Source organism: Ursus americanus, chromosome X, assembly GCF_024610735.1.
Source record: "Ursus americanus isolate L20-20 chromosome X, mUrsAme1.1.p, whole genome shotgun sequence".
Classification (NCBI taxonomy): Eukaryota; Metazoa; Chordata; class Mammalia; order Carnivora; family Ursidae; genus Ursus; species Ursus americanus.
The window spans coordinates 106762278-106969205 of NC_142164.1; the positions used below are offsets into that span (position 1 = coordinate 106762278).

A 206928-nucleotide genomic window follows, 5' to 3' on the forward strand; every position below is an offset into this window, starting at 1 on the left:
AGAAAATAAAATACTGCTTCCCGGAGCCAGGATTTCAATTACAGAATCCTGAATCTATCCTCTAACACATCCCCACCTCCCCAGCAGGACTGAGCATGCTTGCTGAGAGGACGGGCTCTGGGTTCAAGGGCCAGCTCCATCACTTACTGTGTGGCCTTAGACAAATCATTTAATTGCTCAAAGCCTTACTTTCCACATATGTAAACCCAGCCCTGGGAATTGATCCTATCTCATGGAGTGATTGTGAGGTTAATCGGTTAGTACAAGTAAAGCATTGCGAGCAAAGCCTGGCACGTAGTAAGAACTCAGGAAGTAACAGCTACTGTTTCCATCATCATTGTTAGAATTGCTAGTATTATTACTAGAGATCTGCTTTCGATTTAACATTAATTAGCACTCTCTGAGGAGAGCTGTTCAACCGGTTCCGTATGCACACCATCCCCAACAGGTTTCCATCCAGTCCGTGATTCCCCATCTTATCAGGAAATGGAGCTTTGTTAAGTGCTGTGACAAACAGGATGAAACCCCAGTTGTAGAGTCTCCAACCCAGAGCACAGCCCTAATCTGCCCAGGCAGTCACCGGGCAGGACTCAGTGACTCTACGCTGCTTGCTAGCCAGCCCTTCTTCCCTAAGTACCCAGAAACCACTCGATTTAATAATTCATTCTAGAATGTTTGAGTGAATTCAATTTCCAGTTTGAGGTTAGAGTTTTTGGGAAATTCGGACGTTTTCCCTTTTCCAGTCTTTGAGCTCTCCTCTTCCCACAATTCCTCAGAATTACCAGCGGTTGCTCAGCAATTTTGTCTGCATTTGTCTAAACCCTCTCAGATTGTCATTTTTCTGTGTCAGAGGACATAAATCCATTTATAGCAGCTCGTGGCTCTCTGATGATCTCCTCACTTATCTTTGCCTTCAATTCCTCTTAACCAAATGTGTTCTGACCTTTCTGCATTCTCTCTATCACCCACCGACATGACCCCATCAGACCTGAGCAGCCAGGCTAATCCCATTTGCATTCTTGGTGAGCCAGGGATAAACTGAAAGACCAACTCCCAAAGGGTTAGGTTTTCTTGCCCAAACCTGTGTTCATCTGGGGTTGAAATAGTTCTGATAATAATTTTACAGGATTGTATTTGTTCTTTTATAAACTAGAGAATGTTGGCTAGAACTTTGGGCCTAAAGCTGAGGACAGAGAAGTAGTACGTAGCTCCCCATTCAGAAGAGAGCCATGAACTACGAGACCAGTCAGCCCACAGAATGGGCCCCACTCCTGTGGCACGAGTCCCTCCAGCCTCTATAAGTTGAGTACCAGGAATGAGCCACAAAAGTTACAGGGTAATCAGCCTGTGAGGGATCACAGAGTGATAAGTGGGTTCTCCATCACTTCTGCCTGGGCAAGGTGAAGGAGTGCCTACAAGAAGCATAGACAGCAAAACTGTGATGAGATACCATGTCACATGGGATGACTAAAATCAAAAAGACAGACAATGAGAAGTGTTGACAAGGAAGTGAAGCAACTGGAACCCTCACTCACCGCTGGTGGGAATGTAAAGTGGTGCAGCCACTTTGGAAAACAGCCTGACAGTTCCTCAAAGGTTAAACACAGAATTACCCCCTGACTCAGCAATTATACTCCTGGGTGTATACCCAAGAGAAATGAAAATATGTGCTCACACCAAACTTGCACATGAATGCTCATGGCAGCATTATTCATAGCAGCCAAAAAGTAGAAAGAAACCAAACGTCCATGCGTGGATGAATGGATGAATAAAATGTGGTACATCCGTGCAATGGAATATTGTTCGGCCGTAAGAAGGAATGAAGTTCTGACACCTGCTACAACATGCATAAACCTTGAAAACATGATGCTAAGTGAAAGAAGCCAGACACGAAAGATCACATATTGTGCAATTACATTTATATGAAATGGCCAGAAAAGGCAACTCCATAAAGACAGAAAACAGATTCGTGGTTGCCAGAGGCTGGGGGGAGGGAATGGTGGGAGGATTGGAGGGATGATGGCTAAGCAGTGTAGGGTTTCTTTTTAGGGTGATGAAAATGTTCTAAAATTGAGTGTGCTGATGGTTGCCCAAGTCTGTGAACATATTAAAAGCCACTAAATTGTACACTTTAAATGGTAGAACTGTATGGTATCTCAGTAAAGCTGTTACCAAAAAAGAAGACGAAAAGGAGGAGGAGGCATGGATCGCCCCCCTTTCTCCAGCTGGATACTCGCTAAAGGGCAGACTCTGCAGACCCATCCTAGTGCATACATCAGAGCACAGTGAGGGACGGCTGGGACTTTGGAGGTTTATGTGAACAGGGAAGCTGCTGTCTGCTTCTAGCCTGGCAGGATAGAAAGGGATAGGGCAGGGTGCATGCTGAACATTGCACCGAGGATGACAGTGAAGAGGGCTGCAGTGGACGTGCCTGTTCACCACAGTCTGGCAAGGCAAGAATGTGTATGTTTCCTACAGGCCAAGGAAACATTGAAGAAGAAGGTATCTGGGTGAAAGTGACCGTGCCAGCATCCCACGCAGGAGGGCTGCCCGCCAGACATAGGCACCCCCAGCAGCGGAGGTGTGGGGCATGCACCCAAGTAGCAGCTGAAGGAGAGAGAGGGAAAAGAAGCTGAGCCACATCTCCTCCAACGGGAACCTATATATTGGGGAGGCCTCTGGGGCTCTCTACAGCAATACTTCTCAGCCTTCACTATGCCCCTACAGGTCATCCCACCATGTCGGGTCATCCCACCATGTCGTTAGTATGCAAGCTGTGATTCAGTGAGTCGGGGATGGGGCTCTGCATTTCTTTTTCTTTTTTTTTTTAAGATTTTATTTATTTATTTGTCAGAGAGAGAGAGAGAGCACGAGCACAAGCACACACAAGCAGGGGGAGTGGCAGGCGGAGGGAAAAGCAGGCTCCCTGCTGAGCAAGGAGCCCGATGTGGGACTTGATCCCAGGACCTTGGGATCATGACCTGGGCCGAAGGCAGATGTTTAACCCACTGAGACACCCAGGCATCCCAAGGGGGCTCTGCATTTCTAACAGGATCCCTGGTGGTCCGGATCATGTTGGCTGTGGCCGAACTTGGCAGTGACAAAGCTCTAAATCACTAGTTCTCAGATTCTTTGGTCTCAGGATCCTTTTGCACTCCTAAAAATTATAGAGATCCCAAAGAGCTTTTGTTCATATGAGTTATAGCTATTGAGATATACTGTGTCAAATTTGAAACTGAGAATTTCTTATGTGTATTTACAGATTCATTTAAAAGTAACATTAAAGCCCATTACATGTTAACATAAGTAACACATTATTTATGAAAAATAGCTCTACCCTCCAAAACAAAACAAAACAAAATAGTAGTGGCATTGTTTTTCATTTTTGCAAATCTCTGACTTAACAAAAGACAGCTGGGTCCTCATATCTGCTTCAGCATTCACTTTGTTGCCTTACGCAGATAAGTAGTTAGAAAAAAGATGAGTTTTTGTATCATTTGGATAAATATCCAGTAGTGCAATTGCTGCTGTAGGAAACAAACTGAGGGTTGCTGGAGGAGAGGTTTGGAGGTGGAGGGGTAACTGGGTGATGGGGCATTGAGGAGCGCACGTGATGTAATGAGCACTGGGTGTTAGATGAAACTGATGAATCACTAAATTCTACCCCTGAAACTAATAATACACTATATGTTAACTAAATTGAATTTAAATTAAAAAATTAAAGATTAAAAAAAATTTTTCTTAAAAAGGATGAGTTTTTTAATGACCTTTTTAGGTCATTAAAAATGCCTTTCTTTGATACTACACTAAAATTTGATAGATATTTTCTTAAAGGTTAGTCGCAATGTGAAATCTCAAATCATAACAATGACATTTTCATATTCTGTTACATTAAAACCCATTGGTCCGGGACGCCTGGGTGGCGCAGTCGTTAAGCGTCTGCCTTCGGCTCAGGGCGTGATTCCGGTGTTACGGGATCGAGTCCCACATCAGGCTCTTCCACTATGAGCCTGCTTCTTCCTCTCCCACTCCCCCTGCTTGCGTTCCCTCTCTCGCTGGCTGTCTCTCTCTGTCGAATAAATAAATAAAATCTTTAAAAAATAAAAAATAAAAAAATAAAACCCATTGGTCCATCTTGCACTTTTAATGGATCTTTTACCCACGCATAATGTTGTAAAATCACGTGTTGACAATTCCGAAGTATCGGTTCACTGAATTATGCAGATGTTCCAAATGTTCACACATTTTGTTGTATAATTTCAAAAAGTCACATCTGTTAATATCACCACTGATCTCACCAGTCAGCTCACCAGAAAAGTTTTCAACAACTCAGAAGCTTTCATGCTCACAGGGGTGAATACAAGTTTTACAAAATTTTAATTTTCACTTGCAACCTCAAACTTTACCATTGACAGCAGTTGTTTGTTGTTTTGTTCTTTTTTTTTTTTTGTATTTGTAGCAGTTGTAATGGCAGTCTTACTTCAATCATTCAAAGAAAATGGTGCTGAATAATCATAGTGTATCTGCCAGGTATTATTCCAAGTGAGAATGACTTTCCATGAAAATTGTCCTTGGCTAGTTCAATTCGCAACTCATACACATAATTTTTCTCAAAACAACCATCATATTTCAGGGTACAGCAGAAGTGCTTTATGCATACTTACCATTTTATCACACGGAATATTAAAAAGGCATATACTCAAAGGTCAAGACTTAACATAATTAGTAATTTTTACTGCCCCATCAAGGCCAATCTTAGATTGGATTCCGTTTTGTTTTGTTTTGTTACCAAAAGTGACAGCAATGAAGAATACCATGGCTGGGGTGCCTGGGTGGTTCAGTCGGTGAAGCGTCTGCCTTTGGCTCAGGTCATGATCCCGGGGTCCTGGAATCGAGCCCCATCAAGCTCCCAGCTCAGTGAGGAGTCCGCTTCTCCCTCTGCCCCTCCCCGCCCCCACTCATGCTTGCTCTCTCTCTCCCTCTCCCTCTCTCCCTCTCTCTCTCTCTCTCTCGCAAAAATAAATAAACAAAATCTTAAAAACAAAGAATACCATGGCTGTCAGTACAGTTTGATGCCACTGCTGTGGTCCACGCTAAGGCATACGCAGTTTTACCCACCATTGCTCTTGTACTATCATTGTAAAGACCAACACAGTGAAAAAGACAAATTACATCTCAGTATTTGTATGAAAACAGTTTTGATCTTGCAGACCAAAGAAAGGGTCTCTCAGAACCACTGCCCTAAGGAACTCACCATGTGTCCCATAAAATGTCAGCATTTGGAAGGCTGCCATCAGAGGGTACAGAGACCTGGCAGTGGGTACCAAAGAAGCCACAGCAGCCAAGAGAGAGCAACAATAACAGCCCATTTAGTAAAGAGACCCTTGTTTCCTTTTTCTTTCCCACCACCCCTCAGCCAACGTATTTGGTGAGCTAGGCCTTAGAGAGATGGGAGGATAGATTTTAGAGCTAGACCAGGCTACTCCAACACAGTTCAACCTTAGGCTTGGGCATGGAGAGGAAATGAGATTGAGATCAAAGTTGAGATTGAAATTTTAAACTGGACTGGACTTCTAATAATCAGAAGTGACCAGAAAGTTACGGAATTTGCCCAAGTTGTTATTAAGAAAACAGGACGGGCAATAAGACAGAGCACAGCTGGAAGCAGAGATTAAAGCTAAATAAAACACTTTCATGTTTCTATCCCCACTGAGTTGAAACTCTTCATTAAACAGTTACGTCTAGTCCCCCTTCCACTTATAATACATACATATTTGAGCTAATTGAAAAGCTCTCTATGTGACATGCCATATTCTTTTTCTTTCTTGTCTACATCATATCATTCATCTATTCACCGAAGTTTGATTGAATGCCTACTGTGCCAGGCGCTGTTCAAAGGGCTTGGAAAACACAGATGGATATTGTTGGTGGGGCTTACATTTGTAATTGTTACTTTTTAAAGCTTCTTTTCAATTAACCGTGCAGGTTCAGCTGCAAAGCATGCTGGGATCTAGGAGCAACATAGCAGGGTTCAGTAGAGCTTGGCTAAATATTCTAAGTGGTCCAGTAAGGCTGATCCCAAGGAACATGGCCAGCAGTCTATACTACGGTGTTTCAGGGCCTGTGCAGCTGGCTCCACGTCAGTTATCTGATAATCTAGTGGGTGGGGACCCAAGAGCAGAAGTCTCTGGGCAAGATAACTCAGAGTGGCAGCATCTTGATTTCAGGGGGATCTAGGAGGAATCCAATCTCAGCCAGGAGCTGGAGGCGCAAGGGACAAAGTCCAACTCCTTCGGAAGGGGGCCTGGTGAGGACTTGGCAGGAGTAGGGTCTTAGTCAAACGAGCTGGTGTTCACCTGGGAACAACAACTAGCTGGAATGGACACTCTGGATTGGATTCAGAACAAAGGGCGGCAGTTCAATGGGTATGTGGCTGCTACCTGCTGAGCTCTTTGAAGGGTGTGTCCCAAGTCCAATTTAAGACCGTTACAGGCTCGATACTCTGAAAAGACATGTAATGCAGAAAAAAAACAACAGTAAAGTGAAAAATAAGTATAAGTGAAAAATAAGGATAAAGAACAAAGTTCTGCTTTACCCATGATTTCTTCTTCAAAGATGTCTCAATGGCCAATTCCTTCGAATGAGTGTGTGTTGTGTGTGTGTTTGTGTGTGTGTGTGTGTACGCATACGTGCGCCATAATTTCATGTTTAGTCTGCCTCAGGGGTCATGTACATCGGCCTGTCCCCAGCTCCACAGAGAACGTCAAGGACATATGATAAAAACTCCAGCATGAGCCACTGGCATTCATGTGATTAACCCCAAACGGGCCTTTAGTCTCATTAGCCTGTTCCTTCACCTCTCTGACTATTTTGGTTCCAACACTTCCAGTTTGTGACCCAACAACTCTGCAGCTCCAACACTCACTGATCCTGTTTCATTCCTGGACTTTTATTTCTGCACTCATAGTACTCTTTTGAGACAGCTCTTTCAGGAATGGGCCCTTTCAACACCTCCAAGTCCTCTTTATACCCCCCCTGACTTCCAAGGGAGACCTAGATGGGCACCATCTGGCTTCCCACCCCGCACCCCTGCTGGACCTGGAGGAAAGAGGTCAAGCAGATAAAACCCCCCTCTTGTTCTCCATCTCTCTCCCCAAGCAATAGTCATAAGACTTGAGGGCAATGGAAAGTCTCTAGAAAATGGTAGAACAATTAAAAAAAAAGAATGCTAAGAACCTTCCATTTAATTATCATAAGATTCTCAGAACAGAACTTCTCAAAATGTTGGATGTTATGCCATGGGCACCAAATCGTCCTAGGGTGTTTGTTAAAAATGCAGGTTACTGGGCTCAACTCTAGACCAACTGTCTTAGTTTGAGCCCCTCCAGAGGCAGACCTGGAGACGAGGATTCAATTGCAGAAAGTTGATTTGGGAGGTGGTCCCAGAAAACACAAGTAGGGAAGAGTGAGGAAGTGTGACAGGGAAAGGAAGGCAGCCAATAAAAGGTGCACTCTCATGCCAGTTACCACTGTGGGCAACTCGAACTTAATCCCACTGGGGAACTTCGGAAACAATGTAGTACCTATATCTCAGGATTAGGCCGCTGAGGAAGAGAGGGAGCTCTGTTTGGACACCACTTCCCCCCAGTCATCGATTAAAGCTGCACTTGGGTGGCATTAATTCCCTGACACTTCCAGCCTGCAAAATCAGAGCCCTCTGGCAAAAAGATGAAGGTCCCAGGAGTTGACGGTCAGGTTGGGGTGCACCGAAATGGTAAGGATTGAAGAAATATGGACAGGGGCCTGACATCATCTGCTACACCAACTAAAGCAACATGTCTGTGTGGGGTTCTAGAATCTATGTGTTGAATAAGATCCTCACATTACATTCGGAGAACATAGGAAATTAAGAAAATGTACACATGGGACTAGATTTCTAATTTCCTAATGGCTTCTGTGAATAAGAAGACACTTCTACCCTATCGTCCCTCCCCCAGCCAAAAAAAAAAAATCTAATTTTAGTAAGTCTTCCTTTTCTTATGATGAAAGCACAAGACTTGAGTCTACCACTCACCATTATAATCCCTGGGCTGAATTTCCATTTTGTACCAAGGGAGCTATTTTAGACAAACCCTGTGAACTTAAATAGAGAAAGTGATTCATTGGCATGTAAGGTCCGTTTCATGTTGATGTCAGGATGGAGAAATCAGATGGTGCTAAATGTTCTCTCAGGTCAATACTTGATGACTTCATGGCTTTCACCAGAGTTTTTAATGGTTCGACATTTAGCACTCAAGTCCAGGGGCTTTTTGCCAGCTCTTTGTGAAGGGGGAAGCAGGGGGAGATGCTATTGAAAGGTTTTTTCAAAAGGTTAGTTAATGCACTAGGGCATGGATTTCATTGCATGCTCACATAACACTGAGCGGCAGAACATAGAGTGGGCAATCTAAAAATAATTACTGCTCAGATGTCGATTAACCAAGGGTTGGCCGTTAGCCGGACTTTGGAAATGCGAAGCTAGGGATTGAGAGAGTAAGTTCCTGGGACAAATCGTCAATTTTCCACAAGGCTGCAGGTTGGGAAGGAAGAAAATCAAATTCCTGCTCCTGAAGTTCTCACTCACTTTCCCTTTTATCCATAATCACAAGCTACCCCATGTGCACAGGGGTTGCAAAGCACTCATAGAGGGCTGTCGTAGTCCTTCTCTGCTACAGTCAGGAGCCATTTTATGTATGATAAACATCAGTGTAGATTACCGTGAACACTTACAGTGGTGGCTGCTCTGCTCTTGCTCTAATACTCCCCTGCCTATAAAAGTGCAGCAATTGAGCAGAGACCAAGGGAGGAAAGAAAAACCCGCCCAGGGTGTGCAACTGAAGGCTCTCCTAAGAGAATCAGCCAGAAATCCTCAGGAGAGGCAGAGAAGTGAGTACACATAACTGGGGCAAGCATCCTGAGTTTCCACCCTCTGCCAAAGCACTCACTGAGCTCTCTTTTCTTGCCTGTTTCTCCTTCCTTCTGCCCACTTCCCCACCCCGCCCTTGAGAGTTCCTGGAAGGCAGATCTAAGATCTGCTCATTTTTGAATTCTCTCTGCCCAGTATACAGGAAGCTCAGACTGCATTTTGGTTGAGTGAATATCTGAACAAGAATTATTTTTCAAAAGAGACTAGTAATGCCAGAAAGTAAGGAAGTGCCAAAAGAAAAGAAAAGAAAAGAGAGAGAGAGGAAGAAAGGAAGGAAAGAAAGAAAGAAAAGGAAGGAAGGGAGGGAGGGAGGGAGGAGCTGAAGGAGTTCCCAGTAGCCAAAGCTGGACCAATGCGAAAAACACTAAGTAAAAAATTATTGGATTATAACTCAAAACAGAAAATAAATATCCACAAGTCCATACTGACTCAAATGAATAATTGAATAAATTAATAAATGGGGAGAGGAAAGAAATCTTCCATGCGGAAGAATTGAAATTAAATTTTGTAGACACTCCACCCTAAAGGAACTGGACCACAGCTTCCCGTGCTTGAAATGTGAGCTGCACAGAGTGACTTCCATCCAAAGAGGACAGTACGGGAAGAGGGAAGAGTAACCTTGGAGTGGAGAGACCTGACAAACACTACTTTAGCCAGATGACTGACATTAACATCAGAAGTCATCAGTCATGTTGATAGCACGTACCCTTGATATGTGATGAAAATGGCGCTTGGCCTCTGTGGCCTTCCTCCCCAAACCCACAACCCCAGTTCAATCGTGAGAAAAAACACCAGACAATTTCCAGTAGTGGGGCATCCTACAAAACGCCTGGCCAGTCATCAAAAAACAAGGAAAATCTGTCACAGCCAAGAGGAGCCTAAGGAAATGTGACAACTAAATGTCATGTGGTATGCTAGATGGGATCCTGGAAAAAGGGGCGTTAGGGGAAAACTAAGGAAATCTTAAGAAAATATGGGCTTTAGTTAATAAAAATATATCAATTTTGGTTCATGAATCTTAACAAAGGTGTCTTGCTAACGTGAGATGTTAATAATTGTGGGGGAAATTGTGCAAGGTAGGGGGGCAGGGGAGGCATGTGGACACTATCTGTGTGTCTGTACTATCGAATCACTTTTTCTGCAATAAAAAGTGTTTGAAAACATACAGTCTATTAAAAACAGAGAAAGAACAGGAAAGAAGGGGGGGAGGAAGGAAGGAAGGGAAGGGAAGGGAGGGGAAGAGGAGATACAGGGTTTAACTCAGTAATGTAAGCCACAGGCAGGCCTGCTACAGAAAACCTGGAAGGAACCATCAGTGAAAAACTCCTAGTTGAGGATAAGAGACAGTTGCCCTGCGATGTTCCAGCAAGAATTTGGGGGACCAAACCTGGGCTTTAGGCTTGAGTGAAGGGGCTTGCTGAGTACCAGACTTCTGCCTTATATGGTTGTGTAAGTTTCTGGATGCTTCCATGGCTGGAGCTTAAACAGCAATGGGCTTACAACTCTGGGCTCCTCTGGCCTAAGCGACTTCTCACTGTTTTCACGCTTCCAGGATCACTAAAAAAAAGCAGAACAAGTGACAGGGAGCCGTGTCTATATCCCTGCATTCTTATCTCGTGTGTATCATTTGCACGGCTTCTTAACTCCTTGGGGAAAAAAACAAAGCAACTTTGACATGAGCTGAGATCATCAATCTTGCCCATCCACTCAGACTAGAATCTGGCCCAGGCCCTCTATAATCATGGGCCTGTTCGGACCTGGGCTTGCCCTATCCAGTGAATACTGCTGTCTTCTTCTGTGTCGAAAATCTGGCCTGCCTAGCAAACTAATCCATCCAGAACCTTCTGGGTCCTGGCATGCTGTATGTGTTATTGTGGTAATGCTTCTGTTTGTATAGTGGGGTTCTCTTTCCCACCTGGAGTTGAGAATTGAAAGTTCTAGGAGGAGTCGTGATCAGCCATTAAGGGCAGAGTTCTTTACACTTCCTCACTGGGGGCACAGCAGAGTAGAGAAGTAGCGATCACAAGAGACCCCAAGACCCTGGTAGTCTCACAAATTCTGCTCACAGTCCTACTCCTTTCTGTCCCACAACCCCGGGGAAATCCCAGGTCAGTAAAATAGCCTCACATGGTGGTTAGCATATCTATGACCAAGACTCAGAGACTTTCAGTTTTATTCCAGTTCTGCCGCTGACTGGTTAGAACATTCCTCAGTTGTTGATACTGACAGACATTCCATGGCGGTAACAGCACAGAAAATGTTAACAAATTGGTCATGACTCTTTGTTCCATTCATTTCGATCATAACTAACATTTATATGGCAGTGTTCACACAAGCCTTATCTCACTTGAATTTCAAGAGAATTCTCTGAGATAACCAGGACAGTTGTTATTGTCTCTGTTTCGCAAAGGACAGAGCCAAGGCTCAAAGAAAAGCAGCAACCGGTTATAAACTACTGTGGCAAGCGAGGCAGTCAGGGTGAGGGGAGCTTTGCAAATGGCTCCTCCTGACACCTGTAGGGAGCACCCCCATGGTGTTTCCCAGGGCATCCTTCCTGCTCCTCTTAGGAGTTTCATAGATTGGATTTCTTTAAATCTCAAATTCTCATAAGTCTACAAATCTGGGCCACTGTTAAAAATGAAGAAACTGGTTCAAAGTCACTTGCCCACTGTCATATAGCTAAGAAGATCTCAGCAAATCAAGAATGAGACCTAATAAGACAATAGAACTCGGGGTCTTCCCTGTTAATCATGGTCCTTTCCTAAAGTTACACTCTCCCTGGGTGACATCCTTCACATGTCTAACGTGTTAACCATCAAGTCCGCGTCCAGCCCAGACTTCTCCTGAGCTTCAGATCCGTGTATCTTCACCCGATCTCATTATACATCTCCAAACCTGCTCTTCCTTCGGGACTTCCAAGGGCACTTAGCCCCACAATCCAGTCGATTGTCCAAATCAGAAACACGGGAGTCCCGTGACAGCCCACCCTCTCCCTCAGCCCCACACTCAGCTGGTGAACCGTCTCAATCTTTCTCCTAAACATGCCTCTAACCACTCTGCCGCTTTGTGTCCCCTGCATCTCTCAATCCTTTATCTTCTGCAAGAGATTCTCCAATGACCTTGCCTGAGTCCCACCCCACCCCTCAAACTCCCCTCTGCCTGGCCAAGCGGTGCTCGGAGATGGGGCCCTGCCTCACCACCGCTCCAGCTTTACTGCCCTCCTTGCAGTCATCCTCGCCAACGCCCAGCACACAGTAGGCGCGCCATAGATGCACGGGGAAGTATGCTGGAGTTCCTCATAACGGAATGTTAGACGTACGGAAGGAAACTCAGAGCCCGTCGGGTCCACTCCAAACCCTCATTTCACAGATAATGCTCTCAAGGCTCAGGGAAGGTGGGGCTTGCTGAGCTACGTAACTACTTGGCAGCAATGGTAATAAATAGATTCAAATCTCCTGAACAGATCACTCCTTTATCAGCTCTTCCACGATTCCTCACTGCCTCTCAGACTCAAAGGAGAAAAGCCATGGCGCCTGTCAGTGTCTCTGTTTCCACTCCTAGACAACGGAAATTACTAATGCCTTCCCTTTCTACAGCATAGGGATTTTATTTAACTATGGTTGAATGCTGTCTGTAAAAATGCTTTGACTTCGGAGGAGAGATACACCACAGGCCAGACTCAGCAGCCCACCACTTAGATTCAACTTCTCAGTTCGCTCTCTCACTTCCTCTATTGACTTTTCCTCCCCAGCAGCCTGCAGGCCAGCAAAAGCTGGAGGAGAAAGAGATCTGCCATTTCCTCTTCCACTCTAACTCCACTTAAGTAAGGAGAAAGGCACTGTAAATAGAATAAGTCAGAAGTTCCTGTATAGCAGCATGAAAAATATTGCCATCGATTATAAGTTCAAAATGAGAAGAAGAGGGGACTCAAGTCTGCAGTCTTGCTGGGAGGGATTTCTGGCACTACCCAGAAAGCCCACACCCATCCATACGCATCTGAGTAGCCAGCCAAACCTAAAATGTGTTTTCAAATTCTGACATTCTTTTAAAAGGGGGAGAAGGGTTAACTTGAAAAATGACAATGTCCTAAAAGACAAAGGAAGGCTACAGAAATGTTCCCAGATTAAAGGCGTCTAAGGTGACGTGACAACTAAATGCAGTTTCTAACCCTATACTGGATCCTGTGGGGGGAGGGGAAAATGCCATAAAGGACATTATTGGGGCAGTTGACAAAATTGGGATGAGAACAAATTATTGATACAAATGTGTTGTATCGGTATTAAGTTGGCGGAAGTTGATCACTTTTTTGTGGCTAGGTAACAGATTATCTCTATTCTTAGGAAACACACCCTGAAGTAGTTGAGTGTAAAGGCTCATGGTATATGTAAGTTACCTTCAAATGGCTGAGAAAATCTTAGTGCGTGTGTGTGCGTGTGTGTGTGTGTATGAATAAAGAGAAAATCATAAAAGATGAGAAATATAAAGGAAATAAGGTAAAATATTTATAGGAAGTGAACAAGTGAATCTAGGCAAAGCATTTACAGATATTATTTATACTATTTTTGTTCCTGCAACTTTTCTGTAAGTTCAAAATTATTTCTGAATAAGATTTTGGGGTTTTTTTTAAGATTCTATTTTTAAGTAGTCTCTACACCCAATGTGGGGCTGGAATTTACAACCCCGAGGTCAAGAGTTGCATGCTCTATGGACTGAGCCAGCCAGGTGCCCCTGAGTACGTTTTTAAAAATTACCTGTGAACAAGGGGCCCCTGGGTGGCTCAGTCAGTTAAGCCTCCCACTCTTGATTGTGGCTCAGGTCACGATCTCAGGGTCATGGGATAGAGCCCCGTGCTGAAGGTGGAGTCTGCTTGGGATTCTCTCTCCCTCTCCCTCGGCCCCTTCCCCTGCTTGTGCGTGTGCTCTCTCTCTCTCTCCCTCCCACTCTCTTTCTCTCTCAAAAAAATTGTGTGTGAACAAGACTGCATTTGTGATATTTACGAAGTTCAATTTGCTATCTATCTTCAGTAATCATGTCCCTGGCACTATGTTAATATATACAGGGATTAAAGAGAGAAATAGGCATAATTTGTCCTTTAAACTGTTCATTTGTAGTTCAGAAGAGAGGACATAAACACATGAAAATATAGAAATAATAATAATAGCAAATGCTGAGGGCCAAATGAATAGTGGCAAGGAAAGTCAAAATAGTATTTCAGAGCTTTAAAGAGGAGACAGAATTTGAGTCAGGCCTGTGAGTTGGGGCTGGGTCTGGAAAGGAGCAGAGGGGAGGAAATGACACTCCGAGCAGAGGGGAGAGTGGAGCCAAGGTGTGCAGGTGGGAAAGTGTACCCTGTCATGAGTAGTATGATTTGAGAGGTTTCATAGGAAGGAGGGCAAAGATCAGGGGAGGAATGTAGGTTAGGGCCACTTGGAACACCTGGAAATGCCAGATTAACGAGCTTGGACTCTATCCCAGGGGCCAGAGTCCAGCAATCTCTTAGAAGTGACTGACCCCTCTTTCTTCTGAACACCACCAATAGAGCTGGGAGTGGGCTGTGCCAATGATTATGGAAAGACCTCAAGAGGGCCCCCATATGTAGGAAAATCACCCTTGTAGACCCTACCAAACAGGAATCCATTTGAAAACAGAACTATCTTTCAGTAGCTAATTTGTTCATAATCGAGTGTACTTTAATCAGATAATCGTATGCCTTGCCTTTAACACATGGCTGTTTTCGGCTATGTCATCAGCCACACTGAGGGAATGGACATTTTTAAAGGAGAGTGGAGAACAGTCATTTTAGAGAATTGAATAAGGCAATACTGAGAGGGCAGGTATGTGATCAGGGTATTTAATGCTTGCTGCTGTAGCAAATCTCAGCGATTTAACATAGTGAAGTTTATTTCTCATTCATGTCACAGTCAGGTACAGGTGGGACAGCTCTCCTTAGTAGGTTCCCTCCAACTGATGACTCAGGAATCCAGGTCACTTCCACCTTGTTGTGCTGCCACCTTAAATGCAGGGCCTCTGAAGTCACCATGGAAGGAAAGATTAAGAGAGACGACCAACCAGGAGTTTTGTGGCCAGGCCTGGAGGTGATGTATACCACTTCTGCCCATGGGTCAGAGCCTAGTCGCGTAGGCTCCACCAGACTGCAAAGGCCACTGGAACATGTAGTTGTTCTGTGTGCCCATGAAGAGGAAACGAAATGGTGAGCTTTGGGGCTCCCCAGGAGCCAACTCTGAGACAGGAAATGGGTATAAATAGTTTAGGTGAAAGGTGAGCTTGGAATACCAATCGAAAAGTAGGGAAGTGAGACAGAGGGAAGGAAGCCAAATACAGAGTATGTTAATGAGCATGCTCTGGGCACCTCAGACTCAATCCTACTGGGGACTACTGAGAGATTATACAAAACAAGCCCCCAGTTGTTCCCCCTGAGAGGCGAGGAAGCTGAAATATTTATCAACCAACTTCCGTCCTTCATTGGTTGAGGGCCGCTCCCTGGGAAATGAACTTCTTGGGCATTTCTGGCGAGCAGGCAAGCATGCTCCAGTGACCAGAGAAAGTCCTCAGGCAGACACTTCCATATGCTCGGGTATGACACCAACAGTGTGTACTGAGTGGCAAGGCCTCATGCGTGTGAAAGGGACATCAATAGCATCTGCCACAGCGAGCACCTACCCGGAGCTTCTCGCCTCTCTCTGCTACACAAATAACCCTGAGAGAAGGGCTCCTGCGAGGCCAGAGTATAGCCGGAGGCAATGGCTCTCGAGTGAGTCTTAGAAATGCATTTTCAACCAGCTCCCCAGAGGGGTCTGAGGCAAGCCATTTAGAGACAAGCATTTGGAAATACCTCCCACTCTGTACACAAACTTCCTTCACCTCACTTCTCCTGCAAAGCACTAGTGAAAGTACTCTCCGTAGGGTCACCACTGGCCTCCCACTCAAACCCCATTGTCTCCAACTGCTCAACTTACTCAGTCGTTTGACAAATGTTATTTATTTCCTTCCTGAAACACTCTTCGTCCTTCTGGGACCCCACCACCGCCACTCCCCTGCTACTTCTCCTGCCTTCTTGGGGGCCCTCTCTGCACCTAAGCATCAGAGCAGCTCATTCTTCTTTCGATGCCCACAATTGTTCTGGTCACCATGCCTAGACTTTGAGAAGAAATCAGGAATGGTAAGTGGATTTATTGGTAATGGCTGCCTGAAGCCATGTGATAAGAAGAATTCTGAGGCCGTATGTTCAGTTAGCGATGTCTGCCATGGGTGTTGGCATAGGGAGCCGCAGACTAGGTTCAGAAATGAGTCAGCTCTGTGCAGATCTTTCTCAAGTTCCCATCTTAACATGGTCTCCCTTGACAATCTCATCGACTCCCGAAGCGTTAACTATCATTTCTGTATACATGCCACCTAAACATAGATCTCTTTCCATGACCTTTCTCAGGAGTTCCAAACCCCTGTTCATAACTCTTTCAAGGATGTTCTACTTGTAAACTCTTTCCTCTCCATTCTGCGTGTCACATGATGACGGTACCATCTTTCAAGACACCTTGGCTTCAGACCTTGGCAGCATCTTCACTCCCGTTCTCTTTCCTCATCACTTTTCCCTGCCACCTACCATGGTTTGCAACAAATTGTATTAAAATTCGTTATTTACTCTCTGACCCAAAACACTGTGGATTCACTGAACAAAAGCACCGGATCTAATTCATCTTGCACCTTCAGCTTCCAGAACTGTCTCTGATACCAAGTAGACACTGAGTCAGTGCCCGTGGCTGTCTTACATATTTACATATATAGAAACAATGTGTGTGAGTGTCTATATAAATTTAACGTATAAATTATATATATATACATGTTTGTTTTGCTCCTTCTCTTTAACTCTCCCACCCTTCCCACGCCACGTCTCGAAGTGATCACCGAGTTCTGTCCGCTCAACTGCTCCACAGAGACATGCACATACGCCAGCTCCATTTCCATCCTCACTGTTTTCCACAGGTCGGGTCTCCTGGGAAACGGACTCTGAGACCGAGATATGAGTGCAGGAAGTTCGTTAGGAGCAGTACCTGTGGAGAGTGAAGGGAGCAGGCGGGGGCAGGGGAAGAAATGGGCGGCAGTGCGGTCACAAAGCCTCAGCTTCTAGGGAGCTCTGGAGCTGGGATGGCCCTTCAGAGATTTTTCAAATTGGGGAAGGTGTCTGGCACTTTATAACCGCCCCCACCCCGAGCATCGACCAATCTTTGCATGTAAGCTGCCTGAGAGAAAGAGTGTGATGTTGGGCTAGCAAGCTCTCTTCAGGTGAAGGCAAGGCGTGGGAGACTCAGCCGAGGTTCATTGGCCATCAGCATTTCCTCCAGCTGGGCTGATGAGTGGGGACCGGGGATCTTGGAAGCACACCCCAGCATCCATGAGATCGCTGGCGTCCTGATTCTCACCTGCAGGACATCTCACCTGTAGGACATCTCGCCCCCTCCGTACTGCAGGCATTGCTAAGTGCTCTCAGTGCCCCCAACCTGTTTTTCCCATCCATCCTTGCCCTGCCACCCAGAATCTTTTACAAACCGATCTGATATGGTCAAGAGTCAAGAGTCAAGATGTATGTTCGGGAGTCAACACAGCTTACTTTGCAGTATGTACAAACTCATTTGTGTGAATGGGGGGAGAAGCAAAAAAAAGAAAGAAAGAAATATATGTGTATGTATATATTTGCACATAGACACATAGAAAAATATCTCTGGGAAAATCCACAGAGACAGAACATACACTAAGTGGTGGCCAGGGGTTGAGGAAAAGGGAAAATAGGGAGAACGAGTACAATGAGTTTGGGGGTTTCTTTTTGGAGTGATGAAAATGTTCTGGAATTAGTGGTGACGGTGGTACAACCTCGTGAATATACTGAAATCTACTGAACTGTACACTTCAAAATGGTAAATCTTATGGTATGTGAATCATATCTCAATTTTTTCGAGTCTCTCAGAGTTGCCATGTGAAAGCGATAGCAGTGATTCTATCAGATTTGTGTCCTTCGTGTTGAACTGGCTTTTCAGATTCTTCTGTAAGTGAGCACATTTGTTTTTAAAGATTTTATTTATTTATTTGACAGAGATAGAGACAGCCAGCGAGAGAGGGAACACAAGCAGGGGGAGTGGGAGAGGAAGAAGCAGGCTCATAGCAGAGGAGCCTGATGTGGGGCTCGATCCCAGGACTCTGGGATCACGCCCTGAGCCAAAGGCAGACGCTTAACCGCTGTGCCACCCAGGCGCCCCAGTGAGCACATTTTTTAATATTAATTTAGGGAGGATAACAATTCTCCCTGCAAAATCACTCTTTTGAATTAGAGCCTTTGAAACTTTATCCCTATGAATGGTGTCAAAGCCAAACTCCTTGCAAAGTAGTCCAGGCCCTTTCTGAGCAGACCCCAAGCAGCTGGGACAGATGTTCATCTTTCCCTCCCCCATGAGTCTCCACCCCTGACTGTAGCCACCTCAGGTTTCACCATTTCCCTGGGCTTCCTGTCTCTGAGTCTTTGTTCCCTGCCACTCATACCCACCCCCTTCTTTGTTTCCTCTCCCACTCAGCCCTACCTACAGAAACATTTCCAGCGCCAGATCAAATCTCATTTCCCCAAAGCTGCAATTGAAATGCCTCTCTCTTTCTAGCCCTGCAAACGCTTCGTTTGGCGTCAGTTTTTATAGCATTTATAATATGCTGCCATTTTGTATAATCAGTAGTGTATTTCTCGTTTGGCCAACTCATCTTTGATTCCTCTACTCTCTATAGCACATGGGATAGATATTCAATGAGACTTGACCTAATTTTTGGTTTAAGGTTTTTTTTCAAAAGGCAAATCCACATTCATTCACTTGCTCAGTCAAGAAGTACTTACTGCTGGCATACTGTGTCCGGCAGTAAGTAGTGTGGAAGCCAAAACAAAAATGCTCTCGTGGAAACTACTTTTTAAATTTTTCATTTCATTCGCATATGACACACATAGAGTGTGTACAAATCTTAAGTACGTACCTCACTGACCTCTTACATATGGACGTACCCATGTAACTACCACCCATATCGAGATAGAGAGTATTTCCAGCACCTCGGGCTCCTTCCAGTCGATACCCTCCCACCCAGAGGTATGCAGTGTTCCAGCTCCTACCCCCATAGATTAGTTCTGCCTGTTCATGGGTGTCACAGAAATGGAATCATGTGATACGTTCTCTTTTGTTCATTATGATTTCTATGAAATTCATCTATGTGGCATGTGTAGCATCAGCTCATTCTTTTTATTGCTGTGTAGTATTCCACTGTAGAACATTCCAGTAACTGTTCCATGATTTCTTTATCCATTCTCCTACTGAGGGACAATTGGGTTTGGTTTCAGTTTGGGGCTGTTATGAATAAAGCTGTGACAAATGTTTTGGTGGACATAAGCATTCATTCTCCTGAGATACATACCCAGGAAAGCAACTGCTGAGTCACAGGGGGTTTTAGTACGCCGTGCCGAACGACCTTCCTGAAAGGGTTTTACCAACTTACACTTTTACCGAAAAACATATGAAAACAAACAAACAAATAAGGAAGAAAAACATCCGATGGTAAAAGAAGTGACACTGAGATTTAACATCAGACAATAAAGCGCCGTTCGATCTGCTGGCCAGGCAAGGCTTCCTCAACAGGGTGAGATTTAGCCTGAGACCTGCAGGACAAGAAGCCATCAGTCGTGCACATGTCAGGGGAAGAGTAGTTCAGGAAGAGAGAGCAGCAACCGCAAGGGCTTTGGGGCAGGAAGAGGAGCGGAAGGGAAGCTAGTGGCCTTGGAGTGAGTGGGGAAGTGAGACAGGGAAGGAACGGAAAGCAGCAAATAAAGGGCATGTTATTAAGCCAGCTGCCGTAAAAGGTGACTGGAGCTTAGTTCTGTGGGCAAATGCTGGGAAAGTTATAAAATACATGCTTCAAAACTATCCCGCCGCCCACGAGGCGAGAGAGCTGGGGTACTTATGTATCAACTGCCATAGTCACTGGCTGAGGATTGTTGCTGACATGTTGTTGGGGGAGCATAGATGTTAGTTACCCAGCATTTCTGGCCTGTAAAGTGACCTTCCACAATTCTGGAAAAAGCCTTTGGATACAGGGAAACAGATAGATAGTGGCAGCTGAAAATTGTCCAGAACCCATTAAACTGGATAATGGCAGGGCAGGGGTGTACTGATGGCTTTGCCGTGCTATTTAATACTTAATCACACATAGACACCTCTAATATAGGTATTTCCTTCATAACTGACATTCAGTACCTTCCTCTTTATCTTGGCTTTTAACTTCATCCTCTTGTCATTGTTCTTCTCTTTGACCCTTGGCCCCACAGCCAGTTCCTTGAATTCACCCCACCCTAAATACCATCGACCATTTGACCAACTTCATTCCCACCGCCACACTCTCTCGATCATGTTCATCATTTACTTCTGCTTCTCTTAGGCTCCCAGTCACTGGGCATTCCATGTAGCATAGGGTCTTACCAATAATAGACTCAGTATGTGTGTGTGGAGTAACTATTTAGGGGCGGGGGGAGATATCCAAAACCATGCTGATTTGGAAAGACTTCAAATTTATGTTAAATCTCAGTTTGATTCTTGGTACTTCCTGGGTGTTTTCCTGACAACTAAAGTCTCATTTTCTGTATCAGCTATCAGTTGCCACATACTGCTGGGTAACAAAGCACCCCAAGGCTCAATATCTTTAAACAATAAGCATTTATTTAGTTCATAAACCTGTGGATTGGCAATTTAGACTGGATAGTGCTTCTGATCTCACTTGGACTTGCTAAGGGGTCTTTCAGTCAGCTGCAGCTCAGCTGATCTAGCGATGACTGGGAAAACTCAGCTCTGTTCCTCACGTCATATCTGCCAACAGGACGACCAGGGCATGTTCTCCTGGCAAACACAGAAAAAGAGCAAGCAAATGAAAACACTCAAGGTTCCTTGAAGCCTAGGCTTGGAACTGACCCACCCTCGCTTCCACCAGATTCTACTGGCCAAAAGTTACAAGGCCAACTCAAACGCAAGGGGAGGGAAAATAAACTCTGACCCTTTAGTGAAAGAAATCCTAAGGTCACATGGTAAAAGATGGGGCTATAGGAAGAGGTAAAGAATCCAGGTCATGAATGTAATCCACCGTATTTTACTGTTGACCTTTTGACCTAGCAGGTTGAGTGCCTATTTCCTTCCCTTTCTTTCTTGTCTCTGTGTCTTAAGACATCTTGTCTCTGTGTCTTAAGACATCCAAATAAAAAGCAGTGCTTTTTTTGGTTGGAATTATTAGATATTGCTTCAGTTCTCCATTTCTATATATGTAACCATCAGAGAAGAACTACAGCAAGTGTGATTTCAGTCATAAATATCCCTATAGACTTTAAAAACAGGATTATCGGTCACCAACCAAAGATCAAGCTTGAGCAGAAGTTAGATGAATCACCTGCAACCTTACAGTTTATCTATTTTATTTTGTGTTGGAGAGAGGGATGCTCTGCCTACATCTGATGTCTTCACTAGAGGAGACGCAGGATGAGAAGGTGCTTAAACTGTGTGTAATTTATGAGACGGAACAAAGGAGCCGCCACTGTTACCGCCGTTGCCATGACCATATCATATTAAATCAGGAGAGAAGAGGTTACTGAATTGGCTTTTCAAACAGGGTGCCTCCTCATGAGACATCTCTGCCAGTGACATCAGCGGGAACATGAAGTCCAGAGTGTTCACTGGAGAGACATACAAAATAGTCCAGACGCCAGTGATCCTGTGAATCAAATGGCCCCGCTGTGCCCTGCTTGACACTATTTCTGTCCTGTGTGAGGTGTGTGTCCTGAATTTGATTTACTACCTTTAATGCCACTCACCCACAGTGTAGTGTGTAAATGCTGTGGAGGGCTCCAATTAGGGTCTGAAAATCCAGAACAGTGCAACGGAAGCATAACGATTTGAAACGGATACATAGCTGTAGAGGGAGAGGGTGTGATAGGCACCGTGTCCCTAACTTCCTGCTTAGGGAGAAGGGACAAAGCGGAGTGGTGGGGAAGAAGCCAGGTTTCTTTTTTTCTTTTTAAGATTTTATTTTATTTATTAGAGAGAGCGAGAGAGCAGGAGTGGGGTGAAGGGCAGAGGGAGAAGCAGGCTCTGCGCTGAGTAGGGAGCCCAATGTGGGGCTCGATCCAGGGACTCCAGGATCATGACCTGAGCCGAAGGCAGTGGCTTAACCGACTGCGCCGTCGGGACGCCCAAAGCCAGGTTTCTGAGACAGCCTCCGATATGAGTCCAGGCTCTGCCATCGCTCTATGACTTGAGGCAGGTCTCTTAGCGTCTTTCAGCGTCAGTTTCTTAATCTGCAAAATGGGTTTACTGTTGAAACCACCTTGAAGATGGAAAGGAGGAGAAAATCCACATGTCAAGAACTGCTCGAGGTGCCTGCCACAAGTTAAGAGCTCGATGAATGTGGACTCTACATTTTGAAACTGCAACATACTTAGGATGTCATTCAATCCAAGCCCCCCTTTCAGAAGATGAAAACAGAGCCACAGAGAAGCTGACAGAGCCCCCTTGGTTACACAGCTAGTGGCACAATCAGGGCCAAAAATCCAGGATGCTCTGCTGCCGGGGCCTCTGTGTTATCCTTTCACTCAGTCACCCTGCGGCAGCTGGGCCCTGCCTACCCTCTTCTACGAAGTGGAGCTTCAACAAATACCTGGGGGGGGGGGTCCCCTTTCCCCTGGAAAGCCACACCTCAGGCACAGGGAACTCTGAGCGGTATGCAATTTTCAAATGTGGCACTCGCCGCCTGCTCACTTTAATCTGCTGCAAGTGTCTCTGGGAAATAAAATATTGGCAGGTTTGTCCAACAGCTGCTCAGCCTAGAGACCACAGCTTATTTTGGTCCATTTATGTTAACTCATCTGTCTTAAGCTCTTTGTTAGTGACTCACCGCATACTGCTACCAAAAATATACACCAAAATCCAAGAATCATTCATATGAAGGACAAACCTCTTCCTTAAAATACCACATTTTTGTCTTGTTTTTATGAAGTTTTTCCTTCCTCCTGCCGGCACATCACATTTTTCTTGTTTCTTCCTTCATCTTTGATCACCTTCAGGGGCACGGAACCTGCATGGTGTGGTCAAGAGAATTCTAGAATGGACATCAGAAAGCCTGGTTTGGGTACTGGTCTGGCATTCTTTAGCTGTGAAAACCTACCACCTCACAACTGGTGTGTAACTCGGTTTCCGTATCCGTAAGATGGGAGGGTCATATTAGCTCTACAGTTCACACGAGCGAAACTGCCAAGAACTTCATTACTTTTCCCTTCAAGGATTCCTTCTCTTCCTTCCTTTACTTTTTATAGACCGTCACAGAATAGAAACATTATATCTCCTCCACCATCACAGTTCAAACCCTGAGTCTATAGGGAATAGCCTCCTTGTTCTTCCGTAAGCACAACAAGTCGAGGTACGTACCACCCTTAAGTCCCAGCAAAACAGACCACTGCCCTGGGCTCCCGGATTTGCTCCGACCCTCCCCTAGCCTCACCATTCCCCACAGGGCAGAGTCACTGAAGTCAAGGCCCATCCAGAGCCTGTGCCCCATCTAGACCACCTGCTGGGTACAGAACCCCGGAATACACTGCCCAAGGGGCCAAGAGCTGGTTTCCAGGCCAGCGTGGCCCCTTCCCTGGTTCATCTTCCCGAGAGCTGACTGTGCCACAAGTGTGCACATCCCTCGTTCAAAGAGCCATCAGAGGGTAGCTGTCTGGGGCAGTGTGGACAGAACTTGGACATGCAGCAGGGGTGGCCACTCGCTCTGTGCAAGACCCCTCATGATGGGAGGATCTTGGGGTGGAAAGAGAAAGGGGGCTTGACCTCTGGCTGGGACCAGGTCCTGTTGCAGCCTCCAGGTTCTACTGCAAAACCCTGAGCAGTCCAAGAGTACTAAATCAAAAACTGACCTGCTAGGCCAGTTCTGAGGTGTATTACCCAAGTTCGGATGGCAGAATATGTTTTATAACTTTTACCATCTAAACATAAAGTTCATGGGCCCCACTTGTACTTTTGCCCTGGGCTGTGCAAGTGTTAGGGACAGGCCTGCCTTGACACTTGCCATTCTTTTTTTTTTAATGTTTTTTTTATTATATTATGTTAGTCACCATACAGTACATCCCTGGTTTCCAATGTAAAGTTCCATGATTCATTAGTTGCGTATAACACCCAGTGCACCATGCAATACGTGCCCTCCTTACTACCCATCACCGGCCTATCCCATTCCCCCACCCCCTCCCCTCTGAAGCCCTCAGTTTGTTTCTCAGAGTCCATAGTCTCTCATGCTTCATTCCCCCTTCTGATTACCCCCCCTTTCTTGCCACTTGCCATTCTTATGCTTAGAGCGTCTTTCCCCCAGCTATCCGCTTGGCTTCGTCCTTCATTTCCTCCATGTTCCCCCTCCCGCCTCCCCTCTTCACTTCTCTGACCCTCATGTTTGAAATAGCCCCCCACCCCTTGTGTTTCTATGCCTTTGCTGTAATTTATATCTTCCCACAATTTGATATTTTATTTATTTAGGTGTCTGATGTCTGACTCCTCCATTAGAGTATAAACTCCAAACCACCAAAAATTTCTGACCCACTCCCCCTGCTTGTGCATGAGCTCTCTCGCTCGCTCTCTCTGTCCCTGACAAATAAATAAAATCTTTTTAAAAAATTTCTGCCTGCCTCATTCACTACTGTATTCCCAGCCCCTAAAATAGAGCCTGGCACATAGGAGGGGCTTAGCAAGGTATTTGTTGAATCAAGGCGTGAATGAGTTAATGACCGGATTTCAATTCCCATGCATTGTTCTCTGTTCTGGGCCTAATGTTTTACAATATAAAAACCAAACCAACACAAAGAAGAACTTTTTAAATAGGCCAACTCACTTGCATTTCAGATTTTATTTCCGTTTTAATAAACCTGCCCAACACAGCCCTCCACTCTTCCAGTTCTCTTGCTCTATTTTTACCATCATGTCTGTTCTTATCACAGAGATCTCCAGCCCCTCCAGATCTCCTACTCTGGCTTCATCTGTCAGCTTTCCCCTGTCTCTGTCTCCTTGCCTCTTCTGTCTAGAATACATGGCACATCATTTCAACCGTTCTTTTGCTGATACCTTGCCCTTTAACCTGGCAAAACCCTAATTCTGGATCAAATGAAGGAACTTTTCCATGTCTATGCTTCGGCTACATCAAAGGATAATACATTTACAGAGGTAGCGAAATGATCTAAAAATAGAGCCATTTCTTTCCTGGCCAAAACTCTTGCCTACCAACTATTGCACATTCTTTACATGACTAAAATTAAATACGCAAAGTCTTCCATGGCATTTAATTAGCAATCTGGCAGAAAGCAAATGCTGCTCTACTTTCATTCACAAATTTGAGTTTGATTACATTCCATACCCTTTTCCAACCCAAGATGATTGGGTTCAAATCTCTGGTTAAGGAAATCTAAGGTAAATGTTACACCACTTTTAAAAAGCTCGAAACTCCTACAATCACCACGTTCCCCTCTTTTTTTTTTTCTCAGCTAGAGTGGCATAGCTTCCTCTTAGTCCTCTTTTGCGATTTCCTTCTGAAATTCCAGATCTCTCTTCAAAAGAGAGTTGACAATAAAAAAGCAGAATACAATATTGTCCTCGTATATGATTGCTACTATGTTCAAAAATATAAATGCCTGTGGGCAAAGAATAGAAGGCAACTAATAAAAATGTCCTAGTCCTACTAGAACTTTTGTTTCTTTTCTCTCGATACTCCTAGATTTTATCATTTTGTTTTTACAGTCACCATTGAGGACAGGGTAGGGAGGAAGGAGAAAGTGCCAATTTAACTGCAGAGAGGATAGAATATCATTGCAACGTTCAAATTTCTTTCAAATTTCAAGCCAGCATTGCTTCCATTGACACCTAGAAGTGGCCGTCTGTCTGACCTTTAATAAATGTTCTAAATAAATCAAAGTGGTCATAGTAGTAGGACAATTATAATCTTGTGGTTTTAATGTCACATGCATCCTACTTATTACAAATGTCCCATCAGCCATTTTTGTAATCCCGGAACACAGAGAATTTGAGCTATTTTGCATGATCCCAGAACGTGTGTCGAGTTGCAAGAGAAAATCACTATAAGCCTTCATGAAAAGACAACTATATTTTAAAGATTATAAATAATAAATGTATTACTAAAACTACCTCATAATATATACATATTGTTTTTCCAAGGACAAAAAAATGGAAGCACAGGACCAAGAGACTCAATTCTTGCAGGGAAATAAAATCTCTTTAAAACTGAAAGAAGTCTCTAAACTTGGAGAAAAATGAGGAAAGGGCCCTACCATTGCCTTCAGGTCCAGATCCACAAAAAACTCAGTGTTTCAGTAAACAAAGTGAGGTGAATAATCCATTTATAATAGCATAAATTTCATGAGGTTACTTTCTAATCCGGACAAAAGTAAACCCTAGGCATAAATGCATCTTGCTAGTGGCTTCTCCATAAATAACATTGCAATTCAATAATTGTGCTCATTTCCTTAGAAATACCTTCATTATTATTCTGCATTCTTGCATAGAAATGTGAGGAAAAGCAAATCAAATTAAATAGAGAACATTCCAGCATCCCGGTAGATTCACTTTGGATATAACTTTCTTAGCAATTTTGCTTCCGTTATTTAAAATCTTTTTCCAACATACCTGCTTGTTTATCTCAAGGAATCCTGCAAGGGGCAAGATGACTAAATTGGTACAGTTTAATAACCCTTGTGCTTTTTAATAAAGAATGATGGTAAGCTATAAACATTTTCGTTAAATTATCAATGATAACATGCCTTTACTAGCATTCGGTTTACCTCAAGAGCAAGTTGTTTATTGTTTTATTTATTTATTTATCGTGTTCCTTTATTTGCTACCAAAATTTGTTTACGGAAATAATGAAAAAAGATTGAAATAAAAATTAAGTGCCTAGATCATGGAGCAATATTTGTAGAAGCAACGGCAACTGAATGTACTCCGTCCTTCGCATGATACTGTAATCACTTCCCAGGCGGCCTGCTGACACTCGGTGCAAAGCAGCGTTATTAAGTAATAAAGCATGAGCAGGCTGAAGGATGATGGCATCATTCACACTTCCCACTTTGTGTTGTTGGAGCTCAAGTCAAGGACATCACTGCTACTAATTGTGTTTTATTAAGCAACAATAAAGAGTCCTGGGAGAGTCTCTTGTAATTCTCATTTTTAAATAAGAGCCAAAGAAAAAGAACCATTTCTGACAACAGAGAAACCCACTAGCACTTTTTAAATATATGCGTCTTTTGAATAAAGGTAAATCACACTCGAGGGAAGGAAGCTAGTTCTGGGGGCATCATGGTGATTCCCGCACAATCCATGGTGCGCTCCTAGGGCACTGAGCTTCAGCGTGAGCTGGCGTGTTGCTTTCGGGTCCTTGCTACTTTTTAGGTTTCTGTATTTGGAGGGTAATAAAGAGAGAATAACCCAAAGTGCTTTGGTCAGACTTCACCTGAACCACCGCGGATAACATGCAGTAGCTCACAGGCGAGTGAGGGGAAGAAGAGTGAGGCGGAGGGCTACTAGATTCACAGTGGCAAGTCTCTTCAACCAAGCGTTTCTTAATTGACCAGCAAAGTTACTTTAAAGGCAGAGGATATAAACTCCTAAAGTTCCAACACCATCTCACCTACCCTAGAGTCTGGGGGCTTGGTTCGGACTGGACTCAGGGGCTTGGCCAAGTTGCCCCCCAAAAGCAGACCTAGAGACCAGGATTTGAGTGGTTTATTTGGGAGGCAATCCCAAGAAGCAGCCATGGGAGAGTGGGGGAAGTGAGCCAAAAAAGTAAGGAAGTCAGGGGCGCCTGGGTGGCTCAGTTGGTGAAGCGTCTGTTTTTAGCTCAGGTCATGATCTCAGGGTCCTGGAATCCAGCCCCGCATCAAACTCCATGCTCAGCAGAGAGTCTGCTTGTCTCTCTTCCTCTCCCTCTGTCCCCTCCCCCTGCCCCCACTCGTGCTCGCTTACTCTCTCACTTTCTCTCATTCTCTCTCTCTCAAATAAATAAAATCTTTAAAAAAAAAAAAAGGTAAGGAAATCAATCCGGGATGTTTCAATGAACAGGTTACCTCAGTGGCCACGGGGCTCAATCCCACTGGGGACTTCCTGGAGATAGTATGGAACATAAATCAAAGTGTCCTCCCCACTCCCCCACCCCCAGCCACGGTCAAGGAAGCTGGGGTATTTAAATTCCAGCTCTCATTCATTATTGACTGAGGACCGATCTCTGGATTACTAACTGTCTACTACTCAAACCAATAGAAAGCCCCCAGGCAGAGAGCTACAGGTGTTTGCAGTAAGACACCAACTGGCTTATACATGAATGATGAGTGTCAAGGGGACATGGGTGGGACCCAAACAGTTGCCTGAACTCTACAAGCATGAAATTTCTCTCAAGTCTACTAATTTATCATAAAAATTCACAAACTTTGCATCTGGTTCCATTATAATCTCCACGTGAAAGTGATGCTCTAGGAATATGGACCATATTTATCTGGTGGCTCCAAGTACCTGTCCCTGGTGTGCCTTGAAGAATCTAGGGTTGTGACACTCCAGTTTTAAGGAAATCGGGAGCAAAGATAATTGGCTTTTGGCTATACCCATTTGGGCAGGGAGTGGGAGCAGGCAATCTTGGCAAAACTTTGATTTTCCATTTCGTGTGGAATTTTCCAGTTTGTCATGGAGTCCCATGGAGTCTCAGCCTTTGCTGGCCTCTCTCTCCCAGAAGTTGAGACCTCCTCTTGACCGTGCACACAGACTTGGACAGCTAATTCTAGCCCAGCTTTCAATAGTTCTTGTACCCCGGTTCAGGTCTGTGAGCGTCCATCAGCCTTGGCCCCAGGCTCCTGTCCTGGCAGTTATCTCATTTCCAAGGCTTGGCCCACCATGTACCCCAGCTCCAGTCTTGCTCTCTGTGTCTAACTCCTGTCTCGGTAATTGGTCCCGTCTCCCAATCCCCTCACTGCTCTAGGACTTCATCTTCTATTCATCAATCCTTATGGGTTGAATTGTGTCCCCCCCACACACACCTCCAAAAATTCATGTTTAGGGGTGCCTAGGTGGCTCAAACAGTTGAGTCCGACTCTTGATTTTGGCTCAGGTCATGATCTCAGGGTAGTGAGATGGAGCCCCCCACCACCCGCCGGCCACGGCTCTGCACTGAGCAGGGAGTCTGCTCCGTGATTCTGTCTCTCCCTCTCCCTCTGCCCCTCCCCGCCATGCATGCTCTCATTCTCTCTCTCTCTCTCTCTCTCTCTCTCTCAGATAAATAAATAAATCTTTTAAAAAATTCATGTTAAAAAAAAATTCATGTTGAAGTCCTGACCCTCAGTACCTCTGAATGTGACCTTATTTGGGACATAGGTCTTTACAGAGCTAATCAAGGTAAATAAGGTCATTAGAGCTGGCCCTACTCCAGTCTGACTGGTGTCCTTATGAAAAGGGGAAATTTGGGCACAGAGACACCCACAGAGGGAAGATGATATGAAGACACAGGAAGATGACAGCCATCTACAAGCCTCAGAGAGAAGCCTGGAAGCAAATTTTCCCTCACAGCCCTCAGAGGGAACCCTGCTGCCATCTTGATCTTGGACTTCTAGCCTCTAGCACTGTGAAACAATAAGTCTCTGTTGTTTAAGCCACCCAGTTTGTGGTGCTTTGTTATAGCAAACTAGCACAGTTCTGCTCCTAAGCTCCCGTAGGCTGCCATACCACCTGTTTCCCCTGCCTGTCTATCTGGAGTCATCCATTTCTCCCCTCCCCAGCTTCCTTCAAAACGCATTCAACCTGTTCATTAGAACTCCCAGGACCTCTTTAACTCCTTGTGCATGTTGTTTACCTGAAATTACATCGTTTTACCACCTTTGTGGATGCTGTACTTTATCTGCTAAACTCAATCCCCCTCTTCCCAACACGCACTGCCTTGACCCTGGAAGATGGGCCACATCCCAGGCCCTAACCTTTCTTGATCTTTCCCCATACAACATTGACTAACGGTCTACACCATATTCTATCATAGAACATCTTCCTCTAGTCAACACTGACTAATTATCATAGAATATCTAGTCTTCTAGATATTACTGCCTACTACCAGAACTTTATATCTCTAAAGTTATTCATACTTAGATATTGACAAATTATAAGTTGCTTCCATCTTTCCCCTCTTTGAGGGACCCTCTTCTTTTTTTGTTGTTAATATGAGTTAATCAAGTAGACCTAACCCAATACTCTAAAATTAAGACAGACTCTGGTAGCAAGTACCATCATCAAAAAATCGTACAGATATCAGTGTTGACCTCCAGTCATGACAGTGAGCGAGAATCAATTTATAAAAATGATCCAAGAACATTTGATGCATTCAAAAATAAGGAGTAAAGAAAGATAAAGAGTCAAGCTGTGACTTCCATTGCCGCTTTCTTGGCATACCACAGCAATGTGACTGTTTTCATACCCATTCAGGTAATTCAGAGGTAGCCTTGAGATAGGTACTCCCTTTGCTAAATAGAAAGCGGGTACAATATGCCGTAGTATACCATGGTTCCATCTTTGTATTTTTTCCATTTCTTTTACATTCTTACCAGTGTTGTTTTTCTGAGATTTCTGTGTGATACTATAAGAAGTAGACTGTAGATTCTTCAGTGGTTTTCAGCTATAATACAATCTACTGAAACCAGATTATCTCCTGCTTTTCACTAACTCTTCCTAAGGTACTCTATTGTCATTACCCAAGAATAGTGGTCCCTATGGATATAATGCTTTGAACTTGGTGTTCATTGAACAGGGAGGTTTATTGTCTCTTAGTGGCGTGCCAAATTGTATAGTGAGGAGAATTAGAAGTTGCTTGAAATCATAATTTTAATTAGACTCTTGTTCTAAATGCTCTGAACTATTTTTCTAACTCAGCTTTAAGCTTTTAATCAAGTCATTTTTAAGATTTCTGTTTGAGGGGCGTCTGGCTGGCTCAGTCAGTGGAGCAGGTGACTCTCGATCTCAGGGTTGTGAGTTGGAGCCCCACGTTGGGTGTGGAGATTACTTAAAAATAAAACCTTTTAAAAATTTTCTGTTTGAGTGAAATAATAGCATCATACAACAGAACTGAATGGAAGCTTAGACCTTTGGCCCTACCCAATTATGTGGAGAATGAAACAAGCTCAGAGAAGAGAAACGATTTACCCAGAACGACAGAACCAAGTAGTAGCAGAGATCCAAACCCAGATACCCTAACTCCTAGACCAATGACCTCTGATCTACATGTAGAGAACATACATCTGAATGTAACTAGCTTTAGACGAAATTGTTACATTAGTGAAATTTACTTTCTGAACCTCATCCCCTATGTCCTGAGATTTTCCTTCCTTCTTGAGAAAACTTAACTATTTCATTCCCTATTCTCCTTCCCAACTCCCATCGGCGTTTACTTGTTCTGGGTCTTAAACTCAGGAGCTTCTCTTCTGTGTTTTGGGTCACATGTAACTACTTTAATTGTATCACATGATAGCTAGTGTCATATGGCTTCATGCTAAGCTTTTCAGGTATGGGTTCCCATTAGTGTAAGGCCAAGTTCATGGGATAATTGAAGACATGGGTTAAATATTGTGATTGACCTTTACCAACCATCAAGTTATCTAAAGAAACTGGTTGTGAAAAAGAGTGATGAAATCTTTGTCCCTTCGGATCCACCCTCCATCCCCCTCCACCCAGTTCCGTGCTCCTGGAGGCTGAGCTGTTTGGACTGCATCAAGTCTCCCTTGTCCTCTAGCCTCCAGCTGTGTATGAAGAACAGGGAGCGTCAACACGTCAGAGGGTGAGAAGAGCAGGAGGTTGGGATATTGATTCCCTCAGTTCTCTCTCCACGGGATCTACAGACTGACCACATCCCTCTGTTGAAGGCCACAGCTACTCTCTGACAGCCCACCCCACACAGCTGGGTCCCAGTAGCCGCTCACTCCCCCTTGCTCCTGCAGGCTCAGAGGTGGCAACAGCTTCTCAGTATTACTACTTCCGGAGTAACGCACTCTCCCTTCCTCATTCCCCTAACCCCTGCTGGTGCTTTTGTAAGTCGTCCCTCTATCAAACCCTCTTCGGGCACCCAGTTTGAGTGTGCCCTCCGTTTCCAGAAAAGACCCTACCTGATATTCAGACAGGATGTTAAATACTTTGGCTAAGGTATTTAAATATTTTTATATTATCACAAACATGGATATATTAAAGAGAAAAATGCAAAATATTAATTTACTGTTTTCTGCTGAAGGACATCTCCATGGAGAATTTGGGGGGCATACTAGCAAATGGAATTCTCTTTCTTTAGGGAAAATTGATGATAACCAGAACTCAAGTAGAACTTTTGCATTACCACTCCTTTTCTGGTCTTTGGCTCATAGTGAAAAAGGAAAAGAAAAGGAGAAAAATGAAAAGAATTTCATGGCAAGAATTCACCTTACAAAAATGTTTTCAAATTATGCCCTGAGCTCAGAGCACTTGCTTTTCTTTTAAAAATCTGGTATTCACATTCAAAATTTTTTCCTTTTTACATTTCTCCTCACAAATATAATTTTACAAAAATGCATAAATGTGGTCATATCATACACATTTGGAGTTTGGGTGCAGTCTTTTTTAATTCTCTTCCTGTTCAACTTGGCTTCCCTCTACCCTTCTTGCCTCCCTCTCTGGCATATATCCCCTTCCAAATAATCCATGACAGTGATTTCATCTCTATTCATACATATTTTCTCCAAGCTCATATTTTGTACACACACACATCTCTGTACATAAACAGTTAAGGGGTTATTTTGGTCTTGTTTTAGAAAGATAAGATTATACTATACATGCTTTTTTGCACCTTACTTTTCTCAATAAGAAGTACCATTTAGAGGGGCGCTTGGGTGGCTCAGTCAGTTAAGCATCTGCCTTTGGCTCAGGTCATGATCCCAGGGTCCTGGGAGTGAGTCCCACATCGAGCTCCTTGCTCAGTGGGGAGTCTGCTTCTCCCTCTGTCTCTGCCTGCCACGCTCCCCTGCTTGTGCGTTCTCTCTCTCTGACAAATAAATAAATAAAATCTTAAAAAACAAAAGAAATACCATTTAGAAATTTCTAAGTAAACTGGTATACCATAATTTAATTAACTATTCCCTATTGATAAGCATTTACTTTAATAATCGTCTTCTGCCACTACAAGCAGTGTGTGTGTGTGTGTGTGTGTGTGTGTGTGTGTGTGTTCATAATTGTCGTTTTTAATTTCTAAGACTTGGATATCCTGAAAAGGGATAACTGGGTCAAGTGGCCTGGAGATTTTTAGTTTTAATAGATGCTGCCAGGTTGTCTTGCAAAAAGCTGTAGCAGGCCAGATATTATCCAGCAACGAATGAGAGTGCACTTTGCCCTGCAACCAAGCAGCAGTAAGTTACAGATCCTTTTACATTTTGTACCTGTTTTTTGGGCAATGTCATACTGTTACCTTCGTTTGCATTTCCCTTTGCTAAGAGCATCTTTTCACGTGTTGTTGACCATCTGGATTTGCATTTTGGCCTGTTTTTTTCTATTGGCAGAGAAATTATATGTATAAAATAGAAATGTAGGAAGCTAATAAAGAGCATTTATTTATTTATTTATTTATTTATTTATTTATTTATTTATTTATTTATTTTAGAGAGAGAGCACAAGCATGGGGAGGAGCAGAGGGGAAAGGAGAAGGGGAAAGACTCTCATGCAGACTCCGCACTGAGTGCAGAGCCCGACTAGCACAGCTCAATCCCACACCCTGAGATCATGCCCGGAGCAGAAACCGAGTCCGACACTTAACCGACTGAGCCACCAGGAGCCCCCGATCTAGATTTTTAAATGTTTTTCAGTTGTTCGATAAAAATGTGTTCTCCTTCAAGAACTTAGATTGAAAAATATTTTCAAGAGTGAGTTTTGAAATAATTGCCTCTTTAAATCTTTTGGCCATTTTTACCTTGAGTAAAAAGTTCTTTTTTATTAAATATATAATGTCTGCCTGCTGTTGCTTAGGTTTTTCCAAGTATATTGTTTGTCGATTCAAGTTATAGACATTTTTCTAATTTTATAAAGTCAAATATACCTGGGACCAGTTTTGGTTACAAAAGTCTAACCTATTCCACCTGCTATGTGTAGTTTCCTAGATTTTCTAACAGGATGCTTATTATTTCATTTTCAGCATTTAAGTGTTTAATCCATGTAAAATTTATTTGTATGTATAAGGTCCAATTTTGTTTTCTTCCAGATGCACAGGTCAGTTACGCTTGCCCTATGTATTAAATAGTCCATCTTGGGGTGCCTGGGTGGATCTGAGGTTAAGTGTCTGCCTTCGGCTCAGGTCATGATCCAAGGCTCCATGCTGAGTGGGGAGCATGCTTCTCCCTCTCCCTCTGCTCTCACTGCTTGTGCTCTCTCTTTCTCTCTCTCTCTGTCAAGTAAATAAATAAAATCTTTTAAAAATAAAAAAAATAAAATTCTCCCTTCTCTCCCACAATTCCCTGTCTTCCCCAAAATTCTCTAGTTGCTATCACAATTCTCTAGTTTCTCCCACAATTCATATTCTCCCCCACAATTCTCTGGTTTCTCCCTTAATTCTTTATTTCTCCCCCAATTCTCTGATTTCTTCCGCAATTCCTTGCCTCTCCTACAATTTTCATTCTCACTCACAATTCCTTCTGTCTCTCCGTCTCTCTTAGAACTTTCTGTCTTTGCCATAATTTTCAATTGTCCCCCACACTTCCCTGGTTTCTCTTACAATCCCTTATGTCTCCCACAATTTCCCATTCTATACCACAGTTACCTCTCTCCCTCAATTCCTTTTGTTTCCCCCAAATCTCCATTATCTCCCATAATTCTCCATTTTCTCCCCCAATTCCTTGTCTTTCCCACAATTCTCTGGTTTCTTCCATAATTCCTTATTTGTCCCCAAGTTCTCAGATATCTTCCACAATTCCTTGTCTCTCCTACAATTCTTCTCACACACAACTCTTTGTCTCTCACACGGTTCTGTCTCAATGTCTCTCTTACAACTTTCTGTTACCACCACAATTTTCAATGTTTCCCACATTTCTCTGGTTTCTTCCACTTTCCCATTCTCTCCTATAATTTCCTTTCCCTCCCACAATTCTGTATGTCTCCCACAATTCTGTTTCTCCACAGTTCTCCCACAATTTCCCATTCTACCCCACAAGTCTGCGTCTTTCCCATAATTCTCTATTCTCTTCCTCAGTTGTCCAGTTTATTCCACAATTCCTTGTCTTTCCCACAATTCCTATTGTTTCCCACAATTCTGATTTTCATTCATGACTTCTTTGGCACAATTCTGTCTCTCTTACAACTTTCTGTCATTGCCAAAATTCTCAACTGTCTTCCACACTTCCCTGCCTTTTTCCACAATCCCTTGTCTCTCCCAAAACTCCCCATTCTCTCCCACAATTCCTTGTCTTTTCACAATTCTTTGTCTCTCCCACAAGTCTCTGGTTTCTCCCATAATTCCTTCTCTCTCCCCCAATTCTCCAATTTCTTCCATAATCACTTGTGTCTTCTACAATTGTCCATTACATGCATATAGCTCCTTCTCTCTCACATAATTGTCTCTCTGTCTCTTAAAACTGTCATTGCCACAATTCCCCCTTTTCTTCCACAATTCTCTGTCTTTTACAATTCCCCATTCTCTTCCACAACTCATTGTCTCCCCACCAATTCTAATTGTCTCCCACTTCTGTGGTTTCTCCCATAATTTCTGTGTCTCCTGCAGTTCTTCATTCACTCTCACAATTCTCCATTCTCTTCCCCAATTCCCCTTCTCTCCCGCAATTTCTTATGTTTCTCACATTCTTTACCTCTCCACCGTTCTCCCATAATTTCTTATATTTCCCACAATTCATTGTTTCTCATAATTTTCCCACAATTCCTTTTATTTCCCACAATTCTTTGTCTCTCTCACAATTCTTTTTTGCCCATAGTTCCCCATTCTCTCCCATCTATCTCAGTTTCCTCAATGAATTTATTTCAACCACAGTTCTTGGTTGTTCCCACAATTCGTTAGGTCTTCCACAATTTTGTTTCTCCACAATTCTCCCTCAATTACTTATGTCTCCCAAAATTCTTTGTCTTTCCCACAATTCCCCATTCTCTCCAACAATTCCCTTGTCTCTCCCACATTTCCCCATTTTCTCCCATGAATCTCTGGTTTCTCCCACAATTCTTTGTCTCTCTCACAATTCTTTATGTGGTCCAGAATTCTTTCCCTCTCTGCAATTCTCACACAGTTCCTTATTTCTTCCACAGTTTTCCGTTCTCTCCCACAATTCCCCATTCTCTCACAGTTCCCTGGAGCTCCCACATTTCTCCATTTTCTCCCACAATTCTGTCTCTCCTACAATTCTTTCGCAGTTCCCTGTTCATTCCCACAATTCCCCATTCTCTCCTGCAATTCTCCATTCACTCCCATAAATCCCTATCTCTCCCACATTTCTCCATTTGCTCCCATGATTCTCAATTATCATTGCTTTATAACAAATGACCTCAAAATTAGCAACTTAAAACAACAATAAACATTTATTATCTTACTATCTCTGTGAGTCAGGGATTTGTCAGTCATTTAGCCAGGAGGTCCTAGCTCCTGGCCTCTCTTGAGGTTGCAGTCAAGCTGTTCATCAGGGTTACAGTCATCTGAAGGCTTGACTGGGGCTGGAAGATCCACTTCTAAGATGGTCTACTCGCAAGAACCCTGCTGCAGACATTTTTTATTTCAATCAATTCAATTCCTACTTAATACCTGAAGTAAAACCCTGAAGTGCGTGCATAGTCATTTTCTCTGATTATATTTCCCTGTCTTGTATGCTAATTTCGAAAGATGTGTTTTGAATATGAACCCGTCTAAATGTCAGAGCCTGGCTACAAATTTCACAACCTGTGTACATTTCTAAAGCCTGTAAGTGTTCTCTTTTGGAAACACAATAGCATTTATGAGATCAAAAGGACATAAGAAAGAAAGCATGAATATTTTAAAGTAGGAAATATGGAGAGCCTCTAGATGTTGACACTCTCTTTGTTGAAATACTGTGTTGTTCCTACTCTAGTACAGACATAATAAAAGGCAATATCTCTCATCATGGAGACTCTATTACATCTACCTATTTATAAAAGGGGAGGCTTCATATAAATGAAATGGGAGAAGACTTAACTGAAGAGAATTATTCCATCCTCCGAAAGCTTAGTCTCTCATTTCAGAATTATGTTACAAGTTTATTCTCAAGCTGTGACCCTATAATTTGCATGAGTTGTTGTTCCATGTTTTTCTTTTAGTTTTATTAAGTTTGTTCTTATGATTAGAAGTGGAATTGCTCTCAGTAGCCAACTTTCTATGGACCTTCTCCTGGTCAAATCTGCTGGACCTGGTAATAATAAAGAGCTCCTGGTCCAGGAAGTAAAGGCAAAAGCCAGGAGCTACATGAATAGTGAATCAGTCAAAAGTCAGAGAGAAGGTAATGTCTCTGATGAAAATTTTTAAAAATTCCAGATAGATATCCAGCAGAACAGATGCCAAAAAATAATAGTGCAATGAGAAGGATATGTATAACTTTCCAGTTGACTACAATTCTGTTTTTGAGAAGAGTAGTTCATTAGGATTGGGCAAAGCCTGGATACCATATTTTGTATCATTCAATTTCTTCTCTCTGCAAGTCCATCTTCCTCAGCACGACCTTCTGGTAAATAAGATGGTTTCTAGGTATATCATGAAGGGGGTGCCTTGGAGAAAAGACACTGTGGTTCAAATCACTAGGAAAGTCTACACCCCTATATAAAGTAATAAAGTTTTCATTCTGGTTCACAAACTGAACTACTATAAATTTTATTTTATGGTTTTCTGGGTCCCAATTGTTTCCTAGAGCAGGAGAAAATAAAGTGGCATGCTGTTGTTTCTTTTCTCTTGTTTTATATTCAAAAGGAAAATCAACACAACAATGTTAAAAGCACTTAAAACTTTTTTAAAATCTTGAGAGTATGAATGGAGAAGTCTGAAATAGGGGAAAATATAAATTGTAGGACACTGCTAATGAAACTATTTATTTCATACATATGTGCAATAATTTAAACTGCAAACAGACTGTTGTAAATATAAGACATGTTGAATTTATTTAATAGATGATTCATGTCTAATTAACAAATACATTTTATCATGAGTAATCATACTAATACCACGGAGTCCTTAGCCCCTGCCAAATCTCGTAATATTGAAGGGATGGTTTCATGTACATCTGTGTGTTGTGGGTAGTACTCTCTCTTTTGCAAGTGAAAAGTAAACTAAACTTGTTCCAGAAGAAAGAGGAAGTTAGGATAAAGATTTCTCACAGAATCCCAAGTCGTAAGTATGATTGGCTGAGCGTTCAAAACCACTAGAGTAAGAAACACAGTTGATGAACTCTATTTCATATTTCTCTCTGCTCACCGGCTTTACTCTTCTCCCTTGGCACAAACTGACTTTTTCTATGTGATGGAAAACATGACTAACAAACACTTAAGAGCTTTAAATCTCACTTTTTAAAGTATCTGATGACAGATTGGCCATCTTTCTCCTCTTTCGTTCTGAAGTCTTAGGCTCAGACTCTGATTGGCTTGACTTGGGTCAGGTAATCATCTACTGACCAATGAGATGTAGCTAAGGTGAGCTCATCTTTCACCAGCGTTGGGTCTCCTATGATAACTAAGTGGATGGAAAGGGAGTTTCCTGAAGAAAGGTGCTAGGGAGATAATCCCAGTTAAATCTGCTACCCTGAGTATAGGTATTTTTTGGGATAGATCCATAAATTCCATCAAATTCTCAAGGGATTATGACCTCAAAATATTTATGAACTACTGCCTTAGTGCAACTTATGTCCTTTAACATTCTCTCACACTAGGGCAGATAAACATATACATACACCCCCCTCAATGTTTCTGCATTACATTATTACTTAAAACTTTTTTTTAAGGGTTGTACAAAGTAAATACAATAAAATTCCCACAAATTCTAAATTATTGGAATCAAACTAACAACTTTATCATGCCAGAAAGACAGATTCCACAATCTCTTGACAGTGTTTGGTTGTTTTTCAAGTTGTATGTTATTGTTCAGTGTACTGTGATGGGGCGGCACCAATCATGTCTTTGGTTAGAAAAAAATCACCATTATATATGTGATCTTGATAGTTTCAAGATTTACACTAGAAAGAAATGGAGAATGAACTATTGAAGACTGAGAACCAGAGCTCAGCCAGAGAAGTCCCTGCCTCTGTCCTTGATTATTCTTAATATGTTTTATACTTAAGGGTTTCTCCCAATACCTAAGCTTCTTTGTAAGGTAATAGCTTCTGGAAACTGCATTAACTTTCATGATCTCTTTATTCAGCTTTTATTATACAGTCCACAAAAAAGTGGTCTTGTTGATAAACATGGCATAAAGACTTTGTAAAATAACTAGCCATTTTTCGTATCAAGCTAAAATTATGTCCAAAGAATATTCAAGTTAGGGTAGATCATGTTGTACATGGTTGCACCAATTGTGAAGCATTATCTTATAATCCAGCTGTATTAGCCTAATTTAATGTCCTCATAAACAGAGACAAAATTCTGAGATTTTCAAGCAGATACCTGAGGGATCAGTAGATAAGGAAGAAGCACCACCTTTTCCACTGAATATTCAAGTCAATTCACAGAAAGATTATTTACTTGTGACTGGTAATACCTATAATATTGTGACTAAAGTCAATGGAAAAATAAGAATGAAGTTACAGACTATTTTTGACAGATGTATTTCCTCAAATAGGCAACATAGTGTAGGAAAAAGTGATCTGAAGTGAACTGGATTTTAGACCTGGCTTTACCTCCATTCTACTTTTGTGACCTGAGGATATGATTTAACCTCTTTGGTCATCAGCTGTCAAATGAGAGTGGTGAGCTCCAACCAAGCCAGCTTCCAGCTGTAGCATCCTAAAATCTTATTTCCATCTATCACTTGGGTTAGATTTGGTAGCAAATAGCAAAGACCCAGGATAACTGTGTCTTAAATAGGTAAAAATTAATTTTTCTCTCACATAAAAACCTTGTGGCAGGGAAGGGGACACTAAAGAAGTAAGCAATCTAAGGCTGGTATAGCAGCCCTGCTTCACAAAGTCCTCAAGAACCCAAGCTCCTTACAACCCTAGTGTGTGGCTCATCCTGGTGGTCTAAAATACTAACGAGAGCTCCAGTCATCATACCTGTGCCTTGCATAGCAAGATGAAGAAAGGGAAAATAAGATTAGAAACAAAGAGCACACATCAGCCATCTTTTAAGGAAGATTCTTGGAAACTGCCACACATCGTTTCTGCTATTATCCCATTGGCCACACTGAATTGCAAGGGAAACTGGGAAATGTAGTCTTCACTTTGGGTGGTCATGTTTCCAACTAAAGATGAAAAGAATGGTTACTGGGGAGCACCTTGCAGTGTCAGCCAAGATGATACTAAAAAATCAATGCTTCTAATAGGGTACCAGGACACCTCATTCAATTTTTAGCAGTGGAGTTATCCATATCCATAAGGAGTTAAGCCCATTTCTATTTCAACTTGACTTCAACAAATATTTCGTTGTTTCCCTTTTCTAGTCACTGTGCCAAGCCCTAGGGACACAAAAATAAATAAGACAGGCTTAGTCCTTCTTCTCATGGGTCTTATATTAGAATAGGGATGGTCAGAACTAAGTAATAATAAGTGTGATAATTGTTACATAAGAGAAAGAACGAGGTGCTCTTATATTCGTGACAATTTATCCACCAATTCCTCTAGACTCTCTGGACAAGGGAAAAATATGATATCTATTACCCACATTTGACACGAAAACCAAAAAGAAGTTTTCTAAGACACCAGTTTCTGTCTTCTTTCCTGCTCTTTCTAGCAATGCTGCTAAGTGGTCTGAGTTCACTGATTTTCCATAGTACTCTGATAAATTCCTGGCCAGTTTTTATCCTGAGGGTCCAGAATGTTAAAATCTATGTTCACCTTAATATCTAAGAGTAGAGCAATAATAGTGCCAGAGATATTTAAGAATGAGTTTCCTTGAGTTTCTACTTATGGAAGGAAGAAGCCTTGGGAAAGATTGCATCAAGAACTTTACAACTGATTGGACATACTTGGGGAACTTATATTGAGAATCCTTCTTTGTTAAATACTATCCAATCAGGATTTGTTGTTTATGTTTTTGCCTTATTTTTTTTTAAAAAAAAGAATCTCCCTTGAGAATCCTCAAGTTTTTTTTTTTTTTTTAGATTTTATTATTTATTTGACAGAGACAGACAGCCAGCGAGAGAGAGAACACAGGCAGGGGGCGTGGGAGAGGAAGAAGCAGGCTCCTAGCAGAGAAGCCTGATGTGGGGCTCGATCCCAGAACGCTGGGATCACACCCTGAGCTGAAGGCAGACGCTTAACGACTGCGCCACCCAGACACCCCTGTTTTTGCCTTATTTTAACGTAATTTTCTTGAAACCTCATCGAATGTATATTTGCCATTAATCATTCACTACAAAGCAAGCTGTCTGCCACGTATAGTATTCATGTAGTCTCGCACATGTATACATACCTGTGCGTGAACATTATAAAGAGAGTTGCTCAATACCCATAATGTATTCAGAGAATAGAGGAGGAGCCCTTCAAAAATAAAATAGTAGTTTTTACAGAGTTGTATGTATAGGAATGTGTTAAACACTTATGCTCGGGAGTATAATTTTTTAATAATGAGAGAAGTTCATTACACTGTTCTTCATATCACTTTCCTTCAGACAGGCTACTGACCTTCCTTTAGAAAAATTCTTCTTTCATTCCCATTAAGTTGTCAAGGGTCACAAGGCTCTAGAAAGCATTTCACTACTGTCCTGGGTTGAATAGTATCCCCCCAAAATTCATGTCCACCTGGACCCTCAGAATGTGACTTTACTTGGAAATAGGGTCTTTACAGATGTAATTAGTTAAGATGAGATCACACTGGATTAAGAAGGCCCCTAAACCAGTAACTGGTGTCCTCATAAGAAGGCCATGCAAGGACCAGAGACACACAGAGGAGAGCGCCATGTTAAGACAGAGACATATATTGGAGGGATGCATCTACAAGCCAAGGAATGCCAAGGATTGCTGGCAACTAGCAAAAACTAGGGGAGAAGCATGAAGCAGATTCTCCCTCAGAATCTCTGGAAGGAACCAACTCTGCCGACAACGGACTTTGAACTTGTAGCCAACAGAACTATAAGAGAATAAATTTCTGTTGTCCGCGTATGACAGCAGAAACTGTTGTAAACATCTTGCAGCCGTGATGGGGACAAGCCTGAGGACCAAACCAATTCTCTGAGAATGGCAGAGAAAAACTAGGAGAAGAGCCTGGGCTTTTAATAACATTATCAAGCCTCCAAATTAATTAACCTTGTAACCATTCTATCCTCAGTTTTCTTGTTAAATAAGATAACAATTTCCTTATTCCTTAAGCTTCTTTCAGTTGGGTCTTCAGCTCTGCAGTCAAAAACATTCTAACTGATAAGCCACTTCTGGTATAAATACAAAAGGGCAATATTTTAGCTTCATTTCATGTTAACTAGACTTTTGTGCATTACTCTAAAGCTTAGCCACTGGGATAAAAAGATGAGTAGAATCAAAACTTCGTATGTGAAGTGGAAACTCTTATACAGAATAACTTGAAGAGAGAAAAGACTATCTTCAGTTAAATGTTTTTGTGCAGATAACAATGACATCGATGGTCTTGAATTATGTAATACTTTGCTCCACAGTGTCAATTATGAGCAATGTCTTTTGCAATTCAAGATTAGAAGCATCTTAACTTTACATTTCATTTACCTTCGTCACATAGTTTTCAATCATCTGTTTTCCATGTTGGCTATGCTTCAATTTCTCTTTTCAATTTATTAAAACTCTTCTTTGCTGAACCTGAGCAAACTACAGCCGAATACATGCAAAATGCAAAAGTAGTGAATATGGAAAAGTAAACAATCACCGCCAAATAAATAATCCACAATCTAAAGCATTAGTTTTGCTATACGAAAAGTTAATAAAGCAAGTAAAAAGAGCTGAAGATGACCAGCAACGAATGACAATAAAACTTGTGAATAGTTCTATGAGATGAAAAAAATATATTTAAAAGTATTTCTTTCTGAGGTGAAGGGGATATGACATTAATGGGCTTAGTGAATGAGTTTAGATGCTGAGTAGGGGCTTGAAATAGTACCAGGGAAAACCATAGTTCAGCAGCAAGTGCTGGAAAACTAGAAAGAATAAGTAAAACGGAGCCAAGGAAGAAGATGAGATCATAAAAAGCAGTCTATTTGAGGTTCAGCTCTAAGATTTGTATAATCAAAGTGAAATTTTTTCCATTTCAGGGACTGGAATTATGTTGAAATGGATTTTGATAAAACTCATCATTCAAACTTTATGAGTACAACTCCATAATTGCTACCTATCCATTATATAGAATATACCCACAGAATTCTGTTGGCTGAATTAGTCGTGACTCATTGGTATGTTTTTAGAACATTTAGATATATTGGTTGCATGAACATTTCAGGCAGTGTTGTCCAAATGTTCCTCAATCAGCATACTTCAGTAGTTTCTGCCATTTCTAATCAGCACTAAAACATTACAAACCACTTAAAACATTTCATAAAATAGGCTTTCGTGAATTTTGTTTCATTAATTTCAAAGGAATTTAGCAATAGCCTTAGACAGTTATTAGTGCTGTTTTTAATGTTAATAACACTCCCCTTCAAGAGAAATAAACAGTGACTTGGCTATTTATTCATTCACTCAACATTTATCAGCATCGCTCTGTGCAAAGCCCTGAAGTATGCCAGGTGGGGAATATTTAGGTGAATCAGACAGGGATTCTGCTCATTCTGATATCACAGTTAATTTGACAACATAAAACACATACACAAACGACTATAACAAGATATAAGAAGTAGTAAATGTTAAAGGAGATGTGGACATAAAATTCAAGGACAGTGAGAGAATATTGCCCTCGGAGAGGTACAGGAAAGGCTTTGTGGAGAAAGTGCCGTCAATGCTGAATTCATTTCTTCTTTCAAGAAAAATTTGCTGGAAAGGTCCCAGCCCTCACAGAAAGTACAGTCCAGTGGGAAAGACAGCCAACAAGAAGATAGTGATTTCAGAGTGGAGTGTCCCAGGGAAAGGGAAAGAGTTTAGTAAAATCAAGAAATAGAAATAAGGGGGCGCCTGGGTGGCTCAGTCGGTTAAGCATCCAACTCAATTTCGGCTCAGGTTGTGGTCTCTGGGTTGTGATCTCAGGGTCGTGAGATGGAGCCCCACGTTGGGCCCCTTGCTGATCCTGGAGCCTGCGTAAGATTCTCTCTCGCCCTCTGCCCCTCCCCCACCAGCTCACACACGCACTGGGACTCTCTCTCTCAAAAAAAGAAGAAAGAAATAAAAAGAAATAGGGCCAGTGTGGGCAGAGTGTAATAAGGGAAGGGGAGAGTGATAGGAGATAAAGTCAAAGGGGTAGGGGGTGTTCAAATCGTGTAAGACCATGTAGGCTACAGGAAGGAGTTTGGATTTTACTCCAAGTGCTTTGGGAAGCCACTAAAGGGTTGAGCACGAAGGTAACATGATCTGCTTTGCCTTTTTAAAAGATCCCTGTGGTTGCAGGGTGGAGAAGGGATTGTAGGGAAGTAAGAGTTGGAGCAGGAACACCTCTGAGTAAGCAAATGAAAAAGTCCAGGTGAGAGATCATGGTGCCTTAAATTCCATTGGTAACCAGAGAAAGAAGTGGCTAGATTCAAGATCTGCTCTGAAGATTGAGCCCAAGGATTCCTGCTGGAGCCCTGTGAAGTGTAAAGGAAGTAGAAGGATTAAAGGGGGCTCTTAGGATTTCGGCTTATAAATGGTGATGACATTTACTGAAGTCGAGAAGGCCTGCAGGGGGAGTAGAGTGGAGGGAAGAGGTAAACAAAAATCCTAATTTAACCATGTTACGTTTGAGATACCTTTTGGACATCCGCATGGAGATAAGTCGACAGTTACACAGACAAATCTGGAGATCACTGGAGACAAAAGGGCTGAGGATATAGATTTGTAAATCATTAGCACATAGATGGTCTTTAAAGCCCTGGACCTGGGTAAGATCGGTAGGGAGAAAGTGTTGATAGGCTAGGACAAAGACCTAGGACCGAGCCCTGGGGCACTTGAGAGATGGATAACATTTTGATACGCAGGGATCAGAAAGGCATTTAATAGGAAGGAATAAAGCGAACAAAAGCTCAGGGACAGCAAAGCGCCGAGCAGAAGTGGGGGAACATGGCTAATCCATTTAGGGAGAGTCTATAATAGATACCAAGTCCTACATTTGGTTCAGACTTCAATGGAAATCATGGAAGGTTTTAAATCAGTGGAGTGATTCTGCCCCTGATAAAGTCGGAGGAACTTCTTTGTAACCACCCTTCTCTAGATAACAACTAGAAACCCTTGACAAGATTGTTAAATCCTCCTTGAAGACAACTGGAGCACCAAACAAAAGCAGGCAGATACTGGAGGGGTCAGCTCTTTGTGAGTTTCCCATATTTATTTTACAGCCTCTTGCCTGAAGGCAAGTCCCACTCTTCACCTCGTAAGAAGGGCAGCTAAACCCTGTTTTCTTGGTTTGACAAACCCAAGGACAGAGTTTAGACTGAGGTGGGGAGGGGATAGAAATCTGAATGGAGAGAGGCAGAAAGGGAGTACTTTTTTTTTAAGTTTCATTTATTTAAGTAATCTCTACACCCAACATGGGGCTGAAACTCACGACCCCGAGATCAAAAGTCACACGCTCCTCCAACTGAGCCAGCTAGGCCTCCTCAGGAAGGGAGTACTTTAAGTCTGTGTTGAAACTTTGCTTAAATCTCTGGCTGATCCTGGAAGTACACATATAAAGGGCAGACTCCAAGAGGTCCAGGTAAGGTTAAAAAAAAAACAAAAAACAAAAAACCACTGAGATTTTAGCTGCTGCCCACCATGGGGGAGACAGTTTGGAATTTGAGCTCAGCCAAGTTAACCGCCTACAAAAACAAACAAAAAGTTCCTTTGGAGGAGCAGAACAGAATCCAGAATCTCTAAAACATGTCATTTACAATAACCAGAATACAATTCAAAATTATTAGACATATGAAGAAATAGAAAAACATGACCCATACTCAAGAGAAAAAACAATCAATGGAGAAAATCAATGGAGATGACCAAGATGTTGAAATAAGCAGACATGAAGAAAATATGCTTGTAATGAATAAAGCTGAGGATCTTAGAAAAGTAGAACTTAGGTCAGTGTATGAGATCAATTTGAGGATGCAGAGGCCAGAGATGGGAGAACAGTAAGGAAGCTTTGATGAGTGAGCAGTTCTATGGATATAAAGATAGGAAAGATGGCAAAAAAAAAAATTACTTTGAAAAATACTATCTAACTATGGGAAGAAGTGAGAGGAATCAAAGACGACACTGAGGTTTCAAGTATGGTTGGCTAAAAGAATGATAGCACCGCTGGCAGAAATAGAGGATATAAAGCTTGGATATTAGATGACAAATTCAGCTTTCAAAACATGGAGTTTAAAGTGTTAACAAGATATCAAGATGGAGTATGCAACATAGAGTTCCAAATTCAAGATAAAGCTGTGCAAAAGGTCAGAGTCAAGGCCAGGGAGAGTGATTTGGGGTCATTTAATATAGAAGTGATCATTGAAGTCCCTAAAAAATTGGATTAAATTTTCACGGAAGAATGCATATTGTTAAAAGATAAATAATATGTAGTATTTACCTATTGCTGCTGCATAGCAAATCAAAAATACTTAAAACAAGGACCATTTATTTAGCTCATAATTCTGTGGGTTAGCAATTTGGGTTGGGTTCAGCTGGACATTTATACTGATCACTTACAGTCTCACTCATGTATCCACCAGCAGGTGCCAGGTCAGCTTTGCTGACAGTTGTTAGAATTAGGTTGAAATAGATATTGATAAAACTCACCATTCAAACTTTATGAGTATGACTCCATAATTGCTACCTATCTATTATGTAGAATGAGCACCTTTCAGACCTCATCTGAGATGGTTCATCTCTGCTCCATATGCTCTCTCATCCTCTTGTAGTCTAACCTGGGCTTGTTCACATGAATTGCAAGAGAGCGAGCAGAAGTGTGCAGAACCTTTTTTTTCCCTCTTCCCGCTCCCGCCACCCGACTGTGCAAAACCTTTTAAGGCTCAGACTTCGACCCAGCAACACATTGCTTCCATCTCATTCTGCTGGCCTAAGCTAGTCATCAGGCTGTCCCAGATTCAAGAAGTAGGGAAGTAAACTCCACACTTTGATGGGAGAAACTGCAAAATCACGTCGCAAAGGGACGTGGATACAGAAAGGGGAATAATTTATGGCCATTTTGCAATCTACCAAAGTGTCAAAGGACTTTGAATTTGTACATCCGTGTTCACAAAAGCATTATTCTCAATAGCCAAGAGGTGGAAGCAACCCTAAGTGTCCATCAACAAAAGAATGGATAAACAAATCATGGCATATACATGCAGTGGAATATTATTCAGCCTTAAAAAGGAAGGAAATGTGCACATGCTACACATGGATGCACCTTGCGGACATTATGCTAAGTGAAATAAGCCAGTCACCAAAAAGATAAAAACTGTATGATTCCACTTACATGAGGCATTTAAAACAGTGAAATTCATAGAAACAGAAAGTAGAATGGTGGTGGCCAGAGAGGGGAGGGGAAAATGGAAGTTGTTTAACGGGTATAGAGTTTCAGTTTTGCAAGATGAAAAAGTTCTGGATATCAGTTGCACAGAAATGTAAATATGCTTAACACTACTGACCTATACCCTTAAGTGGATAAGATGGTAAATTTTACATGATGTGTTTGTTATCACAGTTAGAAATAAAATATCTGTTAAAAGATAGAACTTTGGATATGACCCATCTTTGGGGGAGAGGAGGAAAAAGAGAACCAAAGGAAATATATTTTGCCCAGTCTGGAACTAGTGGAAACCAATCTAGCAAGTAGGCTTTGGAAATGGTTCTCTACTCTTCTGTCTTTAAGGACCCCTGTAAGATGAAGGATTCTGGAAATGAGCCTTTCCTCAGTAAAGGAAATGGGAGATCAATCTGCTCATCTGGGCCTCCTCTCTCCAGGATTCTAGAGTTCACATGATTTCTCCAATCATCCAGGCTTATAATATCATGGTGAAAATTCCAACCCCAGATCCACCTTCTTTTCTCATTTCTGCCAGCCCCATCTCCTAGTCCTGGACCTCAATCTGGTCTCTTGGCTTCACATCAAATTGATTATTCCCTGTTAACGATAAAATTGGCCTCCAGTGCTTCCCAGAACCATAGCCCCATCTTGCTCCCAGAGGGCACACATCTCTGGGAGAGTGTTACACACCTTAGACTGGTTCTAAAGTTCTGCTGCACTCAGGGATTTGTTTGTACTGGGCTGTCCTTTCTCTGACACAGAAGGCACAACTCTTCTGCTCTCCCAGATGGACGTATTTGCTTGGTTCTGCCTTGTTCCCTGCTTGCTCACTCACTACAGTCAGGGTGTCTTGTGGCCAGACCTGGAGTCCTCCTTCTCACTTGAAACTGCTGCAAATGGTAAAGTCAGGGAAGTGGGCATCCATCCTAACAGCCAAAAGGGATACCAAAGTTTAGTAAAAATGTTAAAACCACCAAAATTCTATTCATAATCAAAATGTCAGGATTGCCTCAAGAACATATTTACAGTTTGTGTGTTCAAATCAAGATCCAGACAAGGTCCATACATTACATCCGGTTGTTTCTTTTAATATAAAACATTACTCCCTACCCTCTTTTTATTCATTCCATCGACTTGTTACAGAAACCTGACCAACTAAACCTGAAGACTATATCACATTCTTTATATTAGCCTACTTTCTTTTTTGTTTTGTTAAAGTTCATTATTTAATAGTGATACTTCACTTTTTGATTGAAGTATAATTGACACACAATATACGTTAGTTTCAGGTGTACAACCTGGTGATTCGACAACTCTAGACATATGCTGTGCTCACCAGAAGTGTAGCTCCCATGTGTCGCCATACAGCGCTGTTACAACACCATTGATTATATTCACTATGCTGTGCCTTTTATCCCTGTGACTTACTCATTCTGTGACTGAAAGCTCGTGCCTTCCACTCCCCTTCACCTATTTTGCCCATCCCCCTGCCTCTCTCACTTCTGGCAACCACCGCTCCTCCATATTTATGGGTCTGTTTCTGCTTTTTTGTTTGTTTGACTTTGCTTTTTAGATTCCACATATAAGTGAATCATTTGGTATTTGTCTTTATCTGTCTGTCTGATTTCATTTAGCATAATATCCTTTAGGTTCATCCATGTTATTGCCAATAGCAAAATCTCATTTTTTTTATTATGGCTGTGTAATATTCCATTGTCTCCATCAATGGACACTTAAGTTGCTGCCATCCTTGGCTATTGTAAATAATGCTGCAATAAACATGGGGGTGTGTATATCTTTTCGAATCAGCTTTTGTTTTCTTTGGGTAAATATACAGTTGTGGAATTACTGGATCATATGGTATATCTATATTTAATTTTTTGAGAAATCTCCATAACTGTTTTCCACAATGGTTGCACCAATTTACGTTCCCACCAACGCTAGGAGTTCCCTTTTTTCACTTCCTCATCAACACTTGTTATTTCTGTGTTTTTGATACTAGCCATTCTGACTGGTGTGAGGTGATAGCTCATTGTGGTTTTGATTTGCATTTCCCTGATGACGAGTGATGTTGAGCATCTTTTCATGTGTTTGTTGGTCATCAGTAGTCTTCTTTGGAAAAATGTCTATTCAGGTTCTGTCCACTTTTTAATCAGGTTATTTGTGGGGTTTTTTGGGGTTGAGTTGTCTAAGTTCTTTATATATTTTGAATATCAACCCCTTATTGATTATATCATTTGCAATTATCCTCTCCCATTCAGTAGGTTGCCTTTTCATTTGTTGATGGTTTCCTTCACTCTGCAAAAGCTTTTTAGTTTGGTGTAGTCCCAATAGTTTATTTTTGCTTTAGTTTCCCTTGCCTTAGGAGACCTATCTAGAAAAGTGTTGCAAAGGCCCATGTCAAAGAAATTACTACCTCTATTTTCTTCTAGGAGTTTTATGGTCTCAGGCCTCACAATTAGTTGTTAATCCATTCTGAGTTTATTTTTCTGTATGGTGTAAGAAAGGGGTCTGGTTTCAGTCTTTTGCATATGGCTGTCCAGTTTTCCCAGTACCGTTTAAGTGACTGCCTCTTCCCCCATTGTATATTCTTGCCTCCTTTATCATAGATTAATTGATCATATAAGCGTGAGTTTATTTCTGGCCTCTCTATTCTGTTCTATTGATTTATGTGTCTATTTTGTGCCGGTGCTATACTGTTTTAATTATTACCGCTTTGTAGTATATCTTGAAATTTGGGATCATGATACTTCCGCTTTGTTCTTCTTTCTCAATGTTGCTTAGTATGTTTCTCTATTTTCTTCCTTCTGGTATCATTTCGTTTCTTTCTCTAGCCCCCTTTTTCCTGAAAACAGAAGTTAGCTCTGGAGCAGCCTAGTTCACTGGAACTCTCTGCCAGAGTGGAGCCATCTTATGATGTGCGCTGATACCGTAGCCACTAACCAGAGGTGAAAATTGACACTTGAAATGTGGTTAGTGGGATTAAGGAGATGAATTTTAAATTTTTATTTTATTTTACTTAAATTTAAGTAAATTTGCTTTACTTTACTTACTTTACTTTAAATTTACTTAAACTTAAGTAGCCATACGTGGCAAGTGGCTACCCGAATGGACAGCACAGCTCTAGGTGCTTAATTGAATTCCACTTCAAGTTCCTAGAAAGAATACTTCATGGGTAGTACTATATGCTTCCCATTGCATGACACAAGAGACTTAGAGTGTTTCGTTATCCCAACTTTTCTGGTGTTGAGACTGATCGGTAAATTCAAGTGGTGATAGCCTGATCCTTCCGGTTCAAGTTCCCCATCCACTTTTTATCTAATGGCTTCATTCACTCACAATTTTTGCCTAAATCAGTTCTTTCATTATGGGTTTCAAAAGAGTGCTTTTCTAAATCTATCACTCTGTCTATATTTACAAGCCAAAATTCTTCTGTAAAGAACTTTCATCGACTAATTTTATATGGTTGGTTTGAAATACAGTTTATATAAGAAAAGGCATGATAAATCCTTAATTGTTTCTCTTAATTGCCATTAATGGCTGGAGTGAAATGCAGGTGTCTTGCATCTATGCAAAGCTTTTGGGATTTTATCCTGAGCTATGGAAAGCTATTGTGAGTTTTAAGCAGGGGATGAACAAAATGAGATTTTCGTTTCAAGAAGCACGCTTTGGCCATAGTATGGAGAATGGGTTAAAAGTCAGGAAGATTCTAGAATGAGCCGTCATAATACAGGCCAGAAATGGTTAGGACCTGAACTCTGGAGGGGGTCGTAGAGTAGGAGAGCTTGGCAGAATCCAGATTAGAAAGCAGAATCAACAAAATATAGCTGTCAAATAATGTAGTGGGCAGGGCAAGAGGGGATAGGGTAGGATGACAGGATGAACTCTAGATTTATTATAATTTGGTGAACTAAGTAGCTGGTCATGCCACAGACCACCTTGAGAAATACAGGAAGAGAAGGAGAGAGAAGTTACTTTCCAAATGAAAAATGAAATCAGCCCAAACACAGACCTCCTGCACAGAAGGAATGATTTATGAAGCTGCAGCATAATTCTTTTCACTCGACTCTAACAAATAATAGTGAGTGCGTACTATACTATACTCGGGGAAAATTGCTGATACAGAATCATCCGGATTCCAGAGATCTATAAATAAAAATCAGGGGTTATTTTGTTAGCATTAGTGTTTAACCCAAAGAAATTAAATTCCAGGCTCTATTCCTAATCCATTTTTAAACATGTTTCAAATTCTGATCTATCATTTTTTTCCTATTGCTTACAAAGATGTACCTACTATTTTAAGAAATCCTTAATAGTGGATATGACGTTTTTAGAAGTGGAAAACACTATGCAAGTGTATAAGCAAAAATCTTCTCAGTGGTTGTATTAATTTCCTAGGGCTGCCATAATGAAGTATCACAAACTGGGGAGGGAGGCTGCTTAAAACAATAGAACTTTATTGCACACCGTTCTGGGGACTAGAAGTCCAAAATCAACTCAGCAGCAGGGACATGCTCCCTGTGGAAGCTGTAAGGGAATCCTTCCTTGCCTCCTTCTAGCTTCTTGCCTCTTCCTAGCTTCCAGTGGTTTGCCAGCAATCTTTGGTGTTCTTTGGCTTGTAGATGTATCATTCCAGTCCTCTGTCTTTACGTGACATTCTCTCTGTGTCTCTATCTTCATATGGAAATCTTCTTATAAAGTCACCACTCATATTGCTTAGGAGCCCACTGTATTCAGGTGTGACCTCATCTTAACTAATTATATCTACAACAATCCCATTTCCAAATAAGGTCACATTCTGAGGTACTGGGTGTTAGGACTTCAATATATCATTGTTGGGGGACACAATTCAACCCAGTAGAGTGGTCTAAAGACCCATGTTGAATTATGGAAAGAAAAGTTTTCATTTGAAAATTATCTCCTTTAACATTATTTCAAAAGCATTTTACTGATTGCTCTTTGGGGAAACTGAAACTTAGTTTCATTTTTTTTCAAAATGACATTCACAGAACCTTGCTGTCTCTAGCAAGGTGAAAAGAAATAAAGAACAAGAAAGTGATATGACATGCAAATGTATTTAATAAACATCCTTTTAAGTAGTTATATAATTGTATTTTATGGCAAATGTTCCCCCAAATGTTTTTCTGAACATTTTCTGAAAAAATTATAGTGCAAAACATGCATTCTTTATCAAATTGATACACTAATTTTTGCTAACAGTATCTATTGTTAGAACAAAACAAGATTATGTATGCAAACAATTTAACAGTTTGCAAGTACTTAATAGCTGTTAGCTGTTATTAATATATATTTAGTATTCTTACAATTGCAATGAATATTAAAGAACTTAATACCTGTGAAACACTTATAATAGTGCCTGACACATAGTATGTACTTAATAAATGTCTGGCTTTACTGTCAACATCACCATCATTATATAAGATGGCAAAGTGTCTAGGCTTCTGGGTGGCTCAGTCAGTTGAGCAACTGACTCTTGATTTTGACTCAGATCATGATCTCAGGGTCATGGGATTGAGCCCCAAATCCTGAGTCCCCGAGTCCAGCTCCAAGCTCAGCAGAGAGTCTGCTGGAGATTTTCCCTCCTCCCTCTGCCCTTCCCTCTGCGCTCTCGCTCTCTCTCTCTCGCTCTCTCTCCAAAATAAATAAATCTTTAAAAATATATAAGACAGTAGAGTGTCCAAAACTGTGAACACTACTTGAATTCAACATTTTCATATAGTTTCATTAGGTAGGGTTTCTTTAAATTTCATTTAATCTATAGAATTCATCCCTTATTTAGTAGGAAAGTGTAAGTTATTTAAATTTAATTTTTTTGAAATTCTACCAATTTCTTTTTTAATAAAGGGATTCCTTAATATTTATATGCTCCCAAAGTATATATTTTATTCGCTAGTTAACAGGAACATGACTTAAAATAAGCTACTAAAGTCATAATCAGTGTGTTGTTTGATAAAAATATACTTCATCTACAAGTATGGCATTATTAATCTACAGACAGTTTTTCCAGACTTGATTTGACACTCCTCCATTCATTCAATTTTTGTGATTAAAGCTGCAGATTTCCCAAGCATATAGTTTGGAGTTCAGTTGGTGGTCGAGGGATAGAGTTCCATTTACTTCCATAGCTTTCCTCTAAGTCACTTTACCAGTTGAGGTCCTGTTGTGGGGCTGGTCTTACATCCAAGTCACTAAAAAAGTCAGGATATTTTTCAAAGTATCTTTTCTAGTTGCAGACTCAAATGCACATTCAAAAACACAAATATAAGCTTTTTAAAAAATGTAACCACGATAACAGCCATGATCTAAAACAACAGTTCCATAAGGTTTGGGGGGTTTTTTCATAGTGATGAGTACTAACTGGTGGTCCTTGGGTTTTTGCTTTAAAATGGTTTGTGGACTGAAAAAACTTGAGAACCGCTGCTCTGACCAACCAAACTAAATTGATAGTTATAAAACAGGAATGTTTATCCTCTAAAGGAGTACTTTACACTGCAATTTTTGGTTAATGTTAAAGCAGCCATTTTTAATATCAGTTTGAAAATGAAATTTTAATATATTATCTCCCTCTTATGAGTTAGTGTTCATAAACAAGAACGTTTAGTGGGTTTTTTCTGTTCTAGTAAAATGTAAACTGAAGGAAAACAGTAGCTTATTAAAGGTCCAAGAATGGCTTTTCAGTTCTTTGTCAAGTCTCAAAGTCCCATAATTCTTTCCCTTCAAACAACTCTGAAACAAAACGATACCTCTAAGGATTAAGCATTTTGGAAACCAATAAAAGAAAACATTAAAGCATGTCTGACACAGACCTTTCCTGCATACTTCCCTGTTCCTCCCATTCCTCCCTACATAAGTATGAGTCAGGTAATGTTAACTTTGAATCATACATTCGTTAGTTTCTTTTGAGCATTACATAAACAAAGTTTTGATCATAGCCTATGAGGCAACTGACCTGTAATCATTTGCATTTCAACACATGTGGCTTGAAAAACAGAGCAGTAAGTTACCCTACATGCTCTTTTATTTGAATTCCACAGGCAGTTATTCACCATATCATTTTTTGTGATCCAAGAGTGCACTAAAGAAATAGATCATGCCATAATAAAATGCTCACACAACAATAACTTTTGAGTGAAGTATTTGAATTACATTATGTATGCAGGAATACTCCCCTTTCTGAAGCTGATAACAATACCTCCCTTTATTGAATGGTTCCTTATGTGGCAGGTGCTGTGCTCAATGCATTACAAACATTGTTTCCATTCAATCGTCACATCAGTCCTACCAGGTGTATATTATTATCCTTATTTTCAAATGAGGAAAACAAAGCTTAGTTCACAAATATTTTTTGAGCAACTACTATGTGCCAGACCCCGTTCTAGGCCATCAAGTTGAAGCTTAGAGACATAAAGGAACCTTCAGTTTGGGCACAGGCCTGTCTCAGCTTTTATCATGATCCCATATCGCCTTACTGGAAAGAATATTCAAGAAATAATTCAAGTATTTGTATCACAGAATGTCTTCCTCTTAGTTCTTTATAGATTTTATTACTGTCTTTCATCTTAGGCAACTCTAGAATCATTAAACTTTATATCTGGAGGGGAACCTAGAGAAGATCCTTACATTTTCCAAAATTTGAATTCTCTCAACTAAGATGTTCAAATAGATGTAGAAATTCCTGTTGTCTCTTAAGATGTGTGTCAATCAAGAAAATATTCTTAATTTACTTATTTGGGAACTTAAAAAAATCCCACAAAATTCATACACATGGAAGATATAGGTCACCACGTACTTTGATTATTATCTTACTTGAGATAAAATTTGAGCCTAAGCTTTATCTTTCTTTCTCTCTGTAAGGAAATAGTCTCTAACAATTACTTTTTCTTTTTTGTGAAAAATAAATATGCTTCAGATAATGTAAAGGGAAAAGACTTTTCAGAGAGACGATGAGGATTACACTTTCTGGGTTCTCTATAGTAGTAACAAAGCTATATGTAATAGAGCTGTGAATTCGGGGTATGTGTAAGGTAGAGATTGTGCCATGAGCCGTGGTTAGTCATCTTGTAACTTTTCCAGACTGACGGAACTCCATTTTTTGAACAAATGTTATTTTGTTAAGTCAATGCCCATTTAAACTTCTATACAAAGGTTATAATTATAGCAGGAAATTGTTGGGGACAGAGGAAGTTAAATTTGGTTGTCTTGTCATACATCAGGAATGATTTCTTGGAAATCTAGTCCAGATTTTCAACTGAGGTTTGCTGTTTCCCTTTGCTGTAGTTTCAAGTAATAACTTTCCAATATTTTGGTTCTGACTGGGAGATTTATGCAGGAGGTGGGGCATAGAATCAGCCCTTTGTTCTGGTTTTGCACCAAGGAGCCCAAAAAGACAGTAGAATGTGAGGATATCACTTAACATTAAATTAGGACATAAAAGGCTCAATGCGAAAGTTCTAAAGCAGTGCTGTCCTCTAGAACTATAATGCCAGTCTTGACAAGTAAGCCCCATATATAAGTATACATTTTATAGTAGCCATATGAAGATGTAAAAAGAAACAGGTGAAATTAATTCTAATGAAATATTTAACTCAATATATTCAAAATATTATTTCACCATGTAGTCAATGTAAAAATTGTTACTGAGCTACTTTACATTCTTTTTTTTTTTGTACTAAGTCTTTGAAATCTGGTGTGAACTTTACACTTACAGCACATCTCATTTGTGATCAGCCAATCTTATTTTAAGTATTTCAAGAGCGATGTGTGGCTAGTAGCTCCATATTAGCCTGCACAGGGGTGATCTCTAGAGGCAGCTATTCTCTGAATAACTACACTTAGAGTTTTCCTTCCTTAAACAGGAAAGAAAAAAGTAATCCTGTTCAGGGTAATGTCAGCTTCTATGTTCACATAACACTCTTTGCAGCCACCTACGAGAAACATCCCCCAGCCTCATTTGATGTTCTCAAATTCTCCCACCCAGAGAGAGTGGTTGCACCGCTTTTGGATTTATAAAAGAAAGAAATGAAAAAAGCTTAACTAAAAGAAAAAAAAATCACTTTTCTCTTTGGACAAAAGGAAGGAGAATGGTGTTTTTCCAAATCAATTCATCACTTATCAAGTTGATCCTATGTGCAAGAGAGCTGTGCTAGTGGTACGTAGCCCATATTAACAGCTCATTTCATTCTTAATTCCTGCCATGTGACCACTGTTCACAGTAACTTTGTTTTAGAAGTTATTCTTCTAGTTCTCAAGGTAAAAAGAATAAAAGTTGATACTGAAATCAACTTTTCAGTATACAACTTGATTTATTACAGCGGAGTAATTCGCACGGGGCAGTGTTAGACACATAACTGTCTCCTTAAATATAAGGTCTGTTTTTCCTAAAGCAAGAATGTTAGTTGGAATAATTGATCACTGTTTGGCGGACTAATTTACCTTAAACTAACCAAATTGACCAACTTCTTTTCGATGTGAGGAATGGTAATGTGGCTTTGCAATGTAAATGAAAGATAAGTTAGGCACTTCCTACATAAATGCAAAACAATGCACAACTCCTTATCCTCAAACTTCTGTGAACTGGTTTTACCATCAGGAATTACGGAGACGGCGCTGCCAAATTAGTTGAGCTTGGGTCCAGACTGGATTTGCAACACTTGGGGGAGGTGACAAAATCACGAGCTAAATCCTCCCCACCCCCCACCGCACAGACCACGCTGAGACTGCCCAGATGTTGCCCAACCCTGAGCTGTCCCCCTGAGTCCAAGGCTGAGAGGGAGGGCGCGCAGCGAGGACTTCCGGCCACCTCCTCGGGCTTCCTAAACAGATGGAGCCTCTTCTGGTGGCCACGAGGCTCCCGGGCCTCGAGCTTGTGCCAGAGGGCGCGCAGGCGAAGGCAGCAGAAAGATCGGAACACCTGCCTCTCTCAAACCCAGCGAGAAACCTTGCATCGCCCGCGCAGACCTGGCAGGCCGGGAGTGGGGCTCTAATGTCAACCTCACACCTGCGTTAGGGAGAAAGCCAAGGGCTCTCCAGGTGTCTGGGTCCCAGGATGATGAAAGCGAGCTGTTAAAAGGCGTGCACCGGAAGCGCAGCAGGGGACGCGATGTGGCTGCCGGGCGTGGGAGGACCGGGACGCCTGGGCCGAGGCCTGAGGGGATGAAGGCACTGGCCTTCCTGGAGATTTCCCTTTACTTTTTTTCCTTCTCCTCGTAGAGGAGGTTGTCCAGTGGCCGCAGTAGCTTTCCACTCAGCCCGGCGACTTTTACACAATTTTGCCCAGGCGCACTAAGCTCGCTAGGCACCTGGCGTTGGGAACACGAGGTAGAACCCCCCGCCCCCCCGCTGGACTCAGGCCAGACGCCCAGGCCTCTCCCCACAAACTCTCCGTCCTCTTGGATTCCGTTGCCGTCTGGGGATTGGGTTTCCTTAACCCAGGGCTTCCCTATCTTGGGCTGGAGGAGGAGTTAAAACTCCTCCCTCGCTTTCCCTCCTCCACCCTTGGCCAGCCTGATTTTTAAATGATCTTTTATTTAAAGTCAACAGAAGAGCAGGAACCCCAGGCTCCTGCCAACAAGATATTTTAAAATAATTCCCCAACCTCTGCCGAGAGGGGCAGCCTCAAAAGAACCTCCTTGTTCTTCGTGCAGGGAGTGGGGGACTTCGAGAGTCGAGGCTGATGCCTGAGGGCTCTGCAGACTTTGGGTGGGGGGCGACTCAAGGAGGACAAATGAATTCCAAATTAAAAAGATAACACCAGAGCCTCGAATTGGAGAGCCTTGAATCATAACTGAGAGCCGAACCTCCAGGGGGCTCCAGGGCACAAAGCTTTACGTGTCCCCGTCGTGGGGGACTTTACGGGGAAGGGGGGGCAGATGAATGCCCAGCGTGTGAGCCTGGATAGGGCGGGTCCTGGTCCATTAAAGGATGTGCCCGTAGACACGACGCGCCCACAAACACCCACCGAGGAGTCAGACCGAAAAGACACCCCACGCTCACTCCCCGGGTCCTTGGCACCGGACTGTGCCTCGCCCATCTCCGTCCCCAGCTAAGCGGGACCACTGTTCTCTACATTCTTAAGTGGCCTCCAACCTGCTCGGACCCTTAGCAGTTCAAGGCTCCTAGCCTTTCGCTCCTCTTGCGCTTCCCCTCTTCTTTCTCCAGCCGCCCGCCGACGCCCCCAGATCTCTCGGGCTCGCCCTTCCTGAAAGTAGGCGAGGCCCAAAAGCTGAGACTGGGGCGAGGAAGGAGGGAGGAGCGAAGCGCGGCGGCCGGGGGCGTGTCTTCCCAAGCCCCGCCCCCGGGTGCGCGCGGCGGTGGCGGCGGCCGAGCCTCGCTCTGAGAGACAGGTATCGCTTAGGCGCCATGTTGTGAGCGGAAGTGGGGGAGCGCGCGGCCGCCGCTGTTCTGCTGGGAGCGGGCGCGGGAACCGGCGGGGGGGGGGGGCGGAGCTGTAGTCCCGGCGGCGGAAGGAGGAGAGGAAGAAAGGGGCGAGACCGGGTGCCCGGCAGCGGCGCGAGGCTCTCGCTCGGCGCGCGGACATCTCCAGCCAGGCGCGCGGCGTTCGAGGGTCGGTGTCGGAGCCGAGCCCTCTCCCGGGCAGCCGGCACTGGTGCTGCTGCTGCTGCTGCTGCTGCTGCTGCTGCCGCCGCCGCCGCTGCTGCTGTCGTGGGGCTCCGGCGGCGACAGAGCGGGGCCGGCCGCGGGGCGGGCGGGGTGGGAGGAGGCGGTGAAGGCGGCGGGCCGGGGGGGAAGATGCCGCTGGCGCAGCTGGCGGACCCGTGGCAGAAGATGGCTGTGGAGAGCCCGTCCGACAGCGCTGAGGTGAGTGCAGCCGGGCGGCCGGGGGCCGGCGCGCCCCTCCCCGCGCCCCCGCCGGCCAGCTCCCCTCCCTGGAGCTGGCCACTTGGCCCCTTCCTCTGCTGCTCGCGTCTCCCCTCTGTCTGGGATTCCGGTTTGGGTAGTTGGGGTTGGTCTGTTTGCCCTTCTGTTCCACCCGCACCCTCACCTCCCCTCCCTCGCTCAGGGGGCTGTGGTGTGGTGGCGCGTGGGGTTTAGAGTGGGCGCTGGGGCTATGCAAGAAGCCGATTTTAATCAACTTTGCGTGGGGGGAGCGGGAAGCGGAGCGGGGGCCAGAAAGGAGTTGGGAAGTTTGGCCATGCCTGGTTGGGGGCTTCCCCGGACCCTGGCGACTTTGGGGTGTAAGGGAGGGGTATGGATTGGGTTCACTGGGGAGCACGGACTCTCGAGTCCGGCCAGGGGAGGGAGTTGGTGCTGTGAGTCGGGCGCGCGGGGGCTGGAACGGCCCAAGGCAGGACTGGCGACCTGTGGGGGTTTCGGGTAAGGGGTGCAAGACAGCCAAGGGTTTTTGCCTCCCCCCAGTCTGTCTGCCGCAGCGGTTTCTGCTGGTGCAAAGGAGAAAGTGGAAGCTTGAGATCCTCCCCCTCCCCCATTTCTGAGGTCGCTGAGCCCGGGGACCCAGTCCATAGGAGCTTTAACTTGAGTTTCCTGTCCATGGAGGTGAGAGGGTGATATTCAAGGCCATCAGTAGCCGCCCTAAAGGGCTTTCAGGTTTTCTTCCCCCAGGATCTATTCGGTGACCGTCCCTGAGACACCTAACCGAGTGCCAAAAACCCAAACAATATACCCAAAGACGGCAAAACAATTTCCCCGGACACGGCACAGCGTCGAGCTTTCGCAGCCGCCCCTGTCCCAGAACCAACTCGGGTTCTGCGAAAATAATCCAGACAAGACCCATTCCAGGACATCAGCGCTCCTCTCCGGGCTGGAAAATCAATTCCTGATGGTGGCATGTCTGTGATTCTCCCTTCTTGACTTTTTGCTGTCTTCTGTCCCCGCAGCGGACTTTGGGGGATTACAGGATGATAGGCTGCGTGTGTGTAATAGTTAGTGAGTGACCCCATTTCTGGAAAGCATGACTGAAACGCGGGGGTGGAATGGGGCAGGCTCTGATGAGTGGTGTACTTGGCGGCAGCCGCTGCCCTGCCGGCCTCCGCAGTGTGAGAGGTGGATAGGGTTACTGGTTACGTCAGTAAGACCGAGGCTCAGTTTGATCTGAGATGCGGGACACTTGCATTCCCGAGTATAATGGAGGGGGAGGGGGATCAGTTCAAATCGCTTTTCAATTTTTTCCTAGTCACCTCTACTGCTGTATAAAATGTTTACTTGCTCTCCTTAACGTGAGCGGAGTTGTAACAGTGCTTACGGCTGGTACTTAGTATTTTGTGACTTGGATCATATTTTAAAAATCTAAACTAAACGCTGCTCTTCAATAGAAGAGATACTGATAGATGTTTTCTAAATATTTTTAAAAGGAAATCACGTTTTTAAGACTAGAAGAATTACATTTAAAATTATGTTAGCCTGTTTAATACTATAGATGTTTTACAAGAAAATCGAATTTAGAATGTTTAATCATCCTTTGAATGGACAGTGTGAAAGAAAATTAGTATGCAAACGGACTCTTTTCATTCATTTTTTCTTCAGATTTTATTTGCATTAAATAATATAGCTAAAAGGTTTATAAAATATGTTCTCAAAGTGCTGACCTTGTGAAAAGAAACCGAATTTGCTTTGAGCCTGATTGTTACATGCCAACGGTAACATTTGCAACTCATAATCAGTCCACATTTCTGCTTGGCACGTATCAGTGTGTTAAAAAATCATTTAAAATTCCACCTTATCCTTTTTCTACATAGCATACATTTGGATAGGGAAGGCACAAAACTGATATTTATTTAGCACTTACTATATGCCAGATACTGTGGTACATGCTATTTCATTTTATCCTTCCTATGACCCAACAGAGTAGGATTGTGATCCTCATTATTACAGAATAAGAAACTGAATCTTGGAAGTTAAGGGCACAAAGATTACAAATAGTAAATGGCAGAGCCATAATTCAAAATCGGGTGGGTATAATTCACGTGCTGCACTTCATATTAGGGTAGCTTCTTCAAATCCTTTGTGGAAAAATTCAGGGTATAAATAATTAAGCCAGTAGTTAGAGGTCGTGTATTTTTCAGAAACAGTTACGGTATTATAAGTGGTCTCACTTGTTAAAGCCTAGTTATTTCAGTTACTGTCATGGTTTCCAGAACCTGGCAGATAGGATTCCACAACTTGCCATTTTCAAAGAATTTTCTTGATATTTTGGCATAAGATATGTCACACACAGCTAGTGTTGCCTGGATTAATTTTTTAAAAAAAGATTTTTTGAAATTGCCTGTAGATATTTTGTTGCCTTTGGTTGTTCATCTGTTTCAAGTAAATTACTTCTGATACAATTTTGGAAATTGAAGCAAGTAAGGAAAAGGTTGAGAATTTTTCTTTCAGAAGTCTAATGTTGGACTTACTATGCCTGCTATTATGCCATCTCCTCCCCAGTAAGTTCTTATCAAAAAGTAATTATATTTTACCAGAGTAAAGTCATTTTTTTTGAAAGACATTTACTGAGTAAGTACATCAAATTTTTTCTCTCCAGGCTAAAAGTTTTCAGAATTGGTCTCTATAGGAATTTACATTTGTGGTCTCATTCCTAGTAGATTATGAAATCTTGAAAGCAGAGCCTTTTTTTCTCTGTATTCTCAGCACTTAACACAGTGCCTGGCACATATATATTATGGACCCAGTAGATGTCCTCTGAATGAATTATGATGGTCAGGAATAGGGTGATTATCAATGTTATTTCTGTTCTTATCATTTTAATCTTACATTGAAATATGAGCAATCTTAAAAGACCTGAATACCTCACCGAAAGTACAGGCAGTTTCTTCATTCCTTTACATAGCCTTCCTGCTTTAAGACCTCACATGGGTCTCATGGTGCTCAAAACAAAAAAACCCTTGTGGTTAACTCAAACATGGGTCAGAATATGATAGGCTAGAACTAGGCCAAATGTTTAAAGAAGCAAATTTAGGATAATAAAGGAAGTACTATGTAAGCAGTCAAGGTTAGTACAAGATTAAAAACAAAATAGCGTCCTAAATAGTCCAGGTGAATTCACAACTCTTTAATGAGTTATTTAAAGATGCTAGTATGTTTTTGAGTATCAGACTGTTTAGGAGACAGATATCAAGAAATTATGACTATTCTGTAAATTTCTTGCCACTGCTGTCAGGGATAATATTTACTGGATCATAAGCCTGACCTAAAATGACACTTTTTCTCAGTTTTCAATAAAGGATAAATGATAGTAAATGTAAATGTGAACAATTTTAATTAACCTTAATAAATTTAAGGTTATTTTTGCTTTATAGAAATGTGCTGTATAAAAATAGACACTTTGAATTCTTTTAAATAGCAAGTACCCATAATGCATTAAAAATATTAACTATATAAATATTTTCTTTATAAAAAATGAGACCCTTGTGTTGGAAACCATCTTCAGTGGATATGCATCCATTTTTATCTTCAAAGATTATATTGGATTCTTTGTATTTCTACTATATTGATATTAGGTTTCTTATTTTTATCTGTAGGGAAAAACATTCTATTAAAGTATGATCATTGACTTTGAAAAAATGTTTTATTAAGTTTCTTTTCCTTTTCCTGTTTCATTTCTACCACCTTTCAGGTTTTTTTCTTTCCCCCAAGTGAAGATCTGAGGAGAGGACAGGTATTGTTACATGTGAACTGTCAATAGTAACTGTGACACATTACTGAACACTTCATTGTTTTCAGTGATTATGATATAAGATGTCAGTTTTTGTTAAACTAAAATTTAGGAAAGTTTGCTTTATTTTGGCAGCTCTTCCTATACTAATTGGGTTGATCCAAAATGTGAAACTTCTTTGGTACATTTAAATTTTAAGATAAAGGGATAAACTTAAAGAAACAAGTATAGGCAGACTTTGCCTTTTCTTTAGTATGTTTCTGGAAATCACAATGAGTATATTCTATTTTTATTTAAGGAGAGTGGCATAATTGGGATGTGCACTCTTGACCAAGGACGTGATTATCAGTAAATTATAGATCAAAAATACAGCAGATCATTTATCAGAAGTCTGAGTTGCAGAATTATTGTAAAGATCTTTTAAAAATTTATCACACACTAAAACATTCATACCATGGTGATCATTGACAAGATTTGCTCTAAAGTTCTATACTCAGGGACATGTGATACACCAGGCTGTGAATGTTGGGTGATCAAGGACACCAGTTTCCCAGTGCAGACTGGATGCTTTAGACTCAGTGATTCAGATTACAGTGTACAACAGTGACATCTTGGTGGTCTCTTGGTAATGCATGAGTGTGATAGAGCTCAGTTGTTTATGTGTTTTGGTGGATAACAGGTTTTAAAGCATTGGAATGCAATTGTGCAAATCTGTATATTATACATGCAGTTCCCCAATTCACATAATAGAAAATAAAAACAACCAACTGCATTTTTATACTTGGCATTAAATGTCTTCCTCTACCCCACTTCAGATTTGATATAGTTTCCTATATCATTAATCTGGAACAATTAGCAGATCTCATATATTCCAGTTTATCAGTTTAATACCAAATAACATAAAAACAAAGATAAAACAGCTGTAAATGTTAATTGTTGTAGAATGTGTAGAGTTAAAAAAACACAAATATATGCCTTTTCTGAAGCAGATTCAGGATAAAATATATCCATATAAGACATAACTATTATTTTATACATTTGGCCTATTTTAAGCAAACACATTAGTTCCTAGCAATTAAATATTTCAGTTTTACTTATCTCCTTAAAATTTAGAAGGTACTTTTTGAGATAATTTTGATGTATGGTAAAGTGTTAAAGAACATAAGCTTTGGAGCCATGAAGACCTGGGTTTGAGTCCTGGCTCTGCCACTTAATAACTTAGTAATCTTATGCGAGTTGTTTAATGTCTCTATGCTTCAACATTCTAATCTGAAAAATAGGGATGAAATAATATCTACCTCATAGGGTTGTGGTGAGAATTAAGTGAAATAATGCTATATGTAAAGTACGTGGTTCCCTGCATGGTTTAAGTGTTTAATATAATGAATCATCTCTCTGACAGAATTGTCTGAGGAAGTTGTCTGTTTTTCCTCTGGAGTAATTTTTTCAGAATCAAACAGAACAATTAAAAATTATTTGTTTGATTGATCTGTTTAAACAGAGCCATTATTATATCTGAATATAATTGTAAGGGTAAGGTGAATGCAAATCTCTTGAATCTTGCCCCTTTTTGTATTGTTCCCCCTCTTCAACATCTTCTTTAAAGGGGGAAAGGAAAGAACATTTGAAGAATATGTGTGGAAGAAGGAAGAAAGGAAAGTTATATTCACATTTCGACATTGGTCAGTTTGGAAGGCATCTCACAATCCATGGCATGTGATTGTTTAGTGGTGTTTTTTTTCCTCTTAGTGATATATAAGATAGTATATTTTACACATGATAGTGTCTTATGATTGATGAAACCTGGTGTATCCTGAATGTCAACTTCTTGAAGGAAGTATATCCTTGAAGAAATGGATAAAGTCAATATAAAGTGTTAATAAGTAGAATTTTAACTTACTTTCTAAAACATACCAAAACAAAATGTGCACACCTTTTTATATTTTAGGATCAGTTCTATTAATTTCACTTTTAGGGACAGAAATTAATATGGCACACCTCCCTCCCCATTAAACACATTTATTTTGGCTATTTGAATATGCCACGAGTAACTGGGTTTTCCTGTCTAGAAATAGAACCCTTTGGATTTGGTCTTTTATGTGGTATTTGTACTTAAAGAATTTGAAATAGGATATACAGTATTTTTAACTGAGAAGTCTCTGGAAATGTTAAAGGTCTATCTATGCCCCAGCAACCATCTCTGCCATGCAAAAACAAACAAGACAAAGGAGTGTGACATAATCAAGTAAATTTGGGAATTAATAGAGTTAAACAGTATTTGACCAGTGTCTTTACCTCATAACTTCTTAGAACTTTTAAGAGGATGTTGTACATGATGAATCTGCAAAAAGGATATAACCCACAGCATTTGAGACTTGATGTCAGAACCCTTTTTTCATGAACCATCTATTGAAGTCTCAAAGGACACAAGGGCTTTGCAGAACAGTTTGAACAGTCTGATAACTATAGTAACATGATCCAGTATTGCCTGCAATTGAGCTGTAATGTTTAATTGACTGTATCAAAGCTTTTTTTTATCAAGTTTTTCATTTTGAATTGAAATCTTTTAAGTTATACAATTTTCCATCTATAATGGGCTAAACATTTGAATATAATAATTTAAATGAAAGTTTAAGGTAACTTAAACTTTTTAATCCCATATTCTGAAAATTAATGGTCATATTCTACCTTAATATCAAGCTAATTGCCCCTATTAAGTGGCCCCCACATTGGTTTGCTCTGTAACTTACATCTCAAATTCATAAATCTTAAAAACTCTCTTTTATTATTTAGCAACCTTACACTGCCATCAATCTGTCTATCTCCCCCACTCTCCTTTTTAAATTAATTGCTTCTACCTTGCAATTACTAGAAAATGGCTAGGGTTAGTGATATTTTTTTTTAAGATTTTATTTATTTATTTATTTATTTGTCAGAGAGATAGAGAGAAAGCACAAGCAGGGGGAGCAGCAGGCAGAGGGAGAAGCAGAATCCCCGCTGAGCAGGGAGCCCGATGCAGGACTCGATCCCAGGACCCTGGGATCATGACCTGAGCCGAAGGCAGACGCTTAACCGACAGAGCCACCCAGGCGTCCCGGGTTAGTGATATTTTGATGCAGTCAATTTTAACTTGGGAACCTTGTTACTTCATCTTTAAAAAGTTTACATTTGCAGCTTACCAAATAATGTAAAATAGCATCCTCACCCTTTTTGTGATCTCTGCCCATCGTATACACATACTCCGGGGTCAGGGGTATTTGGACATATTATCTACGAATAAACAGGGTTTTATGCTTCAAAATAACAGTGACCAAATGGCTCAGTCACTGGCATTACATTACCTACTCTGCGTATTTACCTTACTTTCTGGAAGGTGTCAACTAGAAAGGAATGTGAATAAGCTAAAGAATAGGCGGCTATGAGACAGAAAGCTAGCCTACTGCCCCACCTGGAGTCAGGTCTCCACATTGTCTTGGAGTTTTTTGGTGGGATTTTTTTTCCGCATGAAATAGTGCTAGTTTCCTGACTATTAGCTACCCTATATTTACGTGTAAATCCAAAAGCTCTTTTATACTTCCTGTCATTCTTTTCCTCTATTAGTATAAATAGAATTACAGCAGTAGAATAACTTAAATCAGATTTCCCGACCTTAACTAATATACCCATGGTATCTTATATACCTTAAAAGCTAGTTATGTTTAATCTACCATGTAAATTGATTTTTGTAATCTTCTGTATAGTAATGATCTCATCTTCAAACTTTACCAGGTCATCTAGATTTCTGTGAGCTTGCCTCTAATCCTGTGGTCCACAAAGCTTGTTATAGGAAACTTGGTTCAGTCATTTGATATGTGTTAGAAGCAGATGTCAAATGATAGCCTGAAGCAAAAGATGATTTTGATACAATAGATTGAAGCGCGTCTCACATACAGTGTTTTGGGAGAAGACTTCTATCCAGAAATCTTGTAGAACCTATACTAAAAACCTCAGTTACCCAGAATGTTACTTCATTTGTTTACATCTAGGAGCCTGAAAACAATATAAAATAATAGGAAAGATTCACTTAAAAAAAAAACCCTAACTTCTAGATCAGCATCATTCAGTAGCCACTAGCCACATGTGGCTATGGAGCGCTTGAAATGTGACTAGTGTGGCTAAGGAACTGAATTGTAAATTTAATTTTAATTATTTTAAATTTAAATAGTCACCTGTGGTTATTGGCTACCACATGGAACAGCACAGTTCTAAAGATTATAGGATTAGTACAAATTGGACTTTTTTCTATACTTGTGTTTTTCAGCTGTGCCTTCTATTATTTGTATTTTGAAATTAGTAGGCTAAAGCTTTTTCTAAATGAAAAAATACTTACTGTGCTTTTTCAAATTATGTTTAATCGGCTTTGTTTTGTTCCTTACCTACCCCGAAGATTTTTATAAACCCTGCTACATGGTATGTGCCCTTCAAATCACCGTTCTGCACTTTCAATAGTTTTGCTAGTTTTACAGTGACATTTCTCATTCAAGTGATAACACCAAGCACTGGGGAAATTCAGCTGTCAAAAAATGTTGCATTTTGTTGATTATACTATGCTAATTAATACTGGAAAAGTGGATTGACACATCTTGTAGATTGTTTACTGAATGCCGTCTCTGACGAGACACTATCTATATCAACTTGATTGAGGTGGACATAATTATTCTCAGCCTACAGATGAGGAAACGGAAGCCTAGAAAGGTTAAATAAGCTGTTCGTGGTTGCACCACTAGTTAGTAAGAGGAGGCAGGATTCAAATCCAAGTCTCAGATTGCAAATTCCATTGACTTTCCGCTAGAAAGTCATGCTTGAGTTGAGAACAGCATGTGGGTGACTCATTCTAAATGAAATCTCCTACAGGGGAAAAAGGTTCTCAGTGGTTTGCATAAGAATATATTTTTATGGGAATGTATAGGTAGAGTTAGAAAAGTGATATTGATTCTACTCCCCAAATATATTGTGGGTTAAATAGGCTTTTGTGAGCTAACCTGAAAAACAACATTTGTGACATTGTATGAGAAAATGTTTGGGGATTTCTAAACAGCTGTCTTACAAATGAATATTTGAAACAAAAACTACAGTATTGGGAAGGGGGGTTGCTGTCCAGATATTAGTTAACAGCTCTTTATATAGAAGTCTTTAGATGTGTGCTTGGGTAACTGTGCTCTGTTTTTGAATTGCTGCTTATTAAATCATTACCTCTTTATATTTGCATCTCTTCAGAAAAATCTATTTCATACTCCCGCAAAGTATCAGAAAGTAGGATTTTACTCAACCTGAAAAAGTTACCATTTATCTTGCTACAGTATAAGAAAAGGAAATTTAAAGAAAGTTTACATGATCCTTGGTGGTTTTGTTTCCTTTGTTGTTGTTGTTGTTTACCTGTTACGTTGAATAGCCCTAATTTTTTTTTAAAAATTGAGATATGATTTACATACCATAAAATTCACTTTTGTAAAGTATACAATTCAGTGGATTTTAGTATATTCACAAGGTTCTGCAACCATCACCACTATCTAATTCCAGAACATTTTCATCACCCCCAAAAGTAAATCCCATACTCATTAGCAGTCAGTCCCTATTCCTTCTTTCCTCTAGCCCCTGGCAACCAATAATCTACCTTCTCTATATATTTGCCTATTCTGGACATTTCATATTAATGGAATCATACAACATATGGCCTTTGTGTCTGACATCATTCATTTAACAATGTTTTCAAAGTTCATCCATGTTATAGCATGTATCAATGCTTCATTTTTATGGCTGAGTAATATTCTGCTGTATGGATATACCACATTTTGCTTATCCATTTGTCAGTTCATGGACATTGGGGTTGTTTCCACTTTTCAGCTATGTTGAATAATGCTGCTATGAACATTTTGTATCAAGTTTTTATGTGAACATATGTTTTCAATTTTCTTGGGTATATACCTAGGCGTGGAATTGCTGTGTCCTATGGTAAGTCTATGTTTAATATTTTGAATTACCGAAAAATTGTTTTCCAACTTGCTTAAACCATTTTAGATTCCTGCCAGCAGTGTATGAGGGTTCCATTTTCTCCTTATCCTCATCAACACCTGTTATTGTCTTTTTCATGCTAGCCATTGTAGTGTGTGAGAAGTGGTATCTCATTGTGGTTTTGATTTGCATTTCTCTTATAACTAAGGATGTTAAGGTTCTTTTCATGTGCTTATTGTCCACTTGTATACATAATTAAAACTCGTGCTAATTTTTTACTAATTTGGATATTTAAATGAAGTTTTTGCATTAATGCTGTTTATAGAAGATCCTTATCTTTGTTATATTGTATACAGATCTTCCTTGACTTAAGTAGGGTTATGTTCCATCATGAGTTGGAAATGCATTTAATACACCTAACATACTGAACATCATGGCTTTGCCTAGCTTACCTTTAACATTCTCAGCACTTAACATTGGCCTAGAGTTGGGCAGAATCATCTAACACAAAGTCTATTTTATAACAAAGTATTGAATATCTCATGTAATTTATTGAATACTGTCCTGAAAGTAAAAAACAGAATGGCTTTAAGTGTATTAGTTGTTTATCCTTATAATCACATGGCTGACTGGGAGCTGCCATTCCTTGCCACTGCCCAGCATTATGAGAGAGTATTGTACCACGTATTGCTAGCCTGGGAAAAGATAAAAATTCAAAGTGTGGTGTCTACTGAATGAAATTAAATAATCACTTTTGCACCATCGTGAAGTCAAAAAATTGTAAGTCAAACCATCATAAGTCAGGGACTCTCTGTACATAGTTCTTTAGAAAGAAAACTGAAAAACTTAGTTTCAGTCTGTGCTTTCAAAAGATTTCTTTTCATTTTTATATGTGGTAAATTCAAAGCTTTTCCTAGAATACTGGTTTTCCAACTGGGTCAATAGAGCCCTGTGTTCTATGGAGATACCTTATGTTACCTCATCAGCCGGACCACCCCTTTTCCCAGCCAGAACAGAGTTTCTAGAGGAACACAACAAAGAGTTAATGTTAATTATAGAAAATTACAGCAAGAAAGCAAAAATTGAAGCAGTGATATTTTTTGTTAACAGTCTCCTTAGTGTTGTTATACCATTCTATAGTTTCTTATTTAAAGCAATGGTACAGGAAATAATTGAAGGTCAATCAAAACCACATGTCTAGACTCCTTGAAATTACATATAAGTCAATAGATAAATGAATTCTTTTCAAGAATCCATTTCTTAGGTTAAGTGAGATATATAGGTGTTTAATTTAAAGAAGTAGGAAAATGCAAAACAACACCTGTTTGCCTCCTTTTCTTCAAGTTCCTGCTGGCTATTGGTATAAGCTGTAAGGGGGGGTTACATAAAGAGAAAAATGTCACAGACAAATTTAAAAATAAGATTTCCTACGGCACCTGGCTGGCTCAGTCGGTGGAGCATGTGACTCTTGATCTCAAGGTCATGAGTTCAAGCCCCCTGTTGGGCATGGAGCCTACTTTTAAAAAAGGGATTTCCTTTGGATTATTAAAAAGAGCTCATAAGTGAGGTTTTTTAAAAAAAGATTTTATTTATTTGAGGGAGAGAGAGAGTAGGAGAGAGAGTTTGAGCTGGGGGCAGGGAAGGGCAGAGGGAGAGGGAGAAGCAGGCTCTCTGCTGAGCAGGAAGCCTGCCATGGGGCTCCATCCCAAGACCCTGGGATCATGAGCTAAGCTGAAGGCAGATGCTTAATCAACTGTCCACCCAGGCACCCCTATAAATGAGTTTTAAAGTGAACCTTTCCCCCTGGCTGGTTTCTGCGTGTAAAGTATATTAATAGGTGATGACGAATGAAATAGGATTATTTCCTTTGGAATATTATAGTTTAAAAGTACTGAGGTGGACAGGCAGTTAAATAACATGAAACAAGCTAAATTAGCCAGGAATGTTACGAACAGATATAATTGGAACTTTAGAAGAAAACTATGAACTATAATGTTATAGCACTTTTCCATAGTCCATTTTTAAGCATAATGTGGAAGATTAGAAAGTAAATATTATTACCCCTGACACCCAGTAAAGTTCCTTTTAAAACACACATACACACAGAAAGCGAATAAATGTTATTTTCAACATAAAAATTAATCACTTGGGAGAGACTTCTGGTTCAAGTTGGAGAAGCCCTATTCTTCCTAGGTCCTCTTTTACAACTAAAACACCTTAGACATAACACATCAAACAAGTACAGGAACACTCCGAAAGGTGGAAACAAGAAAGCAGACTGCCTACAGACTTTGGGACTCAAAGAATGAGACAAATAGTGAGTTCCTTGGGTTTTTTTGTTGTTGCCTCCCATATATCTTAGGTCCTGTAAAAGCCTCCAGCCTGAACCACAAATAGGCACAGACAAAGCCTGTTCTCTTTAGCCAAGTGAATGGGGAAGGGGTAGCCTAACAATAATAAATTTTTTGACAGTACTCTACTGTAGCCAAACACCCCAGAAAAACCCCACCCTACTCTAAAGAAGCAAGTGGCAGTACTTGAATTCCTGCACTCAGTTTGTTGGCTATGTAGATCAAGGACCTAATCTCCCATTACCTGCCTGGCCAAAGCAGACAGCACTTTGATTCCCCCTGCTGGGTGGTTTTGGCAGGTTGAGCAGGGATCTGATCTTCCCTCACTGCCCCCCCCCCCCCCCGCCACATGCCACCACCTGCAGAAGGAGGTGATGCTCTCATTAAAGGTAATGTCAGTGGGGTCCAGGAACCAGTTGAGCCTCCATCTCAGTCTGGAAGCAGTGAGATTTAACACGGTGGTATGAGGCTGGGGTAGTCCCCACTAAGCCTCCCCCTGTCCTGTGTCAGTAAGGAGCTGAGCTTACACTTTCACTCAAGATTAACAAGGCAGAACAAGATGGTTGGAGGTGGACTAGTCAACTCTGCTTCCCTTCTTTCCTGATGTGTTTGGGGCCCAGTGGGCTGCTGAGCCTCCCTGCCCCGTATCTGGCATCTACAAGGCAGAACAAAATGGTAGATGGCAGGGCTGGTTGGTACTCCACTTCCCTTCTTCCCTCCCCTATTAGTTGGGCCCTTAAGGAAGCTGAGCTTTCCACTCTACCTTACAGCAACAAAACAGTGCAAATCAGCCCTCTGCTTTCTATCTCCCTATTGGCAGTATGATCCATCAGGGAGATGAGCTTGTACCCCTACTCAGAGGCAATGTGATGATGCAGATTGGTGCCCCGCTTTCACTGGTACCAAGAGTGGAGCTGAACTTCCATCCCACTCCTATTCAAAAAAAGCAAGAGTCATTGCTCCAGTTTCACCAGGGCGGTGTCAGTGGGGCCCAGCATGAAGCTGAACATTCACATTCACCCTGCCCTTATACTACATCTCACCTAGTACACTCCCTGCTAAAAAATGATTAAATAAGATCCAGAGTCTTCTTTCCAAAAATGTCCATTATACAATTGAAGATTACTAGGAAACAAGAAAATGACAACATGAATGAGGAAAAAGTCAACAGATACCAACACCAAGATGCTTCAGATGTTAGAATTATCTGACAAGGATTTTAGAGTAGCCATCATAAAAGTGCTTCCATGAGCAATCACAAGCACATTTGAAGCAAATGAAAAACATTTGTCTCAGAAAAGAAAAGATACAAAGCAGAATATGGAAACTTTAGAACTGAAAGATATAGTAACTGAAATAAACGTAATACATGGGCTTAATAGAAGAGTGGGGATAACAGGAAAGAGTAATTTTGAAGATCGAGCAACAGAAATTACCTAATTTGAACAACAGAGGAAGAAACAAATGAACTGACAAAAAATAAAAAGAGAGCCCTAGGAGCCTGGGAAACATTAACAAGAGATTTAACATCCATGTCACCATAGTCCCAGAAAGTGGAGAAAAAGGGTGCCTGAAGAAATAATGGCCTAAACTTGCCCAGTTTGGCAAAAGACAAAGTGTACAGATTCATGAAACTGACTGAACCCCAAACAAGGTAAACCCAAAGTAATCCATGCCCAGACACATCAAAATCAAACCTTTGGGAATGAGAACTTGTTTAATGGGTATGGAGTTTCAGTTTTGGAAGATGAAAATGTTTTGGAGATTGGTTGCACAACAGTGTAAATATATTTAACACACTGAACTGTACACAAAAAAGTGTTTAAGATGGTCAATTTTATGTTTGTATTTTATCACAATTTTTAAAAATTTGTAATCAAACTAAAAGCAAAGAATCTTGAAAGCAGCTAAAGAGAAATGAACTATTACATATAAGGGAACGATGATTCAAATGACAGCAGATGCCACATTAGAAACCAGGAAGGCTAGAAGAAAATGGCACCATTTTTCAAATGCTGAAAGAAAAGAACTGTCTACCCAGAATTCTGTACCCAGTGAAAATACCTTCAGGAATGAAGGTGCACTCAAAACAGTCTCAGATGAAGGAAAGAAGAGAATTTGTCTATAGCCAACCCTGAAAGAATTACTATAGGTAGTTCTTCAAGCAGAAAGGAAATTTTAGAAGAGGGATCTGGAGAACAAAGGAGTAATATGAATTATACAATCTTTTCCAGAAAATAGAAAAAGAGGAAACACTTCATAACTCATTTCATGAGGCCAGTATTACCCTGAAACCAAGACCTAAAGAGAGTACAGAAAACAAAGCTATAGACCAGTATCCCCCAAAAACATAAACATAGAATTCTCAACAAAATATTAGCAAAAGAAATCAAGCAACATATGAAAAGAACTATACATTGTGATCAAATGGATTTTATTCCAAGGATGTAAGACTGGTGCAGTATTGCAAAATCATTCAGTATAGACCACGTATTAAAAAGGAAGAAAAATCACATCATGTTAATAGTGCAGAAAATGCATTAAACTGAATTAAACATTCATAATAAAAGCTCCATACTAAGAATAAAAGGGAAGTTTCTGCGTTTGATAAAGAATATTTGCACAGAAACCCCCACAGATAACATCATACTTAATGGTGAAAGACTGCTTCCCCCCTAACATCAGGAACAGGACAAGGATGTCCATTCTTACCACTGCTATTCAACCTAAGTGGAAGGATCCACCCAATTTTAAGCTTCAGTAATCAAAATTAACACTTCAGTAATCAAAATTCTGTGGTATTGGTAAAAGGATAAACACGTCGGGGCACTTGGGTGGCTCAGTCAGGTTGGGTGTCTGAGTCTTGATCTCAGCTCAGGTCTTGATCTCAGTCGTGAGTTCAATATAGAATGCAGAAATAGACCCATACAAGTACAGCCAGTTGATTTTTATCAAAGGTAGAAAAGCAATTTAATGGAAAAAGGATGGATGGCCTTTTCAACAGTGGTGCTTGGAGCAATTACACATCCATGGGTAAAACAGTGCGCCTCAACATCACACCTTATAGAAAAAAATAATTCAAAATGTATCATGGGGGAATTGAGAGTATACTTACCTTGATGAGTAATGTATAGAATTGTTGAATCATTATATTTTATGCCTGAAACTGATATAACACCATATGTTAATTATACTGGATTTTAAATAAAAAATAGAAAAAAACCCTGTCTGATAAAAAGACACAAAAAAGAAAAAAAAACAATATCATGGATTTAAATGTAATATATAAAACTTTCAGAATTTAGACCTAGAAGAAACTTTTCAGGACTTTGGGCTAAATGAAGAATTCTTAGACCAGACACCAAAAACACAATCCATAAAAGGAAAAAAAATAGACTTTATCAAAATTCAAAACATTTGCTCTATGAAAACAACCATGTTAAGGCAATGAAAAGGCAAATTACAGATTGGGTAAAAATATTTGCAGACTCGTATCTGAGACAGGGCTTGTATCTAGAATATATAAAGAACTCTCTAAACTTAACAGTAACTTAAGCTGAACAATCCATTTAGAAATCTGACAAGAGATGAATGACGTTTCACTGAAGAGGATATATGGATAGCAAATAAGCATATGAAAAGATGCCAACATAGTTAGCTGTCAGGGAAATTAAAACTAAAATCATGATGAGGTATTAGTACATACCTATTAGAACAGCCAAAATAAAAAATAGTGGCAATACTGAATGTTGGTGAGGATGTGGACAAACTAGATCTCTCATGCATTACGAGTGGAAGTGTAAAATGATAAAGCCTTTCTGGAAAATAGTTTGGCTATTTCTTTAAACATAAACTTACTGTATGACCCAACAGTCATACTCCTGGGCATTGATCCCAGAGAAATGAAAACGAATGTCCACACAGAAGTCTGTACACAAATTTTCATGGCAGCTCTATTTGTAATATCCAAAACTTAGAAACCAAATGTCATTCAGTGGGTAAATGGTTAAGCAAGGTGTGGTACATTCACAGTGGAATGCTACTCAGCAACTAAAAGGAATGGATTATAGATACATGCAGCAATTTGGATGAATCTCAAGGGAACTCATATTCTGTGAATAAAGTTAAATACTGTATAATTCCATTAACATAACATTCTCGAAATGACAAAACTGTAGAAATGGAGACAAGATCAGTGGTTGCCAGGGTTAGAGGGAAGGAGGGAGGTGGGTGTGGTTATAAAGGGACAGCACACAAGATCCTGGTGGTGATGAACTAACTGTTCAGTATGTTTATAGTGGTGGTAGGTACAGGAACCAATAATGTGGTAAATTGCGTAGAACACACACACACACGAGAACCTGTAAGACTAGTGATATCTGAATAAGGTTTGGGCTTTGTACTAGTATAAATTTCCTGGTTTTGACAGGAGGTTATATAAGATGTAACCGCTGGGTTAAAGGTGTATGGAACCTCTCTTTTATTTTTCCAACTTCCTGTGAATCTATAATCATTATTAACTTTAAAGTTTAAAAAAAGTCAGCATTAGATAAAATTCAGTGTCTATTCTCAATTAAAAACTTAGTAAAACAGGGGTGCCTGGGTGGCTCAGTCGTTAAGCGTCTGCCTTCAGCTCAGGTCATGATCTCAGGGTCCTGGGGTCGAGCCCTACACTGGGCTCACTGCTCAGCAGGGAATCTGCTTCGTTCTCTCCCTTTGCCTCTGCCCCTGACTTGGGCTCTTTATCTCTCAAATAAATAAATAAAATCTTTAAAAAAAACTTAGTAAAACGGGAATAAAAGCGTGTGTCTTTAATGTTATTAAAAAAAGTCTCAGACCAATAGCCAGCATCATGCTTGATGGGAACATATTTTAAGTCAATCTCATTAAAACTATGCCTGCTGTTTTCACCTCTATTTTATACTCTAGAAAGAGTTTGCTAATGCAATTAGACAAGAAAATCAGAGTATTCAAAAGAATAGTAAAAGATTACTATTCATAGGTGATCTAATCATCTACTAGATAATCTAAGGAAGCCACTAAAAACGCTCTTTAATGATAGTCTCATAAGGTGGTATTATACAAAATATATTCAGAAATCAATAAATAGCTTTCCTAGTTAGAAATGGTAGGGGCGCCTGGGTGGCTCAATTGGTTACGCGTCTGCCTTTGGCTGGGGTCATGATCTCAGAGTCCCAGGATGGAGCACTGCATCTGGCTCCCTGCTTAGCGGGGAGTCTCCTTCTCCCTCTGCCCCTCCCTCTGCTCATGCTCTCTCTCTCTCTCAAATAAATAAATAAAATCTTTAGAAGATGGTGATGGGGGAAAAATCTCATTCAAAATAGTAAAAATACTAAATTTTTGGAAATTAACATAATAAGCAAAGGGCAGGAAGTAAATTTAAAAATTAGTTGCATTAAAGAATAATTTGAATAAATTGAGAGAAAAGCTATGGTTCTTTAAATTAAGATTTAAGGTTTGTTTTTTCTTACTGTTTATATTTAAGAATTGAGGGTAACCTGTCTTGAATGAATGTCCCCAGATTTTTAGTTTTTTAAAAATTTTTTAAGCTTTTAGTTATTTTATAGTTTATCTGAACAATTAATACTAACAATTTTTAATAAAACGCACTTATTAATAGTGTTTATGCTTAATACATGTGCAGCTAGAATTAACCATGGAGCTATAATTAGGACAGAAATAAACCTTGCTGCCAGGTTGTGTTTATACCTATGGTAATTTTTAAATATGTATACACATATTTTTTTAATGAGTGAGTAGTTTGGATTGTTTTTTTCTAAGTAAATTCAACTCCAAACTTGTCTAAAACACTTTGTGCTAAGATACAGTTGATACACAAATAGGAATTTTGCTTGGATGTTAAGCCCGGATTTATTGTGTATTTGAGCAGATCCCATTCTGTCTCATTTTACTACTTGTAGGCTATTGCTGTCTTTTTTTTTTTTTAAGATTTTATTTATTTATTTGACAGAAAGAGACAGCCAGCGAGAGAGGGAACACAAGCAGGGGGAGTGGGAGAGGAAGAAGCAGGCTCCTAGCGGAGGAGCCCGATGTGGGGCTCGATGTGGGGCTCGATGTGGGGCTCGATCCCAGAGCACCGGGATCACGCCCTGAGCCGAAGGCAGACGCTTAACGACTGTGCCACCCAGGCGCCCCTATTATTGCTGTCTTTTTGTTCATAAGGTGTTTAAAAGACTATACAACTTTAAGTGATTGTTAACCATTACATTATCAGTAACATATATTGGGTTCAGTTCAGCAAACATTCAAGCACCACTTGCTTTACCAATGAGGAAACAGAGATTCAGGCCATTTTGCCACAGTCACATAACAAAAGCTTGGGCATTGAAGCCCATCATCATGGTGTATCTCTTTTAGGTAGGAGGGCTTCAGTAAGCCTCTGGAAACCAGAAGAAATCATTAGACTTGTTCCTGAGACTCTTAAATTAGCCAACCCAAGTAATGCATTAAAGAGTTATCTAGTACTCAAATTTTCAGCCCTCAAAATGGAAGTGGACCCATTAGGATAAGAGACTCATCAGAATCCCCTCAAATATTTGTATTTGTCATTTCCTCTGGCAAGGTGAGCAGGAGGAAAGAGAAGCTAACACTAAACACCCAAGACACAATGAGCTTTACCACAACCTCCAACATAACTGGTATCCAAATCTTGTGGATTAGAAAACTGAGGCTCATGTTAAGTAACTTGCTCAAAGTCACACCTTTAATAAAGGGCAAAGTCAGGTTTTGAAGCTTAATACGTCAGATTCCAAAGCCCACCATCTTTTTTATACACTGTGATTTCCCAGACTTGTCTAATCACAGGAATCATCTAAAGTACCTGTTTTAAAAATGAAATAATACCATGGGATTCTGGAACTTCTAATTCAGTTTCGGATAAGGCCAGGTAATGTATCATTACCAGGAATCTTAGGTGATTCTGATCATCAGACAGGTTTGGAAAATATTCCCAACTCCATTAGAGTACTAAGAGGTGGGACTTGACGGTATTGGGAAGTCAGGAATAGGCTTGGGAGTAGATAGAGGAGCTTAAAAAAACAAGTTGGCACTGGTGAAACAAGAATAGTAAAATTGGGGGCACCTGGCTGGCTTAGTCAGTGGAGTGTGGGACTCTTGATCTCACGGTTGTAAGTTTGAGCTCCATGTTGGATGTAGACGTTACTTAAAAATAAAATCTTAAAAGAATAGTAAAATTGGATTGTGGAAATTATAAAATTGCTTTAGGATCCTTACTCTTCACAGAAAAACAATGTTTTCTTTTTCTTAGTACTTCTCTTTCAGGTGACAACACTTATACAGTCGTTCTTTGACGTTGTCCTTGTTTACACTTGGGTGCAAAGGCACTGCTGAAGACTATAGATAAAACTGTATTTTGGATGCAGATGGAAAAGAAGGAATTATACTTAGAAATAACATAAAAGGGCACCTGGGTGGCTCAGTCAGTTAAGTGTCCAACTCTTGATTTCTGCTCAGGTCATAATCTTCAGGGTTGTGAGATAGAGCCCTGCATCCTTGGTCTCTGCCCTGGGGCATGGAGCCCACTTAAGATTCTATCTATCCCTCCCTTTGTGTGTCCCCTTGTGTGCACGCGTGTGCGCATACACACACACACACACACACTCTCTCTCTCTCTCTCTCTCTCTCTCTCTCTCTCCTAGAAAAGAAAAGAAAGAAAGAAAGAACATAAAAACAGCTTTAAAGAATCAGTAATTTCCTCAGGTGTGAGAACCCTAGAAAATCTTTAATAACTTTAATCCTTAAAGTTTAAGGATTAAAGTCACAAGATTATAACATTCTCAAGTTGGAAGAGCTCTTAGATAACCACATATTTTATGCATGAAGAAACCACAACTCAAGAGAGGCTTAAGGATTTGCCCACAGTCCTGTGGCAAACTTTCAATTCCATGCTGGCCAAGGTTCTATCAAACTCTTACGGATTGCAGATAAGTACCAGAAAATAGTGACTTTTCCAAAGTCACACTGCTTTTTAGAAATAAATTTACTAGCAAATCATGTTTACCTTATATTCCCTACTGTGTTTATCTAATTTTACGGTTTCTTCCTTCTTTAAATGCCCTATTGAGAGTGTGAATATATTCAAAGGGATTGCTTTTTAGGAGATTATGCAATTTGAAATATTATGTCTGAACAACAGTATGTTAGAAAAGTGAACCATTACCCTCTTAGAATGGTGTATTTAACAAATGGACACTTTCAGAACATGAGAACATGTGGTGTTAATGGAGGACTCTAGCTTTCTCTACTTTTGATTACAAAATTTTATAGAGAAAAATGAGCAAAGGTAAATGTCTAAACATGAATTCTAACAGCATTTCTGTGTAGGAGTATGAGCTTTGGATTCAGACTTGGGTTTGGTTATTTTATCTGCAAACCTAATAGCTCTGTGATCTTGGACAAGTTATTAACTCAGTTTTTTCTTCTCTGCTATACATAATAACACACTTCATGGTTTATTAATGATTAATTGGGATTAAATGAGAGAATATATGTAGCATGGCTAACCCTATATTTTGAACAAAATAATCATTGCATAAGTGATGGCTGTGGTTACTATTTCCTTGAGCCAGTAGTTTTTTACAAGAATATTAATTTCTGAGTGCTTTATTTCTTTATTCACTTTCTTTATCATAATCAGAAAATATGATCTCTACAATTCCTGTTTTGAAGACTTTTGGATTTAGTTTATGGTCTAGACATACTCTTTATAATTTTTCATAGATACTTGAGAAGAACCCATATTCTTTTTACATTATAAAATTCAACATCTACCTAATCTAAAATAAACTACTTCACATGCTTTGTCCTTATTTTGTTTATTATGCTAGCTGATACTGGTGTGCTGAAGTTTCCCCTCCTATTTTGTGTTTGTTCATTTCATGTTGTAGTCCCCAAAACATCTTTTGTGTTTTGTGGTTAGTCTGTGATTAAATGTTTTTAATGACTTGTTCAAAAAAAAACATGTTAATTGTAGAAGATCTGAAAAATAGTAAAACATACACAGAAGGAAAATAAACATTTTTACTCTTACTAAGAAATACCATTATTAAAAGATTTAAATGTGATTAAGAGTCGGGCGTTTAGATTCAGACTTGGGTTTGAATTTAGGCCCTGTTTATTAGCCTTAGGCACAATATTAGACTTTTATTTGTTTGACAAATATTTATTGAGCACCTACTTTGTGCCAGGCATTTTGTTAGGGGCTGAGGATATAGTGCTTAAAAAGATTGACATACCCATCTTGGCTTAATTTCCTCATTTGTAAGTTAGTGATAATGCCTCACAGAGTTGTTAGAAGCATCAAAGGTGATCTATAGTACTTAACACTTGCCTGGTGTGCAGTAATTGCTCAGTAATGATAGCAATTATTATCACTATATGTATTAAGTACTAATTACATTTTAAGTCCAAATCAGATGACCTTTTTAATTGGCTTTAGGTTTTTGCCTCACATTTTATTTTTGGCCTTTGTATTACAAGCTCTTTCTTTTTCTTCATGTTTTTCTAGTCTTAACCTGTTTCGTTTGAGTTTCTCTTTAAAGCAGTAAATAATTGTATGGACTTTTTAACCTTTTAAAAAATATAACCTGTGACTCTTAAAGTTTTTATTATCAAGTATTTCAAACAAGTATAGAATAGCATAGAGAGAATAGTATAATGAACTACCATAGTAAGAGAGAATAATATAGAGAGAATTGTATGATGAACTACCATATTCCCATAACCCAGCCTCAAAGATTGGCAGCTCATGGCCAGTCTTGTTTTATCTCTACTCCCCTCATGCCCCCACACACACATTCTGTCTTCCCCTCCCTGGCTCCAGTGGATTATTTTGAAACTAATCCTAGATGCATATATTCAGATGTAAATATTTCATTTATATTTCTTAAAAGATGAAGACTTTTAAAAACACATAACCACTATAACATCATCCCTCATAAAAATGTCAATAATTCTGTAATAGCACCAAATTCCAGTAAGACACGTTGTTTAAATTAGACACTTGAACTTTACATTTCTTACATTATTTCTTTTGAAATGATTTCTGTCATCTTAAGTTTTTTATTCTTGTGGTTTTTTTTCTTCTGACATATGGATTGTTTTTGTTTGAGGAGGTTATGAAATATTGAAGAAAGAATTATAGAGCTGGAAAGACCTGGGTTTGAGTCCTGCTCTTGCCATTCAGTAACTTTTCTGAGCCTTGGTTTCCTCATCTGTAAAATAGGGGTGATTATACCTACCTCATGTTCTTAGGATTGAATGTGATGCTTTCGTAAAGTAATTTTTACAATCTTTGCCAGTTAATATCTTTTCTAGTGATTTGGACTACAATAAATAGAATATTTGGTTATCATATGGTTTCTCAAAACATTCCAAAATTTATATTGATTAGCCAACTACTAAAAACAGTGGTTTTTAAGTAATCCTTTTAGGAAAGAGAATTGAAAATCTTTTTCTCCCTTCTTCCACTATCTCTTTTATTTGAGTCTCCATTAATTTAGCCTGAGATTACAAATCTTACCTTTAACTTTCTAAGTTTTATATTGTTTATATATTTATATCAACTATTTACTTTTCATTATTGACCCTTTTTCCTTTAGTGGGGTTAATTATTTTATTCATTTGTTTCTAGATAAACTAAGTTGATGTCAGTATACTTCACCAGTTCTTCCCTACCTCAGTATTCTTCTTATTTTGATTCTCTTTCAATGGTCTAGGACATACCTTTGAAAAATTTATGAAAAAAGATACTACCAGGATGGTGAAATTTTATAAGACTTTGCTGATCTAAGAATAATTTCCTGTGACCTTTGTACATGAAAAACTAGGAAAAGGTATACAATTCTTAGATCATAACTTTTCCCTTTCAACTCTCTGTAAGTCATTACTTCATTGTCTTCTGGCATTTTATTGTTACAGAGGAAAAATCTGAGGTCATTCTGATTTTAGTTCCTTTGAAAATAACCTATTTTTTTCTGCTTGTATGCTTGTAGGATTATATCTTTATCCTTGAAATTTAAAAACATTTGCCAGGACATGTCTTGGTGTTGATGATCTCTGTTGAACCTTCTCAGTCTCCAGTCTCAGGTATTTTTTTTTCAGAACTGGAAAGTTTTCTTATACTTTTGATTGATTAAAATGCTCTGTTTTTTTTCTTTAGGAACATCTGTTATTCATAGATTATTTCTATGTCCGTCCTCCATAGTTTTTTAATCTTTTCTTTCATTTTTTTTTTCATTTATTCAAGTTTGTCCTCTGTGGCATGGATTCCGTTTTCTGCAGTGTCGATTCTAATATTTGCTATTCACAATACAGATTTAATTTTGGCTACTGTGTTTTCATTTCTTTATTCTTACCTCAACATACTCCTGTTTCATAAGCAGAATTCCCCTTAGGGGTACACTCCAAAAAACATAAGGTGGATTCAGGCCTAAAATGTATCTATTTTCTGAGGCCACAACCACAGGACCATACAGGAAAAAAAAAGCTTCTGAAAGGGTCCTCTAAAACTTAAAAACATAGAACCAGAGGTCATTTCTACCCTAGTCTAGAAAATAGAACAGTCTTGAGTACCAGCAGGTCTTCAGTTGCTTAAGGAATAGCAAAGCAACCCATAAGGGGAACTTAACTAGAAATAATGGATTTTTCCAATTATATTGATTGCATTTTTTCCTCATTATAAAAATAATAGGTGATAAATGCATACAATTTTGAAAATACAGTACAAGAAGAAAATCCTATGACCCAGGTAACTACGGATAAGATTTTATATGTTTTGCCAGTTACATACACACAGGTTGGGGGGGCACAAAATTGGGGTCATGCTATTTAGTTTTGTATCCTTTTTAATTTAATATATTACAAGCATATTTTTGCATCATTAATTTTTTGAGGCCCTTATTTTAACCATTGCATAGTATTCCTACATATGAGTAGATGTGTTATGATTTATTTAACCAGTCCCCTGTTGGTCATTTAGATTGTTTTCTATTTTTCAGTATAATGAGTATGATGAATATCACTGTACATAAGTCTTTATGCACATCTCTGATATTTCCTTAGGATAAATGAGGAGCTGATTCTTAATCCTGTCATATTGGTAAGGATTATATACATTCCTTATTAAGAATATAAAATGCTTGTTTCTTATTGTTTCAGTGTGATTGCATAGAAGATTCTTTGGATTCTGAACAATTTGATGGTATCTAAACTGAAATTCAAGAGAGGTTTCTCATGCCTCATCCTCAGCACCTTCATGAGACTCCTATTGCATATGCTTTGGGCAGGAGAACCACTGCTGATTTCAGGGAGTTTGGAAGGCAAATATACTTGTGGGAACTTGAGGGTGGTTAAAAAAAAAATATGGTCCTTGTTCATTCCTACAACCTGGTCTCCAAATTAGTACACCAGGTCTCTGGACCCTTTCTTTTTCTCTTCCCTTCCTGTTTTTTCAGGCTCTTATTCTTTGTGAGGAATTCTTTTCTCCCAGCGTTCATATGTATATTTCATTTCTACATAGGAGGATGTCAGTAGATGATACTTCCTAGTAATCTCAAGGTAGCATATCGTCAATCACAGATGATTTTTTTAGTTCTAGTATACTTGTACATGATGATCTCCTGCTGGACTCAAAGCATTTTTTTAAACGTATTTTATATTTTCTTAAAAGGTATCAGACAGCAACCTGGAAATGTGCATTGTTGTAACATACCATTACAACAAAACAATCTGTTTAATAAAGTTGCTTAAAATGAAATTTTTATTTAGTAAAATATTCTTATTTTTGACATTTGAGAATTTTCCTTAAAATACTTGGGAATACTCTAGAAGTCCTGAAACCTTGGCTCAGAATCACTGGTTTGAATTGTTCATCCTTTTTAAACCAGAAAGATGATCTTAAGTGATAATTTCATACCACAACCTTAGAAGTTATTTTGAAAACAATTCCTGCTGAAATGCAAGCTAACAGTCTCCTTTGTCCGATCTGTTCTGATGAGACCCATATTGTACGTTATTCTTATTTTTGACTTTTACACATTTCACACTAACAGAGTAAAGCATGATTAGCATTTCCTAACCTTTTCCAGTATTTCACATAATATTTGCATATGTACAATCTGCCAAGCTCTGCAGTTTTTTGGCTGGAAGGCATAATGGTGGGATGAGAGAGGATAAATACATTTGCCTCACTTTGAAACTATTCCTTTTTGTCTGTACTCATTCTTTGGCCACATTGTATAAAAATATACTACACGTATGAATGATCTCTTCACCCTACTTGGTGGGAAATTGGTTGTATTAAGTAGCAAAACAAGTATTTCAGCACTCTCCTGTACTTCTTCATTGCATTATGTCTTTAGAAGTTAACTGTAGAAATGTATATATTACACAATTCAGGCAAAAGAGAGGGGACAGGAAGTAGCATTTACTGAGCATCTACTGTCCCTTGGTGGATACATTTAAGTACAACATCCCTGTGAGGTAGATATTATCTGCATCTTACAGATGAAGAAACTGAGGCTCAAAATGTTGAGTAACTTACCCAAGGCCAGGTAACTATAGCAGTAAGTGACAGAGCTGGGGTTTAAACCTGGTACTAGTGAGATGCATACCACATGTTTTTTTCCATCTGTTTCTTAAAATTAAAGAAATAAGTTTTCTTATTTATTAGATACTATTCCTTGAACTTTTGGAACTATAGAAATTGCAATATCAAGTCAGACTGGCCCATGTAACCTAATCTCTAGTGAAGCCAAGGGTCGTTTTTCAAAAAGGAAACTTACTAGCTACATGAGTAATTATGCTCATTTCTAATAGGTAATATTTGAATCCTTGTTTTGATGAAATGATACAAAAGGTTCGTTGAAGTAAAAGTGCTTTTTACAATAGATCTTTTTAAAGCTTCACCAATATGTAGGATAATGTTGGCTTTTATATTTCCTTCCTTAAAATTAAATTGTTCAAAATTTTCAATCTCTCCTAAACTCAGAAAGGAAGTAGACATTTTTGCAAAAAGTAGAGCATAAACTATCTTTCGATCATGTTTCACTTAATTTTTTTTTCAGATTGCTGTTAATTGGCTGGGTGAGTTGTTTAGGAAAGAAATGTAAGATTTATGGATTACATGAAGATGAAAGTAGCAAAGAGGCTGAGTAGCAGATTCAGAATCCTTTTTGTAGAGGCTGTAGCAATCCCATAGGGGATCAGAACTAGGAAAAGATGAATCAAAACCTTAAAATTTAAGGCTTTATTCATGATACTAACTGTACCAACAATTATACAAGGCTTAGTTGCAGTATAAAGAGGACAAGGATTTAATCAACAGAAAACTTAGTATGACTCAGCAGTGTGTTTTGGGCATTTCAAAAATAATGCGTATGTGAACTGCATTAGTAAAAGTTTATTATCTAGGACAAGGGAGGTGATATGCTCTTTACTCTGCATTGGTCGTATCAAGATTGGAATGTTAATTGAATGCAGTTCTGTATACTCCCCTTTAAGATGAATTGGGTGCATGCTCAGAGAAGAAGATGGCCTCATCTATCTGAAAGGAATGTTTAAAGGAACTTGAGTTGCCTAGTGAAGAACAGACTCAGGATGGTTTACAGTCATAGGTGTAGATTTACTTCCTGTTATTTTGCAGATAGAGTACAGGCAAGTTAGTCATCATATATTAGTAATCCTATTAAAGGGAATTTGTAGCTGAGGACAATTACTATATAATGAAGAGTTTTATCTGGTGAGGTAGTACATTCTTGTCCTGATAGTGTTCAAATCTAGGTGAGAATGGCAAAGAAAGAATTGAAGCATATGACGTTTATTTGGAACAAAAGGCTTTCAGGATCCCTTACCAATCTTAAACGTTTTGATTCCAAAATTAAAAGGACTTCATGGAGTATTATTTTATCCTCATGAAGCTACCTTATCTTAATAATAGTAATTTGCATTGGTACAGCCCTTTATGATTTATAAAGTAGTTTCTTTTAAGTTATCTCAGTTTTTAGTCTTAACACTAACCCTTTGGGTAGACAGGGCAAATAGCCTCATTTTGAACAAATAAGGTAATAGGCTAGGAGACAGTCTGAACTGCCCAAAATAATAAAGCTTAGAAGGCAGACCTAGGACTCTATCTGTGGTCTACCATTTCAAGTTTAGTGCTGTTTCTACTATGCCAGTTGGCCTTAAAAGTAAGTTCTAAGTCGTGACTCTTGCTTTGTATTACATTGAAAATTGCAAGGAGCAGATGGTTCTCAAATTATATTCCCATGGAAAGTGTAATTGTAGCTCAGTTAGATCAAGGGTTCTAAAAGTCAAATAATCGGGAGCCATTCAGCAGATCTGTGTTATAGGAGGAGAACTCTGTGTACAATTAATGAGAAAATCTAGTTTGTGCTACTAGGCGAATGATGTTACCATTCACTAAGATAGCAAATATAGGAGAAGTAGCAGATTGGTGAGCCATAAAAGGGCCGACTGAATTTTGGATGTAATTAAAATGGCTACCATTGATTGTGTACTAAGTGTCATTCACTGTGCTTAGAGTTTTATATCACTTTTCTCACTTAGTCTTTACAACAACTCTCTGAAGATGAGACTTTTTAATCTCTACTTCCCATACGAAGAAACTATAGCTTAGTTTAAATAACTTGTCCAAGGCTTCATGATTAGTTTAAGAGCAGAAATTTGAGTCTAAGTGTCTGACTCCAAAACTAGTGTTCTTAAGAGCTAGTTTAAGGTTTTGTCTGTGATGTTTGGATAAAAATGTTCAGTATTCAGTTGAATAAATGGTTGTGGCTTTTGGGAGAAAGATGTCTCCTGGAGTTATTTGAGTCCTTATCATAGAAGTGAGCAATACTATAGCCTCTAAAAGTGTCTTAGGATAATAAAGATTTTATACCTGCCTCCCATTTTCTCCATTGTAGCACCATTTCTGTGCTTTGTAATAATGTATAGGCATTCCCTGACCTAGGAACATACTCTCTTGAGTGTTTGAAAATGAAAGGTACTCTCTTTACAAGTCAGTAGACCTGTGAGATTCTCTAGGATGGATCTGTAGGTTGGGGGCCATGTTTTATTAACCATTCATCTACAGCTTGGCGCCTAGAACATAGCATGAATGAAATGCAATGGGTGGATGAATGGATGGATAAATAGGGATTCGGAGAGTAGATTCAGAGCAAATTCAGAGCAACTGCCTCATGTGGGATGTAGGGTAATGGGTGGGCTGCCTTTTATTTCCTAATTGATAATGCTCCAAAGATGGTTACCTTAGATCCTTCTACATTTGTTGAATTGACAAGTGGTCAGGGGCATTTATTCCTTTTTCCATTGAAGTTAACAGAGAAGACCCTGTGTTCCTGACTTCTCGTTTGGTTTTGTTTTGTTATTAATTACACAAATAATACATACTCATTGTAGACACATTAGAAAATACAAATATGCAAAAACAAACATATTTTAAATTGTCTAAAATTCTACCACCCAGAAATAGCCACTGTTAACATTTTGGTGTATATCCTTCCAGAGTTTTTCCCATACAAATATATACATTGAAATATGTATATATTTATTTAAAATGGGATCATTACAATCCATTTTTTTGTAAACTGCTTTTTCACTTATTACATGTGACTGTCTTTCCATGTCAATAAATTTACATCTTTATTATCATTTTTAATGACTGTATAGTATTCCATTATATGGATGTACCATCATATATTTAACTAGTTCTCTATTGTTAAGAATTTAGGTTTCCAATTTGGAGTTCTTTTTGGAAAAAGTTATGGTGAGCATTCTTGTATGTACATCTTTGCACACTTGTTTTAATACAGACTTAGATTACCTTCCTGAAAGGTTGTGCTGATTTGTACTTTCTCCAGCAGTATACTCTGAGTGCTCTTTTCCCCATACTCATATTAGTGCTCGGTGTTATTTTTTCTGTTAATCATTACCAGTTTGAAAGGCAAAGGTATCTTTCGGTTAAATGCATTTATTTGATTAGTACTAAGGCTGAACTCTTTTTTCCCTTATTGCTCATTTCTGTTGAGGTTCATCATTTGTTCTTACAGGTTTGTAAAACAAATTTCTTTATGTATTGAGGATACCAATCCTTTGTCATATGTTGCTTTCTTTGTAATCAATTTGTCTTTTATCTTTTTTGTGTATGACAGATGACATTTTAAACTTTTATTGATTCAAATGTCATTTTTTCCTTTATGATTTCCACCCTCCTTACCCCATAAGTATTATTTACCTATAGTTTCTTCTAATACTTGTATAATTTTATTTTTGACATTTAAATGTTTTATGCATCTGGAATCGATTTTGATATGGAGATCTAGCTTACTTTTCCCGCAAAATAATCAGTTGCCCTGATTAATCAATGAAGTTGGAATTTAGAATGTGTTTTGCCAAAGAAAGCATTGTAAATGATAATTCAGTGAGGTTTAAATAACACCATTTGTAATGCATTTAACTATTAAAATAACCTCAAGGGCTCACCTGGAAAGGTAATCATCATTTATTATATCATTTCCATGGAAAATGTTTTTATAGTTAACTTTCAAAGCACAACCTGTTGCATATTGGCAACTACATACTTACATGGTGGTTTGGTACTTCATTAGAACCCTATAGGGGTGAAAATATTCCAATATGATTTTGTTTTGTCTGCCTTCATTTAACTTTAACTGATGTGAGATCTGTGTTTGGTAACTTTCTACTTGCTGTGCTTTTCACAGAATGGACAGCAAATTATGGATGAACCTATGGGAGAGGAGGAGATTAATCCACAAACTGTAAGTAAAATATTGTAACATAAGGAATATAGATAAATCAGATACCATAAAATTTAAGGAGTCTTATTTTTAAACTGAGCAAAGTAATGATCTTAGGTTATTAGAAACTTGCTGATGCTTTCACATTAATTTTACCAAAATATAGTCTTAAACATGCTAGTGCCATTTTTAAAACTGTTTAATTTAAGGACTGGTTTAAAGAGAATGACAAAACAAATTGCTTTATGTTGTTGAAAGTGTTTCATTAGTACCTTAAAGCTTATTTTTTTTTAAGATTTTATTATTTATTTGAGAGAGAGCATGAGCAGGGAGAAGGGGAGGGATAGGGACAAGCAGACGCCCTGCTGAGCAGTGAGCCCCATTAGGGGCTTGATCACAGGACCCTGGGATCACGACCTGAGCCAAAGGCAGATGCTTAACCAACTGAGCCACCCAGGTGCCCCCTTAAAGCTTATTTAAAAAAAAAATCAAACTACCCATAGATTTATTAGAGACAATAGAAGTATTTGACATAGAAGATGAACGTTCACCATTTCCTCATGTTGTTTTTTTATTCACTTCTAAGTCTCCAGCACCTAGACCAGTGACTGGTACGTAATAGACACTCATTAAATATTACATAAATGAATTAATAAATTTTCTTACCTTTAAGATAGCCATTGTTAGCAGCACAGTTAGTATCTTCATTTTATTCTGTACGTAAGATAGTTATTACTGATATTTACAAAATATATATATTCTCCAACTTGCTCTTTTCACTTAAGTCCGGAACATCTTTTTATGACAGTACATGTAGATCTTCTTTTTAAATTGTTGCATGAGGGGCGCCTGGGTGGCTCAGTCGTTAAGCGTCTGCCTTCGGCTCAGGGCGTGATCCCAGAATCCTGGGATCGAGCCCCACATCAGGCTCCTCTGCTGGGAGCCTGCTTCTTCCTCTCCCACACCCCCTGCCTGTGTTCCCTCTCTCGCTGGCTGTCTCTCTCTGTGTTAAATAAATAAATAAAATCTTTAAAAAATAAAAAAATAAAAAATAAATTGTTGCATGATACTCTGTTTTTTTGAGATTTTATTTATTTCAGACAGAGCAGGGGTGGGGGTGGGGAGGAACAGAGGGAGAGGGACAAGCAGACTCCATGCTGAGCAGGGAGCCCCACATGGGGCTCGATATCAGGACCCTGAGGTCATGACTTGAGCTGAAACCAAGAGTTGGACACTTAAACAACTGAGCCATCCAGGCACCCCTGTTGCATGATACTCTGTATTTTATGAATGCCCTACACGTAATGTAATTTTCCCCCTATTTATTTTTGTGAACTTGTGTTTCAGTAAGATATAGTCTTAGAGAACGATATGTTAGAACAAAGGGTATGAACATTTAAATCTCAATAGACATAGGAGTCCCTGGCTGGCTCAGTCAGAAGAGCATGCGACTCTTAATCTCAGGATCATGAGTTCGAGCCCCACGCTGGGTGTAGAGATTACTTAAATAAATTTTTTTTAAAGATTTTATTTATTTATTTGACAGAGAGAGTGAGAGAACACAAGCAGGGAGAGCAGTAGAGGGAGAGGGAGAAGCAGGCTCCCCGCTGAGCAGGGAGCCCGAAGTGGGGCTCGATCCCAGGACCCCAGGATCATGATCCGAGCCAAAGGCAGACACTTAACCAACTGAGCCACCCAGGCACCCCATAAATAAATATTTTTTTAAAAACTAAATAAATCCCAATAGACAGTCCCAGATTGCTGTCCGAACCAAAAAGATTGTAAAAATGTTACTGTATGAGAGTACCTGTTCAACCATACCCTATACAACACTGGATATTATTAGAAATTATTTTTCATTCAAGACACTCTAAATAAATAATACTTTCTCATTTCAGTTTGCATCTCATTTGATTATTAGTGAAGTTGGGTATCCATGTATTACTGGCCTTTGTGTTTTTGGTTGCTTATCTCCTTATGGTCTATGTGATCATATATATTCTGGACATTAACTCCACATCCTTAATGTATCTTGCAAATATTTTCTCATTTTTTTAACATCGATTATGTTGTCTTTCATTGTATGTATACAGAAGTTTTCATTTTTGAGTGATTAGATCTGGCTTCGGGGTTTTGTGTGTTGGTTAGAAGATCCTTCCCTGCACCAAGGTTCTAAAAATAACCTCTTATATTTTCTTCTGCCACCTCTGTGGTTTTGTGTTTTACATTTAGATCTGTGGTCTACTTGGAATCGTAGTACCCATTATGACATAGAAATCTAACTTTTCTTTTCAAATAGTCTATTGTCCTAATCTCTACTTACTGAACAAATGAAACCTATTAAACTTATTTTGATTCTCTTTTATCATATATAAAATTGCTATAGTCTCCTTGTATTAGTTTCCTAGAGCTGCTGTAACAATATACCACAAACTGGGTGGCTTAAAATAACAGAAATTTATTCTCTCACATTTGGGAGGACACAATATGTGTGTCGACAGAGCCATGCTCTTTGAAGGCTCTGGGAGGGGATCTGTCCTTGCTTTTTCCAGCTTCTGGTGGCTGCCAGCAGTCCTTGGCATTCCTTGGCTGCATCACTCCATTCTTTACCTTCATTGTCACGTGGGTTTTTCCCTACGTGTCTCCGTGTCCAAATTTCCTTCTTCACATAAGGATACCAGTCATTGGATTAGGGCCCACCTTACTCCAGTATGACCTCATCTTAACATTATTGAACCTACAAGGACGCTGTGTTCAAAAAAGATCACATTCCCAGGTACTGGGTTTAGAAATTGAACATACCTTTTTGGGAGACACAGTTCAACGCATAGCATCCCTGAATGTCTTGACTTCACATGCATTTTCAGATACTGTACATTTATTATATGTTTTTTATATGTGGCAAGGCAAGCCCTCCCACCGTTTTCCTTTTCAAAATTGTGGTCTTATGCATCTTCCAGATGAACTTAATTTATCCAGTACTCCTGAAAAAGTTATTGGGATTAAATATGCTAATTAACATGAAGAAAATTATTTTAATGTTGAGTCTTCACATCCCCAAAACATTTATTCTGATATTCTTCTTTATCCTTTATCAAAATTTTATGGTTTCTTACATATAGTTTTGTACATTAATTTATTAAGGTAATTCATGGGTATTTTATAGTTTTTGTTATATTGCAGTGGGATTTCTTCTCTGCTGTCTTCCATCTGGTTATTGCTAATACATAAAAATGTTAAGTGTTGGAGCACCTGGGTGGCTCACTCGGTTAAGCATCTGCCTTTGGCTCAGGTCATAATCCCAGGGTCCTGGGGTCAAGCACCCACATAGGTCTCCCTGCTCAGCGGGGAGTCTACTTCTCCTCTCTTCTCCTCTCCCTCTGCCCCTCCCCCTGCTTGTGCTCTCTCTCTCTCTCTGTTTCTGTCTCTCTCAAATAAAGATCAAATAAATAATCTTTAAAAAATGTTAAATGTTTCTATATGCTTTTTAAGGTATTTGAAAAGTTTTCAGAAATCAAATTGTCATGAACGTTTTGTCAGTTATGGAACAGTGAGATCATTATACTCTTCTTAAAATCCTTCAGTTGTTTTGTGCTTCCTTCAGATGAAGTACAAACACTGCCGTGTGACCTATCAGGCCCTAATAAGGACTTTGTGTACTTCTCTCTATCATCCCCAGCCGCACTCCTCTACCTTCTCCTCAAAGTGCAGTCACTCCAGTGTATCAGGTTTTCTTTTGTTCCTGGGCCTTCATAGGTGATACTCCCTCTCTCAGAATTTTTTTCCCCTAGCACCCCTTCCAGTTAACTCCCAATTATCCTTCAGGTCCAAGTTTGATATCACTTCAACCGAGACATCTTCCTGACACAACCACCAGTTCCATTTCCGCCTTGAGTTAAGTGTTTTTCATTTGTGCTGCTGTAGCAGCCTATGAGTACCCTAAATGGGAATACCACATTAGATTCCATTACTTATTTACTTATTCCCTACTAAACTGTGAGCTTGACCATGTCTGACTTATTCCTTGTTTTATATCCAGTATCCAGTAGGTGTTCAATAAGTGCTTGTTAATTAAATGAGTGCATAAATTAACTGTTGGCTAGCACAGGAGCCCAGGCATGGAACCTGTGCCTGAGGTTACCTTCACATTTAGTCTAGCTTTCTGTACCTCCCAGGCCATTTGAGGCATTCTATTTCATTCATCTGGAGTATATATTTATTAGCTTTTAAGCAAACATAAAAAACAGAAAGCATCAATACTGATTTTTCTGCTGCCAGTTACCTGTTTTTCTTAGGTAACAATTTCTTTGGAAGGAAAATCTTCAAATTTCTTATTCTCTCTGTAATCTAAAAACATTTTCCATTGTGATATTATATGGCTCATACTTTCCCTCAGAGTACTCACGGCATTAGTAACCATACATCTGGAAGAAAATTGCATTTTATAACCAGGTTGAAAAGGTACAGGATGGGGTTGTGATATAGAGCCCTACACTGAGCTCCATACTAGGCGCTCTACCCCACCCTCTTCCCTTCCCGCCCCTGAATGAGTGTGCTCACACTCTCTCTCAAAAAAAGAAAGAAAAGAAAAGGTTCAGGACTATGGTATTACTAGCAGTGTGGGTGAAGTTGTTGAGCAGATCATTCCAGATTATAGGAATTAGGATTGAGTATAAAAAGCCTAGTATTTACTCTTTCATTGATGGTATTAATTGTCAAAATATGTATTAGCCTTATACTTTTAAATTGTATTTGTCTTTAATGTACAACTAAAAGTTTTCATTTTGTCAGTTACTGATAATTTAAATAACAAAAGTTGAGATGTTCCATTAGTTATCTGTTTGATGCATATCAAATTACCCCAGGCTTAGTAGCTTAAAACAACATACATTTCTTTTTTTTTTTTAAAGATTTTATTTATTTATTTGACAGAGATAGAGACAGCCAGCGAGAGAGGGAACACAAGCAGGGGGAGTGGGAGAGGAAGAAGCAGGCTCATAGCGGAGGAGCCTGATGTGGGGCTCGATCCCGTAACGCCGGGATCACGCCCTGAGCCGAAGGCAGACGCTTTAACCGCTGTGCCACCCAGGCGCCCCTAAAACAACATACATTTCTTATCTCACAGTTTCTGTGGGTCATTAATCTGGGCACGGCTTAACTGGATCCTTTGGTTCAGGGTCTCTTACAGACTGCAGTGAAGGAGTTGGCCAGGGCTACGTTCTTATCTGAACCTTGACAGGAAAAAGGTTCTTCTTCCAAGCTCACGTTAGCCCAGATTCTTGGCCCATAGAAACTGTAAGATGATAATTGTATGTATGGAGCTTGTCAACTGGCAGGCTTTCTTATAGGTTGATTGGCCCCTTTTTAATGGGCTAGAACACAGAGTATGATGAATAGCCAGTTTGGACCACAAGACGGTAGGATGGTTGGAGAATAACAAGGAAGAAGAAACCTGAGTCCTTTATTGACCTAATGATCTTGTGATACCTTTTTACCCTAATTTACCCTCTTACCTATGGACTGCTGCATGAGAGAAAAATAGGCACTTAACTTGTTTGAGCCATTGCATTTTGGGGTCTTTTTGGTACAGCATCTTAGTCTGAACTCTGACTACAGCTAATCATTAATTAATGAAGTGCTTAATGAATTTCTATTAGGTGCCAAGAGTTCTGCTAGGTTGTTGGAGACACAAAAGCATATGAGGGAAACTTGCAGTCTTCAAATGGCAAAATAAGTTGTTTTTGTCTTCTTTTCTGGTAAATAATCACCTAGAACATCAAGGAAAATAAGAAACAGAAATGTGGTCTTTAAATTAGAAGACTTCTGTAATTTGAACCACGACATATAAATATGAAAAGTAGATAAAAGAGTCATAACAAGAGGAAGTTAAAGGACCTAAGTGCTTTTAGAGGGGTATAGCAGCAGGAAGCATGCCTTATTTATTGCCCTCACAGTTCCAGAAGAGCTCAAGAGTGAGGTTGCCAGGTACCATGGAAAGTGGAGGAATAGCACGGGGCTGAGAACAGAGATTGGTTGAATGTCATTATAAACAGCCTCCACTCACTCCTCTCTCCTATCCCTGGAAGAGACAGAAGGTATTTTATAGAGAAAAATGAATCAGAATGGCTCCAGACTTGGGAAACCCTAGGTATAGTAGGAAGTGGGGTGAGGCACTGGGCTAGAAACAGGGAGATCAAGTGAAAGCCTACTACTAGATGGTGTTATCATCCCCTTCACTTACCCATCCAGGCAGGAAAGTAAAGCCTTCTTTCCTGAAGAAATTGAATGGTCCCTAATAAAAGACCTTCAAAAGCAGACATTTAGGAGATCTTCACTGTAAAGTCTATTGGGCCAATTAACCTGCCCAAGCAGCCTAACAGTTGACAAGCTCCAGAACATTTGGTCCACTTCTTAGTGTCTCACTCTTAAGTATGACTGAAAAGCCAAATATCACTGGACATTTCAGAAAGGCTTCCAGATGAAAGAATAAGCTCTTGAAGGAACAGACAGTGCAATAAGGAAAAAGAAAAGTTAAAATTAATATCTTCTGAGTGCTAAAAGAAAAAATTGATATGCTAAAATAAGAGTAGGATGCTATTTTTTAATCAGAAAAAGAAATGCTTAGAATTAAAAATGGGATAGAAATGTTTTACATTTTAGTAGAATATTTAAAAGCTAATATTAAGGAAATCTCTAAAAAATAGAGTAAGAGAAAGAGATAGAAAATAGAAGAGAAAAAGAAAGAGAAGCAGTCTAACACCTACTTAATAGGAATTCCAGAGACAACAGGGAAATGGAAAGGAAGAAATTAGGAAAGAAATATGATAAGATATTTGTTTTTTCCTCCATTTTAATGTCTCTGAAATTGAAATGTTTGTTAAAGTCAATGGTGTGACTCATTTTAATTGGCAGCATTTTCTTCTGTAATGGTACAGTAATAATCATACTCTTAGATTAGATGGAGTACTAAAATACAAAAAAAAAATTTCCCTAATGTGAGGACTGTGAGTTGCTGGATTAAAACAGCCTACTGAAAGCCTGTTAATAAAAACAAACAAACAAAAATGCCTACTCTCAAGCGGAATCATTGTGAATTATCAAACACCAGTGATAGAAAACCCTAGAAGTTTTATTGGACTGAATGTGTCCCTCCGCCCCCCGCAAAATTTATATGTTGGAGCCTAATCCCCGATGTAATGGTGTTTGGAGGTGGGGCCTTTGGGAGGTAGGTAAGTCATGAGGGCAGATACCTCGTAAATAGGATGAGCGCCCTTATAAAAGAGACCCCAGAGAGCTCCCTTGCTCCTTCTGCCATGTGAAGACACAGCAAGAAGATGGCTGTCTATGAACCAGGAAACAGATTCTCACCAGAAACCAAGTCTGATGGTGATTTGGATTTGGACTTCCTAGCCTCCAGAACTCTGACAAATAAATTTCTGTTGTTTATCATAAGTGACTTAGTGTAGGGTATTCTGTTACAGCAGCTCAGATGGGCTAAGACAAGCTTTTAGAGATTTTTAAAATATATAAAGGATGGGGTGTAATAATAATATGAAACATTTTAACATTGGAAGTTAGAAGACAAGGAACAATGCCTTTGAAGTGCTTAGTGAAAATGATTTTCAACCAAGATATTTTCAGACATATACCTATTTTTAGGAAGTTGCTGGAAAGTGGGCTCCGCCAACATGAGATGGTTGTTAACTAAGAAAAAGGAGATTCAGGCAACAAAGGATCCAACATTTATAAGCACAATGAAGAAAGTTCCTTCACAGTGTGATGAATAAAGGGTTCTTGAGAAGACTAGTTCATTCAGTAGGTTTAGAGAGTACTCAGTCCAGATTGAAGCAAACAGATGATTCCAGGAAGGCGGTCTCCAAGGGAGAAAAATAGAAGTGATGAATTATCCAATAAGTTTGAGTACTGAAAATTCACTTAAGATGCAGAGTGAGAAGAATTTGAGATAAGCAAAAAGCAAATTTTAAAATAAACCAACTGCACACTTAAGAAGAAAACAGAAGTTGTACACAAGAAATGTAACTAGAGTATATTCCTTACCTTGGCAGTGAACAATGTTTGCATAGTCGTAATAATAAAAAAACTAAATACTGATTTAACCAAAATTTGTGATGAGTGTTAAGTCATCTCTAATAGGATGTCTAAAGATAATATCTGAAATTGATGAGTCAAGAGGAAGTAGTATAAGGTTATTCTTTTTCCTTAAGTTTTTATTTAAATTCCAGTTCGTTACGTACAGTGTAATATTAGTTTCAAGTATACTATAGTGATTTAGCACTTCAATACATCACCTGGTGCTCATCAGGACAAGTGTGCTCCTTAAGCCTCATCACCTGTTTAAGCCATCCCCCCCACCTCCCCTCTGGTAACCATTAGTTTGTTCCCTATAATTAAGAACAATGTTTGGCACCTCTCTTTTTTTCTCCTTTGCTTGTTTGTTTTGTTTCTTAAATTCCACATATGAGTGAGATCATACGGTTTTTGTCTTTCTCTAGTGGACTTATTTCACTTAGCGTAATACTCTCTAGCTCCATCCATGTCGTTGCAAATGGCAAGATTTCATTCTTTTTGATGGCTGAGTAATATTCCATTGTATCTATGTACTACTTCTTTATCCATTCATCGGTTGATGGACACTTGGGCTGTTTCCGTTATTTGACTGTTGTAGATAATGCTGCTATAAACATCGGGATGTGTGAATCTCTTTGAATTAGTGTTTTTGTATTCTTTGGGTCAATACCTAGTATTGTGATTGCTGGACCATAGGATAGTTCTATTTTTAACTTTTTGAGGAACCTCCATACTGTTTTCCAGAATGACTGCACCAGTTTGCATTCCCACCAGCAGTGCAAGAGGGTTCCTGTTTCTCCACATCCTCGCCATCACCTGTTGTTTCTTGTGTTGTTGATTAGAGATAAATACCAGAGGGAGCAATGAAAAGAGCTGAAAGGGTACCAGGAGCACTAGGTACTGCTGCTTTTTGGTCATATAACCCTTACAGCACAATTTGACCATTTAACTGTTGATAAAAATTTAAGTTAACTAGAATTTAAAGTAAAACTAGTTACAACTGGTATAATGAGGTAAAAATTCACAGAAGACATAAGATTTCAGTACAGATTTTTAGAAGTAAATGTCAATATTTGGGTGAAGGCATTCTCATGGGAAAGTGCTGTAAACAAAAGCCAAAGGGGGGAAAATGTGAGAGGTAGCTAAATCAGTTTGATTAAAATGATAATCATAAAAGAAAGGTGAATTTCTCCTAAACATAAAATACCTTCACTCAGATCTTCTTGACATACAGAGCTGCCCCTGTGTTGTATCTTGAACATGTCCCATGGTTTCTCCCTGTGGCAGAGCCATTTCATTCTGGCTGGATTGTTTCCTCCTTCACACCTCATCTCTTCTCTATTCCCTTTGTTCTTTGCCCTACAATCAATCTGCCTTCCTCCCAGATCCTAGATCCACTTCTCTTCCGTTTCCTGAAATTGTAATACTTTTTTCCTTTATTCTGGCTTTTTAAAGGTTCAGTCCTTTCTTGTCTTTACTCACCTGAGGTAAAAACTTTTATATTCTCCATGTATCTCATAAAATATAAGAACATTGGGGCACCTGGGTGGCACAGCGGTTAGGCGCCTGCCTTCGGCTCAGGACGTGATCCCGGCGTTGTGGGATCGAGCCCCACGTCGGGCTCCTCCGCTGTGAGCCTGCTTCTTCCTCTCCCACTCCCCCTGCTTGTGTTCCCTCTCTCGCTGGCTATCTCTGTTAAATAAATAAATAAAATCTTAAAAAATATATATAAAAGAACATTTATCCATTTAAATTGATTCATACCAGGGGCGCCTGGGTGGCTCAGTCATTAAGCGTCTGCCTTTGGCTCAGGGTGTGATCCCAGCGTTCTGGGATTGAGCCCCACGTCAGGCTCCTCCGCTGGGAGCCTGCTTCTTTCTCTCCCACTCCCCCTGCTTGTGTTCCCTCTCTCACTGGCTGTCTCTCTGTCAAATAAATAAATAAAATCTTAAAAAAATAAAAATAAAAATGAAAAATAAATTGATTCATACCAGAATATAACAGGTAGTCATCACCTTCCTCTATCTCCCTCCCCTAGGGATCTTTGCATATTAATCCATATTTATGTATAATTCATTAAATTTTTCACCAATTAACTTGTTTTAGCTGGTGTCGTTTTTGTTCTCTCTCCCCTACTGGAGAGACTTGATTATTTTTAGCCTTTATTCTGGCGGGGGTGGGGAGAGACTACCTCATAGCAGAAGATAAGAGTGAGTGCTATATAGTACCTCAAGCCAAGATATCTTCCTGGACTCTGGGATTTCCTATCTTTTGTCAGCTGGCTAGAGGACTCCCATGTTCTGCATGATCCATGCTGAAGAAATAGGGAGTCTTGACTGTTTATGTCTCTATAGTCATCCAAGAACCATCATTAAAGCAATTTCTTGCTTAGTTGGGAAATAATTCTCTTAGTGATTCTTGCAGTACTGGGCAAAGGTTCTGAGGCTTCAGAATTAAAGGAGATAAATAAGTACCTAGCACAAAGTAGGAACGCAGTAAGTGTTCATTTTCCTGTCCTCTTCCTTCCAGAGTCTGATCCTACTCTTTCATACTATTCACCCGGGATGAAGTATGCCCTTTAGGTACTAGGATAGTTTCCGGTAATTTTGTGGCTGACAATAGGCCTGGCCTCACACAAAATTGTGAAATGAGTTAATTTTCTCTTAACTTGGTCCTTTGACCCTTCTATTTCTCTTATTTATTTCTGGTGATCATGCATGCATCAATTATTAATGACATCAACTTTGTAAATATTATATGACTGTAGTCTTAAACACTATATTTATCAACTCAGTCTTTGTAGCTCCTGTATCATAGTCACATGCGTGATTGTCAAGAATTAGAGAAAGCTTGTTAAAAGTAATAGTGATAGAAATGGCTTAAAAAGGTACAGTGAAGATATTTCATAGATGACCTTAAATGCCAGGTTAAGGAGCAGCACCCCTATGAAGAACACAGGCAGCACACTGACAGTGCCTGCATTCTTCACAAATCCCCTGAAGTCATGATAGGCCTTTAGTGGTAATTTCTTCCAACTCGCACACATGCTTTTACTCTAGCGATTATTTATATAGTAACCCTAAGGCTACAGTAATGTGTATGATGGCCTTCACAGTATCCAGGGAATTTCTCCAATTCCCAGTTGTCTGGTGATTTCCTCCATTTCCTTGAAGGTTCCCTCAGGCTGCCTTAAACCTTGCATTTGAACATCCGAAGTGATACTCATAGCCATGAGTCCAGAAGATACTTGCACACCTCTTGCAGTCATCATGGGTTCAACACAAAATAAACTATAGAAGGAGAAGCCCTAGCATAGTAGACAATAGACAGTGAAGAACCACTCAACACAGGAAAGTACAATAGAGTGCTCATTGGCAGGGAACATTTGTGGAGTGGTACATTAACAGAACTTACTGATTAATTGTGTAGAGTATTGTCTGTTGTTCTAACTCTCATTGGCTGAGAGTATATTTTAGCGCTCAGAGCATGGGAAAAATATAATCTAGTGCATGTAAGTATATACCACTTAGGAAAATATTTCTGAGATCAATAACATTATAATTAGCACTGCATGGTAGCATTAAATCGATATGTGTGTAATTGGCAAATTTTCCAAACATGTAAGGTTTCCCTTTGCTATATTTTTGGCTCTTTCAGGGCTATTTTTTCACTTCCTAGTGTCCCTTTCATCCACCCATAAGGGCTTTTAAAAAAAATAAAATCACCCCTTTTTTTTCATGGCTTGCGTACCTCATATGGTGCCTCTGATCCAAAATTGCTTCTCCTCTGCTGCAGTCTACACATTTTTTCAGTTTGAGTGATCTGATCCACAATTGGAAAGAGAGCAAACTGATTTGATTAAGTTCTGTTCAAGTATGACTGGTATATTGAGTCAATCTGAAATACTGTCATATATTGAAAGTTGTAATAACCTCTTTACCTACCTGAGGGGGGAAAAGCGTGGATAGATTGACAAACGATACCACCTAGGATGTATCACTGCTTCCTGCAGTATTCCTACCTGCACTGGTACAGCTGCCCCCTTGACCTCTCTCCATGCTTGGGGGAAATGTTGCAAGCGGTCATTGAGACAGGACCTTAGAAGGAACCCATCTCAGTGCTCTAGGAAGCCACTACAATTTGCTTAAGGTTGGTGATATTTCCTATCTCTGATTTAAAACCTTAGAACTTTAGCACTTTGCAACATTATCTACTGATGCACATGTGCTAGAGAGTAATTCTTCTGTACTTAAATGGAAACCCTTAGATATTACCCTAGGTATTAAACCCTTCAGTACCTGAAAAACTGATCGATACAAGAAATCATATCCAAAGGAATCATTTTAGAAAATATGTCCATTTAAAGTTTCTATCCTAGGGGTTGATTTTTCTCTAGCATGGTTCTACTTTCATGGAGTTATGAAAATGGTTGATTCATTGGGTTTGACCAGGGTCGGGGTTTTGCCAGACAAATAAAATGTATGGTGTAGAAAAGTGTTCAGGAACTCTGCTATGGACCCTCTACTGAGCTGTGTTTCTTCTTGGTCTTATTATAAGTTTTAGCACCTCCTGGTTTCTGACCTAAGTCAGCCACTGGCCATGCATAATACACACTCCTTCCCCAGATAGACTTGCCTGGTTATGCTCCCACCAACATCACAGCCATTCTGACTTTCAAGAAAGTATGAACTTGAACAATAGTTTCCTTAACTTCTCTTTACCCCTCAGTTTCTGCATCTGTAGTATGGATAATAGTACTTATCTCAGTGTGGTGAAAATTAACTGAGATAATTTCATGTAAGCACAGTGCTTAAAATATAGTATCTTAAATGATATTGTTAGAATTATACTTGAAAGAAAAATTCATTAATAAATGAGAATTCAAATAAATGAACTAAGGATTCAGTGAAAGAAGCTAGAAAAAGAACTACAAAGTAAATTTCTAGAGATCCAGAAGAAGGAATTAAATACAAATTCCAAAATTAGTGAATGAGAAAACAGGGCGGGGGGGGAGGCAAATATACAACATTCAGAAAGCAAAACACGATACAGTCACAGGTAGGAAAGAGTTTAAAACATCTTAACAACAGAAATATTTATAGATGAAATGATAAAATATCTGGGGTTTGCTTCAAAATAATTAACTATGGGAATGAATTATGGGAATAATTATGGGGGAAGTGAGTATATGATGCAAGATTGGCTGTGAGTTAATAATTGTTAAAGGTGAGTGCTAGATACATGACGGTTTGTTATACTAGTCTGTCTACTTTAGATATGCTTGACATGTTCCTTAAGTTTAAAAACGTAGAATACTAAGTGTAACTGTATACTCATATAAAAGTCTTGCTGAAACGTGGTTTTCTAGGAAAATCTAAATATCATTTGGGAAGGGATAGAAAAACTGAATATACCAATAGCAAGGGAGAAATTTAAGGTGTTAAACTCTTTGCGTCCCAACTACAGTGCCAGGCCTCTATGATTTCATGGAGAAATCTTTGAAACTTTTCAAGGAATAGATCATTCCTGTAGTCCTTAAGTTGTCCCAGAGCATAGGGAAAAATTGACATTGCCTTCTAGTTTGTTTTTTAAAGTTAGCATAGCCCTGAAAATAAAAGTTAACATACAAAAGGAAACTGCCAATTTAACTTATGGCTATAGGTGCAAAAATCCTTTAAAAAAATTGCAAATCAAATATATATATTAAAACAGTGGATTTTTCCCAGAAATACAAACATATTAGGACATCTGTTGATTTACATTATGAAATCGTTAGGTCAAAGGGGATAAATTAAGTGACTATATAAATAGATAATAAGACATTTTATAAAATTGACTATTCATTCCTCTTTTAGTAAAGAGGAAATAGTCTGACCTTAACATGATAAAATAATGTCTAAAACCAAATGTTAACATCGTATCTGAATGATTTAGTGAATATATTCCCAAGTCATGATCAAGTAGTGTTTATTGGTGCTTGCTTTATGGTCCATAGACTGAGAAATTTGGGGTTTGTTTTGTGACAGGAAAGCATTGAAGAATTTGAGATAGATAGGGGCATGACCCAGTCTGATTTCTGTTTTAAGATTATTCTGGCTATGTACTAAGCTTCACTCATTCTTTTTCCCACTGCAATAGCGGAGCTTACAGAGACCATATGGCCTGCAAAGCCAAAAACATTTACTGTCTGGTCCTTTACAGAAAAAAGCGATAATATGTAGAGTATGGTTCAAGCGTGTGTGTGTGTGTGTGTGTGTGTGTGTGTGTGTGTGTATGTGTGTACAGAAAAAGACTAGAAAGAAAAGCACCAAAATAGTGATTTTTTTTTCCTTTTTCTCCTTGTTTATTCATATGTTTTCTGTAATGGACATGCATACTTTTTATAATAAAATTTTCTTTTTAAATAATAACAAACATTAAAACCAGTAAGATACAAGAATAAAGAAAAATTAGCTGAAATTTTAATAAGATAAATTTAAAGAAAGTCAAAAGCAGGAAAAATAAAACGATAATACCTAGTTTCATGCACACAGCCACACAAGTAGTATCTATTTCAGATCTCAACACATGATAATTCTTACTCAGGCAGCCATTGTTTGAATTCCTACTATATGTTCTTTGCTATGGGGATACAAAGATAAGTGTGGTGCCTGTTCTGAAAATTAATCTGGTAGGGACAGTGGCATGCGCTTAAACGGTAATCAGTGCCATAAGCATTGTACCAAAGGGCCTTAAGCACTTTCATTTTTGGTTAGGAGATAACACCCAAATAAACCCGTTGCTCAGTGGTGAGTTGTAATATGATTATAAGGGATTCCAATCATGTGAACTAGTCTTTTTAACTTTATTTATGGTGCCTTTTGATACAGAGAAGTTTTTGAATTTTATAATCAAATCTATACCAATATTTTCTCTTATGGCTTCTGCATTTCCTAGACAGCCAAATGACCTAATATCTCCGTCAGATGTAAAGTGTCACATTTATTTTATTCTTTTCTGTCACTCTGTTTATCTTTTACACAGCAGTACCACACCTTCTTAATTTAGGTATCATTTCAACTCAGGGAGACTTATTTTAGGTTTTGGTATCTGAAATACTGCTTCATTCTCTTAGTGCTAATATTAAAAAGCACAGTGCACGACAAAATGTGACTGTTAACCTGAGCATCAGTAGTCGTTAAAGCCAATCCAGACTAATCCTTTAAGTTCAAAAAAGGTTATTTGGTTGCTTCTTAAGTATTACTTGAATAAAGTTGATGACAGTGCTGTATACAAAGACAATGCTATTTTGTTTTGCATGTCTTAATCAGTTGTGCAGTAACCATGCTGTTTGCTGCTTTATTATTATTATGATGATGATGATGATGTTCAGTTAGCCACTGTATAGTACATCATTAGTTTTCAGTAAGTTACTGAACATTACTGTAGCGTTCAGTAATTCATTAGTTACGTATAACACCCAGTGCTCATCACAACATGTGCGCTCCTTAATACCCATCACCCTGTTACCCCCTCCCCCCACCCTCCTCTCTTCAGGGTCCATAGTCTCTCATGGTTCGTCTCCCTCTCTGATTCTCCCCCTTCAGATTTCCCTCCCTTGTTTGCTGCTTCTTGACAGTCTTAAAAGGCATCTCATGTTCAGACTGAAGTTTTATGTTAGGTTGTTATCCTAACCATGCTGCCCTTTTGTAGCATTTTAAGGAGACCTACATAATTCCTTCTGGGAGATGGGTGGGTTCATGTTTGATGGAAATTTTCTTAAGTGCCTTCCTTGCTGAAAAATTGAGGCTTGCATTTTTAATTGAGAGGACTGTACAATTCCCTAGCAGAATTCAAAATTTTATCTTGGACATTTATTTGGGTCCCTGTTGATTCTAATGTACCTGGTTAAGTAGGATAATTTTTTAAATTGAGCAGTTTTTTTTTATTCTTCAACTTCTATTAGGTCATTTATAAAATATTGCCATAAAAGTTAAATGCAGCAGAAACATTCATAGAACATTATAGAACATAGCTGCAGAAATTTGATATAGAAGGAAGAGCCCTGGCCTTTCATATGGCTTGTATAGCACCTAATGGACACTCTATCATTTGCTCAATAAAGTAGTGCTGAACTGAGCTGCCTTTATAGATAGCTCCATCATTAAATATGTGCCTGCCTCAGCCATGGTTCCTTCATCCAGAAAACTAGCTGATCATTTCTGGTGTTTTCTGAAGACTCTTCAGGTTTTGTTTTTTGTTTTGTTTTTTTAATCAATTAACATACAGTGTATTAGTTCAGAGGTAGAGTTTAGTGATTTATCAGTTGCATATAACACCCAGCGCTCATTATATCTAATGCCCTCCTTAATGCTCATCACCCAGTTACCCCATCTCCCCCACCTCCCCTCCAGCAACCCTCAGTTTGTTTCCTGTAGTTGAAGAGTCTCTTATGGTTTGTCTCCCTCTCTGATTTCATCTTACTTTATTTTTTCCTCCCTTCCCCTGTGTTCATCTGTTCTGTTTCTTAAATTCCACATATGAGTGAAATCATATGATAATTGTCTAAAGGTTTTGAAAATTCAATTATTTTATTAAATTCATATAGATTATATATATAATATATTATATATATATTAATGATTGATGTGTTTGTTGGTTCCATGTAGGTTAAATGCATATCAAGTAGGGCATTTTCCACAGCTCTCGATGTTTCTGTCCTTGGGTTTTGTTTAAATGCCGCTATTTCAGTGATCATATTCTGATTATTGGCATATTTTAAAATCCATTTTCCAAAATAAAAATACCTTAGAAGAACTTCTAGAGGCTATTAGAGAAGGAGGTGGAGTAAGGGATTGTCTGGTAACTTCTCCTTTTCCAGTTTGGCTTAATATCAGTAAGTGTTCCTTTTGCTCACTAATAACCCAGGGGTTGGTCTTTTTTTTTAATTTAGATTTTAGCAACTAGGATTTTTAGCTATGGACCTTGAAATCTTTAACCTGGCCGATAATTGATGTCTATAACCAATGTGAATTTAAATATAATTTACTTCCGTTTAAGACAGAAAGAAATTGTCTTTATATCACAATCAAAAAGTTTCTTGCATGTGGTCATTTTCTTCCCAGACTTACGAAACAATGCCTCATTGACAGGGAACACCCATGACTTGTCTATATATAATCTTAAAGTAGTCTTGAGACTATCCTTTAGAGAGTGTGTGTAAACATTACAAAGGGTAAAATTTCACATGTGCATCAATGACTTATTATTTTAATAGTGCTGACTAGTTTCATTTGCTTTTAAAAAGTCATATAGTTAAGAAATACTGGCATTTCTGAGGATTCTAAAATAAAATAATGTTCATTTCACTGGTTGTGAAAATTGTCTAGATTGCTGGGAACCAGGAGTTAAGAACATTTCAACAGGATTTTGCTATCAGCAAATCTGTTTTGGTTTCCTGTTCTGGCCTCCCTACCTATCAGCTACATAGTGCCCTCGCCATTACGTTTCTCCTTTCTTTTACCACAGGAAAATTGTCAGGCCACTTTTTCTAGCATTTCAGGACCCGCCTGACAGGAAATTTTCTAATTGCCGGAACAGCTGGTAGGAGAAAACTTTGCAGGGGCTTGGCCTTCCCTTTCCAACCTAAGTTTTACGGTCAGAAATTCTTTTATCACCATCATGGTTTCGTAGCCATGTTTAAATTTTTGTCTTTTCGTGTTCGCTCTATACAGGTAAGCTTTGTTCAACTTAGAAGTAAAGACTAAAATGTTTTAGTTGGAGCTCAGTGTAATTATACTAATTAAACAATTATTTCATTTTATATGTTCTTTAAGAAGTTTTTCAAAATTCAAAACCAGTTTTTAAAGAACTTTTAAAGGATAGTATTTCTTTTTGCTAAAAGTAAGCTACCTATGTGAATTATTCGTTTCCATTGAATACTTTGTAAACTTATTTTTACATTGGCTTTTTAGTGGTAAAGTAGTTTTTATTTTGCTCGAGTTTGTAATTTTGTATAATGAAACAGATGACAGTAACTTTCAGTAGTAAACCAGGCATGAACAAAATTGTGAACTTACTGATAGTCCTAGGAGATTACTATAATGTAAGCAATATTTTGATGGGTTGGAGAATGTATTATTTTAAACAGTCAAGACCTTAAAGTCAGAACTTTGTTGAAATTGGTTCCTTTCAAATTTAGAAGTTTTTAATCAACTGTATTTAAGTAACTAATTTTATCTAACTTAGGCACAGTTTTTAAAGCATTACTTTGTTAAAATCATTTGCTTAGCAAATGATAATTTGCATTTTGTTTCATCTAAAATTCTGCCAAATTAACTTGATATTTTGCCATGAGAATTATGCTATCCTGCTGCTCTTTAAAGAGAATTTAATTTTTCAATTGGGATTCCCGATTAGGAGAAAACTGTGCTCTCTACAGCACTGATTAGGAATGTTAGTCTGGAGAACAGCAATGCTGTTTTCTCAAGCATAGAAGAAGCTGGCTTCGAATACTCTTCGGGAACTTGGTTAAATGAAAAATGCTGCGCATATTTATCATCCATTGGCAAATAAGTAAATTGGATTTGGTCAAATCGTTATCTAGAGTACCTTAAAATGTGTTTTTTCAGCATGGCTTGAATAACCAGCCTAATTATGTATCACAGCCAAATTTTTATGTATCTCGATCATCTAAAAAATTAATATATATTTTTAAAATTAAAAACTGTGTATTATAGAACGTTAGGTTTCTGTATAGAGATTAATACTTGAATTTTGAATTACATTCAAGAGGCAAATGAAGTATACGTTTTTCGTTTGTAAGGTCTTCTTTATGTTAGGCCAAAAAAATAGTTACATATCCATGGTTAGAAAAGATTTATTTATTAGTTTTTACCAAGGAACATTTAAATAATTTACTTCAAGTTTCATCCGTATTTTCTGACATTCAAAACAATTTAGAAAATACAAATGCCTTAAGAACACACTTCCTGACCCAAGGGAGGGCAGGAAAAAGGAAATTATGTATACAAGTCAGGGCATAATGCCAAAAGTTGAATCATTCTTTAAAATCAATTAATATCACGCAGTTTGTTTACTTAATGGTAGTGTGTTACAATATTAGGTTTTCTGTCTCTAATAGACAGAATCACTTTCTGTTCCTTTAATCCTTTTACGTTTTAAGAACAAAATTGTATCTTTTTCCTCTCAACTTAAAAAGGAAGCATTAAGTTAATCTTTTTTCCCATTAAAGGGCAAACCTTAAGGACCATTTAAGAAGGAACCTACAGACTTCTTGATGGTCCTGGGAAACAAATGAGGTGGCTTTCTATGTGACTGGACGAACACCAAAAGATCCACCTGTCCGTGAATTTTCTTCTGCCATTTTTCTGTGATGTCTAAACTGGCACCCTTTACAGAATTCCTAAATTACATATTTGTTAACTGAACTGACCTTCTTTTTTCTATCATGGATCACATCTCAATGAGTCTTTATCTAGTAATAAATGTTTGAAACCCTAGGCAGATTCTTAGAGGGCAGATACTCTTCTTTATCTTATTATCTCTAACACCTAGCATACTACCTGGCTCATAATCTGAATTGCCTTCTAACAAAAGGAATGGGCCTAAGAGAGTATGTCATAGATCAGAAACATTTCCATTAGGACCAGGCAGTTAGGAAGAAGCAAGAGCACCAGAGTCTCCTCTGAGTTTTGGACCTGTTCTCTTCCTCTCCAATCCAAACAGTGGTCTCCATGTGTGCTCCCACACTGGCCTTTGCACTGGCTTGTCTCTGCTTGAAATGCTCTTCCCCCAGATGGTTGACTCCATCACATCTTTCTGGCCTTTACCCAAAGAGCACTTTTTCAGTAAAACCTGCAGTGATGGTTTTATTTAAAATTGCGAACTCTCCTTTTCATCCCTGCACATCTGATCCCTCTCACCCAACTTAGTATCTTTTTCCCCATGGTATTTATCTTGTTCTAACATGAATATACCTATTATTATTGTTTGGTTTCTCTGCAAAATGCCATAAATTTCGGTCTATTTCATATATTGTATTGTTTATCTCAGGCATCTAGAAGAATGCTTGCCATGTATTAGGCACTCGATAAATAAATGTTTAAATGGATGACTGAATGAATTCCCATACATAGCTTGAGGGTACTGAACACATAGGCTGGGGGTGGCAAATATCTGAAAGTGATAGGGGTGTAGACAGATGATACAGGGTTGTGATGGAGACCAGCCACCAGCCTCACACTTTTACTTACAGCTAGAACTTTACTTATCAAATAAACATAGACTTCGTAAGAATAAAATACAGAATTTACTATAAGTATTAGAAATAAACAGTGTAAGTTTTTTCATGATGACGAATGGGCAGATATCCATGTATCATTTAAAATGTACCAGAGAATGTAAAAATATGTGAACCTCACAGGGGAATAATGGATATAACTTAAATCTGTGCTCGACTTCATTGACAAAATTCTTTTGCCATAAAATTATAGTTGCTTCACTGTGTACTTACAGGCAAAAACAAAATTTTACAAACTGTCAAACTGTAGTTCTGTGTTTTCATGTGACAGATTTATTTCAGTAACAGGTGATTTATTCACATGATACGTTTGTCACATGCAAATGTCCGTCCTTGGATTATCGTTGCCTTTGGAAATTTGATATTCCTCTCTGCATCCATCTCATTAGATTCTAGGTATGAACTAGGAGAGCACATTGTCCAAGATTGCCCAAGCATTAGTATTACGTCCTAATTGAACCTCATATTCGTTTCTAAAATACCCATGGTCCCGTAACTTGGAGAAACTGGTGACATTAAGCACATTATGGGCATTGAGATACCAACCAAGGATATTTTGCCTATTATACTGCTATGACCATATAACATAAAAGTAGGTAGACGGTAGCTTGCTAATGTGACTAGTAAAAATTTAAACTTGGAAGGAACAAAAAAAAACGTGTTGAAGATAAAACAATGACAAGTCTTTAGAACTTGGGCCATAGGCCTCAATCTTTTCTCTCCACCCCCAAGCACACTTTTTTGGACTTTCTGAGCCCCGATGCAGAAAAAGACTTAAAATTCTAGTTTATATCCTAAAGAAGTTTGGAATGATTGCATCCATTTTGGGGTAAGAGGGTAGATAGTGGAGGAAGTTGCAGTTTTTTTTTTAAAGAAACACAAAAGGAGCACTTGCAAATTTATTTTAAGATAAGATTTGCCAGAATAAGAAATTCAGTATGAGGGTGGGAAAACAAAACCAAGGAAGTCTCTCGGAAAATAGAAGAAAAAAGATAAGTGACATACAGGATTCAATCCCAGATATACAATACCTAACTAATAGAGGAGTTGCAAAAAGACAAACCCTGGAAAATTGACCGAAGGAAATTATTAAAAAATATATATTAGAATTCCCCCAGAGGCAAAGAATTCAGATCTTTAAATTATAAAGGCTCATCAACCATCTAGCATTCTAAAGGAAAGAAGACCCATATTTATCTTGCTAGTGTGGAATTTCAGAAGTACAAGGATAGAGAAAATTCTTAAAGCTTCTGGAAAGAAAACAGTTCACCTTCCCAAAAATGTGTATCAGGGGGTGCCTGGGTGGCTCAGTCGTTAAGTGTCTGCCTTTGGCCCAGGGCGTGATCCCAGGGTCCTGGGATCGAGCCCTGCATCGGGCTCCCTGCTCCACTGGGAGCCTGCTTCTTCCTCTCCCACTGCCACTGCTTGTGTTCCCTCTCTCCTGGAGTCTCTCTCTCTGTCAAATAAATAAATAAAATCTTTAAAAAAATGTGTATCAGGCTAGCATCACCCATCTCAGTAGCAGTCCTGGCTACTAGAAGGCAGTGGACCATTAGCGTCAATGTTTGAGGCCAGATTGTTTTTATTCTAGAATTTGGTACCAAGCCAAACTATACAAATGTGAGGAGAAAATAAAGACATCTTTGGATGTGCAAGGTTCAGAAAAATTTTTTTCCACATCACCTTTCTTAGGGAGTTACAAGGGAGTAATCTAAGAAAGAGAAGGATATGGGAAACTGAGAATAGTGGGTTCAACCAGGAAAGCACTGAAGAGATATCTGGAGGTAATAGCTGTGCAGCAAGGCCTAGAGAACAACCATTCCTGATGGGAGGGTAAGAGAGGGCTCTCAGAAGAATGAGAAGTATGGCAAAGGGTTAAGGAAAAATTAAGACTAATGGTCAGATTAACCTTTCCCTCCCTCCAGGAATGATGGGGCTGTTAGAAACAGGAAAAAAGAAAAACACGTAAAAAGTTCATGATCCCAATAGAACTCAAAGTAAAATGTATCATGGATTTAAGCATTTGGTGAAGTGTTGTTTTGTTTCATTTTTTTTAAGTCCCCACAGATTGTCTTGGAAGTCACTGTTATGGGCCCATATAAAAGGAAGTTTAATGTACTTTCTAGCCTGCATTTAAACAATATAGTCATAAAAATGTGAATGCTGGTGTATGGGACTTCTGCTTTTAAAATCAGGCTGTGGAGACAGTATGAAGGGTTTGGTTGTGGTTACAGGTGAGAATGGTAATTTTTTCAATATCGATAAGAATGTAAAAATATAGCTAGCAGGTTAGGGAAGTTTGAGAGAAAAAACATACAGGCACTGGTTTTTTTTTTAAAGATTTTTTTTTATTCGTTTATTTGTCAGACAGCACAAGCAGGGGGAGTGGCAGGCAGAGGGAGAAGCAGTCTCCATGCTGAGCAAGGAGCCTGATATGGGACTCGATCCCAAGACCCTGGGATCATGACCTGAGCCAAAGGCAGAGACCCTTAACTGACTGAGCCACCCAGGTGTCCCCGTACAGGCACTATTAACCTCCTTTTATAAAGTGAGGAGTTAGGGGGTGCCTGAGTGGCTCAATAGGTTAAGTGTCCAACTCTTGGTTTCAGCTCAGGTCATGATGTCAGTCAGGGTCATGAGATGAAGCCCTGCATAGGGCTCTGTGCTCAGCGGGGAATCTGTTTGAGATACTCTCTCTCCCTCTCCTTGTGCCCCTCCCCCCTTGCACACTCTCTCTGTCTCTCAAATAAGTAAATAAATCTTGAAAAAAACAAAATGAAGTGAGGAGTTAGGATTCTATCCAAAACTAGTGGAAAAGATGAGAAAATTATGTAAAAGTAATATAATAATCAAATAGTGGGGAAGAAGATGATCAAAGGGATATGAGTGAATCCTTCATTTTATTTTTAAATCAGCAGGCATTGTCTTAAAGTTAATAAACCAAGAAATTATCAAAGTAAGTACAGAAAAATCTAACTTTTTTTAAAAACCTGGGTATGGGGTTGAAAGGAGACTTGCTTTTCATCACTATTTGATTTGTCATCCATGTGCATGTAGTTAATTTTAAAAACAAAATGTTTGAGGAACAGGAAATAACCCAGGTTGACAAAAGATTACGTGTAAGGCAATGTTGAAAGATAATACCATAAAACTAAGTTGTAGCCATATTGTAGAGGACCTCGTATGCCAAGGTGAAGCAGTGCGTTTAATTTAGGAAAACTTAGAGGAGTTTTTGGGCAGTCTGGCCATATGACTGGAGCTATCTCCTTTTAGAAAATGAATTTGTCAGGAGGATGAAGTGGACTGGCAGTGGCACAAAGGGGCATTACGAGTAACCAAGCTAGTTTCAGTTTTCCACAGGAAAGGTAATGAAGAATTGTACCTGGGTGATGCTTTTGGAAATAGGAAGAAAAAGAAAGAAGGGTATTCCCATTACCATGTTTGATACGTAGTAGATGTTTTAGTATATGTTTGTTGAATGAAGGGATCAAAGGGAGATTCTGTATTTTTTGGTAACTTGTTTGATGTGAGAGGAAAGGAAAGGTAGTCATCCAAGGTGAAATCTTTCTTGAATAGTTACTGTTGTTTATTTTGAGATCCATGGCCTGATTGTAGCTCTCTGTAAGAGTAAGACTTGATCCTATATGCCTGTTGCAAAATGCAAAACATTTGTAATTCAGTGATCCTTCCCTGCCTGTGTTGCATCTTCGTGACACACAATTATAGTAAGTATTTTTACGAAATAAAAGATGAAACAATATTGCAGCCTAAAATTACATCCCACTTACCCAAGAAAGAAAACTGGTAAGACATATGGAATGTTATAGGGTATAGTTCTTCATAGCCTCATGATTTAAAGACATAAATATGGATGTTAGATTCCAGTTAGACTCTTGAACAGATAGTTTTTTCCATAGTAGGCTGACTGGCACATGCTAGAATCCAACCCGTGACTTTGGCCTTTTGAGTTTAAGTCTGTAATCTAGTCTTTAAAGTGCGATATGACAGCATTTTGGGTCACAGAAAAGAAAGAGAACTTCCTTATAGTTTCATTTCCATGTGTAATGTATGTAATTTAGTAATACAAAAAGTATATATGATTTATAAGCCAATAAGCGTACAGATATTTGGCATATGCTGATTCTTTTCAGCTGATGAGGATATGCTACCAATAATTCAGAGACATTGCTCTAATCACTATAGCTAACTGACCCAAGAGATACAGACCAGTTACAAGGATCAAAGGAATAAGTGTGTATGTTCCTGTCATTGATCTTGAATGGGGAACTACAGAAGCCTGTGACAGTCTCAGTATGGTGTAATTCTAAGAGCCTTGTATTAGAAGTCATTAGAAGTCAGAACCTGGAATTGAGCCATAAGTTTGCCAGTTATTGGCTTGTGATCTTCCCTTAATCTCTTTAAACTTTAAACTGTATTCAAATCATTTGGCCTTTAAAAGATCTGTCAAATTTCTAGTGATGAATGGGGGAGTTTGTAGAGAATTCTGAGATGTTTTTGCTTGGTCTGAGTTATACTCCATTCTGTTGTTATCAGCCCTCTCTAACATTGATATGTAGTGAAAAATTTGTTGTGAAGCATAAATATAAGATAAAAGGTGAAAAAGCACTAACCCAGGCTTGGTACATGGTAGGTACTTAATAAATATTTGCTGGATTTTAATCAGTTCCACATATACATTGTTCTTTGAAAGTTTTCTTAAAAGAATTTGGTAATTTGCTTCCTGCTTTTCCTAGTATAGCTACAAATAGCTATCACTCTCGAGCCCTGGTACACTGGTCTCATTTGCAGAGAAGGGGTGCACAGGAAGGGGGTAGAGTCTCAGAGTCAGTTAATGCTTGATTCTACCCTAACACCTACTGCACAGGATGGTTGTGAGAAATAAAGGAGATAGTGCATGTGAAATTACAAAATACAGGACTAAACCATATTAGGGGATTGTTTTATTGTTGCCACAGTTCTGAGAGCGCCCAGAATGGTGAAGCTGCCTAAGTATTAACACAGTCTACAAACTTCTGTCTTACAGAGTAGAAGAGTGGGCCTAGATTCCTTTTTTGTCCTGTTACAGGAGATTTTCTTCTTTTTTACTGCTCATTTTCAAAACCTGCCACGTTAATATACCAGTATATCTTTTTAAGAAATCTTTGTAATTCCATATGTAGCCAACATTCTATTTCAGAAAATGTTAATTGAGCTCAAACATGCATATGAAACACAACAATAATAAAAAACAACGAATTATTTGTGTACAACACATGTCAATTCTGATAATACTTAGGTACTAGGAAAAAATAACAGGCAAAAAAAAGAAAAATAGTCTTTTGACAGGCTTATATTTCTAGTTTTGTCGAGTTTTGTTTTATTGTAGTTTTTGGTTGTAACGTATAGTACGTATCTTGATTAAATAAGGTGTACTTTAGCTGCTAATCCCAGAGTGAATAAGTAATTGAAATTCTGTGTATACTTACATATATTTTCAACCTTTCCCCTTTTCTGATGCCTTCCCTCAGATGTACTGAAGCATCCACTGTCTAAAAATCCTTCCCTTAACCCTAAGACCTTCTACTGTTCCATTATGCTGAGTAGTAACTTTTTTCTTGAGTCTAATCCTCCATCCAAATGTTATATCTTTTTTGATTTTGTGTTTTAGAGTTTTATCTTTCTCCCTTCTCAGATCCCAAGTAGTCCTAGAAACAGAAAGTAACTTACATATTTCCAGCAGAATCAACTTCAGCATACTGATTCAAATGGCCTTTCTGAGGGTAGAAATCTCCATGTTTTGAGAGACTATGGACTATGAGAAACAAACTGAGGGCTACAGAGGGGAGGGGGGTGGGGGAATGGGATAGACCGGTGATGGGTAGTAAGGAGGGCACATATTGCATGGTGCACTGGGTGTTATACACAACTAATGAATCATCGAGCCTTACATCGAAAACCGGGGATGTACTGTATGGTGTCTAACATAATATAATAAAAAATCATTATAAAAAAAAAAAAAGAAATCTCCATGTTTGCCTTGGAATATTTTTCAACCCCACTCCCCAATAAACACGGGGTGTGTGTGTGTGTGTGTGTGTGTGTGTGTGTAGCATTGGTTTTACCTAATACAAGCACATGTCAAGAGCACAGCAGATTACTCTGTTGTGTTTTCAGACTTCTTTATACCCTCTGCCCTCACCCCATGAAATTATCCTAATTATCTCCAGTAGGAAGAATGAAGACTTGGAAATACTCAGTGCTAATGTTAAGTAGAGGTTAAATTGGTCTATGCTGTGGGCTGGTATCATTCTTTCTGACATTTAACTTGAAAGTATATTTGTGGGGTCGCATGGCTGGCTCAGTCAGTAGAGCATGCAACTTTTGATCTTGGGGTCACAAGTTCAAGCCCCATGTTGGAAATAGAGCTTCTTTAAAAAAATAATAATTTGAGGATTTCTAATATGATATGCTAAATTTACATTTCTTGATTTATAGCTGGAGAGAGTATCTCTAACTCTCTTTTCTCCCTTTATATTTGCATCAACAGGAAGAAGGCAGTATCAAAGAAATTGCAATCACACATCATGTAAAGGAAGGACATGAAAAGGCAGATCCTTCCCAGTTTGAACTTTTAAAAGTATTAGGGCAGGGATCATTTGGAAAGGTAAGTCATGAGTGTGTGTTTTTAAAAAATTGTTTTTTGGAATTTGTGTATTTCATACAGGTGGAGAATGGAAATATTTTATGAAATACTAATCTCTATACAAGTGGTGTTTCTCTGTTCTTAATTTCTCACTATCAGTAAGTGTGAGAAAGTGAATAAAGTCATTCAAAAGTACACTGGAAATTCTTACAAATTGGCAGTAATCACTTCACATTTATTTTATCTTCAAGACCGTGTGACTTCTCTTAATTGTACTTTGTAAATGATTAAAAATATTTCCCTGATACACTTTTTGATACTCTTTTTGAGTCCTCATGTAGATTTGGAAGGTGATCTTGCCAGATACATTATAACAGTATATCTCAATCCTTCCTCCAAATATCCCTAATACCAGCAGAAATTGAATGGCTACTCTGAAGGAATTAGGGTGGGGGATTACCACTATGAGTATAAAGTTTTGGAGACTTACAAATTGTCTTTAAAATGAATGCAAAGGAGATGCCTGGGTGGCTCAGTTGGTTAAGCATCTGCCTTCGGTTCAGGTCATGATCCCAGGGTCCTGGAATACTCGAGTCCCACGTCAGGCTTCTTGCTCAGCGGAGAGCCTGCTTCTCCCTCTGCCTCCCGCTCCCTCTGCTTGTGCTCACATGTGGTCTCTCACGACAAATAAATAAAATATTTTAAAAATAAACAAAAAATAAAATGAATGCAAAGGTTACATTCTAGTCAAGGATATCCATGTTTGTCTTTAATATCAAAAATGTTTTACAAAGCCACCAACTAAAATTGCTCAGGAAGATGCAGCATCTTCATCATTTTTCTTCAAATAGTCCTTGTCCCCCTGCTGCATACCTCAGGAGCACTTTCTGTCCTCCATTTTGAGAAGGTGATTACTACTATTTGATCTGACTATTCCGTTTCTTAGTTAGAGGAAGATTCTGAAATTGCATTCAACTTTCACATTGCAGTGCTTGCTTACCACCTCCCTGTGAGGAAACATCTGAAGATAATATGCTTTACAAGCTTCAAAACAACACCTCTTTAGCTCCCTTGTGTATTTATGGGGACTATTTGGCAATTCTTGGCTAATATAGGTAATTTATTAAAGCTGTTAACCTCCTTTAACCCCAAAGTGATGCTTTTATTTCAGATATAGGTTAAGTAGGCAGTAGAATATAATGGTTGCAAGTTTGGGCTCTAGGTCAGCCAGACATGGATTTGATTTTTTTTTCCTTCTACTTACTTGTTACGTGTGCTTGAGCAAATTACTTAACCTCTTCGAGCCCCATTTTCCTCTTCCAGCCAGTCATTAAGTATTGAAATTCCTCAAGGTTCCATTCTAGGCTGCCTTCTCCTCACTCTATACTCCTTACTAATTATTTTCTCTATGCCCACTGTCTTAATTATAACCCACATACAGCTGTCCTAACAGATTTCTCTCTCCAATCTAGATCATGCCTCTAAGCTCTGAACTCTTTGTACAGCTGCATATTTTGTTCTCTTCACATGATTCAAAGGCAGTTTAAACTCAGCATATCTACAACCAAAGTCATGATTTTCCCCTGCTCCCCCAAAACTGTCCTGTTTCATTTTTCTCTGCAACTATGAATGGCATCCAGTTAAGCAAGCCTGAAACTTGGGAGGCATTTTTTGACATATCCTTCTACTGCCCACCTTTTCCTCTTGCCTCTCCCCACCAATCTGAACTATCGGCAAGTCCTGTTGATTCAGTAAAGATTTCTCAAAGCATGCCTGTCCTCTCCTCCACTGCCTCTCCTCCAGTCTATGCCACCCCTGTTTCTCCTTAGCCTGTTGAAGGAGGCTCCTAACTGGGACTCCCAAATTTATTCTTTCCTCAAGCCACTATTTACATGACAGCCAACAAGAGCTAAGCTTATACTTCAGTAGCTTCCTTTAGCCTTTAGGATAAAGACATACTCTTAAGATGGCTGAGGAGCCCCTTGTTCTGGTGCCTTGCTACCCGAACAACATGACTTTTATGTGTTTTTCACTACCTGTGTTCTGGCTACATTGGCCCTTTTTTTCAGTCCTTAAGCACCTGGCTCCATCCCACTAGAAAGCCTTTGCACATGCGCTTCCCTCTGCGTGAAACGCCCCACCCCACCCTTTCCTCATCTTATTAGCACCTCTCATGTTTATGATCTCAAAGAAGTCTTCTCTGCCATTCTAAGTCATATTCCTCTGTTTTACCTGTCAGAACATTATATACCTCATCTTCACAGCACTCACCACAATTGCAGTTTTTCATTGTGTAATTGTTTGTTTATTGGCTATCTCCTCCACTAGACTATGTGTCTTTCCATGAGTGCAGGGGACATGCTTTGTACCATGTCTCAACATTGAGCTAGTAGCAGAGTACCTAGCAATAATTCTGGAAAGAAGAAATGAGTAAATAATAGTCCTGACCTCATAGGTTAGTAGTGGGAATTAAATGATAAAAGGCCAAGCACATAATATCTCCTATGAAGTTTTATTATCATGCAGTCGCATTATGGATAAACCCAAATAGATTGGTTTCTTTCTATACATTAGATTTTCAGGGAACACAGTATTTAAGTTGCCAGGAGTTAGCATGCATTTCCCTTTATTTCTTTAAAAGTAACTTAAATACCTTACTATAAATAGCAAACATTAAAAATAGGGTGTCTCCTTTCTTACTCATCCTAAAAAGCCAGTGTAAGCCAGGGAAACAGGGATGACCTGTCAGAGCTTAGAATAGCTTCATGGGGGAGTTCGAAAGGTCATGAATGCTCTGGCTGGGGAAGATCCAATGGCATCTGGGACCACTGCTGCTCCTGCTACACTTAACTGGTGACCTGCCAGAGGGAACAGATTAAGAGCCCCTGAGCAGGAGCACAGAACTGGGTGGCTGGCCTGGTTCTTGTTCTAATACCTCCACTGTGACACTAGTCAAATTATTTAACCTCTCTAAGCCCTAGCTTGGGCAGCTATAAATAGGCATTCCTTAGTCCGCCTGCCTCCCAAAATTATCATGATGATGTATTACAAATACTTGTGAAGGTCCTTTGCAAACTAAAAAGTGCTGAAAAGTGTTAAGGTACTTTCAAAGAAGGGTGAAAAAAGTTTGGAATCCACAGGGAGAATTTTTCTTGTGGAATGGCACAAAGAAGCTTGATTAGGGAATCTTAAGAATAAATACCAGAGAAGTCCTAATTATCTCCATCTAATTAGAATTTATTTCTGTTAAAAAAATACTAATAATCTCTGATTACCTTTAACATTTGAACATCATCCCATCTTAGGAACTTGATTAAGAATGCTTTTTTCTCCCTAGTTTGGCTCACTGCTAACTGGCTAAAAGGAACTAAAAGGTAGGGCATCTTGGAAGGGACAAGAGGGAGCGATTTGGGGAGAGGAACACACAATGCATCAGGGTTTCTGTGCAAGTTGTGGTGCTCTTCACTAAACTTTTGAGGTCATTGCCAATCACCTTTGGCACAGTTTCTCAAAGTGAGGAACTCTGCCTCGCCCTAGAATCAGTTGAATGTAGCATTTTTTGATTTTTGCTAATAGCCAGGCATGCTAGTGCAGATAATTGAGAGCTAACCTGAAAGTTAATTCTTGATTATAATTGCTTCTCTTTCCATCTGTGGCAGCTCAGTAACAACTGCTAGGAAAGGATAGAAGAAAAAAGTTGAAATTCAGGTCCATTTAGCAAGTATGTTTAAAGATTGAATGAAAAAGATCATGAATCACGATATTGTACACCTGAAACTAATATTACACTGTATGTTAACTAACTGGAATTTATATAAAACCTTTTTTAAAAAGATCACAAACATAATGATCAAAATGAACAGAAAAGATTTATAGATAGTTTTGTATTAGCCATGTTACAGCTTGACTGAATTATTTAGAGCAGGCTTTATTTATTTTGCATAAATTTCACACTATATTTTGAAAGCAGCTAAAAATAATTTGCAAAATCAAGAGGCTCAGTAACATACCTAGGAACTATGTTCTTCATATTTAGGTATATGGGATAATCTGATTTTTAAAAGGTTGAAAGGGTTCTGTCTTAAGTCACATTAAATATTTGTGAATAGGCTTCTTCAGTGTAAGTGTTTTAAATTGTTCTGCCCAGCAATGAGAAATTTATGTGCAGTTTTCATACATGGAAAAGACCAATTATCAGTGAATAATTGTATCAATGGAGAATTATGGTCAAGGGGACCCTCTGTGTGACAATTTTTATCGAATTGGAAGAATTTTTGTTTTGTTAAAAAATCAGAGCAATGACGACTTGTGTTATACGTTAAACATGTTAGACTTTTATCTGATTACATAGTTTAAAGATTTTTGTGTCTTATATGTTACATGCTCTTTGGGAATTGGCAGAAAACGAAAAGAAAGAAAACAATGTATTCACTTATGTTGACCCCCCCAAGTTATTACCACTGTTTACAACTCATTGTATTTATAATCAATACATAAGAAAAATAAGCATCTACAGTGTGTCAGAATCTCTCTAGTAATACACTATATTATAGAAAGGGTCTCATTTTTAACAATGGCATAATTTGTGATACTTTGTAAAACTTATTTTCTCTCATTTAAATACAGGTTTTCTTAGTCAAAAAAATCTCAGGCTCTGATGCTAGACAGCTTTATGCCATGAAAGTGTTGAAGAAGGCCACATTGAAAGGTAAGTGCTGCAACTGTTTATACGGTTTGTGTAGTCGAAGCAAACTGAAAGGTCTTAGCAGATCTTCAGTGACTCCTAGGCCAGTTACTTACATTCTGAATCTGTTCTTGTTACTTTCTTTAAATTTAGACTTTCTTTAAGTGAATTTTTCCTACTGGGCTTGGAATCATATGACTAGTGAGCATGGGAGTTGCCATGTTATAAAAGAAGTATTATAGGGGCGCCTGGGTGGCACAGCGGTTAAGCGTCTGCCTTCGGCTCAGGGCGTGATCCTGGCGATCCGGGATCGAGCCCCACATCAGGCTCCTCCGCTATGAGCCTGCTTCTTCCTCTCCCACTCCCCCTGCTTGTGTTCCCTCTCTCGCTGGCTGTCTCTCTCTCTGTCGAATAAATAAATAAAATCTTTAAAAAAAAAAAAAAAAAAAAAAAAAAAAAAAAATAAAAGAAGTATTATAAATTCATCTTGGGCTTATGCAAGTAGAGGTTTAGAAATTCAAACTGGATTTGATTCATCTTCAAATTAATGTGATTATTTTAATGTTTTAAAAACTTACTGATTTACCAGATGCAAAATAGCTTTTATTTTAAGGATTTTTTATCATCTTGACTCTGGTCTCCAAGTAAGTTTTTATTCTAAGCCTTTGATTTTGAACAATCTTACATAGGATTTGACTCTTTTAGGTAAATAGTCATTTAGAAGAAATTATACATAGTTTTTAAAATATTTAAATCTTTTATTTAGTAGTTTTGGTTATTTTACCACATACTCTCTGGTTGTTTATGTATTGAGTCCCAGCATCATTTTTTTTCCTCGTCGATTTACATGTAATTTTAAAGCTTTTAAAATATCCAGGAAGGAATATTTGTGATGATAATTTATTATTTCTGATGTTATTCTTCCCAGTTAGTCACCTACCCTGGATATCATCATTCCAAGAAATTCCACCATTCTTTATAAACACCATCCTTTGCTTTCTTTCTCTTGCTCCTTTCCTGAATGTATTTTCTTTCCTATCTAGTCTCTACAACTGGCACACTACTTACTTGATTCTTGCTAGGACCAGGGAATTAAATTATATTCTCAGTGCCCTACTTTATATCACTACTTGTATAACTTTATGCTTACAAATCCCAAGTTATAAAACCACATTGGTGGAACTTACACAAAAGAGGTCATTCACGAAAACAGCAAGAGTGGGTTTCATATATTTAACAGGATCTGTGTTGTGCATAATATGCGTAAAGGAAACTATGAAACTGAAAAACCTAAAGGATATCAGGAAAGGAAATAAATGCCCAGTTCCTTCTAGAGAAAGCTAACTGTTGTTAAGAATCTCAGTATTCATCTAGCCATCCAAGTAGCTCCATATCCTCAAGATTCCAATTGAATTTTTCCTTAAATATTTAAAATTTCATTTGAAAAATACATACCTCAAACAGAATATGTGCTGTGCCGTATGGCAAACCAGGTATATAGAAAAATGAGAAATCATGATTTTACAAATTTTGTTTGAAATACTCCTGAGCAACCTGGGAAAAAAAAATTAGCCTTCTCTTAAACCCTATGCCATTAAAAAAAAAAATCTAACAATCTAACCGAACAATCTAACCGAATTTTACAAATTACCACATCTAGGAAACTTGTAAAGAGATATTGAGCAAATTATAAACAGATCGACACTGCAAACAATTTTAGCCTATAACAGAATGAAAAATAGTATAAACAGGAAATCATGAAATTATTCACCTCAAATATTAGAAATTAATAATATAAGGAATGAGTACAGGGCTTCTACGGACCAAATCTAGGACAATTTGAACATTGCAGTAATTAATGATAGTGATGAATTACAAAGCACTGAATAAAACAAAAATCCATGGATTGATCCATAAATTAAGTAATGTGGAGAAAGGGAAAGCTCTTCCTTACAGTAGAATTCCTACTAATAAATGTAAAAGGAGTAATTGAGTTAGGAGATCCTGAAAAGTACCATTACAACCTCTACCTAAAGGATTTCAGAATACATTTTATGAAGGGGGATAAAATAATGTTTGGAAAAATGTTCCATTTTGCTGATAAATACATGTAAAATAATGTTATCATTTCATATGATGGCAACATAAATTGGAAGGTGGTTTTGCAACAAATACAGAGAGCCATTATTGCTGCTAAATTAACCTGAGGAAATAATCTCAAAAAATTCATGCACTTGAAAATTCTCACAGCAACATTAATTTATAATGTTGAGAATTTAGAAATCACACAAATATTGAAAAGTAGAGGAATGTTTAAAAATTATAGTATACCATTTAATAGGATATTATTTAAAAGAAATATTTCACATATAACCCCCAAAATGAACAATGAAATTATGTAAGTGAACAATTATAACAAATTTGGCTACCACAAGTATGTAAAATTATATGGATATAAGCTATAGAAGAAACCATAGAAAAATGAAAATATTTGACATACTGGAATTGTAAGCTGTCAGATAATTTTTAATGCATTCTTAAATTCAGTTTTTATTTTTTCAGAATAATGTGTATATAGAATCTTACAAAATAGCATTGCTTTACCAACCCTCCTCCCTATCCCAATTCTCGACCCTCAAAGACAATGACTTTCTTCTCCTTAACTACTATTTCTGTGATTTACCTCCACATTCAATACTCTTTATTGCAGTTGTTTGATTGTTTTCATTTGGTGACATAATTTATTGACTTTCTAACGTGGCAGATTAGGGTTTAGTTCTCTCATCCTACCACCCACACAAAATTTTGCCTTTCATGTCCTCCCAGTAATATTTTCATTATTACAGCTTTCTTTTTTTAAAAAGATTTTATTTATCTATTTATTTGCCAGAGAGAGGGAGAGTGCACAAGCAGGGGAAATGGCAGGCAGAAGGAGAAGCAGGCTCCCCACTGAGCAAGAAACCTGATGTGGGATTTGATCCCAGGACCCCGGGATCATGACCTGAGCTGAAGGCAGATATGTGACCGACTGAGCCACCCAGGCGCCCACATTGTTACAGCTTTATAAGAACTGTTCCTAACTGAGCCAAGTAGTATACTGAAGTCACATTACCTTCACATCGTTGCTGTATTAAATCTCATTTTCTAAATTCTGTGTCTTCCTTTTCCTCAGTTTACTTTCCAGTCTGAGTAGAACACATCTCCTAGTAGCTACCTCAGAAAGGGTGAATGGCTGATAAAATCTTTGTGACCTTGAATGTCTTAAAATGCCTTTATTCTACCCCCTCAGTTAATTTATAATTTGGCTGAGTGTAAAATTCTAGGTGAGAAATAATTTTCCCTCATATTTGAAGGCATTGTTTCCATTGTCTTCCAGTTTCCTGTGTTGCAATTATGAGGTTTATTGCAGTACTGACTTCCAGTCCTTTGTACGTAAGCTGCTTTTCCTCTTTAAAAGTCTTTAGAATCACTCTATTCTTTATCCCTGGTATTCTGGAATTTGTACAGTGATATTTCTTTAGTGTGAACTTTTAAAATTCACCATACCAGGTATGGGGTGGTCTCTTTCAATCTGGAAACTTACTTCTTCAGTTCTGGCAAAGTATTTTGTCATTTCTTCCCCATTTTGTAACTCCTGCTCTTTGAATATGTTGGACTTCCTGGATCATTTCTTAATTTTTTTCTTTACTGTTTTCCAGTTTCGTCTTTTTTTCCCCTATTTTTTAGGAAATATTACCAATTATCTTTCAAACTTTCTATTGACATTTTTGTTTCTACCATCATTTTTAATTTCCTAGATTTTCCTTGTCCTCTATTTTTAAAAACTTTTTATTATGAAAAGTGTCAAACATTTACAGAAAGAAACAAAAGAATATAGAAAACTCCCATATACCCTCCTTGCTGCTTCAGCATTTCTCAACTCACAGTCATTTTTTTTGCATCTGTGTCCTTTCTTTTCCCCTCTCTTGATACTATGAAGCAAATCCTAGACACTGTACAATTTCTTCCATAAATATTTTAGTATGTATCTCTAAAAGATAAAAATTCTTAAAAGAACTAATACAACTCTATCACTATACCTAAAAAATTAATATGTAGATATCTAATCAATGTTCAAATTTCCAGTTGTGCCTATTGTTACAGTTCATCTGTCTTTTTGCAATTTGTTTGAATTGAGATCTATATAAGATCTCTATTTGCAATTGGTTGATTTCTCTTTAAGTCTTTTAATCTGTGAACTCTGTCTCCATTTTTTTTCTTTGTAGTTTATTTGTTGAAGATACTGGTTCCTTCCCCCCTACCCCTTTGAAAGCTTCTTGTTTCATGGGTGCCATGTGGTCTTTGTTCTGTCGGGGTATATAAATTACAAGGTTGATTTTTAAGTTTTCTCCTCTTCTTTACATTTTCTCTGTTTCCCTTTATTCCCTTTTTTCTGTTTATTTTGATAACTGTTTTTCATCTTTAGAGCCTTTCCTCAAATGCCTTGGGATCCCTTGCTACCTTTTTTGCATTTAAGAGTGAGGTACCAGGGCACCTGGGTGGCTCAGTTGGTTGAGTGTCCAACTCTTGGTTTTGGCTCAGATCATGATCTCAGGGTCATGAGATCAAGCCCCACTTTGGGCTCTGTGCTCAGCGGGGAGTCCACTTGAGATTCTCGCTCCTCATCTCCCCCCACCAAATAAATAAATAAATCTTAAAAAAAAAAAAAAGAGTGAGGTACCAAATAGCCGATTGGAAAGAGTTCTATGGCAAGAATTTCCTTATTTCTCATTGACTTCATTCCCTTAGGCTTAGCTTTTAGCTTTCTCTTATCTACTGTGTAAGTTACCACTTACTCATCTTCTGCTTGCTTCCTCTCCTGTTCTTTGTCCTTGTGAGTTTATGCATAATTTTTCCATTATCGTAATTTCAGTGGGGCTTTGGAAGAAAGTAGAAAGTAAAACATTTATGTTTAACCAGAAGTCTCTTTCCATTTCAGAGTTCCTATTAATACAATAAATGGGGTCAGATAGAAGTCAGTAGCATTGAGTTTGTAGGCACTTTTGTCCTAATACAGTAGTCTGTGGGTCTAAAAGTTTCTTAATACATAATCCTAGAAGCATAAACAGCATTTCTTCTTATTCACTCTTAACGTTCAAGTCAAGGAGGATTTAAAATCTAATAACTACTATATGAGAAAAATTATTTCAGAGGAATGTAGTTGCTTTGCCAGCATGAGTCATTATTAACAAATTCTATTTTAGGGTTTAGAGTTTAGCCAATATAAAACATATCTTCTTCTAAACCAGTATATCCTAATCAGAATTCCTGATTGTAGAATGATTTATATTTGTCAGTAGGACTTTACATGAGTAAAAGAAACCAGATTAGAAATACTACACAGTCATGCCTCAGACAAAATGAAGGAATTCTTGAGTAAGTAAATCTCGCTGCTCATTTTCAACTAAACAAGTTCTCATCAGTGTTACATGTAAGGCAACCACCTCACAAGATAATCATAATAGAAAGAAAATCATCTTGTTTTAGCTTCTCATTTTATAGAGAAGGAAGCAGGAAGTCCCCAAGCAGTGTAAGAATTTGACCAGGTAATTCATCTAGTTACTAGCAGGGCCACTAAAACCTGTAGTTCTTGACTCCCAAATAATTGTTCTTTTCAGTGTGATAGAATAATAGATGAGGGATATACAGTAAATACACTGTGGATGTTTTTGCTGCTCGCTGAGCAGAGAGGTGAGTTTTAAATGATAAACTTTGTAATCTTTGTATAATTATTGAAAGAAATAGAAATTTGGAATCCAGCTTTAAGGTAATAGGAACTGAATCCAAGATCATATGGGTAGCATTAGAAAAAGCACAGGTGAGGGCTAGACTGGAACAGAATTATCAGCAGACCTAGGTTATGAACCTCATTCATATAAATAATAGAAAGGGTCTGTTGGATAGAAGACACCAGAGTTGTTGTGATAGGATAAGATAATGAAATCAGAGATTGATACTGAATTTGATACACCTGCTGGACAAGTCATTTAAAAGACAGAGCTTTATATATCTCAAGAGCAAAATGATTTCTATACCAGGTTTGCCCATTTTCAGTCACTGGCACCAAAATTTCCCAATTGAAAGTGGAAAATTGGTAGGATGGGAAACATAGGATTTTGTTTTAGATTGTTTCTTTTTTCCAGGGGTCTTATTTCTGTGTTTTAAATATCTGGTCACTTTATGTTGAAAAGAATACAAGTTCATCTTTCTCTCTTCTTACTCTCCCCCCACAGAAGACTCTCTTCCCCGTTCTTTCTGCTTAATCTTTAACATAACCATTCAGTCACTCTTGCCTGAAGAATGCAAGTCATTTATGATCTATCCATATTATGCAACAGAAAAAATAATAAAATTTTAATGAATGATCATTTTCACCTCTTTAATCCGTTGAGCTACCAACATAGAATACTTACCAGAATGTATTCTATTTAGTTAGTTGTCAGTCATTCCCACCAGATTATGAGTTTCTTGAAGATTATTTTGTTTGTATTTGTATCTCAGAGTTATCTGGTATATAGAATTTGCTCAGGAAATCATTGGTTGGGGGGCGCTTGGGTGGCTCAGTCGGTTAAGCGTCCCAGGATCCTGGGATCAAGCCCCATGTTGGGCTCCCTGTTCAGTGGGGAGTCTGTTTCTCCCTGTCCCTCTGCCCCTCCCCCTGCTTGTGCTCTCTCTCTCTCTTTCTCTCGCTAATAAATAAAATAAAATCTTAAAAAAAAAGGAAATCATTGGTTGGTAAGAGAGCTTTACGTACAGGATCAAACATAAATTTATCTACCATTCCTATCTACCATTCCAAGTTGTCAAGAACCTGGGTCTTCCCAATTTCACCTCCCCAGTTTCCATACCGATTTAGTTCCTTTCTCTTCCTCATGCATGCCTCCATGTTGCTGCTTGCGCTGGTTCTCTGTACCTGGACTTTTCTTCTTTAGGCCTGATCCTTCCCACCCATCTAAATTCCACTCCAAAAGTTCCTAACTCCACCTCTTCCCTCTTGCTTTCCCATGCGAGTAAAACTCTCCTTTCTCTGAATTTCTGTACTACTTACTGCCCGTAATAAGTCATTTTACTCCTTTATCATATTCATGGTGCTATAGCTACCATTTAATTGAATATCTCCTATACATCAGGCTCTGGAATGTACAGACTTATCTCAAATGGTCGTACGGCCCACAAAGGTACAATGGCGTTATCTCTACGTTATAGATGAGGGGTAATGGAGTCTGGAAGAGTTTTAGTAGGTAACTTGCTTAAGATCACACAGATCCGAATCCGATTTTTTAAACTCCAAAAAGCCTTTGCTCTTTCAGCTGCACCACATTATTTCTTCTTCCTCTCGCTCTCCTTCCCCCAAAATAGACCTTTTCAGGTATACCCATCCTTCACCACATCTGCCACGTTTTACAGATGCTTAATGAGCACTTGTTGAATTGAGTTGATATGGTTGGCAGAGGTAGTGAAACCTATTCCGTTTTCTTGTATGTGTTTTAATATTTCATTGGGATGCCTCATTTTTCAAAAGTTACTCTTTTTTGGTCATTTTTCATAACTTTGATTAAAATACTTGTAAATTTGATGTTAAAGCCAACATCTGATTGAACATCTGATGTGTTCTCTGTATGTATTTTTTTTAACCTGAAGCACAGATTTTATTAATGTGAACAATTTCTTCTGGTTGTATAATATAGTAAAAAATATATTAATTTTGAAAATTCAATAGAATAGTTTTATTTGTATGTATAAATAGCTTTATTGGTATGTATAAAAATATGAATTCACATTTTAGAATAATTTTATTTAAAATAGGCACCAAAGAGATTTTGCTTTAAAGATTGTCTCTGAAAGCTATTGTAGTACAGCATATGTACAATATTTTGTAGTTCGAGATCGTGTTCGGACAAAAATGGAGCGTGATATCTTGGTAGAAGTTAATCATCCTTTTATTGTCAAGTTGCATTATGGTAAGTTATGAACCACTTGTAACCTCATCCCTCCAACTGAGCCCCCACTCCCTGAGTGCATTCAGATACATTAATGCATATAAATATTTGCTTGTGTATAGTTATACGTGTTTAACAGATAAATAAAGTCATGGAAATTAAGCCATTACTTCTTAAACAAACTTTAGAATCCTTTATTGCATTTATACGTATGTTTCTGAGTGGTAGCCATAGGAATAGGGAGTAATAATCATTGTTTTTATTTTAATAATTAGCAACAGTGTACCAGCATTTTATAGTCCATATGTGTTAGCCTAACTTTTCTTAAAGCAAGAAACTTGATCACTAATGTCAACATCTTGAAGCTTTTATCACCTTTCATTTCCCCAAAGGTGCATGTGGGTGAAGTTGTGGTGATTCTTAATATGTGTAATTAAAGCTAGCCAAACCACATTTTTTCCTGAACTTAAGTGACATGGTTCTTGTATTTCGTTTCATGGTTAAGTAACCATGTTGGGAATTTTTCTTATTGATCACATGTTTTAAAACTACTGTATTCCTGGGAGACTAGTGCCTGAAGAAAATGCAACAAATGTTCTAGTGGTTCCATAAGAAACACTGCCTTTAACATTTCCACATGGAAACTAAGAGAAATCAGTGGTTATCTTCTCAGTAAAAATCAGTTTAGATCTAGGATATAATCATAAATTTGTTTAAAAATAATATTCATTTGTAAATGAGTTGACCTAATGTAAGGCAAAAAAATAAACCCTGGTGGATTAAACAGAAATTTTCATTTCTTTATTCAGCTTTTCAAACTGAAGGGAAGTTGTATCTTATTTTGGATTTTCTCAGGGGAGGAGATTTGTTTACACGCTTATCCAAAGAGGTATGTAATTAATCTCTATTTTTAATCTATCTATATGCATCCTGATTTAACTAAAGCTTTGTTATATTTCAAAATTATGTTTATCTTATTTTCTCTAGCGGCACAAGAGTCTTACATTAAGGAATTAGAGCCAAAAAGAGTTCTTTTCCTACCTTTTTAAGTTATTCTGAAAGTAGGACTTTAAATTGATAAACTGTCTTTGCCTATTGCCCTGCTTTTAGTTACAGTTTTTCAGAAGCAATAATATATCAAGATATCCTTAAACAATTAGTAGTGGAAATTCAGTATGCATTTAAAAGATCACTTTTCGTTTCTAAGATGTTACTGTGGTAGGGCAACAAGGGCGCAGTCTGAATACAGATGTTACTTAACAAAATGTAACATTATCCCCCTCCCCATTTAGCATCTAGAAAGTGATTAGTTGACTGATTTGATCATTTTTGCAAATTCCTTTCATAAGTAAATTGTGGATAAAACTACATGTGATTAGCATATTTATAACTTTTCGAATATTTAAACTCTAGGATGGAATTTTAAATAAAAACTACAGACACAGAAAGAAAATAAGACAGAAAAACTATTATTTTATTTTAGGTGATGTTCACAGAAGAAGATGTCAAATTCTACTTGGCCGAACTTGCACTTGCTTTAGACCATCTGCATAGCCTGGGAATAATCTATAGAGACTTAAAACCAGAAAAGTAAGAAATCGTGCTACTAAGTTGAATACAATGTAATGTAATTATTAGGAGGTAATAAAAAATAAAATTACTTTGTAGAACTACCACAAGAATTACGTTAGAGTGCCCGTGCTTCACATTTCTGCTAATACTATGTAATCTCATATTTTTAAAAATCTGCCATAGTGTCTGTTATTGTTATCTTGCTTTCGTTTGCATTTTTTATTTTTAATGAGGTTGAAATCCATGTTTATATGTTTATTGGCAATTTGTATTTTTGTGTGATTTTTCTGTTCATGGCCTTCATTCATCTTGGAATATTTTTTTTTAAGATTTTATTTATTTATTTAACAGAGATAGCCAGCGAGAGAGGGAACACAAGCAGGGGGAGTGGGAGAGGAAGAAGCAGGCTCACAGGAGAGGAGCCTGATGTGGGGCTCGATCCCATAGCGCCAGGATCACGCCCTGAGCCGAAGGCAGGCGCTTAACTGCTGTGCCACCCAGGCGCCCCTCATCTTGGAATATTTTTTTCCGTTGTTTTGTAAGAGACCTTTAGAAATTAAGAATTCAACCATTTGACATATTGCAAATAGTTTTTTTAGTTTGTCTTTTAATTTTAACTTTACTTATTCTCTTTTTACCTACACAAGTATTTTTTTTCTCAGTCAGATCTACTAATCTTTTCTGATCTCTTCCATGTCTTTTATTCTTAGAAAGCCTTTTCCAATCCCATAACAGATACTTTCCTTCTCATTTTATGGTTTCTTTTTTTACTTTTAACTCCCTCTGGAAATCTTTTGATATGAAGGATGGCGTAGAGCTAATACTTTCCTTCAAATACCATTTATTGAAATTTTTCTTTTTTTTTTTTTTTTTGAAGAATGGGAGAGAGAGAGCGCGTGTGCAAACGCACGAGCAGGGGGCAGAGGGAGAGAGAGAATCTTAAGCAGGCTCCACACCCAGCATGGAGCCTGATGTGGGGCTCAGTCTCACAACCCTGAGATCATGACCTGAGCCAAAATCAAGAGTCAGATGCTTAACTGACTAAACCACCCTGGTGCCCCTGAAAATTTTCTTCTCCACATCATTTCAAATTTTTAGTGTGAGTTGAGCAAATTTCCCATTGTTTCTGTAGTAGCAAGTATCAAGAAGCTAATATTTGGGGTGCGCCTGGGTGACTCAGTCAGTTAGTGTCCGACTCTTGATTTAGGCTCAGGTCATGATCTCAGGGTTGTGAGATAGAGCCCTTTATTGGGCTCTGTGCTGGGCGTGGAGCCTGCTTAAGATTCTCTCTCTCCTTCTCCCTCTGCCCCTCCCCCCACTCTCGCGCGCGCTCTCTCTCTGTCTCTCAAATAAATAAATAAATCTTTTTAAAAAGAATTTGGATATTACTTACATTAAAATGTTACATGCAAATTTCAAATTATATATTACAACAGGAAACAGAAAATGCTCCTTTGGAATCCTACTACATGATCATTTAGAAATTATTATACTTTCACATTTTACTTTTGTTTTTCATACATTTTGGTTTTGGATAAGTTTCATATAGCTCCCTTGTTATTCCCTGTTACTGAGTTTTTCTCATCATTTTCCTGATTTCTAACTGTCAAGACACAAAATATAATTCCTGGTGAGAATAAATATTCAAACATATAGTCCCTTAGAAGAAAAAAAATTACTATAAACATAAGATTAAATATTCATAGTAAAAATATGTATTAGTGTTATATATCATTTAGTTGAATGGATTTATTAGTAAACCATTAAATTAGCGTTGGTCATAAAATTATGTATACAGCATGGGCCCTTCTTAAGAGTCGAATAAGATCAAATGTAGGTAAGAAGTGAGATCTTTCACAAAGATGCATAGATGACACTATTAATTGAAATAACATTTAGTTGATAAAAAAATCCAAATGTATACCATCATGTAGAACTTGGAAGAAATTTCAATTTTCAGACCAGTTGTTTTATGCTCTGTAAGGGGTTTTTTACATTCTTTTAAACCAGAACTCTGTTATAATAAATATGGCTAAAAATGATTATTAGTAGTTGAAAGGGAACTTTGCCTATTGAAAGTAATGCAGTTGGCTTTTTCTCTCAACGATAAAGGATGGGCATGGTTATCTTAAAAAAATGAGTTTGGTATAAAAGGCATAAGTAATGTTCTTTAGCCATGTTCTCTTTTTTTCTCAAAATTACCAAGAATGTTTTGAAGTTTTGTTTTTAGAATTGTCTTTCATGTATTTATTAGACAGAAGGGAGGATGATTTCCACCATACCTAATAATTCCCTTTATATTCCCTAAATGGTTGGTCTGCTTTGTAATCAAGCATAATTAAGATTTGTATTTTTTTCATAAGTCCCTTATGAAGTAGACATGAAAAATAAGTCCCTACTGAATTATCCTACTTTATTGTAATCCTATTTGAATTGATGATGTAGAAAGGTTAGTAGTATTTTTGACATACTAAAATTTTATTATAGCAAAATTTGGCTTTCACATTTCTTAGAATTAAAAGTAAGGAAATGCCTATGTTATGGAATGGCTGTGAATATAAGTGAAACAGTTTATTATTTGGCCTTTCAAGTCAGTATACTAAAATACCTATCCAGAAATAGAATTATTGGCCTACAGCCTAGTACTTATCCCTTCCTATAGCTTGTTAATTAATGACATTATTCTCCACTCAAGTATCTCCTAAAGCCAGAAACCTCAGTGTCTTCTCCATTTGTTCTTTATCATGATCCGTATCTAAGAGCTCACTAAATACCCTTTATTTTCCCCTCTAAATTGTTTTATGAAAATGCAGATCTGATTATCTCTACCCTTCATGCATATAAACTTTTTACGATCTTCAGTGCCCTTGAGAAGAAGCCCAAACTGTTTGGAATGCCTTATTGGCCTTTTGTAGACTGGCCCCATGCATGCAACATACATTTCTTATTTGTCTCTACTCTACCAGGCACTGAGCTACAAGATGAATAATGTCAAACCTAGAAGCTCAGAGTTTACTGAGAAAGAGAGAAAACACTGGAGAATGTATACAGTGAAGGGGTGGGTCAGTGAAAAACAAGGAGTATGAGGAAAGTGTGTTAAGAAGAGGATTGGATAGGGGGCGCCTGGGTGGCTCTGTTAAGTGTCTGACTCTTGATTTCGGCTCAGGTTGTGATATCAGGGTTGTGAGATCAAGCCCCATTTAAGATTCTCTCTCCCTCTCCCCGCTCTCCCCTGCTCTAAAAAAAGAGAGAGAAAGAAAAAGAGGATTGGATAGAAAAACTAGGAAAGAATGATTGAGTCAGATGCCTAAAAAATGACCAAGAAAATGACAACTTTAATGCAGTAAACTTAAATATATGGACCCTCTGTCTATTATACAAGCACTAGGGATTTTAATTAGGCCATCCCTGCAGAAAGGCATTAGAAAGAGCAACTAGAAATTAGAAAGAGTATAGGTTTTGGTTCTTTTCCTAATAGTTTTCAAGTGCCCTTGATACACGTTTATAAGGCTTTGCCTTTGGGTTTTGTTATGTATGTGTGTCCAAAAAAATTTTCTCCTTTTTTACCTTTCCCTTATTCACAGTCTGAAATAATATTTTAGAATAAATGTAATGATCTGGTACTTAACACAGTAGTTTCAGTTCTAGGTTCTGTAAATATCTAGTGGTTTGAAAAGATTTTCTGACTTTGTTTTCTTTCAGCATACTTCTTGATGAAGAAGGTCACATCAAGTTAACAGGTAAAAATCCTCATTTTATTAAAATATTCTCTTCTCTATATAATTTCTTTTAAGGTTGATCATGGTGCAAATATTGAGTAACACATTGCCTTGAAAACTTGGATTAGAATTTTTTAATAATAAATATAAATATTGGAACTCAAAGCCTAAACTTTAAGTGTAGAAATTATCGTAGGATTTTATGAATTTGATATTTATTTTGGCAGATTTTGGCCTAAGTAAAGAGTCTATTGACCATGAAAAGAAGGCATATTCTTTCTGTGGAACTGTGGAATACATGGCTCCCGAAGTAGTTAATCGTCGAGGTCATACTCAGAGTGCAGACTGGTGGTCTTTTGGTGTGTTAATGGTAAGGATTGGGGTGTTTTTTGAGTTCAGTAATATGGTAGAACTATAAATCACTTGTTTTATTATATAGCAATTTTACAAGATTTGGTTTGAATTAAGATGATGCTTTTTTTACTTTCTGGCCTTGAGATTTTATGCTTATTGACTAATACCTCTGATGATATTGCCTTTTTGTAGTTTGAAATGCTCACTGGTACACTACCTTTCCAAGGAAAAGATCGAAAAGAAACAATGACTATGATTCTTAAGTAAGTACTCCCTAGTGGATATGTTTTGATGAGATTTAAAAATAAATGCTTCAAACTAAAATATGAAATTTTATTCATTGATATTATGACATTAATATTAATGTGTTTCAAATATGAACAAACCCCATAGAGTACTCTTGTTATTTTTTTTTTTCTGGCCACACACGTGTTGGAGTCTTTGGCCTTTATTCATGCCCCCTACCAAGTACAGCCAGAGACAAGGCCCCTACCCCAAGCAGAAACACCAGGGATCTGGGGCTCTGGGTTACATCTCCAAAGGAATACTCATGTAATCCTCATGTAAATGCTAAAATATTGAAAGCTTCACCTTTGAGATTTGGAATATGACAAGGACATCCATTATTCCACTTCTGTTCATATTGTCCTAGAGATACTAGCAAGTACAATAAGGCCAGGAAAAGAAGTAAGGTTTAAGGTTTAAAAAGAAGAAATAAAATTGTCATTATTTATATAACATGATTGTATCCATAGAAAAATCCAAATCTTCATATACATTCTTGGAATTAATAAGAGTTTAGCAAAGTTATTGGATAAAAGGTCAATAAATAAAATTGATTTCCTATCTACTAGCAACAGAAAATGGAATTTTTTAAAAAGATAGTGTTTACAGTAGTATAAAAAAACTCAAATAACTAGGAAGAAATCTAGCAAAAGTTATACAAGAACTCTGTGCAAAGAACTAGGAAATTTTATTTAAAGAAAATTTAAAAGACCAAAATAACTTGGAAGGTTGTACCATATTCACATTATGACAGACCCAGTATTGTAAAGATGTGGCTATGAATAGATGAACATTTTCCAATAGAAATGTAATGTGAGCCACTTACTTAATTTTAAATTTTTTAGTAGCGACATTAAAAAGTAAAAAAATTAATATTAATTGTAATATATTTTATTTAACCCAACATATCCAAGATACTATCATTTCAACATGTAATTAACATTAGAAAATGATTCATGAGATATGATACATTTTTTTCATACTTATTTGAAACTCAGTGTGCCTTTTATTTTATTTTAGTTTTTCCAGGGTGCATTTTACACTTAAAATTTGAGCTAACCATATTTCAGGTGCTCGGTGGCTGTTTGTTGCTAGTGGCTACCATATTGGACAGCATAACTATAGCCTTAATGCAGATGGAGTTTAAAATATACATATATTTTAGTATATGTGCTGCCAAAGTGAGCACACAAATATATATATATATACACACACACATATATATATATATTTTTTACATATACATGTAAAAAGCTAAAAAGCTTCTAGAAGAGTGTATAGGAGGTTATTTTCATGATCTTTGGGTTGGAAAAATAGTCTTTGGACACACAAAGCACTTGCCATAAAAGAAAAGACTGATAAATTATTATTATATTAAAACTGATAACTCCTCATCAAAAGATTCCATTGAGAGAGTAGAAGATGACATTTGAGACACATAACCAGCAAAGGGCTTGTATCCAGAATATATCAAGAACTCCAGTGAATCAATAAGAAAAAGACGACAGCCCAGTAGAAACATGGATAAAAGATGTAAGGACTTCACACACAAAAAAAGAGGATATTCAGTGCCCAGTAAATAGTTACTCACCCTCACTAATCAGAAAATGCAAATTACAACCACAGTGGGCTACAACTGCATACCCACAAGAATGGCTAACAGTAAAAAGACTGACAGTATAAAGTGCTGACAGGATGTGGAGCAGTGGAAACTTTCATCCATAGCTGGAAGGAATGTAATACTCTTATAACCACTTTGGAAAGAAGTTTTCGACATTATCTTCTAAAGCCAAATATATGTATACCCTCATCCAGTAATCCCATTCATAGGCATGCGCTCAATTTACATGCATCAAGGTACTTGCACATCAAGAAACTAGAATAGAGATGTTCATAGCAGCATTATTTGTAATAGCCAAAAAGTGGAAAATGGATCACTAGCAGTAGAGTGGATTCATAAATTGTGTTATATTCATACATGAAATACAGCAGGGGTTGACAAATGATCTGTAAATATTTTAGGCTTTGCAAGCCACACACGGTGTCTGTCACATATTATTTTTTATTGTTTGTTTCCAACACTTTAAAAAATGTAAAAACCTAGGCACCTGGGTGGCTCAGTCAGTTAAGCCTCCGGTTCTTTTCAGCTCAGGTCATGATCTCAGGGTCATGGGATCAAGCCCCTGTGGGACTCCACCCTCAGCGCAGAGTCTGCTTGTCCCTGTCCCTTTGTTCCTCCCTGCCACTCGTGCTCACTCTCTCTCTCTCAAATAAATAAAATCCTTAAAAAAATATAAAAAATATTCTTAGCTCGAAAGCCATACAAAAACAGACTGAGGCCTTTTGCCCAGGGGTGCAGTGTGCCATACAGCAAAGAAAATGAACAAACCACAGTTATATGCAGGTACTTGGGTAAATCACGTAAGAATGTTGAGCAAAGAGTTCAGACACAAAAGAATAAGTAACTATATGATTCTATTTTACAAAGTTTTTTTTGTGTTTTTTTCCAAAGATTTTATTTATTTATTTGAGAGAGAGAGCATGAGCCGGGGCAAGGAGAAGGAGACACAAGCTCCCTGCAGAGCAGGGAGCCCGTGCAGGGCTCTATGCAGGGCTCAATCCAGGACCCCGGGATCATGACCTGAGCCGAAGTCAGATGCTTAACCAACTGAGCCACCCAGGCGCCCCTCTATTTATAATGTTTTAAAGCAGACAAGCTAAAGCATAGTTTTTAAGGTCCATATTTAGATGGCAGCAGCCAAGGCAAAATAAGAAAAGCGGTTACGTTGAATGAGGGGTTCTGGCAATGTTACATTTCTTGGCCACACGACTGTTCACTTTGTGGTAAATCAGTGAACTGTATATTTTGGTGGTGTTGGGGTTGTGCCGGGTTTGTTTCTTTTGCACTTTATGTTATTCTCCACAATAAAAAGGGTAAAAAATATTTGCCATGTAAATGAATGTTCCCTGAACCTTCATTACTCCCATCAATCCTGGTCCCTTCCTTTCAGCTAACAAACATACTCTGATGTCGGGGCGGGGCGGGGGGGGGGGACAAAAAACAAACAAAAAAACCAACCCTTTCTTTGACCTAGCCTTCCTTTCAAGTTTCTGCACCATCTTTTTGCATTCTTTCAACACAAAGCCTCGTTAAAGAAGAGTCTGTGCTTTCTGTTACCTTTTCTTAGCTCCTTTTATTTCACAGCCTGTTGATCGTTCATTCTTACCACTGTCCTGAAACTCCCCTTATTATGGTCATCAGTGGTCTGGTTGCTTAAACCATTGGCAGATTGTTAGAAAGGTGACTCTCTGCACCATTTGTTCACACAATTCATTCAACAGATGATTGAGGTCTTGCTACATATATGTAGGATGCAGTGTGAACAAGACTGACAGGATCTTCTGTGGTCTCACAGAGCTTGCATTCTAGTGGGGGAGACAAGGAATTAATATTTAAACAAACGAATATAATAATTTCAGATAGGAATAGGCATAATAAACCAGATTATTCTTGAAGTGTGAGGGAAGGGGCAGGGGCAGGAGCCATTTTAGAGGAGACAGTTAAGAAAGGTGTCTCCAGGAGTATTTGACACTGTTGGCCACTTTCTCCCCATTTAGATCTTCCTACTCACATCTGCTTCTCCTACCTCCCTAAGAGTTCCTCTTTTGGTCTCTTGCTTGACCATTCCTTCTCTGCCTGCTTTTCTCTGTTTAATTATGAAAAATTTCTAATGTAATTCTTAGAAATAGAATTAATACAGTGAACACATGTATCAGTCATGCAGATTGAACAGTCATCAAGATTTTGCCACATTTGCTTCATCTGTCCCTTTTTTTTCTCTCTTTCTTCATTGAAATATTTTAAGCATTCCAGACATGCCATTTCTCACCTGCAGTATGCATCACTAGAAAGTATGGATGTTTTCTTACATAACCATACCTAACAAGACACTGCTAACCTATGCACTAATACCAGCTCTTTTTTTTTTAAGATTTTATTTATTTATTTAACAGAGATAGAAACAGCCAGTGAGAGAGGGAACACAAGCAGGGGGAGTGGGAGAGGAAGAACAGGCTCATAGCGGAGGAGCCTGATGTGGGGCTCGATCCCATAACGCCGGGATCACGCCCTGAGCCAAAGGCAGACGCTTAACGACTGTGCCACCCAGGCGCCCCACTAATACCAGTTCTTAACCAGATTTTTCACATTTTCTCCAGAACTGTGTCTTTGTAGTCCCAGATCACGTCCGAACATTTCATTTGGTTGTATTTCTCAAGCTTCTGTTTTTCCAGAACACCGTACCCTGTTTTTCCCTACCATTTACTTGTAGAAGAAACCAAGACAGTTTTATAGACTTCTACTTTCGGAATTTATCTTGTCAAAAGATGACCTCTCAGTATACAAAAAGCATAAAGCGGATCCTATTGCTTCCTATAGTAAGGGAGAGTGATGCTGATCTAATAGTGTCTAAGCAGCATAGACCACTGTTCGTGCATAGGGTTTTGGGGGAAGGGTGGAGTTCAAGAATTGGCAGATTTTCAGGCCCATAAGTGAGCTGACATCATCTCTAAGAGTGGTTACTTGGGTGGGACTGTTGTTGATCACTTGGCACTCAGGTGTGGTTGTTGGAGTCAGTCCATTCTTGTTTGGCTGATTTTCACAGATGAAGAGCAGTTACTGATTGGTTGGTTTGGAAAAAAGAAAAACAACATTCACCTAGGCAAGTTGTTTTTGATCAGTTGAATGAATTTAAAGCCAGTTCTTTTGGCTCTCTTCTTAGCATGGTTACACAACAATTAGTCTCTTCCTAAGAGTGTTGAAATAGTTTTATTCTCCGTGTAATATTGTTTAACTTGTTCCTTTATCGCATTTCTGGTTAAAGTTTTTTTGACAAGATTATTTCATAGCTCATGCTGCACCCTATTGCATCACATCAGAAGGCTTACAACACCTGGTTGCCCCACTTTAAGTGATGAGTTCTGTAGTTACAGCTGATCCCTCTATTGCGCAGTCCCCTAGCAGGCTTTAATCTAGTGGTTTCAACCATTGGTAATCATTACTTGAAACAATTATTTTATTAGGGATTCAAAAATCATGATTTTTCTATTACTTTTATTCCTTCTTCGTTTATTAGCTGGTATTCTCCAAAACAATGAACTTTCACTAATCAACTGGGGCTCTTTAGTTACCTTGAAATAAGGCTTGAACAAGAAAGGCAGAATAGGGGCGCCTGGGTGGCACAGCGGTTAAGCGCCTGCCTTCGGCTCAGGGCGTGATTCCGGCGTTATGGGATCGAGCCCCACATCAGGCTCTTCCGCTGTGAGCCTGCTTCTTCCTCTCCCACTCCCCCTGCTTGTGTTCCCTCTCTCGCTGGCTGTCTCTATCTCTGTCGAATAAATAAATAAAATCTTTAAAAAAAAAAAAAAAAAGAAAGGCAGAATAAATGTTTGATTTTTAATTATTTCCAATTGTCAGAGCCCTGATTACTTTCAGTGGGGATGCCATCCAATGATTTGGGTTTTGTGTTAGTTTTGACTTTTTTTTAATTTTACTATAATGAATCTGGGATTTAATAGTCAGTGTGATTCAGCATTTACAAACAATTGCATTCATTATTTTTAATGCTCAAATTCTTCTTTTTCTGACTACTGTTTAATTGTTCTTGTTCTCCAGGATTTCATCTCTGATATGCTTTTCTTCCCTTCTTTGCTCATTTTCCTGGCTGACTTCGGTCTTTCTTATAACTGCTCTCAGCATTTTAATTACTGTCAAATTACTCTTTCTTAAACTTAACCAGATGTCAGACCTGTATTTGCATTTACTCACCTGCATGGCTCTCCAAAAACATGATATATGTGACTTAACATTTTTAAACTAAATTTATGTTTGCTGCTCTTTTTTTCTTCTTGTATTTTCAATTAACCTCATTTCTAAGCACCCTATTTCCCAAGCCAGAAACCTGAAAATCATTCTTGATTTCTTCCCCTCTCTTGCACATGCAGGTATTGACCAAATTTGCTCTCAGAAATATTTCAGTGTCCCAGGCTTTCTTTTACATTGCACTGCTTACAATTCTCAGACCATGGTGGTCTCCTACCTATGCTATTGAGTCAAGCTCCAAAGTAGAATGCCTACAACTACCACCACTTCTCACTCCAGATCAATCTATACTATCTTTGGAGTTACCTTGTTGAAAATAAATTCGGTTATGTTAGTCCGTTAGTCTGTTTAAAGACCTCTGCTATATCCTTATTACCTAATATGGCAGTATTTTCCCAGATTTGTTCAACAGAATCCTAATTCTACAAGATGTGACTAGGTATTCTCTGAAAAAGAGGTACTGGAAGCGAATGTTTAGAAAAATACTTATTTCTTTACTTTAGATTTCTCAGCCTTTTATATGCAGTGTATTTTATTCTGTGTCTCCAGCAGGGGGTATAATAGATAGCAGTCCACAAATTCATTAGATTGTGAAGTATTTTACTGTTGTTGAGTATCTAGAGAAATTAAAGTTATTTAGTAAAATGTTGGGGGAACACTAGTCAAATGAATAAATTCTCAACCTTTAAACTGCGTTTAAGGCCTTTCAGTCTCTCATGTTAAATTAGATATCCCCTGCTGTTCTCTTAGCAGTCTTACTATATGTCCTTCTGAATTTGCCTCTTCACGTACTAGGTTTATCCTCCAGTTATCCATCTCCATCTTGCCCACTAACTGTAGGGGGTCATCTTTATCTCTGTATCCTCAGCACTGGGGAATATCTGGCACACAGTAGCTCAATAACAACTCACTGAATAATAAATGGATCTATTTCTGAAGTAGAAATTTCTCTGCTAGTCATTTCCCCAGCTCTGTTACTATTTTCATACTTAGGGGATCATTAGTTTCCTTAATTTATAAGTTAGAAAAAAAGAATAAAATTATATATTAGAGCTGAAACTGACCTTCAAGCTCATTCAAGCTGGCGGGTTTCAGACTGTTTGCTGTAGACTCTTAGATGTTCCACAGACCCCTTTCCCACCAGCTCCTCTTCCCTGTAAGACTATTAAAGGGAATGGGAGGTAAACATAGGCATATGAAGCACATGTTCTTTTAGCAGTTTTAAATAGTGGATTTCTTAAATTTCTTTTGAGAAAGGGTTCCGAGGCTACAGTTTGAGAGCCATTGATCTAACGGTCAATCCCCTTACTTAAAAAGAAGTGGTAACAGACCCAAGGGTATTGTCTTTTCCCAAGGTCACAAAGTTCTTAGTAACAGTGTCAGAGCTAAAACTCAGACGATCTTACTCTCAAGGCAGTGCTTGTTGCAAAACTTATAAAAATAGAAAAGTTTGTTAGAAGATTATGAACTCGGGGCGCCTGGGTGGCTCAGTCTTGGTTAAGTGTCTGCCTTTGGCTCGGGTTATGATCCCGGGGTCCTGTGATCGAGCCCCAAATCAGTCTCCCTGCTCAGTAGGTAGTCTGCTTCTCCCTTTCTCTGCCCCTCTCCCTGCTTGTAGTCTCTCTCTCTTTCTCTCTAATAAATAAAATCTTTTTAAAAGAAGATTGTGGACTAAAATTCTATTAAGTGTTCACACAAAAACCTATACACAAATGTTCATAGCATCTTTATTTATAGTAACCCAAAACTGGACACAATCCAGATGCCCTTCAACAGGTAAATAGATAAACGAACTGTGGTACATCCACACCATGGAATACTACTCAACGACTTGGATGAATCTCAAGGGAATTTATGCTGAATAAGAAAAGATTACATACTTTATGATTATACTTACATAATATTCTTAAAATGATAAAGTTATAGTAATGTAGAATAGATTTGTGATTGCCAGAGGTTAGGAATTGGAGAGGGAAGGAGGCAGGTGTGGTTATAAGGGGACAACGTGAGGTATGCTGGTGGTAATGAACTGTTCGGTGTCTTTACTGTGGTGGTGGGTACAGGAACCCATACATATGGTAAAATGGCATAGAACTAAACTTACACAAACTATGAGTGCAGTTAAAACTGGAGACATCTGAAGGAGATGAGTGAATTGTATCAGTGTCAGTATTCTGGTCGTGATAGTGTACTATAGTTTTTGTAAGATGTGACCATTGGGGAAAACTGGGTAAAGGGTACACAGGATCTGTCTGTATTTTTTCTTACAACTTAGTATAAATCTACAACTATCTTAAAATAAAAAAGATTAAAAATTTAAAAATAAAATACAACTGGGGATGTACTGCATGGTGACTAATATAACCAAATAAAAATTATAATAAAATAAAATAAAATACAAATACCTCCAAAAAATAAAATGTTATTATGTGGGTTTATTATTTAGAGCCAAACTTGGGATGCCACAGTTTTTGAGTCCTGAAGCCCAGAGTCTTTTACGAATGCTTTTCAAACGAAATCCTGCGAACAGATTAGGTAAAATTTGTAATTAATTTGTTTCTTCTGTGTGTTTATTGGTCTTTGGGGTTTTTTGATGGGGGAGGTAGATATTTGTTTTTGTTGTGGAATTATGACCTATTAGGACAAATATTAAAAGCAAAGACTAAATAAACTATATTCCTCCTTGAAATAAAATTGCCATGTAATTTTTGATAGGTGCAGGACCAGATGGAGTTGAGGAAATTAAAAGACACTCATTTTTCTCAACAATAGACTGGAATGTGAGTATACAATGAAAATTTGCTTGAATTTTTTTATAATTAATGCATGTCTAAGTCTCTCTTTTTTCCCCCCAGAAACTGTACAGAAGAGAAATTCATCCACCTTTTAAACCTGCAACTGGCAGGCCTGAGGATACATTCTATTTTGATCCTGAGTTTACTGCAAAAACTCCCAAAGGTAAGGACAAAATGTGAAAACCTAAATGTAACACAAATATATGACTCTTAATGCTATCCTCATCTCTCTCCTTCATACCATATCCTTGCTGCAATAACTAGATAATTAGTAAATCCTTTACAGCATTTTATAGCAGTTAAGATCCTTGTTAAGTCTTTTTAGCAAATTAGATTGTGCCTTAAACTTTGATACTATTTATGTGAAAAAATTCTTTGGTTGTGCTTTTATTTACCTGTAGCTACTTTTACATGAAATATTCTTCAGTATAGATAGTACTTTTTAAAACTCTGATAGTAGATAGTATTCTGGAAGTACTTGTGAAGTTCAAATCCAAAACATAAACTTTATATGAGGTGTGATCATTTCAAAATTATTTATATCCTGTGTCATGCTTTATCCTAAAATTGCATAAACAGTGACTATTATAGAGAAATTATCTTTGAAATGGTAATCTGTATTTCATTAAATTAGTGTGTGTATGCATGTAATGGTGTGTTCTGTACTCTAATACTCTCTCATTTAGGGGTACCAGACCCCAGGTTTATCATTGACAAGCAAATAAATAAAAAGTATATTTGCATATATTTTCAATAGAATACATCATTTAAACCTCACTATAAAGCTTTCCAGTCAATATCCTCATAATTTATGTTAAACATTGATGGGTGTTTATTATTTTTATAAGATAGTCTTAGAAATTTGAATTAATACATGAACAAAATTTTATCAAATACATGAACAGTGATATGCATAGGATTGATGATAAATAGTAATGTTTTACTTTGCTTTCTCATTACAAATTGGCCTGATAGAGGAAAAATCTCAAAAGAGAGCAGTTGTATATTATATTCTGCCCAGATTGGTTCTCTTAGCAGAGTTCTTCAGTATAATACTGTCGCATTGATTTAAAATGCACTGAACAGTATTTGTTGCTGAGAATAGCAAGCTGATGTTAACTTTATGTGGGGTTGATGTTTAAGTGTATTTGCCTGTTTGGTTTTTGCTTGCTCTTAGCCTTTATAGTATGATTATCAATATTAGTATGCTTAATTGTGTGTTTATATTTATGAACAGCACATTTGTTATGCTTTTATTGTTTGTTTTTGTAGTGAAAATTATATTTTAAAAGTATTTTTCTATTTTTGTTAGTGCCAGTAGATTCCATACAAATAATTTGAGTAACAACACATGTCCTGTCATAAAATGTATTTTAAGGACTGCATACCATGATTGTTTCAGAAATTATTTTTGTTATATATATAAATATAGTAATCTTTAACTTGTAGTTTAGATTTCCAGATTCTGATATTATATATTGAGACCACCAGACTAAATTCCTTTCTCCGAAATTATCTGTAGGTGAACCCTGTATCTCCCCCTCACCAGGAGCCATAGTATTGTTAGGTTATCATGTAGGGTTGCACTGTTTAATATGGTATCCAGTAGTTACATGTGGTTATTTCAGTTTAAATTAATTAGAATTTAAAATTTTGTTTCTCAGTCACACTAACCACATTTCAAAGGCTCAGGAGCTACATGCGGCTAGTGGCTACCATGTTGGACAGCACAGATAAAGAAAATTTCCATCACTACAGGAAATTCTATGAGACAGTGCTAATTTAAAATAACATTAGCCTAGTAATTCATTGATTTATTATATTCTCCAATGAATTAGCTATTTTCTGGTCTCAGATGAACGAGGATGTTAGAGTTGTGATGCCAATAAGCTATCAGGACAGAGATGATAGAGTGTTTCACTGAGTTATCCTGGAAGCCTTGGATGCCTAAAAAGTGGAATTCCAGAATAAGTGAGAAAGGTCATACTGTCAACAGTTCTTCCCTTAATTACCTTTCAGAGTATTACCTTCTTAGTAATGTATTATTGTTTTCAGATTCACCTGGCATTCCACCTAGTGCTAACGCACATCAGCTTTTTCGGGGGTTTAGTTTTGTTGCTATCACCTCAGATGATGAAAGCCAAGCTATGCAGACAGTTGGTGTGCATTCAATTGTGCAGGTGAGTGAATGTATAAGTAATTTAAAATTTGAAATGTTGAAAGATATAGTTCACTGTGTGAATAATTAGATTTATCTGCTGATTTTAAGTGGGCAGCTTAAAATATATTTTATATCATTGACGTTACTCTTAGAAATTTCTTTCATAAGCCTTTAAAGAGATAGGGCGCCTGGGTGGCTCAGTTGGTTAAGTGTCCAGCTCTTGATTTCAGCTCAGGTCATGATCTCAGGGTCATGGGATGGGGCCAGTGGCAGGCTGTGCACTGTGTATGGAGTCATCTTGAGATTATTGCTCTGCCTCTCCCTCTGCCCCCCACCTGCCCCAGCATGCACGCTCCCTCTCTCTCTCTCTCTCTCTCTCTCTCTCAAATAAATAATAAATCTTTTTTTAAAAAGACTGCATGCACCAGAATCCTGGATACCTATCTGACTTGAAAGGGGAGGGGCTCGTGCTCTCCCTAGCTCTTCGCGCTCTCTCAGATAAATAAAATCTTTTAAAAAAAAGGGAATTCTGAGAGAGTCGAGATACATATCACCATCTTGTCTCTACCCTCTCCTATGCCTCATAATGTTTATCAGGTCGATTTGTTTCATCTTCTGCCTCTGTCAGGTCAACTATGATGAACTGGGGTCTCCTGGTTCCCTGATAGCTTGGAACAGGGCTCAGTAGACTTGTTCTGTAAGGGGACAGTTAATAAATATTTGAGGCTTTGTAGGCTATATGATCTCTGTTACAACTACTCAACTCTGCCATTGGAGCACAAAAGCAGCCATGGACTATAGCTAAATAAATGAGCATGGTTGTGTGCCAATAAAACTTTATTTATAAAAACCAGTAGTGAAACAGATTTGGCCCTCAGGTTCTATAGTTTGCCAACTTCTGCCGTAGAAATGAGAAATAAAATTGTACTTCAGTCTTACATTTTCCAAGTTTGTGTCCTCGTTCTTTTGGAGCCCCCATTACTAAAAAAAGAAATGGTTATAGGTACTATCTTAGGGTGTCCCCCACCTCGTTATCCAATCTGTGTATCAGAGTTGGAGCACAAGGTAAAAACCACAGAAGAAGATTTCCAGATGTCTTTGTGTTTATAACAGGAGACTGGACTAGTAAATGTTATTAGAGGAACACAAGTAGTACAAACCATTAGATCTATTTCTTCCCATCCTAGTATCATGGAAAGATAAATTTAATTCATCTTCCAGTATATCTTTTGAAGCACTGATGGTTTTTAGGGCACTAATTAGTGCTTGAATTTGCTTGATGATGAAGTTGCTTTTGCTCTAAAGTTTTTTTCGTGAGTTAGTCATCTTGCTTTCCGCTTTCTAGAAAACCAATTTAAACACTGGTTTTTAAATAAAGTTCATGGTTGAAGTAGTCTGTTCCTTTTACTATGGCAAGCGTGTGATATATGGCAAGTTTTTAAGTTCTACTTCTGTATCTAACATAGAAATCACAAACATATATTCTACAGAATTCAAATTTTAACCTATACACAATTCATAGGCATTGGGTAGGGGGTCTCCTTTTAGTATAGCCAAGGACAGCACAACTTCCCTCAGCCTGCTTATGGAACTACTAATTTGCCAGCCATCATCCTACCACGTGTTATTAGTACTTAACCCATTAACAGCTTCTCTAGCAGAAGTTGTATGGAAACTTTGACTTGAGGATGGAAATGGAGGGCATGGCTACTGATAGTCCACAGTGATGATAATAGGTATCACCTTCAAATATGTTATTTTTATTTAATCTTCACCATTACCCTCTGAGAAAACACATGTTCAGGTCTACCGGAGGGGCATCTGAGACAAGAACCCAGATGTTCTAAGTCTGGATCCTCCTAAATCTTTTCTTCTATACCAGAGACTTCAGACTTCTCCCTATTTGCAAAAGTACTTCAAAGACCTAGCGCCAGCTGGAGAGTGGAATAGGGCTCAGTCACAGGCAAGGCTTTCAACCCCTTATCAAGTAACTCTGCATTTTCTGTTGTCCATATTCAATTTTTTCTTTTTAACATAATCTTTTTAAAAAGCCTATTTCTTGCTGTACATTTTATGGTAGACACTTCTAAAATACACAGTTGTGGAAGAATAAATGCTGTAAAGATTCATTTTTATTTTTGCTTATATTCATTTATATTTATTAACATCAACAATGCATAATGGGTAACATATTCTCCTATTATGAGTTATACTATAGTCATTACAAAACTCTTTGTCAATTTGTAATTGTGTCTGTAGCAGTTGCACAGAAACAGTATTCAGTTTACTGATGGATATGAAGTAAAAGAAGATATTGGAGTTGGCTCCTACTCTGTTTGCAAGAGATGCATACATAAAGCTACAAACATGGAGTTTGCAGTGAAGGTAAATATTTTTAGATTTAAAATGCAACTCTGGGGCGCCTGGGTGGCTCAGTCAGTTGAGCATCTGACTCCTGATCTCAGCTCAGGTCTTGAACTCAGGGTCATGAGTTCAAACCCCACGTTGGGCTCCGTACCCAGCATGGAACCTTTTAAACTTCAGATAAATTAAATTAAAATATAAAATGCAACTCTTAACATTTATTATTCACACATGTCAGTACCAGTTAAAATTAAACACTTCATCTTTGGTAAATGTGCCCTTTTTTTGTTTTCAAAAGGTAAGGTAAATTTAAATATCTGCCTAACAACCCTCAGGGATCTTAATCTGGAACCACGGATTCACCTGTAAACTAAAGGCAAGGTAGCATACCTCCAGTTTGCTCAAGGCAATAGTACAGTTTACACCTGACCCGATTTTTAGTAACATCCTTTACTCTAAAAAGTCCCCCATTTTGTGGTCTAAGTAAGTGTCAGGGAATTCCTCAAGATTGTATGCCAAATTTTATGTGTTTACATTTTTCTGGCAAAAATGTTCATACTGTCCTTTACATATAATAGGATCTGTGAACCAATAAAAGTGAACCGTTACTGTTATAAAATTTATTATCATTACCTGTTCTAATTTCATCAGGTGTCAAGACAGTAAGATGGGTATTAAGGAGGGCACATATTGCAATGAGCACTGGGTGTTATATGCAAATAATGAATCATGGAACACTACATCAAAAACTAATGAAGTACTGTATGGTGACTAACAGAACATAACAAAAAAATAAAGGGGTTATATAAAGAAAAAAGAAGAATTTTCTAAGCCAAAAACCAAATCACATGGCTCTATGATAAAGTTTGAGTTACAAACCTGTAGTTGTAAGTGAAAAAATACTATATTCAAGTCTCTGCATTTTCATTTCTTGGGATGGTAGTCACTGCTCTCCCAATACAAGCAATTTAATATCTAAAACTTTCAACTTATTTTGGACCTTAGAACTGGTCTATAAGTGTGGGGAACTCATGTTTAGTTAGTAGGAGAGTGGCATTAATTGTTATTATTTCCATACATCCATCCATCTGTCATCTAGATCTAATAAGATTTCACTGTGTAAAAATAAAAATAAATGTGTTTTACATAGGCATAGCAAATATCTGGGAAGACATATACATACATAAAAAATTGTAATTACTATTCTAAACTTGGATGTAATTGTTTTAAAAATCATCAGTGTCCACCTTTCTATCAGATGTAGGATGAACCATAGGAATGCATGTTAATTTGCTCTTCTCCTACTCATTGCTCATAGTGAAATCTGGGGTACATAGGAATTTTGAGATTGCTTACATGAAAGGAGAGAAGGTGAGTAATGTACATAATGGGCAGTTTAAGGATGTGTCTTGCTTCCGTAAACACATCAGAAAAAAGCAGAAATGCCCTGAGGCCCCCTTTGAATTGCAGAAACCAGGAGCAGTATACCAAAACCTTGAGAATATCTTCAAGCTATTTGTGGATTCTTGTGACTTAAATTAGATTCATAAAACCAATCCCAGCACAACTTCATTCTACTGAGATTACTACAAACATAAGATCTACAGAAACTATGAATGTGATGTAAGCTCTGCTCAGATTAGCAGATCAAAGAGAATGTTGCTGGGAATAACACCTCCCAGTGTGTTCTAGTTTTCAAAAGACTAGTCCCGGATCATCTCCCCTGAATTAGGATGTCTATTCCATATACCTTTCCTTTTAATCATTAATTTGCCTAATTCCATACTGTCATTTGCATTTGATTACAGTGTACACCTAATGTTTGTATTCCCTGTTCTCCACATACAGAACTGTTTTACAACTAAATCCATTTCAGAGAGCAGATTTGGCTCATACTGTGAATTGTGAGCTCTTTCCCTGACTGCTGGAGCATTTGAATATTTATTGCATACATTAATTACTAAGCTTTTTTAAAATTGAAAATATGAAGGTCACAAAATTTGTTTCAGACTACCCTCTGGACAAAATGAAAGCCGAACTTGTCTTTTTAAAAATATAATTTACTTTAACAGATTAAAACATTAGGAGGTGTATTTTTAAGAAGCAGCTGACATAAAAGGGTTGGAAAGCTACATTAGTATTTTAAAGAGCTTTATTATAATAATTAAACTTAACACTAGCCAAGTAAAATTCTAGGTGTGGGTTTCTGCTTAGCTTTCTGCCTAGCTTCAAAAATAAGCTTGTTCTACTTAGCTGTTAATTAATTTTTTATAAGTAGCTTACAACTAATGGGTTATTCCATTGAAGCATTTTATTAAAGGAAGTGAAGTTAATTCAATAAAGAGATGCTAGTGGTGGTATTATAGATACATCTTGTTCTTAATTATCTGTATTGATAGGGGTTAGAAGTTGACTGAGTTTCCAAGGTTTTAAGACATTCTTGGTACCTTTTCTTGAGGTTTTTGAGTGTTTAGAAAGTCCTTAACTTAGACTGGCTTTCAAATTTAGATTAGACAGTTTGGCCAGGTACTTGAATAAAAACTGATTGATAAATGGCTCATATGTCCAGTATTTATATAAGATAATACCTAAAGTCTATAGGTGTAAATACTTAAGGTTTGTGACCTTAATAGTTCGTGAGATTTTGTGATAAATATTTGCCTTTTAGATTATTGATAAAAGCAAGAGAGACCCAACAGAAGAAATTGAAATTCTTCTTCGTTATGGACAGCATCCAAACATCATTACTCTAAAGGATGTAAGTAGTAGATTCTTGAACTCCGATCATTTGAATCAGTTGTCCAGCTCATATTTGGAATGTTTTCAAACATCATGTGGTAAACAAAGAACTGAATAAGAGTGAGTTTTAAAAAAATTGACTGAAGGACAACATATATAGCATAATTTCAGTTATAAAGAAAAACCTGTTTATATAGTTAATTTTTATACTTTTGCTTTAAGAGGAAAAGTGTTGCTGACATTATTGCTTTTAATATCTTTATTAAAACATTTGTGTATTAATTAGTATTAGGGACTGACTAGTCTTATGCTCCATGGACTCCCCAAACTGTCTTCCACAGTACTGCCAGAGAGAGCAAACACTTGTACATAGCCACATTACTCCCGTGCCTACAGTTCATAACCCCCCTCACCTCCAGTCCTTGCCTTCCTCTGTCTGCAGTGGTTATCACACTTCCTCTCCCATCCCATGCTCCACTATGTGCACACTTTAAACTCCCCTCCTTTTCTCATCCTGTTCTGTCTTTCAATCCTCAATACCATCACTTCCCTTCTTTGCCTGGCTAACTACCGTGCATCTAAAACTTCGCTAAAACATTACTTCCTCCAGGAAGCCTGTCCTGCTTTACCACATTACCACATTACCACATTACCACACCCCCAGACAAGTAAGGTATCCTCTCCTTGCTACCTGTGGTTTTTATCATAACAGAGCTGTTGGTAAAGGGTGTGAACTCCCCAGACAGTATTAAATCTTCTCTTGCTGATGGTGCTCACATAGGCTCAAAGGCTGTATCTGGGTTGTAGACCTGATGTGTCCTGTGGCCAGCTAAGCCAGAGGACTTCTAAGGTACCTTTCGCCTTTCATCTCTGAGATTTCATGAATTCCAAAGTTCATTCTCCCTTCTTTGTAACCAAAACTCCCAATTTCCTCAGATTAATTCATCGCCGCTGCTTGTTAGAAGGAGAATGTTAGCTTAGTCCCTTAAATGTGAAACTGTGTAACTTAAGTGACTCTTTGATATAACCTCCAAGAATCCAACCAAGTAAATCAAAAAGGAGGTATAGAAAATACTTTCTCTCATCCTTGCCTTCTAAGCTCCCTAAGCTATCACTGTTTTCCACATCTTTCCTCCTTCTTTCATTTCATATTCCGAAGTCTCTAAAATTTTCCCTACTTTTATTGCAGCATCTCCAACGTTTTTTTTTAATTCTTGTTTCTATGTCTGTTTTTCTCTACTAGAATAAAAACGTTGAGGACGGGTACCTTGTTTTCTCCATTTTGGGGGCCTCAGCACACGATACCTCCTATGGAACTAAATAAAAGTGTGCACTAACCCTGTGGTGAGGGGGAATAAAAGAGGCTGAAGTTTAATAAAGGGGTTATTTCAGTTCGGGAGTGCCTGGAATAGAAATCCAAAATTACAATGAGCTTTCTATTTCTACGTTAGGAGTAAACTGGTATGCTTCTGTGTGGTTAGATGGAATTTCTTTTTGCTGCTTAATCTTCCTACTTAATTCTTGCCAAAACTTGTCTTTCAGTTTAATCCAAAACCAGAATAATTTATTGTACTGTGTTTGTAAATACTGTTCTGCAATTGTAGAAGTTCCAGGAAGATTATAGGCATGTGTCTTTATACCAGTCTCTGCTGTCACCGGTAGATAGAAAGATCAAGAGAAACAAACACTGAGAGCAAAAGTTCAGTGCCTCTTGATATACGCTTCCCATAGTTAAACTTTGATTGCCATGACTTATGTTTCATAGAAGGAAATTACAGTTTATTTTGCTGACGTTCATTCTAATCAATTTGTATTTTAATATTCTTATATGTATAAAATGGTTTGCAGATTTTATACCCTCTATTGGTTGTGATAAGTAAAATTTTCCTTGACTATAAAATGAGTTTTAATTTCTTTTGAATATGCTAAACTTTGTTCTGAGCACATGTAAAACTTCAAATAATTTTTTACACTTTGATGTTGAATTTTACAGGTATATGATGATGGAAAATATGTGTATGTAGTGACAGAACTTATGAAAGGGGGTGAATTGCTGGATAAAATTCTTAGACAGAAATTTTTCTCTGAAAGAGAGGCCAGTGCTGTCCTGTTTACTATAACCAAAACTGTTGAATATCTTCATGCACAAGGGGTAAGTCTTTTTAACATTTTATACTCACACACACACACACACGCATACACAAACACACACACACATATACATACACACACATACCTTTTCTTCTTTATTTACCTTTTCTTAATGTTTGAAATAAATTTAAAAAGTAGAAGTTACTTTATGTGTTAATGGAAAATAACTGTTATTAGCTTATTCTGCTCTTCTTCCTCTACATAAACTTCTCCCAGTGAGCTTAAAGTGATGCTTTGAGATCCTAACTTGTTTATATTAAATTCTTATGCTTCCCATGAAAAAGCAAGTGAGGTCTTCTGACCTGGAAGACCTATCGCCATTTTTGCTAGGCCACTCTGTACTCTTGAGAACTGGATCCATTGCAAGTTTAGAAGCAAAACCAAAAAGAATCATGGATTGTATTCAGTTATAAAAGGAAATTAAGAGCTTACTTCTTCAGGAGTTTATTTTCAGTACATTATTCTCATTTTGTTTGTCTTTGCTCCTAGAAGCTACCAAGTGGAATGTATTAATTTTATCCTAGAGCTTCTTGACTTCTAGCTGGTCGAGATTCGCCTAATACACTAGCTCAAAATTAGTGGGACTCTGTATTCACTGAAGAACTGATGACTTTGCGGTCATCTGAGTCTTCTCTGTTCTTTTCCCATTGCCTCAGGAGTAATTAGTTATTCATATGGTCTGGAGAAGTAATGTTCTCAATGTTAGGAACTAAAACTGAGGTGATTGATTAGAATCTAGACTCAGAATTTGGTGGTAGATGAAACATATTAGTCTAATAAGGAATGTCAGAAGGCTTATGAAAGAGAAATATTCAAGTAGGTAACTAAAGGGGGAAAATAATACAGAACTCTGAAGGAAACGATATCTTTTTGTATGTGTGACATTGTCACTTGGATATCAAATAGGCAATACTTGAAGTATGGATTTTATTTTCCCTTTTTACTCCTAAACCCCATGGCTGTTCCGTTGAGCCTGTGGGCACATGTTTATTGTATACACCCATCATACATGCTGTTCCCTCTACTTAGAATGACCGTCCCCGACTGTTCTGGCTTGTTCATTCTGTTCTTCAAGTCTTGGATCAGATGGTACCTCCTGTAGAGACCCATCTCTCACCTGCTTCTTCTCTGCCTTCCCCACTACTGTGTAAGCTCCTAGTGTGGAAAGGCAAGGATCTTACGGGTCTTGTTCAGCATAGGATCTACAGCTCCTTATATAATACCCTGGCACATGATAGGCATTCAGTAAATATTTGTTGAATGAATGAATAACCTAGAGACAGATATTATTGCTATTTGCATTTTGCCTTAACCCACTTACTCAATTGGACAAAGAGGAGGGACGTACATACTGTTTTTTCTTCCTCCTCTCCTTGCCCCAGTTCTGTGTTAGAGAGTTATACTTACATTATCAGCATTTTAAAATGAGGTAATTTAAAGGTCAGCACTCATCGTCTTGTTAAGTACCATGCTTGACAGTTTGTGAATAAAGAGTTTTCCATAATGGAAATGTATTGTTAATGTACCTCTTTGATTTGTATTTCAATTAGGTGGTTCACAGAGACTTGAAACCTAGCAACATTCTTTATGTGGATGAATCTGGCAATCCAGAATCTATTCGAATTTGTGATTTTGGCTTTGCCAAACAGCTAAGAGCAGAAAACGGTCTTCTCATGACTCCTTGTTACACTGCAAATTTTGTTGCACCAGAGGTAATTGTGAAATTGTTTGCTTCCAGGGGCACCTGGGTGGCACAGCGGTTAAAGCGTCTGCCTTCGGCTCAGGGCGTGATCCCGGCGTTACGGGATCGAGCCCCACATCAGGCTCCTCCACTGTGAGCCTGTTTCTTCCTCTCCCACTCCCCCTGCTTGTGTTCCCTCTCTCGCTGGCTGTCTCTATCTCTGTCAAATAAATAAATAAAATCTTTAAAAAAAAATTGTTTGCTTCCAGTATTTCAGTATATTTAAAAACTCATTTGTTGTGTTTAATACAGAATAGTTAATAGTTGTTTCATTGAAGGCTTACCAAACAACTAATTAAAATGTCAGCTCTTTTTCTTCTGTTGGTAATTCATCCTGTCCTCAGCCCCCTACTACTTAGTCCACTATAATCCTTTTCTTGCTCTGCCTCTGTCTTTCTACATAATCACACATCTGTAGCGGTCTACTATCACTGACACTTTTATGCTTGTGAGCACATGGAATTAAATGGAAACTAGCTTATTCTCATCCTTTCCTCATATCCTTCTAATTTCCTGGCTTTGTCACCATCTGCCTGTATTTCTGAGGCTAAAGCATCATGGTCTCTTCTTGTCTTTAGCTACGTAACTAGGTACCACCTCTGTTATCCCCTAAGACCAGTTCTAAGTTCTTCCTTTCACAGAACTGCTGTCCTAGCCCCTGCTTCCCTCACCACGGCCAAAATGACTCCCATAGCCTAGCTGCACCCTGCTCGCTCTCTCGTTCTGTGATCATTCCACAGAAGAGCTACAGAGTTATTGAAGTCTTCAAGCACTGCTTTGATCAAGTTGCTTCTTTTCCTAAGAAATTTTGGTTCCCCACTGTAGCAAATCTAAAATCCACTGCCTTGCCCTCAAGATTTCTTGCCTTTTTATTATCACTGTGTTAAAAAAAAATGTAACTGCGAACTACGTAATAAAAAATTAGAGTTAACCCTAATATAGGGCTTACGTGCCAGTCACATATTTTAGCTGATTTCATCCTCACAAATAGAATTTACATGTAATATTTTTTTTCTCACTATAACTATGTGAAGTAAGACCTTTTTTCAAGCTTTACAGGGAACCAGGTGCAGTGAGAGGTTATGTAATTTGAGGTCAGATTGAGATTTAAGCCCAGGCAATATGGTTGCAAAGTCTATGCTTTTACCATTAGATATTTCACAAAAAACCGGTAATAGTTGGTAACTTAGGACAATTGGTTTATAGAGCTGAATTTCCCCCCTCTATTTTCTAAACTTTTTGTAATTTTGTTACTTTTGAGATATAAAGTAATACTTTTAAATAAACTACTTGCACCTGTTCTCCTGGTGTTACTAGAACTAATGAGGGACAGACTTTTTGCTTGTTTGTCCACGTAGCCACAGCTTCTGACACATATTGGTGTCCAAGCATGGTCACTTCATCTAGCCATCTCATTTTTCCTCATGAAATGTTTCCTGCTTCAGACAAGCATTCTGCTTCTGGAAATCGCCATGTAGCCGTTTTGCCTTGGCATGTTGGAATGTTTTTGCTTCAAAGCCTAATGTTTTTTGTTTCAAAACCTTTTTTGCGTCAAAGCCTCTAAATTCATCTTCTTCAGGAAACCGTCCATGATTAAACTCTCCTGAGACTTGACCTTTTAACTCTTTGTCTCAGATTCACCACTTAGTCGTCCAAGTTAAAACTTGGAAGTCCTCCTGAAATCCCCCTTCTCCATCATTTTTCTACGTCCGGTCAGTCACCAGACTCTTTCCATTCTGATTCCTGAGTATTTTAGACCCTTTTTCCCTTTTCCCTTATCCTATACATCCCATCTCTACTAAGTCCTTCCTATTTTATCATTACATCTTTTTCTCTCCATGTTCTGCCTTAGTGTCATTCCTCATAGCCTTTCACTTAGTTTGCTACAAATTGCCTCCTATCAAATGGCCTTGTTTCCAGTCTGTCTTCTTGTCAGCATTTCCTCTATACCTTGAGTTATCCTTTTGGTATGCGCATGTACTTATTTATATTTCCCTATTTATGCTTCAGTGACCACATATTGCCTACAGGAAAAATATTTTAAATCCTTAACAAGATATTTATAAAAGCCCTTCTTCGTTCTCTCTAGTGTCCCCCTACCTGGACATCTGACCACACTAAATCCTTGCGTGTCCTTAAGCATGCTCTGGTCTCTTGCCTCTGCCCTTTGAGTGTCCTCTGCTCTCTTCCACCTCCTCCCTTTGCCTCCTCAATTCTTACTTATAGGCCCAGTACAAGCAGGCTGCCCCATAGCCTGTCTTCCCTCCCTATATCAAGAATGAATTGTTTCGGGGTGCCTGGGTGGCTCAGTCGGTTAAGCATCCAACTGTTGACTTCAGCTCAGGTCATTATCTCAAGGTCATAGGATTGAGTCCCCACATCGGGCTCCATGCTCAGTGGGGAGTCTGCTCAAGATTCTTTCTCCTGCTCCCTCTGCCCCTCCCCGCCTCTTACTCTTGCTCTCACTCTCTAAAATATATAAATCTTTAAAAACAAAAAATAATTGAATTGTTTCCTCATCATCATACCTATAGCACTTTAGGCATAATTTTGTTATAATACTTACCTTGTTGAATTATTAACTATATATATGTTTATTTCCCCTGCCATATTCTAATTTTCTTAAGGAAACAAGAGTGTTTTATATTTATCACTGTTTGTGCCCGATAATAGTTGGTGATTACTAAATGCTCAAGTGAATCGTATTTTATATAAGTAAAATTTTCCATTATATCATCTGTACTTTTATATGTGTTCCTCAAAGTACTGTTTTATGTAACCACTTCTGCAGCCTCATACAAAATGAATATAAATTTATTTAAATAAGAAACTTAGAGGGAACCAGGGGGAAGAAGAAGAAACTTACCTTCAGCTTATTTTATAGTCCTCTATATGCCATGGCAGCACTCAGTAAATGCTAATTCAAATACCAAAATCAAATTTATATATATATATATATATATATATATGAATTATTAGTTATAGAATGTTGTAGAATAGGATTAATATGTTGCCTTGTTTGTTAATCACGTTCTGTTAAGGTTTTTCTTAAATACATTAATTTAGAAGATAGTGCAGTTCACAGCCCATTCAAATCTCTAAACAGTAGTGTGTTAATACTAATTTTTACTTTTTCTAGGTTTTAAAACGACAAGGCTATGATGCTGCTTGTGATATATGGAGTCTTGGTGTCCTCCTCTATACAATGCTTACTGGGTGAGTGGACCATATGTTGTAAGCATTTATTCATCAATATTTTGTTCAAATTATCTAGTTTTATTTTTTTAATCTCTGTGTTGTAATATCTTTCTTTTCGTGTTTTCTCATGTTATCTAATAATACAGTCCTCTGTGTGTGTGTGTGTGTATCTCTCTCTCTCTCTCTCTCTCTCTCTACCACATTTATAACTATATCATTACTGATTTTCTATAATGTACCATTTGTTAATGTCTTAAGGTCTTAACTTGATTTTTTCCATACCTTTTTTGTGCTCTTATGTTGTAAACATACACTATTTTTAAACATTTTATTCTAGGGGCACCTGGGTGGCTCAGTCTTTAAAGTCTGCCTTCAGCTCAGGTCATGATCCCAGGGTCCTGGGATCGAGCCCCGCATCGGGCTCCCTGCTCAGCAGGAGGCCTGCTTCTCCCTCTCCCTCTGTTTGTGTTCCCTCTCTCACTGTGTCTCTATGTCAAATAAATAAAATCTTTAAAAAAACACATTTTATTCTAATGTGTCATATCTTAAAATATTTATATTATCATATATTAAGTCTAAATAATATTTCATAGCTTATACCTTGACCTGGTGCTTTATGGAGCTTCGTGATGTTGATATTTCTCACTTTAGGAGATTTCAATAAAGTATTACATTAATTAAATTAACTGGAGTACTCTTGGACACTGCAAATATTAATGTGAAGATTACCAACCAAAAAAGAAATTTTATTCATTAACATTTTAATTTCATTATAAATTAGTTACACCCCATTTGCAAATGGCCCTGATGATACACCAGAGGAAATATTGGCACGGATAGGCAGTGGAAAATTCTCACTCAGTGGTGGTTACTGGAATTCTGTTTCAGACACAGCAAAGGTAAGTATGGCTTCCTATTATAAGCTTTTGAGAAAATAATTTTTCATAATCCCTGGTGAAAAAAAAATAATAAAGTATTATTTTGAAGTGATGTTACCAAATAACTTGAACTCAAAAATGGAGCAATTATTTTGTTTCCCAGAAGGTATTGGTTTGGCTTTATTATCTATACATCTAAAACTACTTACTGACAAACATGATGAATAATAATGGTGGTATAAGAGACTCTTAACAATAGAGAACAAACTGAGGGTTGGTGGAGGGAAGGGTGGGGGATGAGCTAGGTGGGTGAGGTATTAAGGAGGGCACTTGTTGTCGTGAGCACTGGGTATTGTATGTAAGTGATGAATCACTGAATTCTACTCCTAAAACCCACATTACACTATATGTTAACTAACTAGAATTTAAATAAAATTTTCGAAGAAAAAAATATAAATCTGTTAACCAAAATAATAATAATAATAATGGTGGTAATCTTCATGATTTGTGTGTCTGTTCTTTGCCTCACACTGCACCTCACCTAAGTCATCCCATTTAATCCTCATCTAAACCCTGTAAAATAGGTGGTAGTATCCCCATTTCACAGAAGGAAACCAAGGCCAGAAATTTTTGTGTGAATTTGTCCATGGTTACATACCAGGAGCATGTGGGTACTTCAAATTAAGCAGTTGGTTCCAAAGCATTGGTACCCTAGAATAACTGCACATGTTCTATTTTTGGTCCATATTATGTAGAAAAGGGTGTCATCTTTTTCACAGTAAACGGTAGTATAGTTTTATAATGTCTGGTTGAAATCCATTTGAAAAGCCTTTCTCACTGGAAGATCTGCTATCCTCTGGCAGGCTAGCTTTCCAACTCTGCTGTAGTTTTACTTTATTCATAGAAAATGCTCTTTTAAAAAGAAGAGTGAAAAATTTAAAAATTAGAAAGAAAAAAAAAGAGCAAAGTTTTCCACTTCTGAATAAGAAAAACATAGAGGAGATAAAGAAGATACATACTGGTAAAAGTGCTTGCTGATTTCTCTTAGAGGTGGAAGCCCAAGTTGAGATGATTGCATAAGTAAATAGGGTATTTCAAAAATGTAGGTTGATACCTTTGGCATGGGGATGAAGCCTCTGTTAACTAATTTAATGTCTGCATAGATGATATATGGCTTCGTAACTGATTTAAAATGAAATGTTAGCATTTCCCTTTTTTTAACAATAACATTTCTTAAACCGGATGATTCATTTTTTCTGGGATTTCTTTTTAATCCATGTATTAAGAACTTAAGACATGCTTAATATGTGAAGGTCCAGGGATCAAAGATGTGACCGAGATAGAATTCCTGATCTCAGGAAGCTCATAGTCTAGTTGGGAGATGGTGAAAAGTATACAGTACCGTGTCACATGTGCTGTTACAGTGGTACATTTTTTGTGTTAAAGAACTTCACAGATGGTGCTCTGTCGGAAAGATTTCCAGGAAAGCTTTCCAGAAGCAGTGAAGGGATTTTCCTGGCAGCTTGAGGGAGCAGAAGGATGTATCCCATCCCAGGCTGAGGGAGCAGCACATGCTATTTGTGGTCAGGACTGCCTGAAAATGGCAGAATGCCTCCAGGTTGCTGCACACAGTTTGTTGCGACTAGTACAGGGTACACGTGAGAAGGTAGCTGATGAACCCAAATTATAAAAGGCTTTGTAGATTAGATTATGCTCAGGATTTCAGGTTTATTCTAGGTGTTGGAGAACTATTGGAAAATATTAAGCATTGTAGGGATCAGATTTTCCCTTTTCAAGTTTATTCTGTAGAGCAGTAGTTCTTATCTCTGGAGTCTGCCAGCAGTTGTCATGATGAGTTGTGAGACATATTAAGTAATGTCACCATGTAAAGTATCAGAGCTTACCCATCGCCTGCTTTTTAAATAAATTATAGATATAACCTTAACTTGCTTTAATTTTGATAATTTGGTTCTCATTGACTTGAATTCCATAATGCTTTTTTGAATGAAAGAGAAAGACAGGTGAGGATGAGATAAAAATAGAGCACAAAAAATTGGATCTGACTCAGAGCCTTACTTGTAAATATCACGTTATTACTGATAACTTTTGCTAATTTGTCCAGTTAAGACTTGAGATTGCAAGCTTTATATGGTACAGTGAATACCCACAAAATTGGGAAGGAGGATTCTATCAATCTGATGTGTTGCCTCAAGAGCAAGTTGCACATGTGAATGTCATCAGTCATATGGGCCATATGTGTCGTATGTAGCTTTGAGAAGAACGGGACCATCACTACAATTCACTGGGCACTTATGTGCCAAGGACTGTGCTAACACTTATACCTACATTATTTCATTCAGTCCTCACTGACCTAATATTAGGGGTTTTACTTGTAAGGTTTTACAATATTTCAGGTCACAAATGATGAAGACCTAAACTAGAGCAGTTGTAGCAGGATTTGAGCCAAATGAAAGAGAAATTTAGGGGGCAAAATAGACTTAGTGGTTAAATGTACATAAGAAGCAGGGAAGGGGCACCTGAGTGGCACAGTTGATTAAGCGTCTGACTCTTGGTTTCAGCTCAGCTCATGATCTCAGGGTCGTCCGATCAAGCTCCACATTGGGCTCCGTGCTGAGCATGTAGTCTGCTTGAGATTCCCTCTCTCTCCCTCTCAAAAGAAATCTTTAAAGAAAAAAGAAGCAAGGGGGCGCCTGGGTGGCACAGTCGTTGAGCGTCTGCCTTCGGCTCAGGGCGTGATCCCAACGTTCTGGGATCGAGCCCCACATCAGGCTCCTCCACTGGGAGCCTGCTTCTTCCTCTCCCACTCCCCCTGCTTGTGTTCCCTCTCTCGCTGGCTGTCTCTCTCTGTCAAATAAATAAATAAAATCTTAAAAAAGAAAGAAAGGAAGAAAAAAGAAGCAAGGGAAAAGCAGGTAGTAAGTGTGTAGTCCATATGTCCACCTCAGGCAAATGAGTCAGTAGTGGTGTCCTTCACCAAGATGTAGAACACAAAAGAAGTAGTTTTGAGAGGAGTGATGATTACAGATGTGGACATTAAGAATTTGAAATGTGACTGTGATATATAATTAAGTGATGTATGTCCATTAGGCAACTGGCTATACGGATGCAGATCTTAGGAGTGAAGTCTCGGGTGGACAGTGGAGTTAGGAGTTGTCATCCTCTGTAGTAGCTAAAGCCATGAGCACGAATGAGCTTATCTGAGCAGAGTGATGAGACCAATGGAAGGAATAGTTTTGTTGTGCCCCTGGGCAGTTTTGCAACCTTTTATGTACTTGAAGCACATTTTCCCACCTTAAGAATTTGGAAGGGGAGTTCCTAATTGTTTCACTTTGTATTTCTAATTCTGTTCAGTGGCTTATTCCCGTTCTTAGCTGTTAATGATAACTAAACATAAGAAACTGTAAGTAATAGCAGAGGAATACTTGGAATAACATCTCAATTCCCAATACCAGTCAGCCACCAGGTTCTGTTGGTTCTTTCTCTTAAGTACCTCAATACCATCTATATTTCTCCATCTCTTATACTGTCCTGAAGCCATCATCTCTCGCCAGTCTCAAATTGGAGTCTTCAGGCTTGCACCCTCCAATCCATCTTCCTAGACACTTAGTGAGCGTAAGCTCTCTAAGTACAAACCTGACTGCATCACTCCTTTGCTTTAAACGATTTCTTATCTCCAGACAAAGTCCAGATTTTCGAGTGTAGCTTACAAGGGCCTTCATGGTCTGGTCCCTTCTCACCTTTCCCATTTACCTGTTGCCACGTTCTACTTGGCGTTTTTGTTACAGCCTCACTACTTCCCTTTCAGTTCCTTAATTGGGGCATGTTCTCATCCCTGAGGGCTTTTCCACTCTGTCTCCCTAAATTGCTCTGTTTCTTCTTCACCTTCTCTAATCATCTACTGTTCATCCTTCAGGTCTCACATTCCTCTAAAAAAGTCGCTTCTAAGCCACCCAATCCTGTTCAGGTCAGGTGTCTCTTTGTGTTCCTCTAGCTATACCCCTTTATTCATCCCATCAGAGAACTTACTGTTTGCTTTGTAAATGATTCTTTGTTTCTCCCTCACTTGCCTGAAAGCTTCATGAGGTCAGAGTTCATTTCTGTCTTGTTCCCTGCTAAATACCCAATGCCTACCAGAATACCTGGCCTTTAATAGATACTCAATAGATATATTTTGAATGAAAAATTAAACAAGTGGTAGATGGCTTTTATAAATCACAGTTGTGGAGGCGCCTGGGTGGCTCACATGGTTAAGCATCTGCCTTCAGCTCAGGTCATGATCCCAGGTTCCTGGGATCGAGCCCCACGTCCAGCTCCCAGCTCAGTAGGGAGTCTGCTTCTCCCTTTGCTTCTGCCTCTGCTTCTCCCTTTGCTAGTGCTGTCTCTGTCTCTCTCTCCGTGTGTCTCTCTCTCAAATGAATAAATAAAATCTTTTAAAAAAATAAAAATAAGTAAATCACAACTGTGTTATTTTGGAGAGTGTAAAACTAGCAATTATATGGATCTATATTCCATGCATAGGAAAGCGTTTGGATAGAAACGCATTAGAAAGCATTTTCTCTGGAAGAATGGGATTCTGGGAGTTCTTCATGTTCTTCTGCCTCTCTGTATTTCTGATTGTTTTTAGTAATGCCTGTGTGATGCCCACGAAGTGGAAAAAATAAAAATGACTCTAATCTGGGGCACCTGGCTGGCTCAGTCGGTGGAGCGTGCAACTCCTGATCTTGGGGTCGTGAGTTCAAGCCCCATGTTGGGCGTGTAGCCTACTTAAAAAAAATAACTCTTCTCTTTTGGGGGGGGCATTTGGAGCTCTCCAATTAAATTCCTATTACTGGACAGTTATGTTCTGCTTTTCATTACTACCAGCAGCACAAAAAAGTCTACAGCTGAAAATTACTTAGAAATAAACCTACAAAAGTGTAGAAAAATCAGAATATCTCAGTAAAAAAAGAGCCAAAGTACTTAAAGATACATAAATGTGGTAAATTTACTCTTTGTAATGTACCAAAATTACTGTTAGGGAGGAGAAAACAGACACTTAGGTTTTTGCCCTTTTTATTTATTTATTTTTTTCTTTTTAAGAAATTGTCATGTTGTGGGCACCAAGGTGGCTCAGTCAGTTAAGCATCCAACTCTTGATTTCACCTCAGGTCATGATCTCAGGGTTGTGGGATCGAGCCCCACCCCATGTCAAGGAGTCTGCTTGAGATCATCTCCCTCTCCGTCTCCCCCTCCCCCTGCTCATGCTCACTTGCGTTCTCTTTCTCTCGCTCTAAAATAAATCTTTAAAAAAAAGAAAAGAAATTGTCTTGACCAAATTGCTTTGAACCCTAAGGTTTGGTACTAGATAAAAATAGTGTCATAGCAGCTAAGGAAGAATGCTGACCAGTATCAAGTGCTATAGAAAACCAAACAGAAAAGTTTAAGGTTGTTTTCTTCTTCTTCTTCTTCCCATTACAGGACCTGGTATCAAAGATGCTTCATGTGGATCCTCATCAGAGACTGACTGCTGCCCTTGTGCTCAGACATCCTTGGATCGTCCACTGGGACCAACTGCCACAATACCAACTAAACAGACAGGATGCACCCCATCTAGTCAAGGTGAGCTGCCCCATTCAGGCGCTGTTTTCTGCATGTCCTCCAGGAAGCTGTGAGCCTCCTTCTCCATGCCCACAGCACCTTTCCCTTTCGCTCAGCCTGCATCCATTTCTCAAGTGAGATTCTATTACAACGAGTGGTTTCAAAAAGGAAAAGTCAAACCATGCCAAAATATGATAAAACTAGTTTAAGAATGACTTCTGAATTTATCAATCACGTAGCCTTATGGATTTCATAACTTTTGTTTACACTTTTCTTTCTTATGCAAAACCCAGAGCAAACTCTTTGAGATTGTCAGCAGTGGCAAAAACAAGTTTCAAAAGAGCATGCTTTGCTGCCTCTTATATTAAAGGATTACAAAGAAACAAAAAGTTGAATAGTCCTGAGTAAAGTGAGGACTGCTTGTTATAAGCTCATCCCTGCTCTTTCTCATCCATAAGTTCAGCCTCCCACATTTGCCTCTTTAATTTTAGTTAAATCAGAGGGTTTAACCAGTATGGTTATTTTCCTTATGAGCCCAATTAAATCTATATAAATTTTCATATGAAGAAATTAGGGAGAAAAATCTGCATTTCATATGCTGTGTACTTGTGACTACCCACTGTCATTTGTGTTGTGACCTCTCTTTCCTGTTTTCAGGGTGCTATGGCAGCTACATATTCTGCTTTAAACCGTAATCAGTCGCCAGTTTTGGAACCAGTGGGCCGCTCTACTCTTGCTCAGCGGAGAGGTATTAAAAAAATCACCTCCACAGCCCTGTGAAGTGACCTCAGTGAGATATTTGGTACCATGGTGTAAGCTGATAGCACAAGTTCTGGCGACAGGTAGCACATATCTGAGAGACACCTGCAAGCACACACTGTCCCAGCTGGTACCCATAATGCTGCTGCTCCTGCTGCTGCTCCTGCTTCCGTCTCTTCTCGCTTTAAATGATTGTTAGCAAGTTAGATTTTCCTGGAGCTTCGGATGAAATGAAAATGGAAACATGATGAAGACATATTCACTGAATCAACAAGAATAATGAACATATGAATACCACCTAAAAATACACTGAATAAAGTACTCTACACCATATAGCATTATTTTTATAGGAAATATTTCATGTCCCTGAAATATTCTTTGTTAGTTATAGGGATGGACAGTTTATGTTAAGCACTTAGCTTAAACAATCCGTTTCTATTAGCACTGTATCCCTTGTGCCATCCAACATTTTGTATGTTTTTGTAAACAGTTCATATACAGTACATTTCTGTACTGCTTTCTTTAATGTATACATGCTTTGTTTAACTTGGAATCTATTATTATTAATCAATTGACTATTAAATCTGGTTAAATAGTTCACCTGGATTAACAGTATTGTTGGACAGCCCTAAAAATGGCCAGATTGTGGAACAGCTGTTGAATGTAATACTTCCAAAATGTACATATCTTTCCCCATGTCTGTTTCACTGGTTCGTTCATTTGTTTGTTTCTTAAAGTCAGGTGCTTTGTCAGACTAACCTAGAGAGCTGTTATGGTAGAGAAAGTTATCACGTGTGTGTGGCATGACATCAAGAGTACACCTATGAAGTTAGTCCATATACGTTGCAACTCCTTAGGGTTCTTTTTTCCATAAGGAAATAGTTCTTGCACTTTTGATCTTGAATAGTATCCATATTTAGTATTTGGCATATAATTTGGGATTTTGCCAATATACATCAAAGGCCTTTAAGACTTATGGTGAAGAGATTGGCAAAGGAAAATTTAACAACAGGTCATCCAAGTCCCATTACATCTTTTATGTTTAAATAGGTGAAACTGCAGAATTTAGCATATGAATAACAGGATACCTGTTCTTGTATACCTACAAGAAAAGTATGCTTTTTTTTGGAAAAAAGGTAAATCATAACGAGTTCTATCCCATACAATGCTCTATATTAAACACTAATTTGAATGTAATAAAGGCCACCAGCCTCTATGAAATTGGATTTAAACTTATTTGAGGGAATAAAACATTCTTGATCAAACAGTATCTGTTCTCACCTGAAATCATAGCTCAAGTAGGCTAAGCGAATGTTCACCATTGAGTGTTTTCTGAATTCCTTCTGATGATTTATAGCCATATAATGCTTGCTTTAACTTCAGAAATGATCAGCTTTCATAGTGGTCAATGGGTCTGCTTATAATATTCATTATCTACATCTAATTTGGGTAGGTTCCACAATTATATTTGATTAAAGAAACTTTTGTATCCATTATTACCTATATTTTGGTCAAGCTATCTAGCGTACATCGATATGTAATATGAAAAACATGAACAAGGAAAAAGTGACCTAACTTAACCTCATCAAGAATGTGCCCAACAGATCTTTCTTAGCTATGTGGTGAGCCATTTACATCAGAAGTGTTTTTATCTGCCCGAAGCTTTAAATATGTCTTTGAGAGTACAAAGCCAAGAAAGCGTACTTTAGTTAAATGTCTTAGAAGCCACTTATTACTCCTTAATTTCTCCTCTATGCAACTAAAGAGAAAGGGAAAATCTATAACATTAATTTTGCTTAAGTGACACAAAATGATTATGGCATAGAAATCAAATGTAAGTTTATCTTCTAAATAAAAAAAATGTATAGGAAGAGGGATTCAGAAGATCTAGATGGAGAAAATTTTTTTTAAATTCTTGAGTATATGAATGCTAACTATCAAAAACTGCTTCCCATTGCCTGGAAAGAAAACTTTTTTTCTTTCTTTCTCTCTCTCCTCTAATCAGTGTTTCAAACTACAACCATCCCAAATTCTTGTCGCTCTTAAAATGTTAATGTAACTTTGGGCAAAAAAAAAAAAAAAGACATTTTCAAATTTCGGACACTGATGCTATTCCATTATTGCTTAGGTGTGTTGTCCATCATAGTCTTAGAACCAGAAGTAAATGTGTAAATCCTTATAAATTATCTAGGCCAACTTTCTCATATTGCATGTAAAGAACCCGAGACCCAAAGCAAAGACTAGAATTCTTAAGTTCTCATTCAGTTTTTTTCCCTCATAACACCATGCTGCCTTCCCTTCATATTATCACCCAACCAGGAGCAGAGTTGTTAAAAAAAAATACATATTTCTTAGGACAATACTCTACTGGTAGATGAATGGCAAGTTTATTGCTTTCAGAGATATTGCCTTCTTTGCCCACTCCAGCTGCCAGTTTTATTGGAGAAAAGCAAGTCGTATGTTCACAAAACTGAAGGCTTTTGCCTAAAATGCAGTTCAGTAGCTTACTTTATTTCATCTGTGTTCCTGATGTTCCTATCGCCTTTGACTTATGACAGACAGACTTGGCCAACGATTGTGCTCTAAATGTAGTGCTTGCGCTGGGTTTACCTTTCATGAATTACAGAGTCCAGCTCCTCTGGGCCCTTCACCAGTTAGTTCTCCTAGTTCCCAGGGCTTCTCCCAGAAAGGTTTAGTTCAGGTTTAAAGTGATTTCAATGTGATAGAAGGAACTAAACCATCAGGCCACTTTTACAAACCTCCTCTTAGCCTGTAATCCAAAATAACGTCTAGAATGGTAGATTGCATTTAACTTTTCCAAGCACATGCTGAAAAATATGGATTACACTACCACGTGTTTTGTATCTTCCCTTTCAAGTGATGATAAGGTAAGTTTTTGTCCTTTAATTTTTTATGTAAGTCATTTCAGCTCCTTCTAATTTATAGAGATATCTTTTTTTCTAAGTACAATAGACCTTTAACAGATCTGATACAGATTCATTTATTCACAAGCAACCCCAAAAGTCCAAAAATGTAATGATTTTGACAAGGCACAGAATCAAGATGCTGCAAGGCTGATGTGTGGGGAAAAGTCACTTAGTGAGTGTCTGGAGGGGGTGCGGTGTGTGTGCAGTAGAGAGTCACACTTCACATGTGGTAGGCTGCAAAGTATGGGTTTGGATCAACCATTTCCCACCTAATTTTAAGAAGTGGTTGCTTTGGGGGTCAGGGGACATTATGAGAGGTGGGGCTGACCTGTTTTCTGTGCCCTGCACCCTCAGCCCGGAAAAGACTTGAAGGGGTAGAGGGGTGCAAAGGCTTTATGAGTAAGCAGAATGGATTGGGTTGGAAAGGGACTGGGGTAGGTCCAGCCTGGGATAAGAGCAAGAAAAGCATTCAAGATTTGGGAGCCATGGTACAGATGTACTTAATCACCATGGAAGTCAGCAATACATAATCTCAACGTGGCTTTGATATTCTCTACTTCCCAGCCTTTATGAATGACTGAAATATTTCCAGCTTGCTTTACCATATTTTATAGAGAAAATTCTCATGGTGGTATCGAGCATTTATGAGATTTGTGAAGGCATTAATTAGGACAGATATCTCAGGAATGTAAAGAGTTCGAAAAGGTCTGTTTTCTGTGCTTAAGAAATACGATGGGTTCCATGGTTGACCCTTGGTGCTTAAACCAAGAGGTTCTGATCTAGTCCTAGAGTTCTGTCCCTCTGGAAGGTGGCTCCATGTGACTCACAAACTAGATGTATACATTTTTATTTAATTGACAGATAAGTTGACTTAACTCAGTATTTATATTTCAATTAGTGAAAATAGTCCTCTTTTCACCTCCAGATTGCTTACATTTTGCTGGTTTCCCCAAGTGACCATTGGTGGAGACCAATTAATGAAGGAATGAAATTTGCTTTCTTGGGACTGTGGTATTCTGCAGAGCCACGCTTAACCACTTTTTCTAGTGAAGAATCTACAGAATGATAATACCTAAATATGGATGGCCAAGAAGAATTTGTATCTACAGTGTGCTTTATGTACTTCTGACACTGCTGTATTTTGTGTGGTCAAGTGACTTGTAACTGGTTCCAATGTGACTGAGTGTTCTCAAAGAATTCTAGTAATTAAGTCGACTTAATTTTCTTAAGCCTTGTATTACTATCAGTCTCACATTTACCACTTTGATTCTAGTCTTTTAACTGTTCATAACAGGGCATACCAAGGGTTGGGATGAGAGTCTACTTCCTACCTCTTAAGGCACTTTCCTCATTATTTTGCCATATAACCTTGAAGTGCATGATAAGCTGTTTAAATGTCCATGACTTCTCCCAGAGCAACTAGCAAAGTATATGACATTGAATAGAGATTAGTGGAAAGGAAAATTTAGAGACTAAGTTCAGAGATGCAAACCTCAAGAAAACCTCTTTTTGAGCACATACCATTTGAGTACAATATGTGTAAACGTATGTGAGAGGAGAGTCTCTGTAATAGTCTCTCTAAGTAGATTAGTTCAATACCTAATGGAAGTGAAAATCTTTACTCCTAGTATCACTATAGTACTGAATGAACTGTATACTGAGTTTTTCAAACAAGTATGTAAAGTAGAACCTTTAAATACAAAGCAAGGGCATAAGGATAAAGGTTTTGGTTTGTGTTTCTGTACGTGTAGTTTATCATCTAAAGCTTTTTTTTTTAATTGCCATTCCTTAGCATCCTTAATAATTATGGGTGATGAGTTTTTAATTCCTAAAATGATGTACATGTATTAGGTTTATCTTAACTCTTACCCTAAGCAAAAGGGAAGGTATACACCTAAGGGATGTAATTATTTTGCATTTTTGGCCTTGGGTGGGAGTGGGGTGGGCAACTACTTAAACAGTTTTTAAAAAAGAAAAAAAAATCACAAATATTTTTCTACTATTATACCTGATCTTACTTTATACTAGTTTCTCTCTAGTAAGGCATGCCAGAAGCCCAAGGTACCATATCATGAGTTCCTATGTATTGTACCTTTTATTGGTGGTTCAATCGCATCAGATGCTTGGCACTGCTGCCATAATTATGAAATGCTTGTAAAGGATTAATTATCACTGAATACTTTAAATTGTTTTACTTAAGAGTTTAATCTGGGAAGTTTTCAAATCATACTATTAATGTGTAATCTAAGCTCCTTCAGATGTATCCATGAATAATCCTGGAACAATATTGCTTGTATTCCTGTCACAGAACAGGTTTTGTAATCTTTAAAAGAAATAAAAATTTATATAATAAAGTTTCAAATAAATGCATGTATGTCATTTATCAGGTTATTTCAATTATATGATAGTTCTTCATAATGTCAAATTCTATCCAAAGTATAAATTTATCAAACTGGATTGATAGAACATAAAACAGAAATGTTTCTGAGTTGTTAAGAAGTGCAAGATAATTTTTGTATGCAAAGTCTTGGTTAGCCCAAAGAGTGTCACAGCAGACTTACATGAGTCATAGATCTTAACCCAATACCAAACTTCGTTAATGATTCAAAGGATACAGAGTGATCACCAGACACAGGAGAAATAATCTTTTCTTGGAGAAGTCCAAAATTATCAGACTTAGCTCCAAAATACCCTTTCTCTTCCTCACTGTGGTACATTTTGGACTCAGAATTAAAAGGACAAATTTCCTTCTGAACAATGTGGAGACATTGCTTAAACAAAGGGAGTCATTTGGTTTTGCAACATCCCCTTTTTATACCTCATTAATTACACAAATGATGAGCCCCCATTCTCCAGCCAACCATGCTTCATCAATCCATAAATTCCATGTTTTACAATAAGCCATCTCTACAGACAAAATGTGCCTTGCTAAAAGCATTTTAGAGATAAGGACTTTTCGTTTTCTTTCTGCTAGTAAATATCATTGGCACATTTAAGGAAATTTGATTGAGGTCATCGATTCCTGGTAGAGAGGGAATGAGTTATAGGCCTACAGTTAGCCCTTTCCTTCCCCGTTGACATTTTTAGTAGTTTTATATTATGGTGGTGTATTTATTCGTCAGCTCAGGCCGCCCTAACAAAATACCACAGACTGGGTGGCTTCAACAACAGAAATTTATTTTCTCACAGTTCTGGAGTCTGGAAGTCAAGATCAAGGTGCCGGCAGGGCTGGGTTTTTCTGAGGCCTCTCCTTGGCTTGCAGATGGCCACCCCCTTGCTGCCTCTTCACGTGGTCATTCCACCTCCGCTGTCTCTTCCTCTTACAGGGATGCCAGTCATATTGCGTTAGGGCCTCACCCTAAACAGCCTCATTTTAACTCAACTACCTCTTTAAAGACATTAACTCCAGGGTATTAAGGGTAAGGGCTTCAACATATGATTTTGGAGGGAGACACAATTCAGCCCAAAACAGTCCCCAAAACAGGGCCTATCCACTTGGTTTAGTTTGGGTACTCAGGTCAAGATGCGGAGCTTCAAGTTCTACTTGGTACTATACAGAGGCAACATAGGATTGTTACCGTACTTGTTTTCTGCTGCTGTAACAAATCACCACAGACTTGGCAACTTAAAACAACACAAATCCATTGTCTCACAGTTCTGTAGGTGAGAAGTCCAATATGGGTCTCACTGGGCTAGGACCAAGGTGTTGGACAGGCTGAATTCCTTTCCGGAAGCTCTAGGAGAGAATTGTTTCCTTGCCTTTTCCAGTTTCTGAAGGCTAGCTGCATTCCTTGCCTCGTGGCCCCTTTACTCCATCTTCAAAACTAGCAATGGCGGGTAGAGTCCTCTTCACATGAATCCGACTCCTCTCTTCCACCTTTTCTTCTACTCTCAAGGACTCATGTGATTGGCCCACTCAGGTAATCCAGGATAATCTCCCCATCTCAAGGTCAACTGACTAGCAACATTAATTGCATCTGCAATCTTAATTCCTTTTGCCATATAGGATAATATATTCACAGGGTCCAGGGATTAGGACATGGACATTTTGGGGGTCCATTAGGCAGCCTACCATGGTTATCTAGAAAAACATCTGGCTCCTCAGACAAGCCAACGTGGGGCAGCAATTTTTGCCATGGTCACTCTTCTGCAGCTTTGTAGATCCAGATATTAAATTTTGTTAATCCACCCCAAATTGATAGAATTGATTGACACTAGCAAAGTAGGTAAAGGAAGTGCAGGATGCTATAGGAATATATAGCAGAGTTGCCTAAGGGTCAGGGCAGTGCAGACCTTCTAAGAAAACAATGATTATGCTGCAACCTAAAAGGGGAAGGAAGGGTAGAATAGAATGGAATGCAGAGAGAGAGTTAGAGGCACTCAAGAAAATAAAAAGTTCTGTCTGAATGGAATTTAAAACATAAGAAGCGAGACATAAGGTTCAAGAGCTAGGGGCCAGACCATCAGAAATAATAAGTCATATTAAGGAATTTGAATTTTATCCCTTTGGTTTCTCCCCACCCTTCAACCCCAATCCTCATTCTTTGTGTGTGTGTGTGTGTGTGTGTGTGTGTGTGTGTGTGTGTGTGTGTGTGACCATTTATTTATTTATATTTAGAGGGGGGTGCCCACACGAGGCTCAACACAGAGCTCGATCTCACAACCCTGAAATCATGACCCAAGCCAAAATCAAGAGTTGGATGCTTAACTGACTGAGCCACCCAGGCTCCCTGGCAATCCTCATTTTTTAGCTCCTTAGCTACCAGGCTGAACCTTATGGCCCTAGAGTTGATCACCTGAACTTCTGCCTCAGAAGCACCCTGAACTTCCTTACATCCTTGCCTTTATACTGTACCCACTGAGCAGTAACTGATAATGTTGGAAAAAACCATACAATTATACAAATTGTTACCACTGCAAGTTTATGTCTTCTAATCTCAACTAAGCTCTCAGTACCATTTGTCAGTCAATTCTTTCATTTCTCCTTGGTCATCCATTTTCCCAGTTCTTTTTTTTTTTAACAGCTTTATTGATATAATTTACTTACCATAAAGTTCACCCATTTAAAGACTATAAGTCATTGTTTTTTGGTATATTTACAAAGTTATGTAACCATTATCATAATCTAATTTTAGAACATTGTCATCACATCACAAAGAAACTTTATACCCTAGTCCAAGTCACCACTGTCTTTTGCTTGGAGAATTGCAGTAGCGTCCTGCATGGTTCGTTTCCTCCCTTGCCCCTCTACAATCTGTTCTTAATACAGAAGCTGAAATGGTCTGTTCAAAACCTACCAAGAATTATGACAAGTGATTTGGTCCCCTTTGCCTCTAGGATTTCATCTGCCCAAACTCCCCCTGGCTTACTGCGTTCTAGCCATGTTAGCCTTCTTGCTATTTCTTGAATATGCCTGATGTGGAGAACAAAGGCAGATGAAAAAAATTAAACTTCCTTATAACTTACAGCCCATTGACACGTACTTGAGACAGGCAGAGTGACCTTCCTTCAGGAACTCAACTGCCTCAACGTTAATACTTTGCTAAAGGCAAAAAACAACCTTAACTTGACATTAACCAGACCTCCAGCATCCTTCCAAAAATCCTTTTGGAAACTTCCTTTTTCTCTACCCCCTGCCCCACCAAGATATATGTTAGCAATCATCCTCCAAACATACGGCCCACTGATATACATCTGAAGGGTCTCATGACTAAGGTTTTACTAGATAGCGGTAAATGACCTTTTCCTAACAACAACTAGTCCCTCAAGGTCCTGGAAATCTTGCTTTCAAATTCCTTAGAGACTTACGCTATCCTTAACTCCCTCCCAACTTGAAACTATATAATCAGCCATTCCTCACAACTCCCGTGCAGCTCTTTCTGCCCATAGGTCCTGTCCCCATGCTTTAATAAAACCACCCTTTTTACACAGAGGACAGCTCAAGAATTTTTCCTTGACTGTTCGCTCCTGAACCCCAACATTTCACATCATGCTAAGCATGCTCCCGCTCCGGGTTTTTGTCCTCTGACCGGTAGTCATTTCCCTCAGATGTCCCCATGACTCACCTCTTTCCAAATGATTGTGATGATCAGTCAAATGTGGGAACCATCCTATGATAGACAAATGAAGCCTGATTTTTTCTTCTCCTTTGGGGTTTTATACTGAGTAATTGGCAGAGACTTTTGGTTTTTAAATATTTGAACTTCCAGACAGTTGGAGTCTGACTGATTAATTGTCAGGTGCTAGGCACAACTGCTAAACACTGAATGCATTATATCAATTTAATTCCCACAATAACCCTATATGGTAAGTTTTGTTCCTACACCCAATTTACAGCTGAGGCAACTGGGACTTATAAATAGGTTAAGTAACTTGTCCATAGTCATAGAGGAATAAGTGCTGCAGAGCTGAATTTGAACCCAGCTCTCTCTAACTTCAAAGCCCAAGTTCATAATCATTTGGCCTTAAAGCAAAATTTAAATAAATTTCATAGATATCCTTCATCCTCAATTGTCAATATTGCAAATTATTGCAAATGGAAAGAGAAACCCAGAACTTTTAAGTCTTCATTGTCTTTCAGTTTCGCTCTAAGAAATGCATGTCATTGGTTTCTCATCTTCAGCTCTATTAGTGTTGTGGTCTGGATAATGCTTTGTTTGGGGGTGGAGGGTCTGTACTGTGCGTTGTAGGATATTTACGAGCATCCCTGGCCTCTGTCCACTAGGTGCCAGCAGCAGCATCCTTCTTCCCCAGTTGTGACAACTAGAAATATCTCTAGAGACTGTCAGATGTTTCTGGTATAGAACCACTGTTTTCAACAATTGTACTTATTTCTCTGTCACTTAGGTGTGTCCATTTCCCTAGAAAGATAATGCTGACCCCCTAATGTTTTCAGAAAAGTGATTTATTTAAAATAAGTTTACTGGGGGCACTTGGGTGGCTCAATCAGGTTAAGCATCTGTCTTCGGCTCAGGTCATGATCCCTGGACCCTGGGATGGAGCCCTGTATCAGGCCCCCTGCTCAGTGGGGAGCCTGCTTGCTTCTCCCTCTCCCTCTGCCTGCCACTCCTCCTGCTTGAGCTCTCTCTTAAATAAATAAAAGAAAAAATAAAATAAATTTACTTAAAAGTGAAGCTATATGTCCTGTGTAGTCAGCTGTATAAGTTGGCTGGGATTACTATAACAAAATACCACATACTGAGTGGCTTGAACAACAAAAATTTATTTTCTCACAGTGTTAGAGGCTAGAAGTCTGAGATAAGACGTCTGCAGTGTTCCGTTCTTCTGAGGATTCTCTCCTTGACTTGTAGACAGCCACCTTCTTGTTCACATGATGTTCCCCTCTGTGCCTGTGTCCTAATCTCCTCTTCTTATAAAAGGACACCAGTCGGGGCCCCTGGGTGGCTCAGTCCATTAAGCAGCTGCCTTCAGCTCAGGTCATGATCTCAGTGTCCTGGGATCAAGCCCCACCTAGGGCTTCCTACTCAGCGGGGAGCCTGTTCTCTCTCTCCCTCTGCCTGCCAGCTCTGCCTACTTGTGCTCTCTCTCTGTCAAATAAATAAATAAAATCTTTGAAACAAACAAACAAAAAAGGACACCAGTCAATATTGCATTTGGGCCCACTGTAATGAACTCATTTTCAAGTTAATTACCTCTTTAAAGACCCTACTTCTTCTTTTTTTAATTCTTAAAGGATTTTTTAATTTATTTGAGAGAGCACACGCGCAGGAGTGGTGGGGGTGGGGAGAGAGCAGCAGACTCCCCACTGAGCAGGGAGCCCTAAGCAGGGCTCCATCCCAAGACCCTGGGATCAAGACCTGAGCCAAAGGCAGAGGCTTAACGACTGAGCCACCCAAGCCCCCAAAGACCCTGTTTCTAAATATAGTTACATTCTGAGATGTTAGGGGTTAAGAATTCAACATATGAATTTTTGGAAGGCACAGTTCAGCCCGTAACATTGAGTTTATGTCTTCTCCTCTCCCTCCCGGTGTATATTGAGCACCTACTATGTGCCAGACATTCTGCTGATGGTAATAGTAAGCAACAGTAGTAGTGGTTTATAAAGTAATAACAAATGTCATGCAAATATTATGCCTTGGTAATGGAGATGACCGGAGAGCCTTGCCCTTCCCCTCAGGCTCCGGACCAGGTTGGGAGGGTGAAAGGGCCTAGTTGAAACTAGCTGTAAGATTAGTTAATGAGTCAGCAGCAGCGCAAACCCCAAGACGCGAGCTTGTCACAAAGCAGCAGAGAGGTCTGATGTCAGCCAGCAGCGGGCGCCACCTGAACCCGCCCTTTATTATGACGCCTGGCCCCGCCCACTCCCTCCCTGACTCCTTCTACTCCGGGCTAACCTTCCCGCCCCCCGCGTGTTCCCGTGAACTCCCGTGAACGCTTCAAAAGCACGTCACCATCCGCTCTAACAATGGCGGGGGTGGGGGGCAAAGGGAGGGGTGTCAGTCGGCCACGCCTGCGCCGTAGGGCCGGGGGAGAGGGGGCGGGCCAGCCAGCGTTGGGAGGCGGGGAAAAGTGACGTAAGCAGCAGCGACGCCATTTGCTGCGGCTGAGCGTGGGCGCAGGCGGATCTCGGAAGGACTCGGTGGCGAGACTCTCCCGCGCACGCGACCCGGCCTCTCTGACCTGCTTGGTACCGCGCGGTCCCACGCGTCGCCCCTGGGACCCCTCGGAGGAGTCGCCGCTCCCGCCGCCACCCCCAGGATAGGAGTCGGAAACGCCGGGAGGCTTCCGTCACCGCCATGCCCAAGAATAAAGGTAATGCCGCCTGAACCCCGGGACCACGACTCCGCTCGACCGGGTCTCTCCGGCTCTGCCCACGGCCTCCGGATTGCCCAGGCCGCAGTGACCTTCCTCTCCGCTGTGCCTGCACGCGGCTGCACGATACGGACGCGGTTTGGGGCTTGGGAGAGGCGCTGGGAAGTTACTACTGTCTTCCAGTTTGGTCACATTGGGGTGGAGCCGACGCCATTTTTGTAGGGCCTCCTGCGAGAGAATGTGGGCTTTTGCTCCCGATTCGCGCCAGACTGACCGCGGCGCTTTATGGACCTGTGGGGGAGACCTCCCCGAAGCGGCCAGGGTTCGCAAATGAGTGCCTTTGGCTTCCTGGGCAAGGAGTTAAGCCCTAAAAGCAGTTCTTAACTTTGAAAGGGTAATGTCTGCTTTAGTGACCAGGTACTCTTGTATGGGTTTCTTTATGGACAGTTGTTGAGTATTGTTGAGACTACTCCCTCTCCCTTGTAAACAGTGGAAGAAACCTTGATGTATATTTACTTATTTAGGGTTTATTTCTAGAGATTTACTCTTCCCCATCCCTTTACGGAGTTTAACTTTTTTTTTTTTAACCCCCAGAACACTTGTTCCATATTTATCCAAATTTTCTATTTTTGCCTCATATCTTGTATGTATGTGTTGGGAGTAAAGACCTTTTAATTTTTTAAGTTCCCTCCATTCTGAAGCTAAACGTCCACAAATTATTCGTCTCGAAGGTAAATTCATTTGGAATTTCCAAAATGGAAGGTCTAATCTACCTAAAAGCAGAAGAGTCCTGAAGAAATTATCCTTTTTTTTAGACTTAAGGGGATTTCTGTCTTTTAAGTATCTTTATAATTTCCCAAGGAAACTGTATCTTTGTAAATACTTCTCAAGGTAATTATCTCAGTAGAAACAGGGAAACATTGTATTTCCTTCAGGAGAGGAGCCTGTTACACAACCCACAGGAAGTGGGTTTTCTTTGGTTATTCATCCTTGAGACCCCTGCCCTGACCCAGGCCCACTTCTGTTCTCCTTTCCACTTCACAGCTGGCTCCAGGGGTTCTACCTTATTTCCTCTTTGTAGCTGTCACTACTCATTTTATCCCTTGGGGTACTTGGTTGCGGTTCTTTGCAAGATTTGGTGCAGTTCCTTTAGGGCACTCCACTGTCCTCAGAAATCTAACTTGGAGGTCCTTTTTGTAGCATTTTACTGCTAATTATTCTGGGTGAAATAGAGTTCTAAAAGTCAGTCTTCTTGTAATCTGTCCAATCCTTTATTCCTTTTAGATGGTAATTGGATCACTTCAGTAAGTATCTTATTCTCACCTTTATTTCTAGTGTTGAAATTTCCAATTCCCTCACTAGGCTCTAAGCTCTAATGGGCAGTAATAGTATGTCTTAATCACATTGAATTGCTAGCACTTGACACTTAGTAGATGCTCAATAAATATTTGTTGGATTAAGTCACCTTCCTTTTGGTTGACTCCACTCTCAGATGAATAATAGGTTCCCCTTTGGATCCCAGGCAACAGGACTTCTACGTTAAATCACATCTAGTTCACTGGCCTCTTTTAAGGTCATATTCCATTAATTGCATGGCAGTAAAATAAAGAGGGGAGTGATCAACGTATGGTTAATTCTGGTAAATTGGTAAGCAGTGGATCGTTATTCTATAAATAATATTTGAAGCACACAAAAAATATAGATAATACGATGAACACCTGGGAGTTTGTTACTCTTAACTTGAAAATTAAAACACAGAATCATTTAAAGCCCTTTGTGTCCCCCTCTCCAGTCCCCTTCCCCTGTCTTCCTCTGTTTTTGGAGGTAGTCACCGTTCTGAATTTGGTGTTTATCATTCCAGTACTTGTAAAACCAATCTGTTATGTTCTTTCCGCGACCTCTGGATTTTATGAGATGAGGTTTACTAATCTAGAATTATTATTAATAATTTTTTTAAAGATTTTATTTATTTATTCGACAGAGATAGAAACAGCCAGCGAGAGAGGGAACACAAGCAGGGGGAGTGGGAGAGAAAGAAGCAGGCTCATAGCAGAAGAGCCTGATGTGGGGCTCAATCCCATAACGCCGGGATCACGCCCTGAGCCGAAGGCAGACGCTCAACCGCTGTGCCACCCAGGCGCCCCACTAATCTAGAATTAAATTCATGTTTATTTTTGTTTTTCTTCATTGGAAAAGTACAGAAGCCCTGTGAATATAATTTTGGTGATGGTTTCACAAATATATAGATTGCCACGAACTGTGTGCTGAATGACTTTTGCTTTGGACTGATTCTTACCAGCTTATTTCTTCTAGAATCCTCTAGATACTTTTAGCTTATTACCTCAGGAAAAGGGGTATCTTTTAGTCCACTCAAGAAGACGACTTGGGGTAAGGTGCTCCCAGACTTTGAAAAAGTTACTACCTTTACTTTTAAAATTGCCACTCCTTTAGGAATGTATGGACTACTCTTGACTGATTCAAAGAATTGCCCAACTCGAGTATATAACTCAGTATACAAAACTGGTAGGATCCTTGCCCTAAGGGAGCTTTGACTTTGGTCTGAAGATCTGGCATGAATGGTCGGGACCAGAAGATACTTTTCTCTTTTTAGGAAATCCATTTTGGTGTCCCCTAAGAATGCCTTACATACCGAACTCCGAGGACTCTGTGTGGGTCAGGAAATTATTGAGGCCTGCCTGACAATAGCACAGAGCATTGTGACACTGCCCCCAGGACAGATAACATGCACTTGATTCTAGAAGTTATGTGTCTGTCTTTGCAGTGGCCGGGTGCACGTTCTTTATTCTGTTGTGGCTGTGAACCTTTTGGGGCTTCCAGGTTCTTCCCATGAGTTCTTTAATATCACTAACCACTTATAGCCTTTCTCCCACGTTTTGAAAATGGACACCAGTGTGGTTTTAGGTTCTGGAATGGGAACAGAATGCTGTGGAGAGATAACCTAATCTGAGGGCCAGGAACAACAACAACAAAAAAAGATTAGGTTTGAATCTGTTCATCCCCACACACTGAAATATGTAAAGTGAGTTAATTCTCTGAGATTCAATGAATTCCCTGGTAAACTGGGGTTAAATGACCTGTTACTTCATAGGGTGATTGTGACAAGTAAATGGGGTGGCTTTATTGTATAGTGGCTAGGAGTATAGTTAACTGAGGTGGGGTCTTATGATACAGCCTTGGATAAGTTACTTAACCTTTCAAAGACTATTTATTATCTCTTGGGAAATGAAGACAAATAGTACCTATCTCATAGGCATAGGCTTGTTAAGGGTGAGTTACTAGGACATTAAGAAGCCCACTTGGATTAAAGCATAAGATAGAGGAAGAGAAGTATTAAGAGGTAGATTGGTGTGTTCATAGGTTGAGAGATATATATTCTTTAAGGTGATCATGTTGCCACTAACAGAAACAAGGATGTTGATTTAGGACCAGCTTTGTAAAAAATAAATAACTAAAAATAAATTGAGTTTTGAATAAAGTCAAGCTTGAGAGGGCAGTAACCCATTCACTGGAGCCATTAGAAATATGAGACCAATGCTTGGTTGAAATAGTGGGCTTATATGTAAAATTATTAGCATAGAAGTGATAGGTGAGAGAAAAATTCATTTCCTTAGAAAGTGGGTTAAGAGAAGGTGGGAATTTGGAATTAATGAAGCTCCAGAGGAATAGGCATAATGGGGAGGGGGTGCCTGGTAAAAGTCAAGAATAGTGCAAGTGGCCCTTTAAAAGTCAGAAAAAGAAGAGGTGGGAAATGATCATTAGAGTCACATAAAGTGTGAAAAACAAGGGGAAGGGGAGAATTAAAGTTTTTTAAGGACGCCAGTAGATAGAATTCTATAATCCTAAATGGCAGAAGGAATGTAGGAATGTAGAGGTATTTGGATCTTCTGTTCTACCTCCTTCATTTTACATAGTCTGTAACTGAGATCCTGAGAGGTTTTTGTGAAAGCTCCTTTCATCCTTTACTTCTTCCTCCCTCTACATCTGGTCATAATTCTCTTGTTTCCATCTCAGAAATATTCCTCCTGTTTGTCTCTTCCTCTTCATGGCTAGGCGAGGCCTGCTTCATGGTACATTTTTTGTTGAAGTATTTTTTTTGGATAGTAAGTATATTTACAATTCAGATTTCAAAAAAGTATTAAAAGTGAAATCTCTTATTTAAACATGTCCCATTGTAAACCAGTTCTTTTCACAGGCAGTCATTGTTAAACTTTTTTTTGTATATGCCTTTGCAGAGGTATTTTATGTATATATAAGCAAATATGAATATGGAGCTTGCTTGCTTGCTTTCTTTTGAGAGAGAGCAGGCACAAAAGTGGGGGCAGGGAGGGGCAGAGGGAGACAGAATCTTAAGCAGGCTCCGTGCCCGACACAGGGCTGCTAAACCTCACGACCCTGAAATCATGACCTGAGCTGAAATCGAGAGTCAAACTCTTAACTGACTGAGCCACTCGTTTGCCCCTTCTTTTTTCTTTTTTACACCGGTGGTAGCTTCATACCCTTATTCACTTTGCTGTATTCATTTTTAAATTTACACTATAAAGAATTTTGAATATATACAAAAGTGGACTAGTATAATGAGCCGTTAGGTACTCACCTCCTGGCCCCAGATGCAATTAGTTCACAGCTAAACTTGAACCAGCACCGTCCACACCAAATCAGAATCCAGATTTTGGGGGGCACCTGAGTGGCTCAGTCAATTAAGCCTTCGGTTCAGGTCATGATCCCATCCCAGAGTCCTGGGATTGAGCCCCACATCGGGCTCTCTACTCAGCAGAGTCTTAAAAAAAAAAAAAAAAATAGAATCCAGATTTGGTCTACACATTGCCATTTGTTGGTAAGTCTTTTTTTAAAGAAATCTTCAGGGCATCTGCGTGGCTTCATTGGTTAAGTGTCTGCCTTCAGCTCAGGTTATGATCCCAGGGTCCTGGGATCGAGTCCTGCATCAGGCTCCCTGCTCAGTGGGGAGCCTGCTTCTCCCTCTCCCTCTGCACCTCCCCCTGACTCATGCCGTCTCTTTGTCATGCTTTCTCTCTTTCAAATAAGTAAATAATCTTAAAAAAAAAAATCTAAGTTCTCCATCCATCTGGTCTTTTTTCCCACCTCATGATGGATCTACTGAAGAAAACAAATTGTCTTATTGAATTGCCCCCACAGTCTGAATTTTGCTGATTGCATCCTATTTGCACCTTGCTTTTTATTGTTTTTTTCTACATCCCAGTTTATTTTTTTTTATTAACATACAATGTATTGTTTGTTTCAGGGGTATAGGTCTATGATTCATTAGTCTTATACAACACCCAGCGCTCACCACAACACATACCCTCCCCAGTGTCCATCACACAGCCACCCCATGCCCCCCACCCCCATCCACTCCAGCAACCCTCAGTTTGTTTCATGAGATTAAGAGTCTATTATGGTTTGTCTCCCTCTCTGGTTTTGTCGTTTCATTTTTTCCTCTCTTCCCCTATGATCCTCTGCCTTGTTTCTCAAATTCCACATATCAGTGAGATCATATAATTGTCTTTCTTTGATTGACTTATTTCACTTAGCATAATACCCTCTAGTTCCATCCACATCGTTGCAAATGGCCAGATTTCAATTTTTTGATGGCTGTATAATATTCCAGCGTGTGTGTGTGTGTGTGTGTGTGTGTGTGTGTGTGTGTGTGTGTGGTGTATACACACACACACTGTATCTTCTTTATCCATTCATCTGTTGATGGCTTTCCAGAGTTTGGCTATTGTGGACATTGCTGCTATAAACATTGGGGTGCAGGTGCCCCTTTAGATCACTACATTTGTATCTTTGGGGTAAATACCCAGTAGTGCAATCGCTGGGTCGTAGGGTAGCTGCGATTCATTGTTTCTTAATAGACTTTGTTATTAATTTTTATTTTTTAAAAAGATTTTATTAATTTATTTGAAGAGAGTGCACAAGAGCGGGGGTGGGGGGGGCCACCGTGGAGCTCTATCCCAGGACCTGGAGATCATGGCTGAGCCTAAGGCATACTAACTGACTGACCTACCCAGGCACCCCTGGACTTTGTTTTTTAGATTAGTTTTACATTTGTAGGGAAATGAGCAGAAACTAGAATTCTCATGTTACCCCAGCATGTTGTTAACATCTTACATGAGCCAGTGTAGATACATTATTACTAACAAGTCCATAGGTTACCTTAAGGTTCATTCTTTATGTTGTACATCGTGTCGGTTTTAACAAATGTACAATGACATGTATCCACCATTACAGTATCATGCAGAATAGTAATCTAACTGCCCTGAAAATCCTCTGTGTTACATATACTTATCTGCCCTCTCCTTCCCAACTCATGGTAACTTCTGATTTTTTTTTTTTAATTACTGTCTCTATAGTTTTGCCTTTTCCAAAATGTTGTATGGTTGGAATCATACTATTCGGCCTTTATGGGTTCCTTCTTCCCTTAAGAGTTTGCATTTAAGTTTCTTTCATGTCTTTTGGAAACTCGATAGCTCATTTCTTTTTTATTGCTGAATAATACTACATTGTGTCAGTGAACCACAGTTTATTCATTCACCTACTACCGAAGGACATCTTGGTTGCTTCCAAGTTCAGGAATTAGTGCCTTGTGTTTTTAACGTCAAATATTTTGCTCAGTGAATCTTTCCTACAGGTATGTAAGCTAAAACTCTCAAATCAGCCAGAGTTGTTTTCCCTCCACCACAGAATCAATGTATTGATTTCAGGAGCTATAACTTAACCCCCCACCCCAAGTCATCCTACTTGATTGAACTCAGACTTTTTCTGGGGAGGTCTGTTAAAAGAGGGAGCTTATTAGAAATTTATTGGTAACCCGTTATATCTCCCACCCTGGCCCTTGTGGGCCACTGGGGGGGGGGGGTTCATTGAGAAGTGTGCTCAGCCAAGTGGTCATTATGGTCCAGGACTTTGGTCATTGAATGCAGATGTTCCCAGGGATCTCTGTAATTTTATGCAATACTTCTTTTGGTTTGTTTGTATTTCGTGTCAGAAATAACCCAAAAGGAACTTCCAAGAAGGGTAGGGAAGTGATGTGTTTGATATGATGGGAAATTGTAAATTTACTATGATTGTGTGACCACATTAGGTGAATTTCTAAATTTAAATGATTTTTTAAAGCTGTGTTGTGAGTCGTTTATTTCTTTAATGCTGTTGTACAGATAGTTTACATCTTTTTCTTTCTTTAAAACCATCAGGTAAAGGAGGTAAAAATAGACGCAGAGGTAAGAATGAAAATGAATCTGAAAAAAGGGAGCTGGTATTCAAAGAAGACGGACAAGGTAAGCATTTCTGTGAGGGTTTTGCTTTTTTTTTTTTAAAGATTTTATTTATTTATTTATTTATTTATTTGAGAGACAGCAAGAGAGGGAACACAGGCGGAGGAGTGGGAGAGGGAGAAGCAGGCTTCCCACTGAACAGGGAGCCCGACGCGGGGCTTGATCCCAGGACCCTGGGATCGTGACCTGAGCCAAAGGCATACACTTAATGACTGAGCCACCCAGGCGCCCTGTGAGGGCTTTTTTTTAGTAATAGTTTTCTTTCTTTCTTTTCTTTTTTTTAATATGGAATTTCAATGTCTAAACATGAAAGATAGAACTATTTGTAACATCCTGTGCCCCTCTTTGTCCTTCTCTGTTCCTCAGCCCTCCACACCTCTCTAGAGCACCTCTAATCATTCCCTGGTATCCTGTGTGCAATGTGGATCGGAGGCATTTCTGTAAATGTCTGGTTTTCATTGTTTTGCATGAACACTCATAATTAAGAATGAATTGTACAGTTCAGAGGGAACTAAGCCTCAAAAGCTAAGGTTAACAATTAGCATGATTTAGTAGACCTTTTTTGATAGTAAATGGTGCTATGTAGTATTTTTCATTAGACCATGGATTTTTGGGGGATGAATTAGAGGCCTTTCCCTCACTTCTTCAGTGCCATTAGCATATAATTTCAGGACATAGAATACAGTGAAACTGAATAGTTGATGTTTGCAAACTAAGATGCATAACACTAGTTTCCCATATTTTTGAGCACTTTCAAACCTTTGGAAAAGTTGCAGTATTAGTACGATGAACTCCCTTAAACCCTTAGTGCACGTGTGTGTGTGTGTGTGTGTGTGTGTGTGTGTGTGTGTGTTTCTTGAACCATTTGAAAGCTGGTTGCAGACAGGATACTTTTACCTTACCTGCTGCATTACGTTTCTTAAGAAGAATATTCTCTTACATAATTGCAATATAATCTCACTCAGATAATTTAACATGAATATATTATATGTCTAATATATAATCTATTTTTGAAGTTTTCCAGTTATCCCAATAATTTCCAGCATATTTTAACAAAGAACTTTTTTTTGATTGTCTTTTTATAGAACTTTGGTGGATTTTGTTCATGGCTGTGTATATATAAGCCACTAAAAATGAAGCATGTTTTGTGGCTAATAGACCTTTTTGTTTCTTAGCCTTAGTCAGGTTTGCCTCCATTAGCAGTTGACTTCCGTTATGACCACCACTACTTTTTTCTTATTTTTTCTTCACTTTGGAAGAGAGGCTGCCTTTGAATTTGCCCACTATGTTGAGGCTCTAGGTTCAGTATAGTATGAGCAAGTCACTTCAGCATGTTAACCCCACAGTTGAGCCTTTCAAAGTTAGGTCTCAGTGTACTTAGAAATCAGTGGATATTCTCTTTAGGGGTCAGTCTTATGTACAACTTGAGTGAGCTAAAGGTTCTGAAGCAATGGCCGCCTCCATACCCGGTTTTCTGTCATTTAATGACAGGAGCAGAACAGACAGGCCCATGTGCAAGCTAATGCTCATCATCTCAGTTTTCCAAATGACAGTTAAACCAGGTGCCTACCTGGGTTTCCTTTTGGAAAGGTTTTGATTAAAAGTTTGGCATTTTGCCTAAGAACATCTTTCTGGCTTTGCAAAAACTTTAGAATAATGACTTCTAATATGACAAAGACATTACTAACATTAAGTGATTTTTATTTGCCAAGTAGACCAAAAATTGTGTTGAGATTAGCCTCTAAAGGATCTGAGGGAAAGGAGATCCAAATTTGGGAGACATTCCAAATGTGAGAGATTGATGAGGTGTAATGTACATTTTGGGACGTGCTGCCTTGGTCTCCAAAAGTAAACCATACAGTTATGTAGACAGTAATCATTCTGCTTACTCGAAATGAGTATATAATTAAAGCATTTTTGATAGCAGAGATAGCTTGTTAGAGAAATGACATGGAGTCTAGATTCTGGCTCTGCCATTAACTAGCTTAGTGTTTATTACTCCCTAGTATTTATTTTACTACACATATTTATTCCTAACCAATATACCTGTGTGTTCCAGTCTGTTTTGTTTTGTTGTAGATTTATTTATTTATCTTAGAGCAGGGGGGAGGGGCAGAGGGAGAGGGAATCTGAAGCAGAGTTTGTGCTGAGCATGGAACCCCATGCCGGTCTTGATCCTAGAACCCTGAGATCATGACCCGAGCCAAGACCAAGAGTTGAACTGAGCCACCCAGGTGCCCCTGTTCTAGTCATTTTTTTTTTTTTTTTGAAGATTTATTCACTTGAGAGAGAGATCGGGGGAGAGAACAAGCGAGGATGGGGAGAGGGAGAGAGAAAGTCCAGCAGACTCCTTGCTGAGCTCGGAGTCAGACACTCAACGGACCGTGCCACCCAGGGGCCCCTGTTGTAGTCAATTTTGTGTGAACTTTTAAGTTGCTGTTATGAAAAGTCGAACAGTATCCTGTATACTTTTGTTTTCCCTCCCCCAGAGTATGCTCAAGTAATCAAAATGTTGGGAAATGGACGATTAGAAGCGATGTGTTTTGATGGTGTAAAGAGGTTATGTCACATCAGAGGGAAATTGAGAAAAAAGGTAGGTGTGAAAATTTCTTTTACTTTAAAATCGTGATTAAGGGGGGAAAATGGCTCTATAGTTTTTATGGGTCAAGGACCTCATTTTTGGAAGTTCCCCAAAGATTTCAGTAAAATGGTGATTTACCTATGGTAAAACAGCCAACTCCTTGATGGTAATTTTATATGGATTCCATTTTAAGACACATTTGCATCACCTATGTTTTTTCTGCTCAAAATGTTTAACCCTAATCTAATCATGAAGAAACAACCAACAAATCCAAATTGAGGGAGGCCGGCAAAACAAATGGCCTGGCTCTTAATACAATGTTAATTTTATGACCTTAAAAAGTGTGTGTGGGGGGAACTATTCCAGTTGAATGGCAATGAAAGAGACCTAATGGTTAAATGGGGTAGATGGCCCATGTTTGGATTCTGGTTTGAGGGTGGGGGAAAATAGTTGTAAAGAGTGTTAAGAAAATTCGAATATGAATTACATTAAGTATTATGGTGATACTAAGTTTCCTGAATGGGCTGCCTTGGAAAGGAATGATTAATTTCCCATCATAGTGAGTGTTAAGGCAGATATATTAATCAAGTTGGGTAAAAGTCCCTCCAACTCTGATTTTATATGGGTATTTTTTAATCCCATTACCAAAGTATAAAGGGGTTTTTTGCCAGCTTCATGGTATGTGGGTTGGTGAAAGGAAGAGAGGGAAGGAGATAAAAGCTCATTTCTAACTTTGTATTCTCACACGTAATGGATGGATAACTAACCACTTGGAGTAATTTACTATTAAAAATTCCTTAATTTCTAATCTAATCATTATTCTTCTGGAATTAATAAACTGTCAGGTAGTTAAATAAGATTGTTATTCTTTTAGCACCCCAAATTATAGAAAATTTGAAACATGCTCAGCTGCTTACTATAGTTTCCCCCCCCCCCCCCTAATTCTAAATATAGGTACTTAACCCACAGTTGGGTGGATATATTTTATGGAAAGACCGACTCAATGTTGTTTTGATTCTTTATTTTTAAATATGACATGCAGTGACTTTTCTTTCATAGGTTTGGATAAATACTTCAGACATTATATTGGTTGGTCTCCGAGACTACCAGGTAAAAAAATATGTGTGTGTGTACATATATATATATATATATTTTTTTTTTTTTCTCATCGTTCACATGGTTGAATTTTGTGAGCCATTAATGCTTAGAACTTCAGTCATGACAGTATTTGACCAGTTCCATCCCAGCATGCTGCTCACCATTGTGTTAACAAACATTTTGTAAGGGCCAGTTACGTTTTTTAGGTATTGTGCCAAGTACCCTAGGCATTGTGGTTCCCAAAATGGCCATTCTGTGGAGTCCACATTTTCACTATGGAAAAAATAACAGGCAATGTGAATTTTTCATAGAGCTAAATGGCCTTTTTTCCTTTTTTGATATTTAAAAAGTTCCCTTTTTTGGAATGAGTGGTGTTCTATAGTGGTGGTTTTGTTCATGTTCTTATTTGTTAAAATAAAAATTTAATCTTATGCTGGGACCTCCCGTAGCAGTTTTTCTTTTCTTTTTAATTTATGCATGTTGAAATCAAAATCTGGAAACACCTGAATGAGTCAAGCTCCCATCCCAGAAAATGCTTATGGTCTGGGAGTGAAAAGAGTAAGACAGGCACACAAGTAATTACAGTACAAACCATGATGATAGAAGTGTGTGCTCTAAATTTGAATGAGCACTTAGAGGAAAAAATGGTAGTTGCCGCTCATGATCTCAACCTGGAGACTACTCATTGTGGGTCTCTGTAGTCCATTACCTGTTGGAACTTATCACCATATATTTAATCACAGTGTGAGTGATGTTTCTATTTTTATAACCTTGATCCTACTTTGATTATTTAAAATATTTATTCCAGAATAAAGAATTAAAATCTTTATTTTAAATCAGTGATTCTCAACCATGAGTGAATTTTTTCTTCCAGGGGCCATTTGGCAGTGTCTGGAGACATTTCTGGTTGTCACAACTGGGGAGGAGGCAGTGTTGTTGGCATATAATGGTTTGTGACCAGGGGTGGTGCCAAATACCCTACATTGCACAGGACAGTCCCTACAACAAAGAAATTACCCAGCCCAAAATGTGAATAATGCTGAGGTAGAAAGAGCCTGCTTTAATTAATACCATTTTGGATGCCTGGGTGGCTCAGTTGATTAAGCGTCCGACTCTTGGTTTGGGCTCAGGTCGTGATCTCAGGGTCATGAGATCAAGCCCTGCGTTGGGCTTCTAGCTGGATGTGGAGCCTGCTTAAGGTTTTCACTGTCCTTCATGTCTGTCCCATCCTGTCCCCCGTGATCCCCCCACCAAGTGTGCACTCTCTATCTAACAAAACAAAAAAAAATACCATTCTAATGTCTAGTTTCTTCTTTTGATCTTAAAAATAATCCCGGAAGTAGGAAGAATAATTAGTTCTCTGTTTGACAGATACGGAAACTGAGGTTTGAAAACATGTACTATTCTGACTTTAAAATGACAGCCAAGACCAACTTTTTCTGATTCTTAATCTCCCACAAACCACCTTCTCTATCCCTGCCCCTTAAATGGTGGTCCAGGGACCAGTGGCATCACTGGCTTTTGGAAAATTGTCAGAAATGCAGGTTTTTGGACCCCACCTCAGTCCTCCTAAATTGGAATGTGCATTTTAACAGTTTACCTTTGAGCTTCTATAAAAATTACAGTTCAAGAAGTACTGGCTTGAATCTCACTGCCTTTGCATCACTGATCCTCTTTGTAGCCATTAGGACCTGCTTTTAGGTCCAAGTAACTTTGAAGTTGAAACAGTCAACTTCAGCACTTTTTTTTCTGCCTTAACTGATTAGGATTCTTTCAAATGGGAAAGTGTGAACATTCTATGGCAGTAGTTTTTAGTGGGACATTTGCATCAGAAACACTTTAAAAGAGCTTTTAGAAGTACCAATTCATGAGCTTCACTCCACCTCTACTAATCTATCTTCAGGAAATATAAAGGCTCCACTGGAGAATCCGGTTGGTTCATATTCTAAGAACCACTGATTCATGGAAAGGTATATTAATTTCCTTAGGTCATTACACAGTCTCAGTTTTATAGACTGTTTAATCATCCTGTAAAGTATGGTCCCAGGGAATTTTTGTATTTCAAAAGACTTCTAATCAAAGGATAATAGTAAATAACTTAAAAGATTGGGTTTGCACAGTCCTGCTCTTTTTAAAGTAAGATCTGTAAATATCTTTCTGAAGCTTGTTGATCATTATTCATTTATGCATGTAAGCAGCTTCATACTATATAATCCTGAGGATGTTTTTTTTTTTTAAGATTTTATTTATTTATTTGACAGAGATAGAGACAGCCAGCGAGAGAGGGAACACAGGCGGGGGGGTGGGAGAGGAAGAAGCAGGCTCCCAGCAGAGGAGCCTGATGTGGGGCTCGATCCCAGGACTCCGGGATCATGCCCTGAGCCGAAGGCAGACGCTTAACGACTGAGCCACCCAGGCGCCCCTCGATACTTTTTTTAAAGATTTTATTTGAGACAGAGCACAGGCAGGGTGAGGGGCAGAAGGGGAGGGAGAGGAACAAGCACAAGCAGACTTCCCACTGAGCAGGGAGCCTGATGGAGGGCCCCATCCCAGGACCCTGAGATCATGACCCAAGTCGAAGTCAGATGCTTAACTAACTACTGAGCCACCCAGGTACTCTAATACTTACTTTTTAAATTTTAATTCCGGTATAATTAACCATGTAGTCATTCAACATTTCCATACATCACCCAGTGCTCATGACAACAAGTGCACTGAGTAGGAGAAAACTTTAAAATGTGAAAAAAAAGAGATTGTAACAACAGTGAGATTTAGTTTTTTATCCAGTTTGAAAATAATTTTGGAAATAATGGATAATATTTTGGCATAATCGGTTCTAAAAGTTAACTTGTCTTTTTCAGGATAATAAAGCCGATGTAATTTTAAAATACAATGCAGATGAAGCTAGAAGTCTGAAGGCATATGGCGAGCTTCCAGAGCATGGTAATGTCTGAGTTATTTTATTAACCTGTCGTAGAGTGTTAATACTTGGTGTTATTTAGGTGAAGGAATTTTGGTAGAATTGTGCATATTTACTTTTGTGCTTATGTGGTTCGTTTTAAGTATGCCTGCTTATACTTCATAATACTGTATACCTTAAGAAAAAAGTAACTGGGATTCTGTCCTTAATAAATACACTTTCTGGTGTGGAGTTACACTTTATAAACTTCTGCATAATACCAATCAAAGGAGTACTTTTATTACAGTATTTCACAATAACTTTCTGAAGAGAATTTCATTGTTCATCTGTTTTAAATGTGAAGCAAGGATAGTAGTTAGGTACTGTTGTTGATTTTTATAAAGTCAGTTTTCACTTCTTACCCTAGTATCACTGGATTTTTTAAAACTAACGTTCTTTGTTTCTCTGTCACCAGTACAAAAGTTATGCATTCTTTTTTTTAAGGTTTTATTTATTTATTTCAGAGAGGGAGGGAGAGAAAGCAAGCATGTATGAATGGAGGGAAGAGGGGGAGAGGGAGAAGCTGACTCCCTATGGAGCAGAGAGCCCTATGTGGGGATCCATCGTAGGACACTGGGATCATGACCTGAGCCAAAGGCAGACGCTTAACTGACTGAGCCACCCAGGCATCCCAAAAGTTACGCATTCTTATGCGGAAAACTTAAAAATAAATCCCTCATAACATCAGCAAAGGGGAAATGTACTTTACATACTATTTTGTAAGTCTACCTTTTTCTTTTGGTGTTTTTGTTTCGTTTTGTAGTCTTTTTGGTTTGTTTGTTTTTGCTCTCTTGCATATTATTATGAAAACAATATAATTTTACTTAAGCATGAAAATCTTGCTGAAGTTATTTCCTTGACATTTTCAATCTAAGAAATGCTGGTATATCAGGGAATAGGACCAGAACCTCCCAGTTCATTTTCATTGCTTAGGGGTAATCATGATTTGACTAAAATATCTGATTGATGAGTGTGTCTGGTCATCGGTAAGTTGTTAGCATGTGCTCTTACCATTTTTTTAGGCATAGTTGGAAGTCATAATAGTTCCAGAATTTGTGTAACTGGATCCTGCTTTACTAAAAATATCTTTGTGAAATAAATAGTTGGGACTACGTCAACCTAAAAACCTTTTGCACAGTGAAGGAAACCAGCAAAACAAAGTGGCAACCTGTTGAATGGGAGAAGATACTTGTAAATAATATATCTAATAAATGGTTAATATCCAAAATATGTAAAGAACTCCTGCAACTTGGGGCACCTGGGTGGCTCGGTCCATTAAGCGTCTGCCTTAGGCTCAGGTCATGATCCCAGGGTCCTGGGATCTAGCTCCGCGTCAGGATCGGAAGTCTCCCTCTCCCTCTCCCTCTCCCTCTGCCACTCTCCCTGCTCGTGCACGCACGCACTCTCTCAAATAAATAAATAAAATCTTTATTTTTTATTTTATTTTTTTAAAAGATTTTATTTATTTGAGAGCAGCAGTGAGAGAAATCACAGAGGGAGAGGGAGAGGAAGAAGCAGACTAATTGCTGAGTGGAGAACCCAACACGGGGGTTGATCCCAGAACCCTGGGATCATGACCTGAGCCAAAGGCAGATGCCTGACTGACTGAGCCACCCAGGTGCCCCAGATAAAATCTTTAAAAACAACAACAACAACAAAAAACTCTCTTACAACTGAATGCCTAAAAATCCTCCCAAATAATCCAGTTAAAAATGGGCAGAGGACCTGAATAGACACTTTACACAGAAGACGTAGAAATGGCCAATAGGCCTGTGAAAAGATTCTTAGCACCACCAGTCATCAGGGAAATGCAAACCAAAACCACAGTGATACATCCCCTCGCACCAGTCAGAATATCTAGTATCAAAAAGACAAGAAATAACAAGTGTTGGTGAACATGGGGAGGGAAAGGAACCCTCTTACATTGTTGGTAGGAATGCAAACTGGTGCAGCCACTGTGGAAAACAGAAAGGAGGGTCCTCAAAAAGTTAAACATAAAAATACCATTCAATCCAGTAATTCCACTACTGGGTATTACTCAAAGAAAACAAAAGCACTTATTTGGAAAAATGTATGTACCCCTGTGTTTATTGCAGTATTATTTACAATAGCCAAGGTACGGAAGCAACTTAAGTGTCCACTGATAGATAAATGGATAAAGAACACGTGATTGACACACAACATACACTGGAATATTACTCAGGCATAAACAAACAAATGAAATCTTTCCGTTTGTAGTAACATGGATGGACCTAGAGGGTATTATGCCAGGTGAAATAAATCAGACAAATACCGTATGATTTCACATAAACATGTGGAATCTAAAAAACAAAAAAATGAACAAACAACAAGAGAGAAATAGAATCATAAATATCAAGACGATAAACCAGTGGTTGCTGGGGGGTTGGGTGGGAGTAGTTGAAATAGGTGAAGAGGATTAAGAGGTACAAACGGCCAGTTCTAAAATAAGTCATGGGGATGAAAAGTACAGCATGGAGAATATAGTCAATAATATTGTAATAACTTTGGTGACAGATGGTAACTGCTTATTCTGGTGAGCATATTGTAGTGTACATAATTGTCAAATCAACTGTGTTGTGCACTTGAAATTAATATATATGTCAACTGTACTTGAATTGGTATATTTTGACTCATAAGAGTCTTTTTATAGTTCAGCATTTGATATCAGACCGCTTCTTTTAGTGCACAGTTACTCATTTTAATATCATCTTGGTTATATTATATGACTATATTTGTTGTTTCTTTAGCTAAAATCAATGAAACCGATACATTTGGTCCTGGAGATGATGATGAAATTCAGTTTGATGACATTGGGGATGATGATGAAGACATCGATGATGTGAGTAGATGCATCTTGCATTTTCCAACTTTTGTTTCTGAATTATCCTCAGAGAAACCAGCTTTTTCTCCTGTCTTCCTTTAAACTAAAAATGTTGAATACTTAAATTAGGGTATATTTCAAGACTTGTCTATGAATTAAAATAGTATTATTTAGAAGACGACTAGTCAACTGTTATACTTTGAGAATTCTTATAATCTTTTCAACATTTCTTCCAGAAAAGATGAGTATTTGCTTTGGCATTATGAATGCTAGGCATTGGAATCATAACTTGTTTAAAAAAGTGTCTAAAGAGATAGCGATTTCAAAATTTAGCAAACAGTTGTAAGAAATAGAAGATCTTCTCAAAGAAATGTGCGTTAATTGAAATATTAGTATGTTAAAAGAAGAATCGTGTTCGAACAGCTTGATATGAAGCATTGGAATTACAACATTTTTTAAAAAGATTTTATTTAGTTGTTTTAGAGAGAGCACGTGGGAGGGGAGCAGAGGAAGAGTTGAGCATCTGACTCTTGATTTCAGCTCAGATCATGATCTTAGGGTCCTGAGATTGAGCCCCAAGTTGGGCTCCATGCTCAGCACAGAGTGTGCTTAAGACTCTTTCTCCCTCTGCCCCTCCCCTCATGTGTGATCTCTCTCTCTTTCTAAAATAAGTCTTTAAAAAGTTGAGACCTTTTGCCAATTACTTTATTTTATCTGTTGGATATGCACTGTTGGCAAACTCTTGGTTTGGAGTTGGTGTGTTTTAGGAAAATATATTGTTTTTCTGAAAGGTAAAGCAGTGATGCTCACAAGAATAAATGCCCTTTTGCTGTACACTAGTACTTAAATGAAATTCATACTTAGTTTCTGGCAATATAAATTTATTAAATAATTGGGGTAGTATTATAAGTTATCCTTAACTCTAGTTTGGGCTCTTTTTGAACTCCTTAAAATAAAAATGTAGTTCAGAACCCACCTGTGTATATAAATCTAAAAATAATTATGCTAATGTTTGGTTTGATTCAAAGATGAAATTTTAGTATATCTGGGACGGTTGTTCCTGACTAAGACTGTGCAACACGATTATCAGAGCCTTTCAAATACAGAGGCTGATCTTGGGAAGTCTGGGTTAGGCATCAAAAGTGATACCCACTACCAGGATTCTATAATTAATATTTTTATACCTGATTTATCATATATCTAACTATATCTTTATTTATCCATCAGTCTGTCTTATATTTTGATGCATCTTCAGACGATTTAGAATACTCAGGGTGAATTAAGGATTTGAGTACATATCCTCCATGTGTATATGCATTTATGAATTTTTACATAAATACATCCTTTTTTTAATGTACCTTCCTTTAGAGACCTTAAGCCACAGAATTCTTGTGAATGGACTGTTAATGATACTTTGAGAGTAGATTTATTGATTGTATTCTGTGACCCCAACCTGACATGGAATTGTGTTATAAATTAAGAGGCGATCCAAACAGTTTTAGAGCTGGGGTATAAGGTCTCTTTTGGAAATTAAGAACCTAATCAGAGAACACTTTTGAATATGAATTTGAATTTGAGTACACAGAGGTGATAGGTTGAGGATCTAGACAAGGTTAAGATTTTCTAAGAAAAAAACTTCTGAGTCTGTGCCAGGGATTCCTTGGAACTAGACCCAGTAAGCTGGCAGGGAAAGAAATGGTAAAAGATGGTGGATACTAGAGTTATTTGAGTTCTCTTGAACAGTTTGCAAGGGTTGCCTTGTTTATCACCTGAGAACCCTGCTTTTCCAAGACATTTCTCCAGATGGTTTATAGGTATAGCCCTCTTTCCTATAACCAGGTTGGGAGGAGAATTTGGTTACTGTCAGACTTGTCCCTTTCTCATATAATACTCCTGTGTGTCTGCTCCCCCCCCCCCAGAATAAAAAATCTCTCATCACTCAACACAAAAGGGAAGACACACTAAACTTTAAGAATATTTTGCGTAGCATGACATTCTGAAGGAGGTTGTAAAGATTTACTGGCAACAAACTGTAATTGAGAAAAACCTGGTGTATAAAACTTCCTCTTCGAAAGATAGCCTTAGGGTGTGCAAGCTTCCCTTATGTGGTAGACTGCTGGAATATAAGAATTCTTTCGTTTGATCTGATGTTCTTTTCCCTTCCAGATCTAAATTGAATTCAACATTTTACATTCCAATTTCTCTGAGGATTGTTCCAACAATTTGGATTTTGGCTGTGACCCGTTAAAGAAGATTAAAATTTCATTAGCATGAGTGCAATTTGTTAAAGCAGACTGATTTGTTTCTAAGGTATTTCTTTAAAAACTGGTAATGCTGAATTCTCTTAAGTGAAAAGTTAAGCCTCCTTTGTTCTTTTGATGTATTGGAGTTTATGGGTAAAAGACCACATCTACTATTTTTAAAAAGAGATGGGGAAATGCATTACTGCCTTTCCTACTTTGACCACTTCCCATAAGTAAATGAATGTTCTGAATAAACCATTTGCCCTACACTCAATATGGATTACGATTAAGCCCTAACTTTGACTAGCCTGTTGACTGTACAGTGACTTTCTGTATATTCCAGTTACTTTGATGTTCCCTTGAGATTTTGATACAGAACTCTGCATTTCAAGTAAAAAATGATCAGGTCTGTTTTTCATATTTAAGTAGCATGTGGCTATTTTTGTACTAATTTTGATATCATGTACATTCTTTTCATGATCTTATTTTGCCACTATAAATGTATCAACAAAAAAGCATTTCCAAAATGCAGGTTTTAGTACCTGGGTTTTAATAGCAATTTTTAATTTGTAAGGTTAGTAGTTACAGGAATTGAACAGTAGGTGGCACCCAGTCATCTTAACGTTGAAATGTTGCTATAGTCAATTTTTTTTCTTACTGTGCATAGGAAATTTCCCAAACAAGAAAAGATTATTTTGATCATATGCATGTATGTAGAATATTTTTAAAGAACAAAAATATTGTTAAAAGTGTCATTTTATTTCAGAAGTCATATACATATAAGCTACAATTTTGAGTGCTTTATAAACACTTGAATTATGTATAAATGAAAATTTAATTTCCTAACAACTGTACAAATTAAGCCTTTTTCAAACTATCCCTAAGCTGGGAAAAGAGGAGGGAATAACAATTTACTGAAAAGATGGTTTCTCATTTCTAAATGGAAGAGCTACAGCTGAGAAATATAATAAAGACAATGTCATGCTACAGAGTATATTATACCCTTACTTTGTGTTTAGGATGTATTTTATTGTGTGTAAAGATTTGTTTTGCTTGTATTTTATTGGGAATTTGGATTTTCCCTTACTTAGTTTTTGTTCTGAACTCTACTAAGATGAAATTAAGGGCTGGGCTATTTAGACCTCACTAGTCACATTGAAATCTTTTGCAACTTTTAAAGAAGAGATCCATGATTAAGGTTGTGAAGCTTTTATTCTACCAGTCTCCAGAGATGTTTTCAGTGATGAAAGGTACTACAAAGGGAAATAAACCTTCATGTGGCTTCAAAAAATAAGCAAATCTTCTCTAATCTCATGCTTATTCCTAAGTGTGCAAACTCTGGAATCAGAATCTGAGGTACTATAAAATATTATTAAATCAAAGAATAGAAATGATAGACAGTTGGAATTCATGTTTCTTATTCTCTGGAGTTCTGAACGCTTACTTAGATGGAATGCATCCGAAACCATGGGCTGGTTTTCAAGACTTGTCAGAAACTAGCCTTGAAGAATCGACTTAGTGATTATCTTCATCAAAATCTAAACTTCCTAAGATATTTAGGCTTCTGTACAAAAAGTGTTTTGCTAAATTTGTGGTGTATATGTAGATCCTTTTTCCGTGTTGTTTTACCAAGAATGTTGTAACTCTCTGTCTGTGGTACAGTTCATGGTAGGGATCGTACAACTCACACATTAGTTTTTCTACTTACCTCCTCTAACACATATGGTTCGTCTAAAGATTTTTAAAATTACAACTATGGCCCCCATTCATGTGTGTGTGTTAGTGATATTTTTTTTCCTTGCCTAGGTAGTAACAGCTCAATCTAGTGGCATTGCATCCTGGAAAATCTCAAATCATAATGACTATAAAATGGTAAAGTTCTAGGTCATATGCAACACTACTTGGAGGGATTGTTTTACTAACTTTAATGTGAAATTTTTATAGTTTTATTGACTATATTTCAAATGAGAAATGGAAGTGGTCCTTAGTTGGTGTGTTTGTTTTTTTTGTTTGTTTTGTTTTTTGGTGTTTTGTTGAGTTTTTTTGTTTGGTTGGTTTTTGGTTTTTTTGGGGGGGGTGTGTCGTTATATTCTTTGATTCCAATAACACAATGCAATAAGGTACGCCCTGAAAGAAAATAAAATGTTCGAAATCCAAGAATAATGGTTCTTCCTGCTAAGTGGGTATAATAATTATTACTAATGAATGTGATGGGCTTGCATTTTTCATGCAGCATTGATTCTACTTCCAGTTAGGGTATAAATTGTATTACTAAGGTGGCTCAACAACCAAACCAAGCATTTGTGTGAAAAAAGACTTGCCAAGATTTAATTGCTAGACTGTTGAATCTTTTTTGAACATCCAGCTTCTTAAGAGACCGCCTCTTAAGGATCCTATAAACTATGCATGATGAAAATTCTTGTATTTTATTAAGGAATGGCCATTGGTTTACTCACTACATCTACAGAATCATGGCTGTGAATATAGTTGGTTACAAAACTACTTGTGGCCTGTAGTTTAACTTAATTTCATCTATCTTGTGTAAATAGTAAATTATAGGATGGTGAATAACATCTTTAGTAGATATAAACTGCTGTCAGTACTGACTTCAGAACAACAGAGTAATCAAGTAGGTAAAAGCATGTTTGAAATAAAAATACCTAGCTGGATTTATATTTTATTTGTATTGTTTACAGATTTTAAAATATCCAGTATTAACTGTAGCTTGACAGTTAAAGTATCAGAATGAAAGTGAGGTTCTTTATGTTACCTGTTGTAACAATTAAGAAAATTCATATTGGTAGGAGATGTTTAGATCTTTATCCTGCTTAGCAAGAGGAAGTTTCATTTATACTCTTTGGACTCCCATAAACTTTTACATACCACTTTCGTGTTTTTAATTTATTATCATTCTTTTTATCCTTGCTTATTTCTTCCTACTCAGAAAAGAACAGAATCTTAATTAAGTCTCACTACAGCTGCGTTGAGACCCTGACTTCTCAGGTACAGAATGAACCAAGGAATTTGGAGAGTATTGGAGTGGGTCCTCTCTTTCCTCCAGCTGCTGGGAACTTAGGAGGCAGTGTGACAGAGAGTGAAGAGCATGGGCCCTGGGGTCAGGAGGCCTGTGCCCCAGCCCCCACTCTGCCCTTAACCTACAGGTGACCATGGGCACCTTCTTTCACTTGTGTGAGTTTCAGGCTCCTTACCTGTAAGAATGGGGGTGATGAGAATAGTACCTGCAGAATTGGTGGGAGGATTAATTAATTAATTAATTAATGTGTCCATATGTGTATTGCACCTAGAGCAGTGTCTTCCACTTTTCATTCAGTATCCAGGACTGTATGCACATCTTTTATATTCTCTACCATTTCTTTCACTTGGAGTCTTTGGTTCCTATAATAAAAGAACTTGTAGAATATATATATTCATGTATTCATGTTGACACAGTATTTAAAATAATTGTTACCACCCTCATTTAATTCAGCATAAGACTAACAAGTCTCTAAATTGCTCAAAGATGGATGTTTTGCAAAATACCAACTACTCTATATTTCTTTAGAGAAAGTTCATAGTTATTAATATTGATAGCTCTGGTCATATTTCATTCTTAAGTCTAATGGGTCCTTTTACTATATAGATTCATGACAGCTAATTAGTATTGACTGATTTGGAGATTTGGACTTCTGTATAAAAGTCCTGTCATTTGGACTTATGTAAAAAAAAAAATGGATGCAAACTATTACAATTAGAAAATAAAATATGAAATAACTTTTAACCGTATGCAGTTGATTCTTTTCGAACTGTTTGACTTTAACTATTTAAACTTACATTCATGAAGATTGTTTTCTGGAAACCAGTCGTGATTGAGGGAAAATACATACTTTATGTTTTATTTTTGTGCATTTGGTTGTTTGATTTGAATGAATACATTCAGACTCCAAATATGGGGTTGCATTTTGTGGGTGAGTTTGTTACAGACCTTTGCAGAAGATGTTTTCTAATGGTAGATCAGTTCTCCGTAAATCACAGTCAATGGACCTTATTTTGTGCTCTGCAGAGACCCATGGATGAAGCAGATATCCTCTGGTCAACTTGCTTGTCTTTTTTTTTTTTTTTTTTTTCCAGCCTCACTTTTTAAAAACATCTTTTCAGGGTGCCTGGGTGGCTCAGTCAGTTAAGTACCTGCCTTCAGTTCAGGTCATGATCGCGGGGTTCCGGGATTGAGTCCTGCATCATTCTCTCTGCTCAGCTGGGAGCCCGCTTCTCCCTCTCCCCTTGCTCCTCCCCGCTGCTCATGCTGTCTCTCTGTCAAATAAATAAATAAAATCTTTAAAAAATTAATTAAAAATAAATAAATAACATCTTTTCTGTTTGAATCCAGGCTTTGTTCAGTTCACAGCTTGATAATAAAAATACGGACAAAATCTGAGTTAAGTCCGCTACACTTGACACTCCATTGCTGATTTGATCCACTGGAGTATCAGGTATAGAATTAGTTGGATTTTTGCAAATTTAATAGAAATCGATGCATAGTTGACTTTAAATACCTTAGAAATCTAAGACTAATTGGAATTTTGTTTAAAAAGGTTGTCTACCAGGGCGCCTGGGTGGCACAGCGGTTAAGCGTCTGCCTTCGGCTCAGGGCGTGATCCCAGCGTCATGGGATCAAGCGCCACATCAGGCTCCTCCGCTATGAGCCTGCTTCTTCCTCTCCCACTCCCCCTGCTTGTGTTCCCTCTCTCGCTGTCTCTATCTCTGTCAAATAAATAAATAAAATCTTAAAAAAAAAAAAAAAGGTTGTCTACCAGAAGCAAATACAGAAATTCACAATCTTTAAAAAGTCAATTTTAGAGGGCGCCTGGGTGGCACAGTTGGTTAAACGTGCAAATCTTGGTTTCAGCTCAGGTCATGATCTCAGGGTCCCCCCATTGGGTTCTGCAGTCAGGAGTCTGCTTCAGATTCTCTCTCCCTCTACCCCTCCCACTCGTACTCGCTTGTGTGCACTCTCTCTCAAATCTTTTTTTTTAAAGCCAATTTTACTTAAGAATGCCCCTGAGTAGCAGTAGAAATTATTAATCTCATTAAATCCAGCCCTTGCGTACTCACCTTTTAAATATTGCATGTGACAAAGTAGGAAGTGCCACACATAGCACTTCTGCATACTGTAAACAGTGTAACAGTTGTCTCGAGTAAAAACCCCTGTGTGAGTTGCAAGCTGAAGTGGCCACTGTTTTTTTCATGGAACACTATTTTTACTTAAAAGAACAACTGACAAACCTGGGTTTGTGGTCAACATTTTCTCAAAAATGAATGAGATGAGGCTGTTGCCCCAAGGAATACAACTGGCAGCGTTTGTTGGTGTTGGTCAGATTTAAGCTTTTAAGCAAAAATTAAAAGTTTTGAAAAACTAGTATTAGTAGCTTTACAATTTCACAGTAAAGACTTAAGAGATTAGTGATGGTATTAATGAATATGACTTTTTAATATTAGTGTTGACATTTGGAAGATATTCATAGCTCAGTCAGCCAGTATTTTCCAAATGATCAATGGATTTTAATGTAATAGAATGGAAAGATCATTGATTCAGTGTTAGATTCCACATTGCAACTAACCTTGAAGAAATTACCATTAGTCAAATTTGGGTGTAGTATCAAAAGAACATACAGTTACCTGAAGGGGCTATGAGAATGTTTCTCCCTTTTCCAACTACATGCCTCTGAGGCCAGATTTTCTTCATATGCTTTAACTAAAAGAACATACTACAACACATTAAATACAAAAGCAGATCTGAGACCCTACTATTAAGCCAAACTGTAAAGAGATTTGCAAAAATGTGAAACAAAGTCACTCCTAATATTTTTTGTGTGTTTTTTGGTCACTTTTCTTTAGAAGTATGTTATATTAAAGCATCAGGTTTAGTGAATATTAGAAAATTTTTAAATTTCTAATACATCAATATTCATGGATATAACCCACAAGTGAACTTGTCATTTCAAGGAAAACTGAGTGTTGCCAGTATTACATTTGCACTATCAAGTAAAAATGTAAAAAGTTTTGGAAAACTTGGGGCGCCTGGCTCGCTCAGTCGGTAGAGCATGCCACTCTTGATCTTGGGGTCATGAGTTCAAGTCACAACTTGGGTGTAGAAGTTACTTTTTAAAAAAAGTTTTGGAAAACTTAACATCCACCACTATTAGCAGATAGAAAAGTTCTTTGGGAGTCTCCGTTTTAGGAGTAAATGTAGGGGTTTGCAAACTTGCTCTAAAGGACCAGATAATATTTTAGGGTTTGTAGGCCATAAGGTCTCTGTTATAACTCCGGAGTTCTGCCATTGTAGTGCAAAAACGGCTATAGCAACACACATGAGTGTGTCTATATTCCAATAAAACTTGAACGGAAATAGGTGGTAGGCTACATTTGACCCATGCATGGTCTATAGTTTGCCAACCTCTGCTGTAAGGGTCTCAGACAAAAAATTTGAGAACTGCACTAGACTAACAACTAGATGGTATAATAGATTTTAAAATAAACATTCAAGTATAGATAGATTTTTAGGAAGTTAATCTAATGGGAAAAGCCCAGCACACTAATACTTTAACATAATGACTCAAATAGACATTGTATTCATAGATGATAATGACATACTATAAAAATGCCAATTCTCTCCAAAGTATTTTCCCATTTATTTTTAAGGTTTGCATTTATTTCAGAGAATGAGCATGAGCGGAGGGTGGGGGGGGGGTGGAAGGGAAGAGGCAGAGGGAGAAGCAGACTCCCTGCCGAACAAGGAACCCGACGTGTGACTCCATCCTAGGACCTTAAGATCATGACCTGAACCAAAGTCAGACGCTTAACCAACTGAGCCACTCAGGTGCCCCTCTTATTTCACCATAATTCCGATTAATATTCCATCATGATGGGGAGGGGTTGTAGAAAAACGGATTCTAAAATAAATTCATATGGAAGTTGTGGATTTCTAAGAATTCTAAAAACAGGAAAGAGGACCTCTTGGGTAAATAACAAGTCACGCCATAATGACAAATAGATGCAGTAACAAAAACATCAGAACGAGAGCCCAGAACAAAGTCCATATATATATATGATATTTCGATATATGATAAGAGTGGTTTTGAAATCTTTGGGGGGAAGGATAGATTATATAATGGATGGTGCTTTTACTTTACAGAGAAAAGTAAATAATGATCCCTATCACACCATAGACCGAAAATAAACTGCTTTAGAGTAGAGGTATAGACTATCTTGGGACCAGGGAAATATAAAACAATACCTTTTTGATCTTTGTTAACTTCCTTCTAACAATGTGATGACTGCAGTTGAAATTTATCCCATTCCCTCTTGACTCCCATCTCCACTGGGATTGAAGGGCTGCAATAAACATCCCACAGTTTGGCCTTTTATAGCTGCATTTTAAAAAGTACCTCATAAAGTACAAACCATAAGGTGAAAAGTTGATTTATTTTTTTTAAAGATTTTATTTATTTGAGAGAGAGAGAGCATGAGGGGGGAAGGGTCAGAGGGAGAAGCAGACTCCCTGCTGAGCAGGGACCCCCCCCCCCCATACAGGACTCGATCCTGCGACTCCAGGATCATGACCTGAGCCGAAGGCAGTCGCTTAACCAACTGAACCACCCAGGCACCCCTGATTTATTTTTTAACCATGGGAAAGACTAGGATCAAGAATTATGGATGGATGCTAAATCTTAGAAAGTTTTGACAAGGAGTAGGATATTTGCATGGGTTTACAGTGCCTCTCCACAGATTGCCTATTACTACCTCTACAGTGGAGAAAGTGGCAGCCAATTAGGTAAAATTATTGTATCCATGTTATATTTACTGAAGTTGATAACTAATATGGTTGTGTAAGAATATTCTTATTAGAAGTGTATTCACTTTGAAGTATTAAGGGGTAAAGGGCCATACATATGTATGCAATTTACTCTCAAAACAAATTGAGGATAAAAAAATAAAACATGATAAATGGGGTTAAATGTTAACAGTAGGTGAATCCGAGTAAAGAGTATATGAGTATTCTTTGTAAACTCTTATAACTTTTCTGTAAGTTTGAGATTATTTCCATATAAGAAGCTTTATGAACGGATGGATTTGGGCATAAAAATTAAGCAGTTTAGCTAATCTTAGAAAAGGTTGACTAGTGTGAATTTGCAACATTTAAACCTACAAGGAATTATCTAGAATATAAGAAACTCCTGGAAATCAACAGGAAAAACACAAGTAGACCAATAAAAAGATGGACAAGGATTGAATAGGCAGTTTAAGAAAAGTAAGCCATGGGGCCCCTGGGTGGCTTAGTCGGTTAAGCTGCCTACTCTGGATTTCTGCACAAATCATGATCTCAGGGTCCTGTGATGGAGCCCCACATCAGGCTGTGTCCTCCTCCAGGAGTCTGCTTCAGGATTCTCCCTCTTCCTTTGCCCCTCCCCCTGCTCGTGTACTCTCTTTCTCTCTCTAGAATAAATAAATCTTAAAAAAAAAAAAGTTAACCAGAATGAATGACTGATCTAGTTCTGATTTGTATACAGCTGCAATGAATAGATGCTGATGGTTCCAAGCTAGGAAAAACAGTGATAGCTATTGTGCAATATCATTTATATAAATTAAAACCGTGCATATCTTCACAACTCTATATATTTGGAAAATAGAGCTACAAAAATAAAATAGGTGCCTGTGACTGGAGGAACGGAAGTGGGAATAGAAAGTAAAAATAGGAAAAAAAATAGAATAAAACTAGGATGGGGTGCTTTCTGGCATGTCGGCAAGACAAGAGCTCAAGAGTTGGATGAATTATGAACTACTACCCAAGGTCTGTAAGAAAAAACGAGGGCGGAGGGAGTGAGGATGGCTCCCATGCCCTAATTAACTTGGTTCAATCTTACTTGGGTTAGAAACTTGTTTTCTTTACAGCCAAGGGACCAGCTCCCACTTGCCCGCTTTCCTGTGCGTTTTTGCCTAAAGTCCCCTCTGGCTTTCTCACCACAGTCACGCCCTATTCCCCGGCACACCTTTGGGAGCGGCACCAACACCTTCATGTTTTTGTGCCACAAAGGGAATCTCCAGGCTTTCCACTACTAATTCAGATGCTGGTTCCTGAGGGTTTGAGTTTGGTGGGTTTTTTAAAATTCGTGTAATTTACATACTATAAACTTCACCCATTTAAAATGTACAGTTTAATAGTTTTCAGTATACTTATGGAGCCAACCATCACATAATCTAATTCTAGAATGTTTTTATCATCCCCAATAGAAATCTTGTACTCTTATTCAGCTTAATTCCGTTTTTTTTTAAAGATTTTTATTTATTTATTCGACAGAGAGAGAGACAGCCAGCGAGAGAGGGAACACAAGCAGGGGGAGTGGGAGAGGAAGAAGCAGGCTCACAGCAGAAGAGCCTGATGTGGGGCTCGATCCCACAACGCCGGGATCACGCCCTGAGCCGAAGGCAGACGCTTAACCGCTGTGCCACCCAGGCGCCCCTAATTCCGTTTTTTAATGAGGCGTTTATCTCTCCCCCATGGGTGGGAGTTAAAACCTTAGAGTGCTGGGGCGCCTGGGTGGCACAGTCGTTAAGCGTCTGCCTTCGGCTCAGGGCGTGATTCTGGCGTTCTGGGATCGAGCCCCACATCAGGCTCCTCTGCTATGAGCCTGCTTCTTCCTCTCCCACTCCCCCTGCTTGTGTTCCCTCTCTCGCTGGCTGTCTCTTTCTGTCAAATAAATAAATAAAATCTTAAAAAAAAAAAAACAGCACCTTAGAGTGCTGGTCATTGTCCAACAGAGAAATGTGCAGCCTGGGGCCCCACTGAGATCAGTTATCACTTGGCAGGCTATACCTGGGTAAACACCCGGAAGCTTGAACTGGCGCTATGCAAAGATATCTTTTTCAGTATGTATGTTTTTGAAAAAATGATAAATGCTCATGGCAGGGGTAAAAGGATGTCCAGGAGAACCCCATCACCACCACCACACACACACCCTTCCCCGACCTCTACTCGTGAGGCTATACTATACATTTAACAGTTTCTTGTGTGTCTTTCCGGAGAGGTCGTCCTCGCAGAGATTTCTCAACTGGGCATTATTTTCTCCCCAGGAAAAAAGGAACCGTAGAGTAGCTGTCGGTGGAATCTGCCAGGGAGTGAGGGCATGGTCGGAAGGTCTAGGTCCCTAAGACTACATGCCCCTGTCCTGCCTTGAAGGTTGACCAGTGAGCTTACCGTAGTCCTGTCCTGGGTGGCCACACGTCTTGGCTGGGCTGAGGGAGAACCTAGCACCTGCCGCCCATCCACCTTGAGAACTGGAACCTAAATGTGCTTGGCGGGAGGGTCCATTGGGCGTCTGCACAAGTGGCACCTGCCTGAGGCCCTAGCTAGGAACTGTTTACAGAGCTGCAGGACTGAGTATGTATGTGTGTGGACGCCTAGTGTGTGTGAACATATGCAGGCCGTGTGAGGACGTGTGTCCATGGTGTGTGAGAACATGTGCATGCTGGGTAAGCACGTGTGTGCACGTGGTATGTGTGCACTGTGTTCACAACTCTGAGGATGCGTGCACAATGTGAGAAACTGCATCCTATGTGCACAACGCTTTGAGTGTGCGCACTGCGTG

At 38.7% G+C, this 206928-nt stretch overlaps 2 protein-coding genes across 7 annotated transcripts; both read left to right on the forward strand.

The window, feature by feature from the left end:
* Positions 1 to 59288: 59288 nt before the first annotated feature.
* Positions 59289 to 170850, forward strand: RPS6KA3 (ribosomal protein S6 kinase A3). Of its 6 annotated transcripts, none has more exons than XM_087859583.1 (24): positions 59566 to 59673; positions 82881 to 82974; positions 83886 to 83986; positions 89628 to 89684; positions 116600 to 116716; positions 121322 to 121403; positions 129299 to 129379; positions 130168 to 130247; positions 130842 to 130948; positions 134633 to 134670; positions 134877 to 135019; positions 135196 to 135266; positions 143616 to 143704; positions 143885 to 143949; positions 144025 to 144127; positions 146020 to 146144; positions 148385 to 148510; positions 151158 to 151247; positions 153222 to 153380; positions 154930 to 155091; positions 158260 to 158336; positions 159100 to 159217; positions 164675 to 164815; positions 165452 to 170850. In XM_087859583.1, exons 4-24 carry the CDS (start codon positions 89643 to 89645, stop codon positions 165572 to 165574), a joined length of 2139 nt encoding a protein of 712 aa, XP_087715709.1. In that variant the 5' UTR covers positions 59566 to 59673; positions 82881 to 82974; positions 83886 to 83986; positions 89628 to 89642; the 3' UTR covers positions 165575 to 170850. The 6 variants fall into 6 exon arrangements, with proteins under 6 accessions (XP_045657246.1, XP_045657247.1, XP_087715709.1 ...); XM_087859584.1 differs by having other exon boundaries at positions 83950 to 83986; XM_045801290.2 differs by lacking the exons at positions 82881 to 82974; positions 83886 to 83986 and adding an exon at positions 63446 to 63487 and having other exon boundaries at positions 59289 to 59673.
* Positions 170851 to 177068: 6218 nt separating this feature from the next.
* On the forward strand, positions 177069 to 196320 carry EIF1AX (eukaryotic translation initiation factor 1A X-linked). Its single transcript, XM_045801284.2, has 7 exons — positions 177069 to 177252; positions 184485 to 184568; positions 187055 to 187158; positions 188206 to 188256; positions 191106 to 191187; positions 193972 to 194063; positions 196212 to 196320. Exons 1-7 carry the CDS (start codon positions 177237 to 177239, stop codon positions 196215 to 196217), a joined length of 435 nt encoding a protein of 144 aa, XP_045657240.1. The 5' UTR covers positions 177069 to 177236; the 3' UTR covers positions 196218 to 196320.
* The last annotated feature ends 10608 nt before the right edge of the window (positions 196321 to 206928 follow it).

Excerpts from the sequence above, each read along its gene's own strand:
- EIF1AX (XM_045801284.2), top strand. Across the intron at positions 187,159-188,205 it reads GAGGGAAATTGAGAAAAAAG|GTTTGGATAAATACTTCAGA; the intron begins GTAGGTGTGAAA and ends TTTCTTTCATAG. Across the intron at positions 191,188-193,971 it reads TGGCGAGCTTCCAGAGCATG|CTAAAATCAATGAAACCGAT; the intron begins GTAATGTCTGAG and ends TTGTTTCTTTAG.
- RPS6KA3 (XM_045801290.2), top strand. The coding sequence starts at position 59,605 with ATGCCGCTGGCGCAGCTGGCGGACCCGTGGCAGAAGATGGCTGTGGAG. Across the intron at positions 130,248-130,841 it reads TTACACGCTTATCCAAAGAG|GTGATGTTCACAGAAGAAGA; the intron begins GTATGTAATTAA and ends ATTTTATTTTAG. Across the intron at positions 151,248-153,221 it reads ACATCATTACTCTAAAGGAT|GTATATGATGATGGAAAATA; the intron begins GTAAGTAGTAGA and ends TGAATTTTACAG.